At 42.7% G+C, this 230,000-nt stretch overlaps 5 protein-coding genes across 5 annotated transcripts in view; 4 read left to right on the forward strand and 1 right to left on the reverse strand.

The window, feature by feature from the left end:
* Positions 1-4,822: 4,822 nt before the first annotated feature.
* LOC311226434 (uncharacterized protein) lies at positions 4,823-21,062 on the forward strand (the record flags this gene model as incomplete). The annotated part of the gene is made up of 4 exons (XM_084311860.1): positions 4,823-4,902; positions 16,301-16,419; positions 19,765-19,897; positions 20,873-21,062. Exons 1-4 carry the CDS (start codon positions 4,835-4,837, stop codon positions 21,060-21,062), a joined length of 510 nt encoding a protein of 169 aa, XP_084167986.1. The 5' UTR covers positions 4,823-4,834.
* A 996-nt stretch (positions 21,063-22,058) lies between these two features.
* Positions 22,059-115,041, forward strand: hfm1 (helicase for meiosis 1). Its single transcript, XM_084313659.1, has 39 exons — positions 22,059-22,323; positions 27,456-27,497; positions 27,726-27,796; positions 29,065-29,197; positions 30,211-30,362; positions 32,079-32,156; positions 34,080-34,232; positions 35,526-35,726; positions 36,018-36,106; positions 38,824-38,867; positions 40,355-40,456; positions 41,074-41,219; positions 49,657-49,751; positions 50,341-50,474; positions 51,312-51,359; positions 54,081-54,161; positions 54,309-54,400; positions 54,929-55,035; positions 56,799-56,846; positions 58,603-58,700; positions 59,175-59,309; positions 60,543-60,628; positions 60,883-60,966; positions 66,915-67,072; positions 68,082-68,185; positions 68,310-68,528; positions 68,910-68,993; positions 75,890-76,026; positions 79,226-79,302; positions 88,418-88,527; positions 89,499-89,570; positions 91,937-92,069; positions 96,378-96,511; positions 99,203-99,308; positions 100,436-100,532; positions 111,199-111,413; positions 111,542-111,638; positions 113,631-113,788; positions 114,604-115,041. The coding sequence occupies exons 1-39, from the start codon at positions 22,131-22,133 to the stop codon at positions 114,668-114,670; spliced, it is 4,380 nt and encodes a 1,459-aa protein (XP_084169785.1). The 5' UTR covers positions 22,059-22,130; the 3' UTR covers positions 114,671-115,041.
* An 11,177-nt stretch (positions 115,042-126,218) lies between these two features.
* On the forward strand, positions 126,219-151,039 carry cdc7 (cell division cycle 7 homolog). Its single transcript, XM_084313647.1, has 12 exons — positions 126,219-126,393; positions 127,673-127,807; positions 130,087-130,173; positions 134,047-134,182; positions 134,331-134,424; positions 138,966-139,108; positions 142,464-142,767; positions 143,778-143,909; positions 145,432-145,613; positions 146,852-146,934; positions 148,058-148,207; positions 148,873-151,039. The coding sequence occupies exons 1-12, from the start codon at positions 126,348-126,350 to the stop codon at positions 149,904-149,906; spliced, it is 2,526 nt and encodes an 841-aa protein (XP_084169773.1). The 5' UTR covers positions 126,219-126,347; the 3' UTR covers positions 149,907-151,039.
* Positions 151,040-156,931: 5,892 nt separating this feature from the next.
* glmna (glomulin, FKBP associated protein a) lies at positions 156,932-206,902 on the reverse strand. Its single transcript, XM_084313649.1, has 19 exons — positions 206,861-206,902; positions 195,524-195,602; positions 193,877-194,002; positions 192,241-192,354; positions 190,273-190,390; positions 188,445-188,727; positions 185,372-185,471; positions 184,436-184,617; positions 182,941-182,994; positions 182,731-182,761; positions 177,913-178,002; positions 175,916-175,957; positions 174,628-174,701; positions 173,680-173,764; positions 170,482-170,591; positions 170,271-170,334; positions 168,420-168,555; positions 160,893-160,978; positions 156,932-159,383 (listed from the first exon to the last, which is right to left on the reverse strand). The coding sequence occupies exons 2-19, from the start codon at positions 195,560-195,562 to the stop codon at positions 159,294-159,296; spliced, it is 1,824 nt and encodes a 607-aa protein (XP_084169775.1). The 5' UTR covers positions 195,563-195,602; positions 206,861-206,902; the 3' UTR covers positions 156,932-159,293.
* A 616-nt stretch (positions 206,903-207,518) lies between these two features.
* Positions 207,519-230,000, forward strand: part of rpap2 (RNA polymerase II associated protein 2) — an 82,986-nt gene continuing 60,504 nt past the window's right edge. The window contains exons 1-5 of the mRNA XM_084311861.1: positions 207,519-207,565; positions 218,374-218,419; positions 219,876-219,990; positions 223,701-223,799; positions 223,882-223,947. Coding sequence (XP_084167987.1) covers positions 207,529-207,565; positions 218,374-218,419; positions 219,876-219,990; positions 223,701-223,799; positions 223,882-223,947 — 363 coding nt within the window. The 5' untranslated portion in view covers positions 207,519-207,528. The remainder of the gene's footprint in view (positions 207,566-218,373; positions 218,420-219,875; positions 219,991-223,700; positions 223,800-223,881; positions 223,948-230,000) is intronic.

Raw genomic sequence — 230,000 nt, forward strand, 5'->3', positions numbered from 1 at the left:
TGTTTCGGGGTGGTTTGTCTGGATGGTGAGTTGTGTGGTTTGCTCTGCTCTGCTCTGGGGGGCTGGTGGTCTTGGGTTGGACAGGTGAGGTGAGGGTGAGGGGTCTTTGGATACAATGGAGGGTGGGGGCGTCTTTTGTCTTCTTGTTGGTGGCACTGGTAGGAGATGATGAGTTTCATTCTCTCACACTAGCATCATTAATAAACCCAGTCCTACCTTAACCCATGCATGATTTGACTTGATCAAAGTTGTCTGTGGCCTTTGGGCTGAGGATGTATGATCGGCGCCTCATAAGGATGTGGTGTCTCGTGCCCATTTAGTTGGGCTGAAAGGATGTGGTGTCTCATGCCCGTTTGGGCTGAAAGGATGTGGTGTCTCATGCCCGTTTAGTTGGGCTGAAAGGATGTGGTGTCTTGCGCCCGTTTAGTTGGGCTGAAAGGATGTGGTGTCTCGTGCCCGTTTAGTTGGGCTGAAAGGATGTGGTGTCTCGTGCCCGTTTAGTTGGGCTGAAAGGATGTGGTGTCTCTTCACCGATGTGGTGTCTCGCGCCCGTTGGGTTCAATATCTTGTTGGGCTGACAGGATGTGGTGTCTCGCGCCCGTTGGGCTGGGCTGAAAGGGAGACTGCAATTCGAAACTGGCCCCTGTAAATGTCCTAACCCAACCCCCTCCAATGTACAGTAAATGACCAAGTATGGTTTTGTCAATATTCCAATGTACAGTTTTGCTTGTACAGTTGTACAGCCCCCCCCGCCCCCCCACCTACCCAACCTCCTCCAATGTACAGTTTCTACGTCATATACTCTCTTTTCTAGACTCTTTTTGTATCACAAACAGTACTGTATTTGCAAATCTGGTATGTCATAAATGTATAGATGTAGGCAGCAGTACTGTCTATCTGTAAGTCATGTATTAATCTATCATTATGATGAATTGAAAATGGGGGACCCTGATGTAAACAAGACGAAAGTCTTTCTCTGGTCTGCATCCCCTTAACAATTTTATGTATTGAGCTGTACTGTACTGTACCCATTCTGCAATCTGTTAATAAAGTTTTCAATCAATCAATCAATCAATCAATCAATCAATCAATCAAAGGGTGTCTCTGGTGTCTCGCGCCCGTTGGGCTGAAACTAGGATAAACTGGCCCCTGTAAATGTCCGAACACAACCCCCTCCAATGTACAGTAAATTACCAAGTATGGTCTTGTCAATAATCCAATGTACAGTTTTGTTTGTACAGTTGTACAGTGTCCCCCACCCACCCCTCCTACCCAACCCCCCCCCCCCACTCCTACCCAACCCCCCCCCCCACCCACCCAACCACCTCCAATGTACAGTCCCCCCCCACCCCCACCTACCCAATCCAATGTACAGTTTCTACGTCTAATGTATATACTCTTTTCTTTCTGGACTCTTTTTGTATCACAAACAGTACTGTAATTGCAAATCTGGTATGTCATAAATGTATAGATGTAGCAGTACTGTCTATCGGTATGTCACTTGTTCCTGTTTGCGGACGACTCAGCCCTGCTGGTCTCTGACAAGAACAAGTTACAGGTTGAAAAAACCCTCAGCTCGGAACTAGGCAGAATCTGCATATGGCTCGCTGATAACAAACTATCATTACACATGGGCAAAACAGAGTCCATTCTCTTCGGTTCAAATAACAAACTCAGCAAGACCGACGGCTTCTCAGTTACAGTGGGTGACAATATTGTCACAAGGAAAGATGAAATTACCTACCTGGGTTCCATCCTAGAGGCTAATCTCTCCTGTGACAAAATGGCATCCAATGTAATAAAAAAAGTCAACCAACGAACTCGATTCTTGTACCGGATCTCCTCTCTGGTAAACAAGAATACCCTGAAGACTCTGGCAGGAGCACTCATTCAGGGGTACTACGACTATGCTTGCACCTCATGGTACCAAAGCACCTCAAAGGCGCTAAAAACAAAATTACAAACATCTCAAAACAAACTGGTCAGACTACTGCTTGACCTTACTCCTAGAACCCACCTCACCCCTGCCCACTTTGACAACCTAGGATGGCTTAGAGTAGACGACAGAGTACAGCAACTTGCAATGGGCCTGGTCTACAAGATACACTACACGACCAAGGTACCCATGTACATGTCAAAATACTTCCCAAAGGTCAGTGAATACCACGATCACAACACCAGAGGGAGCTCCACAAATCATGTTAAACCCAGATTCGGCTCAAATAAGGGACTAAACACGTTTCGCAATTATGCCACATCAAAGTGGAACGCCCTACCCAAAGCTGTAAAGGAATGTGGATCACTACCCACTTTCAAAACCTCTCTCAAGGGACACCTACGGGAGACTGCAATTCAACACTGGCCCCTGTAAATATCCTAACCCAACCCCCTCCAATGTACAGTCATTTACCTAGTATGGTTTTGTCAATAGTCCAATGTACAATTTTGTTTTGTCAATAGTCCAATGTACAATTTTGCTTGTTTGTACAGTGCCCCCCCCCCCCCCCCTCAATGTACAGTTTTGCTTGTATAATTATACAGTGTGCCCCCCCCCCCCCCAACCACCTCCAATGTAGATTACCCAGTATGGTTGTCAATATCCCAGTGTACCCAACCCCCCCCACCCAACCTCCTCCAATGTACAGTTTCTACGTCAAATGTATATACTCCCTTTTCCTGACTCCTTCTGTATCACAAACAGTACTGTATTTGCAAATCTGGTATGTCATAAATGTATAGATGTAGCAGTACTGACTATCTGTATGTCATATATGTCCCGATGAATTGAAATGGGGGACCCTGATGTAAACAAGACGAAAGTCTTTCTCTGGTCTGCATCCCCTTAACAATTGTGTGTATTGAGCTGTACTGTATTGTACCCATTCTGCAATCTGTTAATAAAGTTTTCAATCAATCAATCAATGTATGTCATATATGTTACGATGAATTGAAAATGGGGGACCCTGATGTAAACAAGACGAAAGTCTTTCTCTGGTCTGCATCCCCTTAACAATTGTATGTATTGAGCTGTACTGTACTGTACCCATTCTGCAATCTGTTAATAAAGTTTTCAATCAATCAATTCAATCAGGACGTGGTGTCTCGCGCGCCTCTAGTCTCGACAGACAGCATCACCAGGTAAGTTAAAGTTGAACTCTAGTCTCTTCGTTAACATTAATTAACGGTAGCTAATAGTCGTTAAGTTAAATCCACCTATAGTTCTGTTTAACTGACTTCACGTCGACCTAAAACATTCTTTTTTTGTTTTCAACTTTTTTCTTCTGAGCGTATACCCGGCTGTTTGGGGTCAATGTAAATAATTAATATGTAGCCGAGCTGCCAGTTAGCATTTCACTCAACGATGGCCACGTAAGTGAACCTATCATGCAGGTGGGCAGCTAATGTCGCCTTAACGTTATTGATTGAAAACTTTATTAACAGATTGCAAAATGGGTACAATACAGTAGAAAGACTTTCGTCTTGTTTACATCATGATCAGGGTCCCCCATTTTCAATTCATCAGGATGATGAATTACACAACAGATTGTACAAAGATGAAAGCTAACGTTTCTCTGGCATAAATATAAAACATGGTTTCGGGGGACCAGTTTAATCTAACCATTCTGCCAACTTTTAGAAGTTATCCCAGTGAGAAAATACTAGGAGTGACTGTTTTGATTTGGTTTCACTTTCTCCACTGCTATCTCCTCAGTTACAGACTAGTAGACTGTTATGGTGAATTGAAAATGGGGGACGCTGATGTAAACAAGACAAACGTCTTGTACCCATTCTGCAATCTGTTAATAAAGTTTTCAATCAATCAATCAATCAATCAATCAATCATCAATGGAATTCCTGGACCTAATCATATAATATAACAACAAAAATATTCCCAGTTGAGGGTCCTGGAAACAAAGTATTATAAAATGGGGGTCCGTCCATCATGTATATCAATTTGGGGGTTCTTAGTCTTGATGGTAGCTATATGCGGGTATTTGATGGTATTTGGTTTTCCAGTACAAATTATAATGTGATATGACATATAGGCCTATTTATTGTCATTATCTTAATACAATTGTCATGGTGCTATTTCATAAAAAAAATAAAAAAATCTTTAACCTTTTTAATAGGATTGTGTGTATTTAATTTTACAATATAAATTGGATGACGATATAGTAAAAATCCATACCTTTGCGTGGATCCATGACCGTGAGTATATACCGTTATGATTATACCTGCATATAATCCTTCTATATACCTACAGTACTTATACTGTAACACCCGCATATAAACTATAACTCTGTATGATGTACAAGAATGCTGCACTGCATAGATTCAGACATTTCTGATTCTGATTCTGATATATTTATTCTTTCCGTATATATATTTATCCACATCTGTCTGTACATACAGTACCTGCATATAACCCTTATTACATATCTGTAGATACAATATCTAGGCTATACATATCCCTTACCTTCTCTTACTGGTTACACTGCTGGCCATGTATGACTTACTACCATAGTGTCTTTATACCTGTATCACTGTACATATTTATACTACAACTCTGTACATACATCTGATTAGCACTGATTAGTACTCATTTATATATTTTATACCCAGTTTAACCACCTGTAGATTGTATATTGCTGTTGCACTTTACTGTTTGTTACATTTGCACTCTGGTTGGATGGCAAACTTCTTTTTGTTGTACTGTAACTGTACTTGTGCTGTATGATGACAATACATGTGACTCTAATATTGGGTGTAGCTGCTCTACCTCTTCCTGCCTTCACATGGGTTTGTCTTAAGTAGGTGTTGATCAGATGTGTTGATGATGGATGCTGATGACTGTCCTCTGTCGCTGGACAATCTGTTCTTTGAGAGACCTGTCCACAAAGTGTGAGTAGAGCTGATGATGCACACACACACACACACACACACACACACACACACACACACACACACACACACACACACACACACACACACACACACACACACACTCTTTGCTTGTATTCATAGTACAGTAATAAGCACGCTATCGCAACCTCACATTTCAAATACATAAATCTAATATCTGTACTCTCTGGAATTGTGTGGAGGGGCAATTTTACAGGAATTACAATGTTTATTCAATTCAATATGAATTGAATATCAAACATTGGTCCTCATTCTCGAATGGACATACGTAAAACTTACCAAAAATGTCCTTCGTAACTCGATTTACGTACTTATTCAGCATTCTCGAACGGCTTCGTATTGTAAATTCTTTGTAGGATTTACGTACTAGAAAAGGCAGTCATAAGTCGGACAGACCGGTGTGCGCCCGTGGTTTCAACAGCTTTCTCTGGGACAAGTCATTGGGGATTGCCGATACTAAGAAACTTGAAACTACAGACATCTGTGGAATAAAATAATTATAATGATAATTAACGACAATATGTGTACCATTAATAATTCAGTTTTGCATTTATAGTCCTGACTCAATGAGGCATCGTGAGCATTACACACACATACACACACTGCAAACTAAATGAATAAGAACTAAACCGAATGCTGTGGATATAGCTACTGTATAGTGGAATATACTGTATTATTACATGGCGTTTTAACATTCGCCGGAATGCTTGATTGTGATTGGTCAATATCGCTCGTCAGAGGTCCGTTATTACTCGATAACGGACCTCTGCTGAGCAATAATGACTGCTGTGTGTAGCTGTAGCAATCAAGCCCACTGACACACTGCATCAGTGCAGCCAATCAGACACACCTGCCGGCTGCACTGACAGCGGAGTGTGTGTGACGATGACAGCGGAGTGACAGAACAGAACTGCGTCTGCATTTGATCTCGTCTTGTCGATGGTGTAAAATGAATTAGGTATATTGTTAGTAAGTTAGCCATGTAATAAGCGGGATAATGTATAGCTAATAGTCTGTCATTGTCGCAAAATAATTGACCTTCACTACGTTTAAAGAACACCTCTGCGAGGCGCCTCGGTGTTCTAAACTCCGTGTCGGTCAATTATTTTGCGACAATGACCTCGTAGCTATACATTATCCCTTACTTAATATGCCATATACCGTCTTGTTATTATGATATTATTTATTGTTGTTTTTATTTATTCATTACATTTCTTGCGCACATCTAAGAGCCAGTGTAGAAACGGCTTGGTTGTATGTTACTATTGTACTTTAAATACATTTGCACTCTGGTTGGATGCCAAACTTATTTTTGTTGTATTGTACTTGTGCTGTATGATGACAATACATTTTGAATCTAATCTAATCAAATTTTTGGAGATTATATAAAAGATTATCATTTGGAGTCGCAAATCGCTGTCATGCTACGGAGATTTATATGGAATTTGTTAACTCATTCACGGCCAATCACGTAATATTACGTGTTTGCTCGCCAGCGGTTGAGCGCCAAACACATAATATTATGTTGTTAGATCCTTTGATATTTTTCCTCTGATCCCCGTTCTAAATCATCATCCGGGTCATTCTAGCCGTCCCTGGGTCGTTTGTATACCTTGGAATTGCAATGCCGATCGAATATCACCAGGTGGCAGTATCGTCTGTGTCTGAACTGGAATTGCATTGGTGTTGATATACACGTCTTCCTTTTTTTTTTTTTTTTTTGTTCCTGCTTGAACAGAGATTCACATTGATCGCCTCGAAATTCCGTTGCCTAAGCGTATTTTACCATCGAAACGTGTATAGACATATACACTGGTAATCGTGATGGCGATGCGATCACTTGGAATGATTCTTTTTGGAATACCTTCTGGCTAAGGTAAGGTATATTCTATGTCTATTTTACCGAACCTGAAACGTGTTTTTCTAACGATCACAGTTCTGTGTTGTACCGGACGTAAAACATGCTCGGCAAACACGATCACAGTTTTGAGTTAAAACGACCCCCCCCCCCTTGATGATTTTGTGAAGGTACATATGTACATGTTATATACCTTTGATTTGGGAGTATTTGGGGGTTCACAGGGAATCAACCAGAAGGATTCGCCAGATTAGATCTCGCAATCTATGAAAAAAGACTGGATTATCTTGGAAATGCGCGATGTTTAGTGTGTAATAAACTACAAACTACAGTGTGTAGAAACAAACCATTTTTTCCATGTTGCACTACAAGTAGTGTCTGTCAAATGAGCCACACCATTGCCTCCACAGCTATAATACAGAACACACACACAGCTTTGCAAACATCGTGAAACACAGCGGAAATTACTATTTTAAGATGGCCATCTAGCGGTAGAGATGGGGATTAAGCGTGGCGCGAAAAACATGATCCAATTCTCAGCAGAGTTCTTGCTCGCTGTCTTCTCTCAGGCACACACACGCTGCTGCTGCAGTGCACGCATTGCCCCCCCCCCTTACAGACCGTCTTGTCAACAAACTCTCTGGCAAGAGTCGAGTGCAGCTCCTCTTTAGTTTCAACACTGAAGCATTAAACAAAATGGCCCAGTAAACTATTCACTCTAGTTTAATATATGAGGCGTTGTCTAACATTATCTAGCTGGCTAGCTAGCTACTGATAGCTCCTGATATCAACATCTGATATCATCATTGGCATTTGTTTTCGCAGCTGTTGGCTAGCGTTCGCTAGCGTTGGCTAACTAGCTATCGTTGTTCCGTTGGCTAACGTTAGCTACCTAGTAGGGCTGCAACTAATGATTATTTTGGTAATCGACTAATCTGTCGATTATTTTTTCGATTAGTCGACTAATCTAATGATTATTTTTGTCACACCCTCAATCTCTGCTTTCTGTGGGCATGGCTCCTTCTCCAATGCATGTTTTACCTCACATGCTCAAGTCTGCACACCTGTGAATGTCACCCTGTTGTCCAGTCCCTCTGCCTTAACAGTTAACTTAACATAACATGATGATCCCATCCATAGCAAATTAAAATAATGACTCATGAAACATTTGAATTTGGATCTTAAGCCACTTTAAATCTAAATGTATTTGAACAATACAACAATCACTCATAACAAGATAAATAAATGAAATAATACAAATTAAAGTGGAAGTGTTTAAAGGGGAACTATATTACTATTTCTTTCACTATTTGGGCACTTTTACACAATTCCTGTGAGTTTATGGAACACCTCTGTAATTTTTTATTTTTTTTAATTCATTGTTTTGTATCTCTAATCAAGTCCTCAAAAACAGCATTTTTCTACCTCAAGATCTTAAGCCGTTTTGAGCCTGGGCTCCAACCACTGTGTGCAGCTCATCATGTACCTGATGCCACACAGCCACATTATCATGCAGCGGTGTCTCTCTGACATCACAAATCATCACATTTTCAGATGACTCAGTTCAGTGAGGGTGAATATTGTGAGAGGAGAATTGGAAGAATGCGCCAATATGAGAATTAGAGACATAGATCATATTAATATAAGTCCACATAGCTAGGGAACAATGCTAAACACTGAAAAAGGCCATTATAAGATAGTTCCCCTTTAAATAACAAAAATAAATATATAGCAGACTTCTTAGCTTAAAGGCCAACTTGCAGGTTATATTTTTGCTCAATAAACAATGTGGACTAGGCCAACGGTGACTTTCATGAAGAAGAAAAAAAAATTGAAATTGACCCAGTTTTAGCGTTTTTATCAAACATTTTGTCTGCCCAACACAATCACCACGCACGTGGATATTTTAATCAATGGTTCATAACGTGCGCGTGTAATGAAATGATGTGGTCACGGCAGGTGCAGGGCACCTGAGAGTCACACACACACAGAGAGTCTGAGAGTCACACACAGCTAGTGGCAGGCAGAGAGCCTTACTACTAGCCGAGGAGTAATGAATGAAAATGTATCTGTTTCACCTAACAACACTATTGCTCCGTGATCATAGCCATCCATCTCTAAAGCTAACCACTATTTGTAAAAGCCACAACCATGTTACCATATTTGTACTAATGAAAATCATTGTGTCGTTGTACATATTGTGTATACACCGTTAGAAGCTAGCTAAGTTAGCTAACGTAGCTTAGCTTAGCTTGGTAGCCGAAACTCATAACATCACCCGATTTAAAATGGTTCTCTCCTCTTTGTATACCTTTGTCATCACAAGTATTTTGCCAAGGAACTTATGGACACGACAATAGTAGTAGTTATAAGGTGTTTGAGCTTGTAGCGTTAGTTAGCTCATAGCTATCGTCACTGATGCACCGAGTGCAGCTAAAGGGGCTACTATCGTATCAACATGCCGGGGCGCATAGCTTGCTAGCTGGCAGGATGTGTGTGCAGCAGTGCTTTGCCTCACAGGTCTGAGAAGAGGACCTACACATTTTACTCGTTCCCAAAACTCTTTTACATGCACGACAGTAGACATAATGCTAACGTTAGCGGGGTAACGTTAGCCAGAGCCATATAGCCAGCTTGATACTATGACCCGGGGATAAGGCGACAGCCCACAGACCAGTAGCGCTGCTGTACTGAACAACAGGCTGCCTAGTGGTAAATGTAGTGTTTCAACCAGTTGTAGCTGGTCCATCAAAGTCTCCTGACGATTAAACCCATTTGCGTCTTGTCTTGTAAGGCGTCCATTTGGATCAAGGAAATAGCTTTCTGCACTCGTCAAAACTCCTTGTAGTGGATCAGAAGTAGGGGAAAGATACCCCACGTGACGTCATGGCCCTGATAGCTCTGATAAGCTTTTTTGATTTTGCGTGTGCATGTTATTTGTGCGTGGACCTTTTTACCCCTTTCGGAGTGGCATTTCCGGCGTCAAATGGAAAGAAAAAAAAATTAAATTAGATACCAATGATGTAAACTACCCATAATTGAAGAGTAGGGTTTAACCTGCAAGTTGGGCTTTAACATCCCAGGGAACTAATGGGATAACTGGGGATGTTGTTTGCTCCTGACAATAGTCTCAAAGTCTGGGGTGATGGTGGTAGACAAAGCAACTCTGAGGTCATGCTCAATGTCCAATCTGTTCCTCTGCTTTGTCTTCAGCTGGACCAGAGCTGAGAAGCCACTTTCACAAAGATAGGTAGTGCAAAAAAAAAAAAGTATAAAACAAAATAATTTTTTTTTTACGACTAATCGACACAAACATTCTGCGTCGATGAGTTTTTATGATCGACGTCATCGATTATGTCGACTAATCGTTGCAGCCCTACTACCTAGCGAACGTTACTGTTTAACCAAAATGGCCCAGTAAACTATTCACTTTAGTTTAATACATGAGGCGTTGTCTAACGTTATCTAGCTGGCTAGCTCCTGATATCAACGTCTGATATCATCATTGGCATTCATTTTCGCAGCTGTTGGCTAGCATTGGCTAACTAGCTATCGTTGTTCCATTGGCTAACGTTAGCTACCTGATTCTGCTGTACAGGCGCACCAACCGACCTGTAGGAGTCGCTGTCCACAACGTCCGATCCCCACCCACCGGCTTTCCCACCCCCTAATACTGCCAATTGTATTAGTATGAACGACCAGCCAAGCCGGAAGCAACGCCGAGAGCTGGGCTCGAACTGGGCGAGCGCCTTGCCCACTGCGCCACTTAGCCGCCCATACTTTTTTTTTTTTTTTTAACTCTTTTTGTATCACAAACAGTACTGTATTTGTAGATCTGGTATGTCATAAATGTAAAGATGTAGCAGTACTGTCTATCTATATGTCATGTATGTCATATGTTATGATGAATTGAAAATGGGGGACCCTGATGTAAACAAGATTAAAGTCTTTCTCTGGTCTCCATCCCCTTAACAATTGTGTGTATTGAGCTGTACTGTATTGTACCCATTCTGCAATCTGTTAATACAATTTTCAATCAATCAATCAATCAAGACCCGCGTCGCGGGCACTGTGTTCCGTTCTCAGAATGGATTTGAGAGAGATGTGTCATCCAGTTTGACTTGGAGCATGCGCGGCACTGTACTATGCGCACTGCCAGTCATCAGGATATGCGGAGATATTCAGACTAGATCTATTTGCAGAGCCAGATGAGTGGCAACCTGTGCGATTGGCTCTTGACAACGCACAGTTGTTCTTGTTCAGTATTGACAAAGCCTACAGTACTGTAATAAAAACGTGAGTTATACTATGAGCAGGAGAAACTGCTCATTAGCAGGGGAAGCTGCTCTTTTGTCAAAGCCCGTCAAGGAGTCAACAGCACAACCAGGTTACGAAAGATACAAGGTTTATTAATTAAAACATATGACTGGGGGGGGCTGTCTGTGGCCGCTCGCTGTCTTTTCTTCGTCGCCGGTGGTCCTACCTAACCACGATCGACCCCTCCCCCCTGGAATCCTAACAGGGTGCTGGTACCAAATGTAGCGAGGTATGCAAATGACTTGCGCGAGAACGCGCATCCAGTTTAGAATGAGTGGTATTCACCATTAAAAAAACCTGGGTAAGAAGAACAGATTTGGACTTTAACAACGGCTTGATGAATGTGGCGGTGGCTTTTCTTATTGTTCTCTTAACAGACAGGTAAGCAAGAATATAAGAAAAATAATAAGAGAGTATTGTTGAATGAGGCCCATTGTCTATATACCATTGTCCATGGCATCCAGTTCCACAGTTATGCTGACGACACGCAGCTATATATCCCCCTAAAACCTGGTGTCGCAGGAAACGTACTCCGCCTACTGGCTTGTCTCTCGGACATCAAGGAATTGATGTCACAGAATTTCCTGCAACTGAAATAATCTGAAATAATCATATTCGGCCCCCAAATTCCACCCACCCCTTCCTTTCAGAACTTGGCACCTTAGCCTCAAATGTCTCACGCTCAGCCCGCAACCTGGGTGTATTCTTTGACCCAGACATATCCTTCAACACCCAAGTTACAAAAGTAGTTCAGTCCTGCTACCACCAAATCAGGAACATTGCCAAAATAAAATAATTTTTGTCCTCTGCAGACCTTGAAATGGTCATACATGCTTTCATTTCTTCGCAATTAGATTATTGTAACTCCCTCTACTCAGGCATCAACAAAAAAGCAATTTCACGTCTCCAGATGGTGCAGAACTCTGCGGCACGACTTCTCACCAACACAAGGAACCGTGACCACAGGGCTTGACATTAACTTTTAACCTTTGGACAAGTGGCTCAGATATTTTACTTGTCCGAAAGCTAAACTTACTTGTCCGAAATGTACTTGTGAAAATAAAGGCCTATTAAGAAATGAATAAAACCGACAAGAGATTTGGACAATTATTATGATTTAATAACTTAAACAGTGTGTGTGCATTTGTGTGTGAGGTATATACTGTATGATCAGTCCTCCAGCTCATCTTCACTCCCCATCAGCACCAGCTCATCTTCCTCATCTCCCCTCTCTCTTGACGACCAGGGGTTAAACCCTGGTCTACGCCTATAGTTGTATACAGTAGTTGTTATTACGGTATAGTTGTTATTACGGTATAGTTGTTATTACGGTATAGTTGTTATTGTCGTAAAAAACACCATTCAAATAAATTATTGTATTTTTATTTTAAATTTCTTTTAACAAGTTTCAAGTTTCTTTAATATTTGTCATACAGAAGTACAGAATACTTTTATACAAAATGCTTCTTACTGTTACGCTCCAGAGACTGTGCAAGACAAGATAAGTATGAAATAAAAGAACATAGTAAAATTAGAAGTAAAAAAATGAGGTCACAGTGTTCAGTTTAGACATATGTACAATGTTCGATGCAGAATAGACGTAGTTACCATACAATATACAATACTGTGCAGTGTACTAATATACAATACTATATAGTGCAAGGCAGAAATGGGACGAGGTGCAATTTAGGTACAATTCACAGTAGGTGTACGAGTTGTAGTGCAAATCCTTTATCAATAAATATAAAGTGTAAAGTGTGTTTGTGTGATCTAAAGTGTGGAGAGTGGGTGCTGCAGTGTGTTGTTTGTTTGAGTGAGTGTGTGCGTGTGGGTGTGTGTGCTGTGTGCATTTGATGGTTGTTGCATAGTGTTTATTGTTCGTTTAGCAGCCTGATGGCCTGGGGATAGAAGCTTCTTCTGAGTCTTTCTGTGCTCGCCTTAAGACTCCGGTATCGCTTGCCTGACCGCAGCAGTTCAAAGAGGCAGTTGTTCGGGTGGCTCGAGTCCTTAATAATTATCTTAGCCTTCCCCTTGCACCGCTTGTTGTAAATGTTCTGGAGGGTGGGAAGCCCCCCTCCAATTGTGCGTTCGGCTGAACGTGTCACTCTTTGTAGTCTGCTACGGTCTTGTGCAGTGCTATTCCCAAACCAGGAGGTGATGTTGCCGGTCAGGATGCTCTCTATTGTACATGAGTAGAAGTTCCTAAGGATCTTCTGACTGACTTGGAACTTCCTTAGGCGCCTGAGGAAGTAGAGGCGTTGTCGTGCCTTCTTCACAACACTGTCAATGTGTGTGGTCCATGTCAAGTCCTCGGATATGTGGGCTCCGAGGTACTTGAAACTGTTCACTCTCTCAACCGGTGCCCCGTCGATGCTGAGGGGGCTGTAGTCCTTGACCCCCAACCTCCTGAAGTCCACAATCATCTCTTTTGTTTTGCTGACGTTCAGGGAGAGGCAGTTCTCCTGACACCACTGTGACAGGTTCTCTACCTCTTCCAGGTAGGCCCTTTCGTCGTTGGCAGAGATCAGGCCCACCACTACTGTGTCATCAGCAAATTTGATGATGGTGTTGTTGTTCCGCTGTGCTACGCAGTCATGTGTGTACAGGGAGTAGAGGAGGGGGCTCAGAACACAGCCCTGGGGGGCCCCTATGTTGAGCGTGATGGATGAGGAGGTGCAGTTGCCGGCTCTTACCACCTGGGGTCTGCCCGTCAGGAAGTCCAAGACCCACTGGCAGAGGTCATAGTTCAAGCCCAGGTCCCTGAGCTTGGCTATGAGTTTGGAGGGGACTATGGTATTGAATGCTGAGCTGTAGTCGATGAACAGCATTCTCACATAGTTCCCCTGCCTCTTGTCCAGGTGTGATGCTGCTGTGTGCAGCACATGGGCTATGGCGTCCTCCGTGGACCTGTTGGGGCGATATGCAAATTGCAGAGGGTCCAGGTTGATGGGGAGGGAGGAACAGATGTAGCCCTTCACTAGCTTCTCAAAGCACTTCATGGTTATGGAGGTGAGGGCTACAGGGCGGTAGTCGTTGAGGCAAGCGGGCGTAGATTTTTTGGGTACAGGGATAGGCACATTAGTTCAACAGGTAACAACAAAACAACCAAAACAATAACAATATTGTAACACCTTTCTTATATTATTGTCAGAGTAATACTGTGTGTGTGAGAGAGAGAGAGTGATGAATGAGAGAGAGAGAGCGAGCGAGCATCAAATCTCAGTCAGTTGCATCAGTCTTTGTTTCTGTAGAGAAAGAGAAAATAAATTGATTTAGTGAAAAGGCTCCCAGGTGGAAATATTTCACAATCATTATGACATACAAATAAAAAAATATATATTGTTAGTGTTAATGATGTCTTGTAGATTATTATGGATATTTGCAACTCTATTCTTTTAAGGACGATGGGGTAGTTTATGAAGTAATAAAACATGTAGTGAAAAGTACAGAAATCCAATATTTTCTTTTACTTGTCCAGTCAGACAAGTTAAATTGTATTATGCTTGTCCGACAATTTTTTTTACTTGTCCTCTTTTTCTCCGCCTGATTTTCGATGTTTTTCCTCCCATCCCAATTTAGCCGTTATGCCAATTCCCCCGCTCCCCTACCTGGTCGTTGTGCGCATGTTCCCCCTACTGGTCGGTACAAGGGAACCCTGAAGTCTACCACATGCTTCCTCCGACACATGCAGAGACAGCCAGCGGCTCTCTTTTCACCTGGCAGCGAGGACTCTCATTGGTGAAGTGTAACGCGTGGGAGGTCACGCTGCCTTCACCATTTCCTGCCTTTCGCTGAGCAGGCGCCCAGACCTGACTTGTAGGCGTCGCTGTCCACAACGCCAGATTACCACCTACAACTTCCCTCCCGCTAACTCAGCCAAACGAGTTAGTATGACAATCGGCCCAAGCCGCAGGCAATGCTGACTCCGGGAGTCGAGACCGCAGCCTCTTGCATTGGTGACAAGCGCAATCTCCGCTACGCCACCCGACCACCCTACAGAATTGATTTTAAGATTTTATTGATTACTTTTAAAGCCCTACATGGACTGGCCCCCAGCTACATTGTGGACTTGTTGGAACCCCATGTTCCGGAACGCTGCCTCAGATCCGCGGATAAGGCCCTCCTGGTTCCTTACAAAACTAGCCTGGTCACCTGGTCACATAGTGCTTTTGCGGCCCGGGCACCCATGCTCTGGAACGCCTTGCCCTTGGATTTTTTTTTTTTTTTTTTTAACTTTATTTTTTTAGCGTTTATCGCTTTTCTGGTCAAGCATGACCGACAGTTGTAGAGTGAAACGGGTGGGAGAACAGGGGAAGACATTCGGCAAATGACGACGGGTCCGGGAATCGAACTCGGAGTCAACCAGAACCGTGGCGCAGCACGGCTCCTCCCGACGCAGAAATAGCGCCGAGATACGTGGTGAGCTACTGGAGCTCCCCATTTTGCCCTTGGATCTTAGGCTTGCAGAGTCATTGTCCTCTTTTAAAAACACATCTGTATATTAAATGTTTTTCCTAAGGTTATGGGTTTAGGTCAGCTCTGATTGCTTAAACTGTTTTATCAATCTGCCTACAAATCCTGTTTGAAATGTTTTGTGTCTCTTTTTCTCGTTTTATTTTCTATAATTTTTTTCCGCCTTTGCTGATGTTTGCTGTTTGCTGTAACATGTCTATAAAGCACTTTGTAACTTTGTTTGGAAAAGCTATACAAATAAAATTTATTAATTCATTCATATACAGTTTTACATTTCAATACACTGTATTGAACATACATCATTTAGAATATTCCATTCTGTATTGAGATCATTATACCCTTCGTCTTCTTTTTCTCCTTCTCCTTCTCTTTCTTCTTCTCCTTCTCCTTCATCTCCTTCTTCCTCTCCTTCTCCTTCTCATTCTTCTCCTTCTTCTTCTTCTTCTTCTTCTTCTTCTTCTTCTTCTTCTTCTTCTTCTTCTTCTTCTTCTTCTTCTTCTTCTTCTTCTTCTTCTTCTTCTTCTTCTTCTTCTTCTCCTTCTCCTTCTCCTTCTCCTTCTCCTTCTCCTTCTCCTTCTCCTTCTCCTTCTCTTTCTTCTTCTCCTTCTCCTTCTTCTTCTTCCCCTTCTCCTTCTCCTTCTCCTTCTTTTTTGGCTTCTTCTACTTCTTTTTCTTCTTCTTCTCCTTCTTCTTCTCCTTTTTCTCCTTCGTCTTCTTCCTCTTCTTCAGAAAGCCACTGCTGTGTGTGGAGGCTGGTCCATGGCAGCTGGGCACGGCTCCGTCTCTCTCTCAGATCCCAACCAGTCAGGACGTCCACCTGGAGGCTGAGGCGATCTCCTCCTTGTTCGGTATGATAAGATAAGATGAGATGTGATATGATAAGATGAGATGAGATGTGATATGATAAGATAAGATGAGATGTGATATGATAAGATGAGATGAGATGAGATGAGATATGATATGATGAGATGAGATGTGATGATATGATATGAGATGTGATGTGATGTGATGTGATATGATACTGTATGATAAGATACAGGTACAGAAGGATACACATATGGACAGGCACACAGACACACTCTGACACACACACACACACACACACACACACACACACACACACACACACACACACACACTCTCTCTTAGCTGTCCATCGTGTTCGATGATGACGCTTGCTCCAGGGATGGGGAGAGGGGGGGGTGGGGGGGGGGAGTTAGCGACGCTGCCGCTGGTGCCACTTCTCGTGGGCGTTGAGTCCGATCCTTGAGCCGCACACCCGTCCACAGATGGCGCAAGGGAAGCCAGATACCTGGGGGATGCCAGCCGCCCGCTGGTGTCGTTGCGTGCACCTCTCAGATCTTCGGTCTTGGTTCGTTTGGTGTATTTGGGAAACTGCAGTGGCACAAGTGACTTGCCAGGCTGATCTGTCGAGTGCCAGAGTTTCAAGCTGCGTGATGTTTGCACACTTTAGGAGGTCCCTGGTGTAGTCCTTAAAGCGTCTCTTTTGGCCTCCAGCAGCCCGCTTTGCTCCTCTCAGTTGGCCATAGAGGACTTGGCGGGGCAGGCGGTGGTCAGGCATACGTATGGTGTGCCCTATCCAACGAAGATGTTTTTTGGCCACAGCTGCGGCCATACAGATTGAGTTGGTGTTGTTGAGGATGTCTGTGTGGGGGACTCGATCTTCCCAGGTCAGGCCGAGGATCCTTTGGAGGCAACGGATGTGGAAAGCGTCCAGGTTGGTGATGTGCCGGCGGTATGGGGTCCAGGATTCTGCTCCATAGAGCAGAGTGGAGAGACATACTGCGTTGTAAACGGCAACCTTGGTGCTGATCTTCAGGTTTCGGTTTTCAAAAACCCTGCTGCGTAGGCGTCCAAAGGATGATGCCGCTTTATTGATACGTGTGTGTATCTCCGCGTCAAGGGAGCAGCATGAGGACAGAGTGGAGCCGAGGTAGGTGAAATGATCCACTGTTTTGAGTGGAACACCGTTTATGTGAAAACTGGGAGGTGTAGAGGTTCGGGAAGTGAGTTGGGACATGACTTCGGTTTTTTGTATGTTGACCTGGAGACCGAAGGATTGGTACAGGCTGGATATGGTGTCGAGAGCATGCTGCATAGACTCTGGACTGTGAGCTAAGATGGCACAGTCATCAGCGTACTGTAGCTCACATACTTGGCAGGATTTTGTCTTTGTGTGTGCCTGGAGCCGGCAGATGTTGAAGAGGCTACCATCAAGGCGGTATTCCACATGGACACATGGAGATGATATGATATGATATGATATGAGATGTGATGTGATGTGATATGATACTGTATGATAAGATACAGGTACAGAAGGATACACATATGGACAGGCACACAGACACACTCTGACACACACACACACACACACACACACACACACACACACACAGACACACTCTGACACAGACACACACAGACACACTCTGACACACACAGACACACACACAGACACACTCTGACACACAGACACAAGCCTGCCTCTCTCTCCCTCTCTGTACGTTCAATGATTTGAAGTAGTGTTAAACTATACAATCTAACTGGATAGTTGATGATAATAAATATTTCACTTCATTAGCAAAAATATTGTAAAATCATTAAGTCGGCTATAAGCTATTCTGTGTGTGTGTGTGTGTATACATTTACTATAGGCTACTCTTTTTGACATGGATTAGGCTAATTAGCTTTAACAATCCTGATTCCTGAGCCTATTTTATTCAAAGGGAAGATATTGATTTAAATGTGTACTGTATATAGTGTGTAGTGGAGAGATAACACACAATACATATTTCATGGAGATATACTAAAAAGCTATTTATAATTTTTGGCCGGTAAAACATCTCTTTGTAAATCTGTAAATCTAAAGCTAAAAAGTTAATTCTGTTCCCTGTTTTTCATCATTTAGCTACAGGCATGGATACATTGTATGTAATGATATGTCATAGTAACAGGCACATGTTATATTATTTCAAGATAATAAAGTAGCTATAATGAGTCAATAGATAAAAAGCAGTAATGGCATGTAGGTTACTCACCCTACTCATGTACACTAGGCATCCACACTACACAGCATTTATAGACATAAATAAACTTCATGGCTCATCTCCAACTCTGGGTATTCAGTATGTGGTGTCAAAGAGGCAACTACCCATGTGACCTGAGGATACTAGTAAAACATTTAGAAATATCCAATTGCAAATAGAATAAAAATGTTCTGGTAAATTAATTGTTTAGATTAATCAGTGTCACTGATTAACACACTTTGACACAGACACACTCTGACACAGACACACTGACACAGACACACACAGACACACTCTGACACAGTGACACACACAGACACACTCTGACACACACACAGACACACTCTGACTCAGACACTCTGACACACACACACACACACACACACACACACACACACACACACACACACACAGACACACTCTGACACACACACAGACAAACTCTGACACAGACACAGACACACTCTGACACACACAGACACACTGACACACACATACACACTCTGACACACAGACACACTCTGACACACACACATACACACACACACACAGACACAGACACACACACTCTGACACACACACAGACACACTGACACAGACACAGACACACTGACACAGACACAGACTCTTGTTGGCGGTGCGAAAATATCCCGAGAAACATTAATATCTTTGGAACCGTTTGTGTTAAATTGTATCTGAATCGGGAGATGATCTTCTCTCTGTCACACAAAAGCTGACTGGCAGTCGCATTGAATAATCTACTCCAGTACGCGCTCCGCAAGTCTGTAAGCTTGCGCGTAACGGAGTATAAAGAGAAGGCTCTATAGTATAGCAGAGGTCCCCAACCATCGGGTCGCGGGCCGGTACCTGGCCGTGGATCATTTGGTACCCGGCCGCAAAGAAAGAATAGAGATATTGATCAGTAGAGTCCTTTCTCAGCACAATCCATGCAGTTCCTCATACTATCTCTGGATAGTTACCCACAAACCAATGCAAAGTCACTGGGGTGGAGCTCCTGTCTGTACAAGCTGACTGATGCTCACTGATATCTGCCTTGTGTTGCACTGTGGACTCTGAGCCTCATCAGCTTGTACAGGCAGGGCTTAAAGTCATGGCTCCTGTCAAACCGCTCTGCTTCTTCAACAGATTTCTCACAAACGACCAAGAAGTTCTTGCCTCCTTTCAAACAATCAGCCAACTCACATGTCTTCACATCCCAAAACACCAGCTCTCACACCTTCAACCATGAGAGGAAACGGACAGGGAGGGACCGCACTGAGTGAGTCTGTCTGTCTGTGTCTGTCTGTCTGTCTGTCTGTCTGTCTGTCTGTCTGTCTGTCTGTCTGTCTGTCTGTCTGTGTCTGTCTGTCTGTCTGTCTGTCTGTCTGTCTGTCTGTCTGTCTGTCTGTCTGTCTGTCTGTCTGTCTGTCTGTCTGTCTGTCTGTCTGTCTGTCTGTCTGTCTGTCTGTCTGTCTGTCTGTCTGTCTGTCTGTCTGTCTGTCTGTGTCTGTCTGTCTGTCTGTCTGTCTGTCTGTCTGTCTGTCTGTCTGTCTGTCTGTCTGTCTGTCTGTCTGTCTGTCTGTCTGTCTGTCTGTCTGTCTGTCTGTCTGTCTGTCTGTCTGTCTGTCTGTCTGTCTGTCTGTCTGTCTGTCTGTCTGTCTGTCTGTCTGTCTGTCTGTCTGTCTGTCTGTCTGTCTGTCTGTCTGTCTGTCTGTCTGTCTGTCTGTCTGTCTATCTATCTATCTATCTATCTATCTATCTATCTATCTATATCTTGGGGGGGAAGGACGACGGGATGGGTCAAGCGCAGAGACGAAATGTCATCGCCGACCCAAAAATTGCATGTGTGTGTTCCTGTATGACGACATTGTCAATGTGTGCAATGAATAAAGACTTCTTCAAAGTCCAGTTTAATCTTAATCAATCAATATATCTGACGACATTGTCAATGTGTGCAATGAATAAAGACTTTTTAAAATCTTTATCTATCTCTATCTATCTATCTCTATCTCTATCTATCTATATCTCTATCTATCTCTATCTATCTATCTATCTATCTATCTATCTATCTATCTATCTATCTATCTATCTATCTATCTATCTATCTATCTATCTATCTATCTATCTATCTATCTATCTATCTATCTATCTATCTATCTATCCATCCATCCCCCTCTTTCTCTCTCTCTCTCTCTCTCTCTCTCTCTCTCTCTCTCTCTCACTCTCTCTCTGCTCTGCTCTGGCCTACTCTCAGGCCTGAAGGTCTGTGGGGAGGTGAGGGGTTTATGGATTACCAGACTTCCAGCCAGAGGGTCAGGGGTGTGGATGAAACCCCTCAGGACTGCGCTGGTCAGGTGGCTGTCAGGAGAAGCTCCATCCTGGACCGTCCACCTCTACGGAGAAGGCAAGAACCACCTGTTCATCTGGAAGTCATCAAATTATGATTTACTGTATGATCCTTCTCCAAATAATCTTCATTGCTATGTGAATGTGGTTGCTTAAGAGGAGGAGCCAGCTTCTGTTTATTAAGTACTTTGACCAATCACCGTGGAGCTCAGCAGAACTTTAACATCTAAAAGAAGAGAAGAAGAAATAGTATAAATCTTTGAACTGATTGTAACTAGAAATTGGAAAGAAAATACCAGGAATACTGGACTGATACTGTTGAAAATGTAAGAAAATACCAAAAGTACTGCACTAATAGTGTTGAAAATGTAAGAAAATACCAGAAATACTGGACTAATATGGTTGAAAATGTCTCTCTCTATAGGCGGCTGGGTAGCGCAGCGGACTAAGCACCTGCCTGCCACCGCAGAGACACTGGTATTGAATCCAGCTGTCGGCGGTACCTCCGGCTTGGTCGGTCGTCCATACTAACACGATTGGCAGTGTTAGCGGGTGGGAAGCCGGTGGGGTGTGTATCCTGGTCGTTGTAAACAGCGACTCCTACAGGTCGGTTGGGGCGCCTGCTCAGCGAGGAAGGGATCTGGGGGAAGTAGTGTGAGCCTCCCACGCGTTACGCTCCCCCAGTGAGAGTCCTCGCTGTCAGGTGAAAAGAAGTGGCTGGCTGACTCCACATGTATCGGAGGGGACATGTGATGGTATCTATCAACCCTCCCTAGACCGGCAAGTGGGGGGCAAATGCGCGCAATGACCAGGAAGGGAGGGAAGGGAATTGGCATAACGACTAAATTGGGATGGGAGAAAAATACAGAAAAAGTAGATAAAAAAAAATTTCTCTCTCCCCATCCCTCCTTCCCTCTCTCTCTCTCTCTCTCTCTCTCTCTCTCTCTCTCTCTCTCTCTCTCTCTCTCTCTCTCTCTCTCACTGTCTTCTCTCTCTCTCCCTCTCTCTCTCTCTCTCTCTCTCTCTCTCTCTCTCTCTCTCTCTCTCTCTCTCTCTCTCTCTCTCTCTGCTCTCTCTCATCTTCCAGTTTGTTCAGGCCCCCTGGTGGTCAGGTGTTGAATGGCAGAGTCGACGAGTCATCAAACCCAATCGACCTCGGTGGTCGGATGACATCCAGACCTCAAACTTTCCCCTGTCCGGTTTCCATGGCGACAGGGTCTCCTCCTCCTCTCTCTCGGTCTCCGGTGGCGACAACCGGTCCGTCAGCCCCTGCTTCTTTCCCCCGCGGCCCCCCTCCATTCCCTCTCTCTGGTGTGAGATGCTCGCAGGAGGACGGCATAGCGCTGCTCAGCCTACAAGGTTTTCACTTTGCTTGTTTCTGTTTTTCATTCTAATAGATTTATTATTTATCTGTAGTCGTGATGGTAATCATTTGTTGAGCGAACATAGAAACATAGTGCAACAGATACCTGCTCACGCTGTATCAGGTTCAGCAGTTTATCAGGTTCTACAGACACGTACATATACGTTGATATAACTGAGTGTAGCTGGAGCAGCTGAGCCAAGGTGAGTCAGTGTATTGACACGTAGTCCCCACCAGGGGGCAGAGCTCTACCCAACGTCTCAGTGTAACAACACATAGTCCCCACCAGGGGGCAGAGCTTTACCCAACGGCTTAGTGTAGTGACATGTAGTAGGGATGGGCGTGAGTAATCGCGGCTATGAGAATACTCGCGGCTATGGGAAAACTCGAACCAGCTTGTGAGAATTCATTGTAGCCAGCTAGCGTTGATGCTATTCAATATAACATATTATTATATAATATATAATAACAACAATTAGTGATGCACCGATGTGAAAATTGTGGCCGATACGATAACCGATATTAACACTTTCAGTGCCCAGCAGGGGGCGCACGATTTAGCGCTTGAATGCCCACCATCCACTTCAATGTTAGCGTTAATATCTCCTAATCTATGTTTTAAATTATGGATATGTGTCTAATCTGCCCGTCGCTTATCAATGACTCATTTTCCAGTCAACCTTGTCTAAGCGGATTGTTTTTTTATCGGTTCATTTCCGTTTTATAGCATCTTGAAAAGCCCTCGTTTTCAAGGAAAATAAAAATATTCCATAATAAACGGAATATTCTAGAATACACAAAAAACACAAATTTTTCTGCCTATTTATGAATCATTTTCAAATAAACGCTAGATTATCGATAGTATATGTGTACGTATGCACGCTATATAGGCGCTCTGATATCTGATATATTTCCTGATCGCTCGCACAGCCAAACAGCCATATCACATATAGGGGAAAAGCTTATATCTCCGTGAAAACGGGTCTGATTATCCTAAGACTGGTAAAATAGAATCCTTACCTGAGATCAGATGGTATCCAAAAAGATTATTCCAATTCCTGATCGCCATTCCAAAAATCGATCCTTTTATTGATCCAATGCTACATACTGTAAACACATTCCACGCTGTTCTGATGCTCCACAATGAATCCGATCGGCTCGGGGTACATGCGTGAGAAGTAAAATGTGGATCCGGACTTTTTTTTTCTCATCCATTTTCATTGAGTCCATTCCAAAAGGGTGCATTACCATCTGGGAGACGATAGGGGGCGCTTTTTTCACATCTGAGCTCCTGATGGGGCTGGTTTCCCAACGGTAGATTCGGTTGATGAAATATGAATTCAGATCGCTAGTAAAAAAATAAAACGATAATTGTCGTGCTGGGCATTCAGGGGGCGGGCTGATAACACATGTTATGTCGTCCGTGGCATCCAAAGTGTTAATATTGCTGTTCTGGCCGATACCGATATTTACCGATGTCGATATCTCTGTATAGAAAACACTTTTTTATGATAATCAAATAAAGAGCTATTTTCCAAAAGGCATAATTATTTTACTTTTGTAACTTATTTTCAGAAATGACTGATATTTTGAAACTTTTAAGGCCAAAACATGTAAAAAGATTTATTTTTTATTTTTATTTTTTTTAATAAATATCAGCCCATATCGGCCCTATCTTGATATCGGACCGATAACGATGTGTAAAAAAACGGCCATATCGGCCGATATTATATCGGCGGCTGATATATCGTGCATCACTAACAACAATACTTCCAGGTCGGGGGGTTTCATAATAAAAGAGCAAAGTCTAAAACACCGGAAAAGACGTTTATTTAAAAAAAGAAAAAGATCGGTTCGAAAATGTTCAGGTTTTTTTCTTAACACATTGCCCGCCGGGCAGTATGCCCATCTCATACCCCTCTCTGCCACCGCTGTAAGCCTATGGAGATGTTTACCTTCTTTGCAGGGCTATAACTTTTTAAAATGTATTGCTATATTGACATTACTATGGCCCATTCAACATCGATTATCTATCGTTCAGGATGTGGGAACGTTATACCTTTTCATTCATACATTGTTGTGTTAATACCTTCTAGCATATAAGTATGTTTTTAATCTTTTCTGCTGTAATTCCAAAAACGCTAGTTATAGGCCCAAACGCATATATAGATTATCGATTGCTGTTTCTTTCCCATACACGCTATATTAAAAAATTCAAATGTACATAGTGTCTGTCGGGAGTCCCGTAGCGAGATGTAACTGCCGGAGGACTTTCCTCGATGCACCGATGGCATTTCCTGTTTTGCAAGTGTAACTCGCCCGACCATCCTGCAACGGCGGCGGTATTGAGCCGTCGTTGCAGTCACATCTAGGGTCCAGCTGCAGCACCGGGGGTGGGTGGATGAATTATGAATGCCATGGCAAAAAAATGTAATATTGATCTAAAAAACGCTGTACAGCGATCTTGGCAGACAACACATGGCGGGCAATAGCGCTGAACAGCGATTTTGGCGACCAATGTGTTAAGGCGCAATTACTGCTGGTGCTGAAATAACAAACAAGCAGTGTGGTATGAAATTAAAACACCAGTTCAGTAAGTCATTCAAACTTTATCTTTACTTATATATGACTGTGACGGCACCACACATGTGAACAGTAACAATGCAATTAAACTGAAGTCAAATCGGAGCAAAAAAGCTGAATCTGCTTCAACAAGACACGCTACATTAGGTATATAAGGAATTACAACAAGACATTTATTAACTAAATAGAAAATACAATTAGTCTTTTAACCCTCTGAAGCCGGGCGCTACACTAGACATGTTTTGTAATACATTAAATAGATATTTGGATCTGTTTGTGATAAAGACTCGCTTTATTGTATCGGAATCGATTGTCATCAAAAAATTTAGGGCATCTCTCCGAGATTGCGCGGATGTAAAGCATAGAATCTTGAAATATCTAGATTGGTTGTTTTCTCTGGACTGCATCTAATCCGCTGTATCTATCTATTTATCATATATCTATGTCTGTCACTATAGCCAATGGAAATGCTAGAAATGGTCATGTGTACTGGGAGAACCAATGGAAAATGGAAAATTACTATCGTTTCTCAATAGTTCAGTGCGCTCCACAGAATGGGCCGTCAGATAGACACATTGGTTGTGCATAATGTAGGATAGATCGATAGAGAGAGGTGCTTGTCTCTGGTTTTATAATTAAATGCCACAAATGTGTGTCTTAGTTATAAGGTGGTCTGTCAGAGTTACATTTCTTTCACTATCAATATATTAAATTAGCCATTGTTTTTGGTTCTGGCCCGCCATACAATGGCTTGAGAAAAAATTGGCCTGAGGTCAAGCTTAATTACCGACCCTGTCTTAAGCCCTAGCCATATTTTCAGAAAATTTGCCTAAAAATACATACCCAAGTAAATGGAAGATTGCTCCGCTTCTACAAGGTTATTTGCGTGTTAGCTTGGTATTTAGGGACATCTATGGACCCCAGGGAATGTATTCCCAGTGTCAAAAATATTGTGTCTGTTACTAGGCTTGAGTAAATTGTAATGAACCAAAGGAGAATATCAATTATTATTATTATTATTATTCGTCTTTTTCCATCTTTGACGGTGAATAACACCATGCTAACATTGACCAAAAGTGAATAAATGCCACTGAGCTCATTCAGCATCTTCTTGAGATCAATTGTACAACAAATCTAAAAACGAAAAGAATAAAGGGCAGATGATTTACAGTAATTTTTTTTAGATACAGTACTGAATTTTGCCATCCGGACACATGCAATTTCAAATATGAATATAGAATATATATTAAATTACCTTATTATGGCCAAGGCATACATCTATGGATTGGCCCAAATCTCTTCTTTCCAATGGCAGAGTTAAATCTGGATTTAGTACCACCAGGTGCCTGTTACAGGGAAGCAAATACTGTGAATGAAATCTACTGTAAGTTCAGTTACTTTTTTATAATGTCAATACTTTTTTTCACGTCAAGCGGCTGCAGCTTTGTCTGCGGCTGGTGTGAGCTGGGTAGATGTAGTTTTATGAAATTCTGACGTCCATCGAAAGCCCTGGATCTCCTCTTTCTTAGGACTACAGCGATTTCATGAAGGCGTCAAATCATCCGGTTTCTGATGCAATGCGCAGATATTTTTATAAGCTCATATTTAGCTAAAAACCAAAAAAAATATATATATATATATATATATATATATATATATATATATATATATATATATATATATATCTTTTTTTTAAGTCCAATGACGTCAACGTTTAGTTTACCGTGAAGCGAAACCTATGGAGTGTGCCGCACAATACACGCTTACCTAGGATTTGACTTGATTCAACAACAACAAAGCAGTTGTTCAGCATCTTCAGGTATATTTATTTAAATATATAGATGTGTACCTTTTAGTTCCGCAGAATAGTTCATTGCTGCTAGAGTGGTTTGTTTAATCGTTTTATACTTGTTATTTTGTAAAACATAATTTTTAATTTAAAGATATGTGTGTGTGTGTATATATATATATATATATATATATACTAGGGATGGGCATTTTAAAGAAAAATCCAGATCGATTGATCGCATGCTATACTCGATTGATCGTGTATTACTCGAAAAGGGAAAAAAAAACGTAAACAAAATTTAATAAAATAAAAAATATTAAAATATTTTAAAAAATTTAGAATTTTGTTCATTCACGTATATATGTTTAAGGAAACCAACAAACAGTTATAATCTTACACATACATGTGAAAAGATATGTAAAATTTCATAAAAATTTATTTATAATTTCGATTTTTTTCCCCACAGATTTTTCTCATAGCTACGAGTAATCGATTCGATTAATCGATTACTCACGCCCATCCCTAATATATACGTATATATTTTAACAAATTGTTCTAAATAAATAATAATGATAATAAATAATTAAAAGTTTGGACACATTTTTTACAACTGAGGTAGGTAGATTACATTTTTAGAGACTAAAGTACAGAAAAAAGGCACCGTTGGGTACCGGTATCGATTCACAGGTACCGGTACCGGTTCAAATGTGAACGGTACCAAACCCTAATGTGTACTGTATGTGTGTGTGTGTTTAGGTTCCTCTGGGTCTGGTGTACTACGGCCAGTGTCTGAGGTCCGTATCCTTTTTCTTGAGCAACATTGAAGACAAAATGTTTGGCTTGTGTCAGAATGTGTGGAATGCACCTTTACTGTAGATGTGTCTTATGTCAGAATGTGTGGAATGCACCTTTACTGTAGATGTGTCTTATGTTAGAATGCGTGGAATGCACCTTTACTGTAGATGTGTCTTATGTTAGAATGCGTGGAATGCACCTTTACTGTAGATCCTTGATCAAACTAACCAGCTGCCAAATTCAGATCCGTCTTCAAGGAGTTCCCCTTTTTCAACTATGTGCAGTCCAAGGCCCTGGATGATGTGAGTAGAATACAACAAAATTATGGAATAGAAGAGCATATTTAATTTCAACCCTTTATTTAAACTTAAAATCGATTGAAGAAGTGTGTTTTTAGTCAACGGCAAAAGATTGACCAGGTTTCGGCTGTCCCAACTGTGGTGGGAAGTTTGTTCCACCATTGTGGGGCGAGGACCGAGAAAAGGTGGCTTCTCTTTGTTGACCCTCCCTGAGCTCGGATAGGAGTGGGTCTGAGGCGGCCAGAAGATGTAGAGCGGATGGGTCTTGAGGGTGTGTAGTTAGAGACCATTGATAGAGTTCAGTGTTTTCAGCCTTCTCGTTGATTGTTATCAGCCTTCATCTGGTCTTCCGTGAAGTATCTGCGTTGTGTTTATTTAGTATTGTTGAGGCATTCGTTCAGTGGAATTCTGTCCGCCCACGGACTGACTGACTGGCAGCTGTCGCTTTACCACCATGTGCTCCGTCTTCGATGTTCAGACTCGACTGGCCTCCTACCGGAAGAACCAACACCAAAGTCTGTCTCTCTCTCTCTCTCTCTCTCTCTCTCTCGCTCTCGATCTCGATCTCGATCTCGATCTCTCTCTCTCTCTCTCTCTCTCTCTCTCTCTCTCTCTCTCTCTCTCTCTCTCTCTCTCTCTCTCTCTCTCTCTCTCTCTCTCTCTCTCTCTCTCTCTCTCTCTCTCTCTCTCTCGCTCTCTCCTCTCATTCTTGTGATGTTTCTCTTGAATCTAACTCTGTCTCGTTACCTAGCAACGGCTGTCTCGTCGCCTAGCAACGGCTGTCTCTCTGTACGCTCGGCCTTGCCGTAGAACGTAGTTTTATTCAGATTCAGGTTCCTTATTGTCACTTATTTCAGTACTTTACAGCAAGAAGAGTGAACATCTATTTATTGTGGTCCCTCGACTATAGCAGCTTCCAATAATAAAAATACAATAATTTTAGCATGGAATAAAATAAGATGACTAAAATAAAGATGACTATATACAGTTCTTAAAAAGTGTGCAGTGCAATACAATACATTTAGCATAGAATAAAATAAGATGACTAAAATAAGATGACTATATACAGTTCCACAGTTTATCTACTAAGGAATGCGGCCGAAGGAGACGAGTGGCTTCTTCTTCTGACGTCGCTCAGGAGGAATCTGCAGGTTCTGGTTGTTGCGGCGATGTGAGCAGAGAGGTTCAGCCGGTCGTCAAGGAGGAGGAAACATAGAAATAAATATGAGTACAATAGGTGAATGAATATTTGTGTGTGTGTGTGTTTGCAGGTCCTGTATACAGGGAGGAACTTTGTGGCCTGTGCCCCTACTGGCTCTGGTAAGACGGTTCTGTTTGAACTGGCCATCATCCGTCTGCTGATGGAGACCGCACAGCCCTGGGGAGACGTCAAGGCCATCTATAGTCAGTATAGTTCTGCTGCTACATTATCTACTAGTCTATAGTCAGTATAGTTCTGCTGCTACATTATCTACTAGTCTATAGTCAGTATAGTTCTGCTGCTACATTATCTACTAGTCTGTAGTCAGTATAGTTCTGCTACATTATCTACCAGTCTATAGTCAGTATAGTTCTGCTGCTACATTATCTACCAGTCTATAGTCAGTATAGTTCTGCTGCTACATTATCTACCAGTCTATAGTCAGTATAGTTCTGCTGCTACATTATCTACTAGTCTATAGTCAGTATAGTTCTGCTGCTACATTATCTACCAGTCTATAGTCAGTATAGTTCTGCTGCTACATTATCTACCAGTCTATAGTCAGTATAGTTCTGCTGCTACATTATCTACCAGTCTATAGTCAGTATAGTTCTGCTGCTACATTATCTACCAGTCTATAGTCAGTATAGTTCTGCTGCTACATTATCTACCAGTCTATAGTCAGTATAGTTCTGCTGCTACATTATCTACCAGTCTATAGTCAGTATAGTTCTGCTGCTACATTATCTACCAGTCTATAGTCAGTATAGTTCTGCTGCTACATTATCTACCAGTCTATAGTCAGTATAGTTTCTGCTGCTACGTTATCTACTAGCATTCCTCTTTCAGCCAATGAGTACCACTAGCAGCAAGCTAACACCTCTCACTAGCTAGTAGGCTACAGTACCTTCATCACACTGCATGTTTCTTATTCACACTCTACAGCTTGCAGCTGCTGATTTGATTTGATTTTATATGTTTATTTGTGAAGATTTGCAATTTGATGAACAAATGCATTACAACAATGCATTACAAAAAAAGCTTGTAAACAAGCCAGATTATAGACAAGGCTAGTTCCCATCTGTTATCCCTTATGAGATGTTACCTGGAATCATAAAACATCTAAACAAACATTTGATTATAACAATAGTTACGCTGCCTGTGCTTGTGTCCAGTGGCTAAATCCATCTCTTACGTTGCCTGTGCTTGTGTCCAGTGGCCCCCATCAAAGCTCTGTGCAGCCAGCAGTATGAGAACTGGAAGCAGAAGTTTGGTCCCCTGGGACTGATCTGTAAGGAGCTGACAGGAGACACAGAGATTGATGACTTCTTTGAGCTTCAGGATGCCCACATCATCATGACCACGCCTGTGAGTGACTGAATATACTGTATCACTGTACTATATAGGGCTGTACTGAATGTAATTTCTTTGAAGTTTTCGAATGAAGCTTCGAATGTCTGTCGTCATATTTTATGACGTAATCATAAAAAAATATATATATTATTTTTCAGTCCAGTCTTTTTTATTATTAAATCAACTTTCTTTAATGAATATAACTCGTCAGTTTCGTCAACATAAATAATCCAATAAGGGCACGGTTGGTACGAAAGTGATGGTGACGTCTTGATGGAGCGCCAAGCGGATGCATCATTTATGATAAATGTTTTATTTAAATTTGTATGACGAGTCATATACTATAATAGTATAATACTTAGTGCTGTCAATCGATTAAAATATTTAATCTGATTAATCGCATGATTGTCCATAGTTAACTCGCGATTAATCGCAAATTAATCACATTTATTTTTTTATCTACCTTAAACTGATCTTTTTCAAGTTCCAAGTTTTAATACTCTCTTATCAACATGAGAGTCAACAAATGCTTGCTTTATGCAGCCATTTAACACAAAAGGATGACCCTCATGCATTGCAAATTTGCATCAAATTCAAAACAGAGTGATGCACAAAATAACTTAATAATAATTTAAAACCATGAATAAAGTGTGCATGAAATAATAGGGGAAAGAAAACGTTAGGAACTTGTTACATTCACCCACACAAGGGCTGAGTAATCACACCCCCCCCTATCTCTCTCTCACACACACTCTCCCAGCTCTCTTTCTCTCTTGCCCCTTCCTCATCTCTCACCCCCCCCCCCTCTCTCTCTATCTCACACACGCACGCACGCACGCACACACACACGCACACACACACACACTTTCAGAAACAAACATAGTATCAATGAGAGTATCAATAATACACCTGAGTGAAGTCTAGTAAAAAAGAAAAAGTCTAAAAAGTTAATCGTGAGCTAAAAAAAATAGTGGCGTTAATAGAATCGATAGAATTAAAAAGGTTCCGGGGGGGCATGCCAGTGTAACGGGTGTAAAACTCACTCCCCAGAGGCATCCAAACCAAGCGCTTAGGAGGGAATTCCTTTCTTGGCGCAACGGTTTGTGATGTCGCCCGCAGTGCGGACGCCTGGGGTTCGACTCCCACTCAAGGCATGGTCGAATTCGTGGCAGGGGCGAGTTGCCTCTGTTACACCAGGGGCATGCTGCTGAATTTTTTTCCAGGGGAAACACTGGCTATACCACTGTAGCTATATCACTGTAGCTATATCACTGTAGCTATTCCACTGTAGATATATCACCGTAGCTATACCACTGTAGATATACCACTGTAGATATATCACTGTAGCTATATCACTGTTTCCACCACATTCATTGAACTACTACAGCAGGAAGAATATCCGAAACCTATAATGCAATTACAGATATTTTTATTTGTCCACTTTCGTGGAAATGGGTCTTTGGCTTCATCATGGTTGCAATCAACAAGACAACACAATACAAACACCATACAGGCACAAAAGACAAGGTCTAAAACAGCCCAATACATAGACAACAGAAAAACAACAACAACAGAAACAAAGACATAGCTTTAGGTACCAAACCATGGTTAAAATGAAAATCTAAGAATTCATCAGAGCAATGGCATGTGGGATAAAACCAGGTTTTACGAATTTGAACAGTTTTTCGATATCATATGTTTTTGACATCTTTTGTGTTGTTTTCCTGACAGGAGAAGTGGGACAGTATGACAAGGAGGTGGAAGGATAACAGTCTTCTGCAACTGGTCCGCCTCTTCCTCATCGATGAGGTCAGATAATGATTATAATATATAAAGTAAGCCTCTTCCTCATCGATGAGGTCAGATAATGATTATAATATAAACAGTAAGCATCTTCCTCATCGATGAGGTCAGATAATGATTATAATATAAACAGTAAGCATCTTCCTCATCGATGAGGTCAGATAATGATTATAATATAAACAGTAAGCATCTTCCTCATCGATGAGGTCAGATAATGATTATAATATATAAAGTAAGCCTCTTCCTCATCGATGAGGTCAGATAATGATTATAATATAAACAGTAAGCATCTTCCTCATCGATGAGGTCAGATAATGATTATAATATAAACAGTAAGCCTCTTCCTCATCGATGAGGTCAGATAATGATTATAATATAAACAGTAAGCCTCTTCCTCATCGATGAGGTCAGATAATGATTATAATATAAACAGTAAGCCTCTTCCTCATCGATGAGGTCAGATAATGATTATAATATATGAAGTAAGCCTCTTCCTCATCGATGAGGTCAGATAATGTTTATAATATATGAAGTAAGCATCTTCCTCATCGATGAAGTCAGATAATGATTATAATATACAGTATATCTCTTCCTCATCGATGAGGTCAGATTATGATTTTTTTTGTATCCACTTTTTCTCCCATTTTCTATATTTTCTCCCATCCCAATTTCGTATCATCCAATTCAACCCTCCTCTGTCACGGACGCTGTTTCTTGCCTCCCACAAGCCGGCTGCAATGTGGACTAAGTCATACATAGCACAAGTCCCCTCCGGTACTTGAGGTAACAGCAGTCGCATCTTTTCACCTGCGCAGCTCGATCTCTCAGTGGCGAGGAGTAACGCGTGGGAGGCTCACGCTGCCCCCGACACTTCCTGATTCTACTGCGCAGGCGCACCAACCGACCTGTAGGAGTCGCTGTCCACAACGCCAATCCCCACACATCAGTTTCCCATCCCCTAATACGGCCAATGTGTATTAGTACGGACGACCAGCTAAACTGAAAGCAAATGTGGAGCGCTGGGCTCGAACTGACGAGCCCAGCGTTTCCAGCATTTCGTGGCGAGCGCCTTGCCCACTACGCCACGTAGCCGCCCTGAGGTCAGATTATGATTATGATATATACAGTATCTCTTTCTCATCGATGAGGTCAGATAATGATTATAATATATGAAGTAAGCATCTTCCTCATCGATGAGGTCAGATAATGATTATAATATATGAAGTAAGCCTCTTCCTCATCGATGAGGTCAGATAATGATTATAATATACAGTATATCTCTTCCTCATCGATGAGGTCAGATTATGATTATGATATATACAGTATCTCTTCCTCATCGATGAGGTCAGATAATGATTATAATATATACAGTATATCTCTTCCTCATTGATGAGGCAGATAATAGTTATAATATATATCTCTTCCTCATCGATGAGGTCAGATAATGATTATAATACGTATATACAGTATATCGTCCTCATTGGTGAGGTCAGATAAGGGTTTTAATATATATATATCTATTCTTCATCGATGAGGTCAGATAATAGTTATAATATATACAGTATATCTCTTCCTTATCGATGAGGTCAGATTATGATATATACAGTATCTCTTCCTCATCGATGAGGTCAGATAATGGTTTTAATATATATCTCTTCCTCATCGATGAGGTCAGATAATGGTTTTTAATATATATATCTCCCTCATCGATGAGGATAGATAGTGGTTACAGTATATATATAGTAGCAGCTGTATTATCTGTGTTTTTTTAATAAATAGTAGGAAGGTAGATCTCTCAAATCCTAATCATTCTTGTCCATTAACCCCAGACGTAATCGTCTAGGTTTATCGTCAGTGGAGTTCTGACAATGCATTACAGTACATGGGGGTTCCAAGCTTCTTGATAGGTCCTTCTCTCTGTGTCTCCAGGTCCACGTGGTGAAGGATCTGAGCCGTGGAGCCACCCTGGAGGTGGTGGTGAGCAGGATGAAGGCGGTGCAGGCCTCCAGGACAGCAGAGAACCCACAGCATGGATCCATGAGGTTTGTGGCTGTGTCAGCCACCATCCCCAACATCTCTGACGTAAGTAGCTAGGGGGAGTGGCACCCTAAAGTAGCTAGGGGGAGTGGCACCCTAAAGTAGCTAGGGGGAGTGGCACCCTAAAGTAGCTAGGGGGAGTGGCACCCTAAAGTAGCTAGGGGGAGTGGCAGCCTAAAGTAGCTAGGGGGCGTGGCAGCCTAAAGTAGCTAGGGGGAGTGGCACCCTAAAGTAGCTAGGGGGAGTGGCACCCTAAAGTAGCTAGGGGGAGTGGCAGCCTAAAGTAGCTAGGGGGAGTGGCAGCCTAAAGTAGCTAGGGGGAGTGGCACCCTAAAGTAGCTAGGGGGAGTGGCACCCTAAAGTAGCTAGGGGGAGTGGCACCCTAAAGTAGCTAGGGGGAGTGGCAGCCTAAAGTAGCTAGGGGGAGTGGCACCCTAAAGTAGCTAGGGGGAGTGGCACCCTAAAGTAGCTAGGGGGCGTGGCACCCTAAAGTAGCTAGGGGGAGTGGCACCCTAAAGTAGCTAGGGGGAGTGGCCTCCCTAAAGTAGCTAGGGGGAGTGGCAGCCTAAAGTAGCTAGGGGGCGTGGCAGCCTAAAGTAGCTAGGGGGAGTGGCAGCCTAAAGTAGCTAGGGGGCGTGGCAGCCTAAAGTAGCTAGGGGGAGTGGCACCCTAAAGTAGCTAGGGGGCGTGGCAGCCTAAAGTAGCTAGGGGGAGTGGCACCCTAAAGTAGCTAGGGGGAGTGGCACCCTAAAGTAGCTAGGGGGAGTGGCAGCCTAAAGTAGCTAGGGGGCGTGGCACCCTAAAGTAGCTAGGGGGAGTGGCACCCTAAAGTAGCTAGGGGGAGTGGCACCCTAAAGTAGCTAGGGGGAGTGGCACCCTAAAGTAGCTAGGGGGAGTGGCACCCTAAAGTAGCTAGGGGGAGTGGCAGCCTAAAGTAGCTAGGGGGAGTGGCAGCCTAAAGTAGCTAGGGGGAGTGGCACCCTAAAGTAGCTAGAGGGAGTGGCAGCCTAAAGTAGCTAGGGGGCGTGGCAGCCTAAAGTAGCTAGGGGGAGTGGCAGCCTAAAGTAGCTAGGGGGAGTGGCAGCCTAAAGTAGCTAGGGGGAGTGGCAGCCTAAAGTAGCTAGGGGGAGTGGCAGCCTAAAGTAGCTAGGGGGAGTGGCAGCCTAAAGTAGCTAGGGGGAGTGGCAGCCTAAAGTAGCTAGGGGGAGTGGCAGCCTAAAGTAGCTAGGGGGAGTGGCACCCTAAAGTAGCTAGGGGGAGTGGCACCCTAAAGTACTGGTAAGGTTACAGTTGGTTAGTGGTTGTGTATTATCTCTCTCTCCCCCCCCTCCCCCCCAGGTAGCAGACTGGTTGTGTGATGAGGGCGGGCCAGCCGCCTGTCTGGAGGTGGATGAGAGCCACAGGCCAGTGCAGCTCAGGAAGGTGGTGCTGGGATTCCCCTGCAGCCCCAACCAGACAGACTTCAAGTTCGACCTGTCACTCAACTACAAGATGGCTAATGTCATACAGACCTACTCCAACCAGAAGCCAACACTAGTGGTGGGTGGTGGTCGAGATATCCTGCTGGTTTATTAGCTGTCTCCTACTGGCACTAGTGGTGGGTGGTGGTAGAGATATCCTGCTGGTTTATTAGCAGGCATATCTTTAAGCTAGCACACCATATGAAACTACAGAGCTTCATATGAAATCTACTTTTTTAAGCTGTCTGTCTGTCTGTCTGTCTGTCTGTGGAAGTCGAGTAACTTCAGGTGTTTGTGTACTTGATGTACCTATGTTTGTGTTCATGATGATACGCACTAAGCAGTACTAACAGGTTAGTTGTATGTCTAGTTCTGCTCCACCAGGAAGGGAGTGCAGCAGTCAGCTGCTGTTCTGGCCAAGGATGCCAGGTTCATCATGAGTGTTGAGCATAAACAACGGTATGCTGCATCCACCCTGTCAACACACACTGTCAACACTCACTGTCAACACACACTGTCAACACACACTGTAAACACACACTCTAAACACACGCTGTCAACACACACTGTCCAACACTCACTGTCAACACACCCTGTAAACACTCACTGTAAACACTCACTGTCAACACACACTGTCAACACACACTGTAAACACTCACTGTAAACACTCACTGTAAACACACACTGTCAACACACACTGTCCAACACTCACTGTCAACACACCCTGTAAACACTCACTGTAAACACTCACTGTAAACACACACTGTCAACACACACTGTCCAACACTCACTGTCAACACTCACTGTCAACACTCACTGTCAACACACACTGTCAACACACACTGTCAACACTCACTGGCAACACTCACTGTCAACACACACTGTCAACACTCACTGTAAACACACTGTAAAACACTAACACTGTTAACACTTTAATCGCCGGAAACGCCGAAACTCGTCATTGCCCGCCATGCTCATTCTGCCGAAGACGCCGTAACACGTCTTTGATATCAATATTTCAAAAATCTGTGATCGAAATCATATTTCTCCCACGGGGACCTGAGATATACTGCTGAGCTCCACTCAACTCTCTAACGGTTCAAGAGTGCCATCTGGTGGCTGATCGGCAGATCGCCCAACAGGAAGTCATGTGGATGAAGTGGTGCTCACCCATATTTCGTCCGGGCACTCGCTATCATTAGCAGGACTCCATCTTGACACAGTGAACACCGATCGGTGCAAATCTCGCACAGATTCCTACCAAACTGTATTTGATCATCAATATAATGCATTTGGGGCTATAAATCAAGTTCTGGAGAAAGCTGCAGAAAACGATAAAAACATACTTATACTTTAGACCGTATTTTAGTATGAATATGTGAATGAAAAAGTATAACGTTGCTACACCCTGAACAATAGATATAGGACATTGAATGGGCCATAATAATGTCAATTTAGCAATACAATTTAAAAAGTTATAGCCCTGCAAAGAAGGGGAACTTCTCCATAGACAAATAGAGCTGGCGAGGGATGGTAAATTATGAATTTAACCATGGCGATCAAAGTGTTAAACTATTTTACTTGTCAGAAATTGAGATGCATCATGAATGCATCTGAAGATGCATGATATACTGTATTAATCAGGAAAATGGAACGGTATGTGATCAGGGGGGTAGTATTGGATTGGGTGAGAAGCTATCTGAATAACGGGCATCAATTTGTGACAGGGAGAGATCATACATCTGAATGTCCCCCAGGGGTCAGTGTTGGATCCAAAATGTTTAATATTATGTAAAGTATCTACCGGTAATATATTTAAATGCATCTTATTTGCGGATGACACTAATCTATTTTGTTCTGGTGAGAATATTCAGCAGCTTTTAGGAGGTCATTACATCTGAAATGAAGAAATTAAAAAGATGGTTTGATAGTAACAAATTATCATAAATTTTTTGCAAAACTAAAATTATGTTATCTGGAAACTGTAGATTAAATACTCAAGTACAAGTTAAAATAAATGATGTGATTATTATTATTATAAGAGTTTATGAGAATACATTTCTTGGTGTAATAATAGACCATAAAATCGGCTGGAAACCTCACATGTCCAAACTAAACTGTCAAGAAACATTTCAGTCATGAGTAAAGTAAAGCACATTCTGGATAAAAAATCACTCTACACTCTACTGTTCACTAGTTTTATCATATTTAAATTACTGTGCTGAAGTCTGGGGAAACACTTATAATTCTACATTAACCACTTTTTATACTCCAAAAAAGAGCTATAAGGATAGTTCACAATGCAGGATATCGTGATCAACACAAACATATTATTTTTAAAGTCAAAAACATTAAAGTTAACTGATCTTGTGGAATTCAAAACAGCACAAATAATGTATGAATCAAAAGGTAATATACTTCCAGGAAACATTCAAAAACTGTTCTTTGATAGAGAGGCCCCCCTCTCTATCAAAGAACAGTTTTTTTTAATGTTACTGGAAGTACATTACCTTTTGCTTCATTGCTTCTTATAATCTGAGGGGAGAACTCAATAAAAAAAATCTTAGTGTACGTATTACCAGGAAAAGTCATTGCCTTTCAATATGTGGAGTGAAACTGTGGAACAGTCTTGAGTATTGTGCTAAAGCAATGTCCAAACATAAGACAATTCAAACTGAGTTATAAAGAATTTTCACGAGGTACAGGGATGAGGAAGGGATTTGACATTCACGGGTGTTTACATTTTATTTTATTTTATTCATGTTTTACATCTTTTTTCATGTTTTACATATATTTATATATATATATATATTTGTTTTTTAAGGATTTAAATCAGTAAGGAATTACATTCATTTTGAGTAGTGGAAAAGGAGTAGGATTAAATAACTTTATACTAACTTCTTCCTACTCCTTGTATGTAAATTGAGTTATGTCCTTTTTTTATTCTTTTTTTCATTGCTAGAGATTAATGATTTGTTTTTGTTTTATTTAGTTTTATTTACATGTTCGAAATAAAGATTTCAAATCAAATCATCTGAAGCACTGACATGATCCCAGCTCCCCCTGCTAAAAAATTCTAGCACACACTGTCTATACTTACTCCTTCCATGTCCCTGCCAGCCTAACCTGGTTGGCTGTGTTTTGTCTGCTGCACAAACCTGTTTTTCTATTTGCAGATTGATGAAATATGCCAACTCTATCCTGGATTCAAAGCTCAGAGGTTAGTCATGTATTTTCTACCATGTGCGCTTTTATTTTTGTATTATTATAAATCTTTTAATAAAATTGTATTCTATTTATTTTTGGCTTTCTGTATTTTTCACACATCCCAATTTAGTCGTTATGCCAATTCCCTTCCTGATCGTTGTGCGCATTGTCCCACTGTCGGCCTGGGGAGGGTGTAGAACTACCACATGCCTCCTCCGATACATGTGGAGTCGCCAGCCGCTTCTTTTCACCTGACAGCAAGGAGTTTCACTGGGGGAACGTAACGCGTGCAGAGTTTCACGCTATTTCCCCCAAATCCCCTCCCTGCTGCACAGGCGCCCTGACCGACCAGTAGGAGTCACAGTTTACAACTACCAGGACACATACCCCACCGGCTTCCCACCCGCTAACACTGCCAAATGTGTTAGTAGTGACGACTGACAGCTGACAGCTGGATTAGATCCCAGAGTCTCTGCGGTGGTAGAATAGAATCTTTATTGTCATTGTTGGTACAACGGAATTGAGTTTAGAGCATCACCACTGGCATACAAACATACTGAATATAGCATGTGCAAAATAATAATATCAATAATAATAATAATAATATAATATCAATGTCCCAATGTCCTCCATAATAATAATATAACATCAATGTCCCAAGTGCAATAGTGCTAGTGCAAAAAAATATTACAGTGATGGATGGAATAGTGTATAGTGCAGCAATGCAAGTCCGGTTCACAGTTATTGTTGTAATGTAGAAGTGGGAGTCACCGAGGGTTGGGGACGGGGGGTGCGGGGCGGCAAGTTGATGATCGTTGAGCAGCCTGACAGCCCGTGGATAGAGGCTGTTGGTCAGTCTGCTAGTACCGGACTGGATGGATCTGTACCTTTGACCAGAGGGCAGCAGTTGAAAAAGATGGTGTGCTGGGTGGTACGGGTCCTGTAGGATGTTATTCACACGACGTAGGTGAAGCCTGTGGAGGTATCTGGGAGGCTAGCTCCAGTGATCCTCCTCGCAGCCTTGACCACTCTGTGGAGGGCCTCCTTCTCTGCCCTGGTGCAGCTGGAGAACCACACCAGTAGTCCGTAGGTGAGCACACTCTCTACTGCGCAGTGGTAGAAGTTGGCCATCAGTCCGTGTGGGAGTTTAGCCCATTTAAGTTTCCGCAGATAGAAAAGGCGCTACCCAGCCGCACCTCGTGTGCGCTTTTATTGACGTATTTGCTATGAAGCACTTTATATCAGTTAGGCCTGTTGTTTATTTAAGATAAGGTAAGATAAGATAATACATTTCTTTATTGATGCCCTTGGGGAAATTCGGGCGTCATAGCAGCATGGGGGAGGGGAGGTACAGGTATGGGCAGGGTAATAGTAGAAACTAAGACATAAATATAGGCAATAGAATTAGATCTGAATATAAAAATGTGAGAAAAATAAACAGTATACCATAATGTTGGCGTTGGTTAATGACATGATGTTGTGTGTGTGTGTGTGTTGCAGACCTGATGCTGCTGGGCGTGGCTTACCACCACGCTGGAGTCGACATGGCCGACAGGAAAACAGTGGAAGAGGTGTTCTCACTGGGAGACCTGCCCGTCCTCTGTGAGTTACTTACATGCTCAAAATAAATACATTGTTGTAAGAGCTCACACAGACATTTCAAACCCCTGCAGTAGTGTTGTCACGATACTGGAATTTCTAACTTCGATACGATACCTTGAAAAGTATCGATTTTCGATACCACAGGGAAAAGATTTTAATCTTAAAATGTAAATTTCTTTATAATTTTTTTTAGCTTTTGTTGCTGGTCGATTCTCCTCACCTTCTCTCTGGTATTATAAGAGAAGAGAAATATAACACTTTTAAAACCCTTTGTTTTAGGGCTGGGTTATATCTCCGATTATTCTTTTTAAAATCCGATTTACTATTTTAATCGATTTTTTTCTCTTGAAAACTAGAAATCATTCAAATAACCTTTGTTTTTATTTGACACAAAAAAATTATCAAACCAAGATGAATTTCCCTATTGGGATTGAAGTGCAAACCTAACTTTCACCAATCTTCATTTAAACAAAATTAAATAATAATATATATATAAAAGGTTACTCTTGATCAAACAAAGATGAATGTCGCAGCCCTAGTTGTTACTGTGTTACAGTGTTGTTACAGTGTTGTTACTGTGTTTGTTACAGTGTTATGGTATTGTTTGTGTGTCTCAGTCACCACCAGTACTCTGGCCATGGGGGTGAACCTACCAGCCCACCTGGTGGTGATAAAGTCCACCAGCCACTACATCGGAGGCTCCTGTGAGGAGTACAGCGATGCAGACATGCTGCAGATGATCGGCAGGGCGGGAAGACCTCAGGTACGCAGAGGAACCTTTAACACAGCCAGCTCTCTACACAGAGAGAGAACCTTTAATACAGCCAGCTCTCTACACAGAGAGAGAACCTTTAACACAGCCAGCTCTCTACACACAGAGAGAACCTTTAATACAGCCAGCTCTCTACACAGAGAGAGAACCTTTAACACAGCCAGCTCTCTACACAGAGAGAGAACCTTTAATACAGCCAGCTCTCTACACAGAGAGAGAACCTTTAATACAGCCAGCTCTCTACACAAAGAGAGAACCTTTAACACAGCCAGCTCTCTACACAGAGAGAGAACCTTTAATACAGCCAGCTCTCTACACAGAGAGAGAGAACCTTTAATACAGCCAGCTCTCTACACAGAGAGAGAGAACCTTTAATACAGCCAGCTCTCTACACAGAGAGAGAACCTTTAATACAGCCAGCTCTCTACACAGAGAGAGAACCTTTAATACAGCCAGCTCTCTACACAGAGAGAGAACCTTTAATACAGCCAGCTCTCTACACAGAGAGAGAACCTTTAACACAGCCAGCTCTCTACACAGAGAGAGAACCTTTAACACAGCCAGCTCTCTACACAGAGATAGAGGGACACAGGGACACGTAAAACAGGGACACGTCCCCAAGGACTTCAAAATTGCGAGAGTGACCCCTCTGCACAAAAAGGGCAGCAAATTAGACCCAGGCAACTACCGCCCTGTTTCTATTCTTACCTCCATCTCGAAAGTCATGGAGAAAATAGTCTTCGAACAGGTCGAAAAGTACCTGGTGGAAAAAAATCTAATCTACGAATTCCAATCTGGCTTCAGAACGTCCCACTCCACTGACACATGCCTCCTCTATTTGAACGACCACATCAAACAAGAGGTGGACGCGGGCAAATACTGCGGCATGGTCATGCATTGCTGGACCTACAAAAGGCCTTCGACACTGTCAATCACTCCATTCTGATTGACAAGCTAAAAGCAATTGGTTTTGATAGCTTATCAGTGAGCTGGATGCAATCCTACCTGGAGGTGAGAGAACAGATGGTAGAGGTAAACGGTACTCTATCCCCCCCCCTCACAGTGAGCTGTGGTGTTCCACAAGGAAGCATACTAGGACCGCTACTCTTCCTAATTTATGCAAATGACATGTCGTCAGCCTGTGACTGCAACTTGTTCCTGTTTGCGGACGACTCAGCCCTGCTGGTCTCTGACAAGAACAAGTTGCAGGTTGAAAAAACCCTCAGCTCGGAACTAGGCAAAATCTGCATATGGCTCGCTGATAACAAACTATCATTACACATGGGCAAAACAGAGTCCATTCTCTTCGGTTCAAATAACAAACTCAGCAAGACCGACGGCTTCTCAGTTGCAGTGGGTGACAATATTGTCACAAGGAAAGACGAAATTACCTACCTGGGTTCCATCCTAGAGGCAAATCTTTCCTGTGACAAAATGGCATCCAATGTAATAAAAAAAGTCAACCAACGAACTAGATTCTTGTACCGGATCTCCTCTCTGGTAAACAAGAATACCCTGAAGACTCTGGCAGGAGCACTCATTCAAGGGTACTACGACTATGCGTGCACCTCATGGTACCAAAGCACCTCAAAGGCGCTTAAAACAAAATTACAAACATCACAAAACAAACTGGTCAGACTACTACTTGACCTTATCCCCAGAACCCACCTCACCCCTGCCCACTTTGACAACCTAGGATGGCTTAGAGTACAGCAACTTGCAATGGGCCTGGTCTACAAGATACACTATACGACTAAGGTACCCATGTACATGTCAAAATACTTCCCAAAGGTCAGTGAATACCACAACCACTACACCAGAGGAAGCTCAACAAATCATGTTAAACCCAGATTCGGCTCGGGGAGCTCCAGTAGCTCACCACGTACCGCGAGTGCTATTTCAGCGCCGTGGACAACCGCGCTCGCGCGGATCTGGGGCTGAGCGCGTTCGAATCCCGGACGGCAGCCGTGCCTTTCCCAGAGTGTCTTTCCCCCCCATCTGAACCCTTTCAGCCTGCTTCTGTCGGTCGAACTTGACCAAGTATGAATGCGAAGAAAAAGCGATAAACGCTAAAAGAACCAGGTGACTGGTCAAAGTTTAAAAAAAAAAAAAAAAACAGATTCGGCTCAAACAAGGGACTAAATACGTTTCGTAATTATGCCACATCAATGTGGAACGCCCTACCAAAAGCTGTAAAGGAATGTGAATCGCTACCCACATTCAAAACCGCTCTTAAAGAGCACCTACGGGAGGCTGCAATTCGAAACTGGCCACCGTAAATGCCCAAAACCCCCACCACCTCCTAATAGACAGTCTCCTCCCCACCGCATGTATATATTCCCTCCCCGCCGTATGTATATCTCTCTCTCCACCCACCCACCCCCCCCTAATGTACAGTCCCCTCCCCATCATATGTATATACTCTGTCAGGATCTAGGGGTAACAGTACTGTATATTTGAATACCGTTTATGTCACAAATGTATCAGTACTAAATACCTATATGTCCCTATGCCATAAATGTCATGTATGTTGTGTATGTCATAAATGTCTATATGAATTGAAAATGGGGGACCCTGATGGAAACAAGACAAACGTCTTTCTCAGGTCTGCATCCCCTTAACAATTGTGTGTATTGAGCCGTACTGTATTGTACCCATTCTGCAATCTGTTAAATAAAGTTTTCATTCATTCATTCATTCATTCATAGAACCTTTAATACAGCCAGCTCTCTACACAGAGATAGAACCTTTAATACAGCCAGCTCTCTACACAGATAGAACCTTTAATACAGCCAGCTCTCTACACAGAGAGAGAACCTTTAATACAGCCAGCTCTCTACACAGATAGAACCTTTAATACAGCCAGCTCTGTACACAGAGAGAGAACCTTTAATACAGCCAGCTCTCTACACAGATAGAACCTTTAATACAGCCAGCTCTCTACAGAGAGAGAGAACCTTTAATACAGCCAGCTCTCTACACAGAGAGAGAACCTTTAATACAGCCAGCTCTCTACACAGAGAGAGAACCTTTAATACAGCCAGCTCTCTACAGAGAGAGAACCTTTAATACAGCCAGCTCTCTACACAGAGAGAGAACCTTTAATACAGCCAGCTCTCTACACAGAGAGAGAACCTTTAATACAGCCAGCTCTCTACACAGAGAGAGAACCTTTAATACAGCCAGCTCTCTACACAGAGATAGAACCTTTAATACAGCCAGCTCTCTACACAGAGATAGAACCTTTAACACAGCCAGCTCTCTACACAGTTGAGGTTCTATCTCTGTGTAAAAGGTTCTCTCTCTATGAGGTGGTCCTGAGGGGGGCTGAGTCTCAATTCAATTCAAAAATCATTATTAGTCCCGCAAGGGGAAATTTAATACGGCAAACAGCTGCATTTATTCACATTCAAGACAAAACAGGGACAAGAGACATACATGACACTTCAAAGCACAAGAGACATGACACCCTGATGCACATAGATCAATGTTACTTGTGTTCTAAACAACCAGACTGTTTTTAAATTGCACGATTGTGACGTAATTACAGTTACAAACTGACAAAGGGTCAGGGGTTCGATTCCTACCGGGCCATCCATACTAAAGAATGTGCTCTCATGGCTCTGAGGTTCGCTGAATAAGAGCGTCTATCATTAGGGTTGGGTACCGAACTCAGTACTTTTAAGGGTACCGGTCGAATTACGTCGGTACTACCGAGTATCGATTCACGTTAGATCAATCTGTGCCACATTTTGGTACCTAAGACCCGCCCAGTTAGAAAATTATCCAAATTCCAATGACATGTAATTGTCATTTCATTATAGACACAGACCTGCGCAGACCTTCAATGACATGCAATTGTCATTTCATAAATCAAATAAAATAAAATAATATGTATTTGTAAGGCCCGACAACACACGTTAAGACACAGACAGCGCGAGCAGCGGGTCCAACATGCTTGTAGGGCTGACCTTCTAAGCTTTTTTTGGCTGTCGAAGCTTCGGGGCCGAGATTCGATTTTAATTCGAAGCTTCGAGATAAAAAAAAATATATATATATAATTAAAAAAAAATTATATATTTTTTTTTTTTTTATCTTATGTTGTGGGACTTGTACAGCACTTTGTTCAACTTTGTTGTTTTTAAATGTGCTCTATAAATAAAGTGGATTGGATTAATTAATTAAATTAATAATGAGTCGGGAGCTGCTCTCCGTTACCCAGCCAACGACATTACATTACATAATTATGTTGCAACCTTCGTCTATAAATCAAACAATTATATAAATATTTATATGTAGTTAATAGAGACAAAGGCAGAATTCGACTTAATTAAGCATGTTTTATTAAGACATGTTTGTATATGGGTCGGGACACTGCTGCTGACTGGGTGTCTTATCAAACACAGGTAAAACTAAAAATACTATAGAGAATTGTCAGTGCTGTAAAGTTTAAACCTTTTTAAATCTTAGACAAACTAAACACTTTGCTTTTATGAAATAAAAGCAACCTCTCCAACTACCGCCCCATATCCAATCTCCCTTTTTTCTCCAAAACACTCGAACGCATTGCTGCCTCCAAACTCCACTCCCATCTCCAGTCCAACACCCTCTACGAACCCCTTCAGTCATCAACGACCTCCTCATCTCTGCTGACTCCGGTGCCCTCAACATCCTGATCCTACTTGATCTCAGTGCAGCCTTTGACACAGTGTGTCACTTCCATCCTCCTCCAAAGGCTGCACCAACTGGGTGTTGAGGGCACAGCACTTGACTGGTTCTCCTCCTACCTCACAGACAGACACCAATTCATCTCCCTCTCCGGCCACACCTCTTCCCCCTCCCCAGTCACACAGGGGGTCCCCCAAGGCTCAGTCCTTGGCCCCCTGCTCTTCATCTGCTACATTCTCCCCCTTGGTCACATCATCCGTAAATACCACCTCAACTTCCACTGCTACGCTGATGACACCCAAATCTACATCAGTACACAATCCCCCCACAGCCCACCCCTCAGTCACATCGAATCCTGCATTACCGAACTCCAAACCTGGATGACTCACAACTTTCTCAAATTGAACAGTGACAAAACGGAACTTCTCATCATTGGCACCAAAACCACCCTCACCAGATCCGGACCCATCACACTCACCATCAATGACTCCACCATCACCCCCTAGTCCGAAACCTTGGTGTCCTCCTCGACCCCACCCTCTCATTTGACCCCCACGTCCGCTCCATTGTAAAAACATCATACTTTCACCTCCGCAACATTGCTAAAATCCGTCACTGCCTCTCCCCCCCTGCTGCTGAATCCCTCATACACGCCTTCATCTCCTCCCGCCTGGACTATTGCAACTCCCTCCTCACTGGCATCACCTCCCGCTCCCTCCATAAACTGCAAATGGTCCAAAACTCAGCCGCCTGCCTCCTCACTAACACCCGGTCCTGTGAACACCTCATCCCATTTCTCCTTTGCACTATATAGTATATTGTATATTAGTATATTGTATAGTATATTGTATGGTAACTCAGTTACTTCTACTCTGCATTGAACATTGTACATATGTACATACTGAACACTTGTGTCTACGTACGTGACTTCTATTTTATACTGCTATACTTATTTAATTTTATACTTATCTATTTTTGTCTAGCACAGTCTCTGGAGCGTAACAGAAAGAATCATTTTGTATAAAAGTATTCTGTACTTCTGTATGACAACTACCGGTAATAAAGAAACTTGAAACTTGAACTTGAACACATCACTCCTGTCCTCCACTCTCTCCACTGGCTCCCGATCAAACACTGCATAAACTTTAAAACACTACTCCTCACCTTCAAAGCCCTCCACAGCCTGCCCCCCCCCCCCCCTACCTGACTGATCTCCTTCTTCCCTACCGCCCCACCCGCCCCACCCGTTCCCTCCGGTCCTCCTCCACTGCCTCCCTCACTGTCCCGACATCCAAACTCAAAAACTTTGGTGATCGGGCCTTCTCTCGCACTGCACCCCGACTCTGGAACTCCCTCCCTCAGTCCATCAGAGACTCCCCTACACTCTCCACCTTCAAAGCTTGCCTCAAAACCCACCTGTTCTCCCTTGCCTTCAACCCCCCCACCCATAACCCCCCCCCCCCCCTCCAACCCGATTGATGTCTGTCTCCTGTCGCTCCGTATTTTTGTGCTATCCCATGCTGTCTTCCCCTGTTCCCCCCATGGTCTCATGTTCCTTTTGTTTTTGTTTCTTTGTTTTTGTTTCTTTGTTTTTACTTTGTTCCCAACTACTGTCAGCGACTTCGGGTCATTGAGAAGCGCTATATAAATAAAATGAATTATTATTATTATTGTAAGCCGTCATTTGAGGCTTTATAAAAGCAGCAAGTTGCATTCAACACAGAGGAGTTAATGAGGAATCTCCATGTGCTTGTTGTAGTTAACAAAGAGAGTCGGAGTTATGACGTCCGTTGCATTGGAGGTGCAAGATTTTGCAGGTAAAAACATAAAAAAAAAAATTATTATTATATATATCTTTTTTTTATATTCTAATTTTATTTTCCCAATAGAATCCCGTGCCCATCGAACGAAGCTTCGAAGTATTTAAGACAGCCCTACATGCTTGGCATCCTCGCCATTCCTGTTATGTCCACATAAAACCTTTCCCAGGTACCGGTACCGGTTCAAATGTGAACGGTACCCAACCCTACTGTCAGTCTATCCTTCTCTCTCTGTGTAGGTCAGTCTTTCTCTTATCTCTCCCTCTGTCAGTCTATCCTTCTCTCTCTCTGTAGTGTCAGTCTCTCTCTTATCTCTCCCTCTCTGTCAGTCTATCCTTCTCTCTCTCTGTAGTGTCAGTCTCTCTCTTATCTCTCCCTCTCTGTCAGTCTATCCTTCTCTCTCTCTGTGTAGGTCAGTCTCTCTTATCTCTCCCTCTGTCAGTCTATCCTCTCTCTCACTCTGTATGTGTCAGTCTCTCTTATCTCCCTCTCTGTCAGTCTATCCTCCTCTCTCTCTCTCTCTCTCTCTCTCTCTGTATGCGTCAGTCTCTCTTTATCCTTCTCTCTCTCCTCTGTAGTGTCGGTCTCTCAGATGTGAACGTTACCCACCCCTATCTATCATACTAAAGAATGTGCTCTCATGGCTCTGAGGTTCTCTGGATAAGAGCGTCTGTCTGTGATGATGGGGTTTTCATCGAGGATTCATCTGTCTCCATTAATGTTTTCACAGAGGAGCTTCGTGTTTTCATCTGTCTCCATTAATGAAGATATTTTATAATGTTTAAAGAATCTGTAATGTCGGCGGCTGGGTGGCGCAGCAAACATTGCGCTTGTCACCAACGCAAGAGACACCGGGTTCGAATCCGGCTGTCGGCGTTGCCTCCGGCTTGGGCCGGCCGTCATACTGGCTCATTTGGCAGAGTCAGTGGGTGGAAGTCGATGGGTGGCAATCTGGACGTTGTGGACAGTGACTCCTACAGGTCGGTTGGGCGACGCCTGCACAGCAGAGACAGGAAGTATCGGGGGCAGCGTGAGCCTCCCACGCGTTACTCCTCGCCAATGAGAGTCCGCGCTGGCAGGTGAAAAGATGTGACAGGCTGCCTCCTCGTGTACCGGAGGGGACACGTGATGCAAGGCTTCGTCCTCACTGCAGCCGACCAGTGGGAGGCATAGTCTAGCAGCGTTCGAGACAGGGGAGGGGGGAATTGGAAATACGAAATTGGGATGGGAGAAAAATAGAAAAAATGGGAAAAAAAGATATATATCTGCCATGTATGCCAATTTGGCAAGCCACTGAGCATCACAGAAACGATGTGAAAGATCACATTTTGAGTCAAGTAAAAACATTCTAACTTCATCACGCAACTCGCGCAAGCACCTTTCCTCTCGATAGCCAGCGGACCTCGGTGTGGAGAAGTAATTGCCGGTGATCACTGCCCATCTCATCGCATGAAGCTGCAAACAAACCGTGAATTCAATGGACGGACCTTGATAAAATGGACAGTTCTTACCGCTTCGTCGAAAATTGTTTAGAGATCAGCAGGCATTTTATTGGCAGCTAGAGCCTCCCTGTGGATGCAGCAGTGATTTGATTTGATTTGATTTGATTTGATTAGATTTTGCTTGCAGAGCCTGCACTGCTTTTACACAGGTAAGTGCAGAGGTGCAGGTGTGTCAGTAAAATTCTCGTCACGCACAAGCGCCACTATTTATTTACCCATAATGATTAGCCTAATTTAAGAGAATAACAAACTATAATACCATGTTTTATATTACACAACGGTTTTACAATTTTATTTTAAATTAAAATTATATTGTATACATTTTCGATTTTATTTCGCTTTTTTTCCACGGACCACCTGCGGACCACAGTTTGGGAACCACTGCTCTAGAGGTCAATGTTTGATGACAGAGTCTCTACATGTAATGTCTTCCTCTAGTTCGACACATCAGCCACTGCAGTGATCATGACCAAGTCTCTCCACAAAGACAAGTACATGAGGTCCGTCAACGGGGTGGAGATCATTGAGAGCAGGTATGATGGATACCACGCGCACACACACGCACACACGCACACACACGCACACACACCCAATAATACACAAGACCCTCTTCTTGGGACCAAGTAAGGTTTAGTCGATAATCCAATGTACAGTTACCCCCCCCCCCCCCACCCTGCCCACCCCCCCCCCCCCCACCCTACCACCTCCAATGTAGTTTCCCCCCCACCCCACCCACCCAACCCCCCCCTCCTACCAACCTCCTTCCTACCAACCTCCTCCAATGTACAGTTTCTTCGTCAAATGTATACTCTCTTTTTTAGACTCTTGTATCAAAAACAGTACTGTATTTGTAAATCTGGTATGTCATACATGTATAGATGTAACAGTACTGTCTATCTGTATGTCATGTATGTTACGATGAATTGAAAATGGGGGACCCTGATGGAAACAAGACGAAAGTCTTTCTCTGGTCTGCATCCCCTTAACAATTGTGTGTATTGAGCCGTACTGTATTGTACCCATTCTGCAATCTGTTAATAAAATGTTCAATCAATCAATCAAACACGCGCACACACACACACACACACACACAGCTGGTGACGTGCCTCTGTGTGTGTCCAGTCTACACAGCCACCTGGTGGAGCATCTGAACGCTGAGATCGTCCTGCAGACCATCAGTGACGTGAACATGGCTCTGGAGTGGATCCGCTCCACCTTCCTCTACATCCGAGCTCTGAAGAACCCCAAACACTACGGTTAACATTTAACACAGTGTCCACTCTGCTAGAGCAAGGCACTCGCACTGCCAGGGGTAGAGGTTCCATTCTCTGTGTAGCTCAGTGGGTAGAGCAAGGCACTCGCACTGCCAGGGTTAGGGGTTCCATTCCCATTGGGGCCAGCCATACAACAAATGTGTGATGCACCGATGTGATGATTAGTGATGATACCGATAACCGATATTAATATTTCTGTTCTGGCCGATACCGATATTTACCGATGTCGATATCTCTGTATAGAAAACACTTTTTTATGATAATCAAATAAAGAGCAATTTTTTTTTAACTTTTCTAACTTATTTTTTCCGAAATTACTGATATTTTTTTTAACTATTTAAGACCAAAACATGTAAATAAAAATAAATAAAGAATACAAATTTTTAATTTATTTATTTATTTTAATATCTGCCCTATCTTGATATCGGAACGATACCGATGTGTAAAAGAAATTACCATATCGGCCGATATATCGTGCATCACTACTAAAAATGTAAGCACCCATGATATTGAAGGTGCTTTGGGTAAAACGCATACACCAAATTACATATTATATATAACAAATAATACTAACAATGAGAAGCAGCTAAAAGGACCCCCCCATTATTATAAGAGAAACATGAGAGAAGATTTCAAGGTATGACTCTAAGCTGACTCTCCTTGTAATGTACCGGTATTTCAGACCATGCCTGTTGTGATCGTCCTTGTAATGTATTTCAGACCATGCCTGTTGTGATCCTCCTTGTAATGTATTTCAGACCATGCCTGTTGTGATCGTCCTTGTAATGTATTTCAGACCATGCCTGTTATGTTCCTCAGGGTTCTCCACCGACCTTGACGCACGTGGAATCGAAGCCAAACTGCAAGGTGGGCTGCAGCTCTACTCTAGTGTTCCTCACTGGGTCTAAGGTGCAGCTCTACTCTAGTGTTCCTCACTGGGTCTAAGGTGCAGCTCTACTCTAGTGTTCCTCACTGGGTCTAAGGTGCAGCTCTACTCTAGTGTTCCTCACTGGGTCTAAGGTGCAGCTCTACTCTAGTGTTCCTCACTGGGTCTAAGGTGCAGCTCTACTCTAGTGTTCCTCACTGGGTCTAAGGTGCAGCTCTACTCTAGTGTTCCTCACTGGGTCTAAGGTGCAGCTCTACTCTAGTGTTCCTCACTGGGTCTAAGGTGCAGCTCTACTCTAGTGTTCCTCACTGGGTCTAAGGTGCAGCTCTACTCTAGTGTTCCTCACTGGGTCTAAGGTGCAGCTCTACTCTAGTGTTCCTCACTGGGTCTAAGGTGCAGCTCTACTCTAGTGTTCCTCACTGGGTCTAAGGTGCAGCTGTACTCTAGTGCAGGGGTTCCCAAACTTTTCAGGCCGCGACCCAAAAAAAACGGTGTCAGAGAGCCGCGACCCCCACTATTATAGGAGGTCAAAATAAAATAAAAAATTAATATTATTATTTCTTTTTTATAGAAATGGAAATGTATGGTTGAAACATGCAAACGTTCAAACGCACACACACTAATAAGCATTGGAGGCTTTTAACCAGGGCCGGACTGGGGAAATCATTCAGGCCAGGAAATATAGTGCAAAATATAGCCCCAGTCAGGCCACTTTTTAAGCAGGGGTCAGGAATTTTTTTGTTACAAATACTTCATTTCTAGCATTCTGGTGCAGGATTTTTTTTATTTGTACCCTTTAAATGCCAGTGTTTGTGATGGGATCACAAATTATTGTTAAAAAAAAACAGGCTAGCATATGTATGATTAGCAACAGCACAGATTTGTATGGATTTTCAGTTTTTTTTATAATTGATAAATACAATATTTTATTCAACTTCAGCCCTGATCATAACTAGGGATGTCCGATATTATCGGTCTACCGATATTATCGGCTGATATCGGCATTAAAATGTGATATCTGAAAATATCGGTATCGGTTTTCAAAAAAATATATATATTTTTTTTTTACATTTCTATAACCTTTATTTACCCAGGCAAGCAAGTAAGAACAAATTCTGATTTTATTTATTGTCAAAAGTATGCATAATGTTGTGTTAATTCCACAACAAGAGATATGTAATGTTAATTACCTGAAATTATTCCATTTTTTGGGGGGGGAAACCCTGCATATATCGGTATCGGTTGATATCGGTATCGGAAATTAAGAGTTGGACAATATCGGTATATCGGTATCGGTAAAAAAGCCAATATCGAGCATCCCTAATCATAACACCACATATTCATTTTATAATTCTAACCCTTTAAATGCCAGTGTGTGTGATGGCATATATTTGTAATATATCAAATGCAAAGTAGATTTTTCTGGGGGGGATTATTACAGGCTAGCATGTGTCAATGATTAGCAGTTTTTTGTAAGGGTCCCGCCTCCACCAATCACATGCGGCTCCCTTTGTGTGTGTGTGAGAGCAAGAGAGAGAGAGAGAGAGATAGTTCTGTGACCTGTGGGTCGCGACCCCGACTTTGGGAACCCCTGCTCTAGTGTTCCTCACTGGGTCTAAGGTGCAGCTCTACTCTAGTGTTCCTCACTGGGTCTAAGGTGCAGCTGTACTCTAGTGTTCCTCACTGGGTCTAAGGTGCAGCTCTACTCTAGTGTTCCTCACTGGGTCTAAGGTGCAGCTCTACTCTAGTGTTCCTCACTGGGTCTAAGGTGCAGCTGTACTCTAGTGTTCCTCACTGGGTCTAAGGTGCAGCTGTACTCTAGTGTTCCTCACTGGGTCTAAGGTGCAGCTGTAACTAGCTGTAGCTGTAACATGTGTTGAGTCCATGTGTTGAGTCACTGTGTTGAGTCACTGTGTTGAGTTTCAGTTTCAGTTTACACTTTATTTTAACAGGGACAGCACACATTAATGAACATAAATGTAAATGTGTGAGACAGTGTTAGCCAAAGCTAATTTTCAACCGTTGTCCCTGGGCCTAGTGTTACAAAGCCGCTAAAAAGGAAAGCATAGCATAATATGGCATACAGGTCATTAAGAACAGGTTAAAAACAAATCATGCTAAATATTTACATCAGACGTGTACAGACAATGTACAAACAAATAACAATTCTACATATTAGTCACTGTGTTGAGTCACTGTGTTGAGTCCAAACTGCAGACTGATTTAACTACAATTTAATGCAGACCTACAAAGTACAAAGTACAAATCTCGCAGGTCCAACTATTTTAATTAGTGTATTTGTTTCTCTGGCCGAACTAACGTTAACGTTATTAATCCTGCGGCCGCATTTTATTTTAAAACGGCCAATTAAATCCCCATCAATGGAAAATCAACCCACCCATACCCATGCTGATTGGTCCTTGTGCAAGACTAGAAAGCGGGGATCTTTGATTAAACACCTGCTATCAGAAGAATAGACAGTCAGAAAAAAAGTTTTTACTTTTACTTTTTAGTACTTGAGTACATTCAAAAGTAGAAACTTTTTGACTTTTACTCAAGTGTGTTTTAACCAGATACTCTGACTTTTACTTGAGTAAGATTTTGAGATGGTACCCATACTTTCACTTAAGTATAATTTTTGGGTACTTGTTGTTACACCCCTGCCAGTAAGTTGAGCTTCATGAAGTCTGTCTTGTCTGCAGAGCTGTGTCTGAAGAACCTCAACTCTCTGGCCTCCGTTGATCTCATCAGCATGGATGAGGACGTCAACATTAAGCCCACAGGTGGGTCTTAGCAACATACTCATTATGTTCATACTAGGGCTGAACTATTGATCCTGAAAGCACAACATATCCAAGGCTGGCAGGCTGATGGTACTGTTGGTTAGTAACCAGTTTATATATATGTTTATATATATGTGTCTCTTCTAGAGGCTGGCAGGCTGATGGCCAGGTACTGTGTGTTCTTTGACACCATGAAGCAGCTCAGCCGTGTGACTGGCAGCGAGACCCTTGCAGAGCTGGTATGTTTTCTCAGAAAGAGTGATTTATTTAGCTCATAATCTCACATATATGATATATCTAAACTACATATATTGGAATTATATATATATATATACATATATCGGAATTACAAATATATATATATATATATATACATGTATCTAATCGATATATATATTTAAACTACCGGTACATATATATATATATATAAACTATATATATATAAATTATATATATATATATATTTCGAGGCTCTAAACTGTTTTGCACACATTCATTTAGTTTGACAGTTATTGAGAGTTAATGAGTTTGAATATGGCCACCTGTGATGTCATCAGAGGACACTGAATCCTTGTGTTGTGTTCATTTCAGCTTAATGAAGTAATCCTTTTTTTAAATACATCCACAGAGCTTTTAGAAACGTGCAGAATAAAATGATTGATTAACCCCTTAAACCCGATGGGCTACAGCACCTTTAAATATTTCTAGGCTTTGCATGCAGTGTGTAGCAGTGAAAATAGGACTGATATAAATGGCTGTATGTCCAGATTGAGCTGGTGTCGAAGGGCAAGGAGTTCAATGATGTTCAGCTGAGAGTGAGTGAGAAGAGGTCCCTGAACACTCTGAACAAAGACAAGAACAGAGTCACCATCAGGTCAGCACACCACACACCACACATTACAGAGACACCATCAGGTCAGGACACATTACAGAGACACCATCAGGTCAGGACACCACACATTACAGAGACACCATCAGGTCAGGACACATTACAGAGACACCATCAGGTCAGGACACCACACATTACAGAGACACCATCAGGCCAGGACACATTACAGAGACACCATCAGGTCAGGACACATTACAGAGACACCATCAGGTCAGGACACATTACAGAGACACCATCAGGTCAGGACACCACACATTACAGAGACACCATCAGGCCAGGACACATTACAGAGACACCATCAGGTCAGGACACATTACAGAGACACCATCAGGTCAGGACACATTACAGAGACACCATCAGGTCAGGACACCACACATTACAGAGACACCATCAGGTCAGCACACATTACAGAGACACCATCAGGTCAGCACACATTACAGAGACACCATCAGGTCAGGACACCACACATTACAGAGACACCATCAGGTCAGCACACATTACAGAGACACCATCAGGTCAGCACACCACACATTACAGAGACACCATCAGGTCAGCACACCACACATTACAGAGACACCATCAGGTCAGCACACATTACAGAGACACCATCAGGTCAGCACACCACACATTACAGAGACACCATCAGGTCAGCACACCACACATTACAGAGACACCATCAGGTCAGCACACCACACATTACAGAGACACCATCAGGTCAGCACACCACACGCCACACATTACAGAGACACCATCAGGTCAGGACACCACACACCACACATTACAGAGACACCATCAGGTCAGGACACCACACACCACACATTACAGAGACACCATCAGGTCAGGACACCATATATGTTGCTATTGTTCATTATTATTATATTTTTTTTTTACTTTAGTCTGATATGTGTGTTAACGTTGAGTGGGGATATAGGGGGAGGGTTGCTATTGCTGGCCACACCTCTGGAGAAATTAACAGCATAATAACATACCTATATATATTATAGCTACACAGTAAATTTCGCAGAGTAAATTTGACAGTTTGAGTAATAATTTGAGAATTCCTTTGTAACTCGATTTACGAACTTATTCGGCATTCTCGAACCGCTTCGTGTGAGCCCATGTTTTTAACAGCTTTCTTTGGGAGATGTCCTTGGGGATTGCGGTCACTTGGTTCTACAGACATCAGCGGAATTAAATAATTATAATGATAATAAATACGACAATATTTGTATCATTAACAATTACGTTTTGTGTTTATAGTCCTGACTCAATGAGGCACCATGAGCATTACACACACACTGCAAATTAAATATATAAGAAGTAACCCAATCGCCGTGGATATAGCTACTGTATAGTGCAGGGGTCTGCAACCCGCGGCTCTGGAGTGCTGCGTGCGTCTGATGGCCGAATCTGTCTTAATATCTGAACGATATTAAAAATAGAAATAGATGCGTTCGTTAGAGAAAATGAATTTCAACAATATATACCTTATTCTATGCCTTTATGCGATGGAGAGATACACTTACAATTTTGACAGAGAGAAGATAATCTTCCGATTCAGATACAATTTAACACAAACGGTTCCAAAGATATTTAATGTTTGTAGGCATATTTTCACACCACCACCACCAACAACTGTAGCAAAAGGACAATTAGAGATACAGTATTTCTGAAGGAACTCATGTGCACAGTGTGGCTGAGTCTGAAACCAATACACCATCAGAGCAAAACCTTCCATGTTTTCCCAGGTTCCCGATGGAGGGGAAGATCAAGAACAATGAGATGAAAGTCAACTGGTAGGTCAAGTCAACTTTATTTATTTAATTTCAAACCTTTTTTTAAATTCCAATGGCAACTGAGGTTTCCTTCATTTACAGTCACGTCTGGTGTACATACAGAGTTAAGCAAAACATACATAGTTAAGCAAAACAAACAGGGTTAAGCTAAACAAACGGGTAAGCAGAAGAAAAGCATATAAAATCACACAGCATATAAAATCATAACAATAAGACAACAAATAAGGATAACAATGAACTAAAACACGTACAACTTGATTGACAAAGGTTGGAGATCAATGTTTTAAACTCTGCAACAGAGGGGATAATCTCAAGCTTTAAGGACCGTTGGAGTTCATTCCATGAGCTAGAGGGGCATCATAGCAAAATGCAGATGTACCCTGTTCAGAGCCAACTGACCAGCCAGTCACTAGAACAGGTTCCATAGGTTCCAAAATTCCATTCCAATAATGATGTAGTAGAAGGAGATAGCTTACTAATAATGATGTAGTATAAGGAGGTAGCTTACCAATAATGATGTAGTATAAGGAGGTAGCTTATCAATAATGATGTAATATAAGGAGGTAGCTTACCAATAATGATATAGTATAAGGAGGTAGCTTACCAATAATGATGTAGTATAAGGAGGTAGCTTATCAATAATGATGTAGTATAAGGAGGTAGCTTACCAATAATGATGTAGTATAAGTAGTTAGCTTACCAATAATTATGTAGTATAAGGAGGTAGCTTACCAATAATGATGTAGTATAAGGAGGTAGCTTATCAATAATGATGTAGTATAAGGAGGTAGCTTATCAATAATGATATAGTATAAGGAGGTAGCTTACCAACAGGGAGGTGTAGTCTGACGTCACTGGTTGTTCCACCCGTATAGGGATTTATCATTGGGAAAATAGATGATCGTCTATTGTAACAATTCTGCCGCATGGAAATTGAAAAGCTTTACATTTTTGCGTTTTTTTTTTAATGATTAATTGCAAATATTTTCATGTTGAGCTATAGATTGTGGATGAATAAGCACAGAAAGGTACACCATGCAAATGTTAATGCTTTATTTGTTTTAAATGAGACGATTTAGAAATGGAGAATGGGGAAATACATTGCGTTTGGACAGAGGGTGGAACACGAAAAACGGCAATGACATAACCACTACACCTCCCTATAATGATGTAGTATAAGGAGGTAGCTTACCAATAATGATGTAGTATAAGGAGGTAGCTTACCAATAATGGCCTTAAAAACAACAAATACCAGTGTACTATTTATGTAAGTTGCGGGTTCATCCACCTTTTCACCATGTCCCTGATCCGAGCCGTTGAGTAGTTCATATTATTAGTTTTATGAGAAGAGCGCCACCATGAGGCGGGATGACTCAGAATTTCACAGGCCTCCTTGCTATGGTAAGACAAACATATTTGTCAAGTTTGATGGAAAGCGGAAAGTGCATTCATTCACAAGTAACAAATAATTTTCTGTTTACCATGCGTTTTTCTGAAATATGATTGGATCTGCCGGTCATATGGTTTCGCCTGTCAATTACCCCCAATTGACATGTTTGATGATGTTAGTCCCCAGATTCTCCAGAGAAGTTTGGTAAAAACCATGTGAACAGAGGAGGAGTAGGGAGAAAACCATGTGAACAGAGGGGGAGTAGGGAGAAAACCATGTGAACAGAGGGGGAGTAGGAAAAAAGTGTTTTTCCAATAATTCAAGATGGAGGAAATTCCAACATGACTGAGGTTGTCTGGTCCACAGTTTGATCCAGGCCCAGCTGGGCTCCATCCATATCCAGGAGTTTGGCCTCTCACAGGACACTGCTAAGATCTTCAGGAATGGAACACGCATCAGCAGGTGTAAGTACAGCTACTGTACTATTTCTCTCTTTCATTCCTTATCCATCTGTGAATATACCTGCATATAGCAGTCGTCTGGTAATCCGGAGGCTCCTAGTATCAGGGCATCTGACGATCCTACCAGAAACCTCCTAGTATCAGGGCATCTGACGATCCTACCATAAACCTCCTAGTATCAGGGCATCTGACGATCCTACCATAAACCTCGTAGTATCAGGGCATCTGACGATCCTACCATAAACCTTCTAATATCAGGGCATCTGACGATCCTACCATAAACCTTCTAGTATCAGGGCATCTGACGATCCTACCATAAACCTCGTAGTATCAGGGCATCTGACGATCCTACCTTAAACCTCCTAGTATCAGGGCATCTGATGATCCTACCTTAAATCTCCTAGTATCAGGGCAAACAGTCTAACCACCAAGCCCCAGATATTTTCATTGTGTATTTGTATTGTGTTGAACCACCAGGTTTGGCAGAGCTTCTCAATCAACGGTCCAAGGCGGGTTTCTCCGCTCTGCTCAATGCTCTGATGCTGGCTAAGTGCTTCAGAGCCAAGCTGTGGGAGAACTCACCCTACGTCTCCAAACAACTGGAGAAGATAGGTGAGAAACGGTCAGGAGGAGATAGGTGAGAAACAGAGAAGATAGGTGAGAAACAGAGAAGATGGGTGAGAAACGGAGAAGATAGGTGAGAAACGGGGAAGATGGGTGAGAAACGGAGAAGATAGGTGAGAAACTGAGAAGATAGGTGAGAAACGATCAGGAGAAGGGATATGTACATTTTAATCCACCGGTTGATGGTTTTATCCAAAGCTTTGAAACAAGTAATCATTTAATTTCAAACCTTTATTTCAACCCGTAAGACACTGAGGTTATGCTCATCTACAGTGAGGACGAGCAAATTCATACCTATAGACACATGAATTCATCATACATATAGACACATGAATTCATCATACATATAGACACATGAATTAATACATATAGACACATGAATTCATCATACATATAGACACATGAATTCATACATAGAGACACATGAATGTATACATACTGTATAGACACATGAATTCATACATATAGACACATAGTAGTAGTAGTTTATTTGTCACGAATAAAGTACAGGTACATCACAGTGAGATGCTTGGTTCATACACATACATACATTATAGTAATATTCCACAATTATTACATTTGGAGTAATAATGGCACACATAAATTCACAACAACATGCGCATTTGTTGATACATGCAGGACTAGTCTTGAGACAGACGTATGTGTATCACCGCTGCCATGTTAGGCGCAGAACACATGAATTCATACATACTGTATAGACACATGAATTCATACATATAGACACATGAATTCATACATGAATTGCAGCCCAAAGTGCTTCTTACCAGTAAAATGGACAAAATGGACATAAAATAGACATAGACATAAAATGAGCATAACATTTACAGAATAAAAGCAATGCATTGCAGCAGGAAAGTAACTTAGGTTTGTTTAGAATCTTATCATGGTCACTTTGAAACTGTCCAGAGATGCGTTGTGGACAGAATGTTGTCTTCATTTTGGCAAACCCTTTTTTCCCCCGCCTATGGCGAAAATGAATGGTGTTTTCCTTTACTGTTTACCAGTCATTCTGTCCCTTAAAACTGCATGTGGGGTGAGGTCAAATTACGTTTTACAGATGGGAGTATGTGTTTTGTTAACTAGCCTCATTTTAAGAGCCACATTGCTAACACTACACGACAGGATGTCATTGACCTTGTTCTGCAACGCTAACGCTTGCGGGAAAGCAGTCCATGATGTGATGAAACCCTTGTGTTCCAGGCCTGACCATGTCCACAGCCCTGGTGAACGCTGGGCTGACCACCTTCAGTAAGATAGAGAACACCAACGCCAGACAACTGGAACTGGTCAGTTGAACACACCTATCATCACCTCAAAATACTACACCTATCATCACCTCAAAATACTACACCCATCATCACCTCAAAATACTACACCTATCATCACCTCAAAATACTACACCCATCATCACGTCAAAATACTACACCTATCATCACCTCAAAATATTACATCTATCACCTAAAATTATTACACCTTTGTCTACACTCACCTTTTCTAATACATGTTTCTAATTGTTTTCTACTTTATTATCTATTTGCAGATTGTGAACAGACACCCACCGTTTGGAAACCAGATCAGAGAGTCAATCATAAATCTCCCCAAGTATGAGGTCACTCTGGAGCAGGTAGGTACCAAGTTAAACACAGTATTCATCAGTTAGGTACCAAGTTAAACACAGTATTCATCAGTTAGGTACCAAGTTAAACACAGTATTCATCAGTTAGGTACCAAGTTAAACACAGTATTCATCAGGTAGGTACCAAGTTAAACACAGTATTCATCAGTTAGGTACCAAGTTAAACACAGTATTCATCAGTTAGGTACCAAGTTAAACACAGTATTCATCAGTTAGGTACCAAGTTAAACACAGTATTCATCAGTTAGGTACCAAGTTAAACACAGTATTCATCAGTTAGGTACCAAGTTAAACACAGTATTCATCAGTTAGGTACCACGTTAAGCACAGTATTCATCAGTTAGGTACCAAGTTAAGCACAGTATTCATCAGTTAGGTACCAAGTTAAGCATAGTATTCATCAGTTAGGTACCAAGTTAAACACAGTATTCATCAGTTAGGTACCAAGTTAAGCACAGTATTCATCAGTTAGGTACCAAGTTAAACACAGTATTCATCAGTTAGGTACCAAGTTAAACACAGTATTCATCAGGTAGGTACCTAGTTAAACACAGTATTCATCAGTTAGGTACCAAGTTAAACACAGTATTCATCAGTTAGGTACCAAGTTAAACACAGTATTCATCAGTTAGGTACCAAGTTAAACACAGTATTCATCAGTTAGGTACCAAGTTAAACACAGTATTCATCAGTTAGGTACCAAGTTAAACACAGTATTCATCAGTTAGGTACCAAGTTAAACACAGTATTCATCAGTTAGGTACCAAGTTAAACACAGTATTCATCAGTTAGGTACCAAGTTAAACACAGTATTCATCAGTTAGGTACCAAGTTAAACACAGTATTCATCAGTTATGTACCAAGTTAAACACAGTATTAATCAGTTAGGTACCAAGTTAAACACAGTATTCATCAGTTGGGTACCAAGTTAAACACAGTATTCATCAGGTAGGTACCAAGTTAAACACAGTATTCATCAGTTAGGTACCAAGTTAAACACAGTATTCATCAGTTAGGTACCAAGTTAAACACAGTATTCATCAGTTAGGTACCAAGTTAAACACATTATTCATCAGGTAGGTACCAAGTTAAACACAGTATTCATCAGTTAGGTACCAAGTTAAACACATTATTCATCAGTTAGGTACCAAGTTAAGCACAGTATTCATCAGTTAGGTACCAAGTTAAACACAGTATTCATCAGTTAGGTACCAAGTTAAACACAGTATTCATCAGTTAGGTACCAAGTTAAACACAGAATTCATCAAGTATGAAGTCACTCTGGAGCAGGTAGGTACCAAGTTAAACACAGTATTCATCAGTTAGGTACCAAGTTAAACACAGTATTCATCAGGTAGGTACCAAGTTAAACACAGTATTCATCAGTTAGGTACCAAGTTAAACACAGTATTCATCAGTTAGGTACCAAGTTAAACACAGTATTCATCAGTTAGGTACCAAGTTAAACACAGTATTCATCAGTTAGGTACCAAGTTAAACACAGTATTCATCAGTTAGGTACCAAGTTAAACACAGTATTCATCAAGTATGAAGTCACTCTGGAGCAGGTAGGTACCAAGTTAAACACATTATTCATCAAGTATGAGGTCACTCTGGAGCAGGTAGGTACCAAGTTAAACACAGTATTCATCAGTTAGGTACCAAGTTAAACACAGAATTCATCAAGTATGAAGTCACTCTGGAGCAGGTAGGTACCAAGTTAAACACAGTATTCATCAGTTAGGTACCAAGTTAAACACAGTATTCATCAGTTAGGTACCAAGTTAAACACAGTATTCATCAGTTAGGTACCAAGTTAAACACAGTATTCATCAGTTAGGTACCAAGTTAAACACAGTATTCATCAGTTAGGTACCAAGTTAAACACAGTATTCATCAGTTAGGTACCAAGTTAAACACAGTATTCATCAGGTAGGTACCAAGTTAAACACAGTATTCATCAGTTAGGTACCAAGTTAAACACAGTATTCATCAGGTAGGTACCAAGTTAAACACAGTATTCATCAGTTAGGTACCAAGTTAAACACAGTATTCATCTGTTAGGTACCAAGTTAAACACAGTATTCATCAGTTAGGTACCAAGTTAAACACAGTATTCATCAGTTAGGTACCAAGTTAAACACAGTATTCATCAGTTAGGTACCAAGTTAAACACAGTATTCATCAGTTAGGTACCAAGTTAAACACAGTATTCATCAGTTAGGTACCAAGTTAAACACAGTATTCATCAGTTAGGTACCAAGTTAAACACAGTATTCATCAGTTAGGTACCAAGTTAAACACAGTATTCATCAGTTAGGTACCAAGTTAAACACAGTATTCATCAGTTAGGTACCAAGTTAAACACAGTATTCATCAGTTAGGTACCAAGTTAAACACAGTATTCATCAGTTAGGTACCAAGTTAAACACAGTATTCATCAGTTAGGTACCAAGTTAAACACAGTATTCATCAGTTAGGTACCAAGTTAAGCACAGTATTCATCAGGTAGGTACCAAGTTAAACACAGTATTCATCAGTTAGGTACCAAGTTAAACACAGTATTCATCAGTTAGGTACCAAGTTAAACACAGTATTCATCAGGTAGGTACCAAGTTAAACACAGTATTCATCAGTTAGGTACCAAGTTAAACACAGTATTCATCAGGTAGGTACCAAGTTAAACACAGTATTCATCAGTTAGGTACCAAGTTAAACACAGTATTCATCAGTTAGGTACCAAGTTAAACACAGTATTCATCAGTTAGGTACCAAGTTAAACACAGTATTCATCAGTTAGGTACCAAGTTAAACACAGTATTCATCAAGTATGAAGTCACTCTGGAGCAGGTAGGTACCAAGTTAAACACATTATTCATCAAGTATGAGGTCACTCTGGAGCAGGTAGGTACCAAGTTAAACACAGTATTCATCAGTTAGGTACCAAGTTAAACACAGAATTCATCAAGTATGAAGTCACTCTGGAGCAGGTAGGTACCAAGTTAAACACAGTATTCATCAGTTAGGTACCAAGTTAAACACAGTATTCATCAGGTAGGTACCAAGTTAAACACAGTATTCATCAGTTAGGTACCAAGTTAAACACAGTATTCATCAGTTAGGTACCAAGTTAAACACAGTATTCATCAGTTAGGTACCAAGTTAAACACAGTATTCATCAGTTAGGTACCAAGTTAAACACAGTATTCATCAGTTAGGTACCAAGTTAAACACAGTATTCATCAGGTAGGTACCAAGTTAAACACAGTATTCATCAGGTAGGTACCAAGTTAAACACAGTATTCATCAGGTAGGTACCAAGTTAAACACATTATTCATCAGTTAGGTACCAAGTTAAACACAGTATTCATCAAGTATGAAGTCACTCTGGAGCAGGTAGGTACCAAGTTAAACACAGTATTCATCAGTTATGTACCAAGTTAAACACAGTATTCATCAGTTAGGTACCAAGTTAAACACAGTATTCATCAGTTAGGTACCAAGTTAAACACATAAGCTATGAATAAGATCTTAAAATACTGTTAGGTTAGCGCGGCTGGGTAGCGCAGTGGAGAATGCACTCGCCTACCACCGCAGAGACTCTGGGATCTAATCCAGCTGTCAGCGGTACCTCCGGCTTGGTCAGTCGCCCCTACTAACACAATTGGCAGTGTTAGCGGGTGGGAAGCCGGTGGGGTACGTGTCCTGGTCGTTGTAAACTGCGGTTCCTACTGGTCGGTCGGGGCGCCTGTTCAGCAGGGAGGGGGTCCGGGGGAAATAGCGTGAACCTCCGCACGCGTTACGTTCCCCCAGTGAGCTAGTGACGTCACTGGTGCGCCGGCTGTTGTGGATGGGGGCATCCGCGGGGGGGCGGGGACGCTCTCTCATTGACGGTACACAGTGTGAGAAGAGCATTTATGCAGGTGAACACCAGGAAGGCTGCTGGCCCAGATGGTATAACAGGACGCATACTTAAGTCCTGTGCCAACCAGCTTGCCCCGGTGTTCACCGCCATATTTAATCAATCCCTGGCGGAGTCAGTGGTCCCTGCCTGCTTCAAGATGTCTACCATCATCCCTGTACCGAAGAAACCCTCCCCAACATGTCCAAATGACTACAGACCGGTGGCACTCACCTCTGTGGTCATGAAATGTTTTGAGAGGCTGGTCAAGGACCACATTTGTGCCTCCCTCCCCAGTGATATGGACCCTATGCAATTTGCATACAGGACAAACAGGTCCACTGACGACGCGGTCTCCCAGGTACTGCACAGCACCCTCTCCCACCTTGACCGTCAGAAGGGGGGCTATGTGAGACTGTTGTTCATTGACTACAGCTCAGCGTTCAACACCATAGTCCCCACCAGACTGGTGGACAAGCTGATCGAGCTGGGTCTGAGCTCCGCCCTGAGCGCCTGGGTACTGGACTTTCTGAGTGAGAGACCCCAGGCGGTCAGGGTGGGGGGTCAGACCTCCAACACCATCACCCTGAGCATCGGGTCCCCCCAGGGCTGTGTTCTAAGCCCCCTGCTGTACTCACTCTACACACACGATTGTGTGGCCAAGTTCAGCTCCAACTCCATAGTGAAGCAGACGACACGGTGGTGGTGGGGCTGATCTCGGACAACGACGAGAAGGCCTACCGGGAGGAGGTTGAGGTACTGGAACGCTGGTGCCAGGACAACAGCCTGCTCCTGAACATTGGTAAAACCAAGGAGCTGATCGTGGATTATAGGAGAGGACAGCAGGAGACACACACACCACTGATGATTAACGGGGCTACCGTGGACAGGGTGAGCAGCTTTAAGTACCTGGGGGTCCACATCTCAGAGGATCTGACATGGTCAACACACATAGACACAGTAGTAAAGAAGGCGAAACAGCGCCTCTACCACCTGAGACAGTTAAGGAAGTTCAGAGTATTGGGGAAAATACTCCAGTCCTTCTACTCAAGGGGTTGTAGAGAGCATCTTGACCGGAAACATCACTGCCTGGTATGGAAACAGCACGGCACAGGACAAGAAGGCCCTACAGAGAGTGGTGCGCTCAGCCGAGCGTACCACGGGTATTGCACTACCTCCCCTGCAGGTTCTATACAACAAGAGGTGCAAATCCAGAGCCTGCAGGATAATGAAAGACCCTCACCACCCCAATAACAGCCTGTTCCAGCTGCTGAGGTCAGGCAGACGCCTGCGAACCCCAGCTACTAGGACAGAGCGGCTTAGGCTCAGCTTCTTCCCCCAGGCCATCAGAGCCCTGAACAATGAACATTGAGTGCCACAGAACACTGAACTATCCACACACAAGCACACATGAACACACACACGACACGCACGCTGTGCACGCTCACACACTAGCAGCCACTTAACACTTTAACATGAGCGGGCACACACTCATGCAGCACACACGCACACTTATGGCCAAAAGGAAAGGCCACTTTAAATTAGAATAACAGGAACAGTGTATTGCACTACCAAAGCTACCTAGCATGTCCTATATGCTCTGTAAATAACTATGTACAGATACCGAGATGTCACACCATGTTACCCGTTACCTGTTTATTGCACAATGTTGTTTTTTATTGGATTCTATTATATGTTGTACCACTGTATTGCACATCGTTGCGGGCAAGACCACCCGCATTTCATTGTATACTTGTATGCCGTGACAATTAAAACTCTTGACTTGACTTGACTTGAGAGTCCTCGCTGTCAGGTGAAAAGAAGCGGCTGGCTGATTCCACATGTATCGGAGGAGGCATGTGGTAGTTCTACACCCTCCCTAGGCCGACAGTGGGACAATGCGTGCAACGACCAGGAAGGGAATAGGCATAACGACAAAATTGGGATGGGAGCAAAATACAGAAATAAAAAAAAATACTGTTGAATGGTATTTTAATAAGAGCATCTTAAAATACTGTTGAGTTGTATTCACCAGCTGCCCCGGTACAGCTCCACCACAGCAGAGATGGTTGTGACGGTGAATCTGAAGAACCAGGATCAGTTGTTGACCAGGAAGACGGTTCCATACTACCACTACGTCACCCTGCTCATAGGGGACTCTGACAACACCGTGGTCCTCCTACACAAACTACCGTGAGGATGATACAGTACTCTCTCTCTCTCTCTCTCTCTCTCTCTCTCTCTCTCTCTCTCTCTCTCTCTCTCTCTCTCTCTCTCTGTCTCTGTCTCTGTCTCTCTCTCTCTCTCTCTCTCTCTCTCTCTCTCTGTCTCTCACTCTCTCTGTGTCTCTCTCTCTGTCTTTCTGTCTCTGTCTCTCTCACTCTCATGAGTTCTCCCTCGCTCTCTCTCTGTCTCTCTCGCTCTCATGAGTTCTCTCTCGCTCTCTCTCTCTCTGTCTCTCGCTCTCATGAGTTTTCTCTCGCTCTCTCTCTCTCTCGCTCTTTTTTTTTTATCCACTTTTTCTCCCATTTTTCTATATTTTCTCCCATCCCAATTTCGTATCATCCAATTCAACCCTCCCCTGTCACGGACGCTGTTTCTTGCCTCCCACAAGCCGGCTGCAATGTGGACTAAGTCATACATAGCACAAGTCCCCTCCGGTACTTGAGGTAACAGCAGTCGCATCTTTTCACCTGCGCAGCTCGATCTCTTAGTGGCGAGGAGTAACGCGTGGGAGGCTCACGCTGCCCCCGACACTTCCTGATTCTACTGCGCAGGCGCACCAACCGACCTGTAGGAGTCGCTGTCCACAACGCCCGATCCCCACCCTTCAGTTTCCCTCCCCGTAATACGGCCAATGTGTATTACTGTGGACGACCAGCTAAACTGAAAGCAAATGTGGAGCGCTGGGCTCGAACTGACGAGCCCAGCGTCTCCAGCATTTCGTGGCGATTGCCTTGCCCACTACGCCACGTAGCCGCCCCTCTCTCTCTCGCTCTTATGAGTTATCTCTCGCTCTCTCTCTGTCTCTCTCGCTCTCATGAGTTCTCTCTCTATCTCTGTCTCTCGCTCTCATGAGTTCTCTCTCTCTCATTTGCTACACACACCTGACCCCTAACCTTAATTGTAACCTTTACCCCTAAACCTAAACACCTGGGATCAGAACTTGAGCGAGTGAGATTGCGTTGTCTGTCGGTTCCAGGGACTCTGTGCTGCTGAAGTCTGGCGTCTGGTCGAAGAAGATGGAGGTGGTGAAGGCGTCCAAGGGAGATGACATCAGTGTCAACCTCGTCAGCTCAGAGTACGGTCAGTGTCATCAGATTCAGATTCAGGTTCAGATTCCTTTATTGTCACTTATTTCAGTACTTTACAGCAAGCTCACAGTACGCTCAGTGTCGACCTCACAACCACCAACCTGTTTGTCCTGCAGTGGGTCTGGACGTCCAGAAGCAGTTCAGTGTTTTCTACTCCAGAGTGAGGAGCGTTGGACCTGACACTGTGGGGCCGCCGCACAGAGCAGATTGGAGGGTCCAGAAGCTACCTTATAACCCTAGCAACCACAAACCACAGAGAGCCCCGTCCTCAACAGCTCAGACACCACAGACTGCTTCGCAGGAAGCCAACGCTACTACACCTGCCACAGACCCAGGTACAGTACATAGATACATAGATCAAGAGACTTGAGTGTGAGGAATCCTTCTTCTAATGGAGCTGTCTTAGCATTAGCTTCTTCTAATGTGAAATAGAGCTGTCTCCAGCTTCTTCTACTGTGAAATAGAGCGGTCTCCAGCGTTAGCTTCTTCTACTGTGAAATAGAGCTGTCTCCAGCGTTAGCTTCTTCTACTGTGAATAGAGCTGTCTCCAGCGTTAGCTTCTTCTACTGTGAATAGAGCTGTCTCCAGCGTTAGCTTCTTCTACTGTGAAATGGAGCTGTCTCCAGCGTTAGCTTCTTCTACTGTGAATAGAGCTGTCTCCAGCGTTAGCTTCTTCTACTGTGAAATGGAATACTAATAAATTGTCTGTGATCCAGATCCAGATGCGTCCCAGACAGACTCAGGTAGAAGACGGTGTAACCACGCCTGTAGGAACAAGGACCTGTGTGCCCACGACTGCTGTGAGTCCAACACTTGAGTTTTTTTGGTGGTTAAGAGTCGGACACAGACAAAAACGATTTTGATCTTTTTCGTTTTCATTTCGTTTTCTTTTTTTTTATCCACTTTTTCTCCCCATTTTCTATTTTTCTCCCATCCCAATTTCGTATATCCAATTCTTCCCTCCCCTGTCTTGAACGTTGCTGGGTTCCCCAACTTTTTCAGCTCGAGACCCAAAAGAGAAATTTGGTGTTTCCCCGGGACCCAAACGCAACGCCGAGAGCTGAGCTCGAACCCAGCGTTTCCTGCGTTAGAGGCGAGCGCCTTGCCCACTGTGCTACTTAGCCGCCCTACGATAAAATACTTTGACTGATACGACCGAAATCGGTTTCGTCTGGACATGGCCTTAGTGGTCAGGGGTCAGACATTCCTATACATCCTATATTTATATGGGAGGGGGGAGGGGAGGTACAGGTATGGGCAGGGTAACAGTAGTGTGTGTGTGTGTGTGTGTGTGTGTGTGTGTGTGTGTGTGTGTGTGTGTGTTACGACCCTGGCTCAAAGGCCCGCAACCTATGTGCAAACCAACACCAAAACCCTGTGCTCAAACTCAAAATGCTACTCTATTAAGGAATTACTGGTGTAAACTAAAGTACAAGGACAGAAGACCGTGATAGCTATCTGTTACCCAACACTTCTCTAACCACAGAACCTGCATGTGTGTTTCCAGGGCTGGTTTTAAAGCTCCCAGCAGGTAACCAATCAGCACTAATTTACTAATTGGCAGCCCTCACCTGCATGCCCCGTGACACAGGAGTGATCAGGCCTGCATGCACAGTGACACAGGAGTGATCAGGCTCCTAGTACATAACACCTCCCCCACCAAACTGGTTGCCCAAGAGGCAACCACTACACAACAACCCATAAACAAAACAAAAAAACAACTGTGACCCCTTAGTTGTCAGGGCCACTACCACAACAGCGATAATGGGTACCACAAACACCGGTACTATGACCGTGAGAGGGCGTCTGCTAGCACGTTGTCCCTCCCACGAATGTGGCGAATATCCAAGTTATACGCCTGGAGGAACAAACTCCATCGCATCAAACGATGGTTAGAGTTCACCATGCTGCGAAGAAAAACCAAAGGGTTATGGTCTGTATACACAACAAGGGGTATACTGGAGGATCCAACGTAAACATCAAAATGGTTCAAGGCAAGAACCAAAGCGAGTGCCTCCTTCTCTATAGTAGAGTAGTGCCGCTGATGCCTGTCAAACTTTTTAGAAAAGTAGCACACTGGGTGCTCCACCTCTAATGCATCCTCTTGCAGGAGGACGGCTCCAGCACCGAGGTCACTAGCATCCACTGCCAACTTGAATGGCAGTTGAAAATCGGGAGCTGACAGAACGGGAGCGCTAATCAGAATATCCGTAATGCTCTCAAAAGACTGTTGACAAGTCTCAGTCCACACGAAAGGTACCTTAGGACTGAGCAGATTGGTCAAAGGGGCAACAACAGAAGCAAAGTTCCTACAGAAACTCCTATAGTACCCTGCCATACCCAGGAAGCGCTTTAACTCCCGCCTGGTGATGGGAGCAGGGAAGCCCACTATAGCCTCCACCTTAGCTGCAATGGGGCACACATGCCCACGTCCAACCACCTTACCCAGGTAGGTAACCGTGGCCTGTCCAAATTCACATTTTGCAAGGTTAACTGTCAAGTTAGCATCACCCAACCGCTTGAACACTTCCGCCAGATGCTCCACATGTTGTGACCAAGAGGAACTGTGGATAACCAGGTCATCCAGATATGCCTCACAGAACGCTACCCCGGCCAGGACCTTGTTCACTAGCCGCTGAAACGTCACTGGGGCATTTCGCATGCCAAAGGCCATCACTGTATACTGGCAGAAACTCTCTGGTGTGACAAAAGCGGATATCTCACGTGCTTGCGGAGTAAGCGGAACCTGCCAGTATCCCTTTAGCAAATCCAATTTACTTACAAAGGCTGCTGAACCCACCCGATCGATACAGTCGTCCATCCGAGGAAGAGGGTACGAGTCCGGCTTGGTTACTGCATTAACTTTACGGAAGTCAGTACAGAACCGATGAGTGCAGTCTGGCTTATCAACAAGCAGGCAGGGGGGGCTCCACGCACTAGAACTGGGCTCCGCAATGCCATGTCTCACCATATAGTCTACTTCCTTACTCAAGATCCGTCGTTTTTCCGGATTCACCCTGTAGGCATGTTGCTTAATTGGCCCTGCACTACCAACATCAATGTCATGCTCGAGTACATTAGTACGACTAGGGACATCAGAAAACAAACGTATATGCTGTCTAAGTAGGCGCACCACATCCGTACGCTCAGGAAGTGGCAAGTACGACAGGTGTGAGTCCAAATCACCTAGTATCTGGGTGTTTGGCAACCTGCCCTGAGAAATCTCCTTCGACACAGAACAGTCGGCTACAATAGGAGATGCAGAAACTGTTAGAACAGCCACAGGCTTGACCCCTGACTGGTCAATCTGAGCCCTATCATTGTACGCCTTCAACATATTGACGTGACATAATCTACTCTTGCGCCTGCGGTCGGGAGTTTTAATCAAGTAGTCGACCTCACCAACTTTGCGCTCAACGGAGTATGGCCCACTGTATTTAGCCTGTAATGCAGACCCAAGAATAGGCGAGAGAACCAACACCTTGTCTCCCGGTGAGAACACCCTATGTCGGGCCCGCCTACCATACCACACCTTCATTTTTTCTTGGGCTACCTTTAGGTTCTCTTTCGCTAGTTCACATGCTCTACTAAGCTTAAGCCTGAAGTCACACACATAGTCCAACAAATTAGTAGAGGAAGGAGTCTGGTCAGCCAACCACTTTTCCTTCAGCAGTTTCAAATGACCCCTCACTGTGTGGCCGAACACCAGCTCAGCCGGGCTGAATCCAAGAGACTCCTGGGTTACCTCCCTAGCAGCAAACAGAAGCAAAGGGATTCCATCATCCCAGTCTTTTTTGAACTCCGTACAATATGCCTGCAGCATTGTTTTGATAGTCTGGTGAAATCTCTCCAGCGCCCCCTGGGACTCTGGATGATAGGCAGAGGAAGGGCAATGCTGGATAGACAACTGCTGGAGGACCTGAGCAAAGAGACAGGACATGAAGTTAGACCCTTGATCTGATTGAATAACCTTTGGTAAACCAAACGTCGAAAAAAACCTAACCAGAGCTTTGGATATAGCTGGGGCTGTGATCTTGCGTAAAGGAATGGCTTCAGGGAAACGGGTCGCTGCACACATAATAGTCAAAAGGTACTAGTTCCCTGTCTTAGTTCGAGGGAGGGGACCAACACAGTCAATGAGGATCCGCTCAAAAGGTTCCCCAACGGCAGGAATAGGCTGCAGAGGAGCCTGAGGGATCTTCTGGTTTGGTTTACCAACCACCTGACACACATGGCACGAGCGGCAATATTGTGCCACATCTGACTTCAAACCAGGCCAACAAAAATGTCTCAGCACACGGTCATAAGTCTTCCTGACTCCCATGTGACCAGCAAGATCATGATCATGTGCTAGATGCAGTATATCAGGACGATACACGGCTGGAACAACAATCTGAAACACACTGCCCCAGTCATCCAGACTGGACAGGTTAGGTGGTGTCCACTTTCTCATGAGCACGTCATTGCTAACAAAGTATCCTTGAGACATATCTACCATTGCATCCTCTAAAACCGCCTCTTCAAAGAGGGACGACAAGGAGACATCCTTGTTTTGCTCTAGTACCAACTGCTCATGAGACGGTATCACCTTACCAAAACCCTCATCAGGGCCACTTTTCAACTCAACAAAGAACGTGTCACTAAGTGTCATATCACAATCTGAGTTAACAACATCATGGGTGTCACATTTGACCTTTGACATTGCGCGTGTTACCGCACACACAGGAAACACTCCTGGATGCTTCTGTGCGAGCTCATCAGGAACCTCAGAAACTACAGGGACGGGAATTACAACTGGAGTAGCCAGCACTTTGCCACCGGCCAAAAATCGTTCCCTAGAATGAAGGACACCCCCTTTATGGGGATGTGAGAACACACTCCTACGACAACATTGCCTGATACTAAGGGAGAGTTTAGCGAGACCTCATGCAAAGGAGTATTCACAAAGCCTCCTCCAAAGCCCTGAACAATGGCACCGGAATGCAATGAAGAATCTTCCGAAAATGGCAAAATCCCATCCAGAATGAGAGACTGGAAAGCTCCTGTATCTCTCCATATTGTAATAGCCTGCTTTGATCCTAATGCACCAACCAGTGAAACAAATCCATCCATCATAAATGTTGAGGAGCCCTCTAGCTCCCTGTCTGCACCTTTGATACTTCGCACCCCACCCTCTAATGTCAGCATAGGTGTCCTGTCCATGATTTCTACCAGAGCCACCGTTTTTACATTTTTCTGCTTAAGCACAGGGCACCCAGCAACGATATGACCAGGCTCCTTACAGTAAAAACAGATAACCCCCTCTGGGAATGCACTAGCAGAGCCACCTTGCCTAGGAGTCGAAGTAAACCGACCAGCAGACACGGGTGCCGGGAACCGGCTCCCCTGAAAAGGACGCCTACTACTCCTGGACTCCACACGGCCCTCCTCTACAAAGACAGATTTGTGTGTTAACACAAACTCATCAGCCAAGACAGCAGCGTCGCCTATCTTCGATACCTTATGCTCATTTAGATGTGTGGAAACGTTATCAGGAACACACCTTTTAAATTCCTCTAGGAGAACCAACTGTCTGAGCTGCTCCCTTGACTCTGCTTTTTGCGAGGTGCACCACCGGTCAAACAGGTTCTCCTTCTCTTTTCCGAATTCAACATACGACTGTCCCTCCGACCTGCGATAGCCTCTAAAACGCTGACGATAGGCCTCGGGGACCAACTCATAAGCCCTCAATATGGAAGCTTTAACAAGCTCATAATCAGCGCTTTGTTCAAGGGACAGGGCAGTATAGGCTTCCTGTGCCCTACCAACTAAAACACATTGTAGCAGCAGTGTCCAGGCGGTATCAGGCCACTTCAATGTGGTTGCCACCTGTTCCAAAAGGGGAAAATATCTCTCCACGTCTTTCTCAAAAAATGGAGGCACCATCCTAATATTCCTGCCTACATCAAACCCGGAACGTGACTCTGAATGCAGAGCACCCGCCTGTAAGGCAGCATGCTTAAACTCAAGCTCCTTCTGCGCACGCTCGTGCACCAGCAACATTTGTCTCTCCTCCAGCAACATTTGTCTCTCCTTAAGCTCCCGCTCCTCTTTCCTCTCTTTAAGCTCACGCTCCTCTCTCTCTCCTTAAGCTCACGCTCCTCTCTCCTCTCCTCACGCTCGTGCTCTAGCTGCCTTTCCTTAAACTCCAACTCCCTAATCCTCCACTCACCCTCTGCACCAGGTAATAGCGGAGATGCGTCAGACAAAGGCTCCTCCACCCTCTCCTCAAGCACCTGCTCTCTAATGAGTAACACCCTTAAAGCACTCAAGGCAGTTGGCTTCAAACGTTTCTCACTTGCAGTAAGCTCAACCCTGTAGTGTACAGCAAGTTCTAGAAGTTGTTCTTTGGAAAACTTCCCCAACATATCATGAGACGGGTGATCAACAAAGTCCTTGATGGAAGCCATCGTTACTGTACCAGTCACCACAAGCTACTCACTTTACTTCACAGTCACGAAGAACCACTAATGAACCACGAAGAACCACTAAAGAACCATGAAGAACCACTGAAGAACCACTGAAGAACGCTAATGCCAATAATAACAACCATAAAGGGACGCGGTGGAAATGTGTGCCCTACCGAGCGCACCTTTCTAATTTGCAAAAAAAAAAAAATAAAAATAAAAAACACCCTGAAATAAATAGATGTGTCATACACGCAGGGTGTCAGGTGCTAACCGGTATGCTAACCAAACACTCAAAACAAACAAAACAAATACAACAAACAAATTCAAACAGGTGGCCCTTCTAACCTGATATGACTACTTATGCTTCTACATCTAAACTGCAGTCACAACCGGCCCACCACATGTCTACCCTAAGAAACACTAATTCAGGCCCTACCACACTACCTGTGTTTTCTGGCCCCTAATATACCTACCCTTAAGCTAATGCCCTGTAGACCTAACCATCTTCAACCACACCTGCTACCAGCCAAAGATCATATATGACCATCCACCCGTCCAGTACATGGTATGGTACCAGACAAGTAGATGGTGCTAATCCCTTCCCTGACTGCCCCAGGAGTATGTGGTGCACAGGAAGCTAACCAATAACCAGAAAATAATGTCCCTATCTACATGTGGTGCCCACTAAACTATATATTTTAACAGCATAAGTAGTCACATCAAATTACAAACAAATAAGGCATACTCACCTGTTTGATGAAACGGCTCAAGCCCCCACGTTACATAATATGTAACGAACACCACCCAAACCATAACACCATGACACCCCGTGTAACACAAAAATAACCACCAAACAAATTGCTAGGGGTAAATATCCCGGACGAGCCCCCAACTGTTACGACCCTGGCTCAAAGGCCCGCAACCTATGTGCAAACCAACACCAAAACCCCGTGCTCAAACTCAAAATGCTACTCTATTAAGGAATTACTGGTGTAAACTAAAGTACAAGGACAGAAGACCGTGATAGCTATCTGTTACCCAACACTTCTCTAACCACAGAACCTGCATGTGTGTTTCCAGGGCTGGTTTTAAAGCTCCCAGCAGGTAACCAATCAGCACTAATTAACTAATTGGCAGCCCTCACCTGCATGCCCTGTGACACAGGAGTGATCAGGCCTGCATGCACAGTGACACAGGAGTGATCAGGCTCCTAGTACATAACAGTGTGTGTGTGTGTGTGTCTCTAGGTAAGACAGGAGTGGTGGTGTTGAAGAGAGCATTGGGTCCATTGGGTCCATTGGGTCATGAATCAAAGTTCTCCGCCCACCTGAGAGACTTGAAGAGCAGAAACCAGCCTCTGGAGACTCCTGTCAAACGTCTCAAGGTCATCCACTCCCTATAACACCAGCTGTTCACCATATCTCTATGACACCAGAGCTGCTCACCATATCTCTATAACACCAGAGCTGCTCACCATGTCTCTATAACACCAGAGCTGCTCACCATATCTCTATAACACCAGAGCTGTTCACCATATCTCTATAACACCAGAGCCGCTCACCATACCTCTATAACACCAGAGCTGCTCACCATATCTCTATAACACCAGAGCTGCTCACCATATCTCTATAACACCAGAGCTGCTCACCATATCTCTATAACACCAGAGCTGCTCACCATATCTCTATAACACCAGAGCTGCTCACCATATCTCTCTATAACACCAGAGCTGCTCACCATATCTCTATAACACCAGAGCTGCTCACCATATCTAAGATAAGATAAGATAAGATAAGATATTCCTTTATTAATCCCCTTGGGGAAATTCGTGACACACACATACAGCTCAACGTCTCATTAATGATATTAACAACAACACAATCATTACATTTTTACAGTAACAATGGCACAGCATAAATTCAACAGACATGTACATTTGTTGACACATGTCATCATTACAGGAGGCCTGAGACACTGTATGCGCGATAGTCGGCTGCATTCCACCATGTAGAAACATAGTGGATCGCGCCTGGTGAACTGGAGGGGGGGCGGAGTGGAGGGGGGGCGTGGGGCATTGGAGACTCGGGTAAGGAATTTGGTTGTGAAGCAGTCAAGGGGGCCCCCACCGACGCGCATCAGAGGCAGCCTGCCAAAAGCATATGGCGCCAGTTGACTTACAACGACAGGGGCGGATGGGGGGGGGTGGGTGGGGGTAGGGGGGCCTCATCAATCTTATCGCTTCCAGACAGTACAGTTCGTCTCCTCTTTCCCAGAAATCACATCGCCGGAGAGTCAACTCCTCCGCGTTGACCTTGGCCTCGGTCTGTTCCACAGCAGAAAAGGATAAGGGGGGTGTGGGAAGGGGGAGGGGGGGGGGTGATAACATGCAGCTCGAGGCAGATATGCCGCATATGGTCAGAATCAGGTCAATTTTGTCTAATCATCATCACCATCGTCGTATCCCCTATTACGGTACGGTGGCATCTTAATTTTCACGTCCCTAATTTCCGACGTGATATCCAGTATGGCCTGTGACCGCGAAAGTTCCTCTGCATGGTTAGAAGCAAGTCTCTCAAGAATTGTCTTCAAGCATGACTGTTCGTCTACGTGGTAGAGTTCGCCTCTTTCCAACATGGTCTTGGAGCTCAATTGTTCATCACCGCGCAGGGTACTTAGGTCAGCGATCTTCTTAAACAGTTCCATTAGGTTTTCCTTGATCCCGGCCAGATCCCTGGCCAGGGAAATCAACTTCTTCCGAATTAGCTTCAGGCAGTACCAGATCCAGCAGCTGACGGAGCCCAGGCCGAGCAGCATGACAATTAGAAGATATACGTCCTCAACGTCGTTTATCTCCAGCGGGAAAAAGCATATTGCGAGCCAGGTCCCGTATGAATTTATGGTGTATCCCGCCTGATAGCTCCCAAGAGGGCATAATGGGTCATCCGCATTCTGCTTCCTTGTAGAGAATATGCGATCAATCGCTGTAAAAGCCCAGCTTATTAGATCCATATTACGGTCAAAAGTCGAGTCGAGTTGAGGATTCTGTTGTAAAGAAAAAGAAAGAAGAAAAAGGTCAAAAACGTCTGAGCGTCTCCAGCGAGTGCAGATCTAGGCTCCGGTGAAACGAGCTGTAAGGGCTGGTACGGACGTCTCCAAACCGATAAGAGAGAGGCCTTGAGGTGTTTCTCTGGAGGAGGGAGAGGAGATAAAAATGCGACTGCTTCTGGGAAGACACCAGAGCTGCTCACCATATCTCTATAACACCAGAGCTGCTCACCATATCTCTATAACACCAGAGCTGTTCACCATATCTCTATAACACCAGAGCTGTTCACCATATCTCTATAACACCAGAGCTGCTCACCATATCTCTATAACACCAGAACTGCTCACCATATCTCTATAACACCAGAGCTGCTCACCATATCTCTATAACACCAGAGCTGCTCACCATATCTCTATAACACCAGAGCTGCTCATCATATCTCTATGACACCAGCTGTTCACCATATCGCTATAACACCAGAGCTGCTCACCATATCTCTATAACACCAGAGCTGCTCACCATATCTCTATAACACCAGAGCTGTTCACCATATCTCTATAACACCAGAGCTGCTCACCATACCTCTATAACACCAGAGCTGCTCACCATATCTCTATAACACCAGAGCTGCTCACCATATCTCTATAACACCAGAGCTGCTCACCATATCTCTATAACACCAGAGCTGCTCACCATATCTCACTAGATGTTCCCTGTATTACCGTAACACTTCCTTTAGTCAATCCTCCTTCCAGTTGGCTGCTCCCAACAGTTGGAAAAACAACACCACTGACCCTTAGAGACATCAGTCTGACCCTTAGAGACATCAGTCTGACCCTTAGAGACACCAGTCTGCTTAGAGACATCAGAAGAACAACACCACTGACTCTTAGTCGCCAGAGATGTACCCGTTCTGCTCACTTGTACACAATTTGTAAGTGGCTTTGGATAAAAGCATTCAGCTAAATTACTAAATGTAAATATAAATGTAAACCAATTGCCTGAATTGTAAATGCTTAGACCTATTAGTAACTGAACAAAAATAATTGCAACATAATTTTGTATAGTGTAATATGACATTTATTATATGTAATAGATATATAATGTAAGACATTGGTATAATTGGTAATTTCGTTGGATATACACTGTATACGGTAAAATGTTATTATATATTTCTTTTGCTTTCTGTTTCTGTGCTTGCATGTCATTTTAGCCATCTTAATTGTTAGTTTCATTATGCATTATGTGTTAAGTACTGACTTTTAATAATTTTGTTTTGCAATAATAATAAAAAAGAAAAAGATACACTAGACGACCAAGGTAAAAAAAAAAAAAAAAAAAAAAACACTTGTACATGTTCTAGGTAAGACTTCAGGCTACGGCCCCAGCTAATAACTATAGAGTAGATAGATCAGCAGGCATCTGTTTGCTAAATAATTCGGAATAATTCATATTGAATCTCTACCCTATGACATCAACAGCAGTATATAAGCCCTGAGTCCTACAGTGAAGTGTATGTCTTTTGTTTGGTTTTTAGATGCAGATGAATAGAGGGTCTGTCAACATGCAGAAGTTCTCCTACACACCTAAAGACATGCTGCCCACTGCATACAGGTAGTCTCTGTCTGTCTGTCTGTCTGTCTGTCTGTCTATCTATCTATCTATCTATCTATCTATCTATCTATCTATCTATCTATCTATCAATCTATCAATCTATCAATCTATCAATCTATCAATCTATCTATCTATCTATCTATCTATCTATCCTGCCTATATCTATCTATCTATCTATCTATCTATCTATCTATCTATCTATCTATCTATCTATCTATCTATCTATCTATCTATCTATCTATCTATCTATCTATCTATCCTGCCTATATATATATCTATCTATTTTTTTTTTTTTTTTATATTTTTTTTATTATTGCAAAACAAAAATTATTAAAAGTCAGTACTCAACACATAATGCATAATGAAACTTTCAGTCAAGGTGGTTAAAATTACATGCAAGTACAGAAACAAGATAAAACAAAAATAGTCCATAATAACATTTTAACCGTATACAGTGTATATCCAGCGAAATTACAATTATATAAATGTTAGTATAGAATATACCCCTAATACCTATTTTCTAAAACCCTACACACATATGCTCCAGCTCGAACCCCCCCCTCCCGGACCCCCCCTTGGATAGTACCTCCATTATCCCTCACTCCTAACCAGACACTACCATTATAAGCTAGCTTTTATTCTCTCCACCACTTCTACCCACATTGACATTTTGGATTCATTGAGACCCAGAATTCTTGCTGTAGATATTTCTTGATATATCACATCGAGATATGTAAGAAACCAAACTTTCCGGCACATTTTTTCCGGTTGAAACCAGCGTGATGCGATCAGCTTTTTAGCTACTGTGATACCCGATAAAACCAATCTCTTTAGCTGTGGATTCACTGCAAACTCAAAAACATCATTCAATAGTAATACCGAGGGGTGTACAGGTATATTCCAAGATACGAGTTTTGATAATTGTTGGGACACATCTTTCCAGAATGCCTTAACTGGTGGGCAGTCCCAATACATGTGCATAAATGCTTCCGGTTTAGCGTAATATGTAGCACACGCATTTGGCAACTGCTCCGCTCCCACCAACGCTAATTTCGTTTAAAAACATTATTTGGACAATACCAAAAGAGATTAGACCACATCGTATGTATTGATAAGACCTTCTACTAGCTATATCAAAAGACAACATGAGTAAGAATAGAGGAAAGCCGGGAAAGAAACAAGATACTGTAACTTCAGCGGCGCAGAAAGAAACTCGGTCAAGAAGACACGTTCCAGCCGACGCGGGTAAAGAGCCGTTGGCGACAAGCCCCGACGTGGAGAATGAAGAGGAAAATACACCGGGACCATCGACTATGGTCCCCGACAGAGATTCAATAGATGTCAACATAACAGGAGTGACAGGAACAAGCTCCGTGAAAGATAGAGCAGCCGATCTGGATAAGTTAATAGCAAACAAATCCACCGTCACCGTCACTGCACCTATATCACCAATTGAAACAAGCAGTACAACCACACCACCCGATTTCAACACACTGTCTAACCTGATGAAAGAACAGATTACACACATCGAGGCGCTCAAGCAAACGTCGAAGATAAATTCGATTGCATCGATGCTAAATTGGAGGAAGTCAAGAAAGCGGTCGCTGCACAGTCCGAGCGAATCACGACAGTGGAGAATTCGGTGACAGATATTACACTGGCAATCAAAGTGATCGAAAACACCATCGACAAGGGCATGACAGAGATGGCAATTGAGATAGAAATTGTGAAAGAAGCATGCCGGAGGGAAATACAAGAGGTTAAAAATGAATCGATGGAGAGGCTACTCGAATCCCAACAGGCGAAATAACATCCGCATTGTAGGGCTTGATGAAGCAGTAAATTGCGAAGACGCCAACTTTCCAACAGTGCTATCAACGATTTTGGGTAACAACCCTCCAAACAAAGTGCCGAAAGTGGACCAAGTTTACAGAATCGGTCCAAAGAAACAAAGGGCCAAGAGCATAGGCGGAGTTTGAACTTGACGCCAGGGGGTGCGACTGCTTGGCGAACTATACCCGCGCGCACGTGCAGCGGGCGCGCGCGATTTTTTTTGACCTTTATTTTATTATTTTAGCGTTTTTACAATGCCCTAACCCCTAATTTTTTATTTTATTTAGGTAGTACAGCAGCACACACACACACTCACACACACAGCACTACGGGGGATCATTTTTAACTGACTTAGGCTCTAATTATTATTATTCATAGAGACTCTCGAGCAATAATAATTATTACAGCCTCCATTTTTCGTGGACGAAAAATATACCAGGCTATAGATATCAATTTTCCCGAAATAACGCTACCTGCCTCGACAAAATTCGTGCATTGGTTATCCAGATACATTAATTATCATCTCAGAATAAGTGGCTTTGTATCGCGCTGCTGCTGCTGCTGCTGGCCGCGCGTTGCCGTTAACCCTTTCACTGCCACACTACAGAAGGTTCGCCTTATAATGTGACATGATTACTACTATAAAATGAATGTATTGTAAAACAAAACATAATAGAATTCAGATTTGTTTCTCACAATTATTATAATTTTATTAAAATAAAAATAATCTTGATTAAAAAAAACAAAAAAAGGCAATTTCACCCCCGGCCACCAGGGGGTGCAATGCACCCCCTGCACCCCCATAAACTCCGCCCATGGCCAAGAGTCATCATTGTTACTCTGCGGAAGACATCATTAAGAGATGACATCAAAATTGCTCGCACCCAACGTGGGAATCTGAGATATGGTGATAATTCAATATTTATCTACGAAGATCTAAGCAAAGACGCCATCGCTCGACGTCTACCATACAAGGAGGTGATGCAAAAATTGTTCAAAGCTGGTCACAAGCCAAGGCTAGCATACCCGGCGCTGTTATCGATCGTGGGCAGTGACGGCCGCAGGTTTGGATTATGCACACCTAAAGAAGCTGAGGATTATTTGAATCGACATGGAGTGGATACCCCAAGGCAGGACGACAATGTCTGAAAACAGATAAGCCTCTTTCTCAGTGTATATCAGAATTAGAATGACTTTATTGTGTTCATCAAGGTAGCAGACGATATGCAGGCCGTCTATACCAATGCGAACTGTGTATAATACGATCCGTAATACATTATAATTTCAGACTCTGGTCTCCGGGGAGACAAATATATATCATTGCAAAAAGATCAATCTGGAATATTCTGGGTTTATCGCTCGAATGCCCTGGGTCTCTTAGATCATTCTGGAACATAACAACAGTCTATTGGCACTAGTATATCCTACATCCTTCTAGAATATAATGCACCATGACAACGAAGGCCTACAACTCTAACATTAAACATCCGGTGTGTATATACATAGCAGATAATCAATTGAATGAAGTTCAATCAGTCCTTAATAATACTTTAAAAATCAACCACACCTAAACGTATGAACACTACAAGGTTATTCTAACAATTTAAGTAATCACTCCACTGATGAAGTGACTGGCACATTGAAGCTCTAAAAGGCTCTGCTTTTCTATTTTATCTAATCAGTTAATTCGGTTCTAGTGGCTTCTCCACGTTGATTATTATTCTATCTCTCATTCCTTATCTATATCTTTCTTTTCTTTTTTTTTTCTTTTTTCTCTCTTATTATTCTATTTTTTATCTCTATATTTTAACTTACATTGTTCTTTTCCATTGTTCTTCACATTAAGGTGTCAATATTTCTCTACAATCTTTTCCTTTTTCCTGACTTTCCTACATGTTAGTAGAGGGTTCAAATGAATATATCGATGAAAGTTTATTCTCTTTTTTTATTTTTTGTCATTTATCACAATATTTCATTACAGTAAGGGAAGGTGCAAGACCAAAAGCGACATTCTATTGCATTAGAATGAAAATGTTAGATCCTATGGCAATTAGCATAGGAAGATTAGGATTACAATGCTCAGTTTGGGCAATCCGGTGGACTAAGGGAGAGAGTCATTCGCGGAGGATGTGTTTTTGGAACACAGGCCTGTACGACTCTCTGGGCGAGGGGAAAATAGGGGATTTTTATTTGTATATATATATGTTTTTAAGCTCGGCTCTCAACGGGACCTCATTAATTGGATGTACATCTATTGTAGCTTCACACTCCAGAAGCATTACCAAAAACTACACAAAAACATGCATAGATTATGGCTAGTTTGAATATAATGGTATGGAACACCGGTGGGATAAACAAACAACACAAACGCAAAAGCGTGCTCACACTGATGAAAAAAGAACATGTGGACGTGGCTCTATTAAGCGAAACGCACATTTTAGAGGAAGACATAAATACGTTAGCGGATAACATATACCATAATATTAGTCACTCTTCTTTTGGTACGAGAACTAGAGGTGTAGCCATAGTCGTCAGACGTAAATTAAATATCGAATTGAAAGGGGTATGGTCGGATGCTGAGGGGCGTATAACTATAGCTAGGATTGTACATAATAACAGGAAAATTGCGTTGGCAGCGGTATATGCCCCAAATTTGTACGAAGTAGGTTTCTTCACTTCACTAACCGGAGAAATGTTAAACCATCCCGAGTACTCATATATAATAGGTGCAGATTTTAATGCCATTTGGAATCCAAGGTTGGACAAATCTTACCTTGCCTTTTCCAGCGAACAAAAAAATTCATCTAAAGCATTAAAAGATTGGTCAAAGTCTACAGGGGTAATTGATTTATGGCGTTCACTTAATCCCATGACCCGTAAGTACTCCTGTCGTTCGGCGAGACACAACACATTATCCAGAATTGATTACGTCTTTGCATCCCCGAGAATATTTGATAAATATGAAGTGGAAATGATACCCAATGCGCTATCAGATCACTGTTACTTAATCCTGAAAGCAACATTTGGTACACTATCTTCCCGGGCCCCAAGATGGCGTTTTAATACTATGCTGCTTAACAACAAGGAATTCATTACACAAATTAAAGAAGCTCTCACAGTATTCCTACGGGATAATGCAAACGCGGAGCAAGACCCCAGAATATTATGGATGTCGGTAAAGGGTATGATCAAGGATTTCACGGATAGATTTTCCTCCATATTGCGCAAAAATCAATGCACAAAACTGTCGGAAATGGAAACGCTTTATTCAACGCTTTTTAATTCTTTAAAATACAACAACTCTACTAGACTAGAAAACCAAGTTAACATTCTAAAGACAGAGATCAAAGCAATATACAGACAAAAATCGGAAATGCAAATACGCAGCACAAGACAACAGCAGTATTTCCAAGGTTCTAAACCTAGTCACCTATTAGCCATGCGATTAAGAATTAATGCAAAATTTGCAGATATAACTGCCATTAGAAAACAACAAGTACTTGTAACAGACCCCAAAATAATAAACGATACATTCAAAGTATTCTACTCCGACTTGTATAATTCAGAAACGACCTTTGATCAAAACAAATTAGACACATATCTTAATCAAATTACTCTCCCTAAACTTTCGGAGGACGACGCTAAACAGTTAGAAGCACCGATCACATTAGAAGAACTCAAGAAGGCCATATCCGGAATGAAAAACGGTAAGGCTCCGGGAAAAGACGGTATCCCATCAGAAATGTACCTTTCTTGCTGGGACATATTTGGACCCTTATTACTAAATATGATCTTATACTCAGTCAAGGAGGGGAGCTTCCATAAACACCACAATATCGCACTCATTTCAGTCCTTCTCAAAAAAGACAAAGACCCCACTGAGTGCGGTAGTTACCGACCTTTAAGCCTTCTCGGAACCGATGTCAAACTGTACTCTAAGATTTTAGCCATCAGATTGCAAAAGCATATGACGTCTTTAGTTCATCCGGACCAAACTGGCTTCATAAGAGGTCGCCTGATCAATGATAACATAAGGCGAATACTGCACGTACTAGATGCAGACAATGAGGACACCACACCTAAGGCGATGCTATCCCTGGATGCTATGAAAGCATTTGACAGGCTGGAATGGTCGTTTCTATGGGCAGTATTAGAAAGGATGGGGTTAGGAAAAGGATTCATTGATATGATTAAAGTACTATACAAGGACCCATCGGCCATGATTACAACAGGCACATTCATCTCCGAAATCTTTCCGGTATCACGCTCAGCCAGACAGGGTTGCCCTCTTAGTCCCGGACTATTCGATCTATCATTAGAGCCTTTAGCACAATTTATAAGACAATCCCAACACATAGAACCAATCGTAATCAAGGGCACACAACATAAAATTAGTTTATATGCGGACGACGTAATATTGTTCATGCAAAACCCCAACACCACATTGCCGCATCTACTCAAGTTGATAGAGAACTTTGGTGATTTATCGGGATTTAAAATAAATTGGCCTAAGTCGGCTTTCCTTCCTCTTAACATCCGTGCAAAAAAAGACACAACCCTCCCAGGCGCGATACCCATGGTTAAACATTTTAGATGCTTGGGTGTGGAAATATTTCCCACCATAAGACAAACGGTGAAGCACAATTACACAAAAATACAGAACAAAATCAAAGACGACCTGGACAGGTGGGCAAAACTTAAAAACTCAGTACAGGCAAGGGTATCAATAGTTAAGATGAATGTATTACCAAGAATCAATTTCATCAGCTCAATGCTACCGTTACCTCCTCCAGAGGGCTACTGGAAAAGATTACAATCCTCCACATACAAATTTATTTGGAATAACAAACCACCTCGCATAAAAAGATCCACCGCACAGAGAAATAAAGCAGACGGTGGCATGGCAGTTCCAGATTTTTTACAATATTTTAAGGCTTTCACATTAAGACCATTGAAAATATGGTTTGATCCCCAGGCTTTGGTATCTTGGAGAGAATTGGAAGAAAACATAGTAGCCCCACAGAGACTGAAAGACATAGCACACACTAAACTTTCAATCAAGCATTGTGAGCGGGAATTTGGCCCCATAATTACCCATGCAATCAGAACATGGCGGGAAACACAAAAGAAATATCCTAACCCTCAAAAATGGCATAATCACACTCCCATATTCAATAACAATGCACTCTTAATGGGAAAACGCCCTATAAGATTCCCTATATGGGAAGAGCAAGGCATACACTCATTAGGGGATATTTTTAATAACCAGGGCTTCTGTAGTTATGGCGAAATATGCACAAAGTTTAACCTCACCGAGTCCACATGGCTTTTTTATATACAGTTACGACTATGTCTGAGGTCTCACGGTGTTCCATTACTCATACCAATTGAACACCACAGATACCACAAATTTTTCTATGAAAGAGAAACATTGGGAGGTTTTGTATCAGGTTTTTATTATCAATTACTAACGTCCTCGTATGAAACCCTTCAACTAGACACTGTCTGGAGGAGGGATATACCAGACCTGGAAAATGACTTTGATTGGCAAGGAGCCTGGGCAAATGTCCGACTTACATCAAGGAACCCGGATCATCAACAAATCAATCTGAACTATATTCACAGGACATACTTGACTCCTATAAGACTGTGCAGAATGGGGCTTAAACAAGACTCCAAATGCTCCCAATGTACAAATGGGGACGAAGGAACATTTATGCACATATATCTATCTATCTATCTATCTATCTATCTATCTATCTATCTATCTATCTATCTATCTATCTATCTATCTATCTATCTATCTATCTATCTATCTATCTATCTATCTATCTATCTATCCTGCCTATATCTATCTATCTATCTATCCATCTATCTATCTATCTATCCTGCCTATATCTATCTATCTATCTATCTATCTATCTATCTATCTATCTATCTATCTATCTATCTATCTATCTATCTATCTATCTATCTATCTATCTATCTATCTATCTATCTATCTATCTATCTATCTATCCATCTATCTATCTATCTATCCTGCCTATATCTATCTATCTATCTATCTATCTATCTATCTATCTATCCTGCCTATATCTATCTATCTATCTATCTATCTATCTATCTATCTATCTATCTATCTATCTATCTATCTATCTATCTATCTATCTATCTATCTATCTATCTATCTATCTATCTATCTATCTGTCCTGCCTATATCTATCTATCTATCCTGCCTATATCTATCTATCTATCTATCTATCTATCTATCTATCTATCTATCTATCTATCTATCTATCTATCTATCTATCTATCTATCTATCTATCTATCTATCTATCTATCTATCCTGCCTATATCTATCTATCTATCCTGCCTATATCTATCTATCTATCTATCTATCTATCTATCTATCTATCTATCTATCTATCTATCTATCTATCTATCTATCTATCTATCTATCTATCTATCTATCTATCCTGCCTATATCTATCTATCTATCTATCTATCTATCTATCTATCTATCTATCCATCTATCTATCTATCTATCCTGCCTATATCTATCTATCTATCTATCTATCTATCTATCTATCTATCTATCTATCTATCTATCTATCTATCTATCTATCTATCTATCTATCTATCTATCTATCTATCTATCTATCTATCCTGCCTATATATATCTATCTATCCTGCCTATATCTATCTATCTATCTATCTATCTATCTATCTATCTATCTATCTATCTATCTATCTATCTATCTATCTATCTATCTATCTATCTATCTATCTATCCTGCCTATATCTATCTATCTATCTATCTATCCTGCCTATATCTATCTATCTATCTATCCTGCCTATATCTATCTATCCTGCCTATATCTATCTATCTATCTATCCTGTCTATCTATCTATCTATCTATCTATCTATCTATCTATCTATCTATCTATCTATCTATCTATCTATCTATCTATCTATCGTTCTATCGTTCTATCTATCTATTGTTCTATCTATCGTTCTATCTATCGTTCTATCTATCGTTAACTTCTATCTATCATTCTATATCTATATCGTTCTATCTATCGTTCTATCTATCGTTCTATATCTATCTATCGTTCTATCTATCATTCTATATCTATCGTTCTATATCTATATCGTTCTATCTATCGTTCTATATCTATCTATCGTTCTATCTATCGTTCTATATCTATCTATCGTTCTATATCTATCGTTCTATATCTATATCTATCGTTCTATCTATATCGTTCTATCTATCGTTCTAGAACGTATGGAGGGAGTCAGCGTGATGCAGTCAGACCCCAGATTGTTGATCTGACAGTAGAAGACTATCCAGCACCTCAACAGCCAGCTTGCCAGGGGGGCCTTGATGATGGTAAGGAGTTACAAAGAAGATCATTCAAGTTCAACACTGTTTGACGAACAATGTTACTGATCCCTTAGCTGCCAGAGTTGTACCCTCCCTGCTGACTTGTTGTTGTACACAACTGGTAAGTCACTTTGGATACAAGCGTTCAGCTGAAGGACTAGATGTAAATGAGGAAGAGCGAGGCGGGACACAAGCCCAGGAGGACGCGGTCCGGTGAGGAGCTGAGAGACGTCTCCTGATGGCTGGCCTAGTGAGAGCTGGCGGCCAGAGGAGTCTCTGGCGTGCCTCTGCTCTGGGACACTCCGCAAGATGGAAGGAGAGGACGTAGAGGACCGGAACGTATCGCTCTCTTGCAGCCTCTCTACCAGGTGCAGCCTCTCTACCAGGTGCAGCCTCTCTACCAGGTGCAGCCTCTCTACCAGGTGCAGCCTCTCTACCAGGTGCAGCCTCTCTACCAGGTGCAGCCTCTCTACCAGGTGCAGCCTCTCTACCAGGTGCAGCCTCTCTACCAGGTGCAGCCTCTCTACCAGGTGCAGCCTCTCTGCCAGGTGCAGCCTCTGAATTTGGCACGACTGAATTAGGTCGTTAAAGAACCCAATCCAGGTCTCTGACATCAAGGCCACCTAATCATCCCTCCCCCCCTTAATTGGCTGACATCTATCCCCGTCTCCTGAGCCGTTCAGTGTGTGCCTGGTGCCAGTGTATGGCAGCCATTGAGCCTGTAGCCCAAGGTTGCGTGCTACACCGTGGTGGTGAAGGTGGTAATTTCCACCCTAGAAAAGTGTCTAGAAAAGTGTTATATAAATGTAATGATCATTCATTCATTCATTCTCTCTCTCCCTCTCTTTTATTTCTCTTTCTCTTTCCCTCTCTGTCTCTCTCTCTCTGTCTCTGTTCTCCCTCTCTTTTTCTCTCTCCCTCTCTGTCTCTGTCTGTCTGTCTCTCTCTCTCTCTCTCTCTCTCTGTCTCTCGTTCAGGTTATGACAACATGGAGGGTCTCTATGAGATGATGGTAGAAGACGAGGCAGCAGCTCGTTCTCCGGTTCAAAGTAAGGACCTGATCACTCTGTTTAAACACTGCAAGAAGTTACACCTTGTTACATACAGTAAAGTAAGGACCACCGTAACTCCTGATCACTCTGTTTAAACACTGCAAGAAGTTTCACCTTGTTACATACAGTAAAGTAAGGACCACCGTAACTCCTGATCACTCTGTTTAAACACTGCAAGAAGTTACACCTTGTTACATACAGTAAAGTAAGGACCACCGTAACTCCTGATCACTCTGTTTAAACACTGCAAGAAGTTACACCTTGTTACATACAGTAAAGTAAGGACCACCGTTACTCCTGATCACTCTGTTTAACCTCTTAAGCCTGGAGCCCTATTTTCTGAAAATCCACCTAAAATACATACCTAAGTAAATGGAACATTGCTCCACTTCTACAAGGTCCATTAGCATGTTCTTGGTATCTAGGGACATCTATGGACCCGAGTGAATGTATTCCCAGTGTCAGAAATATTGTGTCTATTACTAGGCTTGCTTAAATTGTGATGAAACAAAGGAGAATATGAATTATGATTTCTCTTTGCATCTTTGACAGTGAATAACACCATGCTAAAAATGACCAGACATGAAAAACTGCCACTGATCTCATTCAGTACCTTCTTGAGATCACGTGTACAGAAAATCTAAGCAAATGAATAAAGGGAAGATGATTAAACAGAAGGTTTTGTAGATACAGTACGGAATTCTGCCATCCGGACCCATGCAATTTGAAATATTATTATAGAATATAGAATATCAGGCCTATAAATGGCCTTATTATGGCCAAGTCGCACAACTATGGATCGGGCCAAATCTCCCCTCTCCAATGGCAGAGTTCAATCTGGATTTAGTATCACCAGGCACCCCTGACAGGGCAGCAAAAACCGTGAATGAAATCTACTGTAAGTACAGTTACTTTTTTATAATGTACATTTCTCCGCCATTTTCATCAGATTGCTCAACGTTCACAGACATTTTTTGAAATAATTCATGCCAATAACGTTCAGGTTTGTTCCACCTGTGAGAAAATAAAGAGGGGGGAAAAAACGTAAAAAGAAGTCAGATGATTGTCAGGGGCTGGCGTGAGCTGGGAAGTGTATTTTATTTATTTTTTATTCGAAAGCCCATCGAAAGCCCTGGGTCTCTTCTCTCAAAAGACTACACTCAAGTTAAGTTGCGACAAATCCTCGCGTCAATCCTCGCCTTTTTCCGACTCGATGTCCTGAGATTTCTATAAACTCATTTCACTAATAACACTTAAAATCATTGGTAAACGAACATAGTGCTGAAAATATACATTTTGACTGCTGTTTTGACAGGGTTAGGGTCTTTACTCTTGGCTACATTTGAGAAAAGAAAACGCAACATTAATTCATACATTCTGCAGAGATGGATTTATCATGTCATTCTCGTACCGGTCCCAGACCGCTCGGGCTTGAGAGGTTAAACACTGCAAGAAGTAAGGGCGGCTAGGTGGTGTAGTGGGCAAGGCACTCGCCACCAATGTGGAGACGCTGGGTTTGCGTGTTCGAATCCAGCGCTCCACATTGTTTTCAGTTTGGCTGGTCGTCCGTACTAATACAATTGGCAGTATTAGAGGGTGGGAAACTGATGGGTGGGGATCGGGCGTTGTGGACAGCGACTCCTACAGGTCGGTTGGTGCGCCTGCGCAGTAGAATCAGGAAGTGTCGGGGGCAGCGTGAGCCTCCCACGCGTTACTCCTCGCCACTGAGAGATCGAGCTGCGCAGGTGAAAAGATGCGACTGCTGTTACCTCAAGTACCGGAGGGGACTTGTGCTATGTATGACTTAGTCCACATTGCAGCCGGCTTGTGGGAGGCAAGAAACAGCGTTCGTGACAGGGGAGGGTTGAATTGGATGATACGAAATTGGGATGGGAGAAAATATAGAAAATGGGAGAAAAAGTGGATAAAAAAAAACACTGCAAGAAGTAAGGACCATCGTAGCACCTGATCACCTCTGTTTAAACACTGCAAGACAAGAGACTTCTCACCTTGTTACATGTGGTATATTCATATACAATTATTTTTCACATACAATATATTTATATCAAATTACTTTTGATGCTGGTGTTGGCGGTGGTACTGTCTTCATGTGTCTTCAGACTCTTCGGTGTGTGGAGGACAGCCGGCTCTGGGACTGTCTTCATGTGTCTTCAAGTTCATGTGTCTTCATGCGTCTTCATGTGTCTTCAGACTCTTCGGTGTGTGTGGAGGACAGCCGGCTCTGGGACTGTCTTCATGTGTCTTCGTGTGTCTTCATGTGTCTTCAGACTCTTCGGTGTGTGGAGGACAGCCGGCTCTGGGACTGTCTTCATGTGTCTTCGTGTGTCTTCGTGTGTCCTCAGACTCTTCAGTGTGGAGGACAGCTGGGAATGTGATCTCCAGACCACCTCTACACCAGAGCAACAGGACATCTCACCCAAACATGTCCAGACCAGAGACGGACCATGGCAACACCAGTCTCTCCTTCTCACACAGGTAGTTATATATCCATCTCTGCATCTTCTGGCCTGAGACCCACTCCTCTTCAGGCTCCTGGGGGTCATCAAACAGAAGCAGGCTACTCTCTGTCCTCCCACCACAGTCAGGACAGCTGTCTTACTGTCTTTTACTATTATGTACTTTGCTACTATGCCTATACTACTATCTACTACGCTAATATGTCTATATACTACTATGCACTCAGAGTGTAGCACTCAAGTTCAACACTGTTTGACAAACAATATCACTTACTGCCAAAGTTGTACCCTCCCTGCTGACTTGTTGTACACAACTTCTAAGTTGCTTTGGATATAAGCGTCCGCCAAATGACTAAATGTAAATATGGATTAAGGTGGAATTGAAGGTAGAACTCTAGTCTTGTAGACCAGAGTCACTGTCTTGAGTTAATAGGATTCAACGTTGTGGGCCTAACTTGACGAAACACCAGTGAAGGGAGGTGCCCACTTGATAACCCTGGTGATATGCTGCTCTCACTGTCTATCTATCTACAAGTTGGGTTGTGATGTCATTAGGGGCCATGTGGTAGGGTATGTATGTAGCATCTATCTATCTACATGTTGGGTTGTGATGTCATTAGGGGCCATGTGGTAGGGTATGTATGTAGCATCTATCTATCTACAAGTTGGGTTGTGATGTCATTAGGGGCCATGTGGTAGGGTATGTATGTAGCATCTGTCTATCTATCTATCTATCTATCTACATGTTGGGTTGTGATGTCATTAGGGGCCATGTGGTAGGGTATGTAGCATCTGTCTATCTACATGTTTGGTTGAGGTGTCATTAGGGGCCATGTGGTAGGGTATGTATGTAGCATCTATCTATCTATCTATCTATCCATCTATCCATCTATCCATCTATCCATCTATCCATCTATCCATCTATCCATCTATCCATCTATCTATCTATCTATCTATCTATCTATCTATCTATCTATCTATCTATCTATCTATCTACATGTTGGGTTGAGGTGTCATTAGGGGCCATGTAGTAGAGTATGTAGCATCTATCTATCTATCTATCTATCTACAAGTTGGGTTGTGATGTCATTAGGGGCCATGTGGTAGGGTATGTACTACGTAGCATCAGCATTGTCAACACCTGGAGCCCTCATTTTAACCATTTCCACTCCCCTTGCCCTGAGCAGCATAGATGTGTGGCAAGGGGAGTAGGTTTGTTCATTGAGCGCGTATCCTTATCATAAGTATCTTGTGTTTTATTATAAATAAATAAACATGACATTGAAAAGCAATAGAGGGATTCCACTGGCAGTCTGCTGCCTCTCTTCAGCTATTTTTTTTGTACATTTTAAAGTTAAATGCATCAATCTGGTGCACTTTGAGAGCAAAATAAAGAGGCTCGATCTATGATGCACTTTGTGCTCAAAACACAAAATCGACTAGACTAGTGCTTCCCAATCCTCTCCTCGAAGCACCCCAGCCGTTCAATGTATTTGTTAAATTCCACCACCAGCACACCTGATTCAACTTAACTAGCCCTTTATTAGTTGAATCAAGGTGTGCTGGTGGTGGAATTTAACAAATACATGGAACGGCTGGGGTGTCTCGAGGAGAGGTTTGGGAAGCACTGAACTAGAGCATACATTTGAGCCATCAAAGAAATGAAGCAAAAGTGGTTACCTGTGTTGAACTGGTTTATTTTTTAGAAAATAAAAAAATATAGTGGATTACTATTACGACTACTACCACTGCCAATACTACTGATACATCCCTATTGGCAAACTTTATATTTAAAAAAAATTGTAAAAAAAAATATATATCTTTTTTAGATAACCTTTTTTTTTTGGGTTCATTATACAACTGTGGCGGGACTAATTAGACTGTGGCGGGCCGCCACAGTCTAGGTCATTAATGGGAAACCCTGCTGCTGCCTCTCAGGAACAGGGCAGTGTAGTAAGACAAGGAAAAGATGACTGGAGCAGACAGACAGGCTGCTGCCTCTCAGGAACATCAGCGACCTCATGACAGACAGACAGACTGCTGCCTCTCAGGAACATCAGTGACCTCATGACAGACAGACAGACTGCTGCCTCTCAGGAACAGGGTTACAGTGTAGTAAGACAAGATGACTGGAACACAGAATTGAGTAAGTTCTGATAGTCGCTGTGTCAATCTCTGCAGTGACTATTGCCTGTCTAATATCTACAGTGACTGTTGCCTGTCTAATATCTGCAGTGACGGTTGCCTGTCTAATATCTGCAGTGACTGTTGCCTGTCTAATATCTGCAGTGACTGTTGCCTGTCTAATATCTGCAGTGGCTGTTGCCTGTCTAATATCTACAGTGACTGTTGCCTGTCTAATATCTACAGTGACTGTTGCCTGTCTAATATCTACAGTGACTGTTGCCTGTCTAATATCTGCAGTGACTGTTGCCTGTCTAATATCTACAGTGACTATTGCCTGTCTAATATCTGCAGTGACTGTTGCCTGTCTAATATCTGCAGTGACTGTTGCCTGTCTAATATCTACAGTGACTATTGCCTGTCTAATATCTACAGTGACTATTGCCTGTCTAATATCTGCAGTGACTGTTGCCTGTCTAATATCTGCAGTGACTGTTGCCTGTCTAATATCTACAGTGACTATTGTCTGTCTAATATCTACAGTGACTATTGCCTGTCTAATATCTACAGTGACTAATGCCTGTCTCTGCAGTGACTATTACGATAAGATATTCCTGAGGGCGGCTGGGTGGCGCAGCGGACATTGTGCTTGTCACCAACGCGAGTTCGACTCCGGCTGCGGCGTTGCCTCCGGCTTGGGCCGGCCGTCATACTAACTCAATTGGCAGAGTTAGCGGGTGGAAGTCGATGGGTGGTAATCTGGACGTTGTGGACAGCGACTCCTACAGGTCGGTTGGGGGACGCCTGCACAGCAGAGACAGGGAATGGCGGGGGTAGTGTGAGCCTCCCACACGTTACACCTCGCCAATGAGAGTCCGCGCTGGCAGGTGAAAAGATGTGACAGGCTGCCTCCACATGTATCGGAGGGGACATGTGATGCAAGGCTTCTATCCTCCCTACAACCGGCCAGTGGGGGGTATATGCGAGCAACGTTCAAGACAGGGGAGGGGATAATTGGCACATTGAAATTGGGATGGGAGAAAAAATAGAAAAAGAGGAGACTTTTGCCTGTCTAATATCTACAGTGACTATTGCCTGTCTAATATCTACAGTGACTATTGCCTGTCTAATATCTGCTGTGACTATTTATTGCCTGTCTAATATCTGCTGTGACTATTTATTGCCTGTCTAATATCTAAAGTGACTATCTCTCCAAAACCTCTTCAAAACCCACCTAAAAACACACCTGTTCACACTTGCCTTCACACAACAAGGCCCTGCTCCCAAGTAGCCCACCCCCTGACTCTTTTCTTTTAAGCCACATATCCCGTTGTTTTGTTGTTTGTTTGTTTTGCTTTTGATTTTAGTTTTTGTTGTTGTTAATTTTCTTGTTACCGCTTATCCAATTGGACAGCACCTTGCTTACTTTTTTTTATCTTATTTTTTATTAAATTTTTCTAGGGATGCTCGATATTGGCTTTTTTACCGATACCGATATACCGATATTGTCCAACTCTTAATTTCCGATACCGATATCAACCGATACCGATATATGCAGGGTTTCCCCCCCCCCAAAAAATGGAATAATTTCAGGTAATTAACATTACATATCTCTTGTTGTGGAATTAACACAACATTATGCATACTTTTGACAATAAATTAAATCAGAATTTGTTCTTACTTGCTTGCCTGGGTAAATAAAGGTTATAGAAATGTAAAAAGAAAAAGAAAAACTTAATTTTGTATTTTTTGAAAACCGATACCGATATTTTCCAATATCACATTTTACTGCCGATAATATCGGTAGGCCGATAATATCGGACATCCCTATTTTTTTCCTGTTGTTACTATACACATATATTCATTTTTTTTCAAATTTTTATCTACCCTTTCTTTTATATAGCTTCTCTCTCCTTGTACAGTGTCCTTGAGTCCGAGAAAGGCGCTTCTCTCTTCAAATCCAATTTATTATTATTATTATTGCTGTGACTATTGCCTCTAATTGACTGACAAGCACTACTGTAATTATCTTTGTATTGTTGAAGCCCATTTAAGTGGTTGAAAAACATCTACAGCCATTTATCATGAATGTGCAATCTCTAGTGTTAATCTACTATATCAGGTCCCTTAGAAAGTCTACTATGACACTGCATGACCCCTTTCTCCTCCTCACCCCCCCCCCCCCCCCCCCCCTTGCCTCCAGAGTGACCTTTGACCTAGGAAGTGAATGGGACGACTTTGATGATGAGAACTTGGTACATGCCAGTGAAACGTCAGCATCCCTTTGTGTTCCTCCTGTCGGTCTTCAGCAGCCTGTCCATCACAGCCCAGAAGAAGGTACAGTGGGGCTCATTTACATAATAATTTACATAACATATGGAATAGATAGTCTATGAGTGTAGAAGAATAGTCTATGAGTGTAGAAGAATAGTCTTGAGTGTAAATGAATAGTCTATGAGTGTAGAAGAATAGTCTATGAGTGTAGAAGAATAGTCTTGAGTGTAAATGAATAGTCTATGAGTGTAGATGAATAGTCTGAGTGTAGATGAATAGTCTATGAGTGTAGATGAATAGTCTGAGTGTAGATGCATAGTCTATGAGTGTAAATGAATAGTCTATGAGTGTAGAAGAATAGTCTATGAGTGTAGATGAATAGTCTATGAGTGTAGATGAATAGTCTATGAGTGTAGATGAATAGTCTGAGTGTAGAAGAATAGTCTTGAGTGTAAATGAATAGTCTATGGGTGTAGTTGAATACCCATTTATAAATGCGCTTAGTTACCACAAAATCTCTCAAGACGTAAATAGCGTCGCTTTAACTGCGCCTGGCAATTAGCGCCGATCTTTTTTTTTTTTTTATCCACTTTTTCTCCCATTTTTCTATTTTTCTCCCATCCCAATTTCGTATTTCCAATTCTCCCCTGCCCTGTCTCGAACGTTGCTAGACTATGCCTCCCACTGGTCGGCTCCAGTGAGGACCAAGCCTTGCATCACGTGTCCCCTCCGCGTGTATGCCTTCTACGACGGAACTGCATTTCCGCGTTAACCAACTTAATCCACCTTAACCAACTTCGAAAGAGTGCCTAAGCTTAACCGTCAAAATCAGGGCAGGCGTTCTATTGCCATGCTCTAAGACAAACTCTAACCTTAACCAACTTCGAACGAGCGCCTAAGCTTAACCAGTGTAGAAACTTGCGGTCCCACGATTGGGCGTACATGTCACATGACCAGAAATGACCTGGCCAATCAGAGATGCGGAAACGCAGTTTTTTTTTTTTTTTTTTTTAAATCTTTTTCCCCCTCCATTTTCCTCCGATTTTCTCCCATCCCAATGTTAGTCGTTATGCCAATTCCCAATCCCCTTCCTGGTCGCTGCGCACTTACCCCCCACAGTCGGTCTGGGAGAGTGGAGGCTATCACGTGCTTCCTCCGATACACGTCCAGTCAATCAACCGCTTCTTTTCACCTGGCAGCGCGGATTCTCATTGAGAGGGCGTAGCGTGTGGAAGGATCACACTATCCCACTCAAGTCCTATCCGCGCTTAGCAGGCGCCCCGACCGAACTGTAGGAGTCGCTGTTTACAACGACCCGGACCCACCCCGCCAGCTTCTCCCACCCTCTAATACTGCCAATTGTATTAGTGTGAACGGCCAGCCAAGCTGGTGACAACCCCGGAGCTGTGAGCTGGACTCGAACAGGCGAATCTAGCCGCTCCGGGGTTTGGTGACGAACGCAATCTCCGTTACGCCACCTGACCGCCCTGCGGAAACGCAGTTCTGTTGTAGAAGGCATTCAGGCGTCCCCTCCGGTACACGAGGAGGCAGCTGTTGCATCTTTTCACCAGACAGCTCGAACTCTCAGTGGCGAGGAGTAACGCGTGGGAGGCTCACGCTGCCCCCGATACTTCCTGATTCTGCTGTACAGGCGCACCAACCGACCTGTAGTAGTCGCTGTCCACAACGTCCAATCCCCACCCACCGGCTTTCCCACCCTCTAACACTGTCCAATTGTGTTAGTACGACGGCCGGCCAAGCCGGTAGCAACGCAGAGAGCTGGGCTCGATAACAGCATCTCCTGCGTTAGTGGTGAGCGCCTTGCCCAATGCGCCACTCAGCCGCCCCTAGCGCCGATCTTTGAAGTGTTTTTGCAATGATGCTCGTTTGCATAGAAAGGGGCAGATGTTCTGCCCATATTACCTCATTTAAATTCCCGCAAATACCACCGACGCACAGAGACACAATGCTGATGGCAACGCAAAATAGCACCGCATTTCACCCTCTGCGCTCACTTTGTGAATAGCAAACTGTGTTTCGGAGCTATTTGCACAGGCATAGCGTCAGAAAAAGCCGCGCAATCCCTTTGTGAATTAGCCCCTGAGTGTAGATGAATAGTCTCAGTGTGGATGAATAGTCTCAGTGTGGATGAATAGTCTATGAGTGTGGATGAATAGTCTCAGTGTGGATGAATAGTCTCAGTGTGGATGAATAGTCTCAGTGTGGATGAATAGTCTCAGTGTGGATGAATGGTCTATGAGTGTAGATGAATAGTCTGAGTATAGATGAATAGTCTCAGTGTGGATGAATAGTCTATGAGTATAGATGAATAGTCTGAGTGTAGATGAATAGTCTCAGTGTGGATGAATAGTCTCAGTGTGGATGAATAGTCTATGAGTGGATGAATAGTCTCAGTGTGGATGAATAGTCTCAGTGTAGATGAATAGTCTATGAGTGGATGAATAGTCTCAGTGTGGATGAATAGTCTCAGTGTGGATGAATAGTCTCAGTGTGGATGAATAGTTTCAGTGTAGATGAATAGTCTCAGTGTGGATGAATAGTCTCAGTGTGGATGAATAGTCTCAGTGTGGATGAATAGTCTCAGTGTGGATGAATAGTCTCAGTGTGGATGAATAGTCTCATTGTAGATGAATAGTCTATGAGTGGGCCTAACTTGACGAAACATCAGTGAAGGGAGGTGCCCACTTTCAACATGTAGGACCACTAAGAAGTAAACAGACTTGATGTTTTCAGGCTTCTGGTGTAATAGCAGCACCACGCGAGCGCCACATCTCTCCATCCACAACCAGCCGGAAGCCGTCATCAACATAATCAGTACTCCAGTAGGTTTAGCCAACAGGTGAGACACTTATTAAGGTATTATTTGATATACCGTACTTTTCGGACTATAAGCCGCGGCTTTTTCCCCCATTTTTCGACCCTGCGGCTTATATAACGGTGCGGCTTATATGTGGACAAAACCCGAAAATCGAAATATTGCTTTTTTTTACTGCATTGAAATGTTATTTATCTGTTCCCTTATTTACTTAATACAATTTGTAAATTAGTTAATTCTTGTTATTTGTCCGACAGTATTGTGTCCCAATGGGAGTCATTCTCTGTAGAGGTGGGAACTTAAAGCTCAATATAAGAACGGCCATGCACCACCACCCACAGAATCGAGAGAGCAATCAATCTGTCAATCCTTTCCGTGTCCGGGCCGGGTGAGGTTTCCCGTGTTGAGTCAAATTAAGCCGCAGGCTCCACTCCTTACATATGGTAATTAAACATTAAAACACATGCGGCTTATAGTCCAGTGCGGCTTATATATGTACACATCATTCAATTTAGCTGCTGCGGCTTATAGTCAGGTGCGGCTTATAGTGCGAAAAGTACGGTAGTTCTGTGTTTAGGTCTGTTACATGGTTCAGGTTAGAACTTAAAAACATGTCAAGGTAGGGGTGTAACACAAAAACCACGGTTCGGTACGTACCTCGGTTTTGAAGTCACGGTTCGGTACGGGTTTTCGGAACAGTGGGGGGAAATTTTGGCTTTCCATGTTCCACTCAGGGGTGATGTAGTGTGCAGTAACTAATTGTACTTGTAGGGCTGTCAACGAATATTCTATATTGAAATTAATAATCGACTTGTAAAAAAAAAAGATTGTGAAAAAACAGCCCCCGGTGGGCGGTCGTTAGTGGTTAACATACCGTTGTATTCGTTTGGTACACTACACAGCCGTTCGGTACGGTACGGTACGGTTCACACTGAAACTGTTCGGTTCGGTATGGATACGTGTACCTTTACACCCCTATTTCAAGGTATTATTTAATATAGTTCTGTGTTTAGGTCTGTTACATAATGCAGGTTAGAACTTAAAACATGTCAAGGTATTATTTGATATAGTTCTGTGTTTAGGTCTGTTACATAATGCAGGTTAGAACTTAAAACATGTCAAGGTATTATTTGATATAGTTCTGTGTCTAGGTCTGTGCCACCCAGCAGAAGTCCTGAGCTCAGACACATGGGAAGTCCTCTCCTCTCCAGCACACCACACAACAGACTGAACCACATACACAACAAGGTAGGTCTGTGTCTCTGTGTGACTGATGGAGACCAGGCTATGAACTAGCACCCCAGTTGGCTAATGTCAGGGCTGTTGTGTTAATATAGAGGTGTATAGCAGGTGGTATAGAGGAGCACTTGAAGTGTTCTGGGCACCTTGAGGGGTAAGTCTGGCTGAATGGCACTTTGAGGGGTAAGTCTGTGGCTGAATGGCACTTTGAGGGGTAAGTCTATGGCTGAATGGCACTTTGAGGGGTAAGTCTATGGCTGAATGGCACATTGAGGGGTAAGTCTATGGCTGAATGTGCTCCTTAGCTGCACCTGTCATGTTCATGACGTAGAAGCCAGACCTCATCTCTGTAACAGAGCTGGTCCTCCAGAGTGTCTAGTCTCTGCTCATATCATTATGTATATTCTTGTGTGTTTATGTGAGTACCATTATGTATATTCTTGTGTGTTTATGTGAGAACCATTATGTATATTCTTGTGTGTTTATGTGAGTACTGTTATGTATATTAGTGTGTTTATGTGAGTACCGTTATGTATATTCTTGTGTGTTTATGTGAGTACCGTTATGTATATTCTTGTGTTTATGTGAGTACCGTTATGTATATTCTTGTGTTTATGTGAGTACCGTTATGTATATTCTATTACTATTGTATTTGCACATCGTTGCGGGCAAGACCACCCGCATTTCATTGTATACTTGTATGCCGTGACAAATAAAACTCTTGACTTGACTTGACTTGACTTGATTCTTGTGTCTATGTGAGTACCGTTATGTACAGTATACGACCAACCACCTCAAACTGAACCTAAGCTAAACAGAATTGCTCCACCTGCCGGCCAAATCCTCCCCCCTGACCGACCTTTCCATCACAGTCGAGAATGCAGCTGTGACCGCGTCCCCGACCGCCAAGAACCTTGGTGTTGTCCTCGACGACCAGTTGAACTTCTCCGCTCACATCGCAGCGACAACCAGAACCTGCAGATTCCTCCTGAGCAACGTCAGAAGGATCCGCCCCTTCATGACAAAAGAAGCCACCCAACTCCTCGTCCAATCAACAGTCATCTCCCGCCTCGACTACTGCAACGCACTGCTCGCTGGCCGCCACCAAGCCTCTTCAGCTCATTCAGAACGCAGCGGCCCGCCTGATCTCAAACCTGAATGAATGAATGAATGAAAACTTTATTTAACAGATTGCAGAATGGGTACAATACAGTACGGCTCAATACACACAATTGCAGACCAGATGCAGACCAGAGAAAGACATTTGTCTTGTTTACATCAGAGTCCCCCATTTTCAATTCATAGTGACATTTATGACATACACAACATACATGACATTTATGGCATAGGGACATACATGACATACAGGTATTTAGTACTGTTACATTTGTGACATATACAGTACGATATGCAAATATACAGTACTGTTACCCATAGATCCTGACAGAGTATATACATATGATGGGGAGGGGACTGTACATTAGGAGGGGGTGGGTGGGTGGGAGAGAAATATACATATGGCGGGGAGAGAATATATACATACGGTGGGGAGTAGACTGTACATTAGGAGGGGGTGGATGGGTGGGAGAGAAATATACATACGGTGGGGAGAGAATATATACATGCGGTGGGGAGGAGACTGTCTATTAGGAGGGGGTGGGGGGGTTTGGACATTTACAGGGGCCAGTTTCGAATTGCAGCCTCCCATTGCAGTAGGTGCTCTTTAAGAGCGGTTTTGAATGTGGGTAGGGATTCACATTCCTTTACAGCTTTGGGTAGGGCGTTCCACATTGATGTGGCATAATTGCGAAACGTGTTTAGTCCCTTGTTTGAGCCGAATCTGGGTTTAACATGATTTGTTGAGCTTCCTCTGGTGTTGTGGTCGTGGTATTCACTGACCTTTGGGAAGTATTTGACATGTACATGGGTACCTTAGTCGTATAGTGTATCTTGTAGACCAGGCCCATTGCAAGTTGCTGTACTCTGTCGTCTACTCTAAGCCATTGTGGGATATTTGTGGATATCCTGATGAAGAATGTCTCAGTCAACCGAGGCTTGGATAATAACAAGGTTTATTAACCAAACAGATAGAATACATAGAGAGAATGGCTGAGGCTCTCGCCCCAGGTGATCAGCTGAAATTACCCAGGTAAGAAGCCTTGATTGTGGTCGGGAAGAGCCCTTTATAGTTCAACAAAGGGGGTGTGTGGTCCCATTTGATAGGTCAGATGGGGGGGAGGGGGTACAGGTTTGGGGACACAGGGGAGGGGGGTGTCTTATTCCACAGAGAGGGGGGGGGGGCACAGGTAAAGGGAACACAGGGGAGGGGGATATATTTACATGAGGGCATATTATACCACAATACTCACTTTTCTTTCTTATAATGTGGGTGAGATTAATGTATAATATACCAGGATTGTTTGGAACAGGTAAAAGTGGGGATAATAGTTTAAAAATAGAATTATTTACATACATGATTAATAGAATTATTTACATACATGATTCATGACATGATCGACTGGACTGCGGTCTGTGTTATTTTGATATCAGAGATGTGGGAATAGATATCACCCTTTTCTTTTATTAATCGCTCAAAATACCTATATCAATGAGTGGTCCTCATCTCTGATATCAAACAACAATTAACATAATCATTAGAAGCTATCGCTGTGCAAATATCTTGGCATACCTTCAGTCGTTCATGTCGTGACTCTGGGGAGCTAATGTGATCGTTGTGCGTACAGGCATCGTAATAAACCAATTAATTACATGCACTGTCTGTGTGGTCAGAGTGCACAGGGTGAAAAAACAAAATTGTGTTCATAATTATTAGGAATCGGATTTACACATAAGGCTAATGTGTACAAAAACATTTTAACAACCGTTAACCTGGTGGTTAATAAAACTAACATGATTGATTATGGGAAACTGTTCACAAATATATATATATATTTTTGCACATTTTGTGATGATTCTTGATGAAATTACTTAGGATCCAGTTGTATTTAATCTGAGTTTGAGTGTCACTTTCATCTGTGATTGCCTCAGCTTTGTTGGTTTTTACTTAGAATCAGGCAATTTTCTCCATTTCTTCTCTATAAATGAGGAGATAAAACGTCTTATGCATCGCTTCTGTATGTAATTCTAGTGCATATACTATCAATGGTTCACCATACAGGTGCAAAACAACGTTACATGTCCTCTTCTATGAGAGAATAAAACAACTGATTCTTTCTTGTCTGACAATACAATTTTGTAACCTAAGTAATTCTAATGTGATGTAATGTGATCATGTGGTCACTTCTTCCTTCAGCAATACATTTTAGCTCATTATTACTAACCATTGTTAATGCTTTCTCATTGATTTCTTTTCATCACATCTCTAGTTCATCGTTTTGCAGATACATACAATTGTGTGAAAAGTTTCCTGCTTGTGAAGGTATTAATCTGAATGATGTTGTGTCGTTGTTGACAAGGTGTTCTCTGTCGGTCGTGTGGCAGGGCCAAACAGTAACACATAAAAATTAAATAAATACATACAATAGGCATTACCTTAGTGGCTAATGTGTCAAAATAAAATTGAAAACCGTTAACCTAGTGGTTAATATAAAAGGTGATTATGATAATCGTTATGCATTGTTCTGTGGTCAAAACAAACTTGGTGTCTTGGAACAATCCAACTGGTTCTGCCCTGTTTAACAATACCATTTTGCAATGTGACTCTGTGATCATTTCTCATTGTCATTATAAAATTATAGTTTTTGTTTGTGAATCTGACAGTTGCTGTGAAGTGTTGATCATCTGTTCTCGGTCGGGGATGTGTCCTTCTGTGTGACCTGCTGTGTGTTGAACGTATCGTACATTCAGTTGATGTTTCTGTGAGCCTGTCGTGTGGCAGTAAGACAGTCTCATTTGCTATGTGTCTCTTCTTGACGATGCAGTCGGGAATATTCACTGGTCGCCGTCCATTCCCTGTCAAGGGTCACTTGTCTGCGCTGCTCTCCATCACCACCCCACATCCGCCACTGTGCTCACGCTTGGCTCCCATCAGGCCCAGAGACATGGTGGTCAGGGCGTTTTTGAATGTGTTGTGCTGGTTTCGCTGTCCTCTCCTCGTCATTGCGGTACCACTTGATGGAGGGCGAGGGCTCGCCGGTGTAGTGGCTAGTCAGTAGGACGCTCTCTCTCACACGGATGACAATCTTGTCATGGGAATCCACCTTGATGGTCGGGGCTTTGGTTCCCATCTGCAGGTGATGGGTTTGGTCTGCAGTGCCGGGGTGGAGGCCGTCAAAGGTTGATCTCCTCTTCGTCAGTGTCTCCTTGGTCAGTCTCCTTCGTGGTCCTCTGCTCCACTTTCTTGGGGATGTCTGTGGGCTGGGTTGGATGGTTCTCCCACGGTTGTTGTCGTCGCCTCTGGTTGTCAATTTTCTTTATGTGTCCCGCTGTGATTAGCTTGTCAATCTCAGCGCGGTACACAGTCTCTTGAGCGGGGTCTCTGGCTAGGTGCCGCTCTGTGTTCAATAGATACCGCTCCGTCGCTTCTTTTGGGGCGTGGAAGGTGGGCATACCCTCTCGCCTCAAGAGTGGAGTTGCGTATCTCATCACTCCGTTGACTTTGACTCTCTTTGTCCCTTGCTCGAGGAGTGCTATGGCGTAAATGTCTTCCTTGGAACGAATGTCTTTCTTTTCGTTCTTAAAGGGCATTGTCTCTAGTGTCCATAGCCTCTCGACATGCTGTAGGAGGGTGGTGTCTTCTTCTGTCACTCTGGAGTGGAGGCAGCTAGTGGCTGCTGTTCGGTTAAGAGACTTAGCGAGGGGGCCTTGTAATGTCCATCCTAGGCGGGTCTCGACTGCTGCAGGACAGCCTCTGGGCCCTGTGTGGACCCGGTCTATCGGGACTATGAGGTCTGCATGGTCGGAGCCTATCAGCAGGGTCGGGGTGGCACCGTCGTCTCTCTGGCTGCCCGCTTGCTGCGATAGTGAAGGAGACATTCTCGCCCTTTATCGTCTTTAGATCTCTTCTTATTGTCCGAATCGTCATTGGTTGTGTCCGCAGCTTCGTGGTTCAGGTCGCGCGTCGTCTCACTCGTCCTGTCCTCTCACCAATTCGTGATCTGAGGGTGATAAACACTGCCTTAGAAAACTCCTCACATAAATGATTCAACGCCTTTCTGCTAAAGTGGAAAATCATTTTGGGATTAATTCAATTCATTGTAAATAAAATCACTTAATTGACAATAGGAAATGCAAACCAATTGCATTAGCAGTGATTCCTTACGTCAAGAAGGTCACATTCACTACAATCTTATCATTAGGCTTTAAATAAAATTAGTAAATGAATGGCCAAATCTTGAATCAGATAAAATAGCTATTTTTCTTCATAGTCTGTGATGTCAAATTTTTATTTGATCTTACCTCAGGATGCGTTGGCTGTACCTCAGGATACTTACCTCGCCACGACTTCTCTGGCGTTCTTCACATCTCAGTGTGGCTCATCATGGCATAGGGTGGGGAAAAAACATAAAATCTAGGTAGCCAGTTAATTTTTCATGAAAAACAATCATTCGTTTTGTCATCTAACCTTACTGTCATGCATTTGTCCTAATAAACTAATCTACACTGTAGCACTCAACACTTTGATGACCATTGTTACTCAGCTGATAGAGGTGTGCCCTGCCTGATGTCCTGTCGTACAGAACCTGTGAGTCGCTTTGGATAAAAGTGTCAGCTAAATGATCAATGTTGTTGATATCTTGTACATTTAGATAATTGTGTTTCAATTTTGGTGGTTGATAATTTTGCAGTCATGGAAAGTATTAGTTGTTAAAAGAATAGTCTAAGGAATAGTCATGCATGTTATTGGTTATAAACAGAGAATAGAAGGAGGGGATTGTAAGTAGTTGTTTTCATCATTAATCTTTCATCTCGGGCACTTCTCTAATTCATGTGTCTTTTGAAAAGAGATGATGAAAACGACTGGTTAGTTATTGTTAGTATGGGAGTTAGGTAGATTTTCATAACTGCAAATTCATCACCGGTGTCTAATTCATGTTAATTAAGTGGTTCTCTGTTGCCATCTACCGCCAGGTGAGTTCATCAAGTCTGTGGTCACGAGTGCAGGCATTTGCATTGCTTTGTCTCCCAAGTGCCCACTCTGAAGAAATTTACATGTGGGTGTTTTGGATGTAGATTTGTTCCAAATGGTCAATCGATTGTCTCTCAGCTCTGCACTGTCTCTCGGTTGACATGCAAATTGTTGGATTTTCTGTCTTTTGTGATACAATTTGGGTGTAGTCATTCACTGTTTTGCATCTCGCCTCAGAGCCAGATCTGTAAATACAAACACATGTTAATTTTCCACTCTTTTCTAAGACCATCTGTTCTCCTTGATTGTCTGTGAGCTTAACAAAAATTAGCTAGATCTCATCCATCCCGTTCTTGGATGTAATGATAGTGTTATCATTTATCAATCATATCGCGTATGTACACAAGCATCATATGAATGTGGACCGACACATTTTGAATCATGTTTAAAATGTCTTACAATGGAAAGGGCTAGTTATCTTTCATTGGTTCTTTAGATAAACACATTAACTCAAGTGAATATAACCTAAACACCTTACTTTTAAACATAATCTATGTTGTTTGTGTTCCAAGTTTTCAACATTGAAAGCTTATAAAGCCTAATCTAACGCTGTTTATGTGGACTACAAGGTACGCCCACAGATGTATTATAATTCTGAAACAGACATTGTAATTAGCTTTATGTGACTTATAATGTGTAAATTAAAGCAACATAAACACTCAAGTGATCTGAGATAGTTGTAATTTGCTGTAACTGAGATGATAGTGTATATGAACAGTTTCTACGTCAAATGACTCCCTTTTCTTGACTCCTTTTGTATCACAAAAAGTACTGAATTTGCAAATCTGGTATGTCATAAATGTACAGATGTAGCAGTACTGACTATCTGTCTGTCATGTATGTCATAATATGTTCTGATAAATTGAAAATGGGGGACCCTGATGTAAACAAATCTGGTATTGAAAATGGGGGACCCTGATGTAAACAAGACTAAAGTCTCTCTCTGGTCTGCATCCCCTTAACAATTGTGTGTATTGAGCTGTACTGTATTGTACCCATTCTGCAATCTGTTAATAAAGTTTTCAATCAATCAATCAAAGCATCTATATTTATGATTTTTATACTCACCGGGGAAAGCTGTTGTGTTGGGTTGGATCCGTTACGTGTCGTCAGCAACCCGCATCTCGCCACCTCAACTCAACATTTTCCAATAGCAGCGCGCACATGCATATACAAATAAAACATATACTACACGTGGATTTCACGCACCCTTGGCCACATTACACTTTACGTTCGCTTATGGATAGTTTAATATAAAATAATAACTTCACGGCGCGCATAGCGTCACGTCATTGCTCCATGCGACGTTCGTGTGTTCTCATTCGCCTCGGAAATAACGCTTTGCAATTCATACTATATTTTTCCACGAGCTCTCAATAGCCTGGAATTCCTATACCAGCGTTTTGTTACCGAATGAACGCGCCTGTGCATATGTGAAACGTAAACAAACTGAAACGATAAAACTATACTTCCCCAAATGGCCGTTCCCGTGGGCCGGTGTTCTGCGGAATCCGGAAATTACTATCCTAGTTTGTTCCCGTGAACTGCACTTCAATGTTATTCTTTGTATATCGGTAACTCGTCTCTCAATGCTCGTCGCGCTATCCGTAGCCGGTTCTTGACTCAATAAAGCAACGCGACGGGTCCTATAATACTTGTGCACATACAAACGAGGCTTAAACAGACAAACAAACACTAATACATATAAGTTAACGTGTGTATATATCTGACTGTATTGGATCGCTGTACGTTTAGTCGGCCAGCACTCTGCTGCGACAAGGCATTTATCCCTTGATATATAACTACACATCGTTATTAAAGTCATAACGACCGAACCTGACTTCGAAATTTACCAGCGATATATTAGATTATATATACCGTTTAATCATTACTCTCGGTCTCTTTTACTCGCGACTAATGTCCTGTTTAATGTACTTTCCGCGACTGATGTCCCGTTTAATGTACATTCACGTACTCTCGGGACATCGCGTAATCATGTACTAACTAGGACATCGCGTGATAATCTTCCCGCTATCTGTATTGATCAATTGGTTAATTTAATCCAAAATACATCGTTTTCAGGAAAGGAAGAGATTGTGGGCTTAGTTTGAGGTTGAAACAATGAATATTATGACGCTACTCTGGTAATTTCTAATTATGATTCTATCCGCTTCTCGGTCCTACTTCCCGCCTCTTTGCAAAGGAATCACAGAACGTTTTTAACAGAGTAGCGTTTTCCAAGGATATCACATCATAATAAGCTCACGTATCTATTTTGTTGCCTATATTTTTAGTCTGCATCAGCTAGACTAGGGGTAGCAATCCAACAACCTGTGTGGTGTGCCTTAACTTTTGGTCGGCTCCGACTCGACCTGGAATAGCACTTCAACCATTGTGCCTAAACTTTTTGGGACTAGCACATATAACCCATCCTTTCAGAACCTCCTGATAAGGACCCAGGTGCACGCGCGCCCTGGTAACGATTCTCAATACAGATCAGATATATTAATGCACATTATTCTACTCAGCCATGATCTCAATATTGGACAACATTCTGTAATATTCACCTGGCACAGAGAAAAGCAGGAAGATTTTAATTCCTTCCATACATTTTTGGTCGACCATCCTATTATACTCACTTTTCTCTGTATAGTTGAATGATACAGCACGCCGGGAGGACGCAAAAAGTCCGTCACAAGTTCGTAGACGCCAATTGTGGGATATTTGTGGATATCCTGATGAAGAATGTCTCAGTCAACCGAGGCTTGGATAATAACAAGGTTTATTAACCAAACAGATAGAATACATAGAGAGAATGGCTGAGGCTCTCGCCCCAGGTGATCAGCTGAAATTACCCAGGTAAGAAGCCTTGATTGTGGTCGGGAAGAGCCCTTTATAGTTCAACAAAGGGGGTGTGTGGTCCCATTTGATAGGTCAGATGGGGGGGAGGGGGTACAGGTTTGGGGACACAGGGGAGGGGGGTGTCTTATTCCACAGAGAGGGGGGGGGGGGCACAGGTAAAGGGAACACAGGGGAGGGGGATATATTTACATGAGGGCATATTATACCACACCATCCTAGGTTGTCAAAGTGGGCAGGGGTGAGGTGGGTTCTAGGGGTAAGGTCAAGTAGAAGTCTGACCAGTTTGTTTTGTGATGTTTGTAATCTTGTTTTTAGCGCCTTTGAGGTGCTTTGGTACCATGAGGTGCAAGCATAGTCGTAGTACCCTTGAATGAGTGCTCCTGCCAGAGTCTTCAGGGTATTCTTGTTTACCAGAGAGAGGTATGTAATTTCATCTTTCCTTGTGACAATATTGTCACCCACTGTAACTGAGAAGCCGTCGGTCTTGCTACCTACCGAAGTCAGCCCATGTCACCCCACTTCTTAGGGACCTGCACTGGCTCCCCATTGCTGCACGAATCCGCTTCAAGGCCCTCGAACTGGCATACCGTGCTGCAAAGGGAACCGCTCCCGCCTACCTCCGGTCAATGGTCTCTAACTACACACCCTCAAGACCCCTACACTCTGCATCTTCTGGCCATCTCAGACCCACTCCTATCCGAGCTCCGGGAGGGTCATCAAGGAGAAGCCACCTTTTCTCAGTCCTTGCCGCACAATGGTGGAATGAACTGCCCACCCCAGTTAGGACAGCCGAAACCCGTCCAATCTTTCGCCGTTGACTAAAGACGCACTTCTTCAACCATTATCTGAAATGAAAAAAATAATAATAATAAATAAATAAAATCTAACCCTAACTAACCTTACTGTCATGCACTTGTCCTAATAAACTAACCAACACTGTAGCACTCAACACTTTGATGAACATTGTTACTCAGCTGATAGAGTTGTGCCCTTCCTGATGACCTGTCGTACAAAACTTGTAAGTCGCTTTGGATAAAAGCGTCAGCTAAATGACTAAATGTAAATGTATTATATTCTTGTGTCTATGTGAGTACCGTTATGTATATTCTTGTGTGTTTATGTGAATACCGTTATGTATATTCTTGTGTTTATGTGAGTACCGTTGTCCGTTATGTATATTATTGTGTCTATGTGAGTACCGTTATGTACAGTATATTTTTGTGTCTATGTGAGTACCGTTATGTATATTCTTGTGTCTATGTGAGTACCGTTATGTACAGTATATTCTTGTGTATTTATGTGAGTAATGAACGGCCCTTCTAAGGTTTCTCTCCTCCACGTTGCCTGTGGTGCTTTTTTCCTATTGCTGGGTTTTTAGTGAGTTTTTCACTGGGGTATGTCTGGGAGTGTTGTTTTGGATTTCATGATGGGTTTTTTCGTTCTTGATTTATTGTGATGTTTCTGCTTGACTTGTTTAAAGAAGACTTGTCCAGCTCATGGGGACATTAACTTGTGATTGCGGGCTTTACATTTGATTTATGAGTACCGTTATGTATATTCTTGTGTGTTTATGTGAGTACCGCTATGTATGTATATTCTTGTGTCTATGTGAGTACCGTTATGTATGTTATCTGTGTTTATGTGAGTACTTGCCCTCTGTTTCAGAGAGAGAGTAGCGTGGCGTTCAGAGAAGAAGCCCAGCCTCCACAGTCGCTCCTCAGACTGAGTGAGACCAGCAGGGAAACCCCGCTGACTGGGAGCCTCTTCAACAGGAGCAACAGGAACAACCACAGCACCACGCGAGTGCCACTTCTCTCCATGCACAACCAGCCGGAAGCCGTCTTCAACATGATCAGCACTCCAGTAGGTTTAGCCAACAGGTGAGACACTTATTTAACAATAATATCATCTTTTCACTTCTTTCAAAACCCACTTCGATAGCATTGTGTTGTTACATGTGTTACACTATGTTCCAAGGTATTATGTAATATAGTTCTTCTGTGTTTAGGTCTGTGCCACCCAGCAGAAGTCCTGAGCTCAGACACATGGGAAGTCCTCTCCTCTCCATCACACCACACAACAGACTGAACCACATACACAACAAGGTAGGTCTGTGTCTCTGTGTGTCTGATGGAGACCAGGCTATGAACGAGCACAGTATAGCAGGTGGTATAGAGGAGCACTTGAAGTGTTTGATTGATTGATTGAAAAGTTTATTAACAGATTGCAGAATGGGTACAGTACAGTACAGCTCAATACATACAATTGTTAAGAGGATGCAGACCTGAGAAAGACTTTCGTCTTGTTTCCATCAGGGTCCCCCATTTTCAATTCATCATATGACACACATGACATACAGATAGACAGTACTGCTACATCAATACATTTATGACATACCAGATTTGCAAATACAGTACTGTTTGTGATACTAAAAAAATCCAGAAAGGTTCTGGGCACCTTGAGGGGTAAGTCTATGCAGTATTTCCCCTGAAAAAAAAATCAGCAGCGGTGCTGTGCCTCTTGGGGGGTCCGGGGGCATGCCCCCCCCCCCCCCCCCCCCCCCCCCCCCCGTTTTTATTTTTTTTACATTTTAAAGTTAAATGCATCAATCTGGTGCACTTTGAGAGCAAAATAAAGCGGCTCGATCTATGATGAACTTTGTGCTCAAAACACAGAATCGACTAGACTGCAGTGCTTTCTCCCTGCAGCCTTTTCCTCAGGTCAGTCTTTTACATTAAGCACCCCCCACAGCCCAAATGAAATGATTAAAAAAAAATATATATATATATATATTATAATTTTTATAATTTTTTTTGGTAAGTCTATGGCTGAATGGCACCTTGAGGGGTAAGTCTATAGTCCACACAGGACTTTTAAGATTCATCAGATCGCTGTACTCATCACACGACACATCTTTCTGTCTTGGTTATAGAGGTATGTGTTTTGGGTATAGAGGTACTGGTAGGTATGTGTATTGGTTATAGAGGTATGTGTTTTGGTTATAAAGTTATGTGTTTTGGTTATAGAGGTATGTGTGTTGGTTATAGAGGTATGTGTATTGGTTATAGTGGTATGTGTTTTGGTTATAGAGGTATGTGTATTAGTTATAGAGGTATGTGTTTTGGTTATAGAGGTATGTGATTTGGTTATAGAGGTATGTGTTTTGGTTATAGAGGTATGTGATTTGGTTATAAACATAAATGTATGTGTTTTGGTTATAGAGGTATGTGTTTTGGTTATAGAGGTATGTGTTGGTTATAGAGGTATGTGTTTTGGTTATAGAGGTATGTGTTTTGGTTATAGAGGTATGTGTTTTGGTTATAGAGGTATGTGATTTGGTTATAAACATAAATGTATGTGTTTTGGTTATAGAGGTATGTGTTTTGGTTATAGAGGTATGTGTTTTGGTTATAGAGGTATGTGTTTTGGTTATAGAGGTATGTATTTTGGTTATAGAGGTATGTGATTTGGTTATAAACATAAATGTATGTGATTTAGTTATAGAGGTATGTGTTTTGGTTATAGAGGTATGTGATTTGGTTATAAACATAAATGTATGTGATTTGGTTATAGAGGTATGTGTTTTGGTTATAGTGGTATGTGTTTTGGTTATAGAGGTATGTGTTTTGGTTATAGAGGTATGTGTTTTGGTTATAGAGGTATGTGTTTTGGTTATAGAGGTATGTGTTTTGGTTATAGAGGTATGTGATTTGGTTATAGAGGTATGTGTTTTGGTTATAGAGGTATGTGTTTTGGTTATAGAGGTATGTGATTTGGTTATAAACATAAATGTATGTGATTTGGTTATAGAGGTATGTGTTTTGGTTATAGAGGTATGTGTTTTGGTTATAGAGGTATGTGTTTTGGTTATAGAGGTATGTGTTTTGGTTATAGAGGTATGTGATTTGGTTATAAACATACATGTATGTGTTTTGGTTATAGATGTATGTGATTTGGTTATAGAGGTATGTGATTTGATCAGAGGAGAAACCACAAGGCTCTCTTCCCATGATGTCACACCCACTGCTTTGTCTCTTTCTCTGTCATTCTTTATGTCACATAGTTTATGTATATCAGTGTCCCCCCCTCTGTTTCAGAGAGAGAGTAGCGTGGTATTCAGAGAGGAAGCCAAGCCTCCACAGTCGCGCCTCAGACTGAGTGAGACCAGCAGGGAGACCAGCGGTGAGACCCCGCTGACCGGGAGCTTTGATTTCTTCTTCAACAGGAACAATCACAGCATGTCTGAGAACAACAGGTAGGAAACAAACAAATAAGTAGATGAAGAAACACTAATAAAACACGTCCTCAACACAATGATAAACTTCCCTTATCTTATATAATGTTATCTTATGGTCTTTACAACATACAGTATAACTCATACATAACATAACATAACATAACCACATACACCAGACTCAACACAAAAACAAACAAGAAAGATAACCCATAAGAAACTGAAGATATAAGACCTATATGAAATATACGTCCATCTAACACAAATATAAAACAATATAGCTTTTAAAGGTGCTATATACTGTATAACATTCAGCCATTAGATGACTCACTAGAGCACCAGCACGTCATTTATCCAATCAGGTACATTCCACGTGGGGGAAATGGGAAGTAGGGAGGGGATACATGTAAACAACAACATTCATTTTGGACCTGCCAAATGTTCTTATATGATCAATTCATTAATCAATCAAGTCAAGTCAAGAGTTTTATTTGTCACGGCATACAAGTATACAATGAAATGCGGGTGGTCTTGCCCGCAACGATGTGCAATACAGTGGTACAACATATAATAGAATCCAATAAAAACAACATTGTGCAATAACAGGTAACAGGTAACATGGTGTGACATCTCGGTATCTGTACATAATCACTGTTTTTGGGGGGGAAGCAACACATTGATTCTGCACCTTTCTAAAAGCTCTGTGGGTGTATTATTTATTAAAAGAAAAGAAAAGATTACTCTACATAGAAATGTTATTTATAGCACCTTTAATAGTCACCGTTCTAAATTGTTCTTGACGTCCTTGCATCTTTTGAAATGTTCTCTGTTTGCAGGTCGCAGGCCAGAGGCAGCAGCGTGGAAGAGGAGGCTTATGTTGGAATATTTGACGGGATATTTTAGAAACATACTGTATAGTGTAGCGTTGACTCATAAACAAGCTGGCACTACATTTGGCAGCTATCTGGCCACGTGATAGGTGTTGTTATATGATGTGTCATGGTTTCTTGTAGGATTGTAGGTTTTTGGGACGTTTTGTTATGATGTGTTTCTTGGAGGTTTTGTTATGTGGCATGGTTTCTTGGAGTTTTTTTTATGTTTTTGGGGCGTTTTGTTATGATGCGTCATGGTTTTTGGGACGTTTTGTTATGATGTGTCATGGTTTCTTGGAGGTTTTGTTATGAAATGGTTTGTTACAATGTTTTGTGTGTTTGGAGATTGTTTTAGCAGAACATGACATGTTTATTATAGCCTATACCTGGTAGCTGTGTATTATTTTATAAGTAAACAGTACAAGAGAAATAAAAGATCTGTCTCAACTCCGTTCTTCAACCAAGGTGCCTGAACTGATAAAACGATCAACTCTTTGGAGGCCGATGGATGTTCTAAAAACAATGCTCTTTATTCATACAATTCAAACCAAGGCGTTTCGGCAACATGCCTTCATCAGGGTTACATTAAAACCAAGGTGTTTCAGCAACATGTCTTCATGAATTTAGAACATCCATCAGCCTCCAAAGAGTTGCTGGATCTTTCTCCCTGATTAGTAACAGGATGTCAGGTTACCCGTGGTGGAATGTAACTAAGTATTCTCCACACCTGTGTCAGCCTACATTACACCTGTGTCAGCCTACATTACACCTGTGTAGACCTGCATTCCACCTGTGTCAGCCTACATTACACCTGTGTAGACCTACATTACACCTGTGTCAGCCTACATTACACCTGTGTCAGCCTACATTACACCTGTGTCAGCCTACATTACACCTGTGTAGACCTACATTACACCTGTGTAGACCTACATTACACCTGTGTATACCTACATTACACCTGTGTCAGCCTACATTACACCTGTGTAGACCTACATTACACCTGTGTCAGCCTACATTACACCTGTGTCAGCCTACATTACACCTGTGTCAGCCTACATTACACCTGTGTAGACCTACATTACACCTGTGTAGACCTACATTACACCTGTGTCAGCCTACATTACACCTGTGTCAGCCTACATTACACCTGTGTAGACCTGCATTCCACCTGTGTCAGCCTACATTACACCTGTGTAGACCTATATTACACCTGTGTCAGCCTACATTACACCTGTGTAGACCTATATTACACCTGTGTCAGCCTACATTACACCTGTGTCAGCCTACATTACACCTGTGTCGGCCTACATTACACCTAAATCTACAAGGTCAAGGCTAACTTTATTTATATAGCACATTTAAAACCAGCTGAAGTTGCTCCAAAGTGCTTCACAGTACACAGAAACACAAATAAAAAATACAATATGAATGGTAAATGGTGCATTTATATAACAGCTTTCATCCAAAGCGCTTTACAATTTTGTGAGGTGACAGTGGATCAGGAGGTAGAGCCGTCGTCTGGTAATTGGAAGGTTCCCGGCTCGATTCCTGCTCCTCCCGGGCAGCATGTCGAAGTGTCCTTGAGCAAGACACTTAACCCCTAACTGCTCCCGATTAGCAGGTTGGCACCTTGCATGGTCACCTCTGCCGTCGGTGTGTGAATGGGTGAGTGAATGGGTGAATGTGAGGAATAAAATTGTAAAGCGCTTTGGATAAAAGCGCTATATGAATGCACCATTTACAACAGGACCAGGGATGTATGGCTTAACAACCCTCAAAAAGCCAATGAAAACAAATGTCTTCAGCCGTGACTTAAAAACCTCTAGGGTCTGGGCAGACCGGATTTGTAGTGGCAGACTATTCCACAACTTGTGGGCAGCCACCGTGAAAGCTTGGTCGCCTTTAGTCTTTAGCCTTGGGACATCTAAAAGTACCTCATTCGATGACCTCAGTGCTCTAACTGACCTTTGAATGAATGAATGACTTTTATTTATATAGCACCCTTCACAGCATGAATGCACAGGGTGCTTTACACTACAGCTTAATATAAAAAACAACAAAACAAAAGCAGAAATAAATTACAACAACAACAGACGGCAGTTAAAAAACTGAAACCAGATTAAAAAAAAAGTAGAATAAAATAATTTGGATAAAATCATGAGTCACTAATTAAAAAACAAAACTATAGGAACACTGAGGACAAGAAAGAGTGCCTGTAACTGAGGGGTTACAAAACCCTGACTGTATTAAAGATTGTGATAGATTAAACCACTGCTAGTTATGTACTTTAATTACTGGCCAGACAGTACATCAAATATAGATGGTGAACACCCACAAGAACACGGCATTGACAAAGAAATAGTATTTGAGGGTAATTTATTATTATTAGGCAACGTTAGGTTACAGAATGAGAATTAGGGTCGCGCTTGTATGGCGAAGAATATACGTAAAGTCAGTCAATAGCATGAGTCACTAAGAATAGCAGGAATCCTACGATGGGTCTAAGTTGACACCACCTGTCGTATAGTAGCAACTATATAGGGCAACACTGGTACCGCCGGAGACAATGGGTTCCCTCCGGGGGTGTAAGGCCTGGAGGGTAGAGGAATGTTCGGGTACTCCGTCTGATTCAATGAGGAATAAAGAGACTCCAGGTACAGGAGTCAGTCCTTGTAAACTCCCTTGATCAGCAGCAAAGTAATAATTGTAATCCAGATGCTCGACAGCATTGATGACAGCTAGCCAACCTCCGTCCACGAGGCCGGCCCGAGTTGTAATCCTCACAAGGTTGAATCCCAAACGATAGTGGAAATCAACGATGCTCTTCTCCGGGTACCACGTTCCAAATCAATATAATCCAACCAGTAATGGTTCTGCAATCGCCGACGCCGATTCTCCTGTGTACATGTCCAACGGTTCTCCGCCTAGGACTCCTCGGGTGTGGGCGACGTATTTAGGGCCACACAGCCTGGTTAAGTACCCTAGCTAAAGACACGACGAACCGCTGGGTAATGCTCCACACGAACAAACTGTGGCCGCACGATATACAATAAATGAACGACTATTTACTTCACATTAGATTAAGTCGAACTCAACGTTACTTCATTAAACTCTGACACTTTAACATTCTATTCGCACGCGGTTCTCAATGCTCTGTTAGACGCAAGGTTGCTCACTTCACTGTTTTACCGAACTGCTGCTGTTCACACCTGCGCCGTATTTATACTTAAGTGAATATCTAGTCCCAACCTCAGTCCTTGTCTGGTATCACTACGCTGACTCCGGGCATGTTCCGACATGCCTGCAGTTGTCTTTGAACTTGCCGTTGGGGGCTTGCGCGCTGGCGCCTGGGGGCGCTGTCCAATAGGAGAGCGAATATTACTCTGGTCTGAACGCAGGTAAAGGGATATTCCGTGTATATATATAAATAATATACAAAGTATATCAAACAATAAAGGTAGATTCTCAGTTTAATCTGGCCCTTCACAACAGTGCCTATGTATGACCATAGGCCTGTCTGAACAAATGTGTTTTTAGTTGTTTTTTAAAAGAGTTTTCAGAGGGGGCAGTTCGCAGGTCCAGGGGAAGAGCGTTCCAGAGCCTTGGTGCCGTCACCTCGAAGGCTCGATCACCCCTTGTTTTCAGCCTGGACCTGAGGACCACCATGAGGTGCTGATCGGCACATCTGAGTGAGCGGGTGTTGGTGTAGGGATGGATGAGTTCAGTGATGTAGATAGGGGCCTGACCGTAGAGTGCTCTGAAAGTAAAAGTGAGGACTTTGAAGGGAATTCTATAGTGTACCGGGAGCCAGTGCAGGGATACCAGAATGGGAGTGATGTGACATGATTTTTTTGACCTTGTGAGTAGCCTGGCTGCAGCATTTTGGACCATTTGTAGTTTGTCTGTGGATGATTTGGTGAGACAGGTGAAAAGTGAGTTGCAGTAGTCAAGCCTAGAGGAAATAAAAGCATGCACGGACAGTTCTAGTTCAGAGTGAGATATGATGGTGCGTAGTTTTGCAATGTTTCTGAGGTGAAAGAAGCAGGTGTTCTGGCTTCAGAACATCCCACTCCACTGACACATGCCTTCTCTATGCTGGACCTACAAAAGGCCTTCGACACTGTCAATCACTCCATTCTGATTGACAAGCTAAAAGCAATAGTTTTTTATTATTTTACAGTGAGCTGGATGCAATCCTACCTGGAGGGGAGAGAACAGATGGTGGAGGTACAATCAATCAAATTTATTTATAAAGCACATTTCACATGACGCGTGTCAACCAAAGTGCTGTACAGAGGGTAAATACACAAGATACATATAGACAACAATCACACTCCGTTTTATGGGAGGGCACACAGGCAAACACATAGAAAAACAGGGCATGAGTCAGTGAACGGGAAAGGCTATCCCCCCCCCCCCCTCACAGTGAGCTGTGGTGTTCCACAAGGAAGCATACTAGGACCGCTACTGTTCCTAATTTATGCAAATGACATGTCGTCAGCTTGTGACTGCAACTTGTTCCTGTTTGCGGACGACTCAGCCCTGCTGGTCTCTGACAAGAACAAGTTGCAGGTTGAAAAAACCCTCAGCTCGGAACTAGGCTAAATCTGCATATGGCTCGCTGATAACAAACTATCATTACACATGGGCAAAACAGAGTCCATTCTCTTTGGTTCAAATAACAAACTCAGCAAGACCGACGGCTTCTCAGTTACAGTGGGAGACAATATTGTCACAAGGAAAGATGAAATTACCTACCTGGGTTCCATCCTAGAGGCAAATCTTTCCTGTGACAAAATGGCATCCAATGTAATAAAAAAAGTCAACCAACGAACTAGATTCTTGTACCGGATCTCCTCTGGTAAACAAGAACACCCTGAAGACTCTGGCAGGAGCACTCATTCAAGGGTACTACGACTATGCTTGCACCTCATGGTACCAAAGCACCTCAAAGGCGCTAAAAACAAGATTACAAACATCACAAAACAAACTGGTCAGACTACTACTTGACCTTACCCCTAGAACCCACCTCACCCCTGCCCACTTTGACAACCTACGATGGCTTAGAGTACAGCAACTTGCAATGGGCCTGGTCTACAAGATACACTATACGACTAAGGTACCCATGTACATGTCAAAATACTTCCCAAAGGTCAGTGAATACCACGACCACAACACCAGAGGAAGCTCAACAAATCATGTTAAACCCAGATTCGGCTCAAACAAGGGACTAAACACGTTTCGCAATTATGCCACATCAATGTGGAACGCCCTACCCAAAGCTGTAAAGGAATGTGAATCCCTACCCACATTCAAAACCGCTCTTAAAGAGCACCTACGGGAGGCTGCAATTCGAAACTGGCCACCGTAAATGTCCAAACTCCCCACCCCCTCCTAATAGACAGTCTCCTCCCCACCGCATGTATATATTCTCTCCCCGCCGTATGTATATTTCTCTCTCACCCACCCACCCACTCCAAATGTACAGTCTCCTCCCCACCGTATGTATATTTCTCTCCCACCCACCCACCCACCCCCTCCTAATGTACAGTCCCCTCCCCATCATATGTATATACTCTGTCAGGATCTATGGGTAACAGTACTGTATATTTGAATACCGTTTATGTCACAAATGTAACAGTACTAAATACCTGTATGTCCCTATGCCATAAATGTCATGTATGTTGTGTATGTCATAAATGTCAATATGAATTGAAAATGGGGGACCCTGATGTAAACAAGACAAACGTCTTTCTCTGGTCTGCATCCTTTTAACAATTGTGTGTATTGAGCCGTACTGTATTGTACCCATTCTGCAATCTGTTAAATAAAGTTTTCATTCATTCAGGTGCGTGTGAGTGTTTTGACATGTTTGTCTAGGTTCATGGCCTGGTCGAAGACGACACCCAGGTTTCTCAGGTGGGGACGTATGTTGTCTTTAAGGGACCCCAAGTGAGTGGCCACTCTAGCTGCAGTCTTTTCAGCTGCTACGATCAGCACCTCCGTTTTTTTGCATTTAATGGAGGAAGTTTGATTGATTGATTGAAAACTTTATTAACAGATTGCAGAATGGGTACAGTACAGCTCAATACATACAATTGTTAAGGGGATGCAGACCAGAGAAAGACTTTCGTCTTGTTTACATCAGGGTCCCCCATTTTCAATTCATCGTAACATATATGACATACAGATAGACAGTACTGCTACATCTTTTTTTGATCCACTTTTTCTCCCATTTTCTATATTTTCTCCCATCCCAATTTCGTATCATCCAATTCAACCCTCCCCTGTCACGAACGCCGTTTCTTGCCTCCCACAAGCCGGCTGCAATGTGGACTAAGTCATACATAGCACAAGTCCCCTCCGGTACTTGAGGTAACAGCAGTCGCATCTTTTCACCTGCGCAGCTCGATCTCTCAGTGGCGAGGAGTAACGCGTGGGAGGCTCACGCTGCCCCCGACACTTCCTGATTCTACTGCGCAGGCGCACCAACCGACCTGTAGGAGTCGCTGTCCACAACGCCCGATCCCCACCCATCAGTTTCCCACCCCCTAATACGGCCAATGTGTATTAGTATGAACGACCAGCTAAACTGAAAGCAATGTGGAGCGCTGGGATCGAACAGGCGATCCCAGCGTCTCTGCATTCGTGGCGAGCGCCTTGCCCACTACGCCACGTAGCCGCCCTACAGTACTGATACATCTATACATTTATGACATACCAGATTTGCAAATACAGTACTGTTTGTGATACGAAAAGAGTCCAGAAAAGAAGTATATACATTTGACGTAGAAACTGTACATTGGAGGAGGTGGGGGGGGGGGGGGGGGTACTGTACATTGGAGGAGGTTGGGTAGGAGTGGGGGGGACACACTATACAACTGTACAAGCAACACTGTACATTGGAATATTGACAAGACCATACTTGGTCATTTTTACTGTACATTGGAGGGGGTTGTGTTAGGACATTTACAGGGGCCAGTTTCGAATTGCAGTCTCCCGTAGGTGTTTTTTGAGAGTGTTTTTGAAAGTGGGTAGTGATTCACATTCCTTTACAGCTTTGGTAGTACGTTCCACATTGATGTGGCATAATTGCGAAACGTGTTTAGTCCCTTGTTTGAGCCGAATCTGGGTTTAACATGATTTGTGGAGCTCCCTCTGGTGTTGTGATCGTGGTATTCACTGACCTTTGGGAAGTATTTTGACATGTACATGGGTACCTTGGTCGTGTAGTGTATCTTGTAGACCAGGCCCATTGCAAGTTGCTGTACTCTGTCGTCTACTCTAAGCCATCCTAGGTTGTCAAAGTGGGCACGGGTGAGGTGGGTTCTAGGAGTAAGGTCAAGCAGTAGTCTGACCAGTTTGTTTTGAGATGTTCGTAATTTTGTTTTTAGCGCCTTTGAGGTGCTTTGGTACCATGAGGTGCAAGCATAGTTACTCCCCATCCAGCTCTCAATGCCGAGCAGGCACTCCTGGAGAAGGCTGAGTTTCTTTTTAGTCTTTAGCCTAGAGTCCCAGGGGTTCTCAAACTTTTTTATACCACAACCCCATTTTATTTAGGAATTTTTTTGGGCGATCCCACACTTAATGTATAGCGTAATTTCAACATGGAAATAAGGAATATCCAAATAAAAGCACAAGTTGTTGAACTTGATCATTCATATTTATTAGAAAATGAAATTACAGTAAAAAGGTTCTCCCATGTCTGCAGAAAGGCAGACAGGGGAGCAAATAGACATCCTAACTAAACTAGACAGATTAATCTAAGGGTCAGTCCCCGACCAGGTGAGATCAGGGTAGGTTGAAGGAGAGAGAGAAAAGATAGAGCACTAACAGTCATAGAGCACTAACTGAGTCATTAAGGGGTCATAAAGCACTAACAGGGTCATTAAGGGGTCATAGAGCACTAACAGTCATTAAAACAATGAACACAATAACTTCTGTCTTCCCATCATTAAGAGTGGGGACATTTAGGTACACCTGAAGAATAAACTGGACTGGTCGGACAACACAGGCCCTCTACAGGAAGGGACAAGGGAGGAGACTCAGGTCCTTCAATGTTTGCAATAGACTGCTGCAGTCATTCTACCAGTCTACATCAACTCGAGGGACACCAACAAACTGAACAAGCTGGTGAGGAAGGCTAGCTCCATGGTGGGAGTCGAGCTGGTCAGACTAGAGGTGGTGGCAGAGAGGGGGATGAGAAGGAAGCTGGCTGCTATCCTGGAGAATCCCTCCCACCCCTCTACGATGAGCTAGTCAAGATGAGAAGCACGTTCAGTCATAGACTTATACCCAGACACTCAACTAACCGCCTCGGCCAGTCCTTCATACCAGCGGCCATCAGGCTCCACAACAGTGGGCAGGGACTGCTGCCAGACATCCAACTACTAGGAACCTAGTAGCTGACTCCCACCTAAAAGGATAATATACTTACCTTACTGCACCTTATGTGAATACTGTATACTTCATCAGAGCATATATTTAGCATTTTTACATTATATATTAGATTAGATTTATATTATTGGATACATACATACCCTCATCTTGCACCTTGTTGCCCATATGCACATGTCCATAGTTAATTATATTGTTTACACTGCCTTTTTATTCTATTTTTATTTGTACTTCTACACTGTACTATAATGATGTGACCTGTACCATGTCTTATATTACCTGTACCTCCCATCCCCCTCCCCCATGCTGCTATGATGCCTGAATTTCCCCAAGGGGATCAATAAAGGAATATCTTATCTTATCTGATCTTATTTAGATTCATCCAAGTTATAATGTCTTCTAGAGACCAGCTAGCTAGCAGATTGATTGATTGATTGATTGATTGATTGAAAATTGTATTAACAGATTGCAGAATGGGTACAGTACAGTACAGCTCAATACACACAATGACGACCGGAGCCCCGCGGCGATTTAGGTGTCAGAGGACAGAGGATTGTAAACAAACCGATGTACTTTCTAAGAGTTTTATATATCATTTATAGTATTGCTATCTGTCCATTCTCATTGTCACTTGAGTGCATAAACCGTGCCTTCATAATGGCTTAAAGAAAATAAAAATCCATCGGTTGGTTGTCATTTTATAGCGTCGTGAATATAAGGTATATCGCGCTTTTCGTCTAGGCTTTTCTGCAGGAGGCTGCAAAAAAGGCTAAACGTTGGCGCCGTTATATCAAACGCTAGGGTGCCGCCCCCCCTCAGGCCCTGCCCTGGTTATATGAGAACAAGAACAATAATTTTTTAGTTTTTTGTTTTATAGCCCTATAAATAATATAAACATGTTTAAAATGAATAATATTTACTCATTTTAAGTATGTTTGTGTTTCCAATGCACAATATAACGTTACTATATAAAATAAAAAAATACTCGTTTTCAGGAACAGGAAGTGACTCAATTTTTTTTTTTTTTTTTTTTTTTTTTTTCTCGGCCCGGGCTAGACGCGATAGCGCTCTGAGTGCGCGTCACTGTTCGATCGCTGTATCCGTCACAGCCAATCAGTGCGTAACGCGTTGTGCGTTGAAATATGACTATTATGTTGGAATCCGGGCGCGATTTGAAGCGGTCTAGTCAAGCGTTTAGAATTTCCGTCTAGAATTTCCATAGCCGCATTTCGCAGAGACGCTCTCTGATTGGCCGACGCGGCGATGCCAGTTTTTTCCTTAGCCACAGTTTGCAACATGTTCGAAGCTGTGTGTTGTGAACTTGTGATTCAGTCTGGAGTCTGGACAGTGGGCAGTGAGTGGAATGGATATACATCGACAAAAGTCTAGGGGACAGTCAGTGGACATACACTTTATTAACCCCTCCGGCTGGACCACGTTTCAATTAAACAAAGTGAGTTAATTCTCTCTCTCTCTCTCTCTTAGCCAACTCAGCTAACTTTAGCTGCTGTTAGCCACTCAGCTAATGCTTAACTAACGCTCTCTCTCTCTCTCTCTCTCTCTCTCGCTCTCTCTCTCTCTCTCTCTCTCTCTCTCTCTCTCGCTCTCGCTCTCGCTCTCGCTCTCTCTCTCTCTCGCTCTCTCTCTCTCTCTCTCTCTAATTTCGCCGCGTGTGGGGCATAACCACTCAGACAATGAATGGTAACTTGTTTAAAATGACGAGATATACAAATGTGTTTATTATTGAATGGATCTGACATCATCTGAGAGAGAGAGAGAGAGAGAGAGAGAGAGAGCTGTGCGTGTTTGTGTTGGGCTATTGGAAACATGGTTGCATTTGACTGACTGTGATCATATATTGATCGATGGCAATGGTGATAATATTCGCCAATGCGTGCCTTGTACATGTTTGCAAAATGTTTGGTATAGCGCCCCTAGTGGCGAAGCATCCACGAGCTGCTACTGCATTTCTGCTGTATATACGAATGAAATAAAACAAACTGCGTAGCATCCGGAATATTACAGAGTATCTATGGATGAAATGGGGGCAGCGGGGAACGACGATCAGTATTATTGATTAGCAATAGAGTGTGAGTTCCGGTAGCCAATGTCAGTAGTCTATCACGTTAGGTTATAAAACAATGTCCAATCCAGCTGTAATTTGGGGTAATATTATCCTACCGTCAGGCCATGTGATCGCCGGCAGCATTTCCTCACCAGTCATCGGATTCTGGTAGATCGATATGCACATTGGCTAATCATAAATCCCATTATTCCACGCTGAAAAAAACGTTCGGCAAGCTAATCAAAGATGGAGGGTCTTCGTTTGGAATCAAGGCTCTATGATCCGCCCACAGGACTGTAAACGCATTTATTTTTTTAAATCCCCTCAATGATACTGCAGTGGAGCGATGGCGCCCCTAAGCGGATCTGGCCGGTACTGCATGTTTCGAAAATCAAATATGTGGAAAGATCCTGCAAGTGGATCGGGGACCTAATAAGCGTTATAAATATGGAATAAAACAATAACAACTCGTCACGAGTATACTCGTGGCTCTGGACCACAACGCATGGAATCGAAACACGTATATACTCGTGAACGGACGCCATAGTGGGGATGCAGACCAGAAAAAGACTTCCGTCTTGTTTACATTCATCATAACATAATATTATATGACATACATGACATACAGATAGACAGTACTGTTACATCTAGACATTTATGACATACCAGATCTACAAATATACAGTACTGTTTATGAGGCTTGAGGGAGTCTTGACATTTACCAACAAGTATCTTCTCATTGCTTGATTGATTGATTGATTGATTGATTGAAAATTGTATTAACAGATTGCAGAATGGGTCCAATACAGTACAGCTCAATACACACAATTGTTAAGGGGATGCAAACCAGAGAAATACTTTCATCTTGATGTGGGTTCTCCTGGGACTACAGTACATTATTATCAAACGGGGTCCCTGACGTATTATGATGAGTACCTTGACTAGATGAGGTTTGAGAAGCACTGGTTCTAGAGAGCAGACCTCGCCCCTTTGTGACGTGACTGCTCTGCGTGCCTGCGCGCGTCACCGAGGAAAGACCGCCCACCCGTGACGTCACTTTGAGCGCGCAGTTTGCAGGCGCCAGGCGGAACAATCAACAAGCCCAGAAGAGGGAAGTAGGTTTAACCTGCTAAAGTATTTTAACGTTTTATTTACCACCGTCTTATTATCCACAAAACCAGCTCTACGTCAAGATAATATCATAATATAGCAGTGTCAAGAAATACCAAAACACTGCAGCGTTTTTATGAAATGTGAAAAGTTAAAGTCGACTAAACTTGATCAACAAAGAGGTAAGAGGTTGTTTGCTACCTAGTTGTTTTGCCAGTTGGCCACTAGCATCACATAGTAATGAATGAATGAAAACTTTATTACCAGATTGTAGAATGGGTACAATACAGTACAGCTCAATACACACAATTGTTAAGGGGATGCAGACCAAAGAAAGACGTTTGTCTTGTTTACATCAGGGTCCCCCATTTTCAATTCATAGTAGCTTCATGAAGCCGTTATGAGCACAGCAGGTTATGTCGTGTGTACTCACTGTACAACATGGTCGACATGGCTCACTTAGCAACGTTCTTCAACGTTACATGATTAAAGTGGTTTCTAATTTCGTTATGAACATGACACTGATCTGTTCTGTTGCCTATAGTTTATACCTGCTGCCTACTGCTTTCACTGTCTACACTGTAGTCATAACCACCTACCTCATACTATTAGTCTACCCATATAACTCTGTATGATAGCATGTACAATAGTGCTGTATATACTGTATATATACATTTATATGTACAGCATATATACATATCTGTCTGAATATACCTGCATATAATCCTACAATATACCTACTTATACACCTGCAGCCATATACCCATATAACTATGATAGCATGTACAATAGTGCTGTATACTGTATATACATTTATATTTACAGCATATATACATACCGGCCTGAATATACCTGCATATAATCCTACAATATACCTACTTATACACCTGCAGCCATATACCCATATAACTATGATAGCATGTACTACACAATAGTGCTGTATATACTGTATATATACATTTATATTTACAGAATATATATATACATATCTGTCTGAATATACCTGCATATAATCCTACAATATACCCACTTATACACCTGCAGCCATATACCCATATAACTCTGTATGATAGCATACTGTACAATAGTGCTGTATACTGTATATATATACATTTATATTTACAGCATATATACATACCGGCCTGAATATACCTGCATGTAATCCTTCAATATACCTACTTATACACCTGCATATAACCCATATAACATATAAAGACACAATGGTAGTAAGTCGTACAGGCCAGCAGTGAAACTAGTGAGAGTAGGTAAGGGATATGTACAGATATAGATAATTCTACAGATGTGTAAAAAGGATGCAGCCAGGCAGGTATGTACAGACGGATGTGGATAAATATATATACGGTAAGAATCAATTATTATTATTATTAAATACAGCATTATTGTACATGCTATCATACAGAGAGAGTACAGAGTACATAACCATTTGCTAATCTGATCTAGATTCCAGCCTGGTCAAGATGGAGCTGTCGCCCGTCTGCCATGACAAGATGGAGCTGTCGCCCGTCTGCCATGACGACAGCATCAACGCGGAGGGAGGTGGAGTCAGAGCTGATGGCAGGAGAAAGAGAATCCCCCGTGAGTAGACTCAATTCAGTTAACGGATATTAACTTGTGTGAGAAGGACTGAGAGAGAACCATACACTCTGAGCAGATTAGTGCAGAACTGCCCTCTCTAGACAGAGTGGTTTCTGATCTGTTGCTGGAGAGGAGGTTGAGTGGTTTCTAATCTGTTACTGGAGAGGAGGTTGAGTGGTTTCTAATCTGTTACTGGAGGACGAGGAGGTTGAGTGGTTTCTAATCTGTTACTGGAGGACGAGGAGGTTGAGTGGTTTCTGATCTGTTGCTGGAGGACGAGGAGGTTGAGTGGTTTCTAATCTGTTACTGGAGGACGAGGAGGTTGAGTGGTTTCTAATCTGTTACTGGAGAGGAGGTTGAGTGGTTTCTAATCTGTTACTGGAGAGGAGGTTGAGTGGTTTCTAATCTGTTACTGGAGGACGAGGAGGTTGAGTGGTTTCTAATCTGTTACTGGAGGACGAGGAGGTTGAGTGGTTTCTAATCTGTTACTGGAGAGGAGGTTGAGTGGTTTCTAATCTGTTACTGGAGAGGAGGTTGGGTGGTTTCTAATCTGTTACTGGAGGACGAGGAGGTTGAGTGGTTTCTAATCTGTTGCTGGAGAGGAGGTTGAGTGGTTTCTAATCTGTTACTGGAGAGGAGGTTGAGTGGTTTCTGATCTGTTACTGGAGAGGAGGTTGAGTGGTTTCTAATCTGTTACTGGAGAGGAGGTTGAGTGGTTTCTGATCTGTTACTGGAGAGGAGGTTGAGTGGTTTCTGATCTGTTACTGGAGAGGAGGTTGAGTGGTTTCTGATCTGTTGCTGGAGAGGAGGTTGAGTGGTTTCTGATCTGTTGCTGGAGGACGAGGAGGTTGAGTGGTTTCTAATCTGTTGCTGGAGGACGAGGAGGTTGAGTGGTTTCTAATCTGTTGCTGGAGAGGAGGTTGAGTGGTTTCTAATCTGTTACTAGAGAGGAGGTTGAGTGGTTTCTAATCTGTTGCTGGAGAGGAGGTTGAGTGGTTTCTAATCTGTTACTGGAGGACGAGGAGGTTGAGTGGTTTCTGATCTGTTGCTGGAGAGGAGGTTGAGTGGTTTCTAATCTGTTGCTGGAGAGGAGGTTGAGTGGTTTCTAATCTGTTACTGGAGGACGAGGAGGTTGAGTGGTTTCTGATCTGTTACTGGAGAGGCGGTTCAAGTATTCAAAAAAAAAAGTACAACTGATCCAATCTTCTCAATCTTTAGCAATAACATTTCAGAACATGAACAGTTCTTCAGAACATGAATGGTTCTTCAGAACATAGGCTTGTCAGTGGTGTCAGTGGACTCATCCACAGCTATGGAAATGCACTGTACATTTTTTTTCTATCACAAAGCTGTTTAATCAAATCACCAGCCAGTATTTCAGTTATTCTGGTTGCTGTGCTATCTGAGCGGGATTTGCTTTTGTTTGCCTTCAAACATGGTCTCCATCACTTCAGTCATACATTACTTTCAAATTGCCACCCTTCACAAGAGCTACCGTTTCTTGGCATATAGTCACATTGGTTTGGTGCTGGGACTCAGGATGAACGCATATTTTTCAGTCCATTCACCTTTGAATTGCAGTCGACTTTTCTTTTACTGACCATCTTTGAAAATGCCATTTTTCTGCTGGCTGCCTGCTGGCGAAACTAGGCTAGTAGCTACATTTATCTCACGGAGATAAAACTGGGAGCGAGTTTACTGTAGATGCGCTGTCAACTCTGCTCTGACTCTGACTGTTTAAGACCCGCCCTACTCTGCCTCTGATTCGCAGACTGTGGGTGAGGGGGGAAAACACTGACGGGACGCTGAATGTGATTGGACCAGACCCGTACACAGACACAGACAGTGGCAGTGCAGCCGGACATGCAGAGCACTGCTCGCAGTCAGAGGAGATAGCAAGGATGCATTTGCCTTCCACTTTACTTGATATCACTCCGGAATCAAGTTTCAACCAAGTCACTAACATAACGTTGCTGTCATGAGCCTGCGCTATGGTAGCCTACAAGTAATAAAATAAATAAAACGTCCAACTCTCGCGCAACGACTCGGCAAACAGTTGCGCGCGGGCCACATTAACACTAAACTTTTATGTCAAGTAGGGGGCCGCAAAATATCATCCCCCGGGCCGCAATTGGCCCGCGAGTTTGAGACCCCTGGTTTAAACCATGTGAAAGATGGGAATGTTGATTTTAGAATTCGAATGTCACCGTTATGAATGAAGCTTCAAACTATTCAGTGTACAGCCCTACTCGGTTGTGATCCGTCTTCTCTCTGTCCAGGGGACGTGCAGGTGGACATAGAGTACCTGTACGAAGCCGTGCCCCAGCTCTCCGGGATCTTCAGGATCACGGACAAGATTGGAGAAGGTGAGTCAAAGGGTTTATTTGTTTATTGTTATTTGCACTTATAAACATACATTCTGGAATAAAATAAGTAAAAGAAGAACAGTTAAAATGTGCAGGAAAGGTCAAAAAACCCAAGGGCTTATAAGCGACATCCCCTCTTAAACCTATATAGGATAACTACACAAAAGATATCCCCCCCCACATTATGCACAAACACACATGCGCATATCCCTCTCTCATACACACAGATACATACAATACAGCATTATATAACAATTATAACGGTGGGGGGAAAAAATACTTCACTCAAATTCACAGACTACAGGAGCTGTAGTTCTTTTTTAAGCTTACTTTTAAATATATTTAAAGTGGAACATGTTTCTGTTAGATTTTGTATAACATTCCACATCACTGCACCTTGATAAACAAATGAGAATTTGGCAACAGAGGTCCTACAGAAAGGAATGCGTAAGTCTTTATTTCTTCTTGTGAGATGTGCATGATAATGAGAATTAAACTCAAAATAACTTTGAAAAAATGTTGGCAAAGATAAAGGAAGACCAATCACTTTGTACATAAGAACCCCTGTTTGGTACTTGTTGACCTCATAAATTGTGAGTCAAAGGGTTGATGACATCATTCACAGTGAATCCTGGGCCCTCATTCATCAATGTGTTCTACGCACAGATCTGTGCTTACCCTGTGCGTACGATCATTTCTAAGCAAAGAGTGGGATTCATCAATTTCGATTTGAACTTGACTCCGTGCTTACATCTACGCACAGGTCAGACCAGGCGTACCTGGCGCCCAGTGGTAGAATATCGTTACTACGCATAAGCACTCCTCAGTCCTGCATTAGTTTCAAGGCGGAAATAAGCTTCCGTGCATTAGTGTTCAACTTCTGTATGACCCGTAATTCATTATAGTTCATTGTAAAATAGCGACAGTAGTGTAATTATAACGGGCTCACACGCGAACAAGAGGTTGGCCTGCTTGTTTGGCACGGGGGGCAGACGCAAAACACCAACCTCCAAACACGATTAGATATTGTTTCAAATAAAAAGCAAATTATTTTGTGTGTCATGTTTCCAAATAAGATTGGTCACGAAATGCTTTCTACTTCAATTTGTTGGTTAGAATAGATGACCTCCGTTGAAACTTCACTGAGACTAACAGTCTATTTGTGAGCTCCCGCACAGATGTGATGATAATAATAACAATAATAATAATAATAGCTTCATTTTATATAGCGCCTTTCAAGAGACCCAAGGTCGCTTTACATAGATAGGGGGGGGGGGAATAACAAAGTAACAAACATAGTGGACAGACACACAACATATATATATGATGATGGAATTCATTCAAGATCCTCTCCACCCTCGGGTCTTTGCCACCGCGGCACGGTCCATCGTGATATTGGAGATGGATCGACCAATAGACTGTTACTGTAGCTGTCAAAGCTCCATCACAAATGCAGTTATGTGAATAGAAAGGGATTCCACTCAGTCAATGTTGCGATGCGCATTTGCCTGATACATGTTATTGCTGGATGCCGGGAGGAAGGCGATGCTGAATGTTTTCAATTCATTAAATAAAACGGATACTTTTTGCAAGGGTTTACTGACTGTCATACAAATGATCAACCAACTACATACTGTAACTTTTCAGTGCACGTTCTTATTTACATTGTGACAACAGCCTTGTGAGTTCCCGCAGTGACCCGCACACAGACATGATGGAATTCAAGTTCATGTTTGTATTGATCACATATAGGCAGGCTACACATGGTGTATCTGCTACATCATACATGGCAGTAAGATTCATTGTTCTTGTATAGCTCTCGTATTATTGTTTATGTAGGCTACCCAATACTGACATCAAAATGGATTGTAGTATGCCTCTAGAAATCATATGCAGCAGGTAGAAAATTGACGGGAGATCCATCGCGATTTGGAATCAAATTGAGGAGAACTTTAATCCCTGGGTATTAATCAAACAACACGGGAAAAGGCAGTCATATTCCAGCGCGGTCTTTATTAGCCGACAACTAAATAGATGCCTCTAAAAATCATATAGCCAATCGAACACAACTAATAAAGGCATTCATATTACAGCACGGTTATAATGACACACAACCAACGCCAAACAGTGGTCAACGAACGGTCTTTATTAGTATTTTGAGCTGTCCAGGCAGAATTGCAGCAATGGTCTTAGGGAGCCGTTGATATCTGACATCACCGTTTACAAATCCGCCTTTTATTTATCCCATAATACGCGATAGTGTCTTGGTTCGACAGCAGTGAATTCTCCGTGGAGTTTTTCAGAGCTCGGGTCAGTCCATTATTTCACATCCCATGGGGGGTGTTTCCTCACTTTCATGACCATATATGGATAATCATGCACAAGCATTGACGGTAGAACAAAGTTCTACGGGGGAGCGTAGAGCCTGCGTACGCACCGTGTGATGAATCCCGACTTCCCTGTGCGTACACTAGTTCTACATTCCGTGCTTACGTGTGGAAATAGAACATATTCTACGTCCACGTTGATGAATGAGGGCCCTGAAATCTAGACTTTGGAAAGCGGAAATATCCAGTTGGTAATACTGACCCAAGGCTCTACTACTGAACATAACATTGTACATGTCTGTTCTCTCCTGTACATCTGACATAGTGTCTGTCCTCTCTCTGTACATCTGACAAAGTGTCTGTTCTCTCCTGTACATCTGACAAAGTGTCTGTTCTCTCCTGTACATCTGACAAAGTGTCTGTTCTCTCTCTGTACATCTGACAAAGTGTCTGTTCTCTCTCTGTACATCTGACAAAGTGTCTGTTCTCTCTGTACATCTGACAAAGTGTCTGTCCTCTCTCTGTACATCTGACAAAGTGTCTGTCCTCTCTCTGTACATCTCGGTCCACATCTCAGAGGATCTGACATGGTCAACACACATAGACACAGTAGTAAAGAAGGCGAAGCAGCGCCTCTACCACCTGAGACAGTTAAGGAAGTTCAGAGTATCGGGGAAGATACTCCAGTCCTTCTACTCAGGAGCTGTAGAGAGCATCTTGACCGGAAACATCACTGCCTGGTATGGGAACAGCACGGCACAGGACAAGAAGGCCCTACAGAGAGTGGTGCGCTCAGCCGAGCGTACCACGGGTATTGCACTACCTCCCCTGCAGGTTCTATACAACAAGAGGTGCAAATCCAGAGCCTGCAGAATAATGAAAGACCCCCACCACCCCAATAACAGCCTGTTCCAGCTGCTGAGGTCAGGCAGACGCCTGCGAACCCCAGCTACTAGGACAGAGAGGCTTAGGCTCAGCTTCTTCCCCCAGGCCATCAGAGCCTTGAACAATGAACATTGAGTGCCACAGAACACTGAACTATCCACACACAAGCACACATGAGCACACACACGACACGCACACTGTGCACTAGCAGCCACTTTAACACTTTAACATGAGCGGGCACACACTCATGCCGCACTCACCCACACTTATTGCCAAAAGGAAAGGCCACTTTAAATTAGTATAGCAACAGTAACAGTGTATTGCACTACCAAAGCTACCTAGCATGTCCTATATGCTCTGTAAATAACTATGTACAGATACCGAGATGTCACACCATGTTACCTGTTATTGCACAATGTTGTTTTTATTGGATTCTATTATATGTTGTACCACTGTATTGCACATCGTTGCGGGCAAGACCACCCGCATTTCATTGTATACTTGTATGCCGTGACAAATAAAACTTGACTTGACTTGACAAAGTGTCTGTCCTCTCTCTGTACATCTGACAAAGTGTCTGTTCGCTCTCTGTACATCTGACAAAGTGTCTGTCCTCTCTCTGTACATCTGACAAAGTGTCTGTTCTCTCTCTGTACACCAGGTACGTTCAGTTCTGTGTACCTGGGCGAGGCCCAGATGCTGGATGGCACCAGAGAGAGGTTTGCCCTGAAACACCTGATCCCGACCAGCCATCCGCTCCGCATCGCCGCAGAGCTGCAGTGTCTCACCGTGGCTGGGTGAGTGACCGACCGGCTTCAAGTCACTCAAGACGACAACACATTTTTATTATGTGGAGAATGCATAACAATCATTATTCTGTCGCTGGGGCCAGTTCTTATCACTCTCTGCAAACCATTTTGTGTTAGTATCTTTGTTTCTGTGCAGGGGCAGGGAGAGCGTGATGGGAGTGACGTACTGCTTCAGGAAGGAGCACCATGTTGTTATTGTGATGCCCTACATGGAGCACCAGCCCATCGTGGTGAGTAGACAATAATAATAATAATAATGATAATAACTTTATTTATAACAAACAAACATCCGCTTATAAAATAATAATGACAACGTTAAACTCTTAAGCCCAGGGGTGGCCAACCAGTCAGAGACTAAAAAGAGCCACAAAAATGACTGTGGTACCACAAAGAGCCACACCATATACCAGCGTTTCTCAACCTTGTTTTTCAGTCACGGCACCCTTCATGTGTTTATAAGTCTCACCCTCTGGCCTCTGAAGTTGCTAATGTATTTTTTATTTGGGCCTCACAGGGTTAAAAGTACCCTGTGAGACCCACGGTTGCAAAATTACAAAATCACTTTTAGCCATTTTTAAAAAGTCTGTAAATGTTTATTTAATTTGTTTTAAGCACATGTATAGTCAATTGGTCCTGTTGTTCGGCCTCACAATGCTATTTGATAGTAAATGTGTTTATATGTCTCACCCTCTGGCCTCTGAAGTTGCTAATGTCTTTTTAATTTGGGCCTCACAGGGTTAACCTCTTAAGCCCGAGATATACAGTAAAAGTGTATATTTTCAGCATTACGTTTGTTTACCAATGATTTTAACTGTTATTAGTGAAATATAAGATTATAGAAATCTCAGGGCATTGAGTCGGAAACCGGCGCATATTGACAGGAGGAAGTGGAGCAGCCAAAAGTGAGTGTAGACTTTTGAAGGAAGAGACTCAGGGCTTTCGAATTTCAAAAAACGACCTTACCCAGCTCACGCCAGCCCCTGTCAATCATCTGACTTCTGGATTTACTTTTTTATTTCTCTTTTTGGGATTATCTCCCACAAACCTGAAGGTTATTTCCATAAAACAGAATGCAGTTAGTTTCTCTAGCAAAAAACGGTGGAGAAATTTACATTATAAAAAAGATGGCAGAATTCAGTACTGTATCTACAAAACCTTCTGTTTAATCATCTTCCCTTTATTCATTTGCTTAGATTTTTCAGGTCTGGTAAATTTTAGCATGGTGTTATTCACAGTCAAAGTTACATTTTTTTTTTTTTTTTATAAATATAATTGATATTCTCCTTTGGTTCATTACAATTTACTCAAGCCTAGTAACAGACACACTATTTCTGACACTGGGAATACATACATCCCTGAGATCCATAGATGTCCCTAGATTCACATACCAAGAACATGCAAATGGACCATTTAAAAAAAAATCTGTAAATGTTTATTCTACGTCCTTATGGAATGAGTAACATAAAAAAAGAAAAAAATATATAATCTTTTATTTTTTTAAATGTTTGGATGGAAGAGCCACACATTTGACGGGCAAATAGCCACATGCGGCTCGCGAGCCGCGGGTTGGCCACCCCTGCCCTAGCCATATTTTCAGAAGATTCACCTAAAAAGACATACCTAAGTAAATGGAACATTGCTCCACTTCTACATGCATGTTCTTGGTATCTAGGGACATCTATGGATCTCAGGGAATGTATTCCCAGTGTCAGACATATTGTGTCTGTTACTAGGCTTGAGTAAATTGTAATGAATCAAAGGAGAATATAATTTCTTTTAAATGTAATAAATTCTTCTTATCTTTGACGGTGAATAACACCATGCTAACATTGACCAGACGTGAAGAATTGCCACTTTGCTCCTTCTTGAGATCACGTGTACAAAAAAATCCAAATATAAGAATAAAGGACAGATGTACAGGAAGTTTTGTAGATACAGTACTGAATTTTGCCATCCAGACACATGCAAATTATGAATATAGAATATCAGGCCTATAAATTACCTTATTATAGCCAAATCGCACATCTATGGATCGGGCCAAATCTCCCCTTTCCAATGGCTGAGTTCGGTCTGGATTTAGTACCACCAGGCGCCCATGACAGGGCAGCAAAGACCATGAATGAAATCTACTGTAAGTACAGTTACTTCTTTGTAATATAAATAGGTCTGCCATTTCTTAGCAGATTGAGATGCGTTTTTTCCCCCTAGACATTAACAGAAAGGTAAAGAAACAAACTATGTTCTATTTCATGGCAATAACGTTCAGGTTTGTTCCTGTGAACAAGGACCCGTGAGATATAATCACAAAAATAACGTCAATATTTTCAGCAGCTTTAGCCTTTCACAGAGGCTGGTGTGAGCTGGGTATTGTAATTTTATGAAATTTCGATGTCTATTGAATAGGGATGGGTACCGAATTCGGTACTTTTGAGGCACCGAACCGAAACACGTCGGTACTACCGAGTATCGAATCAAGTGGGAAACAGAAAAAAAAATATTTTTATTATTTTTTTTTAAACTTTTTTTTTACTTTTTTTTTTTTTATTTTTATTTTTATTTTTTTTATGTCAACGTTCACACGCACAATATATGCTTACCTAGGATTTGACTTGATTCAACAACAAAGCAGTCGGAGCAATGACAAGCCGAAAACTGTCGAAATTGTAGTTATTTGAAGTTTGGATTTTTTTTTATGACTGCAAATTTAATTTCTTGAGACTAAAGTACCGAAAAAAGGTACCGTTGGGTACCGGTATCGATTCACAGGTACCGGTACCGGTATCGGTTCAAATGTGAAAGGTACCCATCCCTACTATTGAAAGCCCTGGGTCTTTTCTGTTTTAGGATTACAACACTTTCATGATGCGTTACTTCCTCACGTCTAATTCATCTGGTTTCCACCGGGATGCGCTGAGATATTTATTAACTCATATTTAGCTAATAACACTTAAAATCATTGGTAAACAAACGTAGTGCTGAAAATATACACTTTGACTGCTGTTTTGATAGGGTTAGGGTATTTACTCTTGCCTACATTTAAAAAAAACAACATTAATTAATACAGACTATTGATCTATTTCTATTTATGACATGAATACTCAAATACCCGATACCGGGCCCGTCAGGCTTAAGGGGTTAACTTGTACACACGAGACATAGCCTGAAGTCTTATCTAGTAGAGGTCCAAAGTTTATAACAATCCCACGGAAAATTAAGTGTTTTACACATGTTTTTGTAATGTTTGTATCTGTAATAATTCATCCAAAACTTGTTTAGAGGATCTCAAATACCAATTTTAACTTGTTTAGAGGACCTCGAAGACCTATTTTAACTTGTTTAGAGGATCTCAAATACCTATATATTGTTGAAAAGGACTAAAATATGTCATTGTCACCTTTAGATAATGTTGCTTGAGGCTGCAGGGGTTGTGCAATAGATTCATGATATGACACAACATGTTGCTGGTCTCATCACTGGTTGTGTAATATGAAAGTATATTGATGGTAAAAGCTGGTCTGTAATATGAAAGTATATTATTGATGGTAAAAGCTGGTCTGTAATATGAAAGTATATTGATGGTAAAAGCTGCTCTCATCACTGGTTGTAATATGAAAGTATATTGATGGTAAAAGCTGCTCTCATCACTGGTTGTAATATGAAAGTATATTGATGGTAAAAGCAGCTCTCATCACTGGTTGTAATATGAAAGTACTGCAGGTAAAAGCTGCTCATCACTGGTTGTAATATGAAAGTATATTGATGGTAAAAGCAGCTCTCATCACTGGTTGTAATATGAAAGTACTGCAGGTAAAAGCTACTCATCACTGGTTGTAATATGAAAGTATATTGATGGTAAAAGCAGCTCTCATCACTGGTTGTAATATGAAAGTACTGCAGGTAAAAGCTGCTCATCACTGGTTGTAATATGAAAGTATATTGATGGTAAAAGCTTCTCTCATCACTGGTTGTAATATGAAAGTATATTGATGGTAAAATCTGCTCTCATCACTGGTTGTAATATGAAAGTATATTGATGGTAAAAGCTGCTCTCATCACTGGTTGTAATATGAAAGTATATTGATGGTAAAATCTGCTCTCATCACTGGTTGTAATATGAAAGTATATTGATGGTAAAAGCTGCTCTCATCACTGCTTGTAATATGAAAGTACTGCAGGTAAAAGATGCTCTCATCACTGCTTGTAATATGAAAGTACTGCAGGTAAAAGCTGCTCTCATCACTGCTTGTAATATGAAAGTACTGCAGGTAAAAGCTTCTCATCACTGGTTGTAATATGAAAGTACTGCAGGTAAAAGCAGCTCTCATCACTGGTCTGTAATATGAAAGTACTGCAGGTAAAAGCAGCTCTCATCACTGGTCTAGTGGTCTGTAATATGAAAGTACTGCAGGTAAAAGCAGCTCTCATCACTGGTCTAGTGGTCTGTAATATGAAAGTACTGCAGGTAAAAGCAGCTCTCATCACTGGTCTAGTGGTCTGTAATATTAAAGTACTGCAGGTAAAAGCAGCTCTCATCACTGGTCTAGTGGTCTGTAATATGAAAGTACTGCAGGTAAAATGAGCTCTCATCACTGGTCTGTAATATGAAAGTACTGCAGGTAAAAGCAGCTCTCATCACTGGTCTGTAATATGAAAGTACTGCAGGTAAAAGCTGCTCTCATCACTGGTCTGTAATATTAAAGTACTGCAGGTAAAAGCTGGTCTGTAATATGAAAGTACTGCAGGTAAAAGCAGCTTGTTGTTTGTCCAGCAGGAGCTCATCGTGCGCCTGAGTCTGGAGGAGGTGCGGCAGTACATCTACCACCTGCTGAAGGCCCTCAGACACATCCACCGCTTTGGCATCATCCACCGGGACATCAAGCCCAACAACTTCCTGTACAACCGGCAGGACAAGACGTCAGTAGCAGCTGTTTGAACGCCGTCACACACACTTCAGTTAACAGCAGCCCAGGCCTTTAATCACTGAACTCGCCTGGTGAACTTACTATATGACACGGGCCGCTAATTCCTTTTGCGCAAAAATCTTGCTCTGCAAAGATTGGAAATATCCAATTGTGTATTTTAAACCAGTATGAATATTATGTCAAAATACAACGCATACAGATCAGATATGGAATATTTAATCATCACCACCTCACTGCTCAGTAACACCTCACTGCTCAGTAACACCTCACTGCTCAGTAACACCTCACTGCTCAGTAACACTTCACTGCTCAGTAACACCTCACTGCTCAGTAACACCTCACTGCTCAGTAACACTTCACTGCTCAGTAACACCTCACTGCTCAGTAACACCTCAGTAACACCTCACTGCTCAGTAACACCTCACTGCTCAGTAACACCTCACTGCTCAGTAACACCTCACTGCTCAGTAACACCTCACTGCTCAGTAACACCTCACTGCTCAGTAACACTTCACTGCTCAGTAACACCTCACTGCTCAGTAACACCTCACTGCTCAGTAACACCTCAGTAACACCTCACTGCTCAGTAACACCTCACTGCTCAGTAACACCTCACTGCTCAGTAACACCTCACTGCTCAGTAACACTTCACTGCTCAGTAACACCTCACTGCTCAGTAACACCTCACTGCTCAGTAACACCTCACTGCTCAGTAACACCTCACTGCTCAGTAACACCTCAGTAACACCTCACTGCTCAGTAACACCTCAGTAACACCTCACTGCTCAGTAACACCTCACTGCTCAGTAACACCTCAGTAACACCTCACTGCTCAGTAACACCTCAGTAACACCTCACTGCTCAGTAACACCTCACTGCTCAGTAACACCTCAGTAACACCTCACTGCTCAGTAACACCTCAGTAACACCTCACTGCTCAGTAACACCTCACTGCTCAGTAACACCTCACTGCTCAGTAACACTTCACTGCTCAGTAACACCTCACTGCTCAGTAACACTTCACTGCTCAGTAACACCTCACTGCTCAGTAACACTTCACTGCTCAGTAACACCTCACTGCTCAGTAACACTTCACTGCTCAGTAACACCTCACTGCTCAGTAACACCTCACTGCTCAGTAACACTTCACTGCTCAGTAACACCTCACTGCTCAGTAACACCTCACTGCTCAGTAACACCTCAGTAACACCTCACTGCTCAGTAACACCTCACTGCTCAGTAACACCTCAGTAACACCTCACTGCTCAGTAACACCTCACTGCTCAGTAACACCTCACTGCTCAGTAACACCTCACTGCTCAGTAACACCTCACTGCTCAGTAACACCTCACTGCTCAGTAACACTTCACTGCTCAGTAACACCTCAGTAACACCTCACTGCTCAGTAACACCTCACTGCTCAGTAACACCTCACTGCTCAGTAACACTTCACTGCTCAGTAACACCTCACTGCTCAGTAACACCTCACTGCTCAGTAACACTTCACTGCTCAGTAACACCTCAGTAACACCTCACTGCTCAGTAACACCTCACTGCTCAGTAACACCTCACTGCTCAGTAACACCTCACTGCTCAGTAACACCTCACTGCTCAGTAACACTTCACTGCTCAGTAACACCTCAGTAACACCTCACTGCTCAGTAACACCTCAGTAACACTTCACTGCTCAGTAACACCTCAGTAACACCTCACTGCTCAGTAACACCTCAGTAACACCTCACTGCTCAGTAACACCTCAGTAACACCTCACTGCTCAGTAACACTTCACTGCTCAGTAACACCTCACTGCTCAGTAACACTTCACTACTCAGTAACACTTCACTGCTCAGTAACACTTAACTACTCAGTAACACTTCACTGCTCAGTAACACCTCACTGCTCAGTAACACTTCACTGCTCAGTAACACCTCACTGCTCAGTAACACCTCACTGCTCAGTAACACCTCAGTAACACCTCACTGCTCAGTAACACCTCAGTAACACCTCACTGCTCAGTAACACCTCAGTAACACCTCACTGCTCAGTAACACCTCAGTAACACTTCACTGCTCAGTAACACCTCACTGCTCAGTAACACTTCACTGCTCAGTAACACTTCACTGCTCAGTAACACTTCACTGCTCAGTAACACCTCACTGCTCAGTAACACTTCACTGCTCAGTAACACTTCACTGCTCAGTAACACCTCACTGCTCAGTAACACCTCAATTGAGACCTACCTTTATTTGTCAAAACGTGTAAAAACACCAATCTTTATTTGGGACATGTGTCTGTTTGGGACTCTGCTTTTATTTGAAAAACTGTTTTACAGTTTTATTGTTTCACTATTGTATAGATTTAATTTGTTTTGTTAAAAACTAACATCTAACATTATATTCAATGTTTTGTGCTTAAAAATTTGTGAACTAGAACATCAAGTTCCCTCCAAGAACATCAGAATCGCCCAGTTGTATAGAAAGTTATATTTAATTTAATTTCAAACCTTTATTTAAACTCAAACCTTTATTTAAACTCAAGTCACCTTGAGTGTACATACAGCAATTAGCAAAAAAAAGCATATAAATTCATAACAAAGAGACAACAAGACAAGGCAAAGAGCGAGGATAACAAATTAATTCAAACACGTACAACTCTATTTAAACTCTGCAGCCGAGGGGAGAGTCTCAACTTCAAGGACTGTTCATTCCATGAGCCAGTAGTCCTGTAAAGCTCTTGTATTCTTGCAGGTAAACCCTGGTGGACTTTGAGCCAGAGGCGTCATAGTAAAAGCTCTTGTGTCCTTGCAGGTACACCCTGGTGGACTTTGAGCCAGGGGCATCATAGTAAAAGCTTGTGTGTCCTTGCAGGTAAACCCTGGTGGACTTTGAGCCAGGGGCGTCATAGTAAAAGCTCTTGTATTCTTGCAGGTAAACCCTGGTGGACTTTGAGCCAGGGGCGTCATAGTAAAAGCTCTTGTATTCTTGCAGGTAAACCCTGGTGGACTTTGAGCCAGGGGCATCATAGTAAAAGCTCTTGTATTCTTGCAGGTAAACCCTGGTGGACTTTGAGCCAGGGGCATCATAGTAAAAGCTCTTGTATTCTTGCAGGTAAACCCTGGTGGACTTTGAGCCAGAGGCGTCATAGTAAAAGCTCTTGTGTCCTTGCAGGTAAACCCTGGTGGACTTTGAGCCAGGGGCATCATAGTAAAAGCTCTTGTATTCTTGCAGGTAAACCCTGGTGGACTTTGAGCCAGGGGCGTCATAGTAAAAGCTCTTGTGTCCTTGCAGGTAAACCCTGGTGGACTTTGAGCCAGGGGCGTCATAGTAAAAGCTCTTGTATTCTTGCAGGTACGCCCTGGTGGACTTTGGCCTGGCTCAGGGCACCACCAACACCCAGATAGACCTGCTGAAGGTGGGGAAGCAGAAGACAGCCGTCAAGGGTGGAGGTTCCACTGGGAAACAGGGCAGCACACTACCTTTCAGACCCCCTAACACCACCACCACCACCTCCTCTGCACCTCCTCCTTCACAGGCCGCTAAGACCCCAGCACCTCCTCCCTCCTCTTCCTCCTCCTCTCCCACCTCAGGGAAACCTGCGGTGAAGAGGGCTCTCCCTGCTGCCCCCGCTGGACTCCGCTCTAAACACTCTAAGGTGTCTGCACTGGGTTGATGTCATAGAGATGTATAGAGTGATGTCATTGAGGTGTATATAGTACTGTAGTTAAGGTGTACACTGGGTCTATGTCATAGAAGGTGCTGACTGGGTTGTGTGTTGTAAATGGTAAATGGCTGCTTTTTTATATAGCGCTTTTATCCAAAGCGCTTTACAATTTTGTTACTTACATATTACCCATTCACACACCGATGGCGGAGGCAACCATGCAAGGTGCCAACCTGCTCATCGGGAGCAATTAGGGGTTAAGTGTCTTGCTCAAGGACACATCGACACGCTGCCCAGGAGGAGCGGGAATCGAACCGGGTACCTCCAGATTGCCAGACGACTGCTCTACCTCCTGAGCCACTGTCGCCACTGTGTGTAGGAGCTGACTGGGTTGTGTGTTGTTGTATTTGTGTATGTGCTGACTGGGTTGTGTGTTGTATTTGTGTATGTGCTGACTGGGTTGTGTGTTGTATTTGTGGAGGAGCTGACTGGGTTGTGTGTAGGGTTTGGTACCGTTCACATTTGAATCGATACCGGTACCAACGGTACCTTTTCTCCATACTTTAGTCTCTACAAAATGTAATGTTATCTACCTACCACACTTGCGACCGTTTTCGGCTTGCCATTGCCCCGACTGCTTTGTTGTTGAATCAAGTCAAATCCTAGTTAAGCGTGTATTGTGCGCGTGAACTTGCGGCACACTTCATAGGTTTAGTTTCTCGCTGTAAACGAAAAACGTTGACGTCATCGGACTTTTATATATAAAAAAAAAAATTACAAAAAAGATTGCATTACCGAAATGTGGCACCGGTGGATCTCAACGTGAATCGGTACTCTGTAGTACCGACGCGATTTGGTCGATACCCTTAAAAGTGCCGGATTCGGTACCCATCCCTAGTTGTGTGTGTGTATGTGCTGACTGTGTTGTGTGTGTGTATGTGCTGACTGGGTTGTGTGTTGTGTGTGTGTGTATGTGCTGACTGTGTGTTGTGTGTGTGTAGGAGCTGAGTGGGTTGTGTAAAGCCCCGAGGCCCGTGTTTGGAGAGAGGAACTTCAACAGCTGCTCTCAGACCCAGAGTCCCTCCGCCACCAAACTCACCCAAGTCACCAAACCGACCGCTGCCAAGATGGAGGTAAGACGACCGATGATCTGACAATGAAATGATAAGGTAACAGTCTATAAGACGAGGTATTGCTATTTCTTCATCTACGTCATTTCATGGTGCTGTGATTAATACAACACAAGGATTCAATGTCCCCCCGATGGCATCACTGGTGGCCATATTCAAAATAATTTACTATTAATATTAATAACTCAAACTAAATTAATGTGTGCAAAACTTTCTAGTTTTTGGATGTGTGTGAGCATTATGTGCATCAGCGTTGTTTTTTGGTGAAGTTCCCCTTTAACTCATTGACTGCCACACTATTTTCCCAAGTTTACTCCCTGGCGCCAGCGTTTCAGACCGTTTTGACGATGTTTGTAGATCCATCGTATATTCTATATTATAGCTATGATTGGAGACATACTATGGCTCATTTGAAATGCTTATATTTATACTCCCAACAGGGAACAAACCGTTTATTTCTACATACATCCGTTCCTGAGCAATCCCAGGCTAAAGAGTGGCCAGTTTCCCAAAAATCCCTTCTCATTTTCTAGTAAGAGAGATATCGCGTCTTCTGTGAAGCATGCGCAGTTCGTGTGCTTGTTGCTCGACACCTTTTTTTTTTAAGGTCAAAGGGTTCATCTTGATACATATTATTGTTATATTCACAAAACCACCATGAGTAATCTTACCTGCTTCTCGACTTGGCATCTATTCCGGCTCATCTGGGTCTGACTCTGTAATGTCACTGTCTGTGTCGCTATCGCTGAACATTTCAGTGAGATATTCGGGCTCTGGACGTGCTCTCTTGCGACTACTGCGGCGCGGTGAGACGCTCTGAACAGATAACATTACATCCTCGGCCCGGCTTGACTTTAGTATTTTATTTTTCTGATTGACCAGAAATGCGGACTCCAACGTAGTCTGGTGAAAACGCACCTTCTGGATAGTCTTCACCTTGTTTTTCCTCTTCATGATAATCTCCAATCGTTCACTACACACCGTCACTATTGCCACCGCTCTCATAAACAGTTTGCTCAGCTGAGTTCATGTGGGGGACAGGCCAACTGGCCCTATCGGGATTCGATCGTTATCACAGGGTTACCACATCCATACACAAGGTGCGCGAGAGTGTCTAGTATCGTAATAAAATAAAAATAAAACATAAAACGAATATACTCGTTTTTGGCGTTCAACGCATGGGCGCCAAAAACGAATATACTCGTTATTGGCAGTCAATGAGTTAGAGTATTCAAGAGGTTTATTTATCACATACATACCAGGGCATACAGTGAAATGCGGTTGGCCATGCCCGCTTTGATTGTGAGTTAAGAGCCCCGCCCAGGAGACAGGAACTGTTCTGCTTTCATCCCATTGGTGTTGCTTGTTGCTGCATCTTCTTCCTTTCTTTCCAATATCTCACATATAGTCAGGGATGGGATTCTTCAGGCTTCTTTGAACATACAGTATCGCTGTATCCATTCCACAATTCACCTCCTTTTTCGCTACTTTATGCATATGTAATTTTTTTAAACTCTTTCTTCAGCCAGTGAAGCCAGGTAAGACGGAGGACATAGCCAACAGGAAGTATCTGTTGGCCAGCCGGCGCCCCCTGCCTGCCAGGGGCCAGGCTAGCAGCCAGAAGCCCCAGAGGCCCCCTGCTGTAAACCTGGGTCTCACCTGTACCTGCTACCTGACCGACCGTGTCTGTAACATCTGCATGTCCAGGTACAAAGAATACTGTAACATCTGCATGTCCAGGTACAAAGAATACTGTAACATCTGCATGTCCAGGTACAAAGAATACTGTAACATCTGCATGTCCAGGTACAAAGAATACTGTAACATCTGCATGTCCAGGTACAAAGAATACTGTAACATCTGCATGTCCAGGTACAAAGAATACTGTAACATCTGCATGTCCAGGTACAAAGAATACTGTAACATCTGCATGTCCAGGTACAAAGAATACTCTAACATCTGCATGTCCAGGTACAAAGGGATGCCCGATCACGTTTTTTGCCACCGATACCGATCTTCTATGAGCCATATCGGCCGATACACTGCCGATACCGATTGTTTTTGGTTTTGTTACTTGTTACTCTTACTGTCATGCACTTGTCCTAATATACTAACCTACACTGTAGCACCAACATTGTAACCAACATTGTTACTCAGCTGATAGAGTTGTGCCTTTCCTGATGACTTGTCATACGGAACATACAGTAAGTCGCTTTGGATAAAAGAGTCAGCTAAATGACTAAATGTAATGTAAATACCCATTGTTCATTTAATAAACTGTATGCCTCACTGTGTGGAAGAGACTGGGATCATTCTTTTGTGCAAGGCAACATCAGGCTTGACTTAAAACATTACTTTCCTAACTTAGTGAAACTAAATGTACTGAATTGTTATTTCTTATTTTATTTCTTATATTATATATATATAAAAATCCAGCTATTTTAGCGAATATCGGCCGATACCGATCGCTGGCCGATCGATCGGGGCATCCCTAGTACAAAGAATACTGTATCATCTGCATGTCTAGATACAAAGAATACTGTATCATCTGCATGTCTAGATACAAAGTATTGACCACCTCTCTCCTTCCTCCTCCTCTCCATCCCTCTTCTTTCCTCCCTCTTCTTTCCTCCCTCCTCTCCCTCCCTCTTCTTTCTTCCCTCTTCTTTCCTCCCTCCTCTCCCTCCCTCTTCTTTCCTCCCTCCCTCTTATTTCCTCCCTCCTCTCCCTGCCTCTTCTTTCCTCCCTCCCTCTTATTTCCTCCCTCCTCTCCCTGCCTCTTCTTTTCTCCCTCCCTCTTCTTTCCTCCCTCCCTCTTCTTTCCTCCCTCCTCTCCCTGCCTCTTCTTTCCTCCCTCCTCTCCCTCCCTCTTTCCTCCCTCCCTCTTCTTTCCTCCCTCCCTCTTCTTTCCTCCCTCCCTCTCCCTCCCTCCCTCCCTCCTCTAGGAAGCTGCAGGTGGCTCCCCGGGCAGGGACGCCAGGCTTCAGAGCCCCAGAGGTCCTCACTAAATGCCCCAACCAGGGCACAGGTGGGTGACTAGGCACTGACACACACACACACCTGTTCATCAGTCCGCACCTACATGCACACATAGAAAACGTCCCATGGTCATACAAATCCTGGGGGGCGGGGTTTCTTTGCTGGAAAGGTTTTGTAAAATGATATGTGTCAATACATCTGGTCAGCTCATAGACATTTTATTTGAATCTTTTTCTTTTTTCTTTTTTGAATTTTTTTTTACCTGCAGGTTGGTTTAGGAACCTTTTGAAAGAATAAGCCAGGAAATTAATCTTATGATTGCATACATCCAGAGCAAATCACAACAAGACACTAAAACCAATTATTCAACTAAATGTAACAAATACTGATAAATGTTTGACATGTCATGGAACCATCACCTGATTGTCTCTCTGTCTCCAGCTATAGACATGTGGTCTGATTGTCTCTCTGTCTCTCTGTCTCCAGCTATAGACATGTGGTCTGATTGTCTCTGTCTCTCTGTCTCCAGCTATAGACATGTGGTCTGATTGTCTCTGTCTCTCTGTCTCCAGCTATAGACATGTGGTCTGATTGTCTCTCTGTCTCCAGCTATAGACATGTGGTCTGATTGTCTCTCTGTCTCCAGCTATAGACATGTGGTCTGATTGTCTCGCTGTCTCCAGCTATAGACATGTGGTCTGATTGTCTCTCTGTCTCCAGCTATAGACATGTGGTCTGATTGTCTCTCTGTCTCCGGCTATAGACATGTGGTCTCTCTGTCTCTCTGTCTCCAGCTATAGACATGTGGTCTGATTGTCTCTCTGTCTCCAGCTATAGACATGTGGTCTGATTGTCTCGCTGTCTCCAGCTATAGACATGTGGTCTGATTGTCTCTCTGTCTCCAGCTATAGAAATGTGGTCTGATTGTCTCTCTGTCTCCAGCTATAGACATGTGGTCTGATTGTCTCTCTGTCTCCAGCTATAGACATGTGGTCTGATTGTCTCTCTGTCTCCAGCTATAGACATGTGGTCTGATTGTCTCTCTGTCTCTCTGTCTCCAGCTATAGACATGTGGTCTGATTGTCTCTCTGTCTCCGGCTATAGACATGTGGTCTGATTGTCTCTCTGTCTCCAGCTATAGACATGTGGTCTGATTGTCTCTCTGTCTCCAGCTATAGACATGTGGTCTGCTGGAGTCATCCTGCTGTCTCTGCTCAGTGGTCGCTACCCGTTCTTCAAAGCCAGCGACGACCTGATGGCTCTCACGCAGATCATGACCATAAGAGGCTCCAGAGAGACCAGCCAGGCTGCCAAAGCCTTCGGTAGGTAGTGTTGATCTGTGGTACTGAACTACCTAACTAACCAGCTAACTAACTAACAAACGTAAAGCCTTCAGTGGGTAGTGTTGATCTGTGGTGCTGAACTACCTAACTAACCAGCTAACTAACTAACAAACGTAAAGCCTTCAGTGGGTAGTGTTGATCTGTGGTGCTGAACTACCTAACTAAACGAAACCTTCTGATTACCAGACGACCGCTTTACCTCCTGGTCCACTGATGGATACATCTTGATATTTGTCTAGTCTAGTGTGTTCATTAGATGGGTGAAATCCTCTTTCAGTGCCCATTTTCTTAGGCAGTTAGCCTCGCTGGTATGCGCACCATTAGCGTTAGCCACGCTTCTAGGCCTCTTTGTTTTTTGAAAGAATGATTAAAAAAAATATATATATTATAATTATTAAAAAAAAAAATGCATTTGACTAAGAGGTTGGCAGTCGACTACGGCTCCTTTCGATCGATTAGTCGACTATTCGACTAATCGGGTTCGGCCCTAATTATGATACTAACTTGATACCACTAAGGTCCTCAAACAACTGCTAGTTAGAGTGTAAATCACAAGAGTATTTACAACGTTGTCACATCGTTCTTCACTAGTGGAGTCTCTGAATGAAACTGAATGAACAGTTGTTGTACTCGGTGTTGAACAGGCAAGGCGCTGGTGTGCAGCCGGGAGCTCCCTCGGCAGGACCTGCGGACGCTGTGTGAGACGCTGAGAGGACGGAGACCGTCGCCCCTCGACCTGGTCACACCCCTCCCCCCGACCACCAGAGACCCCCCCGCACACCCTCTTCCCCCGGGAACCTCCAAACAACAACAACAACATCAGCCCAAGGATCAACCCCAAGAGACACTTTTCCAGTTCACAGCAGGGTCCTCCAAGAACCAACAACCCACAGAAGGGTCTTCTAAGAACCAACAACTCACAGCAGGGTCTTCTAAGAACCAACAACCCACAGCAGGGTCTTCTAAGAACCAACAACTCACAGCAGGGTCTTCTAAGAACCAACAACCCACAGCAGGGTCTTCTAAGAACCAACAACTCACAGCAGGGTCTTCTAAGAACCAACAACCCACAGCAGGGTCCTCCAAGAACCATCAACCCACAGAAGGGTCTTCTAAGAACCAACAACTCACAGCAGGGTCTTCCATGAACCATCAACCCACAGCAGGGTCTTCTAAGAACCAACAGCAGCAGCCAAAGGGTGAACCCCTAGGAACCCCGGTCCACCAGACTGCAGGGGTGTTGTCACAGAACCAACAACTCCAAAGCCACCAGAGCTGTTCCAGAACCACAGAAACCACCGGGCATCGGCATCAGCCCAACGACGACGCCCAGGAAACCCCCTGGAGGACCCCCTGGAGGAAGCCTCCCCAGATCCAGGCCTCCACCCACCCTCCTGCCCAGGAAACCCCTGCTCACCTGGCCGCTGCCCCCTGGAGGAAGCCTCCCCACCAGAGCCAGGCCAGAGCCACGGAGGCCTCCACCCACCCTGCCCAAGAGACGCCCGCTCCCCAGCCAGAGGTCAGCGAGGCCCAGGAGGACGAGCGAGGCTGGGACAAGGTTCCTGACGAGGCCTATGACCTTCTGGACAGACTGCTGGATCTGAACCCTGTCACCAGGATCACTGCAGCACAGGCTCTGAAGCACCCGCTGTTCAGAGACCTGCAGAACACTGACTGATGCAGCTCAGAGCTTTTCAATCTGTTAGAGACCTGCAGGACACTGACTGATGCAGCTCAGAGCTTTTCAATCTGTTAAAGACCTGCAGCACACTGACTGATGCAGCTCAGAGCTTTACAATCTGTTAAAGACCTGCAGGACACTGACTGATGCAGCTCAGAGCTTTACAATCTGTTAGAGACCTGCAGCACACTGACTGATGCAGCTCAGAGCTTTACAATCTGTTAAAGACCTGCAGCACACTGACTGATGCAGCTCAGAGCTTTACAATCTGTTAAAGACCTGCAGCACACTGACTGATGCAGCTCAGAGCTTTACAATCTGTTAAAGACCTGCAGCACACTGACTGATGCAGCTCAGAGCTTTTCAATCTGACAGGTGACAGTTTAGCTGTTTAAACTGAAGTGTGTGAGGGACTCTGTGCTCAGGAAAGGCTCTCTAAGAGGGAGGTCTTCGCTACTAAGCCCCTCTCTTTCCTGAAAGGTGTCGGTGAACAGACCGGTCGGAGGGTTTGCTTTACCTGCCAAACAGCCCACGGGTCAGGAAGCGCCCATTAAAAAAAGCTGTTGGGTTTTCAAACTGTTGAAAGGCTTCCTCCTTGACGTTAACAAGAGTCTGACTGTGAGACGACTAGCTGTTTAAACTGGGACTGGGTGTTGTTTACTCAACATTCATTGGTTGGTCTGTCAGCATGTTGTTCTACTTGTCCAGCAGGGTACAGCATGACCACCAGTCACAGGATCAGCTGTGGCTCAGACGTCGGTCAGTTGTACCACTAGCTACTGACCTGGGTTCAGTTCTATTAGTTACTTTAACCTGGGTTCTGTTATATTAGCCACTTTAACAGGTAACCTGGGTTCAGTTATATTAGCGACTGACCTGGGTTCAGTTCTATTACTTTGTTTTTAGTTTTTCTTTCCTGGTTGCCAAGTTTCTGGCAGAATTCAGAATCCACAGGTCAGTGGTCAGTTCACAATAACACATGTTTCACTGCCAGAGTAACCATTCAAAGTGTTCAAAAGCTTTTACTGTGTGTGCTAGTACTAATGTGTGTGTGTGTGTGTGTGTGTGTGTGTGTGCTAGTACTGTGTGTGTGTGCTAGTACTGTATATATATGTGTGTGTGTGTGTCTGTCTGTGTGTGCTAGTACTGCGTGTGTGTGTGCTAAGTGCTAGTACTGTGTGTGTGATTGTACTGAACTGAAATGTATTATGATCTTCCTCATTAAATTACTATTTAATAAAAGTACATTGTTTTAATATCATTATCATGAAAGCACGTGTGAGAACCAGACTTAAAGCCACAGTCCACTGTTTTTTATGAGAACCAGACTTAAAGCCACAGTCTACTGTTCTTTGAGAACCAGACTTAAAGCCACAGTCCACTGTTCTTTATGAGAACCAGACTTAAAGCCACAGTCCACTGTTCTTTATGAGAACCAGACTTAAAGCCACAGTCCACTGTTCTTTATGAGAACCAGACTTAAAGCCACAGTCCACTGTTCTTTATGAGAACCAGACTTAAAGCCACAGTCCACTGTTCTTTATGAGAACCAGACTTAAAGCCACAGTCCACTGTTCTTTGAGAACCAGACTTAAAGCCACAGTCCACTGTTCTTTATGAGAACCAGACTTAAAGCCACAGTCCACTGTTATGAGAACCAGACTTAAAGCCACAGTCCACTGTTATGAGAACCAGACTTAAAGCCACAGTCCACTGTTACGAGAACCAGACTTAAAGCCACAGTCCACTGTTCTTCATGAGAACCAGACTTAAAGCCACAGTCCACTGTTATGAGAACCAGACTTAAAGCCACAGTCCACTGTTATGACTACTAACTACCCAGGGCCCTGAGCTGGGGGGCGGGGGGCTCAGGTTGCAGAGGGGGAGGGGCCTCAGAGGGTCTGCAGGGGGAGGAGCCTCAGAGAGTGGATGGTTGCGGAGGGGGAGGGGCCTCAGAGGGTCTGGATGATTGTGAAGGGGGAGGGGCCTCAGAGTCTCTAGACTAGAGCCCACAATCTCCAGGTTATTAAAACAGTGTTTATTGGACCATTATGTAAAAAAGAAAAGCATCATCTTTAAACATGGCTGCCAGCAGCTCACTCCTCTTTAACACATTGAGTGCCAACGACGAGAAATCTCGTTGTTGGCCGCCATGCGTTGAGTGCCAACAACGAGAAATCTCGTTATTTAATCGTTATTAGCGATATCCATTCATTTTTCATCAATCTAGCCTCACGTTATCATTGGGACTGGCTCTGACCTCGAGAAGGGCAAATACCGCCCCCTATCGTCTCCCGGATGGTATTGCACCCATTGGAATGGACTCAATGAAAATGCATGTGAAAAAAGATCTCTGGATTCCACATTTTACTTCTCAGGCATGTAACCCGAGACTATTGCATTCATTGGGGCAACCGAAAGCAGCGTGGATTATCTGTTTCGAGGTCTAATGTTGGATCAATAAACACGATCGATATTTGGAATGGCGATCAGGATCACACAGCTCTCTACTGTCTGGACCCTGGACACCCCTGATCTGTACTAGTTACACATCACAAAATCAACATTCTGTTCTCTAGTCCAGGCTAGATCGGACCTTGACTCATATATTTACATTTAGTCATTTAGGTGACGCTTTTCAGCTGACGCTTGTCGTACAAGTTCTGTACGACAAGTCATCAGGAAGGGCACAACTCTATCAGCTGAGTAACAATGTTCATCAAAGTGTTGCGTGTTACAGTGTAGGTTATTTTATTAGGACAAGTGCATGACAGTAAGGTTAGTTAAGGTTAGAGTTATTTTTTATTATTATTTCAGATAATGGTTGAAGAAGTGCGTCTTAAGTCGATGGCGGAAGATTGGACGGGTTTCGGCTGTCCTAACTGGGGTGGGTACGTAGTTCATTCCACCATTGTGGGGCAAGGACCGAGAATAGGCGACTTGATGACCCTCCCGGGGCTTGGATAGGAGTAGGTCTGAGGCGGCCAGAAGATGCAGGGCGTAGGGGTCTTGAGGGTGTGTAGTTGGAGACCATTGACCGGAGGTAGGCGGGAGCGGTTCCCTTTGCCGCACGGTATGCTAGGTCGAGGGCCTTGAATATGCTGTGCCCAATGTGTTACAGGATTAATACACAATACATCTCTTACACCCATATTGATTACAGAACCAAAACCAGGGCAAATTACAGGGCCAGTCCAGCCAAATAAAATACAGTAATCATATATCATATGTTTAAAGTAAATTGCATTTGGTACGTACAAACCTTTTGTGGTATTTGTAAAAATGTCCTTCCTCTTGCGGGCAGCCTTGATTGATTGATTGATTGATTGAACATTTTATTAACAGATTGCAGAATGGGTACAATACAGTACAGCTTAATACACACAATTGTTAAGGGGATGCAGACCAGAGAAAGACTTGTTTACATCAGGGTCCCCCATTTTCAATTCATCATAACATATATGACATATATGACATACAGGTAGATAGTACTGCTACATCTATACATTTATGACATACCAGATTTACAAATACAGTACTGTTTGTGGTACAAAAATAGTCTAAAAAAGAGAGTATATACATTTGACGAAGAAACTGTACATTGGAGGAGGTTGGTAGGTTGGGTGGAGGGGAGGGTTGGGTAGGTGGGGGGGGAACTACATTGGAGGTGGTTGGGTGGGAACTACATTGGAGGTGGTTGGGTGGGGGGGGGTAACTACATTGGATTATCGAAGAGGGTCTTGTGTATTATTGGGTTTAATAGGACATTTACTGTACATTGGAGGGGGTTGGGTTAGGACATTTACAGGGGCCAGTTTCGAATTGCAGTCTCGTAGGTGCTCTTTGAGAGTGGTTTTGAAAGTGGGTAGTGATTCACATTCCTTTACAGCTGTGGGTAGGGCGTTCCACATTGATGTGGCATAATTGTGAAACGTGTTTAGTCCCTTGTTTGAGCCGTTTAGTCCCTCGGGTACCGTTTACCTCCACCATCTGTTCTCTCCCCTCCAGGTAGGATTGCATCCAGCTCACTGATAGACTATCAAAACCAATTGCTTTTAGCTTGTCAATCAGAATGGAGTGATTGACCGTGTGGAAGGCCTTTTGTAGGTCCAGCATGACCATGCCGCAGTATTTACCCGCATCCACCTCTTGTTTGATGTGGTCGTTCAAATAGAGAAGGCATGTGTCAGTGGAGTGGGATGTTCTGAAGCCAGATTGGAATTTGTAGATTCGGTTTTTTTCCGCGAGGTACTTTTCGACCGCTTTGTATACTATTTTTTCCATGACTTTGGAGATGGAGGTAAGAATAGAAACAGGGCGGTAGTTGCCTGGGTCTAATTAGCTGCCCTTTTTGTGCAGGGGGGTTACTCTAGCAATTTTGAAGTCTTTGGGTACGTGTCCCTGTTTTATGGAGAGGTTTATTATGTGTGTGATGACTGGGGTGATTGCGGCTGCTGAGTCTCTGAGGGGATATTGTCATGGCCAGTGGCCTTGTTAGGTTGGAGGGCGCTCAGTTTTTTTGAGTACCTCAGCTGTTACCATTTCTAGTTTGAAATCGTCTTTGCGGACCCCTAGGTTATTGTAGTAGGCTATGATGTGTTCTACCCCAAAATGCCCTGAGTGGGAGGGTAGTTTATTTACCAGTGTTGTGGCTATGTTAGCTCTTTTTATTTAATTCATTCATTTCATTTTAGCTACTGTTTATATTGTACATATAATAATAATAATAATAATAATAATAATAATAATAATAATAATAATAATAATAATAGATCAAATGTATATAGCGCCTTCACAATCAGGACAAAAAATAGGGCTAGGGAAATAGGGGGAAAAGGGGGATGAGGCAAGGTAAGGGATAATGGACCTAATCTAATCTAAATGAACTGATGGAGGAAAGCCTTGGTGAAGATGTGTTTTTAGAGCAGTTTTGAAGGTGTCCAGGGTTGGGGCGTTGCGGATTTCAGGGGGGAGATTTCCAGGAGGGCAGTCCTATATTGTGTGTTGTATATATGTCCTATATGGTACTTTTGTGTTTTATATTGTCTAGATATTTTTTCTTTATATATATATATATATATACACCGTGGGAAGGGGGGAACGCAATTAACATTTTCTGTGTCTCGCACAAATGGAAAACTGTCTAACATTTGACAACTGACTTTGACTTCCTTACATTAGCAAATTGCATGTAGCATTATCTGTGGTAGCATGTATTAGCTGGCACATCTGTTCTCTTCAGAATTATGTTTTAACAGCCAATTGTGCAATTTCACTTTCTGGGCCATCTAAATTAGCCCACTGCAATGAACAGTTAATACATTTCACCCAACTTGTCTCTGAAAATGTTATTTACAACAATTAAGACACATGCATGCAGCACTCCATCATTTAATCATCTTTCCCACTGTGAATACCCCCTCCCCCTACACCAAACCATGGGGACATTATTCAATGTAACCTTATCCCTAGCCCAAGATGTTGTCCTGGTTCTCGGATCTCGGATCTAGCCTTTACCGGGAGTTAACGTTGGACTCTGCAAGGTGGGGCTGGGGAAGAAAGCAGTTTTTTTTTACGGAGAGGACGTCTGACAGACATTCAGACAAGATGTGAGAACGTGCCACCTTGGTTTATTGTTTTGAATTGGATAGCACTCCAACCCGGTGAGGCATGTAATAACAGATCTAACATTAATATCACGTTAACGTTAGCCATCTAATGGCTTGCAAGCCCACCTGTAACGTCGGTATGGCTGAATACAGTTTGCGAAATACAAGAGGAAATTATGTCAGGGTTCAACAATCTTAGTAACCGTAATGAAAACACTACACAAGTTGGAGCAGTCTTCAAAGTGTTAGAATTAGGGATGTTCGATATTGGCTTTTTTTTACCGATATCCGATATACCGATATTGTCCAACTCTTAATTTCCGATACTCTGATATCAACCGATACCAATATATGTGGGGGTTTCCACCCCAAAAAAACAGAATCATTTCAGGTACATATCTCTTGTCGTGTAATTAACACAACATTATGCATACTTTTGACAAATAAAATAAGAATTTGTTACTTGCTTGCCTGGGTAAATAAAGGGTTAAATAAATGTAAAAAAAAATTAATAATATAAATGGGCTGTCAGTTTATCGCTTTAATTAATTAATTATACAGCAAATTATCACGTTATGAAAATTAACTCAAAATTAATAATTTTTTTTTAATCTCATTCATTCCATAATAACGTAGAATACACTTTACAGCCTTTTTTAATATGGTCCATTTGCATGTTCTTGGTATCTGATTCTAGGGACATCTATGGATCTCAGGGAATGTATTCCCAGTGTCAGAAATACTGTGTCTGTTACTAGGCTTGAGTAAATTGTAATGAAACAAATGAGAATATCAATTAAAAAAAAATCTTTGACTGTGAATAACACCATGCTCAAATTGACCAGACCTGAAAAATCTAAGCAAATTAATAGATGGAAGATGATTAAACAGAAGGTTTTGTAGATACAGTACTGAATTCTGCCATCCGGACACATGCAATTTGAAATAATGATTATAGAATATAAGGCATAAAATGGTTATGCGATTAATTAATTACAAATCCTGTAATTAATTAGATAACTTTTTTTAATCGCCTGACAGCACTAAATATAATATGATAATATCAGACATCTCTAGTTAGAATAGTATTTACTGTATTTCAATGCATAATCCAGACATAGCTCCAGATCCATCATCTGTTTACATTTTGGGGGTCCTTAATCCCCGTATGCGAATTCTTATTGGTTTATCAACTAGATGTGTCCAAAGATATGCATGAGCAAACATTTCATTTAAATGTATTAAATTTTTTTTTGACATAACTACATACACATTACACACACAAATTATTGTGTCTATCGACGCAAATAAATCAAGTTAAGTTTAAACGCATCAGAGAACCCTATTTTATGTGATGTCATCACTTTGTCATTATGCCAGCCAACAGCCAATAAAGCACCAGTCAGATTATAACAAAGACCTTTATGAGTTTATAGAAAACATTACAACAGTCATCTCTACCGTTTATACAAGTCTGAACCAAAGCACAGAAAAAGCCAAACATGCAAATCACTGCTGTTTCCTTGTTGAAAAGACACTTGCTTCTTGCAGTGGTGCATTCTGGGATATAATTCTGCAAACAAAGTTGAGTGAAAATAATTTACCTCTAAAAATATGTTTATAACCCTAACCCTTATCTTAACCTTGGAGAGTTCACTGAACCCTATCATAACCTTACTGAACATAGGAGATGATCCTCAAGTTTTCATTTAAGTAACATGAAACAGTCATAGAAAACTAGAGTAGTAGTAGCATGCAGAGTTATCTTTGATCTACTACTTAATTGTTGGGGAACACCAACAATTTTTCTTTTTCTTCCCTATTTATTATTATTATTTATTTTTTATATGTATGTGGGGACGAGTAGGGGTGTATACTATGGATGGATGGATAGGTTTACCAGTCCAGGATCAGTAACATCTATACTGGTACTCACTCTTTTGTTTGTGTTTGTGTTTTTGTATGGGTGATGGGTCAAAGAATAAATAGTGTCAATATTTAAAAGATACGTATGTACAAGTGTGTACGTATGTACAAGTGTGTGTGTATGTACGTATGTATGCATACGATATACTACACCTAAATGTAGAGTGACTTCATTGACACAATAAAGTATTAAAAAAAAATTCAGTGGTGAACTCAAAACAGTTCAGCGGTGGTACGGTAGACTCAAAACAGTTCAGCGGTGGTACGGTAGACTCAAAACAGTTCAGCGGTGGTACGGTAGACTCAAAACAGTTCAGCGGTGGTACGGTAGACCAGCGGTTCTCAACAGGGGTGCCTTGAGATTATTATTATTATATATTTTTTTACATTCTTTTTGGATTACAGAGAATTATCACTAAAGTGCTATCAGTTGCAGCTGTACTGTTTTCCATGAAAATACCATATTTGGATAAGTTTGACCATTTCTCAAAATCTGAAAATCATTATTTAATAAAACAGAAAAGGATCACCAAGTTACTCTGGATAAAAAATTTATTTACAGACAACATTGAGACAAAGCTTCCCGACACATCTCCATCCAAACTCTTGGAAGAACTCATTGAAATCTCATCTGTTACCACCTGGAGAGCTAGTTTCAGAGTGTGGTGCTGAGTACCAAGTATCTCATGATGCAGCAGTTAAGGTGTTGATACCATTCAGCACCACATATCTACACCACATAGAGCGGCACGGTGGTGTAGTGGTTAACACTGTCGCACTCGCCTCACAGCAAGAAGGTCGATTCCCGCTTGGGGACCAGGTTTCCATGATGCCAGGTACTCAGGTGGGGTATCTCCCAGGCCTTTCTGTGTGGAGTTTGCATGTTCTCCCCGTGCTCGCAAGGGTTTCCCCCCGATAAGATAAACCCAATGGAAAAACATGCACAACAGATCGCTAACGCTGTGGCGTCCTTGACGAAGACGGACAGGAGCACTTGGATTGGTCCCCGGGGCGTGGCTCACGTTGACGCCCTATCTGCTCCTGGCTGCCCATGGGGGGAAGGACAACGGGATGGGAAGAGAGACATTTCATCTGCGACTCAGTGCATGTGTGTGTGTGTTCCTGTGGGTCGCCCATCTCGAGTGTGTGTTAAAACTGCATGACAAATAAAGACTTCTAGTCTAACAATTATTATTATGTGTGAAGCTGGCTTTTCATCCATGACAGCTCTGAAAACAAAATATAGGGCCAAGTTGAGCCTTGAGGATGACATGCGTGTTGCCTTGTCAAAGATCTCCCCACGTATTGACCGTATTATTAGCCAGCAGCAGCAGACCTCGCATTGAGCTAGAAATGTCCACTGATTGAACGAGTGCTTATTTTCTGTATTTATTTATATTTTTTGAGAAATAGTAACTTGGTGATCCTTTTCTGTATTTAAAAAAATTCATGATTTTCAGTTTTTGAGAAATGGTCAAACTTATCCAAATATGCTATTTTTATGGAAAAGTGTGCAGCTGCAACAGATAGCACTTTAGTGATAATTTTCTGTAATTTTATTTAAAGAAATATGCTATTTGATTTACTACTACAAGCAGTGTAATGTCAACAGTACTAAGCCATTTAGACCTGAAACACCTGTTAATAATGCATTATATAGCCTGCATATACATACAAATGTGTTTCCCGGTTTAAACATTATTTTGAAAGCAAGCACTTTTGTCATCATTGTAGCAAAAAAGACGGGACCGGAAAAGTCTTTATCGTGTGTAGGGGTGCCCTGGAATATTTTATTGAACACAGGGGTGCCTTGGCAGCAGAAAGGTTGAGAACCCCTGCGGTAGACAGTTCAGTGGTCATCTTTCAGCTCGACCAGCTCTTCTATTCTCACCAAGATGCTCTCCATCATGTCAAAGGTGTTCAGAGCCGAGTTCAGCGCCTGAGAGGGAGTGTGAGCACAGTCAGGTTTATACTGGACCACTGGTTCTATACTGGACCTGGTATACTGCTTCTATACTGGACCTGGTACACTGCTTCTATACTGGACCTGGTATACTGCTTCTATACTGGACCTGGTATACTGCTTCTATACTGGTATACTGCTTCTATACTGGACCTGGTATACTGCTTCTATACTGGTATACTGCTTCTATACTGGACCTGGTATACTGCTTCTATACTGGTATACTGGTTCTATACTGGACCTGGTACACTGCTTCTATACTGGACCTGGTATACTGCTTCTATACTGGACCTGGTATACTGCTTCTATACTGGTATACTGCTTCTATACTGGTATACTGCTTCTATACTGGACCTGGTATACTGCTTCTACACTGGTATACTGCTTCTATACTGGACCTGGTATACTGCTTCTATACTGGTATACTGCTTCTATACTGGACCTGGTATACTGCTTCTATACTGGTATACTGCTTCTATACTGGACCTGGTATACTGCTTCTATACTGGTATACTGCTTCTATACTGGACCTGGTATACTGCTTCTATACTGGACCTGGTATACTGCTTCTATACTGGTATACTGCTTCTATACTGGACCTGGTATACTGCTTCTATACTGGACCTGGTATACTGCTTCTATACTGGTATACTGCTTCTATACTGGACCTGGTATACTGCTTCTATACTGGACCTGGTATACTGCTTCTATACTGGTATACTGCTTCTATACTGGTATACTGCTTCTATACTGGACCTGGTATACTGCTTCTATACTGGACCTGGTATACTGGTTCTATACTGGACCTGGTATACTGCTTCTATACTGGACCTGGTATACTGGTTCTATACTGGACCTGGTATACTGCTTCTATACTGGACCTGGTATACTGCTTCTATACTGGACCTGGTATACTGGTTCTATACTGGACCTGGTATACTGCTTCTATACTGGACCTGGTATACTGCTTCTATACTGGACCTGGTATACTGGTTCTATACTGGACCTGGTATACTGGTTCTATACTGGACCTGGTATACTGCTTCTATACTGGACCTGGTATACTGGTTCTATACTGGACCTGGTATACTGCTTCTATACTGGACCTGGTATACTGCTTCTATACTGGACCTGGTGTACTGCTTCTATACTGGACCTGGTATACTGCTTCTATACTGGTATACTGCTTCTATACTGGACCTGGTATACTGGTTATATACTGGTTCTAATCATGTATCACCATCAAACAGCGACTTCTAGGCAAAAGATCCCTGCTTGGCACTTTGTTCAATTTTTTTTTGTTTTGGCCTGTTGAGTGTGTATAGGGGATGAACTTCTGGAGAACTTCACAGTAAAATAAGTTACTAAACTCTAACCCAAAAACAAAAAAATTTAAACAAAGTACAATACCAAGTGGAGCTCTTTTGTCTAGAGGTTGCCGTTTTCACGGCATTACAGATTCTGTGTCGATGTAGATGATCTCACCTGTATCTGTGAGTCTGACGTCATGCTGGGCAGCTTCAGCTTCTCGTCGCCAACGGTTACCGACAGACGGTTACAGAGAGGGTCCGCTGTGGAAACAAGCCAGATGTCACAGACATGACAGTCATCTGGAAACAAGCCAGATGTCACAGACATGACAGTCATCTGGAAACAAGCCAGACGTCACAGACATGACAGTCATCTGGAAACAAGCCAGATGTCACAGACATGACAGTCATCTGGAAACAAGCCAGATGTCACAGACATGACAGTCATCTGGAAACAAGCCAGATGTCACAGACATGACAGTCATCTGGAAACAAGCCAGATGTCACAGACATGACAGTCATCTGGAAACAAGCCAGATGTCACAGACATGACAGTCATCTGGAAACAAGCCAGATGTCACAGACATGACAGTCATCTGGAAACAAGCCAGATGTCACAGACATGACAGAGTCCTCTGTGGAAACAAGCCAGATGTCACAGACATGACAGAGTCCTCTGTGGAAACAAGCCAGATGTCACAGACATGACAGAGTCCTCTATTGGAAACAAGCCAGATGTCACAGACATGACAGAGTCCTCTGTGGAAACAAGCCAGATGTCACAGACATGACAGAGTCCTCTGTGGAAACAAGCCAGATGTCACAGACATGACAGAGTCCTCTGTGGAAACAAGCCAGATGTCACAGACATGACAGAGTCCGCTGTGGAAACAAGCCAGACGTCACAGACATGACAGAGTCCTCTGTGGAAACAAGCCAGATGTCACAGACATGACAGAGTCCTCTGTGGAAACAAGCCAGATGTCACAGACATGACAGTCATCTGGAAACAAGCCAGATGTTAGACCATTAACTTACTGGTTAAATAAAGTTACTGTAAAGTTTAAACCATTAACTTACTGTAAGTTTAAGTACTGTAACTTTACTTTAAGTCTAGTAATGTATGAATTAGTAAATAAAATATAGTATGTTCTGATGAGTAAATAGGGGTGGGATTAAATAAGTACCATGCTTCTTCCCACTCCTTTTCAAATATGTAAATGACACACACAAAAAATGTGAGTTTGACTTTTTTGTTTGTTCTTTGTTATTTTTTTTATACACATTTATTATTTTCAACGGCTTAAGGCTATATGTACTTGATGTTTGTTTGTGATGTTGCATATTTGAAATAAACTTCAATCAAATCAAATAAAAACTGTAAACCATTAACACTTTGATTGCCTAAGGCTAAATTCATGATATACCATCCGTTGCCAGCTCTATTTAACATGGAGAAGTTCCCCTTCTTTGCAGGGCTATAACTTTTTAAATTCCATTGCTAGATTGCCATTATTAGGGCCCATTCAAGGTCCTATATGTATTGTTCATGGTGTAGCAACGTTAAACTTTTTCATTCACATATTCATACTAAAATATGGTCTAAGGTATAAGTATGTTTTCATCTCTTTCTGCAGCTTTCTCCAGAACGTGATTTATAGCCCCAAATGCATTATATTGATGATGAAATACAGTTTGATAGCAATCGGCGCGATATAAAAAATTCCAACTGGACGGACTTCTGGAAGTTACTACACGTCATCTGATGTTGACCGGATGGGCGAGGGGGCGTTTATAATTCCGTGGGCAGCGTCAGAAGGGGGGCTATGTGAGACTGTTGTTCATTGACTACAGCTCAGCGTTCAACACCATAGTCCCCACCAGACTGGTGGACAAGCTGATCGAGCTGGGTCTGAGCTCCGCCCTGAGCGCCTGGGTACTGGACTTTGAGTGAAAGACCCCAGGCGGTCAGGGTGGGGGGTCAGACCTCCAACACCATCACCCTGAGCATCGGGTCCCCCCAGGGCTGTGTTCTAAGCCCCCTGCTGTACTCACTCTACACACACGACTGTGTGGCCAAGTTCAGCTCCAACTCCATAGTGAAGTTCGCAGACGACACGGTGGTGGTGGGGCTGATCTCGGACAACGACGAGAAGGCCTACCGGGAGGAGGTTGAGGTACTGGAACGCTGGTGCCAGGACAACAGCCTGCTCCTGAACATTGGTAAAACCAAGGAGCTGATCGTGGATTATAGGAGAGGACAGCAGGAGACACACACACCACTGATGATTAACGGGGCTACCGTGGACAGGGTGAGCAGCTTTAAGTACCTGGGGGTCCACATCTCAGAGGATCTGACATGGTCAACACACATACAGTAGACACAGTAGTAAAGAAGGCGAAACAGCGCCTCTACCACCTGAGACAGTTAAGGAAGTTCAGAGTATCGGGGAAGATACTCCAGTCCTTCTACTCTGGAGCTGTAGAGAGCATCTTGACCGGAAACATCACTGCCTGGTATGGAAACAGCACGGCACAAGACAAGAAGGCCCTACAGAGAGTGGTGCGCTCAGCCGAGCGTACCACGGGTATTGCACTACCTCCCCTGCAGGTTCTATACAACAAGAGGTGCAAATCCAGAGCCTGCAGGATAATGAAAGACCCTCACCACCCCAATAACAGCCTGTTCCAGCTGCTGAGGTCAGGCAGACGCCTGCGAACCCCAGCTACTAGGACAGAGCGGCTTAGGCTCAGCTTCTTCCCCCAGGCCATCAGAGCCCTGAACAATGAACATTGAGTGCCACAGAACACTGAACTATCCACACACAAGCACACATGAACACACACACCACACGCACGCTGTGCACGCTCACACACTAGCAGCCACTTAACACTTTAACATGAGCGGGCACACACTCATGCCGCCCACTTATGGCCAAAAGGAAAGGCCACTTTAAATTAGAATAACAGGAACAGTGTATTGCACTACCAAAGCTACCTAGCATGTCCTATATGCTCTGTAAATAACTATGTACAGATACCGAGATGTCACACCATGTTACCTGTTACCTGTTTATTGCACAATGTTGTTTTCTTATTGGATTCTATTATATGTTGTAACACTGTATTGCACATCGTTGCGGGCAAGACCACCCGCATTTCATTGTATACTTGTATGCTGTGACAATTAAAACTCTTGACTTGACTTGACTATACCATTCATCTAATGTGGGTCATATGTTCATCGAACACGGTAATATTACACGCTAAAACTCACCCCAGTCTCCTCGGGCCGTTGGGCGATCAGCGTGGGGTAGACAGTTTTCCATTATGGGATGTCGAAATACCCGGTCCATTTCCAGGTTGTATAATAGTATATACGTCCAAATCATGTTGTTTATCGAGTTATTGGCAACGGATCGCTATGTATTGTGTCGAGATCGAGTCCCGGGACCTATAGCGAGTGCCCGGAAGTAATATGGGTGATCACCACTTCATCCACATGACTTCCTGTTTGGTGCTTCTGCCGATCGGCCACCAGATGGCGCTCTTGAACCGCTGAGAGGAGCTCAGAACTGTGTGTGAAGGCTGCAGAGGGGAAATATGATTCCGATGACAGATTTTTTAAATATTGATATTAAAGACGAGTTAGGGCGTCCTCGGCAACTTTAGCATGGCTAGGAAAGACGCCTAAACACGTTTTCGGCACTTAAAGTGTTAACTTACCTGGTTAAATACAGGCTAAATAAAATAAATTAATAATCATTTGTTTCCCATACATTAGATCAGACAGAACCACCATGAACAGATGCTGTGATGCTGCTCTAGACAGACAGATCAGCCAGGAAGTGTTCTGTATGACAGTAGTTCTAGTTAGTGTTCTGTATGACAGTAGTTCTAGTTAAAGTGTTCTGTATGACAGTAGTTCTAGTTAAAGTGTTCTGTATGACAGTAGTTCTAGTTAAAGTGTTCTGTATGACGGTAGTTCTAGTTAAAGTGTTCTGTATGACAGTAGTTCTAGTTAGTGTTCTGTATGACAGTAGTTCTAGTTAAAGTGTTCTGTATGACAGTAGTTCTAGTTAAAGTGTTCTGTATGACAGTAGTTCTAGTTAGTGTTCTGTATGACAGTAGTTCTAGTTAGTGTTCTGTATGACAGTAGTTCTAGTTAGTGTTCTGTATGACAGTAGTTCTAGTTAAAGTGTTCTGTATGACAGTAGTTCTAGTTAAAGTGTTCTGTATGACAGTAGTTCTAGTTAAAGTGTTCTGTATGACAGTAGTTCTAGTTAAAGTGTTCTGTATGACAGTAGTTCTAGTTAAAGTGTTCTGTATGACAGTAGTTCTAGTTAAAGTGTTCTGTATGACAGTAGTTCTAGTTAGTGTTCTGTATGACAGTAGTTCTAGTTAAAGTGTTCTGTATGACAGTAGTTCTAGTTAAAGTGTTCTGTATGACAGTAGTTCTAGTTAGTGTTCTGTATGACAGTAGTTCTAGTTAAAGTGTTCTGTATGACAGTAGTTCTAGTTAAAGTGTTCTGTATGACAGTAGTTCTAGTTAAAGGGGCATTTCACAGAAAAACAATGTTGGTTTATTTTGCACATAATCTCACACACATCCCTGAATATATGTGAGATATTGGAAAGAAAGGAAGAAGATGCAGCAACAAGCAACACCAATGGGATGAAAGCAGAAACAGCTCCCGTCTCCAAAGTGGACAGGGCTCTTAACTCATACCCCGCCAACAACGATTATACTCGTTATTGGGCGCCATCACTTGAACGCCAACAACGAGTATACTCGTTACTTGATCGCTATTTCTTCGATATTTCTATTCATTACAGGCACACGGACTCGGGGTTAACCTGAGAATGCCAAAGTGCAATACCAGCCGCATTCTCCCAGGCGGCAGTATCGAGCACCCTTTGAAACCTTATATCTTGGCCTGTGCAACGGTCAAATGTCTCCGGGCGCACTTTTCTGGGTCAGGAGAGTCGAGCGGTTCTCCCGATTGCATTGAAGCGCGTCAAATAGCCCTGATCCATATGTTGTGGTGGGTTATGTCGTGGACCAGATGGCTATCAAACAATTGGAATATTATTTTTGCAATACTCCCGATCACAGGTAAGGGCTATCTCAATTCTAGCTTGATCGTGCATTGTTTTTATACCGATCCAGCTGATCAGCGTTTTTAGTGTTCAATACGAATGCCGTTACTGACAATCAAAGAATCAGAAACGACCCCCCCCCCCTTTCATGCATTCATGATGAAACATAATACATATTGTACCTGGTTGTCTGTAACTGTGTCATATTATATACATTTGATTTGGGAATAGTAGCGTGTCCAGGCAAGAAACGACAAAGCTTATAGTAGAATTCACGTATAAGGCTATAACTCAGCCTTTCTGGAATTACCCCAGACCACTCTGAAATTATACTTATATTCACCACGGGATAACGCTCGAACGTAACGTAAATCCTCAAATATAGGACAGGTCTTGTATTTACCTCAGAGAGAGGCTTATATAAGAGGCAGGCCTTAATTTCACAAACTGGCCAATTGTAATTGTGATTGATTGATTTTATTTAGACATAAACATATACAGATCACATGAGTATTTGCTTTGTCAGGGTGAAACTGTGGTGGATTAATGTAAGTTGGAACTGTCTATAGGTTGCGGGGTCCGGGGACGATTTAGCGTGTGGTACCTTCTCGACTCTCTACCTCAGTCGAATCGAGTTGATGATAACATGCAGTAGCTTTAGCTAACGCTATCATAGCCATCATGATCTGTAATGTTAACTGGACAACGCCAGCCCCGCCTGCCAACGCCATATAGATAGCGAACATTAACCAACGTTTGCAAACGAAGCCAACGGCATCCAGCCGACACCACAGATCTGGCTATGACAACGTTAGCTAACACTAATGCTAACGCGAGGGAAACGTTAACCCTTTATCTGCCAGGGATTATTCTGATCTTAATCCCCTCTCTGCCACCACTGTAAATCTATGAAGATGTTCCCCTTCTTTGCAGGGCTATAACTTTTTAAATTGTATTGCTAAATTGACATTACTATGGCCCATTCAACGTCAAGTATCTATCGTTTAGGATGTAGCAACGTTCTACTTTTTCATTCACACATTCATACTAAAATATGGTCTAAAGTATAAATATGTTTTTATTGTTTTCTGCAGCATTCCATAGAACGTGAGTTATAGCCATAAATACATATATTAGATCATCAAATGTAGTTTGATACCGATTGAGGCCAGATTAAAAATGTCAACTGTACGTGGTCCTAGACGTTATGATTTATCATCTGCTGGTGCCCGGAGTGGGGGGGGGGGGGGTGGTTATAAGTCCATGGCCGACATTAAATCATTTATGTAGTATGGGTGATACATAGATCAGAGCAGTTTGTATGGACAATAATAATCAAACACGCTGAAACTCACCGCAGCTTCCTCGTAGCGATGGGGGATGCTACTGGAGCAAAAAGATCGTTATTATGGGATGTTGATCTTGTTGGTCCAGTTCCAGGTTGTATAATACTATATACGTCCAAATCATGTTGTTTATCGAGTTATTGGCAACGGATCGCTATCCAGTGTATCAAGCTGGAGTCCCACAAAATATGGGTGAGCACCACTTCCGGCCGCTCACTTCCGGTTTTGGCACCTCGCCGATCGGCCACCAGATGGCGGTCTTGCACCGTTGGAGAGTTGAGAGGAGCTCTACACAGCACCCGTCAAGTCTCCGTGGGTGAAATATGATTGCCATGACAGATTTTTGAAATATTGATCTCAAAGACGCTGTACGACATCATTGGCAGATTACGTATGGCGAGGAATGACGTCTAAACACGTCATTGGCGATTAAAGGGTTAATGTAGTCAGTGTAGACTAGAGAGAGGCAGCACTTAATTTGCATTGGCAAGAGTTTCTCATTCTATATCACGGCACGAAAAAAAATACTTTTTTTTGCGACCTTGTCTTGGAAGCCGGCATGTATTTGTCTGCATGTATCAAACCCCCGGCTTATATAAGAGGCCCGTCCTTTATTCGAGTACCCTCCACTATTAGAGTATTTACGGTATGCATGGAAAAACTATCTCTTTTTTGCATCTTGGCTGGAGGAAAGTCACTATCAAATGACCATAGTATTGTCCCCATAGCTATAATATAGAATATAGATATAGCTCTACAAACAAGGTGACGCACTCCTATCTTTAAAGCGTGGCATAGCTACAACGGGACCCGGCTAATGGCTGGCGCCCAATGTGTTAAAGGGGAACTTCACCAAAAAAACAATGCTGATTTATGACATCCAAAAACTCTAAAGTTTTGCACACATTCATTTAGTTTGACAGTCATTGGGAGTAAATTGGTTTGAATATGGCCACCTGTGATGTCATCTGGCACATTGAATCCTTGTGTTGTGTTAATTACAGCTCAATGAAATAATGTAGACGAAGAAATAGCAATACCTTATAATTTCATTGAGCTGTGAATAACAATATGTATAGTCAAAGGACAGGTCATATGCCTTAATCCATGCTATTTAAACACGTGTGTATTCTGACTTCCAAGAGGAGTTAACCATAAAAACATGTATTCAAGTGAAGGGCAACTTTAACAAGACAAACAGGAGGTCCTTAGAGGAGGTCCTCCCCAACACACAGGATGTAGAAGAAGTGTCTGACCTTTGACATTGGTCCTCTTGCTCCGCAGAGTCTTCTCCAGCTCCATGTCATAGTGAGCTCTGGACATGTTGACTCCGACACGCAGAGGCTTCATGAAGGAGTCCTGGATCCTGTACAGCTCCGTCCAGACCCCTGTCTGAACACCCAGGAGGAGACAGTTACATTATCCTGTCTGAACAGCCAGGAGGAGACGTTACATTATCCTGTCTGAACAGCCAGGAGGAGACGGTTACATTATCCTGTCTGAACAGCCAGGAGGAGACGGTTACATTATCCTGTCTGAACACCCAGGAGGAGACGGTTACATTATCCTGTCTGAACAGCCAGGAGGAGACGGTTACATTATCCTGTCTGAACAGCCAGGAGGAGACGGTTACATTATCCTGTCTGAACAGCCAGGAGGAGACAGTTACATTATCCTGTCTGAACAGCCAGGAGGAGACGGTTACATTATCCTGTCTGAACAGCCAGGAGGAGACAGTTACATTATCCTGTCTGAACAGCCAGGAGGAGACAGTTACATTATCCTGTCTGAACAGCCAGGAGGAGACAGTTACATTATCCTGTCTGAACAGCCAGGAGGAGACAGTTACATTATCCTGTCTGAACAGCCAGGAGGAGACAGTTACATTATCCTGTCTGAACAGCCAGGAGGAGACGGTTACATTATCCTGTCTGAACAGCCAGGAGGAGACGGTTACATTATCCTGTCTGAACAGCCAGGAGGAGACGGTTACATTATCCTGTCTGAACAGCCAGGAGGAGACGGTTACATTATCCTGTCTGAACAGCCAGGAGGAGACGGTTACATTATCCTGTCTGAACAGCCAGGAGGAGACAGTTACATTATCCTGTCTGAACAGCCAGGAGGAGACGGTTACATTATCCTGTCTGAACAGCCAGGAGGAGACGGTTACATTATCCTGTCTGAACAGCCAGGAGGAGACAGTTACATTATCCTGTACGGCTCATTTGAGTAGAGTTCTTCAACCAATGAAAACCTTGGTCAACTGGGAGTCTGTAACTTTTCCGACCAATTGATTGGTTGAGATTTCTTTTAAATAGCATATTCTGTGTCAGTACCTGGTTGCACTGGCGGACTCAGGGGGGGGGGGGGGGGGGGCAGGGGGGGCGACCACGGTCGAAAAACGCACGCTAAAGTGCCCTTTTGAGTGAAAGAAATGAGAGGATGTGCCCTATTGGTGCCCCCACGGTTGAAAAACGCACACTTAAGTGCCCTTTTGAGTAAAAGAAATAAGAGGATGTGCCCTATTGGTGCCCCCACGGTTGAAAAACGCACGCTAAAGTGCCCTTTTGAGTGAAAGAAATGAGAGGATGTGCCCTATTGGTGCCCCCACGGTTGAAAAACGCGCGCTTAAGTGCCCTTTTGAGTGAAAGAAATTAGAGGATGTGCCCTATTGGTGCCCCCACGGTTGAAAAACGCGCGCTGGTTGTCTGTAACTGTGTCGGTACCTGGTTGTCTGTAACTGGGTCAGTACCTGGTTGTCTGTAACTGGGTCAGTACCTGGTTGTCTGTAACTGGGTCAGTACCTGGTTGTCTGTAACTGTGTCAGTACCTGGTTGTCTGTAACTGGGTCAGTACCTGGTTGTCTGTAACTGTGTCAGTACCTGGTTGTCTGTAACTGGGTCAGTACCTGGTTGTCTGTAACTGAGTCAGTACCTGGTTGTCTGTAACTGGTTGTCTGTAACTGGGTCAGTACCTGGTTGTCTGTAACTGGGTCAGTACCTGGTTGTCTGTAACTGGGTCAGTACCTGGTTGTCTGTAACTGTGTCAGTACCTGGTTGTCTGTAACTGTGTCAGTACCTGGTTGTGTGTAACTGGGTCAGTACCTGGTTGTCCGTCTCCTTGTCTCTGATCACCAGGTAGCGCAGCAGGGTGAGAGCCTCCATCAGTCTGGGAAGAACAACAACAACACAACATGTCAACATAAACACATCGTTTTTACACCTAAACATCTAGTTTGTGTTTTTTCCTGGCTCGTCGTGATATTAAGAGTTTAACATGTTTATCCGTCACCGTGTGTGACCCCTGACCCCTGACCTGTCCAGGTTATGTAGCAGGTCCGTCTCCGGGCCGTCGGGGAGACAGAAGACCTGACGCAGGAGTGGGAGGAGCTGAGAGCCTTGGAACCACTCATTACTGTTGCCTGGCTGAGAGAGAGAGAGAGAGAGAGAGAGAGAGAGAGAGAGAGAGAGAGAGAGAGAGAGAGAGAGAGAGAGAGAGAGAGAGAGAGAGAGAGAGAGAGAGAGAGGGAGAGGGAGGGAGGGAGAGAGAGACACACACAGAGGAGACAGAGGGAGGGAGACAGAGAGGAGAGAGAGAGAGCGAGCGAGAGCGAGAGCGAGAGCGAGAGAGAGAGAGAGAGAGAGAGAGAGAGAGAGAGAGAGGGAGAGGGAGAGGGAGAGGGAGAGGGAGAGGGAGAGGGAGGGAGAGAGAGACACACAAGAGAGAGAGGGAGGGAGACAGAGAGGAGAGAGAGACACGGAGAGGAGGCAGAGAAGAGAGACAGGGAGAGAGAGAGGGAGGGAGAGAGAGAGAGAGGAAGACAGAGAGGAGAGAGAGACACGGAGAGGAGGCAGAGAAGAGAGAGACAGGGAGAGGGAGGGAGGGAGAGACAGAGAGAGAGAGAGAGAGAGAGAGAGAGAGAGAGAGACACACACAGAGGAGACAGAGAGAGGGAGGGAGACAGAGAGGAGAGAGAGACACGGAGAGGAGGCAGAGAAGAGAGAGACAGGGAGAGGGAGGGAGAGAGAGACACAGAGAGGAGACGGAGAAGAGAGAGAGGGATAGACCGAGAGACACAGAGAGGAGACAGAAGAGAGAGAGAGGGAGAGACAGAGACAGAGAAGAGAGAGATAATGTCCAATCTTTTAAAATAATCAAACTGCATAGTACATGCATCATTATGATCAATCTAAAATCAATGATAACCAACCCAAGCAAGATATTTTCATACTATATATTATACAGACCTCTACACTACCCAGCCACTCTAGTGTTTAGACCTCTACACTACCCAGCCACTCTAGTGTTTAGACCTCTACACTACCCAGCCACTCTAGTGTTTAGACCTCTACACTACCCAGCCACTCTAGTGTTTAGACCTCTACACTACCCAGCCACTCTAGTGTTTAGACCTCTACACTACCCAGCCACTCTAGTGTTTAGACCTCTACACTACCCAGCCACTCTAGTGTTTAGACCTCTACACTACCCAGCCACTCTAGTGTTTAGACCTCTACACTACCCAGCCACTCTAGTGTTTAGACCTCTACACTACCCAGCCACTCTAGTGTTTAGACCTCTACACTACCCAGCCACTCTAGTGCTACTCCTCACCTACAACATTTTAAATGGGCTTGCACCGCTCCATCTATCCGACCTCATCTCTCGATACTCGCGACGCTCGTGCTCTGCGCTCACAAAATGCGGGGCTTCTATCGATTCCTAGGGTTAAAAAGAAATCCGCCGGCCTTTGCGCTCCCTACCTGTGGAACAAATTACTTGCCGTCGTCAGGGGCGCCTGCTCTGTCGAAGCTTTTAAATCCCTGCTTAAGACCCATCTTTTCTCTCTCTCCTTCAACCTTCCCTGATCTCACCTGGTCGGGGACTGACCCTTAGATTAATCTGTCTAGTTTAGTTAGGATGTCTATTTTAACCTCTGTCTCAACCTGTCCCATGGAACAGCTTCATACCGCCTTCTGTCTGGCCTGCAGTGCTGAACTTTTTTTTTTTTTTATCTACTTTTTCTCCCCATTTTCAATTTTTTCTCCCTTCCCCAATTTCGTATTGTCCAATTCTACCCTCCCCTGTCTCGAACGCTGTTAGGCCATGCCTCCCACAGGTCGGCTGCAATGTGGACGAAGCCTTACATCACGTGTCCCCTCCTCCGGTACTCGAGGAGGCAGCCGTCGCATCTTTTCACCTGTACAGCGCGATCTCTCAGCGGCGGGGGTCTGTGTGGGAGGGACACGCCGCCCTCGTCGCTTCCTGATTCTACTGCGCAGGCGCACCAACCGACCTGTAGGAGTCGCTGTCCACAACGTCCGATCCCCACCCACCAGCTTCCCACCCCCTAATACTGCCAATTGTATTAGTATGAACGACCAGCCAGGCTGGTAGCAACGCCGAGAGCTGGGCTCGAACCCAGCGTCTCCTGCGTTGGTGGCGAGCGCCTTGCCCACTGCGCCACCTAGCCGCCTGCTTGCAGTAGTTCTATCTATTACTCAATTTCACAATTTTCTTATATACTATGATTCTACTGTCACCATGACATGAACTCTCTAACCCCCGTCCCTGTTACCTTCGCGTGGGGTATGTCTGGGAGTGTTGCATTTATTTTAAATGTTTTGGACTTTATGGTGTTCTTGTTTTGTTCTTGACTTATTTAAAGAAGAGGTGTCCGGCCCATGGGGACATTAACGTGTGTTGTCGGGCCTTACAAATAAGTTTGATTTGATTTGATTCCTGAGCCTATTTTATTTAAAAGCAAGATATTGATTCAAATATGTATATAGCCTATATATATAAAAAAAATACATTTTAATCGTATCTCCTGTGCTGGTACAAGCACTACCATGGCATGGAGTGGAGAGATAACACACAATAAATTCATGGAATATACTAAAAAGTAGGGATGTCCGATATTATCGGCCTACCGATATTGGCATTAAAATATGATATCGGAAAATATCTGTATCGTTTTTTTTTTACATTTCTATAACCTTTATTTACCCAGGCAAGCAAGTAAGAACAAATTCTGATTTTATTTATTGTCAAAAGTATGCATAATGTTGTGTTAATTCCACAACAAGAGATATGTAATGTTAATTACCTGAAATGATTCCGTTTTGGGGGGGGGGGGGCCTGCATATATCGGTATCGGTTGATATCGGTATCGGAAATTAAGTGTTGGACAATATCGGTATATCGGTATCGGTAAAAAAGCCAATATCGAGCATCCCTACTAAAAAGCTATTTCTAATTTTTGGTAAAAAATCTCTGGCTGGTAGTTTTTTTCTTCTTTTTTTTTTAATGATTAGGATACTTGTTAAACATTTTGAAATATTGAATTGCAAATAGAATTAATCGTTTAGATGAATAGACTAATCAATCAAATAATTAACAGATTAATCAAATAACTAAAATAACAAAATAATCGTTAGTGACAGCCAGCCCTACCTCTACACTACCCAGCCACTCCAGTGCTGAGACTTCACACTCACACCGTCACCTTACCTTCAGAGAGAAGTCGATTTGGTTTCTGATATTTTTGATGATGTAACCTTCGACCCCTGAATGATGACTGATCTTCAGCATACACCTGAAACAGGATGGACAATATGACTTATCCCCTGCTCTATTGGTCAAATGATGCACAATATGACTTATCCCCTGCTCTATTGGTCAAATGATGGACAATATGACTTATCCCCTGCTCTATTGGTCAAATGATGGACAATATGACTTATCCCCTGCTCTATTGGTCAAATGATGCACAATATGACTTATCCCCTGCTCTATTGGTCAAATGATGCACAATAATAATAATGGTACAGTTAAATAAGTATGGTACAGTTAAATAAGAAGTACAGTTAAATAAGAATGGTACAGTTAAATAAGTATGGTACAGTTAAATAAGAATGGTACAGTTAAATAAGTATGGTACAGTTAAATAAGAATGGTACAGTTAAATAAGTATGGTAGTTAAATAAGTATGGTACAGTTAAATAAGTACGGTACAGTTAAATAAGTATGGTACAATTCAATAAGAATGGTACAGTTAAATAAGTATGGTACAGTTAAATAAGAATGGTACAGTTAAATAAGTATGGTAGTTAAATAAGTATGGTACAGTTAAATAAGTACGGTACAGTTAAATAAGTATGGTACAGTTAAATAAGAATGGTACAGTTAAATAAGTATGGTACAGTTAAATAAGTATGGTACAGTTAAATAAGTATGGTACAGTTAAATAAGAATGGTACAGTTAAATAAGTATGGTACAGTTAAATAAGTATGGTAGTTAAATAAGTATGGTACAGTTAAATAAGTATGGTACAATTCAATAAGAATGGTACAGTTAAATAAGTATGGTACAGTTAAATAAGTATGGTACAGTACAGTTAAATAAGAATGATACAGTTAAACATGTATGTATCTTATACGTAAGTTTTCATGACTTACTGGAAAAACTTGTACTTGGCCTCCAGGTCAAACTTATCGATGCTCAGCTGTAGCAGCTTCAGACCTCTGATCCTCTGTCAACAAGTCAACAAGTCAATCACACCACGACAACAAACCCTTAACATGTGAAACCTATCGATGTCAACATGTCAACAAGTAAACATGTCAACAAGCACAGAATAACAGTGCTTTGACCTAACGTTACAGTACTGGAAGATCAAAACGGACACGCCTACAATGAGAAGACATCAGTCACTGTAGATGCTGCTGTTGATGAGCACCTGTAGTACACTTTTAACTTCCTGTGGTAATTCACGGAAACGGACAAAGCAGGACTTTTTATTTTTTACACTGTTTATATTCTAGAATGCAGTCTCAGTACAGTGAGAAAGGGTTCTAGAATACAGTCTCGGTACAGTGAGAAAAGGTTCTAGAATACAGTCTCGGTACAGTGAGAAAGGGTTCTAGAATGCAGTCTCGGTACAGTGAGAAAGGGTTCTAGAATACAGTCTCATTACAGTGAGAAAAGGTTCTAGAATACAGTCTTGGTACAGTGAGAAAGGGTTCTAGAATACAGTCTCGGTACAGTGAGAAAGGGTTCTAGAATACAGTCTCAGTACAGTGAGAAAAGGTTCTAGAATACAGTCTCAGTACAGTGAGAAAGGGTTCTAGAATACAGTCTCGGTACAGTGAGAAAGGGTTCTAGAATAGTCTCGGTACAGCGAGAAAGGGTTCTAGAATACAGTCTCGGTACAGTGAGAAAGGGTTCTAGAATACAGTCTCGGTACAGTGAGAAAGGGTTCTAGAATACAGTCTCAGAACAGTGAGAAAGGGTTCTAGAATACAGTCTCAGTACAGTGAGAAAGGGTTCTAGAATACAGTCTTGGTACAGTGAGAAAGGGTTCTAGAATACAGTCACAGTACAGTGATAAAGGGTTCTAGAATACAGTCTCAGAACAGTGAGAAAGGGTTCTAGAATACAGTCTCAGAACAGTGAGAAAGGGTTCCAGAATGCAGTCTCAGTACAGTGAGAAAGGGTTCTAGAATACAGTCTCGGTACAGTGAGAAAGGGTTCTAGAATGCAGTCTCAGTACAGTGAGAAAGGGTTCTAGAATACAGTCTCAGAACAGTGAGAAAGGGTTCTAGAATACAGTCTCGGTACAGTGAGAAAGGGTTCTAGAATACAGTCTCGGTACAGTGAGAAAGGGTTCTAGAATGCAGTCTTGGTACAGTGAGAAAGGGTTCTAGAATGCAGTCTATGGATTCAGGGGCCCTCATGTCAACTCACCAAATGATGTGCTAGACACAATGTCATCACCTTCACCAAGTTCTGGAAAGAGAACAAAAACGTAAAAGAATCATGACAACATGTCAGAATAATGACGCAGCAAAACATGTCAGAAGAACCATGACACAACATGTCAGAACCATGACACAGCAACATGTCAGAACCATGACACAGCAACATGTCAGAACCATGACACAGCAACATGTCAGAACCATGACACAACATGTCAGGACATTAGTTCGTCGGGAAATGTGTATTTCCATAATGTAATTCAGTTAAATGCAAGCCTACATTATGACAAACTTAAACCGGTGAATGAACAACCAAAAGGATAATACAGGCCTTAACACTTTGAGTGCCACGTCCGAGAATATTCGGGTTTACGCCCCGACCGTTGAGTGCCACGCCCGAGTATTCTCGGGTATTTAAAAAAAAATCTGAAATCATATTGCATCACGCGAGTCTACCGTTGGAGATCCATGGACCGCCGCCGCTCAGATCTGAAAAAAGTGCCCCCTATCGTCTCCCAGATGGTAAATCACCCTTTTGGAATGGACTCAATGAAAGTGAATGGGAGAACGGATTTCTGACTCCACATTTTACTTCTCACTGATGCAGCCGAGGTCTACCAGAGTTCATTCTGGAGCCTCTGAGCCGCGCGGATCATGAGTTCCTACTGTATCACGTTGGATCTATACACTTATCGATTTTTTCGAATGGTGATCAGGAATTGGAATATCCCATTTGGATACCATCTGATGTCAGGTAAGGAATCTATGTTATCAGTGTTAGGATAATCAGACTCGTTTTCACAGAGATATAAGCGTTTATGTGATATGTGATATTGCTGTTTCACTGTAAAAGCGATCAGGAAATGAGAGCAGCTATTATCAGCGCGCGGCACGAATGTGCGTGCGCACACATATACTATCGATCATCTAGCGTTTATTTGAAAACGATTCATAAATAGGCCGACAAATAACAACGTTCTGGAATATTCCAGTAAAAGGAGATTATCATAGAATGGGTTGTTTTTCCCCGGAAAACGGGTGATTTTCAAAATGCTATCAAACGGAAATGAAGCGATAAAAAACCAATCTGTTTTGCCAATGTTGACTGGAAAATGATTATTTGATAAGCGACGGGCAGATTAGACACATAGCCATAATTTAAAACATAGATTAGGCGATTTTTTTTTTTTTTAACTTTGACCAGTCGGCTGGTTCTTTTAGCGTTTATCGCTTTTTCTTCGCATTCATACTTGGTCAAGTTCGACCGACAGAAGCAGGCTGAAAGGGTTCAGATGGGGGGGAAGACACTCTGGGAAAGGCACGGCTGCCGTCCGGGATTCGAACGCGCTCAGCCCCAGATCCGTGACGAGCACGGTTGTCCACGGCGCTGAAATAGCACTCGCGGTACGTGGTGAGCTACTGGAGCTCCCCAGATTAGGCGATATTAACGTTAACATTGGCGGCGATGGTGGCATTCAAGGGACTAATACGGAATTAACCTATGGCGCTCAAAGTGTTAAAGGGGAACTATTTTACTATTTCTTTCACTATTTGGGCACTTTTACACAATTCATGTGAGTCTATGGAACACCTCTGTAAGGTTTTTTTCAAAAAAAATTCATTGTTTTGTATTTCTAATCAAGTACTCAAAAACAGCATTTTTCTACCTCAATATCTTAAGCCGTTTTGAGGCTGGGCTCCAACCACTGTGTGGCCTGGTGGCAACTGCCACATCAACTGCCACATTATTATGCAGCTGAGAAATCTCTGACATCACAGATATACACATTTTCAGATGACTCAGTTCAGTGAGGGTGAATATTGTGAGAGGAGAATTGAAAGAATGCGCCAATATGATAATTAGAGACATAGATCCTATTAATATAAGTCCACATAGCTAGGAAACAATGCTAAACACTGAAAAAGGCCATTTATAAGATAGTTCCCCCTTAAGAATAACGGGCAGATAACAGAAGGTTGGTTTACCTCAGGGACACTGGTGAACACTTTGATTTCCAGCAGGTCTACCGTCAGACTACCGTCCTCCATCCTAACCAGACTCTGCTCATACAACTCCTAGAGACAGGAAGACACACAGCCTATTAAATACTACACCAGCCAATAGTTACTGGGCGATTTGATTGATTGGTGACTGTGGGGGGGGGTCCACATTTCCTCCCGTCACCTGTGATAAAGCAGAGAAGAAGACAGAAGCGTGACGTCTGACAGACTGAATGCTGCCAGATAAAGTAGAGAAGAAGAAGACGGAAGCGTCTGACAGACTGAATGCTCCCAGATGATGTTAGTTTATTGCTAGTTTGGTCTCACGTCCACCTTATTATATCTGTTAACTTAAAGGAACACGCCAACACTAAGGGAAATGCACTTAAGCCAATCTCCGGTTGGCTACATACCGTAGCCTCCAGTAGTCTCTAAATTCAGTTTAGTTTGGCCTCATTGTTCGCCTCTCTTAGCTTGTTCTAAGCTCCACTGCATCCTTTGTAATGGCTGTCCTTTATCGTCCTCCGGGCCCTTACTCCCTTTTTTTTTTTTTTTTTTTTTTTTAAATACGAGTTCTCCACTTTCATCTCTGAGCTTGTTACTCATACGGATAATTCTTGATGAATTGAAAATGGAGGACCCTTATGTAAACAAGACGGAAGTCTTTTTCTGGTCTTCATCCTCTCACCAGTCCTTTAACAGTCTCACCAGTCCTTTAATAGTCTTTAACAGTCTTACCAGTCCTTTAATAGTCTTTAACAGTCCTACCAGTCCTTTAATAGTCTTTAACAGTCCTTTAATAGTCTTTAACAGTCTCACCAGTCCTTTAATAGTCTTTAACATTCTCACCAGTCCTTTAGTCTTTAACAGTCTCACCAGTCCTTTAAGTCTTTAACAGTCTCACCAGTCCTTTAATAGTCTTTAACAGTCTCACCAGTCCTTTAATAGTCCTTTAATAGTCTTTAACAGTCTCACCTAGGCTTGGGCGGTATCATTTTTTTCATACCGTCATACCATGCTGACATAATACCCCGGTATACGGTATATGACGGTATGACTGTTAGCCCGCAGCATTCTAGTGCTACTATCGTTAGCTCTCAGAACGGTAGCCAGAAGCCTGCAGCATCCTATGTTACTATCGTTAGCTCTCAGAACGGTAGCCAGAAGCCCGTAGCATCCTAGTGCTACTATCGTTAGCTCTCAGAACGGTAGCCAGAAGCCCGCAGCATCCTAGTACTAGTAGAGTTAGCTCTCAGAACGGTAGCCAGAAGCCCGCAGCATCCTAGTACTAGTAACGTTAGCTCTCAGAACGGTAGCCAGTTAGCCTGCAGCACCCTAGTACTAGTAACGTTAGCTCTCAGAACGGTAGCCAGTTAGCCTGCAGCACCCTAGTACTAGTAACGTTAGCTCTCAGAACGGTAGCCAGTTAGCCTGCAGCACCCTAGTACTAGTAACGTTAGCTCTCAGAACGGTAGCCCGCAGCACCAGCAACGGTAAGCGTGTCTCATTTAATTTCCAACAACCAGCTCTGCGTGTGCTCGCTCCACTAGTGAGGACTGGTCTCGACCTCTGCTGGCGCGTGCTGTGTGTGCACTACAACCAATGCCGTCCATGTCAAAACTCCGTTTCAGTGTAATAGAAACTGAAACGCATCTGTGATTTTGACGGTATTGATTTTCAATACCGTCAGGATTTCTAAATACCCTGGTATACCGTAATACCGTCATACCGTCCAAGCCTAGTCTCACCAGTCCTTTAATAGTTTTTAACAGTCTTACCAGTCCTTTAATAGTCTTTAACAGTCCTTTAATAGTCTTTAACAGTCCTACCAGTCCTTTAATAGTCTTTAACAGTCTCACCAGTCCTTTAATAGTCTTTAACAGTCTCACCAGTCCTTTAATAGTCTTTAACAGTCTTACCAGTCCTTTAATAGTCTTTAACAGTCCTACCAGTCCTTTAATAGTCTTTAACAGTCCTACCAGTCCTTTAATAGTCTTTAACAGTCCTTTAAGTCTTTAACAGTCTCACCAGTCCTTTAATAGTATTTAACAGTCTCACCAGTCCTTTAAGTCTTTAACAGTCTCACCAGTCCTTTAATAGTCTTTAAGTCTTACCAGTCCTTTAATAGTCTTTAACAGTCTCACCAGTCCTTTAAGTCTTTAACAGTCTCACCAGTCCTTTAATAGTTTTTACCAGTCTTACCAGTCCTTTAATAGTCTTTAACAGTCCTACCAGTCCTTTAATAGTCTTTAACAGTCTCACCAGTCCTTTAATAGTCTTTAACAGTCTCACCAGTCCTTTAATAGTCTTTAACAGTCTTACCAGTCCTTTAATAGTCTTTAACAGTCCTACCAGTCCCTTAATAGTCTTTAACAGTCCTTTAAGTCTTTAACAGTCTCACCAGTCCTTTAATAGTCTTTAACAGTCTTACCAGTCCTTTAATAGTCTTTAACAGTCCTACCAGTCCTTTAATAGTCTTTAACAGTCCTTTAAGTCTTTAACAGTCTCACCAGTCCTTTAAGTCTTTAACAGTCTCACCAGTCCTTTAATAGTCTTTAACAGTCTCACCAGTCCTTTAATAGTCTTTAACAGTCTCACCAGTCCTTTAAGTCTTTAACAGTCTCACCAGTCCTTTAATAGTCTTTAACAGTCTTACCAGTCCTTTAATAGTCTTTAACAGTCTTACCAGTCCTTTAAGTCTTTAACAGTCCTTTAATAGTCTTTAACAGTCTTACCAGTCCTTTAATAGTCTTTAACAGTCTTACCAGTCCTTTAAGTCTTTAACAGTCATTTAATAGTCTTTAACAGTCTCACCAGTCCTTTAAGTCTTTAACAGTCCTTTAATAGTCTTTAACAGTCTCACCAGTCCTTTAATAGTCTTTAACAGTCTCACCAGTCCTTTAAGTCTTTAACAGTCTCACCAGTCCTTTAATAGTCTTTAACAGTCTCACCAGTCCTTTAAGTCTTTAACAGTCTCACCAGTCCTTTAATAGTCTTTAACAGTCTTACCAGTCCTTTAATAGTCTTTAACAGTCTTACCAGTCCTTTAATAGTCTTTAACAGTCTCACCAGTCCTTTAAGTCTTTAACAGTCTCACCAGTCCTTTAAGTCTTTAACAGTCTCACCAGTCCTTTAATAGTCTTTAACAGTCTTACCAGTCCTTTAAGTCTTTAACAGTCTCACCAGTCCTTTAGTCTTTAACAGTCTCACCAGTCCTTTAATAGTCTTTAACAGTCTCACCAGTCCTTTAATAGTCTTTAACAGTCTCACCAGTCCTTTAATAGTCTTTAACAGTCCTTTTAAGTCTTTAACAGTCTCACCAGTCCTTTAATAGTCTTTAACAGTCTCACCAGTCCTTTAATAGTCTTTAACAGTCCTTTAAGTCTTTAACAGTCTCACCAGTCCTTTAATAGTCTTTAACAGTCCTTTAATAGTCTTTAACAGTCTTTAACAGTCCTTTAATAGTCTTTAACAGTCCTTTAACAGTCCTTAATAGTCTTTAACAGTCCTTTAAGTCTTTAACAGTCTCACCAGTCCTTTAATAGTCTTTAACAGTCTCACCAGTCCTTTAATAGTCTTTAACAGTCCTTTAAGTCTTTAACAGTCTCACCAGTCCTTTAATAGTCTTTAACAGTCCTTTAATAGTCTTTAACAGTCTTACCAGTCCTTTAATAGTCTTTAATAGTCCTTTAATAGTCTTTAACAGTCCTTTAATAGTCTTTAACAGTCCGTAATAGTCTTTAACAGTCCTTTAAGTCTTTAACAGTCTCACCAGTCCTTTAATAGTCTTTAACAGTCCTTTAAGTCTTTAACAGTCTTACCAGTCCTTTAATAGTCTTTAACAGTCCTTTAATAGTCTTTAACAGTCCTTTAAGTCTTTAACAGTCTCACCAGTCCTTTAATAGTCTTTAACAGTCCTTTAATAGTCTTTACCAGTCCTTTAAGTCTTTAACAGTCTCACCAGTCCTTTAAGTCTTTAACAGTCTTACCAGTCCTTTAAGTCTTTAACAGGCTCACCAGTCCTTTAATAGTCTTTAACAGTCTTACCAGTCCTTTAATAGTCTTTAACAGTATTATCCGTGCTTTAAGTCTTTAACAGGCTCACCAGTCCTTTAATAGTCTTTAACAGTCTTACCAGTCCTTTAATAGTCTTTAACAGTCTTACCAGTCCTTTAAGTCTTTAACAGTCTCACCAGTCCTTTAATAGTCTTTAACAGTCTCACCAGTCCTTTAAGTCTTTAACAGTCTCACCAGTCCTTTAATAGTCTTTAACAGTCTCACCAGTCCTTTAATTCTTTAACAGTCTCACCAGTCCTTTAATAGTCTTTAACAGTCTCACTAGTCCTTTAATAGTCTTTAACAGTCTCACCAGTCCTTTAAGTCTTTAACAGTCTCACCAGTCCTTTAAGTCTTTAACAGTCTCACCAGTCCTTTAAGTCTTTAACAGTCTCACTAGTCCTTTAATAGTCTTTAACAGTCTTACCAGTCCTTTAAGTCTTTAACAGTCTCACCAGTCCTTTAAGTCTTTAACAGTCTCACCAGTCCTTTAATAGTCTTTAACAGTCTCACTAGTCCTTTAATAGTCTTTAACAGTCTTACCAGTCCTTTAAGTCTTTAACAGTCTTACCAGTCCTTTAAGTCTTTAACAGTCTTACCAGTCCTTTAAGTCTTTAACAGTCTCACCAGTCCTTTAATAGTCTTTAACAGTCTCACTAGTCCTTTAATAGTCTTTAACAGTCTTACCAGTCCTTTAATAGTCTTCAACAGTCTCACCAGTCCTTTAATAGTCTATAACAGTCTTACCAGTCCTTTCTGAATCCGTGATTCTTCAATTCTACAAAAAACAACAAAAGGCGAACGGGTCAAATGTTGTAACATATTAATAAACATGTTAATCACAGAAACGGCTTCAACATACATGTATAACCTCCAAGCTAAACATGTTAATCACAGAAACGGCTTCAACATACATGTATAACCTCCAGGCTCACAGAACAGTAGAGATGAACGTACCTGCAGAGGAGATGGTTGACGTGCTCCATGTTACAGCGGAGAACGTACACAGAGCTGGAGACACGGACACAATGTTAGACTCACAATCACAGACTGCATTTCACACTCCATCCAAAACACACAAGTGGCATTCAAGAAGAGAAAAAGCATTATGACAATAGACCTCATGTCATTATGACAATAGACCTCATGTCATTATGACAATAGACCTCTCATGCCATTATGACAATAGACCTCATGTCATTATGACAATAGACCTCTCATGCCATTATGACAATAGACCTCTCATGTCATTATGACAATAGACCCCTCATGTCATTATGACAATAGACCTCATGTCATTATGACAATATACCTCATGTCATTATGACAATATACCTCATGTCATTATGACAATAGACCTCATGTCATTATGACAATAGACCTCTCATGTCATTATGACAATAGAACTCTCATGTCATTATGACAATAGACCTCTCATGTCATTATGACAATAGACCTCTCATGTCATGTTAGTAGTCCATTTATTTTCCTAGAGCTGCAGCAAAGACTGGAGACTTTGTGAACATGACCCTGATAGATCCTTCAGAACAACTCGTCTTGTCCAAAGACATGCTAACGGCCCCTATTGACTCACATTTAAGTTTCCCCAGTCTTACCTGTAGACAGCAGGGTAGTGGTTCATAGCTAGTCTTACCTGTAGACAGCAGGGTAGTGGTTCATAGCTAGTCTCACCTGTAGACAGCGGGGTAGTGGTTCATAGCTAGTCTCACCTGTAGACAGCAGGGTAGTGGTTCATAGCTAGTCTTACCTGTAGACAGCAGGGTAGTGGTTCATAGCTAGTCTCACCTGTAGACAGCGGGGTAGTGGTTCATAGCTAGTCTCACCTGTAGACAGCGGGGTAGTGGTTCATAGCTAGTCTCACCTGTAGACAGCAGGGTAGTGGTTCATAGCTAGTCTCACCTGTAGACAGCAGGGTAGTGGTTCATAGCTAGTCTCACCTGTAGACAGCAGGGTAGTGGTTCATAGCTAGTCTCACCTGTAGACAGCGGGGTAGTGGTTCATAGCTAGTCTTACCTGTAGACAGCGGGGTAGTGGTTCATAGCTAGTCTCACCTGTAGACAGCGGGGTAGTGGTTCATAGCTAGTCTTACCTGTAGACAGCAGGGTAGTGGTTCATAGCTAGTCTTACCTGTAGACAGCAGGGTAGTGGTTCATAGCTAGTCTTACCTGTAGACAGCATGGTAGTGGTTCATAGCTAGTCTTACCTGTAGACAGCATGGTAGTGGTTCATAGCTAGTCTTACCTGTAGACAGCAGGGTAGTGGTTCATAGCTAGTCTTACCTGTAGACAGCATGGTAGTGGTTCATAGCTAGTCTTACCTGTAGACAGCAGGGTAGTGGTTCATAGCTAGTCTTACCTGTAGACAGCATGGTAGTGGTTCATAGCTAGTCTCACCTGTAGACAGCAGGGTAGTGGTTCATAGCTAGTCTCACCTGTAGACAGCAGGGTAGTGGTTCATAGCCAGGTGGTGGACATACAGGAGGTGGGCCAGGTTGGCCAGGGAGTCTTTAGGGTAGCGTACCTCCTCCTCCAGGAAGCCTGGTACCTCCTTCCTCCTCAGCAGGGGGTGGAACAGCAGGTTAGGGAGAGACTCCCCGATGTCTGTCAGAGTGTTCTACAGACAGCGTGCACACATACACACACACACACACACACACACACACCAAAGAAAAACAAGATGGAAATAATAGAATAGAATGTAATAGAACAATAGTCTTAAAATGACGACGTTTGAAAACATCAAACGGACAACATGAACAAAACATTGACTTATTATGGTTGTTTGTTTAGGGCTGGACGGTCTAAAATTTATATCACGGTATAATTTGAAGCATAGACGGTAACAGTATATATCACGGTATATTCATTTATCTTAAAATGTCTATATAAATGCTTCTGAAGGGGTAAAACACTGGCAGCTATTACTGTACTCTTGTATTACTGTTGTCAAGCCTCGTCAATATACCCCCCCCCCCCCCTCACTAATGAAACTGGTGCCGCGGAGTCATGTTAGAACCTTAGCTTAGCGGCTAACGTTAGCCCGTTGCTGCGCTAAAGCAAGTCTCCTCTCAGCCTCCTTAGCCAAATTGAAATGCCCAAACTATATGGCAAGGTCCGTGAGCAAGTGGAGAAAAACTCAGTACAATTAAACACTATGCATCGACGACTGCAAACGTTGAGTGAATCCTCAAGTAACGTTAACGTCATTGCTACTGCTGTGACTAGCTGCTCCAGTCTACCGGTCACAAGGTATGAAGGTATAGTCAAAATCCATACCGTAGTGCAAATTCATACCGTTTATACCGTCCACCCCTAGTTTGAAGGATTCAGTCGTTGAAAGTATAAAGAAGCCATAGGAGATATCATACCAGGATGTCTGTAGCGAAGTCTCTGAGAGGGGAGGAGGGTAGAGTGTCGGGATCCTTCAACTGCACGTCCAGGAGAGGTTCACGCAGAGTCTTCATACAACTACAGACAAACGGACAGACACAAAGTCTTCATACAACTACAGACAAACGGACAGACAGTCTTCATACAACTACAGACAAACAGACACACAGAGTCTTCATACAACTACAGACAAACGGACAGACACAGAGTCTTCATACAACTACAGACAAACAGACACACAGTCTTCATACAACTACAGACAAACGGACAGACACAGAGTCTTCATACAACTACAGACAAACAGACACACAGTCTTCATACAACTACAGACAGACAGACACACACAGTCTTCATACAACTACAGACAGACAGACACACACAGTTTTCATACAACTACAGACAAACAGACAGACAGAGTCTTCATACAACTACAGACAAACAGACACAGAGTCTTCATACAACTACAGACAAACGGACAGACACAGAGTCTTCATACAACTACAGACAAACGGACAGACACAGAGTCTTCATACAACTACAGACAAACAGACACACAGTCTTCATACAACTACAGACAGACACACAGTCTTCATACAACTACAGACAAACAGACACACAGTCTTCATACAACTACAGACAAACAGACAGACAGTCTTCATACAACTACAGACAGACAGACACACACAGTCTTCATACAACTACAGACAGACAGACACACAGTCTTCATACAACTACAGACAGACAGACACACACAGAGTCTTCATACAACTACAGACAGACAGACACACACAGTTTTCATACAACTACAGACAAACAGACAGACAGAGTCTTCATACAACGTATACAGACAAAAAGACACACAGTCTTCATACAACTACAGACAGACACACAGTCTTCATACAACTACAGACAGACAGACACACAGTCTTCATACAACTACAGACAAACAGACAGACACACAGAGTCTTCATACAACTACAGACAGACAGACAGACACACAGTCTTCATACAACTACAGACACACAGTTGTCATCTTCTACAAGTTACCAAAGACTGCTTTTCTGTCATCTTCTACAAGTTACCAAAGACTGCCTTTCTGTCATCTTCTACAAATTACCAAAGGCTGCCTTTCTGTCATCTTCAACAAGTTACCAAAGACCTTTCTGTCATCTTCTACAAGTTACCAAAGGCTGCCTTTCTGTCATCTTCTACAAGTTACCAAAGGCTGCCTTTCTGTCATCTTTTACAAGTTACCAAAGGCTGCCTTTCTGTCATCTTCTACAAGTTACCAAAGGCTGCCTTTCTGTCATCTTCTACAAGTTACCAAAGACCTTTCTGTCATCTTCTACAAATTACCAAAGACTGCCTTTCTGTCATATTCTACAAGTTACCAAAGGCTGCCTTTCTGTCATCTTCTACAAGTTACCAAAGGCTGCCTTTCTGTCATCTTCTACAAGTTACCAAAGGCTGCCTTTCTGTCATCTTCTACAAGTTACCAAAGACTGCCTTTCTGTCATCTTCTACAAGTTACCAAAGACTGCCTTTCTGTCATCTTCTACAAGTTACCAAAGACTGTCTTTCTGTAATCTTCTACAAGTTACCAAAGGCTGCCTTTCTGTCATCTTCTACAAGTTACCAAAGGCTGCCTTTCTGTCATCTTCTACAAGTTACCAAAGACTGCCTTTCTGTCATCTTCTACAAGTTACCAAAGACTGCCTTTCTGTCATCTTCTACAAGTTACCAAAGACTGCCTTTCTGTCATCTTCTACAAGTTACCAAAAACTGCCTTTCTGTCATCTTCTACAAGTTACAAAAGACCTTTCTGTCACCTTCTACAAGTTACCAAAGACTGCCTTTCTGTCACCTTCTACAAGTTACCAAAGACTGCCTTTCTGTCATCTTCTACAAGTTACCAAAGACTGCCTTTCTGTCATCTTCTACAAGTTACCAAAGACCTTTCTGTCGTCTTCTACAAGTTACCAAAGGCTGCCTTTCAGTCATCTTCTACAAGTTACCAAAGACTGCCTTTCTGTCATCTTCTACAAGTTACCAAAGGCTGCCTTTCTGTCATCTTCTACAAGTTACCAAATACTGTCTTTCTGTCATCTTCTACAAGTTACTAAATACTGTCTTTCTGTCATCTTCTACAAGTTACCAAAGACTGTCTTTCTGTCATCTTCTACAAGTTACCAAAGGCTGCCTTTCTGTCATCTTCTACAAGTTACCAAATACTGCCTTTCTGTCATCTTCTACAAGTTACCAAATACTGTCTTTCTGTCATCTTCTACAAGTTACCAAAGACCTTTCTGTCATCTTCTACAAGTTACCAAAGACTGGCTTTCCGTCATCTTCTACAAGTTATCAAAGACTGCCTTTCTGTCATCTTCTACAAGTTACCAAAGGCTGCCTTTCTGTCGTCTTCTACAAGTTACCAAAGGCTGCCTTTCTGTCATCTTCTACACGTTACCAAAGGCTGCCTTTCTGTCATCTTCTACAAGTTACCAAAGGCTGCCTTTCTGTCATCTTCTACAAGTTACCAAAGGCTGCCTTTCTGTCATCTTCTACACGTTACCAAAGGCTGCCTTTCTGTCATCTTCTACAAGTTACCAAAGGCTGCCTTTCTGTCATCTTCTACAAGTTACCAAAGGCTGCCTTTCTGTCATCTTCTACAAGTTACCAAAGGCTGCCTTTCTGTCATCTTCTACAAGTTACCAAAGACTGCCTTTCTGTCATCTTCTACAAGTTACCAAAGGCTGCCTTTCTGTCATCTTCTACAAGTTACCAAAGGCTGCCTTTCTGTCATCTTCTACAAGTTACCAAAGGCTGCCTTTCTGTCATCTTCTACAAGTTACCAAAGGCTGTCTTTCTGTAATCTTCTACAAGTTACCAAAGGCTGCCTTTCTGTCATATTCTACAAGTTACCAAAGACGTTTCTAAATAACTGGAGAAACGCGCCGTGGCTCCTCCTCCCTCTCACACAGTGCACAGCTGTTCTCTAACACACATGTTCCCAGTAATTCCAGGCTGTGGAACCGAATTAATCCTTCTTACAACTTGAGCAGTTCAGTCCTCAGCTCGTCCTCTTTGTCCTCAGACGTCCCGTCTCCGTCTCGACCGTCCCTCTCCCGGCCCCGCCGGGCGGCGAGTCTGGCGTCGGCGACGAAGGGTCTGATGAAGTGCGTCATGGCGCTGCAGCAGCGGCACAGAGAGAAGACGTCGTCCTCCTCCTGCTCCTTGGTCTCGGGGACGGGCAGCTTGGACACCTGCTTCAGGAGCGTGGACAGAGCCATGCCCAGAGAGGACGCCTTGAGGACGCTACCGAGACGCAGCAAGACTGAGGGAGGGAGGGAGGGAGGAGAGGGAGAGGACGAACAGAGAGGAGGAGAGGGAGAGGACAGAGGAGGAGGAGAGGAAGAGGACAGAGGAGGAGAGGAAGAGGACAGAGGAGGAGAGGAAGAGGACGAACAGAGGAGGAGAGGAAGAGGACGGACCGAGGAGGAGAGGAAGAGGACAGACCGAGGAGAGGAAGAGGACAGAGGAGGAGAGGAAGAGGACAGAGGAGGAGAGGAAGAGGACAGAGGAGGAGAGGAAGAGGACAGAGGAGGAGAGGAAGAGGACAGAGGAGGAGAGGAAGAGGACAGAGGAGGAGAGGAAGAGGACGAACAGAGGAGGAGAGGAAGAGGACGGACCGAGGAGGAGAGGAAGAGGACGAACAGGAAGAGGACAGAGGAGGAGGAAGAGGACAGAGGAAAAGAGGAAGAGGACAGAGGAGGAGAGGAAGAGGACAGAGGAGGAGAGGAAGAGGACAGAGGAGGAGAGGAAGAGGACGAACAGAGGAGGAGAGGAAGAGGACAGAGGAGGAGAGGAAGAGGACGGAGGAGGAGAGGAAGAGGACAGAGGAGGAGAGGAAGAGGACAGAGGAGGAGAGGAAGAGGACGAACAGAGGAGGAGAGGAAGAGGACAGAGGAGGAGAGGAAGAGGACGGAGGAGGAGAGGAAGAGGACAGAGGAGGAGAGGAAGAGGACAGAGGAGGAGAGGAAGAGGATGGGAAGAGGAGGAGAGGAAGAGGACGGACCGAGGAGGAGAGGAAGAGGACAGACAGAGGAGGAGAGGAAGTGGACAGAGGAGGAGAGGAAGAGGACAGAGGAGGAGAGGAAGAGGACGGAGGAGAGGAAGAGGACAGAGGAGGAGAGGAAGAGGACGGAGGAGGAGAGGAAGAGGACAGAGGAGGAGAGGAAGAGGACAGAGGAGGAGAGGAAGGACAGGAGAGGAAGAGGATGGGAAGAGGAGGAGAGGAAGAGGACGGACCGAGGAGGAGAGGAAGGACAGGAGAGGAAGAGGAAGGGAAGAGGAGGAGAGGAAGAGGATGGACAGAAGAGGAGAGGAAGGACAGAGGAGAGGAAGAGGATAAACAGAGGAGGAGAGGAAGAGGATGGGACAGAGGAGGAGAGGAAGGACAGAGGAGAGGAAGAGGACGGACAGAGGAGGAGAGGAAGGACAGAGTAGGAGAGGAAGAGGATGGACAGAGGAGGAGAGGAAGAGGAGAGAGGAGGAGAGGAAGAGGATGGACAGAGGAGGAGAGGAAGGACAGAGGAGAGGAAGAGGACGGACAGAAAGGACAGAGGAGGAGAGGATGGACAGAGGAAGAGAGGAAGAGGACGGACCGAGGAGAGGAAAAGGATGGACAGAGGAGGAGAGGAAGGACAGAGGAGGAGAGGGCGGACCGAGGAGGCGAGGAGGAGGAAGATGGACAGAGGAGGAGAGGATGGACAGCACAGAGGAGGAGAAACGGAGGAGAGGTAGTCAGTGACACCAGTGTTATTCGGTGTCCATTGTCCAAACATCCACTGAGTAAATGAAGGGGGGGGGGCTGTCTCACCCTGCTGCAGGGGGTCGAGGAGGAGGAGGACGGTGTCTGCCAGGGCCTCTGGCTGGACTGGCTGGACCGACTCCACCTGCTCCAGCAGAGCAATCAGAAGCTCCTTGGGACTGCACACCTGGCCAATCACAGAACACCAACATCAAAATGGACAATTCTGCAGGGATGCACCGATCCGATATTGGTATCGGTATCGGCCGCCGATATCAGTAAAATAGCTGGATCGGGTATCGGTAAAAAAAAATTATATATATAAATTTTTTTATATAAGAAATAAAATAAGAAATAACCATTCAGTACATTTATATCTATGTGTTAATTTGTTACATTTAGTTTCACTAAGTTAGGAAAGTAATGTTTTAAGTCAAGCCTGATGTTGCCTTGCACAAAAGAATGATCCCAGTCTCTTCGACACAGCGACAGTGAGGCATACAGTTTATTAATTGAATGAAGTTTATTTTCTGTCTTTGTTTACAACAAATCAAAAACACACCTGTGATCCTTTACAATTCTTAAAAACAAAAGATATTTTAATATATAAAAAAAGAAAAAGCGTGGATTAAATTGTTTTTTTTTGTACTTTTTGGGGGGGGGGGGGGGGGGGGGGGGATTGGACAATGGGTATCGGATCGCTATCGGGACTGAAAAAGTCAGATCGGGCATCCTTATTCTGCACTGACGACATGGTGTCTGACTTGCTTTCCTCCGTTTCGGACACCGCTGCCTAGGGGTGGGAATCGCCAGAGACCTCACGATACGATCGCGATACTTGCGTCACAATACGATAGTATCGCGATACTAAATATATCGTGATACGCTGAGTATTGCGAAAAAATTTATTATTATTATTATTTTTTTTAATCAAATTTAATTTATTAACTGTAAAGTAAAACTTTGTCAACATGTTTTATCTAATCAAATACAATTCAGTCTGTTCATCTCACTTCAATAATTTTTATTGCAGAACATGGTATTTTCTCAAGCAGACAGTAAACACTGTAATCTGTGTTGCATGTACCTGACAAACTGAACTGTTTGTATTACAGTCATATTCCAACTTAACTGAATGCACATGTGTGTGTGTGGACTACTGTACTATTACAGGTATTGAAATGAACAATGCAACTTCCTTATACAATTTTTCTTATGAATAATTAAATATCGATACTTGGCGTCCCTGTATCGATACAGTATCGCCACGCAAAGTATCGCGATACTACGTATCGATTTCCCCCCCCCCACCCCTACCGCTGCCTCTCTCATTGGACCCATCTCAAACCCTGCCCTCTTTTCTTGATCCTCCAATCACAACTGTCGCTTGTCCGAGGTAAGCGACAGTTGTGATTGGAGGATCAAGAAAAGAGGGCAGGGTTTGAGATAGGCCTACATAGAGGCGGAGCATAAACACACTGAACTATTCTGGATACACACTCTGGAGTCTAGAATAGAATAGAAAAGAAATACTTTTATTAATCCTGAGGGAAATTTGACACTGCAAATCGCTCAACATTAAACATTTTAGACAGAATAAGAATAACAAAACAAATCAAATTTCCTAAGATAAGAATAGAATAGAAATGGTCTAGACACTATGTCAACGAAGGAAATTGACATCTGCCCCTTTTTGTACTATACTATATGTTTACACTGCCTATTTTTATTCTTACTTCTCCACTGTACTATAATTCTATGACCTGTATCATGTCTTCTACTACCTGTACCTCCCCTCCCCCATGCTGCCTGCATTTCCCCAAGGGGATCGATAAAGGAATATCTTATCTTATTATACCTACTACCCTTCAGTTCTTATCTTATCTTATCATATTATATTATACCTACTACCCGTCAGTTCTTATCTTATATTATCTTATTATATTATACCTACTACCCGTCAGTTCTTATCTTATATTATCTTATCATATTATACCTACGACCAGTCAGTTCTTATCTTATCTTATCTTATCTTACCTCCAGCAGGTGCTTCAGGATGGCCAGGCAGTGAGGAGCATTATTGTCACCTTTCTTCAGTAGAATGTGAACGAGAGGAGGCAGCAGATACCATCCCATACATCTCACCATGTCCTAGAGAGACAGAACATATAGTCTCATTATGTCGTAGAGAGACAGAACATATAGTCTCATTATGTCCTAGAGAGAGAGAACATATAGTCTCATTATGTCCTAGAGACAGAACATATAGTCTCATTATGTCCTAGAGAGAGAGAACATATAGTCTCATTATGTCCTAGAGAGACAGAACATATAGTCTCATTATGTCCTAGAGACAGAACATATAGTCTCATTATGTCGTAGAGAGACGGAACATATAGTCTCATTATGTCGTAGAGAGACAGAACATATAGTCTCATTATGTCCTAGAGAGACAGAACATATAGTCTCATTATGTCCTAGAGAGACAGAACATATAGTCTCATTATGTCCTAGAGAGACAGAACATATAGTCTCATTATGTCCTAGAGAGAGAGAACATATAGTCTCATTATGTCCTAGAGACAGAACATATAGTCTCATTATGTCCTAGAGAGAGAGAACATATAGTCTCATTATGTCCTAGAGAGACAGAACATATAGTCTCATTATGTCGTAGAGAGACGGAACATATAGTCTCATTATGTCCTAGAGAGACAGAACATATAGTCTCATTATGTCCTAGAGAGACAGAACATATAGTCTCATTATGTCCTAGAGACAGAACATAGTCTCATTATGTCGTAGAGAGACAGAACATATAGTCTCATTATGTCGTAGAGAGACAGAACATATAGTCTCATTATGTCCTAGAGACGGAACATATAGTCTCATTATGTCCTAGAGACGGAACATATAGTCTCATTATGTCCTAGAGAGACAGAACATATAGTCTCATTATGTCGTAGAGAGACAGAACATATAGTCTCATTATGTCCTTGAGAGACGGAACATATAGTCTCATTATGTCCTAGAGAGACAGAACATATAGTCGCAATGTGTCCTTGAGAGACGGAACATATAGTCTCATTATGTCCTAGAGAGACAGAACATATAGTCTCATTATGTCCTAGAGAGAGACAGAACATATAGTCTCATTATGTCCTAGAGAGAGACAGAACATATAGTCGCAATGTGTCCTAGAGAGACAGAACAATGTGTCCTAGAGAGACGGAACACACACAATTGAAACGTTGTCTGATTAAGTGCGGGTTCTACCTAAAATCATGTTCTGCACTTAACCAGCACCCTCTGTCTTAACCCTCTGTCTTAACCCTCTGTCTACCCTCTGTATTAACCCTCTGTATTAACCCTCCGTCTCAACCCTCCGTCTTAACTCTCCGTCTTAACCCTCCGTCTTAACCCTCCGTCTTAACCCTCCGTCTTAACCCTCCGTCTTAACCCTCTGCACACGTCTTAAGAGCAGAGCAGCCTCTGTTGATGTGTATTTAGCCAATCCTTCACCCAAAATCCCTGTTTTCACACATTTACCATAATAGACACACACTGTGTGTGGGTGTGTGTGTCTGTGTGTGTGTGGTGTGTGTCTGTACACACACCCCACACACAGGTACACACACACACACCTCCCACACACACAGACGCTCCTCCTTACCTGATTCTTCTCGTCCACGATGATACTGAGGACCTGGGTGCTGTGGCCCTCCTCTAGACAGGACCGTCCTGAGATAGTAAACACATCATAGTCCTCTGTACTGTAGTTGTGGTCTGAGACCGCTTGCTGTAGGAAGGAGAGAGAGAGAGAGAGACGTGAGGAGAGACAGAGAGGGGAGAGAGAGACAGAGAGACGTGAGGAGTGACAGAGAGGGGAGAGAGAGAGGGGAGATACAGAGGGGAGAAGGAGAGCGAGAGAGAGATGTGAGGAGAGAGTGGGGAGAGAGAGAGACAGAGAGAGATGGGAGAGAGACAGAGACAGAGAGAGAAAGGGGAGAGAGCGAGACAGAGAGGGGAGAGAGACAGAGAGAAGGGAGATAGAGAGGGGAGAAAGAGAGCAAGAGACGTGAGGAGAGACAAGAGAGGGGAGAGAGAAATGGGAGAAGGAGAGAGAGAGACGTGAGGAGAGACAGAGGGGAGAGAGAGACAGAGGGGAGAGAGAGGAGAGAGAGACAGAGAGAGGGGAGAAGGAGAGAGAGAGACGTGAGGAGAGACAGAGAGGGGAGAGAGAGACAGAGGAGAGAGAGACAGAGAGAGGGGAGAAGGAGAGAGAGAGACGTGAGGAGAGACAGAGAGGGGAGAGAGAGACAGAGGGAGAGAGAGGGGAGAGAGAGAGACAGAGAGAGGGGAGAGAGAGAGAGTGAGGAGACAGAGAGGGGAGAGAGAGATGGGAGAGAGAGATGGGAGAAGGAGAGAGAGAGACGTGAGGAGAGACAGAGAGGGGAGAGAGAGACAGAGGGAGAGAAAGAGACATGAGGAGAGACAGAGAGAGGGGAGAGAGACAGAGGGAGAGAGAGGGGAGAGAGAGACAGAGAGAGGGGAGATACAGAGAGGGGAGAAGGAGAAAGTGAGGAGAGACAGAGAGAGACAGAGAGAGGGGAGATACAGAGAGGGGAGAAGGAGAGATACAGAGAGAGGAGAGAAGGATGGATGGAGAGAGAGATACAGAGAGGGGAGAAGGATGGAGAGAGATAGAGATAGATACAGAGAGGGGAGAAGGATGGAGAGAGAGATACAGAGGGGAGAAGGATGGAGAGAGAGAGATACAGAGAGCAGAGAAGGATGGAGAGATACATGAGGGGAAGGGGGGGTGAATGAATGAATGAATGAAAACTTTATTTAACAGATTGCAGAATGGGTACAATACAGTACGGCTCAATACACACAACAATTGTTAAGGGGATGCAGACCAGAGAAAGACTTTTGTCTTGTTTACATCAGGGTCCCCCATTTTCAATTCATAGTGACATTTATGACATACACAACATACATGACATTGAAGTGACATTGGGTGAGACGAATCCATGCATTGAACAGATAAGACTCGGGTCACATGGTCACTCACTGAGATTTAGAAAGATTATATAAGAGGAAGAGGATGGAGGAAGGAAGGATGAATGAAGAAAAGAGGGAAGGGTGGAGGAAGGAAGGATGGAAGGAGACAGACAGACACAGGCAGACACATAGAGATAGATAGATAGATAGATAGATAGATAGATAGATAGATAGATAGATAGATAGATAGATAGATAGATAGATAGATAGATAGATAGATAGATAGATAGATGGACTGTCCGTTGAGACTTACACATCTCTGAACCACATCACTGAGCTGATCCAGTGCCATGCCTGCTCTGCTGTTAGACCACTAGGCTGAGGCTCCAGTCCTAAAAGAACAATGATGCAGGTTAACAGACCGGTTGGTAGGTAGAGACGGACATCGATTTAGGTTAACAGACAGGTTGGTAGGTAGAGATGGACATCGATTTAGGTTAACAGACAGGTTGGTAGGTAGAGATGGACATCGATTTAGGTTAACAGACAGGTTGGTAGGTAGAGATGGACATCGATTTAGGTTAACAGACGGGTTGGTAGGTAGAGACGGACATCGATTTAGGTTAACAGACAGGCTGGTAGGTAGAGATGGACATCGATTTAGGTTAACAGACGGGTTGGTAGGTAGAGATGGACATCGATTTAGGTTAACAGACAGGTTGGTAGGTAGAGATGGACATCGATTTATGTTAACAGACGGGTTGGTAGGTAGAGACGGACATCGATTTAGGTTAACAGACAGGTTGGTAGGTAGAGACGGACATCGATTTAGGTTAACAGACGGGTTGGTAGGTAGAGATGGACATCGATTTAGGTTAACAGACAGGTTGGTAGGTAGAGACGGACATCGATTTAGGTTAACAGACAGGTTGGTAGGTAGAGACGGACATCGATTTAGGTTAACAGACAGGCTGGTAGGTAGAGATGGACATCGATTTAGGTTAACAGACAGGTTGGTAGGTAGAGACGGACATCGATTTAGGTTAACAGACGGGTTGGTAGGTAGAGACGGACATCGATTTAGGTTAACAGACAGGTTGGTAGGTAGAGACGGACATCGATTTAGGTTAACAGACAGGTTGGTAGGTAGAGACGGACATCGATTTAGGTTAACAGACGGGTTGGTAGGTAGAGATGGACATCGATTTAGGTTAACAGACGGGTTGGTAGGTAGAGACGGACATCGATTTAGGTTAACAGACGGGTTGGTAGGTAGAGATGGACATCGATTTAGGTTAACAGACGGGTTGGTAGGTAGAGATGGACATTGATGCAGGTGGGTACTTATAGCGAGTTGGCGAGTGCAGCGCATTCCTGTGTGCGTGCACGCGCTTCTGCTCAAATCTTTGCTCAAATCTTACTCTGCACGGAGTGCAATCTCGTCCCATGAGCAACGCATGCCTGATATTAACATTCAGTATTCAATATTGTCTGATTCAATATTAACATTATTAATAATTATTAACATAACAGTATTCAAGTAGAACAGCTAGCTAGCCGTTGTGGACACTCACCTTTCCACAGCAAAACAGTCGGCAAGGCACCTTGCTTGAGAAAGGCAGGTTTCAGTCTATGTATTGTTTAGGCAGGTTTCAGTCTATGTATTGTTTAGTCTATCTGTTCAGTACTGTTCAGTCCTGTTTCAAGATGCACAATGAGCTCTTCCGAGAGAATTGTTGAATAGATATAGAACACAAATGTTCTAGAATGTTCTATTATGACATCATACTGTGACATCACAAATGTCTATTATGACATCATACTGTGACATCACAAATGTTCTAGAATGTTCTATTATGACATCATACTGTGACATCACAACGGAACATGTTTGAGTTACATTTGAATAATATAAATAATATGTTTGGTAAGGCTGTCCCCGAAGCCTGTTTTTGGGATTCAAACTTCGTCAGGGTTCTTCGAACGGACGATCAAACCTTTGTTTAAAAAAAATAAAAAATAAAGATTTATTATTTTTTTATTATTTTTATTATACATCCTCAAACTAAATCCTCAATTTGAATAAAGTTATTCAAACTTCGTCAGGGTTTTTCGAACGGATGTTCGAACATTCGTTTTTAATTAAACAATTTAAATGAAAAAGATATTCTCGTTTTTTTTTATAAATTCTGTTTATTTTTTTATTTTTTATATCCTCAAACTAAATCCTCAATTTGAATAAAGTGATTAATATGATTAAATGTCTTTTTTCTTTTATTATTTGGTTAGTGACAAAAATAACACTTGGAACAAAAAAAACGATAACGATTGGTAAACACTGATTAACCAAAACACTTAAAAGAAAACTGGATGAATTATTATAATAATATGTGGTTGGCACTTCTTTATCGTTGCTATTGTAGATAACTGTGGCAATTCTAGAGTTAATACATGTAAAAAATGTATTCATTGATAACCCAAAAAAAAACATCTACTTGAGGAGAGAATGTGTATATCTGTGTTTTAACTTTGTGTACACACTTACCGCCCATAATGGGATTAGGTATGTGTTACTCATAAATTGTTTCTGCTTGGGGAGAAGTCTTGGTTTTGGGGAGAGTAATACTATAGGGTTTCCAACCCAAGGACCACAATGGAAACAAGCCTATGGCTTTATTGTGTTTATTGGAATCCTATTGGTAAATGGAGAAATGTATACCCGTTTCATATTGTGATCAAATGTATATGTGTGATTTTCCATTCTAAATCAATAAACTATTCAATCAATCAATCAACCTGCTCTACTTCTAGAAACAAAACAGTGAACAAAATGTGTATTTTAGCAGCTTTAGGGGCTACAGGCGTGTGTAGTTCACCAGTTTGATAAGAATCTATTATTTGGGAAACAGAAAATACTCTGTTACACTATAACCACTTGTAGGGCTTAGGGCGGCTACGTGGCGCAGTGGGCAAGGCGCTCGCAACGAATGCTGGAGACTGGGCTCAAACAGGATGCCTCCTGTTCGAGCCCCGCTCTCCACATTGCTTTCAGTTTAGCTGGTCGTCCACAGTAATACAGGGTTCCCACGCTTGCCTTGAATTTTTTTTCCATACTACCTCCTGATTTTCCAGGTACCATATTAAGTGATGATCTATAGGCCCCTGAAGTTTTCCGCCCCCATCCGCGCCCCCCCTCCCCTCACACACACAACCCCCTAGGACACCTGACTACTTACTTGATTTAAAAGATGTACCAGTCAAGTCTACATTGTAAATGCTTAGAGATTATGTCTTATTGATAATATCAATGCATGAAATAATGCAACAAGCTGTAGATGAACAACAATTTATTGAACTGGAACACATGAGCACTGGGATTGATATATGTTCTCTCTTCCACTCCTCTCCTATCTCATCCTGTCCTCCTCTCCACACCTCCCCTCGTGTCCGCTCCTGTCTTCTTTTCCTACTCTTCTCAACTCCTCGTAATCATAATCGAAATTAATCGTTGTGAGGTTGCATCGTTTCACCCCTACTACTCTTACTCTGTAAAAGCGTTTGTAAAAGCTTTTGTAAATCAAACTGGTTATCGTTATGAGAGCTAACCAGGGGCGGATTTAGGATTATAGGAGATCCGGGGCTTAGCCCAGATAGGTGCCCGTCTTTTTATTTTTTTTTATTTTCTAATTTTTTCTTTTTTTTTGCAGGCAAGCGGCAGATTTTTTTTGAATTTAATTAACCTGTACGTGCAATTTCCTGCAATATAGAGCCTTCAATCTTGACCAATAAAGCTGCTCTTTTCACTATAAAACTCAGTTAACCATAACGTAGTTATGGTTAGATTTATATATTGGGGGGGGGGTATATCATATTTTTCATATGATCAAAAAGTGGTGGAGCAAGAGCATACCTTTGCTCCCCCAAGTTCAATAGTGGGAGAGCAGAGATGCTCCGAATGCTCTTATGGCCAGGCGTCTATGATTCACTGATACAAAGTAAAATAGTGCAGTGCAATAAAATAGTTAGTAAAATAGAATAAAATAATGCAATAGTGCATTGCAATAAAATAGTTATCATCGTATTTTTTCGGGAGGCCGGTAAGGAGTGCATTACAGTAGTCGAGTTGGCTTGAAATAAAGGCATGGATCTGGTTTTCAGCGTCCTTTTGATTTATAAATGGCCGTACTTTAGCTATGTTTCTAAGGTGGAAGAATTAAGTTTTTGTCAACTTGTTGATTGTGATTTAAAGCTTAGGTCTGAGTCTACCATGACACCAAGACTTAACTCACTCAAATACAGTTAGCAGCTGGATAGACCACAAATGGAAATTAGCTTCTGCTAAATCTGGTGCAAACATATTTTCATGTAACAATGATGAATTGTCAGAAAAAAGATTTTTTTTTTTTTTTTTTTTAAATAGATTCAGGGCTTTTCAGAAAACATTCGGGGCTTGAGCCCAAGTAGCCACCCCCTAGCCCCGCCCCTGGAGCTAACGTTGGCTAGCTACTGTACCTGGTGCTGGCTAACTGGCTCGTTATGAGAGCTAACGTTGGCTAGCTACTGTACCTGGCGCTGGCTAACTGGCTCGTTATGAGAGCTAACGTTGGCTAGCTACTGTACCTGGAGCTGGCTAACTGCCTCGTTATGAGAGCTAACGTTGGTAGCTACTGTACCTGGCGCTGGCTAACTGGCTCGTTATGAGAGCTAACGTTGGCTAGCTACTGTACCTGGCGCTGGCTAACTGGCTCGTTATGAGAGCTAACGTTGGCTAGCTACTGTACCTGGCGCTGGCTAACTGGCTCGTTATGAGAGCTAACGTTGGCTAGCTACTGTACCTGGCGCTGGCTAACTGGCTCGTTATGAGAGCTAACGTTGGCTAGCTAGTTAGCAAGATTGCACTGCTTACTAACTAACGTTGATAAACCCAGGTTTACCACACAGTTAAAACACAGCTACTTACATTTGAGGATAAACTTGCATAAGAAGTTTCACTCAAGTTTCACTGTAGATGCCAAGGCTCCATTGGCTCACCAAGCTGCCTGCATCAAATTCCAACATCCAATATACCATATAGGATGCCAAGAGCATGCTCTACAACATGGGATCATCCATTTATATCTACAGTAAAAGCTGTTCACGTGTAAAGGGTTTTTATAAACTCATGTTAATTCTGTGCTCAATAGTTACATTTTATTACACATCATCCAATAAAATTTTCCAGGACAACTGTTTCTATTTCCATGTAATTGGTCACTTTTGCTCAGTTTCCATGCCTTTCCATACCTGGAAAATGAATCCCATGAATCCCATGTTTTCCATGTTTTCCAGGTCCGTGGGAACCCTGTAATACACATTGGCCGTATTACGGGGAGGGAAACTGAAGGGTGGGGATCGGGCGTTGTGGACAGCGACTCCTACAGGTCGGTTGGTGCGCCTGCGCAGTAGAATCAAGAAGCGACGGGGGCGGGGCCCCTCCAAAGCCCAGACCCCCGACGCTGAAAGATCGAGCCGCGCGGGTGAAAAGATGCAACGGCTGTTACCTCGAGTATCGGAGGGGACTCGTGCTATGTATGACTTAGTCCACATTGCAGCTGGCTTGTGGGAGGCAAGAAACAACGTTCGAAGACAGGGGAGGGTTGAATTGGACGATATGAAAATTGGGATGGTAGAAAAATAGAAAAATGGGAGAAAAAGTGGATAAAAAAAAAAACACTTGTAGGGCTGGGCGATATGGCCAAAAATGATATCGCGATAACGATATCGATAACAATATCATATCACGCAATATCCATAATTATCGATATTGTTATAAGTTTAAAAAAATATATATAACAGATGTATGTTTATTTTGCAGCAATTTTTTGTCGTCACTGCACATGTGTCGTCACCGCACATGTGCACCATGACTCGTGACTGGAGACTAGCTCTGCTAGCACACATAGCCTACTGTGTACAGACGGTTTCAAACTGTATTTTACATTAGAAAGCAAACAAAATAAATGGACAAGAGAAAACTAAATCTCAATTAGGTCAGTATTGTCATTTGGACAAGCAAAGCCATTACTTTAAGTTACAGGCAAGAAAGACAAGTCTGTCCACTGTCTCTGGGTTTAACAAAAATAAATAAAAAAATCGATTTTTTCTTTTTTTCCGATATCGATTATTAATCCTCTCTTTCTCCGATTTTTCTCTGTTTTCTCCCCGTCCCAATTTAGTCGTTGTGCCAATTCCCCCCCTCCCCTACCCGTTTGTTGTGCGCATGTTCTCCTACTGGTCGGTACAAGGGAATCCTGAAGTCATCCGCACACTTCCTCCGACACGCGCGGCGACAGCCAGTGACTCTTTTTTCACCCGGCAGCGAGGACTCTCATTGGTGAAGTGTAACGCGTGGGAGGTCACACTGCCTTCATCAGGTCCTGCCTCCGCTGAGCAAGCGCCCAGACCTGACCTGTAGGCGTCGCTGTCCACAACGCCAGATTCCCACCTGTGACTTCCCTCCCCGCAACCCAGCCAAACGGGTTAGTATAGCGATCGTTATATCGCCCAGCCCTAACCACTTGAATGTGTAAACACCATGTCTTATGCCTCACCATAGGCATAGTGTGAACAATATGTGTATATATATCATCTTATATATCTTTACATATTGTTTTCAATGGCATTTTTTTGTGGTCTCATGAGTGTTTTACAAAGGTGTGAGAGAGAGAGAGAGAGAGAGAGACAGACAGACAGACAGACAGACAGACAGACAGACAGACAGACAGACAGACAGACAGACAGACAGACAGACAGACAGAGAGAGAGAGAGACCTGGAAAGCGAACAGGCTCTTGGAATGGGTGTCTGGGAGGAAGTGGGGGGTCTTTCGATGTTGATTAAACGGCAAGCAACTAATGTCATAAGTGCAAAATTAAAGGACAATAAATCTAAGCTAACTGAAATTGTGTAGCACAGACCTTTCTATGGATCAAAACCTCAATATTATTATGGTGTATTTAATACTTCATGTATCCTTAATCCCTAGGTTAATGAGGCACTAAGATGTTAGTAAAAAAAAAAAAAAAAGTATGCCAATGACAGGAAGTAACGGTAGCCTACAGTATATATGTGTATGGTATGGTATGGTTTATTTCTTAATCCCCGAGGGGAAACATGGTTTGCCACCAGAGCAACAATTTTCACTGTGCTCCTAAATTTCTTTGTGTGCTCCTAAATTTTTATTTATTTAAATTGTATGTGCTCCTTGGGAAAAAGGTTAGCGTAGAGCCCTATATATGGAGACATTAACATTACGTTATCAAACATAGGGACGAAGACTGTAAAAAAAAGAGTCTTCAAATCCTTCAATAGGTTTTGTGATCTGCACGTCCTCAGCCAGCTAATCACCCAACCCACACGTGTATGTGAGTCAACTCAGACTACCATTGACCTCATCCTGACCTCTGACAAGTCCAATATCTCCAATAAAGGGGTTATAGCATGCGGGTTAAGTGATCATTATATGATATTCTGTACCCGCAAAAAGCTAAAACAAAAGGCTGGCTGTCACAAAACAGTCACATCTAGAGACCTCAAAACCTACTCTAGCGAGGCCTTCAACCTTGAACTGGAGAGTCTGGACTGGTCAGATGAGCTCAATGGTACACTGGTTGAAGAAACATGGCTTGGTTTCAAAACCAAATTTTCAACAATACTAAACAACATGGCCCCCCTAAGAACCACCAGGGTAAAAAAATCGCGCTGAGCCGTGGATGCACACTGAAATACTGACCGCTATGAAAACCAGAGACAAAAAATGCTCTGAGTTTCGTAAAAGTCAGTCATAGCTTACCAAAAGCACGAGCAGTGAACTCCAAGCCCACGTGACTGAACTCAAACTGGAAAGAAACAGACTAAGAAATGACGTAAACTCCATGATCAAAACAGCAAAAAGAAAAGTCATCAATGACAAAACTGAGGAAAACAAAAACAAACCACGTGAACTTTGGAAATTACTCAATAATCAACTAGGCTGCAGTAAAAAACTTAAAACCAGATTCTCAAACATAAACATAAAGACGGACAACACGCTCATCACAAACAGGCTGGATGTAGCCAATTACTTAAACATTTTCTTCACAAACATAGCCACAACACTGGTAAACAAACTACCCTCCCACTCAGGGCATTATGGGGTAGAACACATAGTAGCATACTACAAGAACCTAGGGATCCACAAAGACTACTTCAAACTGGAAATGGTAACAACAGATGAGGTACTCAAAAAACTGAGCGCCCTCCAACCTAACAAGGCCACTGGCCATGACAACATCCCCTCCAAATTCCTCAGAGACTCAGCAGCCGCCATCACCCCAGACATCACACACATAATAAACCTCTCCATAAAACAGGGACACGTCCCCAAGGACTTCAAAATTGCGAGAGTAACACCCCTGCACAAAAAGGGCAGTAAATTAGACCCAGGCAACTACCGCCCTGTTTCTATCCTTACCTCCATCTCAAAAGTCATGGACATTTTTTTATACGAACAGGTCGAAAAGTACCTCGCGGAAAAAAATCTAATCTACGAATTCCAATCTGGCTTCAGAACATCCCACTCCACTGACACATGCCTTCTCTATTTAAACGACCACATCAAACAAGAGGTGGACACGGGCAAATACTGCGGCATGGTCATGCTGGACCTACAAAAGGCCTTCGACACTGTCAATCACACCATTCTGATTGACAAGCTAAAAGCAATTGGTTTTGATAGTCTATCAGTGAGCTGGATGCAATCCTACCTGGAGGGGAGAGAACAGATGGTGGAGGTAAACGGTACCCTATCCCCCTCCTCACAGTGAGCTGTGGTGTTCCACAAGGAAGCATACTAGGACCGCTACTGTTCCTAATTAATTTATGTTCCTGTTTGCGGACGACTCAGCCCTGCTGGTCTCTGACAAGAACAAGTTACAGGTTGAAAAAACCCTCAGCTCGGAACTAGGCAAAATCTGCATATGGCTCGCTGATAACAAACTATCATTACACATGGGCAAAACAGAGTCCATTCTCTTCGGCTCAAATAACAAACTCAGCAAGACCGACAGCTTCTCAGTTACAGTGGGTGACAATATTGTCACAAGGAAAGAAGAAATTACCTACCTGGGTTCCATCCTAGAGGCAAATCTTTCCTGTGACAAAATGGCATCCAATGTAATAAAAAAAGTCAACCAACGAACTCGATTCTTGTACCGGATCTCCTCACTGGTAAACAAGAATACCCTGAAGACTCTGGCAGGAGCACTCATTTAACACTTTGGCGACCACAGTCTTGCGGCGATTTATGCCTCAGAGGACAGAGGTTTGTTTACAAACCGATGTACTTTCTAAGAGCTATATATATAATTTATAGTATTGCTATCTGTCCATTCTCATTGTCACTTGAGTGCATAAACCGTGCCTTCATAATGGCTTAAAGAAAATAAAAATCCATCGGTTGGTTGTCATTTTATAGCGTCGTGAATATAAGGTTTATCGCGCTTTTCGTCTCGTCTTTTTTCCAGGAAGCTAGATAATAGGCTAAACGTTGGCGCCGTTATATCAAACGCCATTTCTGCTGTATATATACGAATGAAATAAAACAAACTGCGTAGCATCCGGACTATTACAGAGCATCTATGGATGAAATGGGGGCGGCGGGGAACACCGATTAGTATTATTGATTAGCAATGCAGTGTGCGTTCAGGTAGCCAATGTCAGTGATCAATCACGTTAGGTTTTAAAACAATGTCCAATCCAGCTGTAATTTGGGGGAATAGTATCCTACCGTCAGGCCATGTGATCGCCGGCAGCATTTCTTCATTAGTCATCGGATTCTGGTAGATCGATATGTCCATTGGCTAATCATAAATCCCATTATTCCAGGCTGAAATATGCGTTCGATAACGGGATCAAAGATGGAGGGTCTTCGTTTGGAATCGAGGCTCATATGATCCGCCCACAGACTGTAAAAGATTTTTTTTTTTACAATCGCCCTCAATGATTCTGCAGTGGAGCGATGGCGCCCCTAAGCGGATCTGGCCGGTATTGCATGTTTCGAAAATCAAATATGTGGGTAGGTCATGCATCTCGATCGCGGACGTTAATAGCGTTATAAATATGGAATAAAACAATAACAACTTGCCATGGCTATATACGTGGCTCTGGTCCACAACGCATGGCACCGAAACACGTATATATACTTGGACGGTCCTTAAAGTGTTAAGGGTACTACGACTATGCTTGCACCTCATGGTACCAAAGCACCTCAAAGGCGCTAAAAAAAATTACAAACATCTCAAAACAAACTGGTCAGACTACTGCTTGACCTTACTCCTAGAACCCACCTCACCCCTGCCCACTTTGACAACCTAGGATGGCTTAGAGTAGACGACAGAGTACAGCAACTTGCAATGGGCCTGGTCTACAAGATACACCACACGACCAAGGTACCCATGTACATGTCAAAATACTTCCCAAAGGTCAGTTAATACCACGATACACTACACGACCAAGGTACCCATGTACATGTCAAAATACTTCCCAAAGGTCAGTTAATACCACGATCACAACACCAGAGGGAGCTCCACAAATAAAGGTTAAACCCAGATTCGGCTCAAACAAGGGACTAAACACGTTTCGCAATTATGCCACATCAATGTGGAACGCCCTACCCAAAGCTGTAAAGGAATGTGAATCACTACCCACTTTCAAAAACGCTCTCAAAGAACACCTACAGGAGACTGCAATTCGAAACTGGCCCCTGTAAATGTCCTAACCCAACCCCCTCCAATGTACAGTAAATTACCAAGTATGGTTGTCAATATTCCAATGTACAGTTTTGCTTGTACAGTTGTACAGTGTCCCCTACCCAACCCACCCAACCTCCTTCAATGTACAGTTTCTACATCAAATGTATATACTCTCTTTTCTGGACTATTTTTGTATCACAAACAGTACTGTACTTGCAAATCTGGTATGTCATAAATGTATAGATGTAGATGTAGTATAGTACTGTCTATATGTATACATGTATGTCATATGTTATGATGAATTGAAAATGGGGGACCCTGATGTAAACAAGACGAAAGTCTTTCTCTGGTCTGCATACCCTTAACAATTGTATGTATTGAGCTGTACTGTACTGTACCCATTCTGCAATCTGTTAATAAAGTTTTCAATCAATCAATCGACAATGTTTTATAATCTTTGTTAAATTTCATCAAAAAAATGCGGTGCCCCCGAAACTCAATTAAGGGGGGCAAAAAAAGCCCTGGAAAAAATCTTAATTTCTAACCCTCCCTGCGTATATAATATCTATGGTATTGCTGGTGAACTGTGTCTTGTTTTGTCAGCTCGTCCTCACTGTAAATTGGGGGTAACCTCAGTGTCTCACGGGTTGAAATAAAGCAGGTTTGATATTAAATGAAATGAGATGAATTACACCACGCAGAGCTTCACAGCTATAGTGGGCGAGGTCGCCAAGCTGAGATAATGAGTGTTATTATTATTTAATGTCTTCTTTATCATTCCTAGTATTCAGAAGAAGACATATCTTCGTGCTCGTATAACTGTTTGTTGTTGGTGATTAAAAAAAAAGCATTTGAACAGATAAGGTAAATGTCGTTACTTACATGTCAACGGAATCAAACAAAAAGACAGTCGGGAAGTGTTCTTCTTCTTCTTCGATGGGTTTAATGGCGGGTCGCGATCACAAGAGGCGCATAACGCCACCTACTGTACAATCTATTTTACAATGTGCTTCTTCTTCTTCTTCTACTTGGGTTTTACGGCGGTCGGCCACCAACTGTTTGGGGCATTACCGCCATCTTCTGGTATCCTTTACCTCCTACAATGTCCATTTCCTTCCAATAGGGTCGAGCTGCAGCGCCGGAGAATCCTCTCAAGGGGCAAGCCTGTGAGCGTGTGTTATTGGATTGATTGATTGATTGATTGAACATTTTATTAATGTCCGCCTTGTTTCGAACGGGTTATGTTTAGGCCCGCTTTCGAAGTCGGTTATGCTTAGAGTTTATCTTTAGAGCAGGGCGATAGAGTTGCGGTGCTCTATAATATCAATGCATTGCTGACACCATCCCAGCAGATGGCGGTAGTGAGCAAGCACAGCGCAAGGCTTGCCCCTCGAGAGGATTCTCCGGCGCTGCAGCTCGACCCTACTCTTTCCTTCACCTCGGGAAGTGTTTTGAGTGACTTGGTCCCTGTGACTCGCCGTAGACCTAGTGACGTCACGGGGTCAAAGGTAACAATATTAATAATAATAATAAGCAGAACAGGGAGCAGCATGGAGAGCGGGGGGACGAAGAAAGCGCAGAAAATAGGTTTGTTTACACGCAGAACTGGTTCCCAGTCACAGAGCAGGCACTGGGAAATGTATCCGGAGAATGAAAAGTGAAAATAACTTGTTCACTTAACTAACGTTCACTTGAAACGGCTCGTCTTTCAAAGAAACAGAATTGACTGTTTACGTTACGTTACCTATATAATAATAATAATAATAATAATAATAATAATAATAATAATAATAATAATAATAATAAGATGTCAGACTTATATGGCGCTTTTCTGCATACCCTAAGACGCGTTACATGCTGGGATTATATAAAAACAACACTATAGTCAAGTGTTCTTTTATTAATATCCTCTTAGGGAAGTATGAATGAATGAAAACTTTATTTAACAGATTGTGGAATGGGTACAATACAGTACGGCTCAATACACACAATTGTTAAGGGGATGCAGACCAGAGAAAGACGTTTGTCTTGTTACATCAGGGTCCCCCATTTTCAATTCATATTGCTAGTACTAGTACTAGTTCAGGTAGTGTCCCTTCCTTAGAGTAGATGGCAGAGTACAGCAACTTGCAATGCGCCTGGTCTATAAGATGCACTACACCACTAAGATACCCATGTACCTGTCAAAATACTTCCCAAAGGTCAGGGAGTTTCACAAATCATGTTAAACCCAGATTCGGCTTAAAGGGGAACTCCACTTTTTTTTGGAAATTAGCTTATTTAACATCTTCCCTGGAGTTAGACAAGAACCATGCCGCGTTCACGTTACTGGGAAGAAGCGGAAGAACCAGTTTCCGACTGGGAAAAACCATTCACGTCAGCCTCCTAGTGGTAATTCCTACTAGGACATATGGGATTCTTTTATAGACCCCATATCTCCCACTTCGCGTCACGAATTGCGGAAGTATGGATGTGGGCGTTTCATCCATAGATATATATAGAGTCAAAGCGTGAAGGCTTCCTAGTTGTAGCAACCATAGATATATATATATATCTATGGTAGCAACGAGATGTCCTCTGGTTCTTCCGCTTCTTCCCAGTAACGTGAACGCGGCATGGTGCGCATGCGCTGTGACTAGGGCTGTCTTAAATGCTTCGAAGCTTCGAACGTTCGATTCGATGGCACAAGCTTCGAACATTAAAAAAAAATCGAAGTTTAAAAAAATAAAAATAATTTTTTTTTTTTTCAATTTTTTTTTTTTTACTTCGATTTGTGTGTGTGTGTGTGTGTGTGTGTGTGTGAACTACCCATCCCAGTTAGGACAGCCGAATCCCGTCCAATCTTTCGCCGTCGACTAAAGACTCACTTCTTCAACCATTATCTGAAATGATAAAAAAAAAAAAAAAAAAATCTAACCATGACTAACCTTACTGTCATGCACTTGTCCTAATAAACTAACCTACACTGTAACACGCAACACTTTGATGAACATTGTTACTCAGCTGATAGAGTTGTACCCTTCTTGCTGTCTTGTCGTACAGAACTTGTAAGTCGCTTTGGATAAAAGCGTCAGCTAAATGTAAGTGTGTGTGTGTGTGTGTGTGTGTGTGTGTGTGTAGGTGTGTGTGTAGGTGTGTGTGTGTGTGTGCGCGCACCTTGTAGAATTCCACACATAAGAAAGAAAGATACTGGGATGAATAAACAAAATAGGAAATAAAATGTAGAAATGCATGCAATACATAAATAAATATGAATCTCCATATATGAAATATAACATTTAGATAAGGTGCTACTGAGATGTTTTGGTGAGTTCTTTGTTTTTTTGTGGAAGTTGCCCTTCTTAAAAATGCATGAACATTCACTGATAATTGGTCTGTAGTGGAGTCTACAAGGTCTACATTGCCGGACCATGTAGAATCCGGACCTTGTAGACTGACATAATTCTGTGCATAGTTTAGTCTACACAGGCCATATTTCAAATAATCAAAATCGTACTTCATTCATCTTAAACATTCTTGATTTGGGGGATTGGTAGTTCCCATGAAATCTGAAGTTGTTCAAACGACAACAGCGATCCACCTTGAATTAAATCACACAGCCGAGTGACACCTTGTTGGATGCGTCAGTCACGAAAGGGGCTACTTAATTAATTAATCCAACCCACTTTATTTATAGAGCACATTTAAAAACAACAACGTTTACGAAAGTGCTGTACAAGTCCCACAACATAAGATAAACAATAAAAAAATATTAAAAAAAAATATATATATAAAAAAAAAAAAAAAAAATCTTTTTTTTTGGAAGCTTCGAATTAAAATCGAAGCTCGGCCCCGAAGCTTCGATTGCCAAAAAAAGCTTCGAAGGTCAGCCCTAGCTGTGACACCAACGGCGGAGATGGACGTTCGGTCTGTAAATACCACTCGTCGAGTAACAATGTTTTAAACTGTTTATTAGCAACTCCGAGCTTCCAGACCCCATCGTGAAGCTGTGTTAGACCCATATTGTACGCTGGGTATCTTTGAAATTCAGATCTGATGTATTCTTGACACACCGCGAGCCCCTTGACGACGCTTGGTCGTTTCGCTACTGGGTGATCGGGGCGGGTGGGCAAGTGACTCCGGTCACAAAAGCCACAGGCTTGCAAACCGAAAGTCACGAAAGGGGCTAGTAGAGCCTCTGTGTTGTCCTGCTCTGCCCCTTCCTGTAGAGCCTCTGTGTTGTCCTGCTCTGTCCCTTCCTGTAGAGGGCCTCTGTGTTGTCCTGCTCTGTCCCTTCCTGTAGAGCCTCTGTGTTGTCCTGCTCTGTCCCTTCCTGTAGAGGGCCTCTGTGTTGTCCTGCTCTGTCCCTTCCTGTAGAGGACCTCTGTGTTGTCCTGCTCTGTCCCTTCCTGTAGAGGACCTCAGTGTTGTCCTGCTCTGTCCCTTCCTGTAGAGCCTCTGTGTTGTCCTGCTCTGTCCCTTCCTGTAGAGGACCTCAGTGTTGTCCTGCTCTGTCCCTTCCTGTAGAGCCTCTGTGTTGTCCTGCTCTGTCCCTTCCTGTAGAGGGCCTCTGTGTTGTCCTGCTCTGTCCCTTCCTGTAGAGGACCTCTGTGTTGTCCTGCTCTGTCCCTTCCTGTAGAGGACCTCTGTGTTGTCCTGCTCTGTCCCTTCCTGTAGAGGACCTCAGTGTTGTCCTGCTCTGTCCCTTCCTGTAGAGGACCTCAGTGTTGTCCTGCTCTGTCCCTTCCTGTAGAGGGCCTCTGTGTTGTCCTGCTCTGTCCCTTCCTGTAGAGGACCTCTGTGTTGTCCTGCTCTGTCCCTTCCTGTAGAGCCTCTGTGTTGTCCTGCTCTGTCCCTTCCTGTAGAGCCTCTGTGTTGTCCTGCTCTGTCCCTTCCTGTAGAGGGCCTCTGTGTTGTCCTGCTCTGTCCCTTCCTGTAGAGGACCTCTGTGTTGTCCTGCTCTGTCCCTTCCTGTAGAGCCTCTGTGTTGTCCTGCTCTGTCCCTTCCTGTAGAGCCTCTGTGTTGTCCTGCTCTGTCCCTTCCTGTAGAGCCTCTGTGTTGTCCTGCTCTGTCCCTTCCTGTAGAGGACCTCTGTGTTGTCCTGCTCTGTCCCTTCCTGTAGAGAGCCTCTGTGTTGTCCTGCTCTGTCCCTTCCTGTAGAGCCTCTGTGTTGTCCTGCTCTGTCCCTTCCTGTAGAGCCTCTGTGTTGTCCTGCTCTGTCTCTTCCTGTAGAGCCTCTGTGTTGTCCTGCTCTGTCCCTTCCTGTAGAGGACCTCAGTGTTGTCCTGCTCTGTCCCTTCCTGTAGAGCCTCTGTGTTGTCCTGCTCTGTCCCTTCCTGTAGAGCCTCTGTGTTGTCCTGCTCTGTCCCTTCCTGTAGAGCCTCTGTGTTGTCCTGCTCTGTCCCTTCCTGTAGAGCCTCTGTGTTGTCCTGCTCTGTCCCTTCCTGTAGAGCCTCTGTGTTGTCCTGCTCTGTCCCTTCCTGTAGAGGACCTCTGTGTTGTCCTGCTCTGTCCCTTCCTGTAGAGCCTCTGTGTTGTCCTGCTCTGTCCCTTCCTGTAGAGCCTCTGTGTTGTCCTGCTCTGTCCCTTCCTGTAGAGGACCTCTGTGTTGTCCTGCTCTGTCCCTTCCTGTAGAGGACCTCTGTGTTGTCCTGCTCTGTCCCTTCCTGTAGAGGACCTCTGTGTTGTCCTGCTCTGTCCCTTCCTGTAGAGCCTCTGTGTTGTCCTGCTCTGTCCCTTCCTGTAGAGGACCTCTGTGTTGTCCTGCTCTGTCCCTTCCTGTAGAGGACCTCTGTGTTGTCCTGCTCTGTCCCTTCCTGTAGAGGACCTCTGTGTTGTCCTGCTCTGTCCCTTCCTGTAGAGCCTCTGTGTTGTCCTGCTCTGTCCCTTCCTGTAGAGCCTCTGTGTTGTCCTGCTCTGTCCCTTCCTGTAGAGGACCTCTGTGTTGTCCTGCTCTGTCCCTTCCTGTAGAGCCTCTGTGTTGTCCTGCTCTGTCCCTTCCTGTAGAGGACCTCTGTGTTGTCCTGCTCTGTCCCTTCCTGTAGAGCCTCTGTGTTGTCCTGCTCTGTCCCTTCCTGTAGAGCCTCTGTGTTGTCCTGCTCTGTCCCTTCCTGTAGAGGACCTCTGTGTTGTCCTGCTCTGTCCCTTCCTGTAGAGGACATCAGTGTTGTCCTGCTCTGTCCCTTCCTGTAGAGGACCTCAGTGTTGTCCTGCTCTGTCCCTTCCTGTAGAGCAGTGGTGCCCAACCAGTCGATCGCGATCGACAGGTAGATCGCGGGCTGATTTCAAGTAGATCGCGATTAATAAAATTTGATTATTAAATTTTTTCTTTTTTTTTTTTTTTTTTTGCAAAATCAACTCTGCCTCTCCTTGTTAACTACAACAAGCAATGCTGTTTGTTATTTAAGGTGAGGTCGGACTCGGCACTGACAGATTTGTGTTCATTATGCTGCTTTTATAAAGCCTCAAATGACTGCTTACAATATACAATTTTGGCTGGTAGCTCTCGGCTAGGTGGTAAATTAAAAAGTAGATCTTGGTTCAAAAAAGGTTAGGGACCCCTGCTGTAGAGCCTCTATGTTGTCCTGCTCTGTCCCTTCCTGTAGAGCAGTGGTTCCCAAAGTCGGGGTCGCGACCCAAAGGTGGGCCGCGAGCAGCCACGGATGGGCCGCGAGATGATTTAAAAAAAATAAAAAAAAACAAAAAAAAACATTTTTTTTTTTTTTTTTTTATTTGAATTTTTTTTGTCAGGCCACTGAACTTAGAAGCAGGCCAGGACAGTGTTTCTAGTTGTATTCTAAAATTCTATTCTATTGTATTCTAAAATGTGACTATATGGTTTTATATTAACTTAATAAATAAACAAAAACGAAAAATCTACTTATTTCAACGAACATTTCAAACTAAATAACAGATTATGCACATAAAACGCTGAAAACAACCGAAGCAACAATAGTATTTTAATGAGGCTATTATTATTATCATTATTATTTTGCAACAAGTTAGCCCTCTCATAAATAGCACATATAAATGAATAACTAACTTGAACTAACTTAATAGGATTGAAGTGATATTTGGCTTAAAAAATCGGTCGCCTGACAAAAAAAAAAAAAAAAAAAGCCAGACGATGTGCATTGGGCCGCGGCTCTCTGACGCCTTATTTTCTGGGCCCCAGCCTGAAAAGTTTGGGAACCCCTGCTGTAGAGGACCTCAGTGTTGTCCTGCTCTGTCCCTTCCTGTAGAGCCTCTGTGTTGTCCTGCTCTGTCCCTTCCTGTAGAGCCTCTGTGTTGTCCTGCTCTGTCCCTTCCTGTAGAGGACCTCAGTGTTGTCCTGCTCTGTCCCTTCCTGTAGAGCCTCAGTGTTGTCCTGCTCTGTCCCTTCCTGTAGAACCCATTTGTGGGTTAATGCGTTAATAAAGCTTTAACTTTGACAGCCTTAGTTATTACACATTCTTACACATACATGTATGTTGAACATCTGAGGTATTGATGAAGTAACAAAGGAAAAAAGCCAAAAGCACTTACTCCTCAGACATTCTTTGACAATTTTACAGCCCAAAATACAAAAAAGATCCAGGCGGAATAGGTAACAAAGGGTTGAAGAAATATTGTCTGAACTGTCAGATGCAAACTGGCTGTGTGACATAACCGAGCATCTCGCTCAATTGAATAAGAAGCTGTAGGGACGCAAACAAGTCCCACCCAAAACTTGACCAATATAGTTGTGAACTGAGACAACCCTTATTTTGTTATTTTTGAGTACAGTTACAGTTGTGTGTTCATGGCATGCAGACACATAATAGCAATTTCATTACGAATTGAAAATGGGGGACCCTGATGTAAACAAGTCGAAAGTCTTTCTCTGGTCTGCATCCCCTTAACAATTGTGTGTATTGAGCTGTACTGTACTGTAGGGCTGGGCGATATGGCCAAAAACGTTATCGCGATAAAATTATAAAATTATTTTCATATAACTCGATATCGATACTTATCGTCGATATAATGTCTGTCAAGTTTAATTAACTTATTATGCCCGGCGCCGATGGACGGGCTATTAATAGACTTGTTTTGCTGCTGTGAATGTCTCGAGAGTCGAGTTGATGTCGTCATCAGTCCGCGCACGTTAGCAGTTAGCCAAAGCAAGCGGAGTATCTCATGACAATGTACTAAAAATGACCCTAAAATACTCTGCTCTGCCCAATTCATTGCAACGACGTCCACCGTATACCCCACACCACTATAACAGTTACCCTCAGAATTCAAAACACACACCAACTCGGCAGGTAACCTGTAAAATAGCGCCATGCAAGCTAATTAGCCCTAGCCAGCCTCGTTTCCGAGCGGAGTATCTCATGACAATGTACTAAAAATGACCCTAAAATACTCTGTTCCGCCCAATTCATTGCAACGATGTCCACCGTATACCCCACACTACTATAACAGTTACCCTCAGAATTCAAAACACACACCAACTCGGCAGGTAAACTGTAAAATAGCGGGGGAGCTCCAGTAGCTCACCACGTACCGCGAGTGCTATTTCAGCGCCGTGGAAAACCGTGCTCGTCACGGATCTGGGGCTGAGCGAGTTCGAATCCCGGACTGCAGCCGTGCCTTTCCCAGAGTGTCTTCCCCCCCATCTGAACCCTTTCAGCCTGCTTCTGTCGGTCGAACTTGACCAAGTATAAATGCGATAAACGTATAAAAGAGCCAGGGAAATGGCCAAAGTAAAAAAAAAAAAAAAAAAAAAACTGTAAAATAGCGCCGTGCAAGCTAATTAGCCCTAGCCAGCCTTGTTTACTGAGTCCTACCTCCGCGTCTCCTTCCGGGTCTCCTTCCGCTATCGGCCATCTCCTTCACTGATTGGTTGTTAGTGCGTGTGCTCGTATCCAAGCTTGGAAAATCGATATATCGAAACTTTGCGACCACGTTTCATGTTTATTTCGAGGAAATAATTTATCGCGATAGTTATCGTTATCGTTTTATCGCCCAGCCCTACTGTACTGTACCCATTCTGCAATCTGTTAATTAAAGTTAATTAAATTAAATTCGTTTTTTTTTGAGGAATTTAAACGTTGCAAACTAATCTTGTTGGCCGTTTTCTATATCTCTCCTGCCTCGGTGTCTCTGCCTGCGCGAGGAGCGGGCTGTGCTCACACACACTCACTCACTCACTCACTCACTCACACACACACACACACACACCAGCGTTTCCGTTAGCCGGTAATTACCGGTATTTGACCGGCAAAATCTGTTGAAGTCCAAAATATTTAATCTCTCCGGTCTTAATGTCCGGTGAAAATAATTCCCTGAGTCTAAGCACAATTTGATTATTTGAATTGTATTAAAATAGGCTAAAATTAAATAGCCTATGCGATGAACGAAACGATCATTACATTTGTTTCCTCGTTGCTTCTAATAATGACAACGACGTTGTCAGCGAGAGCTTAGTGCTGGGTGTGCGAACTTTTGTGAAGCTGCAGAGCCGGAGCAGCAGCAGCACAATGCAGTATTCCAGCAGTACTCCAATTCAGCCATTTTCAGCCAATGTTGGGTGGGGGGCGCTGCTGTGCGGTTCCCAGAAAAGAGCCAATAACAGCTGAATCAGCTGCTCTGCAGCGCCATACTCTTTGCAAATAAGTCGTTGCGAGGTGGAGAGAGTCGTCACGCAAACCACAATAATGTTGCCGTCTCTCTGCTTTCTCAGTTCTTCGCTTGATATAATTAATACAAATGTCCAATATAACGGAATTCGTTAGCTCATAAAAATGTGATTATAACAGACTGCTGTTTAGTGTCGGACCGACTGCCCACATACGCGGTCTATTTTATTTCAAGTCAGCAGCAGCATGGAGTATCGAGGGACTTATTTTATTTGGAATATATTAATGACTGTATACGCAAAAGTAGCCTAGTTTTAAGTAATAATATTATAAATCTACATGCCTTGAGGATGACATTCTTTATATAGCCTGCCTATCAATTGTTTTAAAGCTCAATAAACTATGATCGGAATTAATCTCATTTGTCCGGTAGATTGAAATCTTGCAGGTCACGGAGACTGGCAACAATTTTTTCTAACGGAAACCCTGACACACACGGGTGCTGCCGAGTACAGACAGCTCTGCTCATCATGGCGGACAGAACGAAACGTTCAAAAGTCTGGGTCTATTTTACTAAAGTCGATGCTGACAACGCTCGTTGCCACAAGTGCAACAAGACATTTGCCAGTAATGTATAAGCGCTGGTACTTGTCAATGTGGCTGGCGGGGATCTAACGTTATTAGCCTGAGCTCCGAGTAGAATAATGGCAGACAATCCGGAGGTAAATAAACGAACGAGAGCTTCTGATTGGTGGTAAGAAGAAGAGGTGGGTGCAAGCGGTGGGACGTAATTGGCAGATCGACTGTCTGCCTCCGAATGTAACGTGACTACGTCACACCGTCACAGCCAAGAAAGGGAGCGCTGGATTTGTGAAAAACTCCCTGTTCCTAAACCACACGCTATCAATCGTACCACAGTACTGGCAAAACGGGAGGAGGCTATAATAAAAACAAGCGCCCTTCATCCAAATCCACCCACACCGGATTTCTTTTAACCAAAAAATGTATTATATATTATCGGAGCTATCAATAACGTTATCGGGATGACGTCATAATTGCTGATATCGGCCCGATAATTATCGTGCATCCCTAGTTCTTTGCAGCTCACAGTTGTTAGTTCTGCCCCTCTTGACTGTGACAAAAAGGTTTTGAACAAACTTAATGTCATAGCTTGTATTTGATGATATTCTTCTTTGTTATTTACTTGAATGGTTTGATCATTGATTGATGGAGTAATATGGGGTTCTGATAAACTAAAAGTATTTGTTAAAATAACATAAGCTAACATATATTTGTACATCTATGCAAATGCATATGCAATATGTATAACTTGAATAAGTAATAAATACAGAAACAACATGTTTAACAATATGTAAATGAGTAGCTACATTTATTTTACATTACATTAACATTTATACGGTCTTTGGCCCTTTGAGGGCAACCATAATGCTGATGTGGCCCTCTGTGAAAATGAGTTTGACACCCCTGCTGTAGAGGATATAATGTGTCGTCCTGCTCTGTCCCTTCCTGTAGAGGATATAATGTGTCGTCCTGCTCTGTCCCTTCCTGTAGAGGATATAATGTGTCGTCCTGCTCTGTCCCTTCCTGTAGAGGATATAATGTGTCGTCCTGCTCTGTCCCTTCCTGTAGAGGATATAATGTGTCGTCCTGCTCTGTCCCTTCCTGTAGAGGATATAATGTGTCGTCCTGCTCTGTCCCTTCCTGTAGAGGATATAATGTGTCGTCCTGCTCTGTCCCTTCCTGTAGAGGATATAATGTGTCGTCCTGCTCTGTCCCTTCCTGTAGAGGATATAATGTGTCGTCCTGCTCTGTCCCTTCCTGTAGAGGATATAATGTGTCGTCCTGCTCTGTCCCTTCCTGTAGAGGATATAATGTGTCGTCCTGCTCTGTCCCTTCCTGTAGAGGCGGGTTGGGCATCGTTTGGATTTGAACGATTCCGGTTCCGGTTCCGATTCTCCATTTCGATTCCTGTTCTAAACGATTCTCGATTCCAATTCTTTGAGGTGCAGGTCAAAACAGGTCACAGCTTATTTAGCAGGAGACCCTTTTATTTTTTTTAAATCCTTTATTTTTTTCATACTATTCACATTGTCAGTTGACTTGATACAGTTTAATTTGGTTGCTGTTAGAACCGGTTCTCGGTGCCCAACCCTATGTGTCATCCTGCTCTGTCCTTTCCTGTAGAGACACTTTTGTTCGGTCTCATATACAGTAGCTTGTTGGGATGTGTTGAACATGTACCTTGTTGGGATGTGTTGAACAGGTCAGTTAGTAAATAGACATTTAGGTGAATTCTGCGACGACAGCAGCACAACATTTTTATTTCTTGTATGTCATAAATGTCTTGATGAATTGAAAATGGAGGACCCTTATGTAAACAAGACGGAAGTCTTTTTCTGGTCTTCATCCTCTTAGCAGTTGTTAGTATTGAGCTGTACATTCTGCAATCTGTTAATAAAGTTTTCAATCAATCAATCAGAATTTTGAACAGAGGTTTCATTATGAGAAGTTTCATTATGAGTTTCATTAAATGAGTTTTAATGATCCTTTGAGTTTTATTATACTCGGCTAACATGTAATGCATCAATACCGAACCATAATAGTTGCTCATGCTAACATATATTTTGTCCTGATAGTTAGGCTAGCATTATACATACATATATACATACATGTATACATACATACACAACACATACATACCATACATATATATATATATACAGTATATAAATAAATAAATACAGGCCATTACCATTTACCATTAATGTTAAGTGTTATTTCTAATGTCTTTACAGGTGGCAAATCTGCCAAAGCTCTGAGCGCTGAACAGGAGGCAAGAAGGTATGTGTGTGTGCGTGTGTGTGTATTCTCCTGACTTGGGAGACATTGTGGCCACATTGCAGACTACACATCAGTGTATTGGAGACAGCTTTAATCAGAACAGGGTTTAATCAGGGCCAAAAACAGGGTTTAATTGGATACAAAACGGGGTTTAATCAGGGACAAAAACAGGGTTTAATCAGAGACAAAACAGGGTTTAATCGGGGACAAAACAGGGTTTAACGAGGGACAAAACAGCGTTTAATGAGGGACAAAACAGGGTTTAATCAGGGACAAAAACGGTTTAATCAGGAACAAAACAGGGTTTAATCAGGGACAAAACAGGGTTTAATCAGGGACAAAAACTGGGTTTAATCAGGAACAAAACAGGGTTTAATCAGGGACAAAACAGGGTTTAATCAGGGACAGGGTTTAATCAGGGACAAAACGGGGTTTAATCAGGGACAAAACGGGGTTTAATCAGGGACAAAACTGGGTTTAATCAGGGACAAAACAGGGTTTAATCAGGGACAAAAACAGGGTTTAATCAGGGACAAAACAGGGTTTAATCGGTGACAAAACAGGGTTTAATCGGGGACAAAACAGGGTAGATATTATACCAATACAGTGATGCCAAGTATCAATATAAAAAATAAATACTCTCCTGTCCTGTCCACTGTTTATGTGTCCCCTCTTGTCCCTGTGTCCCCCTCCTGTCCCTGTCACTATACAAACAAGCAATAAAAATTCTAGACAAGAAACCATTCAGGTACCATCACTGGCACATTCTAAAAAAATATAATCTACTCAGTTGGGAAAACCTGACTCGTTATCAAAATGTCTGTCTAGTTTCTAAAATAAAGTGTGGATTGACTCCTCCTCCTTTGTCCTGCCTCAACCAGGAACACTAGAGGTGCGGCAAGGGGGGACTGTACAATCCCTTTAAAAAAAAGTGTATTTGGCCAGGCCGTCTTTTTTCATACAGAGCATCCCACCAATGGAACTCAATACCTCAAACAATTAGAGTGTCCACATCATACCATTCATTCAAGTGCAGGGTTAGGGAATGGCTCATTGATAACCAGAATTGTCAACACTCAGAGGTGTCTGTCTGTGTATGTGTGTGTGTGTGGATATGGTGCGTTTGTCTATGTCTGGGTCTTTTAATGTGTCATGATGTGCTCTGTCCTTGTATCCATGACTGTATTGTGACCTGTATCCCTATCGTATGTCTATGTGCTTTTGTTGTGTTTTTATTCTAATGTTATTTATCTTGATTTTATTCTGTTTTTATTGCTAACCCTTTTTCACACAGGATTTTTGCCTGTACTTCTGGCTAAAATTGGGTGCATTTACATTTGTAAAATGTTTTATTAATGTACGCTGTCTCCCTTGATCAAATAAAGTAAACCTAAACCCTCCTGCCCCCCCTGTCCCTGTGCCCCCCGTCCCTGTGCCCCCCGTCCCTGTGTCCCAGGAGGGAGGTGGTGAAGGAAGCGCTCAGGGCCAAGTTGGACCCGGAGCAGAGAGCCCTGCAGGTGGTGGAGCGCCTCCTGGAGGACAGCGTGGCCGAGGACTTCCTGGTGGACTGTGTGAGTACCATCCACAAGACTACGTACTTAACTCTTTCAGTGCCACTCACGAGATTTCTCTGGTTTTTTTATAGGTGGTTGCGTGCCACTCACGAGATTTCTCGGAATTATTATTATTATTTCTTTTTGCGATCTGAAAAATTATTGCATCACCCGAGCCTACCCGAGTATAGCCGAGCTGCGCCGGTGATCACTGTGGAAAAAAGCGCCCCCTGTCGTCTCCCAGATGACATAAGTGATTTTGGAATGGACTCCATGAAAATGAATGGGGAAAAAAATCCGGTACTCCACATTTTCCAGTTCACTGATCCAGCCGGGGTTACCACAGTTCATTCTGGAGCCTCAGATCCCCGCGGATCATGGAGATCTACAGTGTCGCGTTGGATCCATACACGTATCGATTTTTTCGAATGGTGATCAGGAATTGGAATATACCAGTTGGATACCATCTGATGTCAGGTAAGGACTCTATGTTATCAGTGTTAGGATAATCGGAGTAAGTTTGATGAAGTTATAAGCTGTTTTGTGAAATGTCTTTCGGTTTCACTGTAAAAGTCTGTGAGGAAATCAATGGAGCGATTATCAGTGCGCGGCCGTAATGTGCTTGCGTGCACGTATAATATTGATCATCTAGCGTTTATTTGAAAACGATTCATAAAAAGGCCGACGAATATCAACGTTGTGGAATATTCCACTAAAAGATGATTTTCATAGAATGCTCCAGAATGAGCTGTTTTTTATATCAAAACGGGGGCTTTTCTAACTGCTCTGAAACGGAAACGACGCGATAAAAAAACAATCTGCCTTCACAGCACTGACTGGAAAATAGTCTTTGATAATGCGATGGGCAGATTAGACACATAGCCATAATTTAAAACATAGATTAGGCGATATTAACGTTAACATTGGCGCCGATGGTGGCATTCAAGCGGTAAAACGGAAAACCAGGCGTGGCACTGAAAGAGTTAAGCATTACATCACACGCAGGAGTGGTTTGTGAAAATTAAACCATGCCTAGGGGTGGTCGTTAGACCCCCCTAGGCATGGTTTAATTTTCACAAACCACGACTACAAGTGGTGTAATGCTTTTATACAACTGGCACATTCATCCAACCTTATTGCTATACAATAAACACACATTAATCGAAGATTTATTGAAAAAACCATCCGCCAGAAAAAGTAGTTCCCACAACAACAAAAAAGAGAAGTTGCCTCCATGTGGAAGCAGCTCGGAAGTGCATCCAACTGTTCTCAGTAGGATATCCAACTGTCTCTCAACTAAGACATCCAACAAACTAACACATCCAACTGTCTTTCAACTAAGACATCCAACAAACTAACACATCCAACTGTCTTTCACCTAGACATCCAACCAACTAACACATCCAACTTTTCTTTAGTTTTTAACCTACTTTCTATAGAACTTCATTCTTAGATGCTTCTATAGAAAGTAGGTAAAACAAATTAAAAAACGTTTTCTTTGCCCTATAGGATTTTCTTTATTTATTTTTTTAAAAACCTACTTTCTATAGAAGCAGCTGGGAGGTGCGCTGTTTTAAGTGAGCATGGGTTATTGAATTGATTGATTGCTAATTGTATTACTGTCCGCCTTGTTTCCAACTTGTTAAGTTTAGGCCCTCTTTCGAAGTTGGTTAAGGTTAGAGTTTGGAACCAGGGCTGGTGGTCTATCGCCCAGCTCTAAAGACAAACTCTAACCTTAACCAACTTCGAAAGAGGGCCTAAACTTAACCAGTTGGAAACCAGGCGGACAGTAATAAAATTAGCAATCAATGAATTCAATAGGCCATGCTCACTTAAAACAGCGCACCTCCCAGCTGCTTGAAAGTAGGTAAAAAAAGAAGAAAAATAGCAAATTAATCAATCAATCCGCACAATTTTTATTTTGTTCCACAATGACTCATGACCCATCAATTACATCATCCAACATTGTTTAAGCAACTAAGACATTCGCCGTGACCGAATCGTTTTCCATTTAGTTGTTATGACGCTATCAACATATCCATTCAGTCCACCCTCACTTAAAACAGCGCACTTCCCAGTTGCTTCTATAGAAAGGAGAAGAAAAAAAAAATTGCAATTAATCAATCAATCAATTTGCGCGATTTTTATTTTGTTCCACAATGACTCATGACCCATCAATTACATCATCCAACATTGTTTAAACAACTAAGACATTCGCCGTGACAGAATCGGTTTATATTTAGTCGTTATGACGCTATCAACATATCCATTTGTTAAAGATTATTGTCCGCCATCTTGTTTTTTCCTAAAAAGCCGCACGGCGGAGTGATAGTAATTCGGTTGTGGGCGGGTCCTGGGACCAAGAGCGTGGAATTATGAAAAATAAATAAGTGTAAATTAGGGCTGGGCGATAAAATGATAACGATAACTATCGCGATAAATTATTTCCTCGAAATAAACATGAAACGTGGTCGCAAAGTTTAGATATATCGATTTTCCAAGCTTGGATATGAGCACACGCACTAACAACCAATCAGTGAAGGAGATGGCCGACAGCGGAAGGAGACCCGCGCTGCACCTCTGGGTAGAGAGGTAGGACTCGAGTAGTAAACAAGGCTGGCTAGGATAATTAGCTTGCACGGCGCTATTTTATAGTTTACGTGCCGAGTGGGTGTGTGGCGTGAATTCTGAGGCCACGGTTATAGTAGTGTGGGGTATACGGTGGACGTCGTTGCAATGTATTGGGGCGGAACAGAGTATTTTAGGGTCATATTTAGTACATTGTCATGAGATACACCGCTTGCTCTGGCTAACTGCTAACGTGCGCGGACTGATGACGACATCAACTCGAGACATTCGCAGCAGCAAAACAAGTCTATTAATAGCCCGTCCATCGGCGCCGGGCATAAGAAGTTAATTAAACTTGACAGACATTATATCGACGATAATTATCGATATCGAGTTATATGAAAATAATTTTATAATTTTATCGCGATAACGTTTTTGGCCATATCGCCCAGCCCTAGTGTAAATTGACTGTTTCAGCCAATCAGAATCGAGAAATTTGCATGCCGTTGTATAAATACACATACATCCTATACATGTACCCATCTACACCCTTTGAATATGTGTGGTTGTACTTGATAAAGAGGATTATGTGTAGTTGTTCTTGATAAAGAGGAGTATGTGTAGTTGTACTTGATAAAGAGGATTATGTGTAGTTGTACTTGATAAAGAGGATTATGTGTAGTTGTACTTGATAAAGAGGATTATGTGTAGTTGTTCTTGATACAGAGGATTATGTGTAGTTGTTCTTGATAAAGAGGAGTATGTGTAGTTGTACTTGATAAAGAGGATTATGTGTAGTTGTACTTGATAAAGAGGATTATGTGTAGTTGTACTTGATAAAGAGGATTATGTGTAGTTGTTCTTGATACAGAGGATTATGTGTAGTTGTTCTTGATACAGAGGATTATGTGTAGTTGTTCTTGATAAAGAGGATTATGTGTAGTTGTACTTGATAAAGAGGATTATGTGTAGTTGTACTTGATAAAGAGGATTATGTGTAGTTGTACTTGATAAAGAGGATTATGTGTTGAATACTGTGGCCTGGGTATCATCCTGCAAACTCGCATCATGCCTTGTTTTGGTAAATATTAATATATAGTGTATTGCTGTCCATATCCTATTGTCACTGTGATCTTCTCCCCATTCGTCTCTGTTCACAGGCCAAGTTCATCACTCCTGCCAATTACACAGATACTGTTGAGGAGAGATATATCGCGAAGCTCTGTGGCTATCCTATTTGTTCCAATAACCTGGGCAAGGTAAGATCCGTCACAGAGAGTGCTGTGTTCTCTGGCTGTAATGTGTTTAGTTGTGATTAATTTCTGGTGCTTCATTCCATAGATTCCCACTCAGCAGTTCAGGATTTCCACCAAGACTAACAAAGTGTATGACATCACAGAACGCAAGGTGAGCTCAGGGGAGACGTTTGTTCTTAACACTTTGAGTGCCAGCAACCAGAAATCTCGTTAGTTCATGCCATGCGTTGAGTGCCAATGACGAGAAATCTCGTTTTTTTAATCGTTATTTCTTTTATTAGCGATTTCCATAAATTTTTCATCAATCTAGCCTCACGTTACCATTGGGACTGGCTCTGAGCTCGAACAGGGAAAATACCACCCCCTATCGTCTTCCGGATGGTAATGCACGCATTGGATTGGACTGAATGAAAATGCATGGGGGAAAAAAATCCGGAATCCACATTTTACTTATCAGGCATGTAACCCGAGCCGATTGCATTCATTGCCGATCCTCAGAACAGCGTGGAATATGTGTTTCGAGTACCCAGCGTTGGATCAATAAACGCGATCGATATTTGGAATGGCGATCAGGAATTGGAATCATCTTTTTGGAGAACATCTGATGTGAGGCAAGGAATCTATTTTACCAGTCTTGGGGTAATCAGAGTTTTTTTCACATATATCTCAACGTGTCCCCTATCTGTGTATGTGTGTGTGTGCTGACCAGAAAATAGATAATCGATTTTTCAGCCCACTTATCTAGCGTGCATAAGTATACATATACTATCGATAATTTAGCGTTTATTTGAAAACGATTCATAAATAGGCCGAAAAATGACAACGTGTTTTGTGTATTCCACTAAAGGGCGTTTATCACAGAATCTTTTTTATTTTCTGGAAATTTCCAAAAACGAGCGTTTTTCAAAATGGTATAAAGCGGAAATGTACCGATGAAAAAACAATCCGTTTCGTACATGTTGACTGCAAGCAAGTCATTGATAAGCGACAGGCGTATTACACACATAGCCATAATATAGAAATAGCTCAGTGAAAATCATGAAATATCGGAAAATGTGTCTAAAAAGGCTGGCATTCAAGTGATAAATCGTGCGCCCCCTGCTGGCACTCAAAGTGTTAAAGTTGGTATGATGTTGTCGTCTGAGAAGAACTGATGTTTCTCCTGCTGATGTAGGAACACTTTGTTATTATTTCTAGAAGCTGTTTCTCCTGCTGATGTAGGAACTAGGGCTGACCTTCAAAGCTTTTTTTGGCAATCGAAGCTTCGGGGCCGAGCTTCGATTTTAATTATATATATATTATATATATATTTTTATCTTATGTTGTGGGACTTGTACAGCACTTTGGTAAACTTTGTTGTTTTTAAATGTGCTCTATAAATAAAGTGGATTGGATTAATTAATTAACACTTTGATCGCCATGGTTAAATTCATAATTTACCATCCCTAGCCAGCTCTATTTGTCTATGGAGAAGTTCCCCTTCTTTGCAGGGCTATAACTTTTTAAATTGTATTGCTAAATTGACATTATTATGGCCCATTCAATGTCCTATATCTATTGTTCAGGGTGTAGCAACGTTATACTTTTTCATTCACATATTCATACTAAAATACGGTCTAAAGTATAAGTATGTTTTTATCGTTTTCTGCAGCTTTCTCCAGAACTTGATTTATAGCCCCAAATGCATTATATTGATGATCAAATACAGTTTGGTAGCGATCGGTGCCAGATAAAAAATTTCAACTGGAGATACTTCTAGAAGTTACTACGTATGATCTGATGTTGACCGGATGGGCGGGGGGTCGTTTATAATTCCGTGGGCAACGTTATATCATTCATCTAGTGTGGGTGATATGATCATTAGAGCAGTTAGTATCGAACACGTTCGAAAATAACGCTGAAACTCACCGTATCTTCCTCGCGCCGTTGGGGGATGAGCGTGGAATAGAATTTTTTCTATTATGGGATGTCGAAATATCCGATCCATTTCCAGGTTGTATAATAGTATATACGTCCAAATCATGTTATTTATCGAGTTATGTGCACCGATCGGTGTTCACTGTGTCAAGATGGAGTCCTGCTAATGATAGCGAGTGCCCGGACGAAATATGGGTGAGCACCACTTCATCCACATAACTTCCTGTTGGGCGATCTGCTGATCGGCCACCAGATGGCGCTCTTGAACCGTTAGAGAGTTGAGTGGAGCTCAGCAGTATATCTCAGGTCCCCGGGAGAGAAATATGATTTCGATCACAGATTTTTGAAATATTGATATCAAAGACGTGTTACGGCGTCTTCGGCAGAATGAGCATGGCGGGCAATGACGAGTTTCGGCGTTTCCGGCGATTAAAGTGTTAAGTAGCCCCTTTCTTGACTGTGACGCAGCCAACAAGGTTTCACTCGGCTGTGTGATTTAATTCAAGGTGGATCGCTGTTGTCGTTTGAACAACTTCAGATTTCATGGGAACTACCAATCCCCCAAATCAAGAATGTTTAAGATGAATGAAGTAAGATTTAGATTATTTGAAATATGGCCTGTGTAGACTAAACTATGCACAGAATTATGTCTGTCTACAAGGTCCGGATTCTACATGGTCCGGCAATGTAGACCTTGTAGGCTCCACTACAGACCAATTATCAGTGAATGTTCATGCATTTTTAATAGGGATGCACCGAATGGGAAATTCTTGGCCGAAACCGATACCGAAAATAGAAAACAGTTGGCCGAAAGCCGAAAGGCCGAAAATGATTCATAGAATAGATTTTTTTTACCAATGTTGTGGAACATTATGATTATGGAAAAATATATGATTATGGCAAAACTTAACTTAAATAATAAATAATCACTATTATGGGTCCATAAAACATTTATTCAGCACTTCTGAATGCATACAGTACATTAATTCCATCTTTTCTCTGGCTGTGCAGCGGACATCTGTGCTCTACTGAGCGCACCTTTCTAGTCCCCAGCTGAATGTGCTCGCTTGACTCGGCACAGTAGACGCGCGACAGACAGACAGCGTCAATGTGAGAAACACAATCCCCCCCCCCTCTCGCTCTGAATAATATGCATATTAGATCACTCAGTGATTAACCGCGACGAGCTTATAGTAAATAAGCATATAAAAGCATGTTAAAGACTCATTTATTGGACGCGTTGCGCGCAGAGTTTACATAGAAACAGCGCGACTCCCGACAGCGCGACATCATCACAACAACACGCGTTAGGTTACAGGTTGTTTCTGTTTCGGTGACATATTTTCGGTGAAAAAACTCTTTTGGCCGAAAGCCGAAAGGCCATTTTCGGCCGAAAGTTCGGTGCATCCCTAATTTTTAAGAAGGGCTACTTCCACAAAAAAACAAAGAACTCACCAAAACATCTCAGTAGCACCTATCTAAATGTTCTATTTCATATATGGAGATTCATATTTATTTATGTATTGCATGCATTTCTACATTTTATTTCCTATTTTGTTTATTCATCCCAGTATCTTTCTTTCTTATGTGTGGAATTCTACAAGGCATGTAGGTGTATATGTGTTTGAGGATGATATCCTTCAAACAGGCAATAGTGATGATATTATTTGGGCAGTGCTGAGCTGGGTTACTTTCCTCCAGTGTATTTGTCCCCCGGCCCCACCCAATGGCCCCATACACACACACACACACACACACAAATCGAAGTTAAATATTTTTTTTTAATGTTCGAAGCTTGTAAGTATTTAAGACAGCCCTAGGAACACTTTCAGATCAATGTTATTATTTCTAGAAGCTATTTCTCCTGCTGATGTAGGAACACTTTCAGATCAATGTTATTATTTCTAGACAGGTATGGGCAGGGTAATAGTTAGGGATGCACCGAATGGGAAATTCTTGGCCGAAACCGATACCGAAAATAGGAAACAGTTGGCCGAATGCTGAAAGGCCGAAAATGATTCATAGAATAATTTTTTTTTTACCAATGTTGTTCAGCTACCTGATTATGGAAAAATATATGATTATGGCAAAACTTAACTTAAATAATAAATAATCACTTATGGGTATTTTTGTTTCACAAACAGTACTGTATTTGCAAATCTGGTATGTCATAAATGTATAGATGTAGCAGATCTGTATGTCATGTATGTCATATATGTCCTGATTAATTGAAAATGGGGGACCCTGATGTAAACAAGACGAAAGTCTTTCTCTGGTCTGCATCCCCTTAATAATTGTGTGTATTGAGCTGTACTGTATTGTACTGTTACGTGCCCCCGTGGGGAGACGCAACACTAGGCCACAGACAGGGTAGGTGAGAGTGCAGTGACACAAAACGCCAGAGACAGATTGAAATAAATAATAATATTTATTTCACAAATGAGGATCAGCAACACAGAGAGCAAAGAGGACCTACCAGTGAGCACCAAATAATATCAAAAGGAAACAAAAAACCCACCCCCCCCTTTACAGGCGCGGACGCCCCAAAGTACAGGAGGTGGTGCTCACTCTAAAGCTGGTGTCTTTAACAGTAGTTCTCCTACGTGATGCAGATGTAGACCCAGGGTATCTTCCTGCCCTCAATGTCCCTGTGTGCGAAACAAAAGATTAATAACAAGAAAACAATCACCATAGGCTGGGTGACAAACAAATATACAAAGGATTAAGGTTAAACATAAATGTACTACAAACACCAAAAGACACAAGGATTCCAATAAAGAACTATTCACCAAATAGTTCTTACTCAAAAGCACACAGCTCTACAATTACAATAATGCTCCAAAAGCCACAGTTCTACAATAAGGCTGAACACAAAAGATGTCTCCTAACTAACTAACAGCACAAAGTGCCAGAGCCTTCACCAGCTCTATTACCACACAAACGGAGAGAGCTCTACCTACAAAAGCACAGAGACATAGTTACCACCAACACACAGACCAAACGAACCAGGGAGCTAACTAACACTGAAACAAAAAGGGTATATGAAGGGAGAGTGGATGTTGATTGCAGAACGAGTCTCAGCTGCCGCTGCACCGGGGTGAGTTGCTGATTGACCAGCTGCTGCTGCAACTGGGAACCTGAGAGTGGGATATGTAGACACAAGAGGGAGACAAGACAACAACAAACAAAACATGCCTATATATACAACATAATATACATTACTCCCTCTATATACATACATAAGGACACCGTCCGTAACATGTACCCATTCTGCAATCTGTTAATACAGTTTTCAATCAATCAATCAATCAGAGAGAGAGAGAGAGAGAGAGAAAGAAAGAGAGAGAGAGAAAGAGAGAGAGAGAGAGACGGACATCTGTGCTCTACTGAGCGCACCTTTCTAGTCCCCAGATGAACGCGCTCTCTTGACTTTGGCACAGTAGACGCGCGACAGACAGCGTCAATGTGAGAAACACAATCCCTCCCCCTCTCGCTCTGAATAATATGCATATTAGATCACTCAGTGATTAACCGCGACGGGCATATAGTAAATAAGGATAAAGCATGTTAAAGACGCATTTATTGGACTCGTTGCGCGCAGAGTTTACATAGAAACAGCGCGACTCCCGAGTCCCAAGAGGAGTATCACGCAGGACTGAAGAGCTCACAGCGCGCATGTAATGACTGAATCCGCGTTTTGATGACATCATCACAACAACACGCGTTAGGTTACAGATTGTTTCTGTTTCGGTGATATATTTTCAGTGAAAAAACTCTTTCGGCCAAAAGCCGAAAGGCCATTTTTGGCCATTTTCGGCCGAAAACTTTCGGTGGCCGAAATTTCGGTGCATCCCTAGTAATAGTAGAAATACATAAATATAGGCAATCAAATTAGATCTGAATATAGAACTATAAAAAAAAAAGGTGCAGATGAGGGTCCGTCTGGCCTATGGGTTATTATACGTTAACTCTTTCAGTGCCACTCACGAGATTTCTCGTGTTTTTTTATAGGTGGTTGCTAGCCACTCACGAGATTTCTCGGATTTTTTTTTTTTTTTTTTTTTTTGCGATCTGAAAAATTATTGCATCACCCGAGCCTACCCGAGTATTGCCGAGCTGCGCCGGTGATCACTGTGGAAAAAAGCGCCCCCTGTCGTCTCCCAGATGACATAAGTGATTTTGGAATGGACTCAATGAAAATGAATGGGGAAAAAAATCCGGTACTCCACATTTTCCAGTTCACTGATCCAGCCGGGGTTACTAGAGTTCATTCTGGAGCCTCAGATC

The sequence above is a fragment of the Notolepis coatsorum genome (genome assembly GCF_963971535.1).
Source record: "Notolepis coatsorum genome assembly, chromosome: 4".
Lineage (NCBI taxonomy): Eukaryota > Metazoa > Chordata > Actinopteri > Aulopiformes > Paralepididae > Notolepis > Notolepis coatsorum.

Coding starts and splice junctions, on each gene's coding strand:
- hfm1 (XM_084313659.1), top strand. CDS start 22,131: ATGACATCCAGACCTCAAACTTTCCCCTGTCCGGTTTCCATGGCGACA. Junction 56,847..58,602: donor AATGAGATGAAAGTCAACTG/GTAGGTCAAGTC, acceptor TCTGGTCCACAG/TTTGATCCAGGCCCAGCTGG. Junction 96,512..99,202: donor CCATCACAGCCCAGAAGAAG/GTACAGTGGGGC, acceptor TGATGTTTTCAG/GCTTCTGGTGTAATAGCAGC.
- glmna (XM_084313649.1), bottom strand. CDS start 195,562: ATGGCACTGGATCAGCTCAGTGATGTGGTTCAGAGATGT. Junction 194,003..195,523: donor GTGATGTGGTTCAGAGATGT/GTAAGTCTCAAC, acceptor TCCTTCCTACAG/CAAGCGGTCTCAGACCACAA. Junction 182,995..184,435: donor CACTACCCTGCTGTCTACAG/GTGAGACTAGCT, acceptor CCGTGTCTCCAG/CTCTGTGTACGTTCTCCGCT.
- cdc7 (XM_084313647.1), top strand. CDS start 126,348: ATGAAATGTGAAAAGTTAAAGTCGACTAAACTTGATCAACAAAGAG. Junction 127,808..130,086: donor CAGGAGAAAGAGAATCCCCC/GTGAGTAGACTC, acceptor CTCTCTGTCCAG/GGGACGTGCAGGTGGACATA. Junction 130,174..134,046: donor CACGGACAAGATTGGAGAAG/GTGAGTCAAAGG, acceptor TCTGTACACCAG/GTACGTTCAGTTCTGTGTAC.